The 288,358-nt window shown below is 44.2% G+C and overlaps 2 protein-coding genes and 3 long non-coding RNA genes across 17 annotated transcripts; 3 read left to right on the top strand and 2 right to left on the bottom strand.

The window, feature by feature from the left end:
- Positions 1-18,255: 18,255 nt before the first annotated feature.
- Rap2a (RAS related protein 2a) lies at positions 18,256-46,989 on the bottom strand. Its single transcript, NM_029519.3, has 2 exons — positions 46,410-46,989; positions 18,256-21,849 (listed from the first exon to the last, which is right to left on the bottom strand). Exons 1-2 carry the CDS (start codon positions 46,721-46,723, stop codon positions 21,612-21,614), a joined length of 552 nt encoding a protein of 183 aa, NP_083795.2. The 5' UTR covers positions 46,724-46,989; the 3' UTR covers positions 18,256-21,611.
- Positions 46,990-93,751: 46,762 nt separating this feature from the next.
- Mbnl2 (muscleblind like splicing factor 2) lies at positions 93,752-249,798 on the bottom strand. Of its 13 annotated transcripts, none has more exons than XR_003950814.1 (10): positions 249,545-249,787; positions 238,871-238,963; positions 200,038-200,656; positions 146,136-146,300; positions 139,859-140,059; positions 136,287-136,550; positions 129,685-129,738; positions 128,846-128,999; positions 120,718-122,114; positions 93,752-96,515 (listed from the first exon to the last, which is right to left on the bottom strand). XR_003950814.1 is itself a non-coding variant. In NM_001360377.1 (10 exons), exons 2-10 carry the CDS (start codon positions 200,209-200,211, stop codon positions 96,501-96,503), a joined length of 1,158 nt encoding a protein of 385 aa, NP_001347306.1. In that variant the 5' UTR covers positions 200,212-200,656; positions 249,545-249,781; the 3' UTR covers positions 93,752-96,500. The 13 variants fall into 13 exon arrangements, 9 of the variants coding, with proteins under 9 accessions (NP_001347306.1, XP_030103449.1, NP_780550.1 ...); NM_001360377.1 differs by lacking the exon at positions 238,871-238,963 and having other exon boundaries at positions 120,718-120,812; positions 122,079-122,114; positions 249,545-249,781; XR_001781082.2 differs by lacking the exon at positions 238,871-238,963 and having other exon boundaries at positions 249,545-249,798.
- Gm26679 lies at positions 136,550-163,088 on the top strand. The gene is made up of 3 exons (XR_003951152.1): positions 136,550-136,616; positions 148,537-160,748; positions 162,512-163,088. It is a non-coding gene; the product is annotated as a predicted gene, 26679 (long non-coding RNA).
- LOC115486414 lies at positions 136,707-141,189 on the top strand. Its single transcript, XR_383782.4, has 2 exons — positions 136,707-138,129; positions 140,272-141,189. It is a non-coding gene; the product is annotated as an uncharacterized LOC115486414 (long non-coding RNA).
- On the top strand, positions 205,206-254,388 carry Gm52122. Its single transcript, XR_003951151.1, has 3 exons — positions 205,206-205,974; positions 206,054-206,171; positions 254,181-254,388. It is a non-coding gene; the product is annotated as a predicted gene, 52122 (long non-coding RNA).
- Positions 254,389-288,358: the final 33,970 nt, after the last annotated feature.

Below are 288,358 nucleotides of genomic sequence, written 5' to 3'. Positions count from 1 at the left end.
CATCTACCCATCCACCCACCCATCCACCCACCTATCCACCCACCTATCCATCCATTCACCTACCCATCCATCCATCCACCCACCCATCCATCATCCATCCACCCACCAATCTATCCATTCACCCACCCATCTATCCATCCATCCACTCACCCATCCATCCACCCATCCACCCACCCACCCACCCACCCACCCATCCATACTCTGTGTGAATGTGTGGACATCAAGGTGTGTGTTCCATGGTGTACCTGTGGAAGTCAGAAGACAACCTTGGGTATCTGCCTTCCATCGTGTTCCACTGTTAATAACACAAGCACCAGGCTGCAAGGCCTGTGAAGCTCTGGTGAGACTCCTGTTTTCACTTTCCATCTCTTGGTGGAGTCACACTGTGATTATATGCACTTATACAGTCACATCTGGCCTTTCACATGGACACGGGTCCTAACTCAGGTTATCAGGTCCACATGGCAGTTGTATCACTGAGCCATCTCTCTGGTCCCAAGAGATCCACTTTACAAGCAGCTTTTGACTCCATGTTGAGACTGAAGGATGACTATGCATCCGGGTGGACACATGAGTGACTCCATCTGTCTGGCACCACCCATGCAACACTAACTGATGGATAACTTGTCCCTGAGAACATATAGGGTGGCACTCTATACATTTATCAGGGCGCAGTGCTACTGAGGAGCACAAGAGTCTATTAGTCATACTGGGGAAATGAGGCCCAAGATACTAGAACAAGGAGAGAGAGGAAGACACCTGTGGTGGTTTGTATATGCTTGGGCCAGGGAGTGGCACTATTATATGGTGTGGCTTTGTTAGAATAGGTGTGTCACTGTGGGTGTGGGCTTTAAGGCCCTCATCCTAGCTCACTGGAAGCCAGTATTCTGCTAGCAGATTCAGATGAAGATGTAGAACTCTTAGCTCCTCCGGCATCATACCTGGCTGGATGCTGCCATGCTTCCCACCTTGATGATAATGGACTGAACCTTTGAACCTGTAAGCCAGCCCCAATTAAATGTTGTCCTTATAAGAGTTGCCTTGGTCATGATCTCTGTTCATAGCAGTAAAACCCTAACCAAGACAACACCTAAGGAAAGAATGACACCTAAGACCACAATGACAAAGGCACCTGGATATGCAGCAGGAGACCAACAGATAGAGTCCTAGACTGTCCGCAAGACTGCAGATGGGCTGTCTCTGCTGCTGCTGCAGCCTGCTCCAATAACTAGCAGCCCATCTGCCTGTGTGCAAGTCTGGACCTGTCATCGCCCACCTACCCAATGCTTTCATCAAGACCTGGTACCATCCAATTGCCTCTGTGGCTGGACTCAACTATAGTTTCCCTCGAAAACTTGTGCCCACATCAACTGATTTACAACAGTAGCAGTCTCTCCATCTTGGTTAGGCAAGGAGGCCCATTCATCCTTCTTGGTTTCACTTTTTTGGCCTCTGAGACCTCTCGGGAACACCTTATCTTTTTTACCCACACATGTACATACTGAAAGACGGGGGGGGGGGTGGTTTAAGGGGGAGAGAGGAGAGACATAGAGACAGACAGACAGACAGACAGACAGGAAGACTTAATATGTGATTTCTAACTGTGATCTATCATCTGAGAATTAATATTAGTAATTAAGATTGGAATGGAAAGAACTTGTGTTGCCCTTGGCCAGGACTATCAAGGAAAATGGGAGTATCTTGCAAATTATTGACATTGAATCCATCTTACCTTGCGAATTTGCTGTTCTTTAATAAATCCTGCACTGTGGAACAGATGCTGGCAGCGTGCGTATGACACAAACCATAGAGCAGCACTCAAGATCACTGGTACCATCTTCTCAGCATTTTACAAAAAGCCTGTGGCCATGGTGTAAAAGTAGGGTACAACGAACCACACATGTGGGAGGAAGCAAGACAGACAGGATGACCCAACTCTCCCTAAGGGTATTCTGGCTAGGAGTGAATGTTAACTATTGAGTAATGTTAAGAAGGTTAATGTTAATGATAGGTCTTTACTGTAAGCATTCAACTTTGTTGCTTTTGAGAAGAGTCCTAGAGCCAAGACTGGCCTCAAACTCACCAGGTAGCTGAGAGGATTTTCTTGAATTTCTGAGTCTCCTACGTACCGGGACTGTAGACAGACACCAGCAACAATATCTACTTTATACAGTGTTGAGGACTACGGCATCTTTTTACATTCAACTAAGCTAGGCTACAGGTGGCCAAGGGGATTTAACATTGTGATTGACAGCTACCAGACCCCTCCACTGTATGTGGTTCCTTTGACAGGGAGCTGTCCATAAAATGCTTCCCCCCACCCACTTTTTTTGGCAACTAGCTTGACTGCCATCATGTCAGCCTATTGCTTTTAGTACTTCGTAATGCCTTGAGAAAACCCTGCTCCAACATAATGGAGTACGGTGTCAATGAGAGAAACAGCTCTTGCCTCAGAGGGAGAAAAGGGATAGTTTATTATGAAACAAAATATGAGTGGCTGTGGCCTAGAAACACAGAGTCAGGCTTGTTCCCAAACACCACATTGCAATAAGGGAGCACTTTCATAGAGCTTTTACAGAAGCAGAATAAAGAAAGTCATAAATCGACACACTTTTCAAACACACGATGAGCACATCAAGTATGCAGGAGTCTGGAAACGGGGGGAAACTCTGCTGTAGGCCTTAGAGCTACCTGAGAACATTCTTAGCCCTTTCCTTGATAGAAACTATGTTTGAATGTTCCAAAGGATTCAGCCAATGGTCACATAGATGTTAGGTCCCGTACAGAGGAGAGAAGTTGATGACTAGCTACTAAGGGCTCAAAAAATGGCCCAAGATGATTTGTTCTGCACTTGAACATCCCTTCCTCTCCATATCACTGAGGTTCAAATCAGCCAGTCAGCCTTGTATTCAGGAATCCTCCTTGTATTAGGAATCCTCCTCCATGACCGAAGCTGTGGCTATTAGCCCGTGTCTTCAATTCTTCAGACATAGGAGTATACAAGCGTTTTGGGCTGGGAAGCTCAGCCTTTGGAAACCTGGAGTTCAAGACCATCAATATGAGTGGAGCCATTCCTTATCCATCCATAACGTTTATATTTATAGAGCAAAATGATCCCTAGTCACTAGTATGCAGATGAGGTACCCAGACAATCTCAGACTGAAATAGTGTAGATCTCATCGCTGACAACCTGGAGCTTTGTGAGCATGCTATATCATTATCATAGAAGAACGTGTTTGTTTTCTTTGTATGATGTCAGAATCTATTGGATAAAGTAAATTCACAAGGTATGCTGGTTTCCTTGGTGGCAGCTTCCCAGAAAACTCCTACTTTTCTTGATGGCCCTAGCAACAGACTCTTCTATTTCAATCTTGTTTACTGCTACTACCTTTAAATCACACATAGCATACAAAATAATATATATGTATATGTGTAGTTTATAATATGGCTACAAAGAGCAAGGAAAGCAGAGTTTCACCGAGGCTGAAAGGCCAACCTGGGAATCTGATACAAATGTAGCCTCTGTGGACTGAGACAATGAAGCAGTTGCAGGTCTCTAGGGAAGTTCTGTGGGGTGGCTACACTGGTAGGATCTGACTGGAGGGTCAGAGCTGAGTTGTAGAGTTGAGTCTGGCTGCAAAGATAAAGGACAAGACTGAGTTCAGATGGATAGTCCAGTAGTTGAATGAACGGCAGGTCTAGCTAAGTAATCAGGTGCATTTCCAGTAGGCTGTATCAACAGCAAGAATCGAACCGAACTGAGTGCCCTGGGACACTTGGAGTCCACTTTGCACGTTGGCTGCTTGAAGGTTGTCAGGTGAGAAGCATTGGGGGGGGGGGTGTCTTTGTCATCACAGTGCCAGATGTTCATATGTTTATGAGGACCAGATAAGGGACTCACACCCTTTCTTTGGTCTGGTGAGTCTGATGAGTTCTTGGTTAAGGCTTGCAAGATAAGTAGAGCTTTGATATGCCCACATACATAGATTTGCCCAGGAGATTTATAGAGCGATGCCCTTTCAACTCCCAGGAGTAAGAAGTCATCAGTCTATGCTGATGGCTAGTGCTAGATAGGTGGTGCCATCTATGTGTCCTCCTAGCTGTATATCCTGCATCATCAAAGTTGGAATCAAAACCTGCCTGTAAAATGGCGACTATCAGGATAAGACATACAGGAAACTTAACTGTTTTTACATTATGGAGTAACTTAGGGCTGTGCGTGCTCTGATTATAAGGGGGAACACTACAAACTCACTGAAGAAGCACAAGGCAAGTGAGAAAAACTCAGTCATCTGGCTCGGGCCCCATGGAGGCCCCCTTGAAGCCAGCTATCTTTCAATGACAAAAGTTCCTCCAGGCCCACTTCAGTCCTTGAAGTTGAATCATACAGGAAACCACACTTGTCAAAGGTCAAACATAGCTGGGAGGAAGCAGTCCTCGGCTTACTTCATCATCCATTCTGAGCTCCTAGGAAGGCCACAGAAAACTTGTCCAGCTGAGGGGCTTTGGTTTTCTGCCATCAGGAAGCTAGAGAATCAGAAAATCATGGCCACAGAATTGAGACTGACAAATTGGGAGCTGCTGTTACAACTGTGGCCAGGTCCACAGATACTCCAAGAAAATACATATCCTACACGAGACCTCTCAATAGCCACAGAGCTGGAGATCACCCAGTGCCTTTAAGTTGCTACTTAGGTAGCAGAAAGGCCTCCAAGCAAAGAAGTAGGAGATTCTGCCTGATCTCCCCCTCCAAAATATTCTACAAGTGTGGCTATTTGGTCATGTGCTGACTGAAGATGTTAAGAGAACTGGAAAAATGTAAACTTCAAGTCGCCACCTTTTTGCATGAAATTGGCAGATGACAAGATATTTGAAGTATGTTTCCCAGCATCAGCTTGTGGGTATTAACTAGGATCTGAAAACATCAGAGAGGCTGATACTGAACTGCAGTGTATGATTGAAAGTCTACAGTCTACTTTGTGTGTGATTGTGTGTATGATTGTGTGTGTGATTGTGTGTGTGTGTGATTGTGTGTGTGTGTGTGTGTGTGTGTGTGTGTGTGTGTGTGTGTGTGGTGGGGTTATGGAGAGAGAAAGGGTTTGAGATTGAATTCATGGTGTCACCCATGCTAGAAATGTATTCAGTAATGAGATGTGCCTTCACCCTATGCAGTTTGAAAGGGTAATGTCTCTTGCAGGTGCATGCATTGGAACACTTGGTCACCAGTTGAAGGTGGTTTTTTGTTGTTGTTTTGTTTGGTTTGGTTTTTTGGAGGTTAGAGAACCTTAAGGAGGTGTGATTTTTCTGAAGGGTGGGGTGAGGGTGTGTGTTTTGAATGTTTATAGCCTGGTCCTATTTCCTGATCTCTTTGCTTCCTGTGTGAAGACAATACGTGATTTCTCTGCTTCCTGGCCCTACCATGGTGCAGTGCCATATCTTCTCAACATTAATGGTATGTGAGTCTCAGAAACCATAAAATAAACCCCTTTTGAAAGTTAATTTTGGTATTTCATGACAGCAACAGGAAAGTAATGAATACAAGCCCTAAAGCAATTGTCTTAGGGTTTTACTGCTGTGAACAGACACTATGACCAAGGCAAGTCTTATAAAGGACAACATTTAATTGGGGCTGGATTACAGGTTCGGAGGTTCAGTCCATAATCATCAAGTAGGAACATGGCAGCATCCAGGCAGTCATGGTGCAGGAGGAGCTGAGAGTTCTAAATCCTTATCTGAAGGCTTCTAGTGGAAGACTGCCTTCTAGGCAGCTAGGATGAGAGACTTAAAGCCCACACCTACAGTACACACGTACTCCAACAAGGCCACACCTCCAAATAGTGCCACTCCCTGAACCATGCATATACAAGCCATCACAGCAATATTTTTAAGTGTTTGCTTAGAAGAGAAATACATACAAAAGGAATCTTAGGATTTGGTGAAATCTAAATTTCACCATAAAACTTGGTTTTAATGTTTTTGGTTGACTTGTCACCTATCTATATTATCAAATCATGTTTTAAATATTGGCAATGTGTGTTTTTTCCTCTCAAGTATTGCTTTAGCAACTTTAAAAGTAGATGGAATATTAGGGAAAACCATGAATTTAAAATTTTGGATATTAATCTTCAAAGTCAGTGGGAAATACAGTTTTAAAAGTAAGAATGAGTAAATAGCAACCCACTGATAATCACAAAGAAGATGAAAACTTTAGACATCACCCAAGTTCAGACCAGCTTTTGGGCTGAGTATAACTAGGAAATCTGGGCAAGTATAACTCTGTTGGTAGGGTATTGGGAGTGTGTACAGCTTAGTGACATGTGATGAGCATAGCCCCGACTCATGTGCCATTTGATGCCTCCTTACCTGAGGGGTGCTTGCTGGTTTCAAGACACTGCTGAGGATTTGGTAAAGGCGCCTGTAGACTGAAGACTGCAGTTCAGAATCTGGCACAATCGGAAGCCCTAAGATACTTTGAGTTGTAGCCTAGAGAACAGAATCGATCAGGTCAGTCAGATCAAGTCAGTCATGCTGTATGTGGGCAGGGATCCAGTGTTGAGTCATCTGGATAACGCAGAAAAGCTCAGTGCATGAACGTGGCTAATAAAATGCAGGCTGCTAGCACATCCTTTGCCTGGCTGGACAGTACCACCAGATCATTTACACAAATACATTTTCAAATGCATTACCTGGCACTTGCCAACCAGTGACAGGAAAGGTACAAGGAACCTCAGATGACAGTAAAGAGAAATAACAAGAGACAGATGCCCAGGAGTCCTGAAGAGAGAATGATCTGAGACAGATGCTCGAGGGGATTAAAGGGAAGACCGAAAGGTTGGCAGAGAACTCAACGTAAATAACATTTAAGACATTGCAAAGTACAACTGAAATTAATAACCCTGTTCACAGGATGAGGGATAGATAGCTTTAGGTAAAGAATGCAGAACTGTGGATCTGAGAGATGCTCAGATGGGTAAAGAGGTCGGCTGACAAGCCTGACAACCTGAGGTCCATTCTGAGAAGTGGGGGAAGAAGTGACACGGTGCGGGGAAGACATGACACCTACAGCTGCCCTCTGATTTTCACATGTGAACCCTTTTGCATCTGTACCTTCCCCTACGTAATAAATGTAATTCTTTAATTATAGGTCTATTGGCCCCCAAGTTGCTGAAAACTCACAACAATCCCAAAACAACCAAAAAGGAAGGGAAAGGAACAAAAACAAAACAACAACAACAAAAAAAAAAACAAAACAAAAAACCTTCACCAGTACTATAAGATATATTATCTTCCATTTGCTGAAATAAAGAAAGAAATGTTGCTTTAAAATCCTATGTCCACGCAGCTTTTATTACTCTGTGGTGTAGCTTGGAGCCAGGGATGGTGATGCCTCCAGAAGTTGTTTTATTGTACAGGATTGTTTTAGCTATCCTGGGTTTTTGTTGTTCCATATGAAGTTGAGAATTGCTCTTTCCATGTCTATGAAGAATCGTGTTGGAATTTCAATGGGAACTGATTTGAATCTGTAGATTGCTTTTAGTAAGGTGGCCATTTTTACTATGTTAATCCTGATCTGTGATCATGCAAGATCTTTCCATCTTCTGAGGTCTTCTTCAATCTATTTCTTCAGGGACTTGAATTTCTTGTCATGCAGGTCTTTCACTTGCTTGGTTAGTGTTACATCAAGACATGTTATATTATTTGTGGCTATTGTGAAGAACATGATTTCTCAATTTCTTTCTCATCCCTTTTGTCATTTGTATAAAGGAAAGCTACTGATTTGTTAGAGTTAATTTTGTATCCAGCCACTTAGCTGAAGTTATCAGCTGTAGGAGCTCTCTGGTAGAATTTTTGGAGTCACTTATGTATACATATCATCTGCAAATAGTAATACTTTGATGTCTTCCTTTCCAATTTGTATCCCTTCGATCTCTTTTTGTTGTCTTATTGCTCTGGTTAGAACTTCAAGTACTATTGAATAGATAGGGGGAGAGTGGGCAGCCTTGTCTTGTCCCTGATTTTAGTGAAATTGCTTTATGTTTCTCTCCATTTAATTTGATTTTGGCTGTTGGCTTGCTGTATATTGTTTTGTGTTTAGATATATGCTTTGAATCTCTGATCTCTCCAAGACTTTTAACATGAAGAAGATTTTGTCAAACTGCATCCAATTAGATGATCATGTGGGGTGTGGGGAGCCGCCCTCACATTCGCCGTTACAAGATGGCGCTGACATCCTGTGTTCTAAGTGGTAAACAAATAATCTGCGCATGTGCCAAGGGTAGTTCTTCACTCCATGTGCTCTGCCTTCCCCATGACGACAACTCGGCCAATGGGCTGCAGCCAATCAGGGAGCGACACGTCCTAGGCGGAGGATAATTCTCCTTAAAAGGGATGGGGTTTTGCCATTCTCTCTCTTGCTCCTGAAGATGTAAGTAATAAAGCTTTTGCCGCAGAAGATTCTGGCTTGTTGCGTCTTTCCTGGCCGGTCGAGCGCGGGTAATAGTGGGGTTTTTTGTTTCAGTTTATATGGTATATTTATGTTGATGTATTTTCATATATTGAATCACCCCTCCATCCCTAGGATGAAGCCTACTTGATCGTGGTGGATGATATCTTTGATGTGTTCTGTATTTGGTTTGTGAGTATTTTATTGAGTATTTTTGCATCATATATGGGCTTCATAAGGGAAATTGGTCTGAAATTCTCTTTCTTTGTGGAGTCTTTGTGTGGGTACCAGGGTAAGTACCAGAGTAACTGTGGCCTCACAGAATGAGTTTGGCAATGTTCCTTCTGTTTCTATTTTGTGGAATAGTTTGAGATGTATTGGCAATACCTCTTTGAAAGTCTGGTAGAATTCTGCACTAAAACTATATGGCCCTGGGCATTTTCCTTTTCGAGGCATTGAATGACTGCTTCTATTTCCTTCAGGGTTATAAGACTGTTTAGATTGTTTACCTGATATTGATTTAATTTAGGTAAGTGGAATCTATCAGAGTATGTGTATGTGAATAATAGCAATAATAATGTCTTTAGGATTAGCCGGAATATAGAAGGAAAAGGTAGTATGTAAGCTAGAAGGAACTTACACAGTGTCAAAGTCTAAAGCATTTTTTATGAAGAGAGCTGCAGCTTCATGGAAAAACAATATTGAAGAAAACCAGGATGTCCCTTACAGTCATTAAACTGAAGGGAGCTCAACTTCCATGTTGAAAGAGTATAAAATGAAATTGTCATAAATAATAGTCACTCTTAATAAAAAGCAGTCTCTCTGTCTCTGTCTGTATCTATCTCTCTGTCTCCCTCTGCTTTCACAGACAAAAAAGAGTAACTTGAAAGATAATGGTAACATGGTAGGAAATATGTCTAAATCATTAGGTGTCACATCAAGTAAAAAATGAGCCCCAGTCTTTGCTTCCAGCAAAGATGAAATAACAGGAACCAAGCTTATTCTCCTTCCTTAAGCAATCAAAAAAAAAAAAATGGGGGAAACAATTTGTGAAGATGCTGGTAACCAGTCAACTGAAAGCAGTGGTCTTTGAAAGACCATATGATGACAAATGAGCTACAACACTTTCTCCACCAAACCTGCCACAGGGAGAGAACTTTCAGGCATGGGCAGGGAACTCGGCTCTTCCTTGAGGACAGGAGATGCATATGAGGGTATAAAAGTGGATAAGAACTTTCAAAAAAGAGGGCTAGGGAGGAAAGATCTGCAAAAGAAGGGACCCTGGAGATCTCCAGAGTCAACTTGGTTGGATCTCTGTGAGTTTGAGGTCAGCCTGGTCTATGTAGTGAGTTCCAGGCCAGCTGGAGCTTCATAGTAAGACTCTGGCTAAATTAATAGCATGAGCTGTTCTTGCAAAGGACCTGGGCTCAGGGCCAAGCAAACACAGAGTGGGGCTCACAACCCTACAACTCATGTTCCAGGGATTTGATACCATCTTCTGATCCCTGAGGGCACCAGGTACCCACAAAATGCACATACATATACATACATACATACATACATACATACATACATGCAAGCACGAACACATAAACATAAAATAAAAGTAAACAAATCTTTAAAAAAGCAAAACAAAACAAAAAAAACCAAAAACCTGTGAGACTGCCAAGTTCAGCCAGATGGCAGTGGGCATCGATTTTTTACATGTTCGGTTTTCTGAAACCTTCCTCTATTCTTCAAAGTGACATGTAACATTTCAACAAAAGTGAGTTCAAGTTGATTTATCTTTGGCAAATAATTCTTGGCATACTTGCCTAGCATGTTGCAAAACCAAAGCTGGAAGCTTTTCAGTTTTAATCCTTGTGATTGTAATGTTTGTAAAAATCCTTCTGAGAAGAGACTAGGGCAAGTCACAAGTGTAAGTAATTTGTCTCCACCTAGCAACAAGGATCAGGACGGTGGTCCCTCAGAGCTCTTCAGCACCTTGGGCTCCTTGCCTCTGAGCTTTGCTTCCTTGCACTGAAGCAACAGTTTCACTGCACCAGCTTACTCGTTTGCAACGCTTCAACTCCTGCCTGCCAAACCCAGATGCTCTCTTCCCCTCTCCACTCCTTAGTGATTAATTCAACAAAACTCTGGACCAAACTACAGGTCCACATGCCAGCAGTCGATGTCTTAGCTGATCTTCTATCAAGACAACCCCAGTGCACAGGGCTCACAGGTCAGAAATCTCAGTGCCAACCTTCACTTTCCACATTGATTTCCTTTTCTATATTAATCTCCTTACACACTTCTGAATATTTTATGTATATGACTTGTTTTGCATCATTTTCTCTCCCTGAAGAGCCTAATGACCACAGATGTGGACACAAATATAGTCTGTTCTGCCCTAGGCCCTGCGGGTTCTGATTTTCAAACAATCCTCTGTGTGCATCTTAGCACAAAGACCCAAACGTCAACATGCTCCTACACTTGATACTTATTTTTAATATTAAGTATGATGTTGTAAACAAAATCATTTTGAATATTTAGCTTTCAATTCATGAATCCCAAAATAAACAATTGTATCTTATTTATGACATATATGGGTAACCTTAGGGCTTAATTTACAAAAGTTGGGTTATAGAATAGAAACATTCGTTTTACCGGGCCATTCATAATTCTTTTTTAATTAGATTCATTTTTTTTGTGTGCACATGAGTGCTGGAGGGATGTGTGTCTGTACACGTGCTAAAGTGCACACATGGAGGTTCTAAGACAATGTTGTGAGAGAGAGGTTTTTCCTTCTATCATATGAGTCCCAGGGAGTGAACTCAAGTGGTCAGGCTTGGCGGCAGGCGTCTTTAAATGTTGACCCATTTATAGCCCTTTATTTGCAGCTATAGCCTGACGTATTCTCCAGTTCCTACACCGTGTTTTACTTAGTAGTTTCCCAGTCCCACACCTGAGTTGTTATAGATGATACAGCAACTAATGTATTTATTCCTATCTACATTCTTTTCTTGAGTTACAGCCCTAGACATAAGATTACCCCATTAAAGGTGGGGAACACATCCGAGGCTCTTTAAAGGTGCTGTACCCTTCAATACTTCACATCTTTGGGTCCATTAGGATACACCACACTCAGAAGTGGGTGTCTGCAGAATAGATAAATCAGTGTGGCTTCACTGTAAGTTATTTGCTTCATCAGCTCTGAAATATGATCCTCTTTGGATTCTTGTGTTTCCCCCGCTAAGGTTTTACTTCTAATAGAACAATAAGAAAACCATAGCAGCCATTATGCTGGGATGAATTGGTCTCCTTAGTCCCAACTACATGCCCCGGTCATTTGCCAGCTGAAGAGACTCTTTAGCTTGCCTGTAACCCGGGCACAGCTAGTGCAGAGTCAACAGGCTGGATTCCTGTAATATTTTATTCAGTTTCCACTTCAATTATCTTTGTTTCATAGCAACCATTTTAAAACCAAGACCTTTTCATATGTCATTAAAATTTTCTGATACTCCCTTTTAACTTACGTTCAAAACAATGTCATCGTTTTATCAATACCCTAAAATGACATTTTGTTTGATGTTGGGGATAAGGGGAGTGGAATGTTTTCAAAATTATGATTTAACTGAGTACATGTGGCACTAATTTCAGTAGATTTACTTTGTTACTTTTAGTTAAATTGCTTTACTAACAATTAAAAAATATATTTTCCAAATAGGTTTGCATCTATAATGTTTTTCTTTAATTTCTACTATTTCTTATTTGTATCATATCTTTTTCTTGTTTTACTAAATTTGGTAAGATTTCTTTTATTTTTTGTTCAGTTTGTATTTTTAATTTCATTTAGTTTTCTTTTTTAAAATGTGCTTTTTAAAAATTAGATATTTTCTTTATTTACATTTCAAATTTTATCCCCTTTCCTAGTTCCCTCTCCAAAAATCCCCTATCCCCCTCCCCCTGCTCATCCACCCACCCACTCCCGCTTCCTGGCACTGGCATTCCCCTACACTGGGGCATAGAACTTTCACAAGACCAAGGGCCTCTCCCCTCATTGGTGGCCGACTAGGCCATCCTCTGCTACATATGTGGCAGAGATGGGACAGAGGAACCATGGGGCAGAGGAATCACGGGGCAGAGGAGTCATGGGGGCACATTCCTTCACCATACTGGGATCATCTCTAGTAGTTTTCCTTTAAGTGTGTGTGTGTGTGTGTGTGTGTGTGTGTGTGCATCTATGTGATCATGCCATCATTACAGGGATCATGAGTGTGGCTCCCACTTTGACTGCTACATTCCCTCAGTTCTTAGTTTCCAGTCCTGCCATGTGCAGTTTAACCGCGCACTGGAAGCAGGTATATGCTCCCTGCAAGGTGCAGCAGCTAGTATAGCTTTGAAACCAGACATACAAATTTGAACAAATGCTGCAATATCCTATCGCCGAGTTCAACGTTGAAATGCATTTCCCTAAGCATGCCGGTCTTCTGAGGTAAGATTACAACTGGTCTTTTTCTCAATTAGATTTATCCCTCACGCCATTATTTTCCATTACACAAGCTATTTCTACTCTCATTACAATCATAATATTCCAGACCAGGACTCAGTAAAGTCACTCCTGGAGTTGGTAAGTGGCAGCCTCCCAAGGTGAGCACATGAACACATTGTCAACTCCACTCTTGGCTGGGACCTGAGATAGCTGAGAGGCCTCTAAACTCTGAATCCCTCACTTGAGCCCTTCGTGGTCCCTTACCACACTGATATTATCACTGTGCCTGCATCAGACATAAACTACATCTGGCTTCTTCCTGGAATACCCTAAGGCAAATTTTTCAAAGATTGACCCTTACGGAAGAGTAAAAAGCCATCTCCTGGATAGCAGCCTCAACAAGAGCGGCTGTAAAGCACATGCAGACGGCAGGGATCAGGCCAATAACCACGGGCAGCCATCCTTTGCAGATGATAGGATCTTAGGCTGCTATACAGTGTGCCTATCAGAGGCCCCAAGGAAGCACCTGCTACAAACTTCCAGAATTGGCTATTTTTATCACTAGAACACTTCAATATTATAATCTTGCTTTCCTCTTGTCTTTGGCTGCCAGGGAACTCAGTGAGTGGGAGGACTTTGTGTTTTTTTGTTTTTTTTTTTTAATTCGAGACTATTGGGCCTGCATTGTGACTAATAACTTACTTTCCTATTACTTTTCCTTTGTCTTTGTTTCCTAGTCAGTAGGTGATGTGTGCATTTTGCAAACTCTTTGCCCTTACACGATATTGAAACTTGAGGCTACATCGTATAGGATGTAGTTTAGCTCTTAGCACGAGCATCTCTGGTTCTGCAATTTAAGATGAATTTATTATTATTGTTGTTGTTGTTTGTGTATGTGTGTGTGTGCTGTGTGTCTATGTCTCACTGTGTGTGCATGTCTCTTTGTGTGCTGTTGTGTTTGTGTGTCTGTGTTTCTCTGTGGTGCATCTCTCTCTCTCACTGTGTGTGTGTGTGCTGTGTGTCCGTGTATCTCTGTGTGTGCATGTCTCTTTGTGTGCTGGGGAGGCTGAGGAAGATAGATCTCCAAGGTTCACTCAACAGTCCACTGGTGTGTTCCAGGCTAAGAGATCTGTGTAAAGAAGATTAGAAGTTTAAGGCTTCATAAGGATGACACCCAAGGTTACAGGTACAATCATTTATACAACAACAACAACATACACACACACCACAAATTTTTAAAAAGTCTCAAGATTACAACACTATTAAATAGAGCATCAGCCTTTCCATGAGTTCGTGAGCATTTATGGCCGCTCAGGTGGCACACTCTTATACTGAATTCTGAAGATGTGTGGTTAGTCTGTTTCTGAACAAACAAAATTTGATAGCTTTTATTAGAATTTATTTATTAGATATTCTGTGGTGATGCACATAGCATTCATGTAGTGTGTGTGAGTTGCAGTTTGGCTAGTGCTAAGAACACCATAGTTTTTTCAGTTCAATAGCTATAAATTTAAATACTTCTGTGTGAGGTGATATAGTCGTTGCTGCCTATCAACTGTGTCAGGTAAACTATCCAGAAAGAATCCATGGAAGTGAACACCTTTCACTTTACCTGGAGCAGTGAGAGCAGCTGGGCTTGCAGGCCAGCCAAATTCTAAGTGCACTGGAGCATCTGAACTCACAAATAGAACACCAAGTTTCTGTAAGGTTCAAAACTGTGAATCTTGGAGGAGAACCCTATCTTCAAAACCACCCAAGGTAGTTTCCATGGCAACAGAGAACGCATCCAATTGTCATTAGCAAAGAGTGACTAAGGTGGCTTTATTGTTCAGTTCTGGTACGTTTTACCTATATTGATATTTTCCCTCCATAAGCTAAGGATGTGTTATTATGCCAGACAGTATTGTTCGGGAGGGAGACCTGTAAGTCACTGTGAGACATGGTTGTTTAAAGGAACAGTGGTTGGAAGTATGATGGCTCAACAGCTAAAGGCTCCTGTTACCAAGCTCAGCGATGTGAGATAGATCCTTTGGACCCATGGGATGGAAAGCAGAGAGTCAACTTCCAGAAGCTGTACACACACGTACACACACACACACAAATGCAATAATATTGGCTTTGTTTTTCTGTCTTTTGGGGGTTGTTTTAAAATAAAGGGATATTAGGAACTGCACATTTAAAATGAGATATATTTTTGGCTTCTCTGAAAAGATGAAACATTAGTTTCCTTTTAGGATCACACCTCTCTCTCTCTCTCTCTCTCTCTCTCTCTCTCTCTCGATTTATTTTGTGTATGTGAGTACACTGTAGCTGTACAGATGGTTGTGAGCCTTCATGTGATTGTTGGGAATTGAATTTTAGGACCCCTGCAATCCCACTCACTTAGACCCAAAGATTTATTATTATAAATAAGTACTCTGTAGCTGTCTTCAGACACACCAGAAGAGGGCGTCAGATCTCATTACAGATGGTTGTGAGCCACCATGTGGATGCTGGGATTTGAACTCAGGACCTTCGGAAGAGCAGTCAGTGCTCTTATCCACTGAGCCATCCCTCCAGCTCCCAGGATCACATTTCCTCAGTGAAGGTTACTGCCAGGTCTGACTTAAAGATGTCTGCCTCAGGCTTTCCCAAGAAGTCTCTGTCTTGGCTCCCAGTGTGGTTTCAGCGGCCCAGCCATTTCTGTCTGCTCTTTTCCCCTCCAGTCACAAACTCAAGGATGCAGCAATGCAGCTCTGAGAGGCAGACACTAACGGTAACCACCTCACTGTCCTGGCTTCAAGTTCAAGATAAGATTGTTTTGTTGCCAGTGGTGTTTATTAAGAAACAAAACAGTCATCTATTATGCAATGAATACTACTGCGCGAGTGAACAGGCTTTGTTTTATACTTTTTTTATTTCATTTTATCTTAGTCATAAGTCATGATCTGAGGTCTCAACATGCACCTGCATGGAAGACTCATGCTGTTTCTTCCCAGGAGGCCTTTTAACAAAATGGCGGGCAGATGGGACTCAGACATTTGCAGTACTTGTCATGCTACATATGTGCCTGTCTCCGTGGCCTGCACGGGGCTGAGTTATGGAGTAACCCTTGAGATGTAAGAGCTGATGAGGCAGCAGTGAACAGATTCTACTTAAACACGAGAAGTAGTAGTGGGCAAAAGGTCGTTTAGAAGTGGTGGGTTGCACCTGCACATCCCTGGAATGCTGAAGGCTGGGGTGGAGGAGGCAGTAGGTCTGAGGCCGACCTGGGCTACAGTGTGAGACCCCCGAGGGACAGAAAAGCTTGGTTGTGCACCTCAGCTCTGCCACATGCTGTGTGTCCTTCAGTTTGAGCAGAAACATTTTCCTTCTAAGAGGCCACAGGCTGTGTGTCTATCCACGCCTGACAATAAGGGTGGTGCACAGCAGAAGCGGTCGTTTCTGGGAGCTGGGCTGGCTTTCCCTTCCTGCTTTCGCTAGAACCTAGTTTCCTGGAAGTTAAAGCAAGTCGGACAAAACACAGTCGCCATTCAATTGTAAATACGAAGCGCAAGGGAATCTTGGATGCCTGCTGCATCTTTGAAATAGAAAGACCTCAAACTAGAAGGAAGTCAACCAAACCAGTAATGACCTGAAGTTTCCAGACCTCACTGCCTGGTCAGGGCTGGAATGGGGCAGATGCAGAACCAACTTATTCTGGGCTATCTTCACCCCCTTCACAGTTGTTCAGGCCCCTTATCTTGTGTTTGAGCTAATATCTGTCCCTGCGACATCAGGCAAACACCATGCAGTAACAGACCAATAACATCCACTAACCCAAAGGCTAAGAACGTCATCTGTCTCCGAGGCCCGTGGCAGCCAGTTCCCAGCTGCTGTAAGCCACCAAGCTGATGCTCCAAGCATTTGTGAAACAAACCTTGATCTAGTCATGAAACGGTACCATTTTGAAACACCGTATTTGGAGTGACCCAAATCTGTGTTCCCAGGCCATAGGCACCCACAGTTGGCTCCAGAATAAACTCTTAACGTGTGAGGGGTGCTTTTGCTTGGACACAAATATCACCTTCCTCTTAATGCACAAACGCTGAACAAGTCCTTTTGTAACCTGAGCTGTCTGCCTTCCACCTTTTTGTGGGTTAACAAGTCTTGAAGGCATTCTCAGGAGGTAACATGGAGATAACGTTTTAGGGAAATATGTGAAGAATATAATAATTTATCAGAGTACCTAGGAGGCATGCAATTCCTTTAAAACCTAATTCTTATTGAACTGGAGGAGGCGTGCCACCAATAGCCATTCAGGTATCACGAATCTAAGCAAAATAATAGTAACAACAAGAAGCCATTGTGTTTACACAGCCACGTAGCTGCTTTACAGCATCCATCACTTCTCCTGGGACTCTCTGACATTTTCAGGCCTCCGGGCCCTACAGACCAGCAGGGATTGCTCCTAACTCCTTCAGCCATGCACATACCTTTAAGAAACAGTAACTGTAAACTTAACAGAGCTTCCGAGTATTCCTTTCTGGTCTCAGCTATTCCCTCAGCTAAAGTAAGAACTTGGTAAGTATACCCTTCTAAACACTTCAAATGGACTGTGAAGCCAGTCAGCAGATACTGATTATTAAAATATAGGCATTTTCCTTGAAATATCTGACATTCTGCCGACAGTGCCTCTGTTATATTCATTCACGTCGTTCTTATACTCTAAAACAATGGAGCTTTTAAGCCGCTGGGCCGCTGCCAGGAGTCTGAAGAGCACACAACCACAGGCAGCCTTTAGATGGGCAGGGGATGAATAGACGCCTTATCAGAACAGCTGAGGCCACATCCAACAACGGCGTCTGTCAACGTTCACAGAGCCCCGTATAGACGTCAGCACCATAGCACAGCAGGACCCCACAGAGGCCACCCCAGACCCACAACACAGCAGGACCCCACAGAGGCCACACCAGCCCCACAGAACAGCAGCCTTTAGACCACGTGATCTGAAGACACAAAGTCCACCTCAATCCATTGCTGGGTGGACACTGAGAATTCCAGGAGTGCTGGCAGGACCATAAGGCCAATGCTAATTAATGGGAATTACCTAGAACCCCCAAATTAACCAACTATGATTGAGATAAGGAAAAGAAAATATTACCAGGATGGGTATTTATGCTGATTTCAAACCTTCTTCATGCTATTTCAAAGGTCAGGGAAAATGATCAATCACCCTCCCTTCCTACGGAACGAGCCAGCCTGTGGTGAGCTTGGTTTCAGGGGATCTTTATGAAGGGTGTCTGGTGCGTTATGTGGCAATGCCCTGCTTCTGCATATTGTGAATACACTGCACAAGTTTAAGCAACAAACACAAGCCAGATTTTCATTAAATAAATTTATTTGTTAAAATAATTTAACTCCAAATACAACTGTTGAATTTGCATTGAGTTCTAATGACAATTCATGTTTCAATTGAAATGTCAGGGCTCACCCGACACTGTTACAAAACAATAAGCCGTTGTTCATTTTTCAATGGTCAGTTGTATTAGAGTCCAACAATTAACTGTGAACTGGATCTCTGGGGAACCCCAATCAATAACAGTAAGTCTGTTTTCAAAATCTACTGCAGCCGTTCTAGAAACCCTGATCACGGTTTAATAGATACACGAGGACAAATTAAACAAGAGGACCCCCATGGTCTTCAACATCTGATTGGCTGAGGATACAGTTAAAGCTGAGCCAGTGCTAACGGGGGAGGGGGGCTACTGATGGAGAAACTAAGCGACTAAGCAACCCAACAGCAGTGGAGGACAACACACCTTCACAGCCACCAGCAGCAGCACTCACACTGGACGGCGCACCACAGCCGTCCACGGGCGACACAAAAAGCAAGCAAGCATCAGTAGTTCTACCCCAGAGAGTGGCAACTGGAGTGCACGGGCAAGCCCTAATTCTACAAAGCAAAGGGTGGGAGTTCAAAGCACCTCTCACGGTGTACAGAAACACCTAGAAGGCTTCCCAGCACATGCTGGCTTGTCCTGTGGAAGCTGAGGAGCAGAAAGGCGTTGGTTACCGCCGCTGCCACAGCTTAAAAGAACCCGCAAGTTACACCATAAAAGAAATAAACCTAAAACAAAACAAAAACCTGGCTCTGTGTGAAAAGTAAAAAAACAAAGCAAAGAAAACTAAGTAATAGCTAAAGAAATTGTGGGTCTTTGGGGTCAAACCATATTTTTAAGGCATGTTAGAACAAACTTTCATTTATCTGGTTGCTAGGTGGATTGGGCTTTTAAAGAAATATCACTGGGCCAGCTCTCCTTTGCGCCCTGCCATTTCTTGTGCTGACAAGTGTCCTTTTCCTGTCCTTGGGTTTTTATCCCCATCTCAGCACCATCATGCACAACTGTCAGTCAGACTTGCACCAGAGGAACAGGGAGAGGGCGTGGTACAGTTTGGCCTGGGGAAGTGATGCCCAGGCACTATGAAGGGCTGGTGTAAACACTGGGCCTTAGGAAGAGCCTGCCCAGATGCCTGGCAAAAGCTCCCACTTCACACCTTGCCCGGCTTTCTCAGGCTTCACACCCTTTCCATGTTTGCATGGGCCATCCGTGACGTGAGGCTGTGGGATCTGTGCAGCCCCTTCTAATACGCAGTATCATCAATTGCTGTTCATTATGAGATTCTAAAAATTAGAATGAGTCAGACAAGTTAGAGGTCTCAGAGGTCTCACACTATTTCTACTTCAGCAGATGAAACATACTTCTTTAGTTCAATTTTTCAATATGTCTGAGTCAAAAATCAACTTTTACATAATAGACTTTGTTTCAAGAAAACTGTTAGGACTTTTTGTCCTATAAAATGGACATTTTTGTCCTTCCTAAGTGGAGAAAATGGCGCTGAAGATCATGAATTTTCTAAGACTCTCTAACACCCACAACCTGGTTTTACCCACATTATCATTTTTTTCTCACATATGACAAACACCATTGACCTTGTCCCCCTATCTTGTAAACTTAAAGCCAGCTACTAAATACTTGGGGTGGGGGAGATTCCAATGGCTTGTAAGAGACTAATAATTTAAAAACTGCTTGCTTATACATTATGTTCTGCAGTATAGATTCTCAGTCGAGGCGATAGCCTGAATTGTGCCAAATTCTTAGGAACGATAAACACACATGCACACACAAACACACTCTTCTTTCTGGTACACGTGAGACTACGTGGTTACTTGCACGAGACTGTGGAGCCTGAGAACGCGTAGGCCCTAAGTGCCTCCAGGCTCACTGACACTGCGGTTCTGAAGGCCACACTGCTCTTCAGAGGGCAGGATCAAGACGCTCGCCAGCACTTACGCCGCTAAGGGAGGTGAGAAGAACCCTTCCACACTCCTGAAACTCCTGAACTGAAATTTTTTTTCCTGTGCCATTACTCATGCAAATGATAAAACACTTCATGGCCAAAAATGCCAGAGCTTAAGCACCCTTTCGAAACAGAAGACTCACTCAGGCAGTGTGTGCCAGCCACTCCGGCCATCAGGGCGGAATGCACACATGAAAAGCTTCCGTGATTCTCCAGGAAAGGGAAGATAAGAGGTTTTGTGTCCCTTCCTTCCCTCGCTAAAATAATTTATACTCTACTTTTAAGCCCAAATTTTTCATAGGTTGTTCAATCTGTTTTTTGTTTTTGTTTTAAGTGCCTATAATAAAGCTGTGATACAGCAGACTGGATTTCCAAAGCAGGTGAGCCAAGGGTCCCATTGCAACCGTGGCCCTTAAAGGCAGCTTTCACGAACACACACACACACACACACACACACACACACACACACACGCACGCACGCACGCACAAACAAAGCCAGATGTCTGTACTGTCCTGTGGGGTGTCTGCAAACGGGAGCGTGTGGGTGTAACATGGCTTCATTTTCCTTCTGCGATGGTTAATCGGCTACAAGGCTCGTTAGTAAGACTGGCTCTCCATCTCAGTTGCTTCTGTCTTGTTCAGTAAATAAAGACCATCCTCTCTCCATTAACAGAGGGTGGGTGTGCGACTCAATTTTCATAAACCCCTATGAGAGACTATTTTCTGTGGCAGAGCAGGTGATACAACAGATTCTAAAGCCAGACTGGATCTTCACACAGCCTTGTTCTGACTTTTACTCTATTGAGGACTGATATGTGAGTGAGTTTCATGTCACGAATTAGGATAACATCTACGATTAGGCATCAATTTGAAAACTAGAAACGTGTCAGCTGAGCAGAGTCTCCCTGCAATGCTGTTTTACTGGACGGAATACACTGGCTAGAAGCTCCATCCGTTCCTGACTTCAGTACTCTTGTAGGAAAATATTTCTCCTTTTATTTTTTTTTAAGACAACAAAATATTTTAATTGTTAGTGATCATAGGAATTCTGGTTTCTCTCTCATGATTATTTTTAGTTTACACAACAGTGGCTTCTGTCACCTCAACAGCAATGCCATCATCACGTCAAATGAGGTCACCCTGTAGCTTGGCGGTGGGGCCTTCAGGTTGCAGATGTACAAGGACTGAGGACAGAAGTGGAGGCTGTAGTCACGGAACCCACAGGTACTCAGAGGCATCAGCTGGCCATCCGGCCTGAAGGTTGCAGTGCACCGTGGACTCACACACCACCCATCCTACAAACTGCAGTGCAGTAGACAAGGTTACTGTTGCCTACGAGCCTAGACGAATCCTGTCCGGGGCAGCCATGTTCGGATGCTATTGTATGTTACAGGCAGAACAGCATGGGTCATCTTTGTCAGGCTGAGCTGCATAGTTCATCTGCCGCACAATTTCTGCAAAGAGCTCATCCACCATTGTTTTGCTCTTAGCAGAAGTCTCCATAAAGGGGCAGCCCCACTCCTCGGCCAAGGCGCGGCCTTCGTTGGAGGACACTTCTCTCTCACTCTCCAGGTCCACTTTGTTCCCGACCAGGATGACTGGAACCTTCTCATACCTGAAAAGACACACAGGGATTGCAGCAGTTAGTTAGCAGGGAGAACAGAGTTTCTCTTTCTTTCTCTAATGTGGTATAAATTAACCTCTTTAGCCACATGAAAAGCTACTTGCACCAGTTGGCTTGGTGTTTACCTAGGGCATTCTGAAATTGCTCTCAGAAGGGACCATAAATTGGCTTTTCAAGTGATGTTTTCAATTAATCAATTATGGATCCTTTAAAACCAATTATGTACCCTTTTCAGATATACTTGGGGAATTTCTCTCAGCATCTCAGACTGACTTCTCTTAGTTTAAATGTCGTCTGTTCCATGAGATGCGAACTCAAAATCTCAGCCAGTCATGCAATCGTTAGCTTTACTGGTAACAGAATTGTTACCAGTGACAATTTTACTATATTCTATAAGAATACAAAACAAATCATGTTCTAAATAGCTCCTGAACACAAAGCAACACCACCACCACCAACAGCATCAACACCACCACCACCAACAGCATCAACACCACCACCACCAACAGCATCAACACCACCACCACCAACAGCATCAACACCACCACCACCAACAGCATCAACACCACCACCACCAACAGCATCAACACCACCACCACCAACAGCATCAACACCACCACCACCAACAGCATCAACACCACCACCACCAACAGCATCAACACCACCACCACCAACAGCATCAACACCACCACCACCAACAGCATCAACACCACCACCACCAACAGCATCAACACCACCACCACCAACAGCATCAACACCACCACCACCAACAGCATCAACACCACCACCACCAACAGCATCAACACCACCACCACCAACAGCATCAACACCACCACCACCAACAGCATCAACACCACCACCACCAACAGCATCAACACCACCACCACCAACAGCATCAACACCACCACCACCAACAGCATCAACACCACCACCAACAAAAAAGAAAGCTGAAACTGTAGTGGAATTCATGAAGAGGAAAAGCATCAAACCAAAGCCCACCCTGTTCCACATGGAATCAGCCAGCTGAAAGGAAAAGTGCTTGATTTTTTTACAGTTTAAGGATTAAACTACAGCACATTTAGGAAATGGGATAGTGGGTAGGCTCCCCCACATAAGAGCTGTGCAATTTCATTGTCCTGTCAAGATGGCTCTCCCTACTTACCCTAAAGCCAAGTATATCCCGAATGGACACTTAGGCTTTCCTTTGGCAAGAGAACAAACTGATACCACCATGGGGGTCTGTCTATTCCAGGCAGCAAAACAGAGGACTGGAAGGTAAGTGGGAACACCCAGTGTGGTGCTCGCATCAGTAGTTCTAGCAGAAAGGAGTCAGGCTGGGGTATGACTGAGTCTGGGAACAGACCTAACTCTCAAAGCCAGAGGGCTGGAGGCAGCTCAGTTGGTACAGTGCCTGCTGTAGGCTTAAGACCCCAGATCTAATCGCCAGACCCCACAGCAAAGAGCCAGGCACAGTTGCACGCGCTTTTCATCTCAGCTCTGGGGCAGCACTAGGGGGAGGCTTTCTGTGGCTCACTGGCCAGCCAATCTATCTTAACTCACGGACAACAGGCCAATGAGAGACCCTGCTTCAGAAGCGGATGGCGGTCCTCAGGAGGATGTGCAAGCTTGTCCTCCGGAATCCACAAATGCAGGCCCAGGCAAGAACACACCAACGTGTGTATAAGGATAGAGGAGTGGGACTGTATCAGGGCAGGTTTAGAATGCGGACCGCATCATTCTGCTTCTTCTGGGGACCGCAGGCAGCTCTGATCTGCTCCAGAGGCACCTGGGTGTCCCTGTGGCTGCCACACATGATGTGAGGCCTTCGCATCCTTTCATTCAGGACTCTCTTGAACACACTTTTGTGTACTCGCTGGCCTCTGGGGGCACAGAGGGTATGGGTGATGGAGCTGCAGGACACAGACCCATTGCCAGCTTGCACCTGGGGAAATGAGCAGCCTGGCAGTGAGCTGTCACTGCCACCCATATCAGCATCAGCTTCTGATCTGTCCTACACTCAAGGATGTGGTGGTTTTCCCCTTCTGGTCTGGGGGCACACATGCCAACAGAGCACAAGATGACATGTCTTGCTTGTTAATGAAGCAATTTACAAATGGTGACAAATAACATTTATTGAGTTGGAGTTAAGATCTAACTTCAGTCCGTTAACTATACTCATTGAGAATGGTAAGTGCTGAGACATTGCTTTCTAATGCTGGGCCTGGTGGCCCACACCTATAATCTAAGCACTTAGGAGATGGAGGCAGGAAGACCAGGAGTTCAAGGTCACCCTCAGCTACAGAGTGTATTGGTGGCCAGTCTGAGCTTGATCTCAAACAAACAAACAAATAAACAAATCATTTTCTACTATTAGGTAAAAGAAAAGTATCTTAAAGAATAATCTTAAGCTTAAATACAATACTGTATCAATATTTTATATTAAGAGAGACATACTTTTAGTTGAAATAGACAGGTTCTATTGAAACAGGAGGACTTTTCAAAATCTGCAAAAGTATCAAGTTACCAGCACTTAGCTGATATATGTGCTCTTCAGTCTGGAGGTTAAAGTTCCAAGAGATGGTGGCCAACCTACAATCAATAGGTCTCCTTGACCAGGTTGTCAGCAGAGTTCTTGGCACTGTTCAGCATTACAAACACAGGTCCAATAGCTATTAGTCACATGCAGTGATGGGGGGAAAACGTCGTCAGTATCCGAGAACCTGTCTACCCCTACTGACTGAACGGACAGCGGTCTTTTTGGCCACCAGGATATTAAGGATGCTAGAGAAATGCAGATTAACAACCTGATCAAGAAACCTGACAAACAGATCGAAATCTTAAGAACAAAACAAAACAAAACAAATCATCAACAACAACTGCTATCCATTTCCAAACATCAGATGGGTCATGACAGACTTTGTCTCTCTGTTAACACTCGAGTTTGGGACAGTGGGAATATCATACACTAGGCTGTGGATGGAGGCTTGGCTTTCACCCTTGCCAGGAGAAGCTGCAGGGCTGAGCACAGCATTTCCTGATGTCTGTGTCTGATCTCAGTTGGTAAAATAGAGCTGGGGTACCCGCTCCCACTTAACGCAGCAAAGATGCTTTCAAAGCCAGAGGAGACAATACAGGAATTCAGATCAGACAGCACAGAACAGGACCCACCCCCTCCTGCCATCACCACTTACATAAGAACACGGCTTGCCAAAAGACAGAGTGTTAGGAAATCAGAAATCAGCAAGAGATGGAGAGATCTGCGGAGGAGAAACGAGCTGGGCCAAGGGATCAGGGCTGTGAGGTGGAACTAGAAAGAGAGAGGGGGCCAAAGCATAGCATGAATCAGCCCCGCACTGCCTGACAGGACAAGCAGAGATGTAATCTCAGAACACCGGGCCTTACAGAAGATGCTAACACTAGCGGGAGGGGCGGGGATGACAGGAAGAGTCCGACACAGGAAGGTAACACCTGGAGGAACCTGGATCTCCTGGGACTCGGAGGAGAAGACATGGAAAGAGGGAAAGCCCTATGCTGACGAAGCACAGCACACAACTCCCAAACCAGACCAAGACTTTAGCCTCAGAATCCACTTAGCTAGTCATGTGAACTTGATATGTTACAGTCTTTCAAGTGCCTGTTTGTTGGACTACATCTAAAGCTCTCTTACACCTGAAAGTTAAAAATCACATCAGACATGGTGGCCCAACCCACAATCAACACTTATTGGCTGAGTGTCTGGCACCGTGGTGAGAACATACGGCGGGCTGGTCTTTAGACGAGATATCAAAGTGCACACTGAGGGCTGGGTGGAGCCAATCCTGTGGGACCAGAGTATGGAGCAGTTACTGTCAGTGCATTTGACTCACAGTAGTAGGAAGGATGCACCAAGAGCTGAGGAGCAATACTTCTGCACACAGTGTGCGGGAAGCTCTAACTCTGTGGGAACCATGGGCTGCACTGAGCAAAGGCCCACTGTGTAGCGGTAGCAGAACAGTGGGAGAGCGGCAATAGGACTTTGGATCATAGACTCTGTCATCCACCACCATATTTATTTTCTAAGAGCCTACTACATCGTACATACTGCTATGCCCACCTAGGATACACAGGAAACAACAAAGACATCGGCCCTCATGCTGACTATAGCTCAGCCGAGGAAATGGGTATTAGCAATAAAGGTAAGTACTTAGGGTTTATTAGAGACAGAAGAGGCAGGCCAGAGAGCATGTTAGGAGCACAGGACATCACAGGCTTCACTGGGGAGGTGTCATACAACGTTAAGCGAAGGAGTAAGGAATCTGCCACGGAAGTATGGGGGGGGGGGTAACTCCCGAGTGAGATATGACGTAGGTGTCAAGAGCTTGTAGGTATGCACCTGTCAGTTCAAGGAACAGCAAATGGCTTTGGGGATCCACCTGTGCAACCCCTCCCATGCCTGCTCAGCCTCCCAATACAGGTTACCCGAGAAACAGAACTGGGGACGGGCGGGGTGCTGGAAGTGACTTCATCAGACACAGGACGTACGGAAGCTGATATTATTATTTAGAGGGATGCATACTCTGCGAATATGTGACAGCAAATACTCTCATGTTTGATTCTCATAGCAGCCCCGTGATTTTCTTCATTTCTCCTTTTTCAATGGATATCATTCGGGAAGAAGTTGAGAGTGCCAAATTCCAAAATTACTCTATTTATGAACCACCATTAACTTTCGTTGTTGAAGGGGACGCCATAGACGGGATCAGAAGGTGGCCCATTAGTTTGTTTGTAGACTGTGGGAAACATTTGTCTTATTAACATGAATTTACATGCTTTTGTTATATTCGTGGGTGTGATTATATAATGTATGAATAAATAAAACTAGCTCTTTTAAGCAGCTGTGCTTAATGGATTGCACAAAACATTGCTTAGCTATACAACGCTGATGGGCTTCTCAATGCGGCTGTTCTCTAAATATCAATGGCTTATCAATAGACTGGTGTTGCTTCATAACTGTCCCAATACACGTGTTTATGTACACTTTATTCTGGGACTGTCTAAGCTTGGCTGGTTATTAAAACAACGTAAGAGTCTAGGTACTGATTCCTGGGTCCTGTTCCAGAGCTACTGAGTCTGATTCTGTGAGATCACATACATGAAGTCTGCAGAGGGACTCTGAGCTTCCGAGATGTCAGGCACCAGCAGACTCATCGGTGACGCTGATCCCAAATGGCACCCTACGCCTACCATCTATGACCTCACATGCAGCAAGTCTAAAATCAAGGCTCTTGTCTTCACTAGCTCATCAGGGTAAACTAGCAAGATCTATGCAGTCAGTCCCACTGGCCTCCTTTGAGGCTATCATACTTAGCACTTAAGAGGAGGGCGTGTCTCACAGGGGTTTTCATCAGGCTCTTCTTGCTCATAAGCTGGTTGGAATAGAATTCTCTTTGAGTTTGGAAGAGAACTAGAAAGGTTTTTCTTAGTTCCCTTTTTCAATTTTCTCCCCAGTGTTAAAATCTCCTCTCTTAAAAAGGCCTGAGGCAAAGAGCAATACTCAAATGTGTCAGCCACTCTGTGGCCACCCTTGCCAGATGTCTCTGCAGTGTTCTGAACACCTCCCATGACACAGAATTCATGCTATGGGCAGCTGGCTATGTCCTTCTGTCTGTTCGTTAAATGTTAGTGTTAAGAATTCAAGAGTTTAAAAGTTTGCTGTGTTCAGACCTGGGACGTCTGCATCCTTCCCCTTCACAGGCCCTAACTTCTGTTTTAATTCCCACCAATATTTAAATAGGAGGGAGGGAGGGAGGAAGGGAGGGAGGGAGGGAGGGAGGGAGGAGGAGAGGGAGGGGGAAAGGGAGAGAAGGAGTGGAGAGGAGAAGGAGAGAAAGAGGAGGGGGAAGAATAGAGGGAGAGAGGGAGAGGGGGAGAGGGGGGAGAGGGGGAGGGAGAGGGAGAGAGACTGAGACTCTTAATCTCCCTTGTGAGAATGAGCACCATAACTATTTTAGTATATAAACTTTCAGACTTCTCCTACTCATGCATATTAACAGAAGAATACATTTTTATACGAAGAGATCAAACCATTTAGTAGTTTGTTTTTGCTTAATATTATGGAGTTCTTAATTTCAATAAATACAGCATATCATGATGGCCAAACAGTATAACATTTTAAGACTGATACATAGATATAATATGCATATATCCACATATATAACATATATGTATGTATGTATCTCCTAAAACCATATCCTAATTTACTCTTATTATCATTAGTGCCATTTTTTGGCAAACATAACCAGCAATCTGATGAATGTCCTTGTAAGTGTGATTTCTGCACCAAAAGGTATATAAAATGTATATTTTTTAAACCCCTATGCATGTTCTTTTTTTTCCTTTTAAAGCCTTTGAATTAGCAAAACCCATTGATGAGTTCATCAAACTGCTGTGTGGCTGCACACAGAATCTCCAGTGGACAGCAGGAATTTATACAGCACTCACAGTGCTGAATGCTAAGAATATAGCCACCTCCAGGCCTGGCGCCATCCCCTGTCCAGTACTGAGCTGGGAAGAAGGGCAGGGCTAAGCAAGGGTGCACACTTCCTCTAAACTTGTTAGTTCTCAGATGCTTTCGTCATTCCCATCATTCTAACGGCTTCTCTCTGTCACACCTTTGCTTTGACTCCCTCCAGGGTCTGAGTGGACACTGAACTTGTCCAGTGAAAAGCGTAACGTAAGCTAAACAAGATGACACCAAGAGTGTGTTTAGAGCTGTCAGGGGCTCCATGCAACTTATGTAAATGTCAGCTTTCTCACAGAAATTATGAGGGTTGACATCGAACCCTCCAATTCTATTAGGGTGGCCCAAGTGACGATAGAAAGAAACTCACAGGCATTTTCCATGCATTAAAAAGCCACCCCAGCACCATGTGCAAGACCAAGGTAACAAACGCCCAGAAAAAGTGCAACAAGATACAGGAAACAAATACTCCACTGTTTTTCTAACTAACAGAATCAGGAAAGGGGCCAAAGGGAGTGGGAGGTTTCCAGTTCTTCCCGTCTCTTTTTATCTAGTCGTTCTGTGAGAACCCTGTGCAGAGCTAAAACTCTGAGAGAAACTCTACTTCTGGCCAGAACAGGCTCTGTGGTCTGCAGGGTGTGGAAGGAGTCTCTGTGGTATGTATGCCATGCAAGTTCACAGGAACCCAGAGACGCTGAGTGCAGGGAAGAGAAGTGCAGGTGGGAGGGGCTGTGAGTCCTCGGCACAGCATCCAGCTATGGATCTAAGGGTTAAGGAGTGTCTACTCTACTGCATCAAAGTCTACCTCAGTAAAAAATAGACTGAAGGGAGGAGACTGGTAACATAGTTAAACAAGTTCTCATTCAATCAGGATAGCAGAGAAACCTTCAGGAGGTTATACTATATACTGAGGACACACGGACGTGGGGAATCATGTTCCAATAATATAGCATGCACAGTTAGGTTGGTCAGTAGGTCTGTTACTTAGCTGAATCCTGCCAATCACTGCTGTGCCACTGAATCTCTATCCTCGACTAGGGAAGGCCAACATTAGAGAACAGCATGACCCTGGACATGAAAATGACAATAGTTCTGGAAGTTTCCTTCAGGATCACAACTCCAAAGTGCACCACAAATCTTTAGGAGACCCAAGATGCTGCAGCATTTCCAAACCCACATTAAAGGGGGAAATGTAAACTGGGTGGTTTACATTTAATCCCAGCACTCAGGAGGCAAAGGCAGGCAGAGTTCGAGGCCAGCCGGGGCTACAAAGTGAGTTCTAGGGCACCCAGGGCTACACAGAGAAACCCTGTCTCACCCAAAAAAAGAAAAAAAAATTATAAAATGTAGCTATGATTGCATTCAACTGGCTCTTTATCATTAGAAGTAACGACAATTCATGCCAGGAATGTGGATCTGTGAGGAGGTATTTTCAAGTACAAGCCTGAAGCCTTGTCATCAGAACTGAGTGGGAATCAAACTGGTTGAGTCTGCTAAAAGCAACACACACACACACACACACACACACACACACACCATACACACATATACACTCAGACACAGACACACGGACATTTCACACACACATATACAGACACACCACTCAGACATGGACACAGACATACACAGACACACACAGAGACCCACAATGAGGTAGGCCACAGCAGTTGGCCAGAGTCAGACACGGTGCTGAAACATAACACACACATTTCACCTTTAAGTGAATGTTGGATTTGAGATCTACGGTTAAAGGCAGGCCAACTCTTGGATGACCAGACTGACAGCTGTATGAACGGGAGCTGCGTGAGCAATCGTGTCTCCGTTATACCAGAGTGCATACCTTCTCAGCACCCCGTGTCAGAAATAAATAATTTTGTTAAAGTTACCCCTAAATGAGGTGGGCTTAAAGATGCTTGAAACTATGAAGAGCTAAGGCATTAGGAATTATGAGCAAAGGAGTGCTTGCCTGAGAGAACACATCAATTCTCATGAAAAGACTTAAATATATTTCTTTCTTTCCTCTAAATAATTAATCAATAGATACCCTCCCCCACCACCACCAAGAAAAACTTAAAGCTAAAACAGCCACAAGATATGGCAGCTCATGCCTTTAACCTTAGCCCTGGGGAGGCTGAGGTAAGAGGACTACCATGAGTTCAAGGTCAGCCTGGGCTAGCCAAGATCTTACCTCAAAACACCCAGAAATCAAACAAGCATAAATGCCAGATTTCAATAAAACAAAGATTTCTATAAAACAAAGGCTCTGACAGAAATGGAAACAGTCATACAAACCACACTAGGCAGTCCAGAGCCACTCTCATGACACTGACTGCTCAGGTTATGAAAACAGAACTTTAGATCTGAAGTAGCAAAAGTAACGGGTGAACAATGGGAAAAGAAGAAAATCGCAAGTGAAGGGGGAGGTGGGTCTGATCACTGCACCACACTGCCAGGGTGGGGCCCTTATGGTAGCAAGCAGAGAAGGACGAGTGCCCAATACATGACAGCGACGAGCCAACACACACGTGAAAACCAGACTCAGAGAGTTACAAGAGACCACTCAGGGCACGGCGGGTGGGAGGTCTCTGACCTCCATCAGAGACCCATATGAGGGTCTGTAACAGCTGTCTGGGAGGAGCAGTGGTTATGGGGACAGGCTGAGCAGGTTACTGGCTGGGAGAAAATGCACCCTGCTATTTTCATATGCTCAAACCCCTCCATTTCTAATACAGCTCACTCCTGAGCTCCAGTCTCTACCGGGCCTCACCTACTTCTCACCCACTCTATGCCAATTCCATGGTAATTAAAACACTGCTTTTATGGTCCACTCCCCATCCCGACTGTCCTATAGCAATGTCTGGTGGCTCCACAGAGCCTGGAATAAAGGCTATAGTCAAGGGTGGCCACAGGCTGAAACCAGGACAGAGGGCACAAGGCAGAGACATGGGCTTGGATTTACAGGACCGCAAAGGCTGTTTGTTCCCTTGGATATGCTGCCTGTCCTTCTGGAACCAGGGCTCTCGGCCTGTGAGACAGAAATATTAATGTATAATGTCAATGGTGATGAGAGTAAGAGCATTACTAACAACCAGCATCTGCAGAGGGCTTGGCTTACGCCAGACTCTGCGCTCAGCAATGCACACGGATCACCCCGTCAAGTATGGCTGCTGTAAAATTCTACAGGGATGCTAGCTATTCATCTTTAGGTTCCTTCAAACCATTTGCTAGCAAGAGAGCTCTAGAATCTTAACTGGAGTGATAGAACTATAAAAACATATCCACTCTGTTGCTAAGTATCTTCCCTCCTGTCTCTGGATTACATTGTTTGGCCCAAGTGTGACCAAATCTAATTATTTAGTCTAAATGTCATTAATTGCCATGGAAAGGAGTTAAAAAATAGGAGACAATATTCCCTCTAATCCATGTAAGCTGACAATCTAGCTTCTTCTACAAACAAGTATTTTTCCTTATCAATGCATCTCTTTCTCACCACACACTGCTGTCACAGGGTACGAAGCACGTCTCTGATGCCGTGGTAAGACAATCGGGACAGGAAAGGAGAGAAGAAACTCACCAGCTCTGCACAATATTAGCAGCCACTAAAGTCTTAACCTACCAAACACCAGTGGGCGTTGTCCAACAACAGCCACGGCCAGCGGCACTGTCTGGGCCATAGCTTTGACCGCCCGCCCGCTGTTGCAATGCTCCCGGATGCTTACGCGTACCGAGAGAGTAACAGTGAGGTGATGGGTATCACATTAGAAGTTTCCTCAAGAGGTTCATGCTGCCTCAAGTGACAGACATGTCACTGGGACAATGTAAGCATACAGTCTTTCTAGGTGTGTGTACCGGCTAGTTTTGGGTCAACTTGACACAGCTGGAGTTATCCCAGAGAAAGGAGCTTCAGTTGGGGAAATGCCTCCATGAGATCCAGCTGTAAGACATTTTCTCAATTAGTGATCAAAGGGAGAGGTCCCCTTGTGGGTGGTGCCATCTCTGGGCTGGTAGTCTTGGTTCTATAAGAGAGCAGTCTGAGCAAGCCAGGGGAGGCAAGCCAGTAAAGAACATCCCTCCATGGCCTCTGCATCAGCTCCTGCTTCCTGACCTGCTTGAGTTCCAGTCCTGACTTCCTTTGGTGATAAACAGCAGTATGGAAGTGTAAGCTGAATAAACCCTTTCCTCCCCAACTGCTTCTTGGTCATGATGTTTGTTCAGGAATAGAAACCCTGACTAAGACAAATTGGTACCAGAATAGTGGGGTATTCCTGTGAGCTGACCATGTTTTGGGGAGGACTGTGGAAGGACTTTGGAACTTCGGGCTGGAGGATCCATTCGGCATTGAGAGCTCTGTGGGATATTTATTGTGTAGGAGCTTGGAAGATAATGTTGAGAACAGTGCAGAAGATGGAGGCCTGGCTTGTGAAATTTCAGAGGGAAAATTAAAGACTCTTTCAGAGCCATCGCTATTTTGGATTGTGAAGATTCTATGGTTCTGGTTAACTTGGCTGAAGAATCAGCTGTGATTAACAAGATACCAGAACTACTAAAGCAAAAACTTTGCATTACTGGGACTATTGATGCTGGTTAGCTGGAGCTAAGAAATTAGTGGTGATTAAGAAGAGACCAGCATCATTGAGGTGACATCTTCTGGGAAGTTTTTTTTTGAGAGCACAGAGGCTGTGTTCCAGAGATAACCAAGGTTGTATCTCCTGCTACAGTGGGACTTGGTACTGTGTAAGAGTCACCCAGGTGGTACTGGTTTTGAAGGCATGAAGGGGTCATGCAGAGCAGCCTGGGCTCGGCACTGTGTGAGGCCATGGAAGGTCATTGGTGAAGGTGCAGCCTCAGTTGCAAGTGATGGCCTAGGACTGAAGGGGTCATGCAAAGGATTTGAGGCTTAGCACCATGAAGAGAGCCTATGAGAGGCTATTGTTAAATCCAAGTTACAGTGGAAGGCAGCAGCATTTTGGAGAAGCCAGTACCATGAGATGACTACCAAGAGCAGCAGCAGCAGTGGAGTACAGGCATCTGGAGCCTAGAAGACAATGTGTGTGCTACAAAGGGCATGGCTGGAGAAGTGACCCAAGCCCTTGGAGGAGCCCAGAAGATCGTGAGTTGGATCCCAGACATTGGACTGTGGGATGCTTCTGAGACGGAGAGGAATGTGCAGCGCATAGACATAAGCCTCAAGGATCCAGGGAATGAGATGTGGTCGCCTGTGGGGAAAGGGCCAGAGCCACGCAGCAGCACTTATTCAAAGGGTCTGCTGGAAGCCACAGACTGTGAAGAAAGGATGTGCTGCTGAGAGCAGTGGAAGAACTCTCCTTCCTCAGTCATTCCTTTCACCAGACGGTGTGTGTGCTTGGGGAGCCTCGGAAATAAACAGTCTGCCTGTCGCTACTGAGGTACTGACCTGTCAGGGACGGAGACACCACCACGCTGGCTGCTGTTGGCGTGATGCTGCTAGTGGATGGGGCCGCACCACACCTTGCTCAGCCCAGGAATCCAGCTGGAGGCTCCCCTAGCACAGCCCCTCTAGCAGCAGCTCAGCACTGCAGGGGCTCCTCACAAATACTTCTGGGGTAAGGCCACAAACAGACCTCCAACTCTGGTCAGTGGCAGACTACCAGAACCGTGCCTTCCATATCCACGTTAGCACACAAAGGCTGAATCAAAGTCACTGAGAACTCTCTCAGCCCTTGCTCCTTAAAACAAAACTACCAACTTGAAGTCTGGGTCATTTTCTAGCTGGCTTTCATGCATATACGCCCTTTGTCAGGTAAGGGTTCTCATGTGTGTATGCATGTGACTCTAGCTAGCCTTCAGGTATGCATATATGTAACTACAGGCCTTAACAACGGACATCCAGCCCTTACGTTTTCTAACCAGGCTTATTAACTGATGGCTTAAGTTGGCTTAGACTGTTGGTTCCCAAAGCCGGAAAAGTGAATGGTGAGAGAAAACAGAGGTTACTAGGAGGAGAAGAGAGAACAGGGGTCACCAGGAGGAGAAGGAATTTTTATCTTGGTTAAGGAGATAAAACTATAGTGACTACGCACTGTGTTCAGAACGTTGAGCCTAACGTCATCTCCACAGTGAGAATGAAGATATGAGGGCTTTACCAGGTGAGTGGCTGTCCCCAGGAGATGCTATGTTAGCAGCATTAGAAAAGGCCTGAGAGACATCCAAGTTTTCTCTTCCAGTTTCATGCATTTGTGTGAAGAGGAGCCATCTATGAACAGGCCCTCACCAGAAACTGAATATTCTGGCACCTTGATTTTAGATTTTTTTCTAGCCGCCAGAACTGTGGGCAATATATTTCTATTGCTCACAAGTCACCCAGGCTGGGGTATTTTGTTATAGCAGCTTCAACGGACTAAGGCATTTCCCAATGTAAATATATAATTATTGTTCTTAGGACAATTTTTTTTACCTTTAATGAGTTAGATGAGCAAAACCTTCACCAAGAAAGGTGGTCCTGATAAAAGCAATGTTTCTGGTGGACGATATTTCGAAACTTAAAAGTCAAGTGTTTTAAGGCTGTACTTCGGTATAAGTTAGAGCTGTCAGATATATATTCACTGACAGCACATTTTGGCACATTAGCTAAAGATAGTACACTGTATTTATTCTGCATAATGCCCAGGGCAATGCTATGCAAATCGGGTGGCTTAAGCCATATTATTTGATGTTGACAGTGATGGTTTTTATACAAAGTCAGATAAAACTTTTTCTGGAATTGGTTTATTAAGAAAAATCTGTCAACACTTTACTATATATAACCAGCCACAGAGTGTTAAAGCTTTTGGCATTCATGAAAAGATCTACTATCATCTCCAACTTCTCAAGAAGAAAAATGTTACTTAGCAAACACTAATATTCTACGCTGATTGTTTTTATATATAATTTTTTAAAATTAAAACACATATAGTAAAGACCACTACAATTTCTTCCCAGCTAAAAAGTCCTTGTCAGCAGAGTTAAGTTTGCAAGGGGCAGGCAAAGACCCAGAACTCAGAGCACGGAAGGCCTACAATGTAAGTCTCAGTGCACAGCTTGTGAGGGCTGAGGCAGAGGAACAGGCCCAGCACAGCTCCACGGGAACCTAGACGGTTCCCCAGAAACAGAGGCCTGGGTCTCAGCCTGCTTTCTGTGATTTCCCTTGAAACTGTTTTATTGGCATTTTGGGGTGGTTATGTAAAGAATCATTTTATGTTCACTACTTCTTTAGTTATTTATCATAACCATGTTGCAGATGTGGAAACTAAATTGCCAGTAAGAGCTGAAGTTCAGCTTCAACCGCAGCAACACTCACTGTCAGTCGCATAGATGAGAAGGTCTGATCACTCTGCACAATCAAAAATGTCACATTTGAGAATTGTATAGGATATTTGAGGCATTCACTGAAAACTGGAAGATGAGCATATCTAGATCTATAATAAAACATATGACCAATTACAGAGGAAAACACTAATATTTCACTTAGTGAGCCATAAAGACTTCAGGTAAAGAAGAAAATATTAATGTGTAATGAATAATTAATAAGACACAGAATTTCCACTCTGAATTATTAACTTCTGAGGTGACAGTAAGTATAGGAAGCAACTCGTTAAAGTCAGTGTGCCAAGCAGAGGCTTAGAGTGCTCCCCCTGGGTGGTTTTACTAAGTGATTTGATATTATCAGCAACTGCGGCCTTTTTACCTGTCTTCACGGGTTTCCTGAACCAGCACAGCTGACCCTCCCATGTCCCAGCCATGAGATGTAGGTGTGGACAAAGTTCCACCATCACCACAGGCTGAATACCTCTTATCTGAGACATGCGGACCAGACACACTTCAGATTGTAGACTTGGGGAGGGTCGCCGTATCTTGTGGATGGAACCCATGTCTAGACATGAAATTCCTTAGTTTCATGTACACTTAGGCATATTGCCCACACCGACGCATACAGCACTTGTAGTGCAGCTGTGGTTTTTGAGCGCAGGTGGTCACATGAAGGCAGGTGTGGGATTTCTGCACTGAGCCATCAGGGTTCAGAAGGCTGCAGAGAGGGGAGTACTTCTGGCTTCAGGTGACATTTCAGGTACAGATGCTCATCCTGCACGGTATCCCTCACTCTGCTTTAGGTTTGGAACAGGCAGGGGGCAGCTTTCCTCAATGGATGAACAAGATTGCACGACTATACACCAACTCTCCTTCTAACTGTGCTGCCCACTCTCTCACATTCTTCAATAAGGTATCATGGCAGGAAACTAGGAAACCCAGGAGAGAAGAACTGTCTGGAAGCATTAGACAGTTCCAGCTAGTGTTCCTGGAGTAAAGTTACCTAAGACAGCAGTCTCCAAATCATGTGTGATGAGAGCGCTGTGGTGATAAATGAACTGAAAAGGAGTGCAAGCCACACAGCGAGAGGAAATGCACACTGGTTCAGCCCTGGGTGTCTGTCCTGCTCAGAGGGGTTTAAATACTCAACTGGTTTCAGGCCTGTGTATCTGTCTTGCGCAGAGGGGACAGTGGATATGGCCTTGGGTAAGAAGACGTGAAGGCAATTGGTGACTGGACTAAGAGAAGCAAACAGATGGTGTTTTCATTACCCCCCAGGGTCTTAGGCATATAAAAGTTATTAAGTCATTGTATTTCTCCTCAAAATATCATTTGGTATGTCTTTAAATCATAAATGTATCCTAAAAAAAATAATAAATCGTATATACAAACCAAAACCCACAGCCTACCTATGCAATTCAGTGAAAATTTCAACATTATGAACAAGAATGTACAACTTAAGTATGCTTGCTAAACAGCTGCAGTCTACTTTAAACCATGAACTCAGAAACACTCTTCAGCAACCTGTGAGTTAGGGTACAACTCCAACATTTTAGCCGCATCAAATTTCCAGTGCTAAAGTGACAGGATTTCCCAAACCATGCCCTTAATAAAACCTACCCATAACCGCACTCAAACTCACTCATATACTTCAAAACATCCTCTTTCACTAATAGCCTACTATTTAAATGGAAGATCATTAAAAACTAGACTTGTTTATAGGGGCAACAGTGCCCACTGGACACCAGAGGCTGGCAACCTAAAGGCCCAGGGCCAGACGTGAGCTCCATCATTTAGATATGGGCTAGTGGAGTCTTGTAGACCAGGAAACATTACAAGATGTTGCCACTGTTCTTGTTTACAATCTAGACCTGGGCTGTAAGACCCCCAACGCTGAGATACCACATCCTTGAGCTACAACATGGTAAGATCAAGCTGGCATGGCCTGGAAGCTTCATTCCTTTTGGCTAGCTTTCATGATGCTACGAACCGAACCATGTGAGTTGCAGCAGTGACTGCCCACAAGCCACACCCACATCTGCAATGCTATTTCAGACGCTGAGATGTTTCTGACTGCACTGAAGCCCCACTCCACAAGCTAGAGCCCATCCATGCCTGGCACCATTACTGAGCCAAGATTCTACAGAGAGACAGGTAGGTCATTGACCCTGCAGGAGAACCTGATGCTATGCTGGCTGCTACACGGATATGGGATTAAACCTACTCCTAATGGCTCAGTGTTGTGCCCACAGATCAATGCACCTGCCAGTGCTCATCTGAGAAGCTGGGCTTCTCAGAAGATGGTGCGCAGAGGCCCACGGCTGGCCAAGGTGCTACGGATAAGACTGCAGAACTGTCAGCCTTAAAGGGAATAAATAGTCCACCACCACCACATCCCCCAACCCCCATCAAGGCTCAGGGATCACTGCAGAAAGGGGAGGCGGAAGAGTGTAAGGACCAGAGGTGATGGCAGACTATAACAAAACAGTGCTTATCCTCTGGACACTGTAGAGTGGCTGCACCTGTGAACTCACAAAAGTTGGGACAACGTGCACAGAACCTGTGCAAACCTAAGGCAGAGCAAATCCCACATACAGGCAAGGAGGTTGACTCAGTCCCACCCTGGCCATGGAGCTCCTGGTGACTGTTAGCTGCCAGGAAGAGAGACAGATCCCTCTAAGTTAACCATGCTCCAGTGGACAAGCACACATCCCAGAACATTCGGGCAGCACAGAGTGCTTTCAAAAGATTGTTTGTTTTTTTAAAGGACACAAAGTTGAATGTGTAAGAATGGGGTTACACCTGGCAAGGGTTAGGGGAGGAGCATATAGGTGATTGATAAAATTAACTTTAAACATTCAGGCTGTTACTGGAATAAAAGTGACACCGTTGGCGTATTAGGCCTTCCATTTCCAAAGAGATGTCCATCTTTTAAAAGAACAAAGCTAAGCAATTTAGGACTCACCATGTACCATTATAAGATTATAGTGACTGTTCTCAGATATTTCCGATTTCTTTAAATTTTACATATGTTTGCATTTTATGTACGTACAATATTATACGTTCCTGTGGACTACAATAAATTCCATTAAAAGGTAGGGCATGGTGGCACACACCTTTAATCTCAGCACTTGGGAGGGAGAGGAAGGTGGGTAAGCGTGTGCACCCGGCTTTTCCAGGGGATGCTGGGACGGACTGTGGCCTGTACAGCAAGTATCAGCCTGGACTTCCTCCCTATCTGTAAGTTTTAAGTCTTGTTGTAAAGTCTGGTGTTCTTACAGTCAAACTCTATTAGTTTTCCTAACCGATTAAAAATTATTGATAACTTTACGCCATTAGCCTGGAAAACAATAAACACACGAGAAAGAAGTAGGTAAGGCTAGAGAACCACAGTTACAGGAGTCACAACAGCACGGTGAAGCCTAGAGTGGACTCACACTTTCCTCCCTAGGGTACGAGATCTATGCTGACTACAGAAAAGCTGTGCATCATCACCACCACCACCACCACCATCTCAAAGATCAAGTATAATGTGCATTTGGTTTGTCCAACAGTCCTTGCTTAGAAATATGCATAAATGTGAACTATCCTTCGCTTTAATGTGCCTTATGTAACCTCCTAGAGGCTCCCATGGCCATTAAGTCATCCACGTGTTATCACCACTAACAAATGTTAGCAAGTAAGTCTGCCACACTGCCAGTTCTCCTGCTGGTTGGGTTATTTTCAAATATTTTTTACCAGTTCCTCTGATCTTCCTTAATGTTAATTAAGTTTGAAGAGTCCAATCCTAGGAGAGCCAAGAAAACTATTGCATCATAATAGTGATATTATGTTATAATTTTACAATTCAGAAAAAAGAACAAAAAACACAAGTTTCCTCCTCGAGAAGAAAGAGAAAAGCAACCAACCAAGAAACCACCTCTGGAACACAGAGAGCAAAACCCATCTTAAACTAACGTTTGCTATGCAATGTTCTGAGTCCTGCAGAGGGAATACAGCAAGTGTCAGGCACTTAAAGACCTACCAAGAAGACACACCTTAAGTATTCCGAGCACGCAGAAACTAATGACTCAAGAGAATGAAGGGGGAGATGGACAGCTTGGGCCGGGCAATGTGATGACTGTGATGATGGTCTACCAGTGTGTGGGGAACGCCAGACAAAAAAAATCAATGAGCTTTCAAAGAGCAAGCTGTCTGAGAAGTGTTTTAAAGTGTGTTACATTTGTAACTCCGAGTTCCTCCAGTGAAGGCTATGGAACTCAATGCCCTCTCCTCATTTCTGTATGTAGCAGCTGAGTTCTTTCATATTGCTGAGGTGTTTAATGCTAATGTCCCCCTTTTTTTTTTTCTCCGAGACAGGGTTTCTCTGTATAGCCCTGGTTGTCCTGGAACTCACTCTGTAGACCAGGCTGGCCTCGAACTCAAAAATTCCCATGCCTCTGCCTCCCGAGTGCTGGGATTAAAGGCGTGCGCTACCACACCCGGCTTTTTTGTTTTGTTTTGTTTTTGTTTTTTTTTCGAGACAGGGTTTCTCTGTATAGCCCTGGAAAAATGTGTATCCCAGGCTGGCCTCGAACTCCAGATCCTCCTGTCTCTGCCTCCTTCAGCAAATCCTACCCGCCTGTGCCACCAGATCCTTAACCACACTCCTTACAGTTCTTGATCTTGAGTTTTCTGTTTAAGCAGATCAACATTTCCCATTAATCTTTTCCTACGTTTAACTCTTCAATGTTTGATTGACAGGATTTAGTCACCAACTTTTCACGACACAGTCATTCATTTTAAAAAGTGACTCACAACCATTAGGCTCTTTACCTGGGGAGCCTTGCTTGGGATTCAGTGTTGGTTTCTAAGAAGACTTGAAGCCTGCCCCAGTCTTAGTGGCTTGTAGCTGAGCACACTGTGTGCGGCCTTCATTGTTTGCCCTGTGACTCCAGCTCTGTCCTTGACTATAAGCATTTGATTCTAATTCCTATTCCCAGCCACATCTACTCACTTGTGCTCTACACAGCAGGTGTCGGCTAGTCTCAATCTGGGCTCTGCAGGTGATGCCGAGTTCGGACATTCATATGGAACCTGACCTTCAAGGCCTTTTCAAATATTCTAATTATCAGACAGGGCTATTCCAACGATTGTCATCTGGGCTGAAATGGCATTTTCTGTGACTCTGCTCTAATCTCACTCACCCATCTTCAGATGTGAAGAGCACCTTTGACCTTTCCCTCTCCCACTGCTTGATGACTGAATTCTGGACAACCTTACCCCTGTCTTTCTCTAGTCAGCATGCTAGCCCAGGCTTTAGATATCATACAGACACTAAGTCGCACTGCTCAAGACTGCTGAGTCTCCCATCACCATTACACCATCTACCATCTCATCTCTGTTGTTATTTCTATAATTGGTCTAACTAACCTTCTGTCTTTAAGTTTTAAAATCAGTTACCTGCCCTCAGCCCCCTCCCCCAGGTCTATGTAAGTCTCTAGTTTAGTTGTCCTGGTTTCTTTAACACCCAGAATCTACCCTGTGCACTCCCCATGCCATTTCCTCCAGCCAGAGGACATCCTCTCTGACTTTACTGTTCGCCTGACCTCTGACCTCTTCCTTGCTGGCCTGACTGGAAGCACTCTTGCAGAAAGCATCTCCTCCATCTGCAAAATCAACTCGAAACACTAAAATGCCTGGGGAAACTGAGTCCAAGTGCTTTCCTCTCTGAAGATTCCTCTCTTGCTGTATTGTTGTTGTTTCCTGTGCGCTGTTGGTCTCAGGCCAGCCACCTGGGCATTGAGTCAGTGAGAATGCTTGCAAACCATCCCAGCAAAACATGTGCAACTACACTACAACAGGACGAGAGGAACAGGGTGCCAGCCTCCAGGCTGTTGTGTGGTTGAGGGGGGCCAGGTGTGAGGTTAGTTAGAGGAATTCATTCAAGAAGAAATATTTCAAGCCAGGGTGAAGAAATGGGTAAAAACTAATTCTACAAAAAGACAACAGGTACCAAGGCAGGAGAAGTCAGAGAGAGAGGTTTTTAACTAAAAGAAAGCGGGGATGCTGGTGGGGAGGTGCATCTGCACGGCCAGTGGGGGACCTGAGCATGTGCACTTAAAGGTCATGCTCAGAGTCTATGAGCCTTATCCTAAGATACAGACCTAGAACAGTGGTAGGTTCCAAGATACTTCAAGTCAGGACCACCACTAATCCTGAGACAGGTAAGAAGGTAAAATAATGCAATCAGTACGAATTCTTGTTCTGTTAAAATCTAAGTGCTTATTATTCTTTTTCTGTGTGATCTAAAGTCAAGCAAAAAGAAGAAAAAAAAGGGGAGGAGGAAGAAAAGGAAGAGGAGGAAGAGGAGAAGGAAGAAGAGGAAGAGGAGGAGGGGAGGGGGAGGAAGGAGAGGGGGAGGGAGAGGAGGAGGAAAAGAAGTGGCATATGATTTACACAAAAGACATTTTTAGATTTGTCACTTGACTTTGAAGTCTTCTGTTTGTGTGTGTGCCATGCAAGTGTATGTATATTGTGTGTGTGTGTGTGTGTGTGTGTGTGTGTGTGTGTGTGTGTGTGTGAAAGAAAGGGAGAGATGAAGAGTGGAGGGAGTGGGGGAGGGAGGAAGGGGGAGGGAGGGAGGGAGGGAGGGAGGGAGGGAGGGAGGGAAAAGGGAGGCAGGGGGAACAGGAATGGAGAAATACTTGCCATCTATGCATCAGGATCTGAACTCAGAGCCCTCAAGCCTAATAAAATACTCAGCAGCACACGGCTATAAACCAGTACCCGAGAAGGCAGAAATGGGAGGACCCCGAGCTTGCTGTCCACCAAATCATCAAGGTCCAGGCTCAGTGAGACACTCTGTCTTAGAAACTAAGGAAGCAGGCTTGAAAGGGGTCAGAGGTTAAGAGCACTTACAGAACAACTGGGTTTCAGTCCCAGCACCAACACGGCATCGTACTGTAACTACAGTTCCCTGGAGGCCTCTTACCCTCTTCTCACCTCCATGGTATATATGTGTGGTACACATCTATATTTGTAGGCAAACATTCATACATCTTTTTTTAAAAGAGGGAGCTGTGGTGGTTTGAATAGAATGCCCCAACAGGCTCATGTATTTGAATGCTTAGTCACCAGGGAGTGGCACTGTTTGAAAGGATCAGAAGGATTAGGAGGTGTGGCCTTGTTGGAGGAAGTGTGTCACTGGGCTTTGAGTTTTTCAAAGCCCATGCCAGGTCCCGGGGCTGCCTCTCTCTGCCTGTGATGTTTGCGGCTGTAGCTGTCAACTATTTCTCCAGTGCCCTGCCTGTCACCATTCTCTCCACTATGATGATAATGGATAAGTGTCTGAAGCAGTGAGCAAGTCCCCAGTTAAATGCTTTCTTTTATAGTTGCCTCTGTCATGATGTCTCTTCACAACAATAGACTAGTGACTAAGGCAATGGATCAGTGGGCAGAGGTGCCTGCCACATAAGTCTGCCTACCGGAACCCAAAACAGGGGGGACAGTCAAGTTGCCCTCTGACCTTCAAATGTGTATCACCATACATGTGCCATGGCCTCCACACACAAACATAATAATGAAAATGTTTAAAAACAAAATGAGGTTCAGAGCAAATGAATGAGACATGCCAACCTTTGGCCTCTGCATGAATGCACACACAAGTATGCATGTGCGTACACACACCTAACTCAAAAAGAGATAAGGGCCCATTTTAATATTTTTAAAATGAGATATTCTAGACCATATCAATACAGTGAGAAGCTCCATTTGTGGAGCTGTGTTACATGTTCATTTCCCTGCCTTTCCCCCCATAAGATCTCCCCATAAGGGAAGCTACTCCACAAAACCAACAAAATATTTTCCTAAGACTAATTTACATTGCTCTTCCATAGCACTCTTTGTAACAGGCAAGGAATTTTAAACCACAATTACAAATATGAATTATTTCCTCTAAGGCTGCAATGATATGTCACGGATAAAACCAATGGAGGTCAGAGGGACAAACCTGAAGAGTGACAAAAAGGACTTTCGCCCTTTTCTGCGCATCAACGACCACATGGGCACCCATGTACACCCGGCAGCATGTCACCCTCATGACACTGGGAGGGGATGCTATCTTCCCTTTCACAGAAAAGGAAACTCAGGCCTATAAAATAAGCAAGTATTTCCCTAAACCACAAACATCTAAAAGCTATGAACTCTACTACGGTACATATGGCAACCAAACACTTGCATGTTTAGTCCTAACAGACTTGGAAGATACAGCATAGGAAAGTACAGGAGCTGAATAAGTTTAATACTGTGTGGCATATTAAAGTGATAATACTTTATAGTTAGCTGGTTGAAGAAATGTATTAGCAGCTGAAAGACACACCTGTGTAGAAGAGGCTATATGGACTCAGACATCTTAAAAATTCTCTTTATCAGTAATTGGTGAGTTATCAAGCCATAGCCTTTCAGTTATGCCAACTGCACTATGGCACTGTAACTAACCGCCCCAAAGCTCTTGTATGTCATATGTAAAGCAGACAGCTGGCACACAATGGGCAGAAGATGGAATTACTGAATACTTCCTATAGCAACTGAGTAGTTAAGGAACTGGTCCCCCAAAGAGTAGAAAATGCACTAATGTAAACCCATGCTTTCTCTTGAGAGGAGTTGCGTGCCCCCACAGCAGGTTTGAGTATTGCCTTATACACTGCTGTACAATGGGAATAACCTACAGCTCACCCGGACCTGGAAGGCAAATGATGAACTTAGGGTGAGGTACAAAAACCAGGACATAGAAGTAGGGGCCCAAGCTGGACACGGACCTTTTAATCTCAGTGCCCCATGGCAGAGGCAGGAGAATCTCTATGGATTTGAGGTCAGCCTGGTATGAATGGTGAGTTCCAGGACAGCCAGGCCAACATAGAGAACCTGTCTCAAAAAAAAAAAAAAAAAAAAAAAAAAAAGAAAAAAAAGAAAAGAAAAGAAAAGAAGAAAAAAAGAAAGTGGGTCCAGAGAGGCTCTAATGACACAACATTTACCCCACAGGAAGTTGCTCAACTCAACTCAGCTCATCACTGCTCTTCTTACATCAAGAGCTGCAACTAGTGACCCTGGGTGAATAGAATCCCAATCTCAGTCTGTTGTCCTGGGTTGAGATGCCAACGGACTGCTCTAGTAAATAAACTGGCCCATCATTATAACTGAGAAACGTGAGCTACACGAAGCCAACAGAAACTCCGACATGATGTGGCCCATGCCATTGGGGATCTTAGCACAGACGTGTGGGCATGCACTGGGTGTGAAGGTGGGACAACTGCAGCACTTACATCATGATCTGTAAACAACTTCGAGACAAACGTATTAACACACCCACACGTGTGTACCACACAAGGAAACACATTTCTAAAAAATAACACTAGAGAAGTTAAGGCTACCAGTGTCACCAACTTTGGGAAAAGATCATAATCATAGCCACTGCTTTGTGATTTGGAATTTAATGCGGGAATACAGAAATTTCTAGTCTGGCTGGAGCAGGCACTGAGGAGAGGGCATTTCCTTTGACCTCTGTACAGGGTTAAAAACCCACCACTAAAAAAAAAAAAAAAAAAAAAAAAAAACACCACTTGGAAGGAATTTTTAAGTACTCCCTGAATACAAATAACTTGCTCTGAGCTCTGAAGTGTATAAACCCCAAATGATGGATAAGTGTGATTGTTTCTACCTAAACCTTCAATGGTGACTTCAAATGTAGCTACAGGTAAAATAATCCTGGAAGACTGTCAGTAGTATTAGTTAATAAGGACCAGAGAGGAGCGTTATCAGTAAAGAAGAACTAGAAAATGATGCCAGAACTCTGTAGTAACATGTTAGACTTTCAGTATTTAAAAGGTTAAGGGGAAAATGCATAGCATCAACTTAAGAGAGAACAAACACTAAAAGCATTCAGGTCACCAGCCACATGCAAAAATACATCCTTTGAACACTTTATATCAGGAAAAAGCTTGTTTGCTTCTTCTTCTTCTTCTTCTTCTTCTTCTTTTTTTTTTTTTTTTTGCATTAACTTTAAATTAGCTGATACACAAGCCAGAACTCAGACTAAACTTCTGTTTGTTTTCCAAGAATAGCCTCCTTCCCTGTTCTTTTTTTTTTCGGGGGGGGGGTGCGGGGGGGGGATGAGGAGGCTAGCTTTTAAGAGAGAAAGAGAACTGAATCTGCACGCTCTCCGCGTAAATGTCACAAGTGTGCTTCTATATGCCAAGCCAACTGAATGTTGTGTGGTCTTCAAATTATTTGCCAATGTGTCTTTAAAGTTTTGCACTAATCCATTTCTGCCAACCTCCTGGCAACATTTAATCTTTTCCGCAACGAGAAAGGTCCCCCCTAACTTAGTATTGACACTGTCACAAGATATGTATGTACAAATTTCGGCTGTCAAACCTCTTACGGGTGCATTTAAGCGCGCGCTCACTCTTCACAGGCGTGCCTACACTAAGACAGCTCCCCTTTCCCTAGCGCCCACCTACTCATCCCTTCTTTCCTTGCAAGTTTGAAACTTTGTTCTTTCTAGGGTCCCGAAGAAGCGCTACCAACGTCCTAGAGACAAAGGGCTGGGCTGAGGGTTAACAGGATGCCCAATTTCACTTGTGAAACAAAGCCCACAAATCTGAGCCCCTGGAGGAGGTGGTGTAGCCCGGGCAAGCCAAGGACCGGGATCGCCGCAGCCACCGAGCCCCGTGTGCCCCGCTCTGCTCACCGCTTCACGCGGATGATCTGGTCCCGCATGGGCTTGATGTCTTGGAAGCTCTGCTGGTTGACCAAGCTGTAGACCAGGATGAAGCCCTGGCCGTTCTTGATGTACAGGTCCCGCATGGACGCGAACTGCTCGGTGCCCGCGGTGTCCAGGATCTCCAGCACCGAAGGCGAGGAGTCCACCTCGATCTCCTTGCGGTAGAAGTCCTCGATGGTGGGGTCGTATTTCTCAATGAAGGTGCCGGTCACGAACTGCACGGTCAGGGCGGATTTGCCTACCCCGCCCGAGCCCAGCACCACCACTTTGTACTCGCGCATCGTCCCTGCGCGGCCGCCGCCGCCGCCGCCGCCCGCGACATAGACCTGCGCCCGCGCGCCGCGCCCCGACCCCGCGGCCCCGCCGCCCTTACGGACTCGTCGGCTCACGGCCGCGGCAGCGCCCCGGGCGCCGGCAGCGGGGCTGCAGCTGAACGAGTCGTGCGCGGCCCTGTGAGCGGGCCAAGCGGGAGGACGATGCAGCCCCGAGGGCGAGAGCAGCAACAGAGCTCGACCTCGAGCCGGAGCCGCCCGAACCGCGGGCCCGCAATGCCGCCCGCCCCGCCCCTCGCGCCTCCACGCCCAGCTCCCGCCGCCGCTGCTGCCGCCGCCGCCGCCGCTTCCCCAGCGCTGGAGCGCGCGCCCGAGCCCAGCCGCAGCGCTGCCCGGGGCGGAGCCAGCCGGGTGGGAGGGGTCTATAAGAAAGCCCGCCCCTCGCGCCGTCGCCTAGCGACCGTCCGCGCGCTCCAGAGAAGACCGGCTTCCGCGACACCCGGCAACACCCAGCCTGACCGGCCTCCGTACTGCGTCTGCGCGCTCTCCTCCGCCCGAAGGCAGGCAACGTCAGACGCCCACGCTCGGGGGTTTGCGGGAGGTGACGGTGGAGGGACCGTGGGCTTAGGAAGCCGTGCGCACCGTGCTTGGGGACCTCAGGACGGGCCGGCCTATGGCTGACATACATGACTCAGCCTGTCAGCCTTCGGAGAGCTTTGGCTTGATCCCGTTATACGTAACGACGTGAGCCTTAAGGGCCGCCGCCATGAGTTACACAAGCAAATCGAAGCTCGGCTAGTCCGTGGCGCCCAGGCTACACGCAAACCCGGTCCGCGCCCGATGACGTCACCGGCCCGCCCTCTAGCCCCGCCCTTGTCGAGTTTGACGTAAGCCGAGCTCCTCCCCCCGGGCTGGTAGACAGCCTTGGGCGCCTGGAAAACCTGGAGCTCGGATCCGCCCCCCACTGTCGGGAGACCCCAGAACATCTCAGCAACAGCCTGCGGGGGTGTCTGCGCGGAAGCTCGGATTCACTGTAGCCAATCAGATTGTGAGTCCGGACTCTAGACTACCACTCTTGACCAATGAAAAGGCGTCTCATCTTGCTAACCAATTGGTGTAAGACCCAGTGATAGACTGAGCCAACTCCCCTCCGGGGCCTGGAGGGGCTGAGAGTTTGCGCTTGCGCACGGCCTGGTACCCAATCGTAGGCCAACTGAGGAGTGACAGAGGGCTGGGCGGAGCCAATCAAACCTGCACTGTGGAGACAGTGCAGGGCTGCTGGGGAACTGGGAGGGGCAGGGTTCGAGCGCCCGACCCCCTGGTGTTCTGGCACCGGAGCGGGTTGCGTTGGCAGACAAGAGGGATGAGTTCTGTTCTAACGTCGCCTCCGTGGCATTCTGCCTGGAGATGGGCATGGAAGTGGTGGCAGAGGATGCGGGCTGGATCGTGGGCTGAATCGAGAAAACTGGGACTTTTGTCTTCAGGGTGAGAAATTTTCCGGTCCCTCAGGAGACATCCATCTGGCAGCAGTTGCTGTGGTCCTCCGATCATGCCTCCTCAAATGTGTATTTTCTACCCCGTTGTAAACCAGCGTATCTTTGGCCCCCGAATCTTCGTCATACGCTCCCAGCCACAATCGCAAATACATGAAAATTTACACCCTCTGCAATAACTGTTCGTTGCATTTATCTTCATTAAACCATGTCCTTGAAATGACAACTCTAACCATAACTACCTCACACTTTTCAGAAGGCTGTATTTTTTCAGTTCTGTCAGAGCTTGGTGTACCTCTCCACCATTCTGATTTCTTACAGAGGTCATTGTAGAGTGGATTTCGGTCTGGGTTCTTCTAACAGAGGGACATTCTTTTGCCATCTTTTCTGTCACTTGTCAAAGTACAAAAATGTATTCTGATATAGGAGTCCCCCAAATGCCTATTGTTTCTGAACATTTAAGAATTTATATGCTTGAATTACCTAGCTACAACATAACTGCAAGTTTTTATTGAAAACAGTTTAGAGCAAGTGCCTTGTCAAGTTAAAAAATGTCAACTACCATCTCTCCTTGCATCATATCCATGGATGCTTGGTTCCAGGACACCCCCGAACCAAAATCCTGCAAATGCTCAAATCCCGTGTATGAAGTGGCATATTTGGACTTAGCTTACATGCTCTCTTGCACATTTCAGTTCTTTCTAGATTCCTTGTAATGCCTAATATTTTGCAAACGTTAGGCTAATGGTTATACAGTCCTTGGGGGAGTGACTCATAACAAATCTACATGCTAAGTACAGTACACCATCCCCCAATAATTTTGAATCGCTGCTGTTTGGATGCATGGATACGGAAGGCTGCCAATATAGCTCAGGTCAGTCGTGACTTCTCAGTTATATACTATGGAAGTTTGAGAACTTGAAACTTAGAGAACAGGCAGTGAAGAAACTGTAGGGGGAAGCATCAGGAATGTTTCACGGGAGTCAAAACTGAAGAGGCTCTGCTCTCAGTCTAAGCTACTCATATAAGGTAGTGAACTAAAGTTGAGGGAGCTTCCCTGTGTGCTTCATGTCTGAATGACTCTGTAAGACAGAGTGGTTTTCTGTAAGACAGGCTTGGTTGTGACTACTTCTGCTCCGTAGCAGCTATAGTTTTCCCAAGGAAAAGCAGAATGCTTCTGGTACAATTCAAACTGTATGAGTGATAACATTTTCAGGTGTCACGGGGATTAAATACAGCCTAGAAACATGTGTTTTTTGTGAATATGACAACCTGCATTGGTTGCTTTTCTCACTGCTGTGGCCAAATACTTGACAAAAGAAACTTGAAGGAAAAAGCTTGCTTTCACCCATGCCTCACAGTATAGAGTCTGCAGTGGTTGGAATGGCTTGGCACTAGGTGGCTAGCTGCCTGTGGCCAGAGTGGGAGGCTGTTCACTCACATCTCTGACACTCTGGAAGAAGGGAGTTCTGAATGGCAGTTCTCCTCTTCCCCCTTTTTTCAGTCCAGTACCCTAGCTGGTGGGGTGGGTGGAAATGCATTCAAGGTTCTTCTTCCCTGCCCTCAGCCACTCCTCTGAAAACTCCTTACAGACATGCCCCAGAGTGCCCCACTGCCCTGGGTGCATTTTCATCCTGTTCAGTTGGCAACTGAAGTAACTATTGGGTAGTTTGTGCCCTACCTACTACATGGTCTATCTATGCACTGTCTAGTACATAGTCTACCTATTCACTGTCTACTATAGTCTATCTATCTATGCACTGTCTAGTGCATAGTCTATCTATCTAGTACTGTGTGGGCTGAAAATCTAGATAGGCAGTGGTCTGTGGTGTGGGCTTGTCTTAGGATTTTGGATCCAGGAGCTAAGCAAATCTTTTTGTGATTCCTAGTTCCCCCAGAGTTGGGAGTCTGTCAACTAAAGTAAACATAATAGACATTGTCACAAAGTTGTGGGTGGGTTGCTAGTCACATGTCCTAGCATTTCTCAGGCTTTTCTCCCTGACATTTCATAAGCCTTTCTACATTTTCATGAGGTATAAAGATGGCAGCCTATGGTGTGGTATCTGTAGTCTGTCTGTTTCCCATTCTGACAGGCCTGTTTTTCATCTTATGAAAGTAGTTGTTTTGTTTTGTTTCTTTGTTTGTTTGTTGCTTTCTTGTTACTAATATATAAAACAAAAATTATGATCAGGAATATATTTTCTTACCTGTTATGGCTTGGATGAGGATACAGTCCTGGTTTGTGGTGGCATGTAGACTATTGCTTGAAAGGTGAGTTGCTATAATTAGAAGGGCGTCAGGGTAGAATGTGGTGGTGTATAGCTCTAAACCCAATTACCAGGATTTCTAAGCACAAAAGTGTTCAAAATTCAAACATGCCTAGGCTGCATGAGTTCAAGGCCAAACTGGGAAACTTAGTGAGGCCTGTTTATCAAGGCTGAGGTTCTATTCCCAGTATAAGAATAAAATAAAATTGAAGATTTGGGGGAAATATTGGTGTCTATATCCTGATCTTAATTATGTTCGTGTCTATGTCTATATAAGTACTGTTCCAACTCTGATTCCAAAAGCTTAAGTCTTCAATCATGTGTTTGGGGGAAAGACAAAAGAAAAATGTGATAAGAAATTCAGTCTTGCCTCAGATGTGTGAACCTGCGTGACAGTGGAGACCGAGCACTGAACACTGTCACCACAGGGTCCCTTCGGCTTTAGAAGTGTGTTGCTGGGTGAGAAAGGAAAAAAAATGAAAACTTAATTTCTCTTTTCTCCACTGGATCTGAAGAGGGATCTCTCACCTATATCCAGATAGCCTCAACTGTCACACTTGTGTTACCATGGAAACCCAGCCAGCTCCTTTCTTTCTGTAAAAAATGTTGAAAAGGGTGGAATGAAATGGAAATGTATTGTATTTTCTGACTTTGTGAATGCAGCCAGAAGCAAATAAGCACAGAATTTGATACAGACAAGCCTAAAGGACACTGTGCCTGGACCAGGGTTTCCTGCTCTTTAAACCCTGGCTCCTCTCTCTCCCCACTAAAGCCTGCTGTCTCCTGAATCCTAAGTGAAAGACCACCAAACTCCTGGGATGCTGCTGGTGATTACGAAGGGGATGGGGAACTGTCTAGGCCTCTGAGGCTTCACGCAGCTGAGGTAAATCTGCAGACACGAAGCATAGAAATTGAAGGGGCAAGATAAACACGTTCTTATGAAAACCTAACATCTTGGTGCTCTTGAAAGGAAAAACTAGAACGCAGACACAGTGTGCAACGAGTCTGAGAAAGAAATCTGTTGGATGAAAGAGTAAATATTTCAAACGGCAGCTTAAGGAGGCTTCTTAATGAGAAGGCTTGCTGGTTAAGGGAGAAGGCCTGGAGGATCTTAAGAGCTGGGGATTCTGAGGAAACACAGCAGCGGAGGGCAGAGGGCAGTCTGGGCTGACGGCACTCCCACTCCCACACTTGTCCTCTGTCACTGCCAGAGAAGCTGGGCTGAATCGCACTGCCCGTTAACAACAGTTTGTGCCTCTTCCATGGGTGGCCCTCTTCTCATGCTGATGGCATCTGGGATTCAGGTCCAAGTACGCAGATGCCTCATGTTTGACCTGGCAGAATGATGCTGAGAACGCAGCTAGTGTCTGAGGGCATTTTCATCCTGTAAACATGTCGGTACAGCACAAAGGCATTATGTTCACTGCAAATCTGCTCCGCTTTCTGCATTTGAGGGATACAGTAGGAAACAGTTGACCCAAAGAGCTTTATTCTAGCCAGAGAGATAAATATTACACTACCAATTACCTCTGGAGTACCATAATTTAATGCAGATAAGACAATATCAGGCTGGAGAGATGGCTCAGCCGTTAAAGGCTAGGCTCACAACCAAAAATATAAGACAATATCAGATTTAAAAGGGTGTGTAATAACAATATAAGCAATGAAATATCATACTATATATAAAGAACTAAAAATGCAGAAATAGTGTCCTGGGGCCTGATAACATATATAATCCATACAAGAATTTATAAAGGTCAAGAAAAATGGAGACTCAGGAACAGGTTAGTCAGGTTATCTAGGGTGAGTTAGCCCATGCTAAAGGAAGTGGTCAGAGAGCTGCTTTGGTGGATAGAAACAAAGGAGAAAGGGGGAGGGGATCTAATTGTTTTTTTTTTTTTTTTTATCAATAAGTAAAACACACTAAAGCAATTTCTCCTTAAACTTGTAGATTTGCTCCATGACTAAGGACAGTTTCTTGTATGTTCCCTCCCCTTTCATGTCCCATGTCTAGTCCTAGGATTTCTAATGCAAAAACGGTCAAAATTTCAGGCTTGCCTAGTATCTCTGGGGATGGGCTTTGAGGTTCAAACACACAAGCCAGACCAGACCCAGTGTCTGTCTGTCTGTCTGTCTGTCTGTCTCGGCACCCTCTTTCTACTGCCTGCAGATACAGATACAGAATGCTCATCTACCTCCCCAGCATGCTGTCATGCTTCCTGCCATGACAATAATGGATCATGGACTAAACCTCTGAACTGTAAGCCAGCCCCAGCTAACTGCTTTCTTTTATAAGAGTTACTGTGGTCATGGTGTCTTTTCACAGCAATGGAACCCCTAAGACATGTTCAATCCCCAGTACAATAATAAAATAAAATAAAATAAGATTTAGGTGAGATGTTGATATTTATATCCCAATCTTAATCACGTTCATGCCTATGTGGATGTGGTCCTATTCCAGTAGTGATTCCAAAGCTTAAGTTTCTCTCATGTGTTTGTGGGAAAGACAAAAGAAAATGTGGTAAGAGATTCAGCTTTGCCTCAGACATGTAAACCTGCAGGACAGTGGAGACCTAGCGCTGAACACTGCCACCACCAGCACCTTTGGCTTCAGAAGTGTGTTCCTGGAAGAAACGAGGAAAAAAGGAAACGCTAAATTCTCTTCTCTCCACTGGATCTGGAGGGAGATCTCTCACCTATATCCAGATAGCCTCACTTGTCACCCATGTTGCTTTAAGTTGTAGAAATACGCAGGCATGGACCTAAAGCCCAGCTTGACCTCCTGGGTTGTACAGAGGGATTCCTTTTTATGGGTCTTACCTAGTTCTTTGGTTGAAACTACCAAAGGTAATTCAAAGGTAAAAGGTATAGAAATTACCTTCTTCAGACGCTCCATAGGGAAAAGTCAGAGGCCAGAAGTTTCAAAGCAAGATTGCAAAATATATGACACATATAAGAAGAAAATGTACCCCCAAAAGGACTGGGGATGCAGCTCGTTCTGTAAAGCGCTTACGTGAGGACCAAAGACTTTGGGTCCTGGAATCCATGCAAAGGTGCCAGGTCGGTTAGCACACACTTGTGAACCAAGTTCTGGGGAGGCACAGCTCCCCAGCCTCATAGCCTGTACCACTTGATGACTTCCAGTCTAGGAAATCATTCTGCCAGGAAAAACAAGTGGGACAAAGGTCAAACTGTCTGAGGAACATCATTCAATGTTGTCCTGTGGCCTCCACAGTCTTGTGTGCACTCATGTGCACGTGAACTCTCAGACACATGCACCCACACAAAAACATGCATGTGCATGCACAAATATCTCCAGAATGCAAAGCAGAGTGCAAGGCTGTGCTTGAGACAAAAGTATTATTCAAGAGGAGTGGTTTATGCTGTGGGGCGAGTCATAAAAGAAGTCTCATAATGAACTCAGGGCCATCGAAAAGAGAGGACTCACACTTTCACAAAATAGAAAATGGAAGAGTAGACTACCTGGTGTCAGGCAAGGAAAGTTTCTTATGTAGTTATTATTCCTGGTAGCTGTCCTGACATGCATTATGTAAAAATGAACAGCGTTTGATTGAAAAGCATTTCAATAAACTAGGAAATATAAAGATCTTTTTGCATAAGTAATATCATTTAAAATGATTCCTTTTGAATGCCTTTTGGTACTATGTTATAGGGAAAAAAATCTCTTCAACAGCAATAAAACAAAACTGTAAGGAATAACACATTGTAAATAAATGAATTGTTTTATGAAAAAGAAGCTGATATAATCATAGAAGAAGTTCAATCAAACTATGTAATAAGCACCACAGTTTTGTTTCCTGTTGTGTATTGTCTGTGAAACGTGGTTGTAATGACTTCTCTAATGTTATTTCCTATACCTAACAAGAATACTCTAAAATCTAAGCTACAGTGGGCACATGAACACACCTTTTATTACCAGAGGTACAATTTACTGCTCACCTTTGGTGACCCCAAGTGTAACCTTGAAGTGGTTGGCTCTTTGCAGCAGTAGCACGTGGGAACCATGTATACACTGGGCTCTGCTCCATACTTGCTACATATACATCAACACTCATTGCCCAAGACATTGTGGAAATTCAGAAAATGCTAGTAAATGAATGAGTGAACTATAATTTTTGCCTTTAAAATCTAGCTTGTGTGTGTGTGTGTGTGTGTGTGTGTGTGTGTGTGTGTGTATTGAAAAGGAAGGAAAAGGAATGGTGATTTTTTTTTTTAAATCGAGGTGACAGAGAGATAAATATTCTGTAAAGCTGACTGACTATAGAATCAGTTCCGGGACTTAAACCCAGGACTGCGCCGACAGTATGGCTGCCTGCCATGGGCTGCTGCTTTTGCTGAGAAGCACTGGGTCCTCACTGAGGCCCACAAGGTAACCGAAGTGAGCCGAAGGTCTGCTATGTCTGCCTGCATTTTGTATCGGTCTCCTTACTTCAGCGGCTGCCATTAATCACTTACAGGATGCCTGTTCCCTTGACCCCACTTTTCTCCATTCGCGGCTGAAAGCCGAGGGGGAAAAGCCCTGTTGTAAACCTGTAATCATCGCAGACTTTCGGGACAGGAAAGCCTTTCAGGACAGATACCCCTCTGGCCGCTTATATCTCGGCAGTCCCGCTTTGGGATAGTGGCCTATGACGATGAGGTTGCGCCCTGGAGCAGTCCTGGTCACCTCCTGGTCCCCTCAAGCCTCGTGCTGTGTGATCTCTTCAGGCCTCCTTGCAGGTTTGGGACAGTGGACTGACCCAGAGATGTAGAGCGAAAGGCCTGAATACCTCGGAAGTGGGCGCCATCAATTAGCAAGTGGATGAGCGTACCACAGTGGTCCAGAGACCAGAATGATGATAAATTTGATGTGTCTGACACCTGATGGCATAAACAGTAGACCTCCCCCCCAATCTTTCTCCCCCTACCTCCTTTCTCTCTCTTTTCTCCCTCTGTCCCAACATCTGTTTCCCACCCTACCCCCTCTTTATTTTAACTGTATTTTGCTCTATTGTGTGTCTTGGTAAATTTGAGCGCAGATCCAATGATATGGACGGCTCAGTCACAGGTTAAAGGCACTTGCTATTACCAAGCCTGAAGACCTGAATTCAGTTCCCAGGACCTGAAGGGCAGAATAGAAAGGATTCCCACAGGCTGTCCTTTGACTCTCACACAAGCTTCATGGTATTCCATACCATGGACAAATAAAAATGAACAAATTTTAAAAAGTAGTGTATATTAAAATTTAAAAACCTGGTGGTAGCTTTTAACTGCTGTGTGTTGAGTCACCCCACCTTGACATTTGCCCCCTTCTAGGGAGTAGCCGCAGAAGCTGCCAGACTCGCAGAAGAATCCTGGACAGGATGCGGTGACTCAGGATGCGACACAGCCAGACAGCTGCCTGGTAGCACTTCTTCTTAAGCTCGCAAGCCCCTTAGAAACAAATCTGAGTGTATAGGTATAAGAATATGTGAGAAGAAAGTCTGTGGGAAGATATAAAAGATGGGACTTTACACGACCTCAGCGGCTACCGCAGTTTGGCTTAATGCCAAAGAGGTGATGTGTCAAGTTCTGGCCACACCGTGATGAGGGCACAGGACCCAGAAACACAGTGACCAGAGTGTGAGGGAACACGGGTCGCATGCTTCTTGGTGGGGGTTCTGTAGCTAAGGCTAGGGAAGGGTCCCACTAGAGCCGACTGGGCAAGTTAGAGCTGACTAGGCGAGCTGGCTGTTTCCCTTAGACAGTTGTTCATGAAATTCAGGATCTGTTGTTGTCTGGGTGTAGGTCAACGACTTGTTTTCTGCAGTTCCTGAGTAGCTGACTTCCTGGAACACTGAGCTCCATGTAGGGCCTTGGATTGTGGGGCAGAGTTTTGAATAGATATATAGCATGGGTCTCTAAATCAGATATTTATTGATAAATTATATTAAATATTAAATTAAATTAAATTAAATATGTCAAATTATATATTAAATTATATTAAATATTAAAATTATATTGTTTGGTACACACATATTTTTACCATTTAGCAAAGATGGGTACGCATACGTAATAATGAGATAGGTTGCTTGTTTATTTTTACAGGGAAATGATGCTACAGAACACAGACCATCTTTGATGCTTTTCAAAGTTACTGATATTTTGATTTTCTAACTGTCACTGTTGAGAACATCAAATCAATATGTGGTTCAAAATAGTTAAAGCATATGTAGGAACATTTCAGAACTTTGTGGAAATTCTGTCTAATCCTAAGCCATAATTCACTGAATTAATTTTATATGACTTTCAAGTGAGTAATTCAAACAGCAATTTTAAAAATAAAAAATTTGAACAAAATCCAATCCACATGATAATAATTTGACACATACTGAGGAGTAATAATAGGAAAATATTAAAAAGCCTTTATTTTCCCCAATTAACCAATTATGTTGCTGTGAGACTTAAGATGACAGAGACTATTCTTTAAAAAAAAACAAAAAACACTCCAACTTCTGTTTCAATTGAATGTATGCGATTGGTCTGATTAGGTAAAAGCGAATCAACAGTAACAAAAGGTTATCAAGGCAAAATTGATCGTTTAAAACGAATCATCAAGAACAAAAACAATAGGAGAATTTGCAATAACAGCAATAGGACAATTTGTAGAAATCTTACGCATGCCCTTGATAGTTTCAGGCCCTTGACCGTTTCATGAGGTTTTCCTTTTCATTGTTGTTGCTTAGAAACCAAGGATGTCTGGATACCAGAACTTGGGCAAGTGGCTGAGGAAGTGTGTGAGTCTGTCCTCTCCCAGGAGCCTCATCTCTCAGGGCAGCCGAGGGCTGGTAAAGGCAGCATAGAGGACGGAAACTGGCCTGCAAGGGGACTCCAGCAGGAAGAGACAGATGCCAGTAGCCAGGGGAGACAGAGGATGCAGCCTCCTCGTGAGTCCACAGTGGCTACCTGATTGGGGCTCTGGCACGATGCTCACAGATTATTCGATGTGATCTGCTTCGGTACAGAAGTTTGGAGAGGCACAGTTGAGCTAAAATGGCATTTCTACCTCCTCAGAACATGACGCTTCTGCGTGCCCATATGCTCATCTTATTTTCAAATGTATTTGGGGGAAAAAAATAGAAAAAAGAGATTCTTGGTACTGGAGCCCTGGAGTACGATGCATCTGATCATTCACATCTCTGTCACCTTTGAATATAGTTTTTAAATTGACTTCAGAGAACCCATGTGTGTAACTCACGTATTCCTTGGTACAGAGAATATCACGGTACATCTTTCTGAGCTCATGGGACAGCCTGGTGTATTTGCTTTTTAGCAGCTTAGAACTGGAACCCAGAGGACTAGATATTTGAACTGGGGTGTAGAGAAGTCTGTCTGGGGAAAGCCTTTTGAACTCGAGTGTAGATAAATCTTAAGGGATGATGACGTAGAGAAATGTCAGAGATGTCTGTTCTCAGCACATCAGCGGTAGTGGTTCACCAGTAATGGTGGTGGCATCTCTCTGCTAGAGAGCTTTCTTCATGAGGGGATCGCTCCCCCCAGGCCAGCCATACACTAGATGTTAATACCAGAGGCTCCTGTGTCATCTGACAAAGACAGTTATTCTGCTGCCATGTGCTCTCCCAGCCTCTGGTGGCAGTCACATTAGAAATAAACCACTTTCTATTGTCATTTGGTCAGCACTGATTATATATTATATTTTATATTATATACTAAGGCCCAACTCAGATCTAATTGCATCTGAAGACAGTGCCTTTTGGCATCTTCACAAGTCGGTGTTCGAGGTCCTGCCAGATGCCCGAGGGAGAAAGTGTGTCAGTCCTGGGTAGTGGAACACATCCTCACTTCCAGGTTCAGCAATCAAGCTTGGTACAGCAGCTGCAGGCAAGAGCCGGGCCATGACAGTGAGGCCTGGGCTTCCACTTATCTCCCAGCTCAGCCTGCTGCCAGCCCTCCAGGAGGATTTGAATATTTCCTGCAGCTATTCCACAAAGACAGAAGGAGTACCCTGCTAGACTCCAGCATTTACTGCTTTCCCTATGCAGGAGTCATTTCCTGGCTGTCTTCTAGATTAACCAAAGAGCAAAATGAAGCCATCTGGTCCCACCTTCAGACAATATCTAGCTTGCCCAGAAAACAGGTGACCTTCACCCATGGATATGGGGAGTTCCATACTTCCATACGTGCAATGAAGGGGCTTGGGGCCTTCCAAATGGAAACCTGTGTCACATTAGCAGACTTGACTCCAAAGTGGCTTTAGATTTAATCAATTTGAAAATAAAACTCAGCCGGGCAGTGGTGGCGCACACCTTTAATCCAGGCACTTGGGAGGCAGAGACAGGCAGATTTCTGAGTTCAAGGCCAGCCTGGTCTACAGAGTGAGTTCCAGGACAGCCAGGGCTACACAGAGAAACCCTTTCTCGAAAAACTAGAAAAAAGAAAAAGAAAAGAAAAAGAAAAAGAAGGAAAATAAAACTCTTAAGTCATATACTTAATTACTCCAAATTGTACAAATCTGAGGACAAATCATGATGCTATTAAGTAGGCCTGTGACAGCAGTCACAGGAACAGACTTGGGCCAGCTGCAATCCTACTGCTGGGTTCGGTTATAGATAGTTTTGTGCTCCTTGACTGAGATGCTCAGCATGGCTTCAGGCATGGCCTTGGACTTACACTGGGGTCCTGTGGCCCAGAGGACAGCCTCAGCCCCAGTTCCTTCTTTGTATTCTAGGTCTGATTTTCTTCTGTTACTATATGCAGGTGGTTTTCTTTTCTTCTAGCTTCCATTCTTGGCCCTAATGTTATTTATTATTTGTTTGTGTGTGTCTGTGTGTGTCTGTGTGTCTGTGTGTGTACATGCATGCGACCATGCCACAGTGATAGAAAACAACTTGAGAGAGTCAGTTCTCCCTTCCCACCATGTGGTTCTTGAGACTTAAACAAGCTTGGCAGCAAGCCCCTGAGCCGTCTTTCCAGCCCCGACATTGATTATAATTATATTTGATATAGATAACATTTCATAAGTGTTTGGAATGGGACCAAGGGTTTCTCTTCATAAGTTTAGATCCCAGAATTCAGCAAAATCAAGATTTAGCTTCTGATGGGTCCTGGACACAGCATCTGATGTCTGTCAGGAGCAGGACTGACACAAAGGAAACGAGAGCCAGTTTAAAACTCTGGGCACCCAGAGGTTTGTCAGGGACAACAGAACAGCAATCTTGCTCTGAAATATTTATATCCCAGATTAAATCTAAGGCTATGGTGATTGTGAGACCTTTAAACTCAGGGAAGGAGCTGGAGTTATTGTTTTACCATATCAGTTAGCTTTCTGTTGCTGTGCAAAATACCAGAGGCAGCTAATTGAGAAAGAAGAAATGTCTGCTTTAGTTCACAGCCACCATTATTAGCTGGCTCTGCTTGGTTCATGCTGAGGCAGAGCAGAGCATTGTGTGGAGGACTCCTGGTGGGACAGGGCTGCTCTCTGCACAGTGGCCAGAAAACACTGGGGTCCCTCTCAAGTATACACCCCTACGATCTAACTTTCTTCCAGCAGGCCCCACCTCCTGAAGACAGCCTTCCTGTAGTGTCTCAGAATGTAGACCAAGCCTTCAGCATAAAGCCTTGGGAGTCATTTAAGAGGCAAATCACAATTCTGGAACTATTCACAGAGGTGGGCTATTGTTTGAGCTCTCTCTCTCTCTCTCTCTCTCTCTCTCTCTCTCTTTCTCTCTCTCTCTCTCTGTAGAAATGTGGAAGTCCCATTGAATCAACTCGACCTTCCTGCATCATAGAACATGTGAGGATGCATGTTGTGTGCTTGCCCCTGTCATGTCTGAGTCCCCCCAGCAAATGCCAACCCATGAGACTCCACAGTCTCATAATCTTAGTGAAGGACTTGATGCCCTAACCATGTTTTCTAACGATGCATGCAGAGGTGGAAGAGCACCCACTAGAGTCGCTTGCAGGGTTAGGGTTTTTTATTTGCTCACCAGTTCGGTTGGCTGGTTCTCTGAGGCTCAGTGACAGCCCCTGGCAGTCCACACAGGCTACACTCTGACAGGGACTGATGAGGCCTGGAGAGCAGAGATGCACACAGACTCCCAACGTTACTTTCTCTTTCTTCTTGTCATTTAAAAATGGCAGATTACCTTGTGGATAATCTACGCTAGAAGGTTATTGAATTTCTTAGGCATCCATCTGCCAGCCTTGTAGAATACCTGTCTCTGGCATCCTACAGGAGCTGCAAGTGTTCCACATGCCAAGACTTGGACCCAAGGACCAAGGTCTCTGTGCTCAGCAAACTTTAGTAGGACCAAGAAAAGGAATAGAAAGGCAAACAAAGGTAAGACATCCATATGAGCACTCCATATCTCTCACTCACACTCCATATCTCACACACACACTCTATCTCTCTCACACACACTTCATATCTCACACACACACTCCACATCTCACATTCACACTCCATATCTCATACACACTTCATATCTCACACACACACACTCCATATCTCACACTCACACCCCATCTCTCTCTCTCTCTCTCTCTCTCTCTCTCTCTCTCTCACACACACACACACACACACACACACACACTCTATCTCTCTCACACACACTTAATATCTCATACCCACACCATATCTCATTCTCACACTCCATATTTCATACACACACTCCATAAAATAAAACTCCGTATCTCACATGTCCACTCTATATCTCGGATGTCCACTCCATATCTCACACATACACTCCATATCTCGCATACATGCACACCTACTTCCTATCTCACACACACTCCATATCTCATCACACAGTTACTCCATCTCTCTCACACATACTCCATATTCCACAAATATACTCTATATCTCATATACACACTCTTTATCATCTCACACACATTGCATATCTCACACACTCTATCTCTCTCACACACACTCCATATCTCACAAACACTCCCCACCACCACCACCATACTTGCATCACTACCCTATGAAAAGACAAGTTAGGAAACAATGCAAATATCCAATGGCTGAAAACCAAATATCCAGAATGTGATGCTACATCTGTAAACCTATGTAAAAGGAATATATCCAACCATTAAAAAGGAGGAAGTTCTCACGTATGTTATGATGAGAATGTTGATAGAGGAGAGGTAACAACATGGGTGGCCTCCCTGTCAGGTCCCGATGACAGATCCCAGTACCATTCAGTTACCAGGCATATTTACAGAGCATGAATGAGGGAGTGCTTACAGAATTGTAGGGGAGCCCACCCCAAAGAAGATGCACCAGAAAGTCTTCATCCATCATAACGGCTTCCCCAGAGCTGCACAGGCTCCCCACCCCACACACCTCCCTTAACCTTTCCCAGCCCAAATCCTAGCACCTCCAAGCTCCCAAGGCCATGAACAAGTAGGGCAGAACTGCATACAGATGACCAAAGGCGTGCCCACAGCCCTCCCGAGCACTTTGAGGAAACATCGGCAGACCTGCTCATGACGGTCTTTTACTGGTAGGCACAGCAGAAAGGATGACAGTGGCAATTGTTTTGCTAGAGAGACAGTGTGACAGTTTGTATATGCTTGGCCTAGGGAGTGGCACTATTAGAAAGTGTGGTCCTGTTGGAGTAGGTGTGACCTTGTTGGGGTAGGTGTGACCTTGTTGGAGTAGGTGTGTCACTGTAGGTGTGGGCTTTAAGACCCTCATCCTAGCTGCCTGAAGTCAGTCTTCCATTAGCAGCCTTCAGATGAAGATGTAGAACTCTCAGCTCCTCATGCACCATGCCTACCTGGATGCTGCCATGCTACCACCTTGATGATAATGGACTGAACCTCTGAACCTCTAAATCAGCCCCAATTACATGTTGTCCTTTATAAGAGTTGCCTTGGTCATGGTGTCTGTTCTCAGCAGTAAAACCCTAACTAAGACAGCATTCTACAGCAATGGGTAAACCTTGAAGGCATTGTTCAAAGTATAATTAGCCAACCACAGGCATGGAACCACATAGGCTAGGGGCTGGTATAGGGGAGAATGAAAATGAGTGTTCTGTGGGCATAAGGTTCTCTTGGGGGGGGGTACTGAAGGAGTTCAGGGATGCTGGGGGTGCTGGGGATGCTGGGGATGCTGGGGGATGCTGGGGCTGCTGGGGGCTGCTGGGGGCTGCTGGGGCTGCTGGGGCTGCTGGGGGATGCTGGGGGGTGCTGGGGGGTGCTGGAGGATGCTGGGGATGCTGGGGGCTGCTGGGGCTGCTGGGGATGCTGGGGATGCTGGGGGCTGCTGGGGATGCTGGGGATGCTGGGGGATGCTGGGAATGCTGGGGGCTGCTGGGGCTGCTGGGGGCTGCTGGGGCTGCTGGGGCTGCTGGGGCTGCTGGGGATGCTGGGGATGCTGGGGATGCTGGGGGATGCTGGGAATGCTGGGGGATGCTGGGGATGCTGGGGGGTGCTGGGGATGCTGGGGGGTGCTGGGGATGCTGGGGGTGTTGGGGATGCTGGGGGATGCTGGGGATGCTGGGGATTCTGGGGGATGCTGGGAATGGGGCACTGTGCATGTGCTCAGGCTGGGGAGCTTGCACATTTAGGTTTATACATGATTAGGTTATGTATGATATATTTATTATGTATGTATACTCACCAAGACCAATAAGGAAGAGAGCACAGGAGCACCGCCATCCTGGGAAAATGACAGAGATGCACGTTTCCTCGTGCCTTTGATTAAGTATAGCTTCAAACTCTGGTTATGATCCATGAAACACAGGTTCCAAGAGCTAGGAAGAAGGCAAGTCTAAGACTGATGCAGTGGGGAGTTACCTGGGGTTTCTGTTTCCTAATATATCCCAGGGTGGGGGCCTGAAGATTTTGTCAGCTTGGAATCACAAACCTTCCTAGGAAAGAAAAAAAAAAAAAAAAAGGAAGGGAAGAAGGAAAGGAGGAAGGGAGGGAAGTAGGAAGAGAAGAAAGAGATGAAGGGAGGAAGGGAGGGAGGAAGAGAACAAAGAAGGGAGGGAGGGAGAAAAGAGAGAGGGGAGGAAGAAGAAAGGGAAGAGATGAAGGGAGGAAGGGAGAAAGGATGAGAGATCCCTGGGTCTTGCTGACCAGACAGTCCACCTGAATTACTGCACTTCAACTTTAATGAGGAACCCTGTCTCAAAACACAAGGTGAACGATAACCATAGCCAACATCAGATGTTGATTTCTAGCATCCATAGGCGTGCATACACATGTGCATGTGATCTGTGTGCACACACATACACACACACACATATTCATGCAGACACAAACACACACATATGCACACACATACACACACAAACACCCACACATGCATATGCACATACACATATAAATATGTGCACACACATACACACATGCACACACATGCACATACACACACACACACCTTCCAACTCTCTAGTTAAAATCAGATAGGAGTCTTCTTAACTGACACCACAGTCTCAGGTTATAATTAGAAATGCACTAACAGAATTCCCTAAGTCAAGAGTTCGTGGAGTTTGTCATTTATCCCACAGATTTTATTCTTGGGTGTCTGCACTTGCTTATTTGCATGAATTATTTATATCATGTCTGGAATTTAATATATGTCACAGAGCTACAGATTACATGATCCATCTTAAGTTTTGTGCTTTGCTGTCTAAAGGGATAATCAATCTCAGCCATTCGTTTTATTTATTAAGCCCTGCTTGGGAAGGAACATTTTGGCCCTTCCTACATTATGCCAAAAATATAGATATGTTTTGTCCGGAATGTTGGAGGCAGTACAGATGAAGGAAAACCAATGTGATTAATAAAGATGAGTTAATAGATTCTGTGCCAATCCTGCAGCACGGGATGATGGAGGTGGGTGGGGATTTCTGGGGATTACTGTGTGGCCACTGCTGAGGTAGAAACCAGATGGCTAGTAGGTAAGAACAGAATTCAGCAGCTCAAAACTCACTCTGAGCCTGGGACACCGACTTTGTAATGTTGTTTTTAAAAAATGAGTTCTCTCAAGAAGATGGACTCCAGAAAATCAAATAACCCTATTAATAAATGGGGTACAGAGCTAAACAAAGAATTCTCAACTGAGGAATACTGAATGGCTGAAAAGCACCTGGAAAAAAATGTTCAACATTCTTAATCATCAGGGAAATAAATGCAAATCAAAACAACCCTGAGATTCCACCTCACACCAGTCAGAATGGCTAAGATCAAAGATTCAGGTGACAGCAGATGCTGGCGAGGATGTGGAGAAAGAGGGAACTCCTCCATTGCTGGTGGGATTGCAAGATGGTACAACCACTCTGGAAATCAGTCTGGCGGTTCCTCAGAAAATTGGACATAGTACTACCAGAAGATTCAGCAATACCTCTTCTGGGCATATATCCAGAAGATGTTCCAACTTGTAATAAGGACATGTACTGGCTAGTTTTGTGTCAACTTGACACAGCTGGAGTTATCACAGAGAAAGGAGCTTCAGTTGAGGAAATGCCTCCATGAGATACAACTGTAAGGCATTTTCTCAATTAGAGATCAAGGAAGAAAGGCCCCTTGTGGGTGGGATCATCTCTGGGTTGGTAGTCTTGGTTATATAAGAGAGCAGGCAGAGCAAGCCAGGGGAAGCAAGCCAGTAAGTAACATCCCTCCATGGCCTCTGCATCAGCTCCTGCTTCCTGACCTGCTTGAGTTCCAGTCCTGACTTCCTTGGTGATGAACAGCAGTATGGAAGTGTAAGCCAAATAAACCCTTTCCTCCACAACTTGCTTCTTGGTCATGATGTTTGTGCAGGAATAGAAACCCTGACTAAGACAGGACACATGCTCCACTATGTTCATAGCAGCCTTATTTATAATAGCCAGAAGCTGGAAAGAACCCAGATGTCCCTCAACAGAGGAATAGATACAAAAATGTGGTACATTTACACAATGGAGTACTACTCAGCAATTAAAAACAATGAATTTATGAAATTCTTAGGCAAATGGATGGATCTGAAGGATATCATCCTGATTGAGATAACCCAATCACAAAAGAACACACATGATATGCACTCACTGATAAGTGGATATTAGCCCAGAAACTTAAAATACCCAAGATACAATTTGCAAAACACATGAAACTCAAGAAGAAGGAAGACCAAAGTGTGGATATTTCATTCCTCCTTAGAATGGGGAACAAAATACCCATGGAAGGAGTTACAGAGACAAAGTTTGGAGCTGAGATGGAAGGAAGGACCATCCAGAGACTGCCCCACCCGAAGATCCATCCCATATACAACCACCAAACCCAGACACTATTGCATATGTCAGAAAGATTTTGCTGACAGGACCCTGACATAGCTATCTCTTGTGAGGCTATGCCAGTGCCTGGCAAATACAGAAGTTGATGCTCACAGTCATCTATTGAATGGAACACAGGACCCCTAATGAAGGAGCTAGAGAAAGTACCCAAGGAGCTAAAGGGGTCTGCAACCCTATAGGAGGAACAACAATATGAACTAACCAGTACCCCCCAGAGCTGTGTCTTTAGTTGCATATATAGCAGAGGATGGCCTAGTTGGCCATCAATGGGAGGAGAGGCCCTTGGTCTTGCAAAGATCATATGCCCCATACAGGGGAATGCCAGGGCCAGAAATCGGGAGTGGGTGGGTTGGGGAGCAGGGCAGGGGGGAGGGTATAGGGGACTTTTTGAGATAGCATTTGAAATGTAAATTAAGAAAATGTCTAATAAAAATGAATTGTCTAATGCCTCTTATTTTATTTTTCTTTTGTAATATTTGTGCACGTTTGTGTTTGTGTGTGTAACACATATGTGCATGTTCACATGCTTATGAAGGCCAGAAGGCAAGCTTGGCTGTCACTCCTCAGGAGCTGTTCCATTTGTGTTTAAGACAAGGTCTCTCAGTAGCCTGGACCCCACCAAGTAGGCAAGGCTAAGAGCAATTACCTAACTCCACCTTCACTCCAACCCTGTCTGGTGTAGGATGAGAAGCACACATCCTCATGTCCAGCATGTTTTACATAGGTTCTGAGGATGGAACCCAGGTACTTATGTTGCAAGGCAAGCACTTTATAAGCTGAGGGCTCACCTCCCCCACCCCCAGCTCCATAATATTGATTTCTGTCATAAGATCCCCAGGCAAAATGGATTAGGATGCTCTATTAGTTTAGTCCTTACATTCAGTGACAGGCTGCTCTGGAAAGCTGATGGTGAGAATTCTGGCTGAGCTGTGTTGTGTGACTAGCTTTCTCTCGAGAGTGCAGAGAGAAGGAAGTTAGGTACAATAACCATGTTTCTGGGCCCAAAGAAGAGGCAGGATTTTTTTAAAGCTCAAACTTAATAGGGATAAAATTATGATATCCTAATCTTACAGAAATTACTAACTTACTATAAAGTGTGAAAGGTGATTAAGACATATAAGTACTGGTTAGTCTTTAATAAGCTCGGAACTATGTTTGTAGTCATTCTAAGTACAAGTGAAACCCATTTACAGAGACAGGCTTTGAGGGAGAGACCAGTGTACAGCTCCTGCAATGCAGTTCATTGTATATATTGTCTGAGTTAAGTCTGAACAGAGTAACTCGAAACAGATTTAAAGTACAAGTTCATTTAATGCAAAATAATATTCGATCAAGTATGTTTAAATAAAACAGGTTATGAAAAATTCAACACTTGAGTAAAATGGGTTAAATTTACAATACACTCACATGGCAGGAAGTCCCTGGGCCCAAGTAATTCACTTGGATGGAACACCATCCCATCAGTGTAAGTTGCAGGCTAACGTTACCCACTGTTCTTTCTGGAATACTTCTACTAAAGGTTGAATAGATGAAGTAGAATTGATCACCAGTCTATAATGTGGTCCTAGCCTTTTCTTGTGAGAACCAGAGAATATGTAAACTCTTAGTTGAAAATAGCAACTGGGGGCTAGAGAAATACCTCAGTGCTTAAGATCATGCGCTGCTTCTGCAGAGGACCCAAGTTCGAGTCCCAGATCCTAGCACCCATGTTTGTTGTTTTACAACAGCATGTAACTCCAGTGTCAAGGGGATCTGATATATCTGGTCTCTGCAGGTACCTGCATTTCTGTGAACCTATGAACACACACAATTGAAAAACATAGACCTCTTTTTATGAAATAAAATAGCAACTGGTGTGGGGAGCCGCCCTCACATTTGCCATTATAAGATGGCGCTGACAGCTGTGTTCTAAGTAGTAAATAATCTGCACACGTGCAGGGGCAGTTTTCCCGCCACGTGTTCTGCCTTTCTCGTGATGACAACTGGGCCGATGGGCTGCAGCCAATCAGGGAGTGACACGTCCTAGGTGGAGGATAATTCTCCTTAAAAGGGACAGGGTTTCGCCATTCTCTCTCTTGCTCCTGAAGATGTAAGTAATAAAGCTTTTGCCGCAGAAGATTCCGGTTTGTTGCGTCTTTCCTGGCCAGTTGCGAACGCGTGTAAGAGTTCAAGACCCTTGGAAAGGCCTGTATACTTATTTTGTGCACCATATTTCCTCTTTGCTCCTACTCTCTCTTCCCGCTTTACTTCTGATAGATTGCCCTGAACTTCATCCAGAATTTTCAGCCCTGCCTTAACCGCTTGATAACATGTGAAAAGGAACAAAAAGGCTCCTAACACTGGAGAAAGTTCAAGGCCAAACATACCTTGTAAAGCTATTTCCCACTTTACTTCTGATAGACTGTCTTGAATTTCGTTAGAAAGTTCAAGGCCAGACCTACCTTGTAAAGCTATTTCCCACTTTACTTCTGATAGACTGTCTTGAATTTCGTTAGAAAGTTCAAGGCCAGACGTACCTTGTAAAGCTATACTTACGGGTGCCCCTGTTCCCCAGCTGAAGAGTTCTGAATCCACGCAGTTGAATCCTTCTCAACAGTCTGTTTTGCAGGAACACTTCATTACCACCGTTCCCCAGCTGAAGAGTTCTGAATCCACACCGGATCCTTCTCAACAGTCTGTTTTATGGGAACCTTTATGACCGTGACCCGCAGTTCTGGTTCCGGAATGAGGGATTTTCCTTGCGCCGGTGTGATGGTAACTCCCCGAGTTTTCTCGTCCCGGGTTTTCTCGTCCCAGGTTTTCTCGTCCCGGGTTTCGGCACCAACTCTTACACGCGTTCGCGACCGGCCAGGAAAGACGCAACAAACCGGAATCTTCTGCGGCAAAAGCTTTATTGCTTACATCTTCAGGAGCAAGAGAGAGAATGGCGAAACCCCGTCCCTTTTAAGGAGAATTATCCTCCGCCTAGGACGTGTCACTCCCTGATTGGCTGCAGCCCATCGGCCCAGTTGTCATCACGAGAAAGGCAGAACACGTGGTGGGAAAACTGCCCCTGCACGTGTGCAGATTATTTACTACTTAGAACAAAGCTGTCAGCGCCATCTTATAATGCAAATGTGAGGGCGGCTCCCCACAAACTGGGATAAAATAAAAGTTTATATTTTTACCTAAAAAAAAAAAAAAACAAAAAAAAACATGCATGGGGAGATAAGCCTGCAGCTTCTGCCCCAGCTGTGTAGACCTGACCAGCTCTGGCTGCACAGAACAAACCAGAAAAATTCTTCTTTATCTATAAGAAAGATAAGTTACTCCTCATGTCTTACCTAAGAGGATGGATTCTCTTGCCTATTGGACTCTGCACCCACATCCTAAATGTCTAGACAACAGAGAGGCAAATAACAAGTGTTCGGCTCTCTGTATCTCCAGAACTGACATGTAAGGATGAGCAGGGGAACCCTGTACCTAAGCCGACCACCGACTGGTATGGGACCAAAGTGCTGGTTTAACTGATCATGCGTACCCTTTACCCTGGCTTTCAGTTCTTCTTCTTAGCAAAGGTTAGTCCCAGTGTCCACACCCTGACCACCCATGTCCCCTGATTAAAGGAGGCTGCCGGATCTTGTCATCAAACTTACAGCTCTGCAAAGTTGTTCAGGATAGAAGAGCGGTGTCTTTGGAACCCTTGCTAGACAATCCCATGAAGATGACCCCGTTTCTCTTTTAAGTTGTCAGTTAGCTGCTGGCTCTAACTGGCTTCCTTTGCCCTGGTGCTTGTCCCTCATACAGGAGTCTTGTTGGGGATTGGTTCTAATGCTTTGAGTTAATCTGGCCCCCAATTCGGGAATCTGCCTGTACAAGCACTGAAGGTCCTTGTCCCCAGTTGGTTTTTGGTTGATCAATAAAGAGCCAATAGCCAATGGCTGGGCAGGTAGACTAAGGCAGGACCTTTGGATTTGCTTGGGCTAGGAACTGGAAGAGAGGAAGGAGGAGGAATCACCATGATTCGAAGGGTGGGCAACTGATCAGATTTAGAGCTGCAGAAGAAAAGCCATCCAAAATGTAGATGGAAGGAAAAGCAGCCCTGTGGGAGGGGCTGCCCCCAAAGGTAACAAGGCAGCAAAGATAAAACATAGATGTAGAAGGCGTTGAGCCAGAAGGAGGATTAGAACTGCCCAGCCTTTGAGCTAGTCAGTATATTAAAATTAACTGCCAGACGCTCATGTGTCTTTCATTTGCAAATCCAGAGGGCTATGGCAGGTGGCTGGAAGTGCGACCCTCCAGGAGCACAAAGCAGTACTCACCACTATAGATTCTGATGTAACAAAGAGCTAATTACAGTTACCTTATCATTCTACAGAACTCTGATACATGTACAACTGCACTTAACCTTATGTTAATTTTATATTTAAAAGCTACACCTCCTGGCTTACATTCTGGATATTTAACATCTGTTAAGTTTTTATCATGGCCTCATGCATGGACCGTTTCCTGAGGCTCTCTGTCTCCTGACCCTTCTATATTTCTATTTTTATCAGCTTGAAAAAGATTACAAAGAGACCTTTATACCCCCACCTCCAATTTACATACCCCTTTTGCATTTAGAAGATAGTACCCTGCTAAAAGACTACAATTCCCATCTTCCCTTACCCTCAGGTAAACCCAAGGAGAGACCACAGGAAGAAAATGTGGGCCTCAAGCTATGGTCAACATGGGCTACGCGCTGTAAATGGTCATAGCCGTCTTTTTCCTTTGGCAGCCTCAACCTCGTGTGTAGGACAGAGGCTGCTTCTCTCTGGGTGTGAATAAATAGAGTCCTGTGTACTGGAAGGTCACATCTTGTCTCTTTCTGCCTCCTGTCCCCTCTAAGCTGCCTTAGAAATCTAACACTTTCCACAGGGTACCTTTGATAACTGGAAAATTCACCTCTGTCCCTGAGATTATATTATTACTGTCTATCTCTCTCAAAGGAAAGTAAGCTCCTGAGGTCAGGGGTCAGGCCTGGGTTCCGGAGCATTAGCTCCTGAGGTCAGGGGTCAGAGTTCCTGGGCACTTTCTCTACCCACCAGCCCAGTATCTGGAGTTCAGCAAGACACCTATCAATATTTGCTGAATGTTTAGCTGAAAAGCAAGGATGTTTCTGAATTTGGTGAGGAAAGGAAACACAAGTTTTGTGCCTTTTCAAACCATGGTGGGGTTGGCATTCCTGAACCTTAGAGACAAGCATTGCAAGCCAAGCGCTGACCACGAATGAGTAGTAACCTCCCCTCCCTCTGGGTTCTGGCTGAGCTGCAGTTGCTATGGCCCATGCTGTGAGCGGTTGACTCACGACTGAACACAATCTACAGCTGGCTTTCATGCGGCCTTCGTAAGAAAGACAGTTTGAGTCTTTCATTTGGAAGAGAGAGAGAGAGAGAGGGGAGAACTAAGACAGAGTGACCGTACATGACTCCAGTCTTACTTTCCACACTATTTTAACACCTCCCAAGACCTGTTTAATTTTTTTAATTTTCATTTTATAATTCTTCATTTAGTGTGTGTGTGTGGGGGTGTGTGTGGGTGTAATATATAAATACAACCTTCTTAGTCTGTATGATGTTATTTGTATGTACGTTTTTAGGGACGACCATTCACTATCCAGTTGATGTGATTCTCCCTGGGGAGGACTCTGTCTCCCACTCTCAGCATCCCTCAGTTGTCTGTCACTCTTTGACCAAGTTACCACACCAGCATAATTTCTAACTACATTCTAGCTATTTATCCTTATACCACAGATAAGTGTAGTTCTCAATCCTCATAAAAAACAGAACAAGACTGTCTTCACACTGAGTCATGGTGAAGGACCCTAAAGGGTTTTTCAGCCCCACACCCTCCTTACAGCTTCCCCCTCCGCCTGGAGTCAAGGCCAGGCCAAGTTCCACTTTCCACCCACAGGAACATTCTTGAGTAAAAAATTCTCAGAATGTACGGACTGATAGTTACCTGACCATTCTGGAAAGTCCCAGGAAGAGTTCAAATGTATGTCATGCTTGCTAGCCAATAGATTTAAAGGTCAATATGGCTAGCAGTAAGTTTAAACTGTAACCTTGCTGATGTAATCTGTGCCCCTAAAAAGTATAAAAATTGCTTGTAATAGCCATTCAGGGTCACCTTCTTAGTAACTCGTCTTGAGGGACTAATTGAAGGTCAACTGAAGCGCCCGAAAATAAACCTCTTGCGTTTGCATCGATCTACGTCTTAGTGTAAGTACCATTCACTGAGGGTTGGTGGTCTTACAGCAGATAATTACAGAAAATAGCAAATGATCAAAAGCAGAACTGTGGAGCCAAGTCCCAGCTGACGTCTCTACTATGCAACTCCGCATCTACAGCTCAGGGTACATTGCAGAAGGGAACCCAGAAAGAACACAGGAACAGGGACTTTCCTGTCAGATTGTGTCTCCAAGCTACAGGAGGCTAGGACCCATGTCAGAAGCTAGACCCATGACATCACCAACATGGCTGCCTAAAGAAGCCCTGAGCAAAGAAACAACAATAGACATGCCAATGTGGAGTTATCAATCCTAAACAGAGAACCACAGGCAGCTGTGCTGGTCTGACTCTGGGCCACTCTGAAGAGCTATAGGCAGAGTCATGGGACACTACGCATTCTCTTCACAGAATTCCTGCCCTGCTGTATAGCTGTATCGTCCCTACAAGCCACCACAGGGCTGTTACGGGATTTGCTGGATCCGCCCACCTTTTTTACTCAGAAAGGTAGAACTTTTGTTTTTTTCTTTTTGTCTCTTGTATCTTTCTTTAATATTCTAATATCCTCTCCTAATGTTTTGCACTTCCTTTCTTTTTCTCTGAAGCCCTCTTCTTCCCAAGTTGTTACCTAACTCAAAAAGGAAAAAAAAAAAAAAAAAAAAAAAAAAAAAGGATTTCTCCCCATGAGATTTACAGCTTTCTTCCTCTGAGGTATATAACTTTTAAACTCTATTAAAATTGCTCTCAAGTCTCTGAGTCTTTTCTTAAATTCCTTATTAATGAGACTAAGAAGTGTAAGAAGTGTGTGCATGTGCGTGTGCGCGCCTGTGTGTGCGCGTGCACTTGGGCAAACACCTGATTTCCTTTGTATGTATGGCACCTAGGAAGGAGTTCCCCTAAGTCTCCAGTAATGTGGTTGGTAGTAAGCCTTTACCAGGTGAGCCATCACCCACACCAGGGTTCATTGCTTTGACTTAATAGATCAGCCTACTTTTGGAGATTAGGAAGTAGGATTTCCTTTTGTTCTGTGACCCACACCCTTGTGGATTTAGTTCTTCTTTCAGGACTGTGTCATTTATGCGTTTCCTCTTCAACTCTGAAAAGGAAATTCAAGATTTAATTCTTTTTCTACCTAAGGCTTGGCTTAGTGACAAAACCTAGTTATTCTATTAAAGATAAATGTAAAGTGAAGAGGAGTCCGGGAGAGGAAAGCCCTTTGTAGTTTCTTTACACGCAGCTTCCTTAGACAAATGTTGTTCGCACCCTTGATATAGAAGACATTGTGCTTCATTATAGCTCATAAGACATGCACAGAGGCAAAGCTGTAGGTACCAATGTAAGACAGGAGGTTTTAATTATAAAACAGCAATTATAATACTTTTTGATCCCAATCAACTGTGTTTATTATTGAGATCTCCTTTTAGACTCAACTGCATGTATTGTTAAAATCTCCTTTTAGACTAAGAAAGCAACACAGCTTATGTTTTAAATTAATATGGATCTTTGTGTGGTGATAAAAATTCAATGTTATATTTCTACAACATGCTACATATACAATTCAACTCTTTTTAAAAATGTTTCTTTTTTTCTTTTTCTTTTTTTTTTTAAAGATTTATTTATTTATAATATCTAAGTGTAGCTGTTTTCAGACATACCAGAAGAGGGCATCAGATCTCATTATGGATGGTTGTGAGCCACCATGTGGTTGCTGGGATTTGAACTCTGGACCTTCGAAAGAGCAGTCAGTGCTCTTAACCGATGAGCCATCTCTCCAGCCCCAGATGTTTCTTATATGATGATAAAATCTCACGATCATAGATGTCTCTTCATATCAACAAAAGCCAATTTAAAAGGTGTGTCTAACCATCTATCTCTTTGTTAGCACATAGCCAATGCATGCTTGTGTAAATGAATGCTGTTTCTTTCAGATGTTATTTAAGCATATATAAGTTTAAAATTATCTTACACTGTTCTATTGCTATTTCATGGTGTTCTAAAATAGGTTATTACCCTTTTCAAACTCAGATATGTCTTATACTATTAATTCATAATGTAGCCTTATTTATCTATAAACTGTTTACAGATTTAAAAGTTTTGTTTTAATACTGAAAAAAAAACTTCAACTCAAAATCATAATTTTTAAAGGCTCAGACCTAATAGGCTTTAGTGTCAAAAGCCACTATGGCAGTTCTATTCTCATAAAAGCCACTATAATTAAAAAATACAAGCAGATAGCCAGTACCTTATAAATAATCATGTCCTCTAATATGTTCAGAAATATATTTAAAGCCACACTTAGAACCGATGCAGCTAATTACAATATTATGCTTTAGCCTCCTGCTTCATGATTGCTAGTCACCGCTAGAGCAGATATCTGGAAACAAACACAGACTGTCTAACTCAGATATGCTTAATAGATACGATCTCTCATTTCCTGTCAGAGATCTATGGCATTAAATGTTTAAGCTTACCATGACAGAGACTCCCAAATTCTAGCAGTGACCCCCCTCCCCAGGTCTCCAAGAAGATACAGCACAGTGACAAAGGAGTCTACCTGGTTTGTGGTACACCAACCAATGGGGCAACACTGCCCCAACGCCTTGCCTGCTGCCTGGACTCAGCCTGAACTGTGGACAAATAGAGGACACCCAGAGAATTGAATGTCTCTTATTGTCTCAGACAAGATGAGGGCATCTCTCCACAGGATGTTTCTCTTCCACAGGAAAACAACAACAACAACAACAACAACCACACACACACACACACACAACCTATCATCTTCTGGATCTGATGGCCAAACTGCATCTGTCTACATTGCGATGGACTCCACAAGAACCTGGGCAAACTGTTCCGGCCATGGACTATAGACTAATCTCTGTGATTTTAATTGATATATGACATCTAGATTAGAATTTATCCTTCTCTGGTCTCTGATTATATCGATGGCTAAGCTAACTGCAGCTTGACAGCTAGACAGCAGACAACTAGCTCTTTATCCCAGGTAATCCACCACTGTGTTAGTTCATTAGTCAGTTCATTAGCTAGTTAAGTCTACCAGCTCTCTTGTCATAAAGACAAACAGGTTTGCCTTGTTCATCGGTTTCATGATAAAAGACACACAACTTTCAGATGTAACCTCTCTTCAGTTTCTTTGCGTGACCCCTTCAGTCCTGGGCTGTGAACTGCAACTGAAGCTGCACCTTCACCAATGGCCTTTCTTGGCCTCTCACAGTGCCAAACTTCAGCTGCTCTTCATGACCCCTTCATGCCTTCAAAACCAGTACCACCTAGGTGATTTTTACATATTACCAAGTTCAACTGCAGCACAAGGTACAGCCTTGGCTATCACTGCAACACAGCTTCTTTGTGCTCTCAGAAAATACCTCCCAGAAGATTTCACCTCAGTGATGCTGGTATCTTCTTAATCATGACCAAATTCTTTGCTTCAGCTAAAAAGCATCAATTGTCCCAGTAGTCCTTTCTATTCTTAACTCTAAAGCCAGAGCCACATGGCTGAAGCTGCCAAGTTCTGCTGCTTGCTGAGGCTGGAACATGGCCCCCTTGTTCTATTTCATCATCACCAGCTTTCTGTTTTCCAATTCCTTCACTGCCTAAGTTTGGCTGTCCTGGAATTTGCTCTGTATACTGACCTTGAACTCAGAGATTTGCACTCCTCTGTCTCTGGCATGCTGGGATTGAAGGTATGTATTACCAATCCTGGACCTAAGCTGTTCTTTACCTGGAAATTGCTCTATTCGTGGCTGGCCTTGAACTCAGAGATGTGCTTCCATCTGTCTCCTGGAATTAAAGGCATGAGCCATCACACCTGGGCCTAAGGTTTTCATGGCCACAATTTTTCAAGATCTGAATCAAAAGGCTGTGTCTTTCAGCCTCAAGACCACAGGTATGCCATTTCTGGATTATAGTTCATTTCAGATTAAAAATCCAAATGAAAGTAATAACCAGGTAATAGTGTCTAACATGATATAAATATCCATTTTCCAACTGCAAACACATGTATAAAGCTTAGGTGGGTGGGATCTTGCCTTGAAGTCACCACTCCATTAATTCCATTTAATATCCTTGAACACGGGATTTAGCTCCATTGCACTTCGTGGTGGCCCTTTAAAACTTGAACCATACATTTTACATTTTTCCTTTCTAAGCTTCCTATACTTGATCAAAATTCTCTTCATGAGAGTAAACCAGAGAACAAAATCTATGCTGGGCTTTCTCAGGCTTCCTTTGTTAATGCAATTAATTGAAATCTTTTTACCTTAGCCTCGTAGACTTTCAGAAGTGGGGGGAAAAACCAGCCACACTCTTCATTAAAATATTATAAGAAGTGTCTCTAGGCTACATACTAAAAGTTTTCTTCCTTTTTTCTTTTTTCTTAGATATTTTCTTTATTTACATTTCAAATATTATCCCTTTTCCTGGTTTCCCCTCTGAAAGCCCCCTATCCCCTCCCCCTGATCACCAACCCACCCACTTCCACTTCCTGGCCCTGGCATTCCCCTACATTGGGGCATAGAGCCTCCACAGGACCAAGGACCCCTCCTCCCATTGATAACTGACTAGGCCATCCCCTGTTACATACACAGCTGGAGCCATGAGTCCCACCATGTGTACTCTTTGGTTGGTGGTTTAGTCCCTGGGAGCTCTGGGGGTACTGGTTGGTTCATATTGTTGTTACTCCTATGGGGCTGCAAACCCCTTTAGCTCCTTGTGTCTTTTCTCTAGCTCCTTCATTGGGGACCCTGTGCTCAGTCCAATGGATGGCTATGAGCATCCATTTCTGTATTTGTCTGGTACTGGCAGAGCCTCTCAGGAGAGAGCTATATCAGGCTCCTTTCAGCAATCACTTATTGGCATCCATAATAGTGTCTGAGTTTGGTGATTGTATATAGGATAGATACCCTATGAACCCTCTTGAGCTAAATCCCTACTGTTCAAACCACACTTCGCAATAATGTCTTTTGGCCCATTAAGCAGTACTTAAAGCATCCCACTACTGGTACCAACTTCTGTCTTAGCTAGAATTTCCATTGCTATGAAGAGACACCATGACAAGGCAACTCTTATGAAGGACAACATTTAATTGGGACTGGCTCATTGATTCTGAGGTTTAGTCCATTATCCTCATGGCAGGAAGCATGGCAGCATAGCCAGGCAGACATGGTGCTCCAGAAGGAACTGAGAGTTCTGCATCTTATTCTGAAGGCAATCAGGAGAAGACTGTCTTCCAGGAAGCTAAGAAGGTGATCCTGAAGCCCATCCCCACAGTGACACACTTCCTCTAACAAGGCCACACCTATTCCAACAAAGCTATACCTCCTAATAGTGCCATGCCCTGGGCCAATCATCTTCAAACCACCACAGAAGCCTACTTGGGTTTGAGTGATGTCTGTAATCCTCATGTCTATTGGATACCCAGGAGCCAGCAAAGCAGCTCAGGAAATCTCTCTTCACCATCTAAGAAAGCAGGGCACAGTAAAGCAATTGCCCAGTATGCTGGAAGCTCTCTGGTTCAATCCCCAGCCCTGCCTCCACAGGGGTGGGACTTCCTGAAGACACCACTTACTTACCTCCTAAAGGAGTAGCAGTGGTTCCATGTGGATGAGGCTCGGGAAGACTCTCTGGGATGCAGAAGACAGAGCTATAGTTGCAGCATGCCATGGACCACTCAGAGGAAAGGGCCCCATTAGCGCTTGTTGACTCTTAGGCATGAGAGACACTTTGGACTAAGTTTGGGGTCCTACAGAGACTTGAAAGCTCAGTTGGTGGCGTGCCTACCTACAACCTATGAGGCTGAGAGTCCAATCTCAAGCACTGTATAAACCGAATGTGGCATCCCATGCCCTTGATACCAACAGAGTACACATAGTGAGTTCGAGATAGCGTGGGCAACATACGACCCTGCCTCAAAAGTAAAATAAAGTATAATAACGCATAAAGTGCCTAAACTGTTCCTGAGAAAAAGAGAAAGGGCAGGGTCTCTACTTCTATGAGTTAACATTTGGGAGGGAGAAGAACGCACAGATTTAACAACAAGAAAAAGCAGAGATGTAATTTTTAAAATGAGCGATAAAGTCCTCAAGATAGGAATGATTGAACGATAGAACAGATGCAGGGAGGAGGAGATTGGTGAAGAGTGAACCGGGTCCGGAGGAGCAATGAGGAATGTGTTGCAGAAGAGTAGGGAAAAGTGAGGGAAAGGAAATGAAGTGGCACAAGGACACGTGGGAGTTCCAGGAGGAAGGAGTCAGGGGGAGGAACCATCTTACAGGGAATTACAATATGGTTTTGGAATTAAAAATAAATCTTAAAATTGAAAAGGCAGGGGGCTGGAGAGATGACTCAGCGGTTAAGAGCACTGACTGCTCTTCCAGAGGTCCTGAGTTCAATTCCCAGCAAGACTATGGTGGCTCACAACCATTTGTAATGGAATCCGATGCCCTCTTCTAGTGTGTCTAAAGACAGCTACAGTGTACTCATATAAATAATAAATAAATAATTATTTTTAAAAATTGAAAAGGCATATAGAAGCCCAAGCAACATAGACACATTTGTATCTAGGAACTTTATATTAAACTCATATCATCCAAGATAAACATGAAAAACTATAAAATCACAGGAGATAAGATTATATTTAAAGGAAGCTTCCTGGTTGACTTTTCACGAGTTCTTCTGTCTGCAGAGCTCAGAAGGCAATACATTATCTTCTAAATGTTGAGGGAAATGAATTGCATGTTTGCTTCATTATTATTCAAAGCAAGCATGCATTTTCCCACATTTGTAAGAAAGATTGTTACCCACTGTTTTTCCCAGCCATGGCTACTAAGGGGTCCATTTTAATGGAAAGAGACAAACTTACTCCAAAGGAGAGAATAAGAAGCCACACATTACATATAGAAAATTGATTTGTGTCTGTGTAGGTGGCAGACCTGTGGGAGAAAAATATGCTGCTATTCAATAAATAGTGCTAGGCATTTTAGTAGCCTCAAGGGAAAAGCAAAATGAAATTGGCTTCCTGTTTTATTCTCCACATAAAGACAAATTCTTAGTGGAATAACTTGAAAGGTAGAATTACCAGAGATGAAAATATAGGAAGATTTCTTTATGGCCTTAGGGTAAGGAAGAACTTATTAAACCATAAAGAAAAAGCTTGATTAATTTGACAATGTTCAGAGTGAAAAGGGAAGCAACAGAGAAGAGAAGAAAGGAGAGGAGAGAGCACCAGATGACGAAAAGAAAAGGAAACCGATACATGGGACACAGTTTGGAAGAGACTACTCAAGTGGGTAGGAATTAAGAAAATCAGTTCAACAACTGAGGAAAGAGTGAAGTTACAGATGATGTAGGGAACTTGGAACATCTCTGCACGTGGTCAGGTAATGTTTAGGTCAACTGACACCTGTAAGCAGATGAGAGCTCGCAGTGTAGGCAATCTCTACTGTTGCGCAGAATGGAACGAAGATGAGAAAAAGCACTCAACAGATTTTACTCCTACTTATTCTTTAATCTGTTTTGAAGAAATAAGTTGTATACAGATGGGGACCAGGAGGATGGCTCAGGGAATGAAGACACTTGTCACCAAGCCTGACCACAGGAGTTTGATGATCCCCAGGACTGACATGGAGAAACAGAAAGCCAACTCCAGCAGTTTGTCCTCTGATTACAACAAAAGGCGTGGTCCATATTCTTTCCTTCTCCCGTTTCTCTCTCACACACACACAAATAAATAAATGAATAAATAAATGTAAAAAACTGTTAAAAGTTGAAAATAACGAGTCATGGAAACATATTTATAAGGAACATTCAACCATTAAAACTGATATTTGTCAACAGGGAATTCTCTTAAGTTCCATCCTAGACCAATGTAGATGCTGAGGAGGTCAAATGCTTTAATTACTATCTTTAGTTTTACACATCTGATACACACACAGGTACCCTCTTGTTAATCAGGCTTATCCTATGGGAAACAAGTTCTTTCATGAAGCCACTGAGATGTGTATACAACAACAGAGGGGTTGACTTGATTCATTCCTATTGACTCTAATCCTGCTTATTTGACCTGCACATTTGCTTAAACATCTAAACAGCAGTTGATGCTTTGTCAAACAGTCTGGAACAATGAGCTTTTCTCATTGTCCCTTTTCTCTGCTATTTTTTTCTTTTTTGCACATTTCACTTCTTATATCTCATAACTAGCCAGGAGTTGCTGTACAGTGTGGACATAAAGCAGCTATGGTTCACAGTTGCCTTGCTCCTGACAGCAGGGGAACCTTTTGATCACACATTGCTCATTGCTGTGCTTGGTGTAGGGCTTTTGTCTAAATAAATTCCTTTGAGCGGGCTCTAGTTTACCATGAGACTTTTTATTATAAACAGATGCGATCTTATCTAATGATGCAATCCGATCCTTGAGAAGATAACACAGTTTTCTTCACTGCACCGATAATGCACGTTTACTCCCGTAAATATATCCACCTATGGTTTTACTGTCTTTGTCTAAGTTGTAGATCAAATAAGTAGTACTAGCCTATCTTTGTTTTCAAACTTATTGCTTTGCATATAATTTAATTGTGTGTGTGTATGTGTATTACTTGCATGTGTATGTGCACATGTTCAGGTATGCAAGGGTGAATGTGTGCATGCGTGCGTGTGTGTGTGTGTGTGTGTGTGTGTGTGTGCACTTGCAAGTGGAACCAAAGGTCAACCTGAGGTGTAATGACACATTTGCATAAACACCCAATAGCTGTTGATTCTTTGGTGTTTTCTCTATCAAACATCCCACAGTCTGGAGTAACCAGCTTTGCCTCATTTCTTCACTATGTTTTCCCCACGTTCCACTTCCTGTATCTCATTACTAACCACGAGTTTGTGTACAGTGTGAAAATAAAGCAACTAAGTAACAAGACCTCAGGTGCTATCCACCTTGGTTTTTCAAAACATAGTCTCTCAGCATCCCAAGACTCCCTGATTCGATTAGGCTGGCTCCCCACTTCTGGATTTGTAAGTACGCACCCCCTATATCTGGCATGTTTATATGAGTTCTGGAGACTGAACTCAGGTCCCCATGTTTACAGGGCAGGTACTAAGCTAAAAGAGCTATCTCTCCAGCACCAATAATTTAGTATTTTTAAAAAACCATTTCCTTAAAGTTATTTTTTGAATCTTAGGGGTTTTGGCTCTCCCTTAAATTTGGGCCTGAGACAGGCTAGTGAACATTGGGCTGGCCCTCAGATTGCCAGCTGGTTCTTCTGTCAGTCTCTCTGCCTGAAACCAACAGAGTCTTCCAGGTGAGCTAGAGATAGTGTTGGGTTACGCTACAGAATTATCCCGTGTACTTCCCTCCTTCAAAAGTCCATGATACTTAAAGAGATAGTTTCAATATTTTATCTAGTCGTCTTTGCTATTCTCCAGAGACTCATCCAATATATTTATTCCATTGTGCCCAAGAAATGGTGCTCTGAAATGTTAGTTACAATAAAATATAAATTGCCGAGCAGTCTGCTGAGCTAGGCCAGTACCTGACAATTGGCCCTTGGTTTACTAATTCCATTGCAAGGGAATTCCATTGAGTATCCACCCCCAGTGAACCTTCCCAAGAGCAGGGCTGAGAGCTTGGCCTGTCTTTGGCCTGACATCCACAGAGAAACTTATTGTAAGCGGTAGGCACTAAACATTGGAGTTGTTTGTCAAGAATAATTATTCTTTTTACACTCCAGGTGCAGTCCTATGGCATGCCTGCCACACCCTTCCTTGGAGCCCCTTCTGCTGCATGAAGTGAGATTGGGGAACGCCAGTCTAAATCAATGATCAACAGAGGGCAGTCATAGGTGGGCAGTGGTGGTGCACACCTTTAATCCCAGCACTTGGGAGGCAGAGGTAGGCAAATTTCTGAGTTTGCGGCCAGCATGGTCTACAGTGTTAGTTCCAGGACAACCAGGGCTGCACAGAGAAATCCTGTCTCGAAAAACCAACCAGCCAACCAACCAACCAACCAACCAACCAAAAAACACCAGAAGGCAGTCATGCTCATCAACTGTCAGGGCTCCTATAATATATAATATAGAATATTCTATGGGTAGAATATATAAGCGTTACATTATTTGTATCCCCAGCTAGCCATCAACTATGCCTTAAACGTATTTGACTGATCTATGTAAAGATTTTGACCAGAGCAAAACAACCTAATATGTGGTTTGGATTCAAAGCATATTGATACCTCTTAGAGTCCTTGGAATAATCTACACACTGACCAAGTGTACATTTTTTTAACTATTGTTTTTTGGTTTTGTTTGTTTGTTTGTTTGGTTTTGGTTTTTTGAGACAGGGTTTCTCTGTATAGCCCTGGTTGTCCTGGAACTCACTTTGTAGACCAGGCTGGCCTTGAACTCAGAAATCCACCTGCCTCTGCCTCCCGAGTGCTGGGATTAAAGGCGTGTGCCACCACCGACCAGCTGTGTACATGGTTTTAAAACTGCTCCTTGCTGTCTTAATGGAAGCTGTTATCCATATCGAATGCATTACCAAACGTGTTGGTTCCCAAGCACTGCCCGATTAAACCTGCAAATGATATGCAACACAGAGAAAGCTCCTCTGTTAGCTTCAAAATGACTTTGACGGGTTATGCGAATGGCATTCTGGAGTTCCAGGAAACTGGCTTCTTCTAACTTAGATTTAACAAATTTGTTTGAATTTTATACAAAGATAGTTGGCTTTTTATAAGAGCTGATTTGGTTGGGTTCTTTTCTGGTTTCTTTTAAAGGAAGTACTGATTAGCGATGGAAACCACTGTGAGTAAAAATTTAGACTTTAAAAAAGTTGCATTTCCCCTTAAGCTATGTGGAAATTTGCCATATTTTGAATGAATAATAAAAACTTTTTTACTTTTCTACTATGCTCCCTTTTGGGTTGGAGTGAACTTAACCCCGACGTTGGCAACACTTTTAACAGTCAATTTTCTTTGTTTAAAAACAAAATCAAAATTTAAATTTAAATATATTTTTCCTTTCAGTTTCTAATGATATCAAGTGCTTGAGTAATGTGGCTTGAAAATGATTGATCACTACTCAGACTCCCTGGGAGGCAGAAGTCCATCATGCACAGAATTTATTAAGGAACACTCTTAGGACTGAGCCGTGAGGAAGGGAAGGGAGGAAGCATTGTTGGGTAGAGGCTGTGACACTGATTCAAGCAGGCCTCTGCTTGTCAGGGCGCCTGGGGATAACTGCAGGATTGTTCCAGTCGAGGCAAGGCTGCAGCTTTATATTCATCTCTCATCCACTTGGACAAGGACCATTCTGAAGGAGTGGGGAGACTTTGGACTGCGCGTTTCTCCTTAGTTTATGATTCTAAAGGAAGGCTGAGCGCCAAGGGCTGGCTGCTGCAGCGCTCTTGGGTTCTAGGGGAGGGAACGCGTCACCACCTTACTCATGATATCATCTACGTGGCAGATAAACTCGATTTTACGATACCGTCTTGTTTGGCTTGTAAAAGCTGATATTGCCTCCTATTTGTTTTTAGCTTGTTAAGATAAAGTATCACGTATTACAGGCTGAATGGCCTTGAACTCTTGGTTCTCCTGCCTCTGCTGCCCAAGAAATGGGCTTACAGGCACCAACCACCACCAGCTGGCTCCTTCCAGTATTTGGAGTACCTTTCATTTCTTTGCGTGTTGAACCCCTTCAATCCATTATCTATCTGTCTGTCTGTCTGTCTGTCTGTCTATCTATCTATTTATTTGTGTGTGTGTGTGTGTGTGTGTGTGTGTGTGTGTGTGTGTGTGTGTGTATCTAGTGTCATAGTGCATGTGTCTGTCAGAGGACAACACTGTGGAACTGATTCTTTTTTTATGGTTTCTGGGGATTGGATTCAAGTCCTCTGGCTTGTGTAGCAAGTGATTTATACTGGCTCTGCCCCAACCATTCTACCCACCCATGCCTCCATTTTTATCCCTGTTATTTTTTGTGTAACAGGAGTTCCCGCCTTGCCAGACTCTATGTACTGTTCCTGCAGCTCCTTCTCTAGCACAGCATCCCCTGGAGCTGCCTGTAACGTTGCCAGCTCTCACTCCTCGAGGGTCGTGATGCCAGTGTAGTGATTTAGAAAACATCAGGAAACACCTTCAATATAGAGCATGTATTTTGTCTGCATCTATATTTTCTTCACTAAATGGGTTGTAACTAGACGATGAAAGTTTCAGACTGTTTTATAGTGTAATAAGGGAGTAAATTATGATGTGTGTGTATGTGTGTGTGTGTGTGTGTGTGTTTTCTGGCATTTTGGAACACATAAATTAAAGGCTTAAAATATTATTAAATGATTAGTTTTCTAGTTAGCTTCTGAGACAGGAATGTGATTGGGTGTAGGCAAAGGTAATTGTATTTCCTGTTTTAGATTTATTTTTCTGTCTCTTCCAATACCACCAATGACTCATCTATCAGACATTTATTGAATGCCACTAATGTATGCTCTTCTCTCTCTCTCTCTCTCTCTCTCTCTCTCTCTCTCTCTCTCTCCTGCCCCTCCCTCCTTTCCTTCATTCTTTTGACAAGATCTTATACTGTAGCTCAAAATGGCCTGTAACTCATGGTGATTCATCCAACCAAGGCCACTGAATGCTAGGACTAAAGGCTTGTGCCACCAAACTCAGAGCTGGGTACCATTTTATACAAGGAAGGCCTGGTGGTTAAACTCTACCATGATGTCCCAGCTAACGTGAGCGATAAAGCGTGCATCCACATCACAAGTGAGAAAAGTCAGATACTGTAGTTGGTATTATGAGGGCAATGCACAGAGATGAGAGGAAGACGCTACCTGAAAGCCAGGGCAAGGCAACATTGTCTTCAGAAGAAACCAACTCAGCATGGTGAGAAAAAGACAAGAACAAAAACCATGACCTCAAGAGATAAAAAGGACTCCATGTGTTTTAAAAATAGACTCCAGAGGGATTGAACAGTAGTAGTTTGTTTGCAGTGGGGGGGTGGGGGTGGGACTTTGGTGACTTGAATGAGAATGACTCCTATAGGCGCATCTATTTGCATGCTTAGTCTTCAATTGGTAGCTGTTTGGGAAGGATTAGGAGGTGTGGCTTGGTTGGAGGAGGTGTGTCATTGGTAGCTGTTTGGGAAGGGTTAGGAGGCGTGGCTTGGTTGGAGGAGGTGTGTCATTGGTAGCTGTTTGGGAAGGACTAGGAGGTGTGGCTTGGTTGGAGGAGGTGTGTCATTGATAGCTGTTTGGGAAGGGTTAGGAGGCGTGGCTTGGTTGGAGGAGGTGTGTCATTGGTAGCTGTTTGGGAAGGGTTAGGAGGCGTGGCTTGGTTGGAGGAGGTGTGTCATTGGTAGCTGTTTGGGAAGGATTAGGAGGTGTGGCTTGGTTGGAGGAGGTGTGTCATTGGTAGCTGTTTGGGGAGGGTTAGGAGGCGTGGCTTGGTTGGAGGAGGTGTGTCATTGGTAGCTGTTTGGGGAGGGTTAGGAGGCGTGGCTTGGTTGGAGGAGGTGTGTCGTTGGAAATGTTCTTGGAGATTCCAAAGCCTACACAGGATCATTGTGTCTCCCTACAGATCAGGATGTAAAGCTCTCAGCTCCGGCCCCAGCACTATGCCTACCATGCTTCTCATCAGGAGGATAAGGGACTAACCCTCTGAGACTGTAAGCCAGACCCCAAAGGCTTTTTATAAGAGTCCCTTGGTAATGTCTCTTCACTGTAATAGAACAGTAGCTAGAAAAGGGGCAAAGATTGGGATGTGGATGTCGAGGCTGCTTATGAAGGAAGTGAGTCAGAGGAAACCAGGACACAGTGGAAGCTCACTGTTGTCATTTGCTTGGCTTGTTTAAGAAAGAGAATAATGGCAGACTTACCTTGTTCGATTGTGAATGGCCTAAAGTGTAGTTAAAATCTCGTTACACAAAGTAAAACGCTTTACCTTCAGGACCTACCTTCCACTTACTTTCATTCCTTAAAGATGTGGGTGGGGTGGAGCTCCAAGAGTTCATTTGGCTGGGGTGAGGCCTGGGTGCCACATTCCCAGCAAGGCTGCAGCAGCGCTGTGGATGGTCTGAAATCATCACTTGGAAGACAAAGTTGGAAAGCCCTGGTTATCACTAGCCAGGCTGTGTGGGTTTGAATTCTCACTTTAGGCAGACCAGTGGTTCTCAACTTTCCTAATACTGTGACACTTTAATACAGATCCTCATGTTGTGGTGACCACCAACTATAAAATTATTTTGTTGCAACTTCATAACTATAATTTCTTTCCTGCCATGATAATGTAAATATCTGACATGCAGGATATCTGATATACAACTCCCGAAGGGGTCACTCACTACCTAGGGCTGATGTAGACTTTTGTGATATAGGCTAAGTTATTTAATGCACCTTTCATCTATTGATAAGGGTGCTCATAGAGAGTTCCTGTGATGATAAAATAAGACATGCTGAGTTAAGAAGGCATTGCAGAATACAGACAGAAAAATTGCAAACATAGACAAGTTGACTTTTTAAGTTAAGGTCCAAGACCACTTGTAAATGACTACTAGAATTTATCATGTGCATTAAAAGGAAAAAAAGGGCCCTTCCCCATGACATGGATTAAATAAAGTAGGTCTAGTCAAAGAAAATTTATAAAGAATGAAATGTATTTGCAAATAATAACTACTAGGTAAAATGACGTTGAATCTTTTCAAGAATGTGTTAGATGCTGAGAGATCAGAAACTTGCCTGCAGAGGGGAGTTCTAGATCTTGTGGTGTAATCACTTTGTCATACAGACAAAGGAAAAATACACAAAGGCACACCCAGAAGGCCTTCCTAGAATTGTGCCTTTACAATTCATATTTAATGTATGGCTGTCTCCTTGCAGACAAAAGCCACAGGAAGCTTTAGCAGTGGAGTGCAATCTTTTGACATCATGACATGTATTGGATTATGTTCATAGCTACTCTGAAACACATGAGGCCCACGGACACAATAGCCTTTTCACAAAGCCATAATACTTTGATGACTAGGGAAAGCTGTTTTTATTCGAGATCCCTTTTTGCTTGTTCTGGGTCAAAATGTGTTTCCCAAAATTCCATGTGGGCTTTCTGACCCCTAGGAATATGTCCTTATTGGGAAATAGAGTCCCCCCATATGTTATCAAGTTGCTGTGATGCCATCAGGGTGGGCCTTTATGGACATGGCTGTTGTCTTCATAAGATGATGTGAAGCTGATAGCATACAAGATGAAGGCCAGCTGACAAAAGAGGCAGAGACTGCAGTGGCGGTGACTCTGCAAGCGGAGGATAGCAAGGATTGGTGCTGGCCATCAGAAGCCGAAAGAGTTCAAGAAGGATTCTGGCTAGAGTCCAGAGAGGAGCATAGTCTTGCGTGGGACTGTGAAAGGCAGCCTAGTTTCTGGTTGAGCTAGGTTTAAAACTCCAGAGACCCAGCAGATAACTCCGCAAGGGATGGTAGGCATTTGCCACGCTCCCAGACACCAGACTCCTGACACAAGGCCTCAGCTTTCCATAATTCTCTGGCCATCAGTCACATAAGGGCAATGCCCCAAGCCCCTCCACAGGTAGAAAACATTGACCACAGGTCATGTAGCCTCAAGTCAGATCTCCATTTTAATGAGTCACATAAAGGTCTGAAGGGCTTAGCCCTTCCCAGACACACCTCCCTGCAAAAGGTATTTAACCTCAGGCCCCCCTGAGAAAGTGGGGGTATGGTTTCACTCATCACAACTCTCCACCATGACAATAAAAAACCATGGACTGCCTCTTCTCATCGCGATCCTCAGTGCTGGAGCAGTGCAGCAGGTCTCCCTCTAAAGAATCTCCCACAGGAGGCCTCTCTGCACTCCCAGATATAGACTCCTCCAAGCCGAGCTCCTGCCTGAACAAGCCTCGGACACTCTCATTCATGAGGGACCGAGCCAGAGCTCTCCTCCTGCCTTTTCCCTTCAGCCCCAGGCAAGAGCCTGAGGATCTGCCATCCTCCACCTCCGTGCGGGCCGGGACCGCTGAGAAAACTCCAGCAGTTGCTGGGGGACCTCAGACTGCGCCTCCCCACCCCCAGAGCAGGGTCCTGTGACTTCTCACAGTGTGGGGAACACGTAGTCAAAGCTTCCCTCATCCAGTCTCCACAAGCGGTCCTAGCTCTGTGGTGGACCGGATGTGGGACAGCACTTTAACCCACAGTCCACCAGACACCTTCAGAATGATTAGAGAATAAATGTCTGCCACCAGGAACTAGCTTCTCAATGGGCTCTCGTCATGGCCACCCAAGGGGCGGAGCATGAGTCTTTTCATGTCTCTTATATTTTAGAAAGTATTTTTTATTTCCTTCTCCTGTTACTATGTTACTCACTTTCCTTGACTCTGTGACCAAGTGCCTGTCAGTGTGAGGAGTTTATTTCTGCTTGCAGCTTAAGGGGACACTGTGAGAGAAGACATGTTGACAGAAGTGTGAGGCGGCTGGTCACATTGCATCTGCAGTCAGGAAGCACAAGCTCTCAGGGGGTGTGTTGGGAGCCGCGCCCACATTCGCCGTTACAAGATGGCGCTGACAGCTGTGTTCTAAGTGGTAAACAAATAATCTGCGCATGTGCCGAGGGTGGTTCTCCACTCCATGTGCTCTGCCTTCCCCGTGACGTCAACTCGGCCGATGGGCTGCAGCCAATCAGGGAGTGACACGTCCTAGGCGAAGGATAATTCTCCTTAATAGGGACGGGGTTTCGTTTTCTCTCTCTCTTGCTTCTTACACTCTTGCTCCTGAAGATGTAAGCAATAAAGTTTTGCCGCAGAAGATTCTGGTCTGTGGTGTTCTTCCTGACCGGGCGTGAGAACGCGTCTAATAACAGGGGTGGAGCAGGGCTGTACTAGGAAACATCGTGGCCTTGTGACCCATGCCCTCTATCCAGCCTCCACCTCAGGGCACACTTCTGGCTGAAAAACTAAGTGTTTAAACATGAGAGATTTGGTTAATGAATATTCTACATTCAAAACAACTTGTCCATGTCCTTGATAAGGGTCAAACTGTGTTCTCCCAGAATGCATCTTGAAATCTTTACTCCTGGGACTACATCTATACTAGAAGATAGCCTTGCAAGCGTGACCAAATTAACATGAGGTCCTCTGTGTGGTTCTTCATTCGCTGTGATTGGTGTCCTTATAAGGTAACCTGAATCTACGGAGAAGGAGAACGCCATACAGTATCAGAGGCAGAGGTTGGAACAGTGTGGCTACAAAGGATGGGCAGCCTCTATTGGAAACTGAACTGCCCAGAGGATTTTACCCAGAGCTTCTGGGTGGCAGAGACTGGGATTTGGCTTATGCCCCTGTCCCCTGAACTGGTAAGACATGCTTAGTCTGGGCTTACTGAATATTTGTTGAATTGAAATAATTGGAGGACTCCACATAAAGAATGAGGCTCATTATTGTCATTATAAATCTATAATTTGCCCGTCGGCTTCTGGCATTAATTGTCATTGAGGAAATAGAAGACGCATGACTGTCAATGACTGTTTGGATAGAACAAGGAGATAGACAATCAATGTGGAACCCAATCACTTATTTGAATACTATCGTAGGGCTGGCCAGTTTCCCATGTCAAGGCCTGTTCCACAGGGTCAGTGCATAACCTCGCATTTAGATCTTGTTATGTCTTCAGCGAAATAGGCTGAATTGTGAGGTTCAAATTAAGGATAAAGAAAACTGATGCTCAGAACTTGTTCGCACGAAGACTTGAGAGTTAAACTTGGGTAGAAGTTCAGCTCTTCGCCACTAAACTCGTGTGACATGCAGACGCTGATCTTTCCTTTCTGTGATTCAAAAAGCTTATCGTTACAGATGATTAATGTTTGGATCGTATTTCATATAAATATGTCAGAGTCCTAGATATGCATTTATTATGCGCTTTGTTTGGTACATCTCCATAAACCTAATCAATTTATCTGGACACAGCTAGTGCTCTGTCCGTCCTAGCGTTCTTTAAACTGTCAAGTTACTTTGGATACATTTTCTACCTTTGTAAGTAGAAATATGCATTTCATATTTCAATGCATGCACAGGTTTCCATCTCTCAATTTGAGGGCTCAGTGGAGGTCAGAGAAGGGGAAGCCTTGGCAAACACAGCACTTGACTTGTGTGCTTAGAAGAGTTTTCTAGCAGAAGAGAAGGACTGACCCCATTTCTATTGTTTTGGTATGCAGCAAGAACCAATCTGACTGCTTTCTGCTTACATAAGCCAAAGGCCTGGACAGATCCACAGTAGAGTCAGGACATAAAAGCAAACAAGAGTGATATCCAACTTTTTTCACCCTCTCTGGACAGAATTGGATTTTAGTGGAATGCCTTCCATGTGTTACCTTTTGTGACCTTTATACAGAAATTTATTCTCTCTGGCTGTTTTCCTTGGGCTTTCAAATTACATCTCTCAGGGACTATATATGAGTCTGGCTACTCATGACTTCATGAAACATCATTATTGGGCTAAACTCAATGAATTTCATTCTGCTTTATTTTAGCAGAACCATATGGAACTTGACAAAAGCTAAACAAAGCTGGGATACCCCGGAGAGAAGGCACTTCTGGTCCTAATAAAGAATTAAGCTCTGTCCTGAATCTCTAATAGTACTTTGTAGTTATAACTACAAAGTATTTCTTACAGTGTATAATTATGACAGGGAAGAATACCCATTTATTTGAAGTAAAAAAAAATTTTAAATGAACATTTTGCTTTAAAGCTACATAAATTCTGTACTTAGAATATGAAAGTGTAGCTTAAAGAATACCACAGAGCAAGTTCATTCCAACATGGGCCGGGGAGTTAGGATGAGCCAAAACTTGAAGTTCCAGTCGATAAAAGGGTTGCCTAATTTTTATGAGGTTTTGCTTTTCCTCCACTGGTGAGTCTAAGGGATCCTCTGTAAAGCTAGAAAAGGCGTAGAATGTATGTGAACCAAACCAGCCACTATTCTACCGAACTTCATGAGAACAGATCAGTGTGAGGAGTATCTGAAATGACCTTACTAAAAATCAAGCCAACCAGCACATGTGAACGTCACATGGAATGCCCCAGGAAGACACCTCCAGATGGCAGGCAGTTATTAAGGGAACTGAAACAAAAGAGGAAATTGGAGTGTGCGCTGGCCGGGTAGGCATGTAAGATGTGCCAGGCATAGGTGCTGGGTGCAGCTGGGGATCTCCTTACCTGGAAGGACAGACGTGGGAAAGCACAGGTGACCTAGAGTCCCAGTGTACAGAACACTGTGCGTTTGCTGTGCTCTGAGTCAAGAATCTCTGCAGCAGCTGGAATCGCTTGTCGGTTATTGGCAACTCTCTTCATTGCTGCAGGGCAGACTTGATGGAAATTTACACAGACTATTTAACATGGAGTTTGGAGCTGGGACCTCCAGCCCTGCCACTCACCTCCCCTGCCTCCTCCACCGAGGAACAGAGGGAAGCCATTATCAATTCATTCTTTGTGAGTCATGTTTATTCACAATGACTCAGTAATTTTCATGGAGAGGAAAGGAAGGCTTCAACAGCAGTAGTTACTCCATTTCCCAGACACTTGGGAACTTGAAGTGGGGAGATTATTCTCTAGGGAGTTGGGATATTATTTCAGTTTGCATGTGGGATATTATTTCAGTTTGCATGGCTGCCCCTAATTCTATTGTGTTGCAAAAAACCCCACCCTTTGATTAAAGGACAAAGAATGTGTTACTGCGTCTGAAATACAATTTTTAGATGACATCGTCTAAAAACTGAAATAATATATTTGACAGAGAACTATATAAGACAACTGATATTTTATACCTAAGCAATTTTATGCTAAAGATGTATAAAGTAGGTTGCTTTCATAGCCTCTTGGGTTTTTACTAGCTAGTTTTGTGTCAACTTGACACAGCTGGAGTTATCACAGAGAAAGGAGCTTCAGTTGAGGAAATGCCTCCATGAGATACAACTGTAAGGCATTTTCTCAATTAGGGATCAAGGGGGAAAGGCCCCTTGTGGGTGGGACCATCTCTGGGCTGGTGGTCTTGGTTCTATAAGAGAGCAGGCTGAGCAAGCCAGTAAGGAACATCCCTCCATGGCCTCTGCATCAGCTCCTGCTTCCTGACCTGCTTGAGTTCCAGTCCTGACTTCCTTGGTGATGAACAGCAATGTGGAAGTGTAAGCCAAATAAACCCTTTCCTCCCCAACTTGCTTCTTGGTCATGATGTTTGTGCAGGAATAGAAACCCTAACTAAGACAACAAAGAACTATATAAGACAACTGATATTTTATACCTAAGCAATTTTATGCTAAAGATGTATAAAGTAGGTTGCTTTCATATCCTCTTGGGTTTGAGAAGCAAGTTTTATTTTTTAACCTTAATTTTTATTATTTATATGTATGGGTGATCTACCTGCATGTATTTTCTGTGCACCATAGGCATGCAATGCCTGTGGTGGCCAGAAGAGGGTATTAGATTCCCTGAAACTGCATTTACAGAATTGAGAGCTGCCATGTAGGTCCTGAGCCACCATATAGGTCCTGGGAATTGAACCCTGGTCCTCTTGAAGAACAGCCAGCTCTCTTAATTGCTGAGCTGACTCTCTAGCACAAAATGTGGTCTTAAGAGCACACTCTAGCTAGAATGCAGCTTGTGGACACAAGAGTCACAAATTCCCTTCCAACCTGCTCTGTTCTTAGTCTATACAGCCAGGTCTTTTGCATACGACAGATTCACTGTTCTGTCCCCCTCAACTACACATCACATTAACCATTTAAGCTCCTTCTAGAAGTCTGCTTCACAGGCTGATGGCCCCTCCCCCTCTCGCCCTCCCCCCTCTTCTCTCTCTTTCTTTTATGGAGCTCACATTCTTGACCCTGGTCCCCATTTGCTCACTGACGCACGTTTCCTCAGGATTATAGTCAGAATCACAGCATAAGGACTTGGATGGCGTTGTTGCTAATTTTAAAGGATGCCGAAAGCATTTACCAAGTGATCACTTTAAATTATTTTTCTTGTTGTTTAAAGCCAAAATCTAGGGCTGTAAAGATGTCTCAGTGGATGCATGTGCAATATCCAGGGCCTATAGGCAAGGACAGAATCAACTTCCTCAAGCTGTCCTTCTACCTCCAAATGTGTGTACATAGTGGCATGTGCCACCCCCAAACAAAAGTGTAAAAGAAAAAGCCAAACCCAAGGCTAAATCAAACCAGTCAGTCAATCTGTCTGTCTACCTACCTATCAATCTATTTACCCACTTATCTATCTACCCACTCTATCTATCTATCTATCTATCTATCTATCTATCTATCTATCATCTAACTACCTACCTAACAATCCATCCATCTATCATCTATCTGCTTATCTATCATCTATTTATCAATCATCTATCAATCATCTATTATCTAGCTATCTACCTATCGTCTACCTACCTACCTATTAATCCATCCATCATCTATCTATAATCTATCTACTTATCTATCTATCTATCTATCTATCTACCTACCTACCTACCTACCTACCTACCTATTATCTATCAACCTATTATCTATCTTTTTCATCATCATCATCATTGTATCTATCTATCTATCTATCTATCTATCTATCATCTATCTATCTATCTTTGCCTCTCTCTGTCCTACTTGAGGGCTGAAGTTTGTCCTTTGGTGTCACCAAGTGGTATCTATACCAAGGTAAAAACATTTCTGTCCAATAAATCATCTGTCTAAACAAGAAGGAAGACCGCAACACAATCCTTTTAAATGCTTCTTTTATTTCATTGGTTGTACATTGGGTGAGTGAACTGAATATTACAACCAAAACATATAATTGATACAAATTAGAGTCCTGTTTACACTGTAAGATAACGAATGAGGGAATTCTTTAAGAAGTGTTACAGAAAGATTTAGTAGAAATGTGACCAGTGGTGTATGGCTGAAAGAATAGTTCTGTGAAGTGCTGTTATAGCCTGAAAACCAAGAGTGAAATGAAGTCCTGTGCAAGTGGAGTTAGTTCCCTAACTACCGGAGCTGTTGAACTGAGATCTTCCTGTCTTGGATATTGGTGATTTTGTTTTTGTAATTAAACAAAGCATTTAAGATTTATCCATCATAGTCAGACTTCTGAATATAAACAAACTTTTGGCAAATAATATTTATACAGAAAAATAGTTTTAGATCCTCTCAAATCCCAGAATTATTCTATAAAATTACATTATAAATAAATAAAAAGCAAAATCTGTTGTACATATATTTGTACATCTATGCATTTGCCTGGCCTCCTCCTTATTGTAAATGGCATATTTGACTCTGCATATTATAATCACAATTCTGGAAAATGGATATCATAGTAAAAAATACAGTCATCTATATTGGCTGGGGGATACAGGTGATGTTTTGATGATCAGTTATTAAAGGGCTGAAAATAGCTATGTGCTAATAATTTTTAAAATAAAAATCATGAAATGAAAGGAAGAAAGGACAGTTACAACAATTAGTCTACAAAAATATTTCAGTGATTCCCATAATTTACCTTTTTAGTCTACTATCTTCTCAATGAGTTTAAATGAGTAAGTAAAGAAAAAAAAAAGTATGAGTGTTTTAGGCAAGTTGTAGCGTAACTACATTGTTATAGCTGAGGAAATTACAAATATCAATAATACATAAAGATGAGAACTATCAAGGTGATACAAGTTAGATACAATACCTTTCCACAAATTAAAAACAAACACGACACAAGCACTATGCAAGATTACACTCAGAATGTGATTTCTCTTTTCGATACAGTTATCAGATCTATGATGTAAGATAAATAGTAATTAGACTTTGACCAACATGAATTAAATGCAGATCTTTTTTCAATCAAAAAAAATGATATGGTTGGATGCCTCTAGTTTTCAGAACAGGCGATGATACCAAAATTTAAAATATTTTACATTCAATCTCAAAAGTCAAAATACTTCAATCACTAAAATGTTCACAAAGAAAATGGATGTTTTAAACAATTACACATAATATCCATTTATAACAGCTGTTTCATTTCTTAAACAATAATTTAAAAACTATGTAGGTACTGTGTAGGCTATGTGCAACATATAAAATGTGAAATATGAAATATTTGGTACGATAGTGCTTAAAATAAACTTTAAAACAAACTTTCTGAACAAAATTTAATTGTATCGCTATTACCTTGAAGATCAACCAAGTATTTAAAAAAAGTAAACAACATTAAAATATGTTTCATCCATATATAGTATATATATGTATGTGTATATATAATATGTGTGTACTTGTATTAAAGTTTTTTATACTTTTGAGACATAAAATATGCTTTAAGGTGAAAGAATTAAAAGAACTATTTTTCCATGCTGCAGTTACTTACAACCCTTTAATCCAACTCTTAAAATGCAAAAACAGTAATGGAGTTTTTAAAAAGTGAAACTATCTACTTTTTTTTTTCGTTTACATAGTAATTTAGATTAAAGTCACAGTTTGCATCTGTAGTGACTAAACTCAGACGTACTTAAACTGGAATATTATACAGACCTCCTCACCTACAGCTTCCCTGTTTGACTAGGTTTTAGTTTAGAAGAGTTATTCGGTAACAGGCAACCGGAGGGCGAGTTTGAAAGACCAATCCCTTAGATTCGACTATTGGCATGAGCCTTTCATTCTTGTCAAGCTGGATGAAGTCTGGCAAAATCTAGGCACTTCTACAAAGTCTCTCTTATAAAACAACTTTAAAAATATACTTGTAAAATAATACCTTCAAGACTTTGTTGGGTTGGGTATGAAGCTCATACCGTGCAAAGTTTTTTTTTTTTTTTCAATCTATGCAATGTTATTCTAGAATCCCATGATTCAGTGCGGCATCTCCTGGCAAAGCGAACCCCACACTCTGATGTGTCCCCTGGCAATTGTGCTTGAGCTGCCACTCAGACTTTAGACCTGCGAGGCAGGCGTATGTTTTACTTCACTTCTCTCTGCTGCGACTGTCCGTCTCCTCAAGAAGTGAATCATACCCTTCGATCCAGTCAGGAAATGAAATGGTTGTGATTGGAGTTACAATCGAACCTGCCCTTGGAATAGGTACTTAAAACTAAAGCTAACTGTTTATTGCTAAATTTGAAATATTCTGAGTCGAAATGAGTATATTGTCTGGACTTTCTGCATCAGCTATAGTTATGGAGATAAGACAATATTCCTGGGACAGAAACTATGCTCAGAACCCTGTGAAAGAAAACCTCATCCTGTATGTCTTCGAACATCACAGCTGGTCTCAGGTGGTTAACTATCTTAGGCTGGAGTATACTAAGCATACCATATTTAATACTCATATATGACATAGCAGAACTAGCCTTAGGGTTGTGGTCTGTCCAGAAGAACTAAATTTAGCATGCAGTTTGTGGCAATTCTATTGAGGAGGAAACGGGGTAATATGTACAGTAACAATGTTTAGTTATTCTCAATGCAGATTCTTGGCATTCCATTCCATTTCTGTTGATTATTTCAGAATTATCTGTTAAAGAAAAAGACAAGCGCAATTTAGACCTCCTGCAGGGAAAATAGAACATTCAAGTTTTATTCTTTTGCAGACAGATATTTGAAAGTAGAATGATCTTCAACTTCTCATAATTCTGACACAATCCTTAACTTTGTAAACCTGTAGCCTTCATGCTCAGGTTTTTGCACTGAGCAATTTCTTCTATGTGCCCGTGGCAAGGAGTGGTGGCTCAAGCACACAGTTTTCTATGAAACCACGACAGCAGGTGTGTGGGCAGGCAGTCTGTTCCGACCTCAATCTCTTTAAGTGATTTCACTTCGTATTTCTTTGGTCTATGCTCATATCACTTTCAAACTGGCCTTCGATCTACTGATTAGGAAGTCTAATCAGAGAATTTACCTTTGAAAGTTGTTTATGAACTGAACTATAAATATCTCAGAGTTTATCAATCAGATAGACTTAACTGTTCTTCTAACTCAAAGATATGTTCTCATCCAACACAACCTTGTTCCCAAGATAGAACAGCAACCAGCTTAAATGTCACAGTGAAAAGGGATAACCATCTAATTAAGTGGTTAAAAATATTTGTAATAAACCCAAAAGCTCAGATAAAGCTCAAGCAAGGCTACTACTAAATCCAAGCTCAGCTTCTGAGATTAACCACCAAGGTCCCCGCCCTGCTTCTACATCACTGGATTGTAACTCCAGGGCCTTGCACACTCTAGGCTAGCACTGTGCCACCGAGATAAGTCCGCAGTCCAATGGTGTCTCTATCCAATCTAAAGCTCTTGGGGTGAGGGGTTTGGGTCTATGTGGTCTAGACTATTAAATATCAAGCTTAAATATAAAGTTTTATCAAAGGTATTTGTTCTTTGCAACATTTTGATCTTTGTGTAACTAATGAACACAAGTTCATTTGTTAAGTAGCCAAAAACGTATAAGAAATAACTGATGGAACCCTTTATGTTATTAGCTGACACTGGTACACATTGGGCTTCAATTCCCAGTAAGAGGATTATTTCTACAGATGTGATTTATTATCCTATTATATCAGAGTTTATTATGCATATAGATATTTTTCTTTGGATGCTCCAATAGTTCACATGTAGTATTTTAGTATATTCAAATGATAAATATGTCCATCCTTTACTTTATTGGGCATACAGACGCATATAGAATTGGCCAAAAATGGAGGTGACTAATGGGAATATTTATGTGAAGTGAAGGTTGGAAACTTCAGACACTGAGGCTATTCGCTTAACAGTTATTTACTCATATTACTCATACTGGAGTGTCTGGGAGTGAGGATGCTATATTCAGGTGGGTGCCTAGGAGAGAGTTTTGGGACTTCTGAGCTGCTCAACTTGGGTGCTGGGAACCAAAGTTTGGTCCTTCAGAAGAGCAGCAACTTTGGTTAACCACTGAACGGTTGCCCTAGCCCTGCCCCTATCCCTTGTTCTTAAAACAGTTCCTTGGAATTTGAAGCTAATTTGGAGAATAGTTTTCCTTGTTTCACATGCTGGTAGATGTGAATAAGAGCAACATAAGATGTTTATATGTAGATTCTGTCACAGGATCTAGTATTTGAATGCATTTATCATATGTTTTTTGATGTCATGATAGTTAGGTAATACTTAGAATCTCCAAACAGTCAGTTGATACTTTACAGTTGACTATTAAATGGGGCTTTCCTGTATTTCATCCCCAAACTTCTATGCTATCTGCACAACAGGACTATTTCCTAAGACATCAAATCATTATCTATTTTTTCCCTATTTTCTTTCACTTTAGCAACAGACCCTGAAAGATATAGGGGAATCCACTAGTTCTTTAGACAAACATAATGATGTACTTTTTTTTTTCTGGAATGTATACAACCCTGCTTATTGGATGAAATTAAAAAGCCAGACAGAACAAAATTACAAACACCTGACAGGCACCCTACAGAAAACCTAGTAATGAAAATGGGGGAGTTTGCATTTCAGAAACTCACAATAATGCTTTGATCTTGTGCGTGACAGGGAGACCACTGGGAAATAGCTAGCTGGGCTGGAACTCACCCCACCTGCCTCTCCCTCTGACAGTGAATGGAGTGCATGGAGCCAGTGCACAGAGACAGACAGGCAGGGGTGAGCTCTGGTGTAGTTGAACTTCAAGTCATGATGAATCTAGGCCAGAAACCTGGCTGTCAGGGCTGTACCTTTGTCTATCTGTGACATGCCATGCGTGTGTAGGATAAAAGGATGAGATATATGGCAGCTCTGGGCTTCAAGAAGTTCTGGGATTTGACCTTAGGGCTGAGTAAAGCATTCCATTTTTCTCCTTAGAAGTTCCATTTGTGGGTGGCAATAGTTTCCATGAAAGTATCATTTCCTGTTATTTTTTTTTCCTGAGAACACTAACTCACTGGGACTGACTGAATGAAGTATACTCTAGGGTGAAGTCCCTTGGAAATAGAGCATTAGGTGATGAACACCAATGCCACTTATTTCAAACTTGTCCCTTTGACCTCTGTTCTCATATTAGGAAACATGTGATACTCCAATCTGTAGGGGCCCCAGTGGAGCATATGCTGGACAAACTAAACAGGAGGAAGAGGAGAGGCCCGGGTGTTTGAGGGAGATGGTGTCAGGAGCTTCTCTTTGTTTTTTTGACCTTCTTTCCTTTAGTCAGGTTATATTTTTAATTGGTGCTAAAGCTATATAACTTAAAGACAAATTCTGCATTTGCCATTCTGCATGCTTTCCTACTGGCTTGCCGCAGAGACTTCTTTCTGTACCTTCTACATATCTCCAGGCACACCTCTTCACCGCTCTGTCTCTACCATTCTTTATGACTGCTTTTATACCCAGATGGACTGACCACTTCAAAAGGTGTCTGAACAGTAAATATTGGCACAAAGCATATTATTAAAATAATAGGCTTATAGTTGTGATAGGTGATGTGGCAATATACTACAAATCTGATGTACATTTAAAAATGCTTAATTATAATATCAGGGCTAAAGAGATGGCACAGCAGTTAACAGTGCTTACAACTTCTTCAGAGGGCTCAGTTCAGTTCTCAGCACCCATGGCTGGTGGCTGACAACCTGCCTGGACCTCCATCTCAAGGGAACCTGATGCTCTGGCATCAGCCTCTATGAGTATTTATTTGTGAGCATGCACAGAAACACACACACACACACACACACACACACACACACACACAGAGCAAACATATTTTAAAAACACAACTTTGAAAGCAGCACATCAACATACGCATAACAGGCTAAGTGAAATGCTTTCTTTCTTGTCTTGCCTTTAGTCCAAGGTGAGGTGGCTATCCAACATTCCTTTCTCAAGGTACTGTAGCCCACACATCCTTGGAGGAGGTAACTGTAAACTTTCATTAGGTCTGCAGAAGTCTACATGTAAGTTAAAGGGAGAGCTAACTTACCAAGTCTCCTAAGGGCCTCTACTTTTGCTTGAGTTTTTGGTATCTACCCTCTTGACTCAGAAGGCTCTGGGATTATCTGTCACACATGAGCAGACACAGAAGCCCATACAGCATGAACTGGCTGGCATTGGTTGGATACTTATTTGTTCACTTGACTCCTGACATGAGAATTCTCTTCAGGGAACGGAACTGGTGGCCCTTCTTGGACCCACACCAGGGACTAGGGGACACTGAGTCTCCAAAGCCTTTTTTATACCTCTTACCACACTAGCTGATCAGAACACCCTTGAGCCTATGAATCAGAGACAGGGACGCTCTAGGACTGGTCTGGTACATAAAATGGGAGACAGTGTTAGAAGACCTTTCCTATGCTCTGGAAGAGCCAGTGCTGGCCCTGACTGACCACCTGCATCCTGCCTTAGCCTCCTCCCAATGAATGCAAGAAATGTCAGTCAGTCACTCTATGCCTTCAAGAAAGGTCAGTCACAGTCACTCCACTCCTCCAGAGTGCCACTGCTTCAGCTTCTGAGATACCTCTGCAAGCTACAATAGGAACTGAATCAAACATACATAGAATGTATGTATCTCCCTGGTGGGTGATTCCATTAAGTAAGCAGTGTTTACTAAGAGAGAAACATGGCTGGAGAATTCTTAAATACTATTATACTCTGCCATGTATGGTACAACAAAACTTTGAACTGAAAATACTGTTTTCAAGTTCCCTTCCCATTAAAAGGAGAACACACAGAAATGAAGACAGCTGACAGCCACAAAGTTTACAGTTCAAGTTAGAAAACACCTCTGGTCAAGAGTGCCTTCACCATTCAGTTGTGGGCCCTCTGGCTATAGCAATGTGTCATTAAAAAAAAAGTTGGAAGGCTGCGATCGAATCTACTTGTTAATAAGGAGATAAAATCATATGAATCAATTAAACTCTACCCCTTAAATTGCTGTATTTAAGTCTGATGGTTCTCCTCAGTGTGTAGGTACTCTATGCTATAGCCCCTGTGAACAGAGTCTGTGAGAGGTCTGATACTTTTTGCAGACAGAGCATGGATGACTCACAAGAGCATCAAGCAGGTCTCCCTATCATCCATTGGGTAGCCACTAACTAATCTTGTAACCTTACTGAGGTGTGTGGTGATGAATGGCAAGAGAGATTACGAAGAGGTACTCTGGGCTAGGCTTGTCTAAGGAAATACTAAACCTTTCAAGGCCAAGTAGCAGAAACTTCTGTGAATGATCCACATTACAGAGAATGATCTTGTGTGGCTCCGATCCATCTCTGGGCTGGATTCAGCAACAGATTATTGGTGTGCATAGGCGCCAGACTCACTTCCTTGGAGGAGAGACCCAACTGAGTCTAGACTGCTGCTTCCAGGGTTGAACAATAGTTGTAGCAAGTCAGGGCAGACAGTGGCAGGGAAGTTGGTGGCACTGGGAGAGAATGTGTACTGGGGAGTTAATCCTGCAACTTCCAGACATTTAGTGCTCACTCCTAGGACTAGGGCACTAGACCAGAAAGAAGCCCAATTGCTAAAAAGAAAATATGACCATCTTGCCCCTGACTCAATCATCACCTATGAAATATTCATGTTATCTTGTCTCCTTCTTAATGATGATGGATTTAGGATGAGCCATCCATCACTTGGAAGAGACCTGACCAGGATGTGAAATGGACTTGGGTGAAAATGAAACAGTTTGTGCAGAAACGGAATCACTGAATTTGAACTCATCAGCACCATGAACTCAACAACTGACTTAGCCAGCCTTCCTGCGGGAGGGTGCAAAGAATCATGGGATTGCATTAGTGTTTCAGAGACAACTACCAATGCTTCTGAGTTTACTCATCTTTAGGAACTGAATTACTCTCAAAAGGGTAAGTCTCTATGTGGCTTCTAGAAAAATTTACACCCCCTACAGAAAACACTCATTGCCAAGATTCAAAGCTGTATCTTCGGAGATGGCAGCTCAAATACTCTGCTCACTAAGAATGGCTTTGCTTAGTTTGATGAGATGTGGAAGACATCTCAGTGGGTACATTCATGAACCCAAACCCAAAACAACTTAAGAAGAACAAGGGATTGTTTTCCTTACATTTCCCCTGTGATTAGCCATCAAGAGCTGTCTTTATGCTGACTTTGGAGTGGTAGATAAAATATACCTTATAAAATATTTGTGTAGAACCTCAAAGGTTCTTGGTACCAAAAACTTCAGGTTGTAGTGGATATTTTCAGGTAGGTACATTAACCGAGTCCTCAGCAGATTCCCCAGAAGGGAAGTTAGAGAACTCATCTTTATGCCCCTGGTGTCTAGGATGAGGGCTGGGCACACAGGAATCAGCAGTATCTGGTTGAATGGATGAATAAAGAGGAAGAAACTGAAGACAGTGCCTCATTCACACATGACCATCAGCTGAACTATGGGATAGCAGGCAATGCAGGCAAGAGCAAAGCCCCTAAGACTGCAAAAGACACTGTAGCCTTTGGTGATATGTGAAATATCTTGGGAAAATACATTATTGCTACAAACTGTCTTCACTTCTTGTCATATAGAGATGAAAAGAACAGTTCTCCAGGCTGGGGCCAGAATCACACAGGAAGATGTGGCCAGCAAACCAAAATTCCACTGGAGGAAAATGTCTAAATGTGGCAAATATGTTAGAAGACCTTCCCCATGGTCACAGGGCTCTAAAGGACATTTCCCTATTTTCTGAAACAGAACTTATTTCCTTTAAAGTATAACAGAGACTTGCCTGTTTTCTACCATTGGATATTATTTCTTTACTTCTTTTTCTGTGATGGGGACTGAACCTATGGTCTTGTCCATGCTAAGATGTGCTCCGTTGATGAGGTGTTTCCCAATCCCTCTCTTCTCTGCCTTCTTTTTACGACGCCCTGCTCACACCTATTACTGTTCTTTTTCTCTTCTTCTTTGCTCTATAGCCACACAAGTCTCTTATATAGCAGCTGTTACTGTCACCAAAAATGGTGTCCATTTCTGATGTTTCCAGAGAGGCAAAACCCACACAGTATTCTGATTGCCACACATGGAAGGATGTGTCAAAAGGTTATCTTAAAATTAATTTGGAGGCAGGGTCTCATTTAGCCCAAGGCTGGCCTCAGACTTGCTGTGTAGTTAAGTATGACTTTGAAGTTCTGACCATTCTGCCTCTAATCCACTACTCTTGAAACAGGTGTGTGCTGGGAACACAGGTGTGTGCTGGGAACACAGGTGTGTGCTGGGAACACAGGTGTATGCTGGGATCACAGGTGTGTGCTGGGAACACAGGTGTGTGCTGGGAACACAGGTGTATGCTGGGATCACAGGTGTATGCTGGGATCACAGGTGTGTGCTGGGAACACAGACTCTATCTTCACTGGTGCCGAACGTTTCCCCCTCCGTTCTGTGGTTAATAAAGGGAAGACTTTAGGAATATGTTTTAATATTAAAAAAAACTGTTATATAAAATATTAGTAACTGGGTCTTCTATATGAAAAATGTTAACGCCACCCTCATTAAATTATTGACCAAGGCCCACACGGGCATATTACATAGATAAAATCTGTAAGTGGAAGTTCCTGACTTGGGATCAAGCATCCACGTGTCCTATTAAACAAGTCCTATGTGGAAGCATCTAGACCCCTGGGTGCATTGCAGTGTGACTTTGATCATGGCCTCGAAATCCAGGGCCTCTGAAGCTATTGCTGGAGGGTTCTCACACTAAGACAAGACTGGTCCTTGCATGTGTGCTCTGAAACACTCACGGTTACCCCAGAATGACTGATTCAGTTAGATAGTTTCTTCCCAAGCCACATATCACAAGCTCACCACAAACAACTCCCCCGCCCCTCCCCATGTTTTCAAATGCCATATAAATAAAATCACTTAGATGGCTTTAAAAAATGGTGTCCACAACTATAATGTGGTTGAAATATGATAATGTAATAATGTATAATGTAGGGAAATAAGGGGCTTAGGAATGCTTGATATTGCAAACTAAAGGGGAAGATCAGTCACTTCCCCTTACAGATGGCTCATCATCCATGTCCTCTGTCCTTAGGGCACTGAGTTTTCCTGTCACAGGATTGGAATTCTCTTCACACATTCATGATGGGGGTGCAGGGCTAGCCTATCCACTGGGGTAAGAATCAAGACAGGGCTTTCTTCGTGCACCTGACAGCAAGGCTTCTCTTTCCCAGGCTAGTCCCGGCTTCTGTCTTCCACCTGTGGGAGAATCCCAAGGCTCATTTTTTTTTCATTTTACTCTGAGATAGGAGGGCTAGCCTCAGCTCATCTTCCACTAACATATTGTACTCTGTTGTAATTGAAAGTATATGAGATTCTAATATATGTCCCCTAAGAATGACTGGCTCTTACATACACTAAGGGGCAAGGTAAAAGGATAAGGCAGCTCCCCCCCAACTTCTTTTCTTTTCTTGATCTTTTTCCCTGGTGTTATTGAAAATATTGAAGAGTGCTTATTTATGAAGAATAGCTATGAGATTATGTTTGATATGCAGCTGTGAAAGAAGGAAAAACTTAACACCTTAGACCTGAGGGGTCAAATGAGAACCAGGAAGAAAGGAAGCAGGCAGGGTAAGCCATAGCTGCCCAGGAACTAGTTGTCTACGTGTGTGTGTGTGTGTGTGTGTGTGTGTGTGTTGTGAATACATACATGTATGCACTTATGTGTGTGTATGGATGAGTGTGCATGCATGTGTGTGATGTGAATGCATGTGTGTGTGTGCATGTGTATGGTGTGAATACATGCATGTGTGTGGTGTGAATGCATGCATACATATATATACATGGGGGGTGTATGTGAATGCATGTGTGCACGCATGCATGTGTGTGTATATGTGTGTGCATGAATGTGGAGGCTAGAGGTCCATACAGGCAGGGTGTTTCCTCAATTGCTCATCACCATATTTGAGGGGACAGGGTCTCTCACTGATTTGGCTAGCCTGATTCTGGCCTTTGGGCTCCAGAATCTCCGCCTGAGTTTCCCCAGTGCTGGGATCATGCATCCACGCCCCTATGCTCAGCTTTGTTTGTGGATGCTGCAGGTTCAAGCTAGTGTTTTCAAACTCACATGATAAGCTCTTTACTGACTGAGCCATATCTCCACACCCCAGGCTTGCACCACACTGAACTTTCCAGTACTGTTACACAGGCGTCCCTTAGTGACCATGCCATGGGCTGAACAAAGCTGGAAAGGGCACCTGGAGGGACTGCTGTGGTTAGGACTTCTGCAGAGAGCACCGAGGACTGAGCTTACCTAAGGAGTCCGCTCAGAAAGAATGCCATGGAGAACCTGTCTTTGAAAGACCCTGTCTCCATTCATAGGACGCTCCCCTTTCAGAGCATCTCTGGGTAAGCTTGGAGCCATAACACCAGGGCTGTTCCTACAGGAAAACCAAGCACCAAAGCTGCTGGCCAAAGAACTTTAAAAATATGCTTTCTGTATATGTTAAAGAAGGCTACATTTCCTACTGTATCAAAATATATAAAACTGGGGCCATATTATTAAAGCAAATATCCTAAAACATTTAGAATATTTGCAATGATATGTGTAGGAAGTGAGGCTGAGATTAAACAGGCAGCCCGCGCATGAACGGTTTTGCTGATTCAGATCTCTAGGCATGGATGCTGAATCTAAGAAAAAAGTTTACACGTAAAAGCTAACTTAGGCAACATCAAGACAGGCTTTGTTATATAAACGGACAATAATCAATGTGTCTACTATCTTTTTTATAGTTATTTTTGACATCAGACTTATCTTCAAGCTTTCACGGGTTACAAGTTAACAATTCAAAAATGAAAAATGAATAAGAATATGTCATTGTCCAAGAGATTAAAAAAGGATCCAAAGCAAATATTTTATTTTTTAAATGATTAATTGGTTGATATGATAACTATAAAGAAATTTCAGAAAGATTTGTTCATGCAATACAGAGGGGTTTTTTTTTTCCCCTTTTTCTTTTTTACAATTGTGTGGTGTTCCTCATAGTAATAAATTAAAGATCCAGGTCAAGAATTAAAAAAAAAAATTCCATGAAGATGAGCTCCTGCTGTACTTTAGCACAAGTCCCCAACTCTCCTCCTACCCTGCTTTTGCGTCACTACAAAGGTGTCTGGCCTGGGATCCCGGGCACGGTTGGGCTGCAGTATCTGTTTTCACAAAAGGACAGAATGTGTAACTCAGACCATTAGGAACTGGCTTTTAAGGCACCAATGGCCAAAACACCACCAAAGGTTAAATTCAGTGGGCCGAAAAGGAGGTTGGTGTGAAGTACTGGATGTGGAGGTGTGGCTTTCTGCGTTGGTACCGCCCCTTGAGGGCGGGGAATGTGACTGCCAGTCAACAGCTTCTGGTCAACAGCTTCCAGCACAGTGAAGATCCTGAAACCCCATTTTAGCTCTTTGCCTGTGGGTAGTGTGCGTACGTGTGTGTTCGTGTGCGTGTGCGTGCGCGTGTGCATGTGTGTGTGTGTGTGCGTGTGTGTATGTGTGTGTCTGAGAGTTTAATTTAGCCACTCAGTTTTGTATAAGCCTCAAGTATAAAGGAAAATAAACAAACAAACCAGAGAGTAGATGTGAGAGACACCGGAGTCACGTCTCCCCGCCCCCCCCCTTCCCCCCCCCAGCTGTGTTTGGTAGCTGTCTGGGTCTCTGTTCTCACTTTGCTTGTTTGTGGCACACTAGTACCTCTACAGTGCGGTGGGCATTTAGAGGAGGTCACAACCAGCTCTCCCAACAACTCCCCAGGAATTCCAGAAACACTCTGCTGTAAGAAATGGCAAGACGATGCCAGAGGCAGATGCTTTATCAAGGACAGCAGTTGCACTCTCTTTGTTTCCTTATTACTAAATGTCAGTGGTTGGGTCTCTCTGAGGTGATCTGCATCCCATAATTACTTTTACTATAATTATTTGTACATTTCTTCATTGCCTGCCTATACCCTTTATTATGTAAGGCCCACGAGGAAATGGGCTGTCTTTCCACTGCCTCATTCCCAGGGCCCCAGCAGTATAGCTCCTAATATCCACTGCTGAGAAGAAGCAAGAAGACATGCAGCCACTGAATGAAGCGTGGGCTCTTTGATAATGTCTGCTGTCCCAGGATAAACCTCACTTAACAGATTCAGTCCACTGAGGCAAACCCCACAGCTGCACACAGTCCCTGTCCTTGTGAAGACAGAACTCTGAAAGGGGGACGCAGGGACAAGGAAGACTTTTTACCATGAGAAGAGTCATCTTACAAATAGGATTGTAACAGCCTAGGTCCTCTGGCAGCTTTCTTAGTTCCCCCCTCCCCTTTTGTTGGAGACTTGTTCAGGTAAACCCTGTCCATTTAAAAAATGTGCTAAAGTACACATAAAATAAAATCTACTCGAAGCATCTCTGATGGTAGCTCCGTGACATGAGACAGTCACTTTGCTCTGCAAATCTCAACACAGCCCACCTCCAGAACTTTTCCTCTTAATTGAAACCCACACCAATTAAACACCACCTCTGACTTTTCTTTCCCTTGTGTGTTTTCAGTGCTGGGAACTGAACCAGGGATTTATGCACACATGATGGGAACACTCTATCCCTGAGCTACACCGCCAGCCCTGGTTTTATTGAGACTATGTCTCACGCAGCTCACACTGGCCCCTGACCTGAAGCCCTCTTGCTCTGTGGCCTTCTGGGTGCTGTGGTTTCAAACTGTCTACAGACAGTGCGTTTCATACTTCGTCTGGCTATGTGAACCTTATTCACCTCCCACCCTTCCTGTGCCTGGTTTTAAAATGGGATCCCTGGTTCTGCACCCATCCTGCCCCTATCCGCTCAGCAGACTTCTTAGTTCTGTGTCTTTACAGAACTAAATGAAACGCCCAGTTGCTCAATTTCACCCATCACCTGCAGGCTGCCCAGAATACCCTTTCTTAACTAGTGACACTCAGTTTACCTGAGGTTGTGGACAAGAAAGTTCTATGGAGACAATGAAGAAGAACTACCTCTTAAAAAATATATATATCTTTGAGAGGCCTCTGGGTTGGCTCTGGGATGGAAGGCCTTGGGGTCCACCCTTTCCCTGCTGGCTTTCTACTATGGAATGCTTTTGCCCCACAGCCTGTTTTTTTTCTTTCTTTCTTTTTTTTTTTTTTTTTGTCACTGAGCTGAAATCGGAGTTTCTTTGTCAATCTCGAAGACCACCAGGATTTGAAGACAACTTTGATGCAGAACTTAGGCGTCAGGAAGTCTCCATCTCCGCCAGGACATGTGACATGGTTAAAATATTTAAAGATGAACTTGGACTTCTTGTTTTCTGTCGTCTGGTACTGACAGCTGAACACACTCCCTCCCTTGTGCGTGCTCGGTAAAGGCTGAGCTGCTGAACTCGATGCTCCTAAGTATGACTTGGCAGGGTTTCCTAACAGCCGGTCCCTACACAGACCACACGCCTCAGTCCCTTCCAATGTGCCAGGGAGCACGGGGCTTGCAGGATTCCATGCCTGGGGTTTAAACATGACCAGCTGCATGCTTGCTTGAGTTGTGGGCTGTTTATTCTCTGTAATTTGTTCTCATCTAGAAAATGCATGAGGTACTTCACAGAGCAATAATGAGTATTGAATAAAATGTTGCACATAAGGAGTCCGATAGAGGTTTTGATGAAAGGTGGGTCTCTTTCCCTCGGGCTATTATTTTAGGATTCATAATCCTAAATCAAAATTTGGTTTCAGTTCCTATTGAAACAGCTACTCAAATAATTCCATTGTGCATTTAAATATAGGTTTGAATGGTATGTTGGAAATACGCTTGGTTTTTGAATGAGATTAAGATATTTTAGAATATCAAAGGCATTTGCTCCCCTTTCTACAACACCGAATGAAGCCAGACTGAATTTCTCTGATTTTTTTTTCCATTGAATTTTTGACTGTTGGCTCATGATAATCATTTTTGCAAACTGAGACCTTTTATTGTAAGAGTGCAGTGATTATGCACCAGCGCTGTGTGAACAGTGACCACCACTATAGGAATCTGATATCCCCGATGGGCAGCACGCCTCCTTCCCAGGTAGACATGGGTCACCCCAGCTGCAGGCTTCGTCGACACACTATGAGCAAGACATCCATCCTCTTTTATGCTTGATATGCCCCATCTCTATGATGGAAAGCTAAACTATATCCCACTCCTAGTATAGTATTATATGATGACACTAAACTATCTTTTTATTTTTGGTTGAACCTAGGACCTCAAACATGCGAGGCAAGTGTTCTTCCAGGGAGCCCCAGCCTTTGACACTGTTTTAATTTCTTAGTCAAAGTCACAAAATGTAAATATTTCCACAAGCTACATTATTTATTAATTATTTCTAGATTCCTGTGCTTAGAGAAAATGACTATTCATGGACACTTCTGAGAACTAATCTTGTTTAACAAGTAAATGCCTGCAGCTCAGCTTTGAAGAGTTCGCTTCTCACGTAGTTCCTGCATATGCTTCAGAAGTTAGCAGGGACTGTCCACTTATGCTTAACAAACTGACATAAACTTCCAACAAGTAACTCAAATTCCCCGTCCAGTGGCAGGGCACATAATAGGATTCTTCTCCCTTCTAGGGGCAGAGCACACAACGGACTTCATCTTTACCTTTACACATTTCTTAGGTCTCCCTTTTTAAACCTCTGTCCACACTCATGTTTCAAGGGTCTGAAGAGCCCAGAAAAGAACATGAGCAATAGGAATCTTTTCAAGCAATGCCCTTGTCCTGAACCCATGGAACAAAAGCTGTTTTATGCCCCCACTGTTTACTGTGGAACAGCAATGGCACATACAGACATTTGGATTGATGGAACAGGCACGACTTGACACCAGGAAAATACACATAGGAAAACAAAGTTCAAATTCTCTGATATCTTTGCTTACTCACAAACCCTTCTATGCTCCAAGGAGGAAGCTAAGTTCCATATTTCCATAAGTTCTTATAGCTACCAACTCGATGTAAACCATGCTTTGGTGGAGCAAAAAAGGGCCTAAATGTACTGTTAGGAGACCAAGTTTCTCATCCTTGTATAGCCGGGAGCAAGCCAGTCCAATACTCTAGGGTTTTACTATAAAATGGAGATTTAGAAGTTTAGAGAAGTTTGAAATCTGGCTTTGCAGGATAACCTTGGGCATATTCCTCAGCATCTCTGATGGTCCCTTCAGGGACGTTTGTGCTTTCAGAGAGAGAATTCACATCAAACACTGTGCATGGCGCTTGGCACTCGACAAGTGCTTCAAGCTGGGTGGTGGCCTGAGTTACATCTGCGCTGTCTGTGTGCCCTACCATCCTTGGGGACCTTCCTTGATCATTTACAGCACTTTCTCGGGAAGGCAGCTGCTGAAATGGAGAAAAGACTGCTCTAAATGGGACCTAGGCTTGCGTACTTTGCTAATTTATGTGAGTTGGGCAAGGCGCTTTGTTGAGTGATTCTAGCTCCTGTTAAAAATTTATAATGTAACGTGTATCATATAAACGTGTTAATCTAGGGCTGGAGAGAGACCTCAGTGGGAAAAGTGCTTGACACGTGAGCAAAAGCACGCATGTAAAAGCCCAAGTGCACTGTGCTTTCATTACAGCCCCAGTGCTGGGAGGGGGAGGGGGAGGGGGAGGGGGAGGGGGAGGATGCCTGGGACTTGTTGACCAGCCAATCTAGCTAAAAGAGAGCTCCTGGTTCAATGACAGGCACGGTACTAAAAAAAAAAAAAAAAAAGAATAAGGTGGAGAGCGATTTGGGTAGGTATTTACTGTCGACCTCTGGCCTCAACATATATATGCACATGCACACATACATGAACATGCACTCACACATGAACATGCACTCACACCACACTTTACAGGCATGGCACGATTGTGGTAATTTGCTCTTTGGACTTACTGACTTACGTCTGAATGATTTAGCTGAAACTGTTCTTCACCTGATGCGCCAATGACTACAGGGCACTGAGTGACATCCCACAGTGATCAATTTAGCGATACTGCTTTTAGAAACACCCCATGGAGAACAGTGGTGAGAGCCTGCACTTGATACAGAAGCTTAGCCACATGCGCTCTGCGGGCCTGAGTTCTACAGAGCAGAGAATGGAGATAAAACTAACAGACCAGGAATCATGGAGCGTCGGACGTGATGCTGAGGCGTGACGGAGTCCAACGGCTACAACAGCTTATAGCTCTTCATAATCCCTTGTCAGGAAATACCAGTCATGCGATCTGATCTAGTACAAATCAAAGTAAAAAAAAAACAAAAAACAAAAAAAACCGCCAACAGGGAGACGTCGTGAGGGAGGGCTGCGGGGTCAGAAGGCCTCTCTGGATCTTGTCGGTAATTATTCATCACCCGAGCCCAGAGTTCCTTCTTCCCTCAGTCCTTATCCTAGCGCCTCGCTGGTGGAGGAGTCACGTGATGGGGAGATCATGCTCACCCCTTGAGGTTCCCACGTGTTTTCCACGGACACAGCTTCCTGCCTCCTGGGGCGCCTGTATTCCACTTGCTTTTCCATGAGTGACCATAGCATGTTCTGCTCTGTGCTCCCAGCCAGTCACCCAACAGGCCCAAAGCAGGCTTTAAAAGCTCACACTACTGTTAAACTGTTCCCTACTTAGATCTGTAACTGTAGCATCTCTTTAAGAATATATTTTGTGTGTGTGTGTGGTGTGTGTGTGGGGTGTGTGTGTGTGTGTGGGGTGTGTGTGTGTGGTGTGTGGGGTGTGTGTGGTGGGTGTGTGGGGTGTGTGTGTGTGTGTGGTGTGTGTGGGGTGTGTGTGTGGGGTGTGTGTGTGTGTGTGTGTGGGGTGTGTGTGTGTGTGTGGTGTGTGTGTGTGTGGTGTGTGTGGTGTGTGTGGTGTGTGTGTGGGGTGTGTGTGTGTGTGGTGTGTGTGTGTGTGTGTGTGTGTGTGTGTGTGTGTGGTGTGTGTGGTGTGTGTGTGGGGTGTGTGTGTGTGTGTGGTGTGTGTGTGTGTGGTGTGTGTGGTGTGTGTGGTGTGTGTGTGGGGTGTGTGTGTGTGTGTGGTGTGTGTGGGGTGTGTGTGTGGTGTGTGTGTGTGTGGTGTGTGTGGTGTGTGTGTGGTGTGTGTGTGTGGTGTGTGTGTTAGGTCTTCAGACCTGGTTGCAAGTACCTTTAATAGCTAAGCCACTTTGAGGCTGACCCTAAGATCCTTTCTAAGCTATACGTGCTGTTACAAATGTGTGTAACGCTAGGGAAACACTGAATTTGCAATGCTCTGGATGTGGCCCATCTGTTAAAGAAAGGCTTCATCTCCAGCTTGCTGCTGTTGGGTGATGGTAGGAACCTTCAAGAGGCAAATTTACACTAGAGAACTGAGCCTCGGAGAGGTGACCTTGAAGGTGATACTGTGACCTGTTCTTTCCTGGTCTCTCTTTAGCTCCCAGGCTGCCATGAGAGGGCGAGGCCTCTTCTGCCATGCACTCCCGTCATGATGTGCGATGCTGGCACAAACCCCAAAGCAAGGGACCAACCAAGCATGGACTGAAACCCCACCTGAGCCAAGACGAAGGTTGTTCCCCATGAAGCTGATTATCTTAGGTGTTCGGTCACTTGGCAGAAAGTTGACTGAGACAGGCTTTAAGGTCAAATGCAGCCTTTGCTACCGATTAACGCTATGACCAAACCTAAACTTTCATTTCTTCAGATGTGGAAGTGACAAGAGAGTTCATGTTGTAGGTTTAAGTGCAAAATCATGTAAGGTAACAGGCTTTATATGAATTCCTCTTTCATTTGACCACACTTTTGTTTCTAGCATTTGATTAATTCATATGAATATGGGTTCCTTTGTGCATGTGTGTGTGTGTGTGTGTATGTGTGTGTGTGTGTGCGTGCATGTGGAAGCCAGAGGTCCATGTCAGATGTACTCAACTGCTTTTCACTGTATGTATGAATGTATGTATGTATTATGTATGTATATATGTATGTATGCATGTATATGTGTGTTAAGTATGTATATATTTATATGTGTGTATGTGCATGTGGGGTATGTATATGTGCAGTGTGTGTGTATGCGGGGTGTGTGTGTGTATACACATGTAGGGCTCAGATGTTGGTATCTGATGTCTTCTTTAACCATACTCTGTCTTATTCCTTTGAGGCAAAGTCTCTCACTGAGTTTGAACTTCAAAGGTATCTATTAGACCAGACAGCCAGCGAGTTCCAGGTTCTGCCTGTCTCTGCTGGGGTTCCAGTTCTCTGCTGCCACACTCATCTTTCTACATGGACTGCTGGAACTCTAAACCCAGGTTTTAGTACTTGGGTAGCAGGCAGTTTCCTAAGTGAGCCAGTCTATAGTCCCTTCCCCTATGCATTGAGCCTTGCTAAGCTAGGAGCTTGAGTGTCTGACTAGCCTGGTAAGACACTGAGATCTTCCTGCCTCCACCTTTCCGTGGCTGGGATGATGGAGTTCTGCATCTGCCTTTTCTCTGGGCTCTGGCAGACTGAGCACAGGTGCTCAAGCGTGCTCAGCAAGTGTCCTGTTGACATAGCTATCTCCCGAGTCCCTTGCCTTCACCTTTTGCATATTCTCCAGGTTGGCCCGCACCTTACCACATCCCAGTCTCCCCCATTCCTGCAGAGATAGAGATATGTCCCTGGCTACTTTGGGTATAGAATCTTACCTTGGGGCTTATTTCCCATGCAGTGATATTTACATAGGGGGTTTCGTGTTCTTAGGACACGTTCTAATGATTTCATATCTCCTTACTAAGTCACTGACCTCTAATGACCTCTAATGACCTCTATTATCCCTCCCAACTGGAATAAACTGAAACTTATATGATCCTGGAAGTTACTGCCTCTTCCATTTCTGGTAAATGCAGCCACGGTTTCTTGGGACCCCCCCAGCCCCCCCCCCAGACACACACACACAGACACACACATACAGACACACACACAGACACACACAGACACACACATACAGACACACACACAGACACACACAGACACACACACACACACACAGACACACACACACACAGACACACACACACACACACACACACACTGGTTACTTCTCCAGCCCTCAGGCAGAAGTGCAAGACGGCATCCAGATTTGGATGCAGAAAACACTTGCTCTGTTTGGGACAGCTGTGATGGAGAAAAGCCCTACCCATCATCGAGCCCTTGGACACTGGCTGAGTTCATGCGTGGCAGCTAGTCTGCCCTTCCTTGAAAACCTCCAGCTGGGAATAACACACAAGATGAACTATGTATCCACACAGCTCCATGCCAGAAGCCTGACATTAAGAGTTGTGGAACCCGGCTTTACTAACACCTAAAAAACCAACATACTCTGGGGAATATGACTTTAAATTCAATAACAACCCCCACCCAAAGTCCCATCAAAACTCGAAAGAGTATAGGATCTGAAGCTCTAAGTAGGACAACGCACCAGGCACCTCAGGACTCTCCGGACAGGCCAAGCTGCTCAGAACTAGAGCTGCTATGTCTTCAGGTGCTATGTACAAAAAGTCTGCTCAAGGCTCTCACCAGGAGGTGTGAATTATTTGAAAAAAAAAAAAAAGAAACTGTACTGGATTGCAGTGATTACATAACTCGCTTTCCCTAACGAATCTGTAGGTATTTTCATTAATCAAGCCTCGCTGCAGGCGCCCCTGAAGCAGCTGCCTCTGAAGCCAGCAAAGGAAAGGTCTGTTCTCTCTTGATGTTCTGAGAGATCTCTCATGCATGTGTGTGTGTGTGTGTGTGTGTGTACAATGTGTATGTGTGAATACGAGTGCATGTGTGTCATGATGCACATATGCGGGAATCAATTCTCTCCTTCACTCAGTTCTGGGACTCAGATATTCAGGTTTGTGTGGCAAATGCTTTTTACCTGTAGAGACATCTCACCAGCTGATTTCCTGACTTCTTAAAGATAAAACAAAACCACACACAAAACAAACAAACAAACAGGCCAACCACAACTCCATCTGTCCTTCTACCTTGCTCCTTCATTCAGTTCGCCTAAGCCCTGCACTGTACTTTGAAAACATTTCCCCCTACCAGGAAATCTAGACTCCTCCACGCTGACAGTTAGAATCAGTCACCAAGGAGCTCAAACTAAGCGTACAAGCAAAATAGTTAGGGTCTTAACCAGTGAAAGATGGAAGAGGGAGGACCCTCCAACCACCATGCAGTGTAGAAGGGGTGGAGTCTGATGGTTTTCTACCCAGCATGCCGTGCGACGGCTTGCGGTCTTTGCTTTTGGGAGGGGGTGGGGGGGGGTCAACATCACTCTGGGGCCCCCAGCGCTTTTTTTGTCCTCAGCACTCAGGGATGGGCAGACTGTGAGAAAGGAGTGTTTGGCAGTTTTAACGTCTGCACGGGGGCTGGCCACTCTGCTGTGTATTCCAGGAGGGAGAACTGACAAAAGCCTACCCACCCCTCCCGCACCGGGCCCGGCAGAACCAAGATACTTTCTTGTGAGAAACACAGGCTCTAAAATGGGTCAAGTGATGGATAGTGGAAATGCCGACGACCTCCTACATTTGTCTGAATATAGTCCCAGCAGATGGCACTGAATAATAGAAATCCTTCAAGGCCGAGCTGTGATAGGGATGAATCGGAACACCCTTACCTCAGTGGCTTTGGGTTATGTCCACTGTGGCCCTGAAGGTGAGTAAGGCGAGACAGGATTTCCTTAAAAGTAGCTCTTAGAAAGGCCAATTAAAACACAGTGGGTGATTCTGGCTACAGGAAATCGTACTCTCTTTCTGGTAGAATGTTACTCAGGTTGAATGTCAGATGGAACGCACCTATATCTATCTGCCGTGTCTGAAAAATGAAAACTTCTAGCTTATCAGATATTTCAATAAAAAGATGGGGAGGGGGGTTGAGATGGTTCAGCGGGTAAAGGCACTGGGTGCAGAGCCTGATGACCCGAGTTCAGCCCCTAGATCCTAGATAGTAGAATGAGAGAACCAACTCCTGCAAGTTGTCTTTGGGGCTCCATATACATGCTGGTGAGTGCACGCGCACACATGCCCTAAATAAATAAATAAATGTAACTGGAAACGGGATATATACATGACGGACACACTATCAACCAATTTCTTAAGGCCGAATATCTGTTGAGTGAGCTTACTCTTAGGAGGACTTACATAGAGGTGTGAAGTGTGAAGGCCATGACCATGAATTGGCATGCTTTGGAGACACGGTTAGGTGTTTGTTCACACCGTGTTGGAAACATCGCATGACTTTGGTTTTGAAGGCGCTGTCTGGGAGCTCCAGAGAGTCCTAATATTTAGGCTGTAATTGTTTTTCTCCCAGACATCTCCCAAACCAGAATGAACTCGTTTATCCTATATGAACTATAATGCAGAGCCAGAGCGAGTGGCATCTCTTTACAGTTGAGGGGAGTCTGTGCACCCCTGTGGGGCTCTAGGTTTTGGTAGTTCTCCATAACAACATATTGGGGTAGGTACACTAGATGCATATGACCAATGAAGCCACCAAGCTACTGCTCTGGAAAGAACTCAGAGCCTAAGAAATTACTTTCTGTGGTAACCTTTCACGCCTTTCCACATTTCTTTCTGCCACCCGAGACAGAGTTCTTTGGATGAGTTCTGTCATAGCGTGAAGGTGTTTTTGACTTTTGTCTTTGGCTTTAAGTTACTCTCCAGTGTAACATGCAAAGGTGAAGCAAACTCTGGCCAGCTGTCACTGTTTCAGTTCAGGATCCGGTTAAAATGTTTCAAGTCTTTGCAGACTCTCCAACCTCAAGTCCAACTGTCTAGTCTTCTTAGCTTCTGTTCCCAAGACCGCTCTGCCTGAGATCCCTAATGTGGGCAACATTAAGGTCAGTGCCCACCTACAGTCAGCCATACTCCGGGCCACACCCCTACACTGACCAATCCAATCACTGGCTCTTTTCCAGCTAGGCTCTATGTCCCTCCCCTCCCCTCCACTGTACCTGTGTACTAACGTGTAAAATATATTTGAGTTTGAAAATCCAAAACACTAAAAAAAAAAAAAAAAAAAAAAAAAAAAAAAAAAAAAAAACCCTGGAAGCACATTTCTGTAATCATTTAGGTTATAGGAATTTTAACCCACATCTGTCTATTATTAAGACAAAATGCTTATAATGAAAAAAATTAGGTAACTACACACTGAGTTGTTTATTCTGAATCAACTTCACACATTCGAGCCCTGTGACTAGGCTGAAGCTGACTGGCTTAAATGTGATTTCGTGTTTATTGTTGCCTAGGCATTCTGACAGTGGGAGATGCCCGTCTTTGAGTCTAAACAAGAAAACTGCCTTCACACCCAGCTTACTAAGACTGCTAGCTAACTCTTTCTTAGATTTATTCTTTAGACATTATAGGTAATGTTCTCAGGTCATAACATTACCTAACTCTAACCCTAATGAGGTCTACAGTATAATTTCTAAACATGACCTGGTGCTCACCTCAGTAGCTGGCCTCTATGCCTATACTCATCCTCCCAGTTTTGTGTCCTCCTTAGTTAGAGACATTCACAAGGCTGCTAAAAGGCCTTCCTTAAAGGATTTGCATTTATGGTGACCCCTGCCTGATAGTTATTTTGTGAGATGTGACTTTTGAGCTTTCATTATTATCTAGAAGGCAGCAAACTACCAATCAACAGAAGAGGAAGACATCTGCAGTCAGTTGACATCTGCTGTAAGCCCACCAGGCCATTTATGAGCCGTGACACTTCAGTTAATGCAGGTAAATGTTATTTAAGTTTTACCATCTATAAAATGAGAAAGATGAACATTTTACCAGTCTCATAAAACCACAGTGAGGATCTAGTGGTATCTATTACACACACACACACACACACACACACACACACACACACAATGTAATAGAGTCAAGCTATGTAAAATGAGAGATCATTAGTATTATACCTGCTATGGAGTAAGTGGTTTATATTGTTGTTGCTGTTGTCGTTATTATTATTATTATTATTATTTATAATTTAATATATTGAGATTAAATTATATCAAAAAATAACAATTATATCAGAAAATAACGCGATAAATCTGCTTGTTATATTTTTGTTTACTATGTATTTTTAGAGCTAAGCAGCTATTTCTTTAAAATAAAATAAAACTTCCAGAATGTATTTATATTCTGTCTTTCTCAAACTGCAAGTCTAAGGTTGAGAGACTTTTCTGGGCATTTAGGCTGAAGCTATAGTTACTGATTGGTGATGTGTCTCCAGGGGCTGGTGTAAAATGCTCTGGGTGGAGGCTGCCCTGGGGAGTTCCGGTGTACCCTCCTTCTCTTTCAAATCGCTTGCATCTGATTAGGAGTACCTATGAAGTTTTCAGTGTTTGAAATGGCAATCTGAACTAGCCAAAACACAATTGAAACACAACTGCGTTTTGTGACAAGCACAGCCAGTTCTTGACTTAGAGCAGGGTGCCTGTCACTCAGTGAGCTCCGCCCTCCGCAGTCTCGCCCCCACTTCCTCCTTCCTGAGCTTCTCTGCCAAGCACTCACAAATCTCCAGGTTCATGAGTTTTTATTGACTTTCATAGGTCACATGGGCCTGGTGCGACTGGCATTTACAGAGTGAACTTTAACACGCTGATAACCTGTTATTCCACAGTCATTAGCCACCGCTGAGTTTCCTGCTCTTAGATGCTTAGAGCTCTTTGGTAGTCACTTGGCTCTTCAGAATTCATCGAGCGAGATAACGAATATCATATCTGAAAGCTTATATTGCAGTAATCTAATTTTCTGTGCTTTGTTCCCATGTGTAAGCAGACCTTCACGGGGACTGAGACCCCATTTCTCTTCGCCATCAATGTGCCGCACCGGGGCAGCAACTGTCTTAACAAATCACGAAACTCACAAGGAATCTAGGATTGAGGCAGCCATTCAGGTCTCCTCCAGTTTCCCTGCTCTGGATTAAATCGAAGTTAAACTTGTTAGTTCCTTTATCAATCACACCCTGAAGGGGCATACTTAGGGTTCCAGCTAGCCTGTACACTCCCCCCTCCCTTGCACACTTAGGTAAACCTCTCTGTACTGTGACTACTTCACTGCTTTCTACAAACAGCACTGAAGAGTCACTAGGCCATTTCTCACCTGTGCCTCACGCACAAGTGGATGCAAGCAGGGACTCACCCGTCATCTCTAAAGCACGCCTTTATCTTGGCCCTTTCCCTTTGTAAGAGAGATGTCTGAGGATCAGAGACACCCAATCTGTCATGAACGTGGAATTTACTGTGGCAGGCACTCCTATAGGACAAGGGAAACTTGTTTCCCTAGGACGGGGGGTTTTCTAACAAACTGGATAAATCTCAAAGAAACCTGGTTTTGAGAGGCAGGCATCTGGATGCCGCACACCAAGTGAGTGAAAAGGCGTTTGAACCTACTTAGAAGGGTGTAGAATCTTCCTCCTGTCTCCCACCCCTGTTTAAAACCTCAGAATCAACCAACCGACCAAATAACAGATATCAGGTCTTCCCAGTTCAGGAATTTATTTGCTGCTTTCTGAGCTACTGAATTGGAAGACAAGCTGATGTTCCTTAAAGGCCAAGTTGGCGCTTGTGGAGAGCAGAGAGATGGTCACTGTCCTCTTATTCTGTCCCTGCTGTCTACTAGCCTTGCTACTTCTCTTAAGTCTGCTTTCTCAGGACACAGCAGAGGGTAGCATTTATTCTTGCCCTCCAGTGTAGTCCCGCCTCTCCTCATGCTGGAGGTGAACCTGTCCTTCTGGCTTGCAGGCCAAAGCTGGGAGACAGCCATCCACACTCCGGCACACCCTCTCCCTGTGTTTAACTTACCATTTCACCTATTGGCCTGGCTGTCCTCCCAAGGTCTCAGCCCACATTTTTTTTTTTTAAAAAAATCCTTTTCATCTTTTCTCAGCATGGTTGAGTTTATTTAAAAGAAAACACAAAATGAAAAAATAAAAAGCTAACAAACAAAAAACTCCCAAATTATTCTCTGAAGGGAGGGCCTCCATGTGGGGGTGCTTTCCTCTGTGAGATGAGAGCATAGCTCACCACCTCACACACATCCCTTGTGGCCGACAAGCATGAGTGTAAACTGGCTAAGCAGGGTCAGAGACACAGTCAGCTTGTGACCACAGAGCAGGAAACAGCCCACTGGCTCTCCCCAACGGGAGGCACCCCAGGTCTGAGGGGCACATGCATTAAGCCGACATAGTACACTCTCATATTCAGCTAAAGCCAGCGGTGGGAGCCCGGCACACTGCTAGCACACTGGTCTCTTAGGGTGCCGTGGCTCTTACACCGGATCTGAACAGATCTTCCAGGGTGTACTGAGTCAACACCTGTGACTCAGGTCGGTTTTCGTGAGAATTATTCGGACGTCAAATTTGACGCTTAGGGTATGGGAGGAGAATTTCCATTTTTCTCCCACCACAGAATAAGCCGAATCAAAGCAGAGCTGGTTTGGGAGCCTCCACAGGCACAGTTCTACGTTCCTCGTGTGGTAACTCACAAACCACCGGGTAAGCAACACTGTACTAAAAGGAACTTAAGCCTGTCAGGTTAATTACACAATATTAGGTACGAAAACAAACAGTGCAACACAAAACATAGCTACATCATTATTTGCAGTAAATGTTAACTCTAAATAAGTGCAACCTGTCCACAAATGCTTGCTATAGAACTAATTAAAAAATAAAATTGGATGGATAAACATGAAAAAAAAATTCTCACCGAGAATTTTTTTTTTAAATATCAGCACTCATTTAGAGTTCGGGATTTGTGAAAGAAAAGCTTTAAAAGGAGCAAACCTGATTGGCTGTGGCTGTTGCTGCGAAGGGGACACTTGTTGCAGGAGTTGTTGCTGCAGAGACAGTGGCGGACGTAGCGCTGTGCATCATGGGTACTTTCAGGAGGGGAACCATGGGAGCAATGAACAGGAGGGTGTAGCATTATGGTAATAGAAGTGGTATTTGGCATGGTGAATATCAGAGCAGCAAGCCATCATGGGTTAACCAGCAGATGGCATGCGATCACAGTGCAAAGCAAGGGAGCATGGGAGAGAAATAAAAAGGGAAAATAGCTTATTACAAGTACAGTTAAAGGAAGTTCTCAAACACAATCAGTGATTCCCAGAGAGCCCAAAGCGCATCGCTTTGATCAAAACAGAGCTATTCCCAATTCAGAGGATGGCATCATGACCATAGATAGCTACAGCTGCTTCTCAATACATGATAGGTAATACCCAATGAACCAAGTGGACTGATCATAAATTCCAAAACGCCACAGGCTCAGAGGGCCTAATTTAGAATAGGATGAACTTTGGAATCAATTGTGGTTAAACCAAAAAACATTTTTCTCTTAAATTTGGAAGCATATCTGAACGGTGGAATTTCAGTGGCTCCATGTTTTACTTCGGTCACTAAAAGGTGAGGCAAGAGAAATGGCTTTGGTGTAAATTCTAGAGCGGTTACTACGAAGTAACCAGATCCATTTTTGCCAGTGGTGACTTTCTGAATTTGTAAGTGAAATGAATCAGCTGCCCTGAAGACAGACTTGTGTGCCAAGGTCCTGAATTCGAGAGAAGACCCCACTGTTAAAATTCCCCATCTAAGGGAATGGACGTGGAGGCACAAAAATAAGCAAAGCAAAAACAAAACTAAAAAACCAAAGCCATTAAAAATAAGTCTGCCCTCTAAAAAGAGAAGTAAGTAGCGTAGTTCAGGCACTTGGTCTCAAAACACATCCAAGTATAATTGTTTTCCAAAAATAAATACTTCTGGGAAACTCTGATAACTCTAACACACAGCAAAGAGGAGGTAAAGGCACACACCACTATGAAACTTTAAAACATTGATGAAATTAGCCTGCCTCTGCTTGCTTCATGCTAAACCAGATAAACTATAAAGAGAAACAACACAAATCATTTTTTTTAAAAAGCACACTTGCACTTGTGGTTTCACGTCTCTGTGGTGATCGTTCTAGCATTAAGAGGTCACATTAAAACCATCACTCTCTTAAATACACAAGCATAGCTTACACGTTAACTCTAAAGCTATTAAGCCTTCAGATCTACTTCCTAAAGCATTCTCTACTGTCTCTGAAATACATGTCAAACAGTGAAGGCATTGCACATCATATAAAAGACAAATAAAAAAAGGTTGGAACCTACCAATACTGGTAGCGGGTGTCATGCACAAAACTGACCCTGAAGTCATGCAATGGGGGGAGGGAAAGGTGAATAAAAGGGAAAGAAACAGGTTAGCGGTTTAGAGTTAACATTCAGAGTGAGATCGAAGCACAAGGAGGTTAGTTTACACAGTTCTTAGGGCCGTTCACATCGTCAGTATAGCAGATAGATCCAACTTACTTAAAGCCAATAAGATTCCAAGCCCCACTCTCCGAGTACTTGAGTACTCTCCCCTTCTACTCTAGGCCAACATGATCCTAAGGAGGATGGCATGTGATGATGCAACTGTGTCCTTCTCTGAAGACCTCAAAGGATTTTACACACATGATCAAGTTAACCCTGTCAGGTGGAGAGTAGGTATTTTACAGATGAAAAAATCTGAGGCACAGTAACCCCTCCAAGGTCAAGTGCAGTGTGAGCCAAGGACATGGCCTGAGGTAGAGTTCCGTGCTAAATCCAGGCCAGAGCTGATGCTCGCCAGAGTGCGCTACACTCCCGAGTGCGGTGAAATGTGTGTTGTGTCGATAGAAAGGTGAAAAGAACAGTGAGTTGAGATTTCACATCCTCTAAGTCAAAGCCCTTGCCGCGTATGGCAGGGGTCTCTTGAGCAACAACCTGGGTGCTGGGAATGTAGACGGAAGCTTCTGGATGGACTTGCTGCATGGGTCTGAGATCTGTTCTGGCTAGGAGACTTGCTGTGACAAAGGGGTGGCATGTAACAGTGAAGTCTAAGAGCCATATATGTAACTGTGGAAAACTGGGACCGCACTAAGACCCTGGTGAGAGATTTTGATCATGGCCACTTCAAGGAGGCTTCCGAGGGATCGAAGAGTTAGGGAGTGTTGGTTGGTGTCTGGGTTAGTGGGAGAAGGGAAGCCAAAGTCACTGCTTCTTAGGGAAGAACTCTGTTTTCTGTGAATGGTCTTAATGATGTACATGTGTCACGAAATTCTGACTGAACAGCAATGAAAGTCAGGAGGGTGGGAAGATGCGTTGGGAGCTCTGTTCCTCAGAATGTAAACGAAGGCAATATAAGGATTCTTAGAAACTCAGGGTCATGAAGGTGTGGTTTCAGGACTACCTGCTAAGATGTTAGATGTGAATCTAGAAACTAAATATCCTCACTCACGTTTATAAGAACCTCCTTGCCTGACCTACATTTTGACCAGGCATCACTGATTTAGAAAACAACTATCCAAGCGGACTACTTCTAGTCTCTCTCTCTCTTTCTCTCTCTCTCTCTCTCTCTCTCTCTCTCTCTCTCTCTCTCTCTCTCTCTCTCTCTTTCTCTTGCAGTACATCCACCTTGGCACACACTCAGAGACACACACAGATGTGCTTACACGCAACTCCCGTGCAGCTCGCACGCTCTCTTCCTCCATCCCCCTCTCTCTACTTTCACAAACATAGAAGGTTCCCTGCGTCACGCTTTCAATCCCTTGCTCCCATCTGCCCATCAGTCCTTCAATGCCCTTCTAGCTGGTTCTATTCTCCCTCAGATCCACAGAACACGGTTACACCTTCATCCTCAGTTTCCGGGACATTTTGGCACTTGCCTACACTTTGCACACTAAGTCACTTTCTTTCTTTGATTTCTTAAGACACGTACACATGCACGTGCGTGCACACGCACATGAGCGCAAACACACACACACACACACACACACACACACACACACCCTTCTATACGCTTCTTCTGAATTCTCTCTAATATTTATATATGCTGGAGTTTCTAGAGCCTGCCTGGGTCCTCTTTATTTAATTTTTTTTTCCTGCTCTGTGGATCTTCTATGAGCGTTTCAGGCCATCCATTCCCAAACTCTCACTGATTCCATGGCTTCCATGTTTTGTGCCGTGCCAGGCTGAAAGTCTCTCTACCTAACTATTCTCCTGACCTCCCCTCTCCTCCACGAGACTCTCCGGCGGAACACGCTAAGCTGTGTTCTTTCCCGTCTGGTCTCCTGCGCATGGGGAAACATGTGACCAATGCCATCGCTGTGTGACCTTTAGCCTCCGTTGTTGTAAGATGCCGCTGTTTCCTCATGGTCATCCCAGGTCCGTCTCCCCGCTGAGCCAGCACGTGGCTGCTTCTGAGCCGCCGAGGGCCTGTCTGCCTAGCCATGACTTCTGCTGCTCTGCAAGTTCCCATCCCAACACTGCTACTATCAGCTCTGCCATAGCATCCCATTGGGCCCTCCTGCTCCTCTCTGCTCCAGCCTCCACTCTGCTGGCACACTCACTTTGCTTCTGGGAAGGCTTTGCTGCTTTGAGGATGGAGGCCCTTCTAGCCCAGACCCTGACTGCCTCCCGACCTCAGCACTCCTCCCTGGTACCGAGGTCCATCTGGATGGGCCTTCATTGCTTTCAACTGAATACTTTAGACTTTTACTCTAATTTTGGGCTCCTCTGCCCCTGATCTAGAATACTCTTTAGCCACTTCTTTCTTTCCTCAGGTGTCAAAGTATGAGCCATTTCTTCAGAAAATCATCTCATCTTAGTTTCCCCATATCCCCCATCACCTAAGTCAGTTTCTGTTTCTGTTTCGTTTTAATTATTTGAACTCTTTGCCTTTTCATTTATACTACTCTAAATGTTATTAACCTATTTATATGAGTGCTTAGCATCTTTCTCATTCTGCTGTGGACTCAAAAAGGCAGAGATCCCATTTAACTAGATGCATAAGGCACTTCGGGGTACCCCTGTTTGTAGGTCAGTGTTCCAGCCGACTGTAAAAAGCACTTTGGTGGGGGGGGAACTTACTCCTGAAAATTATTAAAGGGTCTAGTTTGTAAAATATTCCACTTTAGAGTTAACTGTGTTAGGCTTCAAAGTCACTGCTGAAAAATCCCCCTTTATTCTTACTGTGTTTTATAGTGAACAGGTTTTCTCAAGGGCTTCCTGGGTTAAACTAGTGAAATACACAAGGGGTGTCAACCATCAGAAACTGTCCCTGCAGCCACAGAGAGCAGTGTGTCACTCTGGCTTGTGTCTTGGATGTGGGAAGTGCTTGACCACGTGACTTCACTGGGCCCCTCTGTGCCGGCTAAGAGTGATTTGAACATGGGGCGTATGGCGCTTAGGACAGGTGGATTGCTCTCTTCATGCCAGATCCTGGTTCTGCTCTGCTTTCCAAGCCACCTCTCCACTTTTCACCCAGCTGCACCCTTTGGTCTTCCCACAGATCCTTCGAGTAATGTATACTATTGCTACAGGGACTGGGGCTCTATTCTTCAAACCTACTCTTGTCATACCTGCCCAGTATGTTCTTCCCCTAACGGTGCAATCTTACTCCCCTTTAAAGTTGTTAGCAAATTCTCCTGCTTTGGAAAATATCCCTGCTCTGTATTGTTCATGCCTGCATCTGCTGAAGATGAACACCTTGCCTCTCACCCTTCCACCCAGCTCATCCTTCATGCTGTGGACTCTGGTTTTTACCCAGCTCTGGGACCCTTTATATTTTCATAGCATGTCTGCAACTCAGACCATAGCACATGCTTCAGGAATGCTCAGTGCACCAAATAGAGTCCATACGTCTCCACTGAGGGTGAACAGACCTTTTACAAGTGTGTGAGAAACTTTATGAAACGTTTATGGTTTCTCTTTACTCGGAAATGTCTGGCCTAGAGCCTCCCACAGGCACTTCTAACATAGTGAAGTATTTTAAGGAAGGACTCTGCACTGCCTTTTCTCTGACCTGATCAACGTCTCACCGGGATGCCGGTGCTCTGTACAAGTAAGCATCTCAGCCGTTTGCTTCCTTCCTCCATTGCACAAGTACTTCATCCCAAGCTTCTGTGGGCCAGAACTAGTTGGGTAATTCTTAGTGGTGTGCATGCCGTTTTGTAGTGTAAACACAGCCTCAGTTTTTCCATCTGCAAAATGCAAATAACTTCTCGCCACTGACAGCACTGTGCCATCTTGAAGAACAATGACAGTGTGTGCAAGAATACTTAAGAGTCATTCAGAATAAACTTGTCACAGAGATGCCCAAAGCTATTTATCACACGGCTGTTTCTGAGACCATGGGTGATTTTGCCACCTTCCTATCATAGCAAGGGAAATGTATAAACTTCTTAGTTAAAATAACCTCTATAATTTTTTTTGTTTTTTTGTTTTTTTTAAAAAGAAAGAAGCAAGAGAGGAGAATTCCACCCACCATGGTTGTAGAGAATAATCCCATATCCTGTGCCTTACATTGAAATCTTAAAGCCTAGAGGCAGATTGCCTAAGATTCAAATTCATATTGTGTCAGTGGGAGGATTTCAGTACATATAAAAGTTTTGCTATGCATGGCCTTCCACTGCAGGGAACCGTCCAAGAAGACACACACAAAAAATGCTTTTGATCTGTATGTATGAAAACTGCTTATGTAAAACAGTAACAGAAAGATTTAAAAAAAATGTTCATTGAAAATAGTGGGTTAACCATCTGCTAAAAATCACCACACAGTGTCATCACCTGATCTGCAGAGGTTTTAAAGCAACCAGGGTAAATAATTACTATTGCTGTCACCTTTTACATAAAGTTGGAAACATTGTTTATAAGAAAGATTCCCTGAAGCAAACAAACAAGAAAGCCTACCACAATCATGGAGATTTTTCTGTCAATGTAATTGGGTGAGAGCTTATGCTGAAATTATTTCAATAAAATATTTTCTATCACTTCAGAGAAGTGTAGTGAATTTGTTGGAAGTTCAAATACCACTCCAGTACACAAAATTCACATGGTTATCCACTGTGATCTTTATAGCATATAGCAAATATGCTATAAGCACTTGTAATTCACAGAACTAACCGGGCTACAGTCCACCTTTAAGCTTCCAAAGGCTACAGAAAGTCGCCAACACAGTTGAACTGTTCCAGGGGAATCCACCAGAGGGCGGACAGACACAGCCCAGCTAACAGGGACTGTTTACCATTACCCATCCACAGCACTGAGCTATTGCTTAAGCTATGCTATTCACCCTCGCTTTGCAAACACTTAAGGGCGTCTCTACAGAATCTTAGAGTGGGGACGCTTTTGATGAATTAGTCAACCAGTCCATACTGGATTGGGGTATTCACATGATGTAAAGGGCCTCACTGGAATTCCCAGGAGACGGTATCGTCTGTATTACCCACTCTTCAGAAACAGACCTTGTCTTTCATAGTTTCTCATTCAGCACTTTTTTCTGTCCCTTAAAGTATATAATGGCCACAAAGTCTACACTGAGACACTTGTAGTAACCACACAGGATCCTCAGGGTGAGCTGACCTTCTGGTGATTATGTTATTTCAGGTGTGTTACAATCATAAATACGCTAAGCTAAGACAGCACGGAATGCCATTAATTAAGGTTGCAGTGGGGTAAGATATGAAAGTATTTTAATATAGATTGAGAACTCATGAACTTTCTGACAGTGCATTTCTATTAATATATATATATATATTATTTATTGGTTACTAATTCATTTAAAATACTAATTCATATAGTTTACCATTCATTTATAGTTTTTATACAAAGGCTGTTACTAGAATAAACTCCAACCCTAATGCTCATAGGTATGGACTCTAAGATTAACATATCTAATCACATTGATTAATGATAGTGTCTCCTTGTTGTGATGGGACAAGGAATATGGGCTTGGAAAAACTCAGTGGATGTTCTTTCCAATAAGGTTCAAAGTCACCTGTTTCTAACAGAGACTAAAAGGTAAAGTTGGTCAAGTGAAGATGACCATGTCTGTGCGAGTGAGTGAGTGTGTGTGTGTGTGTGTGTGTGTGTGTGTGTGTGTGTGTGCGTGCGCGCGCGTGTGTGTGCATGTGGCCGTGTCTGCAGTCTCTGAACTGGGTAAAATATTGCGGGGGGTGGGAGGTGGGGAATCGAGTTAGAATGGGTGTTACATTGTTTTTCTTTACCTGAATGGATTTTTCATGCCACTTCAAAAACAAAACCCCATTTTAATCTGGTTTGGGGGAAAGTCTGTAGACTTTTGGGGCCAGTGGAGGTGGTGTAATGTTATGTAAATGGAACCGGGCACTGGAACCTGGTGTTTGTGTCAGCTCTGCCACCTTGGAAAGTCACTTCTCATTATCCTGGGGGCCTCAGTTTTCTCATTTGTAAAACAGTCCACTGGATGAGGAATTCATGAAGACCCTTCTGCCCATGAGACCACGTGGTAAACTGACGGTCTCCAGCGATTGGTAGGCTAAGGGACAGTAGCCCCTCCTCTCATCACTCATTGGCTTAGAACGGAGGACAAGCACTCCAGATAGCTGTGAACTTGGTGAGAGTGGAGAAGGATGAAGAGAGAGAGAATGGATATAAAATACGAGCAGAAGATTGCTTTCATTTGAGTAGCCTTAGACTTTTTAGTGCTCTGAACAGAAGCAGGGAAAAAACGGTTAGTATTTACTGGAATTTATATTTTTAGGTCATTGAGTGTTAAGGACAAATTTCAATTATCTCATATAAAAAAAATCTTGCTTGCATAAACTATTTTTGGGGGCCTGCGTAAATAGAAGAGACCCAAAGCTTTAACCGCTCCCTGTCTCTCAAGCTAAATCCCACCAAACCCTTTACTTTAGAATGCTAACTACCTTTAGTTATCAAAGCAAGGTCAACAGGTCTAGGTAGCCAGGGCTGTGGTGGGCCAGGCTGTATTCGCACCTTCTAAACGCAAACTAGATGCCTTGACCAAACAGCTTAAAGAGATGAGAAGAAAGCACGTGACTGGAAGGACACAGGACACAGACACGGAGAGCACGTACCTGTGGGGATGAACGCCGTGTGCTGCTGCAGCTGCGCACTGGTCAGAGCCTGCTGGTAGTGCAAGACGCTGGGGTTGAAGACCGTGCTGGCCCCGTTGCTTTTTTCAAGTGCTTGTCTCTTTGGTAAGGGATGAAGAGCACCCGGAGGGAAGGCCTGAAAGCGAAGAATTCGATAAGATGTGTCCAACTTAAAGCAAGCTTGCATTCCACCTCCACAGAGATCATCAACTGCAACATTCTCTTTCTCTTTTCTTTTCTTTTCTTTCTTTAAAAAAAAATGACAGCTAAAGAGATGCCTCTGCCATGCACCTTAATTTAAACAGCGGCAATGTCGAATGAGTGAGAATTTGTTATTGAGAGCGGAAGCATGAATTCTGTAACCCAAAAACAGTAGCATCTCAACTAAGGGAAAGAAAAACTACCAAGCAACAACAATGGAAAAAATGGCTTCAGCTTTTTTTTTTTTTTTTTTAATAAATACAGGTTAAACTACACTAAGGGGAGAAAGGAGCATTTGGCATTTGCGTTATTATTAATATCTATTCTTTAACTGAATGGCAGTTTCTTGAATTTAAAGGTTAATAAGAATTACAATGAGCATTTTTTCTGAGCCACATAATTTAAATTTGCTTCACTCTTTGGAAAAGGTATTAAAATTTTGTTAGATTCAATATTTATTTCCCAGATTACATATGCAAATGAGATGACTAAACACCTTATTGAATTCCTCCATTTTAAAATTAATAATAATGATTGGCTGCAACCAGTATTTTACATACAAATCTCGGCTGGTTCTCTGAAAAGCTACATGCAAAGCGAAAGGTGAAAGGTCAAAGTACCAGGTCTACAGTTGCTTCGAGAGGTCGCTTCAGTGCTTTGGCAGTCGACTGAGTCTTTTAATAACAGGCAGCGAGCACATGATGGCAGTGGGCCAATGGGATTCAAGCGAATTAACATACAGGTAAACAGCAAGCAGAGGTGCATCATGGGAACGGCATTGCATTGTGGATAGGTGAGAAGGAAAAAAATATTCTGAATGCAATATACAACGTACAAAACACTAGGCATGCACAACAACAAAAATGTTCTCTAAAGAAATGAATATTACACCTTAAATTAGTATCGAAGCAAAAAATGCATCTACTATACCTTAGTTAAAAGCATATAAGAGAGTAAAATATAGATGTTTGAAATTCAGGAAAGTTAATTAAAACAGCAGCTTGCATACACACCATAAGCACTTTTTTATATTGCTTCGGGAGTGGGGGGGGGGTGGGGGAGATGCAAAACTTTTAAGGACCATAGGGCTGAAGAACATCTGATAAGTTAGTTCTGATATAAAATAATGAAGAAATCAAGTACATTCCAATTTGAAAAAAAAATCTTCATTTAGCTCTGTTTTGATTCAGATTAACCTAACAAAATGAAGTGGCAAACTGAGACAAAAAAAAAATTCAGGCAAAAAATATTCAAACACAAGGTTATTTACTCAAAACGGTTTGGGTTTGGGTCGTTATTTTTTGGCTGAATCACATGGGAAATTGCCTCAGTTCCTGTCTTCATTCTGCTAGGGTGTAGGGTGGGTCTCAGCATGTGGGTGAACATTCCAGACCTTGGACAATTTGAATTTAAACAGGAACTTCCCCAGTGTTTCACTTTTACTGTGCTTCATTTCAAAATACTAACTTATCATCCGTTCTGTTTCTACTACATTTGAAATTATAATGTATTTCAAACAACTTACCAGAGTATATACTAAGAAAGTAGCCTCTACAAAAGGCATGTCACGTCGTTGGGTATTACAGGCATTTCTCTTTAGTAATGCTATCGGTACTTTTAGCTACGATCAGGGGTTAACCGGTTGATGGCAAGTGGGACTTTCTCTAGAACAAGCAGCTAAACTAGCAGGGAACTGCCTTCAGATAGGCAGAGCGCTGCCTTCAACTTACACCAGTACTTCTGGGAAGATGGCTTCATTTAAACAACCAAGAGTATTGGCTATGGATTGATTTAGACCTCAATGGAAAAAAAAAAATCTCTTCTTTCTGGTTGTTCATAGGTGAAACAATTCTAGGATAGGATTCTGTGAAAGTAAGGAGGTCCAGGAAGCAGCTTCAATGCGCATGGGAACAATGGCCATCCCCCTTTATGATGAGAACAATAGGTAAATCCCCAAGGTTTGTCCAATAGAATTCAGTCTGAAGGTCGTGGGAGAACGGAGGTCTTTGAAAGGAAGGGAGATGGAGCTTCACCCTCAAGACAGGAACAATCAGTGATGTTTTCCTTGGCAAAGGTAGAGTTGCCCATCATTCCATGACTCAGGATAAAAAAACAAAACAAAGCAAAACAAAACAAAACAAAACAAAAACAAATGTGAGAGAAGACAGCTTAGGAGCTGTGCAACTTGGAGAAAGAGTCTAGAAATAAGGTGGAAAGAGCTGTAGGCAGGGAATCCCCAACAGGGAAGAGAATGTTCTAGAAAGCAGTTTGGATAACGTTCCCTGAATACTGGGGACTGATTAAAAAAACAAAAAAACAAAAGGAATATTAAAAATAAAAACAGCCCAAACTCTTAGAGATTTCTTTTTGTTTTTGTTTTTGAGACAAAGCCTCACTTTTTAGCCCAGATTGGCCTTGAACTCACAGTAATTCTCCTGCGTCAGCCCTCCAGATTGCCAGGACTACAAGCATGGACCACAGTGCGATATCCTGGATATTATTAAATATAAATTCAATAAACTTCCACGACTTAATTCTGGTTATCTCTCCTTCCTGTACGGTTTCACAATGTTAACTAACGCAGGGTTGGCTTGATTTCATTGACTGATGTGTGTGTACACCTCTACACATGTGCAAGATGGCACGTGTGGGGCCACCAGAGAATGACCTGTGGGAGACAGTCATCCTCCCACTATGTGGATCCCGGGGCTTGACCTCGGGTCATCAGGCAGCAACTGACTGCTCACCGCACCCTCCCGTGGGCCCTTCCAGGCTTGCTCTGGTTTCTGAGCTTCTCTAATCTTAGTTCACTGAAGACTCCATGGCTACTCTCTCACTGGGAATGCTCATCAGCTGGCAGAGGCCGAGATCATTCTCTCCTTAACTTTCAGTCTCCAGTTTCCTACTTTCCCAGCCTTTGGGGTCTAGGAAACAAATTTCCTAGTGGACAGGTCTTTTTTTGACTTCCATTAAGGCTGGTACACAGGAACACAACTTTGATGCAACAGAGCATCCTTTAGTGAGTTTTCCAAGCAGAATAAGTACTGTTTAATATTTCTTTTTATGGCAGTCTTTTGGATGTTTAATGGTCTGTGTTTATTTTTCTTTTAGGTTGTTAAAACCTGACTTTTACACTTTAGAGTAACTTAGGAGCTGATGTAAAGTAAGAATAGTGACATTTCTCCCTTTTCCACTGCACAGTATATTTCTTTTATTAGATGCAATTTTCTTCTAAGATGCATGTGAGGTTTTGAAATATGAAGGGTTTCATACATATTAAGGCTTTATAGAATGTGCATAAAGCACACACATGGACAATCATGTCACCACAGGCTTGCTGGCATACAGCTACAGAACCAGGTGAGAATGTCTGTTCACCTTCAGGCTCAGACCTCACCTTAGGGATAGAGCAGTCCCGGGTGTGTTAGGAGCCTGTTTGGCACCAGTGCAAGAAAGGGCAATTTAACCAGAACCCCACTGCACGCCAGACACTTGGTCTTTTTTCTTGCTAGCCTTGTCTCTCTTACTGATCCTCTATGGTCTAGGTCTGAATGGACAGACACCAGTGATAAGACTTTATGAGAGGCCGAGATTTCTTTTTCAGAGTCGAGGCACCATCACAGTACAGGTCAAGGTGAGAACAATTGTCCAGGCCAGCATCACAGGTGGGGATCGAGGAGGTGGGGAGAGCCAGGGGCAACAATCAGAAGTGCTGGCTCACTGGTCATAAAATGAGGCAGACAGAAGCGTGGGCTTGGAGTTCCGGTGAGTGTTTTCCAGAACCACTGAAACTTATCTGGCGAACGGCAGCTTGTCCCGTTACCAGTTCTTTCCATTGCCATCCATCTTGGTTTATGTGAACAAAGACTACACATGAAGATCAAATACCCTTTGTGTTAAAACTAGCAAAGGGCACCTCCGACAAGCTTACTCTTAGGTCTGGAAAATTCTCGTGAGAGAGATGCTCATATTTTAAGAGGAATTATGAAAGAATAAGGCTCAAATGGAGATAAATGCCTCTTCTTTTCAAGAGTCGGAGCTTTAAATTCCTTCGTAATGCCTGACTATTTAAAGTCAGGGGGAAGATCCCTGGACAATAATAAGAACCTACACCATGGAAGCGCTCTGTCTTCGGCTCAGGAAGTCTGGGGAATGGAATGTTAGCATTTTCAGCTGCACCCAGCTCTCCATTTGTCCTCTAAATAAGGAAATAGAATAATAGACTTTCTGCACTGTTCTGGGTAATCTTGCCTGTAAGGTTCATCAAACTATACCAAGGCTGGTTTCAAAGGAGCCCCTCACATTAACTGGAAAGATATGACAGATTCGGTAATCTTCCCATCACTGTCACAGAGGCGCTGGCATTGTTCTGAAACTACATTGCTTTCGGTCGCCTCCAAAGATGCTTCGAAATCCTGCGACTGCTCAGCACTCCAAATTTGGGCACAGTGTAACAATCCAAGAAACTATGGTAACTGACTCTCGCAGCATCTACTGCAGTAATCTTCCTGCATTCTGATGAGCTTACGTGAGACCGTGGAGGAGGGCCCCTGGCAGAGCTCAGCTGTGCCTTCACACTGTGGGGCTTTAGGTAAATGGACACTTCTGCTCCTATCTCCACCACCCTGAGTCGCCTACCACTGACACAGATTTGCACACTGCCCCTTCAGGACTGGATTTGGTATTAGCTGTGTGTATTGGAACTCCGACTTCGAGGACGACGTATAAACATAGCATGACAAGGTGGGGGTGAGCTTGATAGTCACGGTGACTACCGTGTTTTTAATCTTCACAGGTATTTGGGTGAGAGGAACAAACGTTTCCAGATTCATCTCCAGAGCTCATCGTGTCTAAAGCTGGGCCACTGTGGCCCAGGGTAATCTGCTTCTGTCACTTTGACCATAGAGATGTAGCCACCAAGACAATGGCAGTGATCCACCCCCGCCTTTAATCAGAGCCTCTGTTGAAACATTGTTTCCTCTCTCATCAGATGTAAGAATATATCCCTACAGATGGCTGTGTCATGGGGAGATGTTGGTCTCATAGAGTAGAAATGACAAGCCAAGGGGGGGTGGAAGGGAGAAAGGGGAGACAGACCTGGTAGCCGTCCCCAACATTCCCAAGCCCTGTCTTTCTCTCTTCCTTGAAGGTGTTACATGATGCAGAAAAAGTCAACTTGGCCAGTTAAGCTACTGTCTCAATAGCAGAGTCCTGGTTAGGCCAGGGAGTGCCCTAAGTCCCTGGTGTGGCTTATACAATGAATGTCGTGTGGGAACATGACCTTGCTGGCCAAGAATCAACACAAAGAGCAGTAAATTGGGGCTGGTCTGAAAAACTAACCACAGAGAAGACTCTCACCGAATAAGATATTCATTAAGTAGATGGAAACCGAGTCCTCTACACTCACAGACTTAAAGGGCTCATTTTCTCTAAAGATAATTCATTTTCATATAGGTTGAATTATTTATGTGTTTTTATCTTTGCATGCCTCCACTTTGTCCCCAAATATACTGAGGTTTAGGGTTTCCACTTCCGCTAAACCCTTCATTGGAGTTATTTTCCTCTCATGTGGATGCATTTGGCCCCACGTGAACAGGAATGGAGACTGTCTGAACCACTTACAGTGCCCGTGGAGACCAGAAGAGGGCGCTGCGTGCTCTAATACCAGAGTTAGAGATGGTTGTGAACTATGTGGGTGCTTGGGATAGAACCTGGGTCCTCTGGAAGAGCAGCCAGTGCTTATAAGCACTGAGCCATCTCTCCAGCACCTAGACTACACTCTCAGGTGCCTTTCATCTCTGAAGTCCTATCTATTCTTGCCCAGGGAGGGTACGCTTCTGTGTCCTTCCTTCTCTCTGGAGCCCACCATGCTTCCCACGCTGTGGCTGACAAGCACAGTTGCTCACACTCTACATGCCAAGCTCCTGAAGGGCAAAGCAACCAGCCTCCTTCATTCACCCCACCCAGCAGGTGCCGAGGGCTGGCAGGCTCTAAGTGGTTTCTATGAATGGGTGCGAGTGATGTGCCCACTGTACATGTAAAGATTTCTAAAGTAAATTCATTAAAAAAATCTCTGCAACCTAGTGCCCTGGTTTTCAGCTGTGGGTGTGCACTGGAGTTGAGTCGCCCCAAAGATTCAGAGGGCCTGGGCCTGGTTCCTTCCCAAACCATAGCACTGTACCAGCTGCTATAGGGTTAGGCATCAACGGTAGATCCTTCCCAAACCCTTCAGTTGATTCCTGAATACAACCGAGCCCGAGGAGTGGTCTGGGCATGTGATTCTCAAATGTTAGCGTGCATACAGAACACCTGGGGGGCGTTTAAATGTTATGTGTATGTGTGTGTCTGTGTCTGAAGATGTACATTTACTAGGAGCCAGACCAGCTCCCCTGGAGCTGGAGTTACAGATGTTGTGAGCCACCTGATGTGGATGCTGGAAAGCCAACTCCAGTCCTCCCAAAGACTGTCCACACTTGACCACTGAGCTGTCTTTCCAGGCCCTAAATCTTCTGATTCCGAGACTCTAGGTGAGACAAGATTCTGGAGTCTTTATAGGCTCCCAGACGGTCAAAATGACAATGCTTCCTGTGGCCGAGGAGGCTGTGAGATTCAGGAGAGATAGCAGCATTGGTTCCTGAGGGACAGTGAGGAGAGTTAAAGGGCTAGCCTGGGTTAGAGGTCTTCTAGGTCGTTCGTTTTAGCACCAGCTAGCTCAGTTCCATTTCATCCTTTCCTGAGTGGCTGCTGTGCTTGTACTCGCCCTGACCTGTTGGCAGGCAGCCCAGCCAAGGGGAAATGGGGGGAGGAGAAGCTAGTGATCGACGGGGTCACTGGTTGCTGGGCATTTCTGAGGGCTACCCCTTTCCCCCCTAACTGACTGTAGCATAGGGCTGTACCACTTGCTTTGTCTCCTGGTTCACTGCAAGGCCCTAGACCCATGATCCTAGTAAGGATGGGGGAGGTTTGGAGACCAGATTGCAGAGGGGACAGAGCTCACAGCTTGGGTTCCCTGAACCTTGGGGATTTAGTTATTGTGAAGGGAAGGAAGGGCAAAACAGAACAAAACAAGAAGGGGTGGGGGATGACGACAGAGCTTAGGCAGCGGAGCAGCGGGAATGGCAGCCTTGTCTCCCAGCTGCCCGGAGGCACAGCTCCTTCCCACCCGCAAGCACCACCCGCGGCCTGGGAGGCGCAGCAGTGCGGGCGCGGCGGGCGCACTTACCATGACTGTGGCCGCGGCCGCGGCTGCCTGGGCGGCCACCGCGGCCTGGTTGGCTTGGTGCTGCGCAGCTTTGATTTTGGCCTGCAAGTGTGCAGGAGGGTGAAAATATTTGCATTTCTCCCTCATGCAACGCCCCTTTATGTAATCCATACAAACGGTTACGGTGTTGTCGTTTGTGTCGATCATGGTGCTGTCTGCCGGGTGTGCAAAGCGGCAGTCTGTCTCTCCCCGGGCACAGTTTCCTCGCTGGAACTCCCTGCATACCTGAGATAACGGGAAAGAGCAGAGTGCTGCAGAAGAAAGCCTGGTGGCCACCGCGCCAACGGAGGGGTAGGTCGGGGAGAGGACCAGGTGCAGGTAGAGGAGGAGGAGGAGGAGGAGGAGGAGGAGGAGGAGGAGGAGGAGGAGGAGGAGGAGGAGGAGGAGGAGGAGGAGGAGGAGGAGTTGGAGGAGATGATTTCCCTTCATGGTGTCTTTAGGTTCAGAGGGTAAAACTGTAATGATCTAGAACCCAAGTTACCCAAATTGCTAAAGAGTTAATTTGGGTTTTGTTTTGCCCACTTTTCTAGGGTGGATATCAAAATTGAGAAATTAATCTGAAATCTGTTCTTTACCTAAAACGGCAAAGGAAAAATAATTGAACAAAGACACCACTGTTCTTGCAAAGTTAGCGTATTTGTTTCCATTACCTACTTACGTCTTTGAACGCCTGTGTGGAAACAGTTATACAACCTGTGCATATATCTACCTATTATACAGCATGCACATCTGTATGTGTGTGTGTGTGTGTCTGTGTGTCTGTGTGTCTGTGTGTCTGTCTCTCTATCTGCCTGTCAATCAATCAATCAATCAATCATCTATTTGCTATCATCCCACCCTCCTTTTTACTATGCTTACGTGACCAGAGTTATATAATTCACATATACTTTCTTTTTATTTATTTTTCCTTCTCTTCCCTCCCTTCCTTCCCCTTTTCTTCCCTTCAAGTTCTCTCTAGTCACTCTATCTATGTCTTACAATGCTTCTGTGCTGGTTACATCTCTCTCTCATTCTCTATCTCTCTGTCTCTCTCTCTCTGTCTTTCTCTCTCTCTCTCTCTCTCTCTCTCTCGCAGTTGGTACCCCCTACTACGATAGTATCTTTGGGGTGCTATCTGTTCCTGGTACAAAAGGATGGTTAGCCTGTATACCAAGCTATCACAGTATATAGACAGTTCTGGGGAAATGACCCATCTGTTCACCTCTCTGAGGATGAGAGCAAAGCTCCTGACTGTGAAGTTTCCTCCCTCCCCACCCCACATCCTACAAAGGTATCACAGGTAAAACCACCAATCGCAGGAACTAGCACTTTCAGCATCAAGACTTTCATTTTAAACTCACTGTAGTATTTTTTGCTCACTCCCAAAGAAGAAGAAAGGAGAGAAAGACAGAGAAATAGAGCAAGAAGAAAAATGAAAACAAACAGAACAGAGAAGTTAGAACTGCTGGTCTCAAACAATTGAACTTCTCTATCCTCTGAACCCTATAGTGAGAGCCAAGAGTTCACTATACAGATGCACTCTGTGGACATCGAGTACTCTTCATTCTAGATGGTATGAAGTAAGAAAAGCCTCTGCATATTACTTATGTAATTCATCCTTGCTATAAATACCAGCAGGAAAGAGCCCAGAAAATTGTGAAGTAGCCTCTTCTGGGCTCCGGTCCCATAGCCAGGAAACGTAAGCATTGGTTTGTTTCCTGGTCACCAGTGATGTTGCTGAAGGGACAGAGATAAGAAGCTCAAGTCTGTACAAGGCAGTCATTTCTGAGGATTTCACTGACCTGTGGCCAAGCCAGGTTGACAGGTAAGTATTGATTGAATCTCAAGAGTCGTTCCCAATTTCTTCCTGTTTGGGTACTGGCCAACGTCTCACCATGAGTTACAAACATTTCTAAACTAAAATCTAGTCAGATCTTCACCTAGATTCTGGCTTTGCTCACTCTGTTTTTCAACAGAATCTCATGGAGCCGAGGCCAGCTTCGGAGTAACTATGTAGCAGAGGCTGGCCTCGAACTGCCAATCTCCAGGCCTCTTCCTCCCACGTGCTGGAATACCACATCCAGGGTTATTGAAGCTCTGAGTCCTGCCTATCTGACCTTCACAGGTCTAGCTGGAGCTCACAGATGTTCTGTGTGTCTGTCCTGGTATGTAAAGGACAAAGGCTGATCTGTAAGGTCATCTGCCAGTCTCGGGTGTCTTGTCTACCAATCCTGTAGAAAAGACCTTTAGTTCTCAACCTTTCTCATGTTATTTGGTTTTTGCTGTCATACCCTGAGCACCTAAGCTCCCTCAGCCCCAGCAGGTAGAGGCTAAAACATTTCCCTTCTCAGAACAGATCTCAGTAGCCCTAGGCTAGCCTAAAGTTTCCCAAACAGTAGTGACTCGTTTATTCTCTTCAGCTAAACATCACTGTACTCTGGACAAACTAAGCAAAAAAAAAAAAATGTAGTTTTGAAAATATTTGTTGTTTGACATCCTGAAGTCTAAAACATTCGCCAGGGGCTAAGCAATAAACATTTCTTGCCCCCAAGATATATTTGGTTAGTTTTAAAATTCATGCACACTGGGAGAATAGTCCTTAACAGGTCTGTATTCTAAATATACAGAGATTACCTAACAATCCTAATCAATAGTGGAATTAAAGGAAACTTTTCAGAAATCCACCAGAATCTTTACATAACCACATGAAACGCCCTATCGTGTGTCACAGGGAGTGTGAAGCAAGACTAATAGGAGAACCCTTGGCTCTGACTAAAGAAAAATTTTATTCAACAAAGTCCGGGAGGATTTACCTGATCCAAATGCAAAAGTGTATGTGTAAAAATATATCTATTTAACCCTTTCAAATATTATAAAACATTTGGATTTACTTTAAAGACACCAGATCAGTAACCAAATTGACTCAGGCTACACTTTCTCCTACTTACTAATAAAGCCATTAAGACATGCAACAGCATCCACAGCTGATTCATAGAACTGTTGGGGGCGCTCCCATTTCCCTGGCCTGTTGGGCTTCTGACCATTTCCAGAACTTTCTGGGGTCCACTAAAACTATTTCTACTGTACACAGCACTTAAGACCAACTCTCTGGCTTGCATCCTGATTACTTCCATATTCTACTGGTGGATGTTTATTTAGTGTTTCAAGACAGGCTCTCACTCTGTAGCCCACAGTGAACTTCTCTGAAACCTGGTCTGGCCTTGAACTTGTGGCAGGCTCCTCACACCAGCTCCTTGGCCCTGCTGTTACAAACACAGGCCACCATGTCTAGCTTAATGTTTTATTCTTATACATAGAACCCAAGCAGCTGGCATTTGCTTATATCAAAGTTGTTCTTTGCCTCTAGGATAATCTCCTTTATACAGGGCATCAATTTTATAGCATGGAATTGTGAATACATGAGATTGCAGCAGTGTGTGCGTGAATGTGGCCTTTCTCTGCAAGATGAAATTATTTTACAAGCATCCATCCATTCTCACAGTCAGACACTTCTATCATCAACGCATCTCCAAACACGAACATAATTGAAATACCTCCAGTTTATCAGTCCTGAGAAGTTTCTGAGTTGCAGTTGAGCCCGGGACAGTGACCGGTGGACTTCCGGGAACAATGACCGGTGTAGTGGGTAGAACCTCTGTTGGGACTAACCCAACTCCAGGGGTGACAGGCGCTAAGTAAGGAGCAAAGCTAATAGCCGCATTTGTCCCTATGGTGGGACCTACAGGAAAAGTGGGCTGTCGAAGGAAAACAAGACAGGAAAAACTCTTTTAGTGCAGAACTTACTAGTGAGAGTCTTTTGAGCAAGAATTCACTCAGTCATTAGTAAATGCTATCTGAGAGAAACGTGTCCACTGCCTAGAATACCCTCTGTGTGCGTTATACAGTTCAACTTTGAAATGCAAATTTCATTAATCACCCCCTCTTCTGTTTTTCTTTTGCTCCTCAGAAATGAAAACATCAGAAATCCTTTCTTGCCTGAACCGTATACACATAGAGAAGAACTGAAAATACTCATTTCCGCCCAAATTACCTATCACTCCAAGCTACTGAGTGCTCTAACCCAAAGGCAGTAAGACGTACAGAACATAGACTGGCCATCTATGCATATGCCTACAGGTATCTACAAGGCACATGAGTAAAACCCCCCTTGGTTATAGCTGATATTCAAGTTGGCCAAATCCATGCTTGGAAGCACGGGGAGTGTACTCAGGATTTATTTTGTTCAGACGTACCAACATGTTTCAGTTTTTCATCACTAGCATGTGCATCCTCAACACTTAGGCAGTTTTCATGTGGACCTACTATGTGCTGCTCTCTGCCCTACTATGCGTCAATATATCCTTTCATTCTTGAAAAGCTGGACGGGAGAGCTTGCATTTTTTTCAAATGATCATTTTCACACATGACTGCTAAAACTCAGTTTTGTTTCCTGGTCACATAATCAGAAAAGCTGCGACAAAGCATGCCTGGTCCCTAGTTAAATGTGTTTTCCATCACAACAGACCTGGCTAAGAATAATCATACCATGGCTGATAGGATAATTATTTTTAAAAGTTTCATCTAATCATTATCTAAATAAGATTGCCTTTCAGAGAAGATATTATGCACACTTAGACAACAAACCTTGTTTCACATTTATTTATTTAAACACAGTCTCAATAGACAGTCCAGCATACACTGTAACTAGTGACACAGCTCATGCTGGCCCCAAACTCAGCAGCCCTCCTGCCTCAGCCTGTGGAGTGCTGGGATTCTCGATGTGTGTCACCACACAGACCCTGCATTTTTTTTAAACCTGTGAAGAACCATTGTTAACATGGTTTCCAAAGATTTTCCTGAGAATAAACTGTATGCTGAACTGGTCCCAACAGCTCTTTATTTATTTGCTTGGCTTTCATTTATAAATTCTCTCTCTCTCTCTCCTCTCTCTCTCTCCCCTCTCTCTCTCTCCCCCCCCCCCTCTCTCTCTCTCTCCCCAAGACAGGCAAGTGCTCTTCCACTGTGCTCTTTCCCCACGTTTACAAACAATTTTTAACCTATCTGTTTTCACGATAAGTTTTCAAATATTTCCAGTCACATCTTGACATGACTTTGTGGCACTGTGCTATGCTGTTGCCATGTGTCATAATATTTCTCTGTTTTTACATCGAGGGTAATGTTCTTGTTGTCTGTTTAGACTCTAGATGAGTTGTTGAACACACGGGGAAGCTAGCAGGCAGCTTTGGTAATACATTTTCCTTTAGGACAACAGAGCACTCTCTCTTTTGGATGGCCACGTTGGGAGACAGCAAATCATTGATAGTTTGTTCAAAGGTTTCTAGAGAGGCGGCGAGATCCTCCCAGGAGTGGCTGAGAGCTGAAGGAGGTGATTCTAACGGTCTTGGAGGAAAGCTGGGTAGTTCTCCCATGAGGACCCTTACATCTTTATGGTCCAGAATTAATGTTTGCTTTGGGAGAAACTGCAACATGAATGCTGTGCACTGGAAAGGGAGAGCGGTTTGGTATGTTTTCTTCCCTGACTTTCCACAAAATTTTCCATGGACATGATGGATGTGATTTACCCGCTGGAGTCCTAATTATAGAAAGCCAGGGCTTTTTAGTAACTGTCACTTTTGTAATCTGGTACTTTTGAAAAAAAATCGAGTAACTTAATAGTATAAGGACCACGTTATGCTAGGATTAAAAATATCAACTTTGAAAGGCCCACACACATCAGTTATTCAATGGACCCATTGTATGTGAATTACCTTGGGTTGAGGCCGATTTTTAAAGTGGTAAATGCTGGCGCAGTAAATAAGTCTTGGCAGAAACCTTGAAATTCTCATTTAAAAGACTTACTATGTGAGAAGTATGTGACTGAACTTGGGGACCACTCTCATAAATGAGGAATGAAAATGGTGTTGTATTTGTACCATGTGATTCAATTCGGAGAGGAATTAACAAAGCTAGTATTTAGAAAAGAGAACGTCCACACACATCTCCAATGCGATTTTATGGATGTAAAGATTTCTTAGTTTTGTATTTATTTGTTTACATACATGTGTGCCTGTGCCTGTGCCTGTGTGTGCCATGTGTGTTTAAAGGTGCCCATGAGGCCAGAGGGGCCATCAGATCCCTCTGGAACACTTGAGTGCCTGCCATGCAAGCTGCCCAACATGGATGCTAGGAAGCAAGCTTGGGTCCTTTGGGAAACCAGCAAGCACTTTTAACTGCTGAGCCAGCTCTCTAGTCCCTTTTTTTTAATCTTATTTTTTTATGCATGCAGATTCCCAACCCTCTCTTCCTACAGTTGAACATGGTGATGTAAGTGTCCATCAACCCTTGACCTTCTGTGAGTTCCTGAAGATGTATTTCCAAAGTCCCTTTTGGTACCAACAAAATTATTCCAGTAAAACACTAAATTGGGCCTTCAAAATTATGTTAGTTGTTCCTTCTATGTAAGGTCCTGAACTATATTCAGTATGCATTATGGGTGAGAGCAGTAACATTTCACTAAGACACCGCGCCATTTAAAAAACAAACAGACAAACAAATACAGTTGTCAGATGTAGAGAGAGCTATGTTCAAACCCAGTCCATTCCCACTTAACTTTGTTTCCTGAGGAGGAAATTAGCTTCTTTTGGGTTTTAAGGTTTCTCAACTGCAGCGAACAAGAAAAAACCACTTAAAAGATAAGCTAAACAAACGCCTCTTTCTCTTCTGTTCCCAACTGTCCAAACTCAGCCAATAGCTGCTCTCATTAGCAGCATACATATCTATATCATCACAGTCTTTGCCTCAAATTGACGTTTCTCTAGCAGGAGTCTAACCAGCACAGTCATACACATTTTAAAAAAGGGGGGGGGGACTTAACTGCAGCAAATATCTTGTCTTCCATTTTGAAAACTGTGTGTTGGAAAAATACTTCACGTCGTGGGAAACTCCAATGTTTAGAGTTCATAAGCCTCATGATGACAGACTCAATTAGACACTAGACCATTATCTTTTTTACACAGAGAGTCTTTCCCTGATGTCGATGAGTGAAAACGCTTTTATGGTCATTGACTGAGATTCGTATTCTCTAGCGGTAGCGTGACAGACCATACTACTTTACATCTGTGAACTGTTCTCGGACGTTCAAAGCATTGTCACGCATGTCGGTGTCTTTAGTTGTCGCAGACTAATCCATGAGAAGCAGGCCTAGCAGGGGAATCACAGCTTACGGTCGAGAGCAGGACAAAAGGCAGCTCCCAAGAGGGAAAGTCAGAGCCATGGCTCCTGGGCTCCTGGCTCCTAGTGTGGGCTTCCAGACACTCTGGTGCGGTCCACAGACCGTGTCAGTAATTTCTTAGAACAGAAGATGGAGGGAAGCCCTGGAATTAACACATCATGTCTTTGGAGCATAGTCAGAGAGCACTGTGTGTCCTTCCACTGGCTCGAGTCTTCTTTCTGTGGATAGGATTTGTCAGCCTGACCTGAGTAGTTGTATCAGTTCTTGCTGCCTGGGAAGAGCAGCTCTGAGATCCTGGCTTAGTATGAAACGCCCGAGTTAGACTCTACATCGGTCACGGATCATGGCATCTGAGATCAGTTTTCCACGGACAGCTGGAACAGGAGTCTCTATTGAGGCCACTCTAGAAGACTCGGCTCTTAGAGGTACACCAGCTCCAGTCTCGATGACAAGATTTTCGCATGGCACTGCTACCAAGAGGTCTAAGACACTCTCCGTTTGGTGCCTGTCAGCTCTCGGTGCTAATACGCAGCTGAGGAGGCCCGAGGGCAAGGTCCACAGAAGGCCTTCATGAAGAAAATCTCTTCTGAATGGCTGGTCTTCTTACTGTCTCCCTCTGATTCCCCCACCAGATCCCTGTGTGTTTCCCTTCTATGTTCCTAGCATACCACACCAGAAGTTCTGACGAAGAAGAAATTTGTCGGTAGAGCAGTTGAACATTAGACTCAGCACATTCTGCACTTTAATACATCTTGAGATTTAAAAAAAATATTTTTGTAATGTTTGTAGTATTTAATACGTGACAGTATTAAATTTGTAAAAAAATGTATGAAAGTACATAAAAATGTAATATTTAAATGGGCTGTTGCCTTTTCATAGCAGAATGGTGACTAACATTAACTTCTAGCTAGTATTTGAGGCAAAGACCTAAACATTACTTTCAAAGATAGCTCAGCTAATATTTAATGACATGAATAGATTTTCCATACTAAAATGGACATGACCAACTACCAGGGTCAATTCCTATTAGTTTCACATAAACAGGAAGTGCCCAGTTGGAATGACTGAGATACATAACTCCGTGCTGTTATATTGACCTGGCTCGTATTAAATTTACTGCCATAGACGTTAATATGTGTAAGTGCATTATTTTAACATTTAGGTAATTTAATAAAATAATGTATATGGTCACATCATAAATTATGTATGTATGTGGTTGTAGATGTAGTCTCTGAGATGGCTGGGGTCTGGATTAAACGGTGCTGTGCTGTCTGTCTGTCTGGGATGTACTGTGTTGTCTGTCTGTCTGGGATGACTGTTTCTGGCGTGTGATGACTTCTCTGACATCCTTTTCCCTTCAGGCAACCTTTTCTTGTGTAATACCCTCCTGTCTCTGTCTGACTAAGCCCTGTTCATGCATCCGTCTACCTGAAAAGCCTGCATCTGCCTCACCTTGGAACCATCTGCATCTTTTCCTACTCTGGGAAAAGCTGGATCTTGGGAGTCAATTTCTACCTGGAGGCTGTCAGAATGGCTAAGATCTGTCTGCAGCCTCTCCACTCTTCCTGCCCTGCCTCCCTGCCCAACCCATCTCACAGGAACACAGTGGAGAAAATGGGACTCACCAGTCTCCATCCCTTTTAATTTAGCTGTGCTCACTCACACAGATTTTTATTACAATACAGACTAATTTTTATATAATAGCCCTTTGTGAAAATTCACCCATTTGGCTTTTTTAAAAATTAGCTTGTTTTTGACAAATAATTCATATTGTAAATGAAACCCACCAGAGTCAAATGCATGCCTTTCTCCCCTCGGGCCTCAGCTCTAAAGCAATTTCTAGAGCTTTAAGAGGTAGTCTCAGGCACTGACATCAGGGAGAGAAGTATCGCACAATACACACTCATCCACTCAACTCCCTGGGGCAGCAACTCTCTGGCTCTTGCTGCAGCAGCTACCACACCCTTTGCAGGCTTGGGAGAGACAGGAGATGAAGCAACTAGGCCATTTCCTGGTGTGCTGCTTGCTTGTGACATCCGTCCTTCCATGGCTGTTGACTGCTTCCAGCTGGAGCACACTGTACAGAGCACCCAGGCTAATGATCTAGTTCAAGTTCAACTCATTAGCTATATGATATCGGAGAGCTCATTTGTCTCCATGTTTCTCTCTTTCCACATCCTTAAAATGATGCCAGTAAGCTACACAAACTATCCACTGCATTGCTCAACTTATTTTAGGTGTCCCAACCTCTCCAACACATAAACATCGCAAACTCTAAATAAAATGTGGACCAATTCCCACATGAAGATGGCTTAGAACACAGTTCGCTGATAAAGAAAGTTCTAGTGTGGTTTACATTTCCCAGATATTGATTAGAGGTTGGCCCTGTCCCATTGGTACACACACTTCTCTTCCCGTTCAAATGAAGAGAAACAGGCAGCTGTGAAAAACACCGTTTTCAGCGTCCACTGAGCTTCAGAGCTAACTGTCCTGATTGTAACCGAGATGACAGAGTACATGGAGGTCATTTTTGGTCACCATGGCTCTGCCCGTACCAACCCTGCCGTCACCCATTCCACCCTTAGAAAAGGCACACTCACCACAGGATGGAGCGGCGTTCCTGGAAACATAAATTGCATCTGCTGGGCAAGCATCGCTGCTGCAGTTTTTTGCTGGATCAAATTGTTCCTCCCATTAATCTCTAGCTGGGTTTTTAAGTGTGTCGGAGGATGAAGATATTTGCAGTTCTCTCTTGAACAGCGGCCCTGCAAAACGGACAATCTAGGGTTAGGATTGCACTCGGGAGCCAGGGACTCCATTGCCAACAATGTCGAGTCATTACTTTCATTCCTTATGTTCCAAGGCAAGGGTGGTGCGTGTGCGTGTGTGTATGCATGTATGCCCGTGTGTGCATACACATATGCATGTGTGTATGTGTGCATATGTTTGTGTGTGTGTGTTACAGAGAACGAATCAAATATTACACGATTATCCAGGCCCCTCCCCTCGTCTTTCCCCTCCCTCTGTTCTCCCTTTCTTGAACCGCCTTCCCTTCTTGGAATGAAGATGGAAGTAAGTTTTATGTGTGTGATCCAGACTAGCCAAAGACATGAGTTTGCAGCTGTTGAGTGTGGGCAATAGGGACCGAACTCCTGGAACTGCTGACTGATACCCACCCAGGCGATCGCTGCTGTGAGCTGGATAAGCACCTGCATGTTTGACACGAATACAAAGCTCCCACCCTTCCCCATGACTGAAGAATCTGACTTGAAATCAAAGATGACAAAGTAAGGCGTGCTCATGGCTGTGTTATCTTCTGGACACGGACATGGGTAGCATGAGAAAAACCATTAGGCGATGAGTGTGTACAAACAGACCTGAAGCGTCACTGCGTCTGGAACTGCAAAACCCCAAAGTATGCAAAACTACCAATCATGTGAGAATTGCACTTCTGTGCGAGTTAGGCAATTTCTAGGGAAAGAAGAGCAAACTGTGGCAGGCAGTTGGAATATCAATATTCCCCAAAGAATTAGTTTATCTGCAACCTGGCAAAAAGTATACGGGTTTGTTTATCAGATAAAAATAAAAATTAAAGCAAGTGTGGAGGAGCTGGAGGAACGGCTTTGTTTATAGCTACTCTGAAGTACGACCTCTGGAGCTCTCTCTCTGTCTCTATTAATTCCAGCTGCACTGCTGGCATCTCTGGCTTCTCCTCTAGTGAGAATTCTTCCTTGAAGCCAGGGTGACGGCAGACTGGAGTCCCAGGCTCAGTCCTGGTGGTCTGTGCCATCAAACCGTACCATCCTGAAGTTCAACTCGCAGCGCGAGCAACTGCCTCACTGTCTTGGAGTAGACAGGAAAAAGAGTTGATTTCTCATGAATCCTTAACATCAGTAATATCAGTTTCTCAGCCTCAAGTTCTTGTCACTTTCCTATTCAGCTTCCTGGATGCAAACAGACATCCTAAGGCGATGCCAACTGAATGGACATCAGGGTAGCTGGAGATATAACCACCCCTGCCCCCTCCGATGCTCCGCAAATCTGGGTTTGATTGTTTTTGTCTTCATTTCTGAATCTTAGATCTTCTCAGTACTTTGCTACTTCCCAGGGTCATCCCTGCCCCCATTCCTATGAATTTATTTCAGTCATCTTTGACTTTACACCTCTTTTCTTTCCTTCTTGATGATCTCCGCCCCCCACCACCATTCCCTCAGCCTTCTAGCTTGTTAAAATTTAATCTCCAGGAGAGCATTCAGGTAGGGCCAGCTCCTACATCTCAGCATGTGGCCAGCCAGTGAGTCAGCTGCCTTGATGTCAGATGTCCAGATGAATTCTGTCATCTGTGAAGGAAGGCAGTGACAGGATCTGAAACAGAGCTACCTCCCATCAGCCTGGGTGCAGAGGGATTAAACAACAACAACAACAACAAAATTCTTGTTGTTTAAAACTAAGGCAGCTTTGGTGATCTCAGTTCCAAGTCCCCACCCATACACACTGCACTGGACACCCAACAACCAAGGAACCGTGCTGACCATGCTCGTGTGAGTCTGGTCTGTGTACACGAGAGTGGGGGGTAGTTTGGATGCAGGGCGGGGCAAAGCAGGATCCTAAGAGGGGAGATGAAACCAGCAAGATATCTAACATGCATCAGGATGGTAGATGGCTTGGGGCATAATTATCAATTTGATCAGTAATCTTCTAATTTGATGCTTTGTTGCTACTCATACAGATTTCAAATGGTTGGCAAATGTGGTTTTCTGGTTGATGCTGTTATTCCTTCTTATGACTGGAACCCTTGAAGAACCACGTTAGCCATTTTCCTGGTGATAGAACGAGGTTTATAACATTAGATTCATCATTTATCAATGGACTCTCCCGTTTCACGAGAATTAATTCAATTTCCCACTGTCCTCTCTTATACACGCTGAGTGCAGAATATTATTGATCATCAATGTGCCGGGCAATTTTATACGTGGTTATCTCATTTTCTCCTCACAACAGCAGAGATGATTTCCTCCTTCAGAGAAGAGCAGATGAGATCTGAAGAATGAGATAACACATCCCAGACGATCTGCGCTAAGGAGTGAGCCGGATTGTAGCCCATGTCTTTCTTGAGTCAATCCTGCCACTTCACTGAGATATGAGCAATGGTTAACATCCAGGACAGATACAAATCTGGTGTTACCGTTCAGAGAGCAATAGGACGCAGAACAAATGTCAAATGTGAGGATGTGGCGCCGAGAGACAATTATTCGCTTGGTCTATGCGTGGACCGTGCACAGGGGTCAGCAAACTCACTTGTTCTGGGCTCACAGTAGAACTCAGCCCTTTCCTACCTGTATGAGTTGCACTGACTGGTGGTTTACTTAATGTATACAATGAAGACAGTGGCCATGTCCTCCTCTTAGCACCGCTATGCAGCTATATAAACTAAGACACTGATAAAGTTCACAGAGCTGTCTGGTATACAGGAAATTCTGAGAAATACAAGGAGTATGAAGAACATGCACGTGTATATGGTATTTTGTCTAGAGTAAGTATTCACTACTATTCTCAACCGCTCTTCGCTTCTCCGGTGGGGTAAGCTGGTGCATCAAAGCACGATAAAGACTAGTTGATGGTTATTACTCATATGTCATGTCTGGGGTTATTGTTATTATTCATATATCATGTCTGGGGTTGGTTTCCGTTCAATGGAGTGTCTTTTTGCAACTGTCCTTAGATAAACAGTGTGGACTGTAGCTCACTCTGGCATCAGGGTTTTAAGGAATGTTTTCTGTGGACATCTCAGTCCAGCACTGTGAGACTCGAGGAAACAGAATCTCATTTAAAAGACCCGACAGGATTAAAATCCTAAAGGAAAAAGCTATCTGACACCGTGAACAGTTCGTAGAAAAATTCTCGTGAAGGCCCGAGACTTCTCAGGACATGCATTCTTGCACAAAACAACTGTTGATTATCAAAGCAAGTTGTGACAACTGACTGACACAGGCAGCGTGAAGATTCTAGTGTCTGTCTCCATAGACCACCATGAAGCAAAAAGCGGAGGCACACAGACAGCGTCTCCTGAGGGTAGCCCAAGAAACAGACACAAAAAAAGTACTGGCAATTCTTCCTGTGGCTGCTGGGGATCATTTATTGTTTTCCTTCATTTTAATGTCTCTTCTCTTTTGCTTCTTGGTAGAGACGTTTCTTGGGGGACGCAGGAAGCAAGGCCCAGCCCTGGGAAAGCAGTGTAGGATAGAGTTGGGGGCACACCACTCAGGGCTCTTGGAGGGCCTTACAGTAACTGGAAGTCGGAGCCTAGGCTGAGGTCCATGAAGCAGGGTCACAGTAAGGACTAATTTGGAGCCAGAAACTCACAGCTCTAAGCATCTTTCACTTCTTGTGAGGGGGGCCTGACAGGTGCAGGGATGGGAGATGGCTGTTGGGTTCCAGGCCAAGTCGTGGATCCACTCAACTGCTATTTACTATTAAATATTATGCCTAGTGCTTGCCAAAGGTAAGCATGAACACCATACACTGTCTGCATGAAGCCTGTGGGCTGGTGGTAAAGAGAATGCTGACCAAAATTTGTGTATTGCACATTATGAGATGTGTTCTAGAGGGGATGCTGAGGAACTGCTGAAGAGAGGGCCAGATATGACAAGTGTTCTCTAAACTGAGAACTGAAAGGCCAAAGTGTGTGTGTGTTTGATGGACTGTGTGAGTCGTACACATATGTTGGCTGTACGGTACACATGGCATGCGGTTATATGTGTTGTGTTTGGAATGCTCACGTGTATCTAGTCTGTGTGTGGTGAGTCGGTACGTGTGTTGGGGGAGGAAGATATAAGGACGCCAGAGGAAAGGAATACGCCATGGGGAAGAAGCACATTCCATCTGGGAACTTGCATGTGGCTTCCCAAGCTGGAGCCCAGCGTGAGCATGAGTGGGAGTTGGGGAGGTGAGAAAAGATGAAGCAGGAAGCAGTGGGTAGAAGGCAGACACAGAGAACAGCGAGACTGAAGTTAGGGACACGGATGGTCTTCACTGTTGCATGAAGAGACTAACACGTCTGCTTCACGCGTGGCAGTCCGTTAGGTGCCACCATTCCCTTCCAATGCCACATTACCAATTTTATTGTTGTCTGTATGACTTGCTTAAAAGTCCTGGCAGAATTCTGATTCTGGGTCTGTGTGGCTTAGTCTACATTCCCAAGCAACCAGGTAGGTTTAGATTAGGGATGGTGGTTAGGATGAAGTTTAAATTTCCAGCAGAACTGAATTTATTAAAATAAGCAACCTTGGTGGGTTTCAATATGGAGAACCCATGCCCACCCGCAACAGAGTGAGTTAAGATACCAAATGAGTGTACCGTGTCTTTGCAGAACAACAGCCTTGAGCTCATCAGAGTTGGATGGTCATTGAGTTATATGGCAGGGAATGGAAAAATTGTAGCTTTAGCAAAGAAAAGAAGACTACAGAATCAGGTTAGAGTAAGAAAGAGCATAACAGAAAAGGGTTGTTTTCTCTTTTTTTCCTTTAAATTGCCTTTAAAAAAAAAACAAGTTGTTTTTAGAATCTTTCCCCAGCATGCTCCTCATTGAGAAAGTCAACTGGAATATGGAAGCAAGAAGGAATAAACTAAGGACTAAAGAATTGTCTCTCAACGACAGGCGCTTCTGTCTATATGAACTAGCAGATGTTGCCACAGCGCTCTCCCTGTGTTGGTGGATCTGCAGTTGGAAGGTAACAGAAACAGCGTTTGCCTCGTTCCCATGATGGGCCATAGATTCTGAGAAGGTTCTCTGGGAGACGGACTCCTGGTGAGCTTTAGCTCCCAAAGCTGTTCTTCCACCTCTCCTAGCCTTGCCTGGTCACAGAACTCTCAACGGGCAAGGATGAGGCTGGGGGCAGGCAGCGCAGAAGGCAGCCATCAGGAGAGACGGTATGTGCTCTCGGAGTAGTCACTGGAGACATTCTTACATCTAGAGTTCACTGTGGGCCATGGAACTAGTTCCTGGGGAAGCTGAATGTCCTGGACCCAGCTGATGGGCATGGGATAGCTAAGGGAGCCTCTCAGATTCCAGGCATTCCACAAGCTTCCAGAAACCTGCAGTCAGGAAGTTTGCCCCCACCCAGGGTTACATTCCTGAGTTCCGTATGTGGCCTGGAGAAGTAGTTTAAATTAAAGATTAAGAATAGACCCAGACCAGGAACCATACCACTAGGTTTTCCCGTCCAGATCTCCTCTTGTTGCTGGGGGCACTTAGGAAGTGTGAAATCCTGCTTCCATTAGTTCCATAGGCAGATGCAGATACTGTTGCTAGACTTCATAGCTTCTCAACAAGAATTTGAAGTTAATTCATACAAAATGCTTTAGTTGGCACAAAGACAAAAAGTTGGCACATAGCAAGCACTATCTAAGCTTTATTATAATAATTACCATCAGCATCACAATTAACCCCTTCTTTACTCAATGGGTAATGATATATATTTTAAAATGGTGCTCTACTGCACGCATAGTTTCTCCACAGCTGGGATTCTGTCTGGGCTGTGCATCAAGCTCTTTAACCCTTCGTTACTCCTATTCTCACACCAGGTGCCAACTTTGGATATTTATCTTTTCAAAGAGCCTTAGATCTGTCTGTCTTTAATATCTGTCTCCTCTGCCGAGACTTGCCAGGGCTGGCTCACACGGCGTGACTCACCCAGAGTTAAAGCAGTTAGTGTTACAGTTGGAAAGTCCTGATTGTGGCTTTCTCCCCAGATGGCCGTGGGAACTTTTACTGGTACCTTATAAAGCCTATGTCTTGGTTTTCTCATCTATGAAATGAGAGCAATTCTACTCTATGGTGTCAATGTCTTCTAACAGTTGTTAGAGCCTGAGGGACAGCAGAAGTTGCTCCAAAAATATACATAAAAGGCTGAGTACTGTTTTTCTAAATCTATGTTCTTGAATCGTCCCAATCTGGTGAAAGCAAGAAGCCACATAAAACAACAGTTACAGTAAAAGGTGACTTTGAGGACGTCTGCTATGAGAAGTTGGTCTAGCCAGGTGTGAGGACTGAGTTCAAACTAATTAGGACTAGGAGGGTTTGTTTATTAAGGGCTGACAGTACAGTGGCTCAGAACTGAAACCCCTCATCTGACAGACTATCACCATCTCGATCCTTGTACTGCAAGTAGCTCAGCAGGTAATTTCAAAGAGGCTCGACTGGCTGGCTGGGCCAGATGTTTGCAGCCTCAGTTTCCCCGTCATTTCAAACTCTTGTCAAGGTCTGTGAGGCAGAGGTAGCATGGGGTGGGAAACTGGCTGTGATGTGAAAGGGAAGCTACATTTTTACAGGTTCATTATTCTTAGGGATCAGAGTCAGGTGGGTTGACCTTAACATCTGCCTGGAACTCTTGCAAGTAAGAGTGTGGGGAGTGGCTTGGTTACTTACATCAGAACTTAATTCACAACATTAACAATGGGCCCCAAACAGCTCTGCTGAAGGCAACTGACACATCAGGCTTTTAGCTTTGTTTTGAATTTAAATAAACTAATTGAGCCACATGAGTTCTTATATTATTAGCTCCAACCACACAACACAGCAGATAAAACACAAACACACAAGGGGGCTGCAGCCAGAAGGACGCTGGAGGCTTGGGAGTAAATGATAACCAGATCTTCCACCAAAAGGGAAAATGTTCCACGTCGCAGGCATAGTGTACAAATCTAAGAAAGGTCCTCTCTGCTCATTACTTGGTTCAATTGATACGACCATTCATCTTGTATAGACCGTATATGCACTAATTTCCGGGTAAATAGCAAAACTGTTATACTTGTTAAAGATATTAGCATGGTATAGCTGCAGGTGTCTCTCTTCTGGGGCATGCTCCTCTTCCTATGCCACTTCTCAGGTGTGGAAGAAATAGGCAGGAAGCTCTGAGGAAGATTAGCAACAGAGTGCACCTACTGCCCTTGGGAACACACATAGGTGTGTGCATCTGCTGCCCTTGGGGACACATAGGTGTGTGCACCTGCTGCCCTTGGGGACACATAGGTGTGTGCACCTGCTGCCCTTGGGGACACATAGGTGTGTGCACCTGCTGCCCTTGGGGACACATAGGTGTGTGCACCTGCTGCCCTTGGGGACACATAGGTGTGTGCAACCTGCTGCTTTTTCAGCCCAGAAAGCCGTACAGGTGTCATTTTCCCGCCTATACCAACTGTGGTATACAACCAAGGTGCTCCATAGGGCTGAGGCACTAACCTGGAGAGAGCAGACTGACATTGCTGCTTCTCTGCAGCTGCGTTTAGGGCAGATATCCGTGCTAGAGGGCTGGGGGAAATGGAGGCTGCGGGTCTAGGGTGTGCTCTTCAGGAAGGCTGTGGCAGATTCACTGAATGCCAAGGAACTGCCCGCCTCGTTGGAGACTAGTGGTGTTGGCACATGCCTTTATTTTCGTGACAATTTTAGGTAAATGAATTAAAAATAATAAATGGAGAAGAAAGGTAGGAGTCAAAGCACTTGCATCTGCCATCTCAAAGCCTATGTGAGCACAGGTCCTTGAAATAAATTGTGACTGCCTGGCGGCTTTGGCTTCCCACACTGTGTTGCCTCATGGTGGGGAAGAGCATTCACTGTTGCCTTGACTGTCGAGCTCCTCCTCCTCCTCCTCCCCTCCTCTCCCCCTCCTCCTCCTCCTCCTCTTCCTCCTCCTCCTCCTCATTTTATAAGTTAGAACTGGAAACCTGCCAGTCTGGAGAAATCAGTAAAACCAAAAATAACGCCCGAGTTCTCTGGAGATTCAGGGAAACAAATTTCCGGGCAACAATTGCCTCCTTTGAAAATTTTCCCACTTCTATTTTTTTTTTTTCAACTAAAATGTACGTGTCTTCTGAGTCATGTGGGGTGTTTGTTAGTGTAGACCACGATACCTATCAACCTAACAAGAAACCTGTCTAGTAGCGACCTGTCTGTCTAGTGGCGACGCATGGCTTTTTTTTCTGGCGCAGTGCTCATAAATGTGTGCAGTGCCGGGGGGGGGGGGGGGTGGTGGTGAAGAAGGGTGCATGAAATATTCACAGCATGGCTCCAGGGATCTTGCTGTGGGGGAGGGGAGCCCTCTTTTGCTCCTTCATTTGCAGAGACCACAGCGCTGAAGCCGACCTCATGCAGTGAAGGTCACCAATGGACTTCTTCCTTCCCCCTTCCCACGAGAACATGCTAACCCTATCATGTGCCATACACTATGCCATGAAATGGTAAGTAAGATTCAGAGTGTTGAAACGCCAGGCACAATGGCACACGCTTGTAATTCTGGTGCAGGGGACATGGGGACAGGTAAGTGGAACTTCGGGGGGCCTATGGCTAGCCAGCCTAGACTACTTGGAGATTTTCTGACCCATAAGGCATGCCGTATCGAAATACAACATAGATGGCAACTGATATTCTTCCTTGGACTCCACATGTGCACATACACATGAACACAAACACATGAACACAAACTCTCTCTCTCTCTCTCTCTCTCTCTCTCTCTCGCACGCGCGCGCGCGCACACACACACACACACACACACACACACACACACACACCAGCTTCGCAATGGTGAATGGGTGAATGTCACGGAGGGTTAAATACCATTCAAACACACTGCCAGGAACTTGCCAGCCTTAGCAGAAAGGGCTGGTCATGACGTTACAGCCCTAATCAGATTACGCAGTTAAGGGCACAGGGTCCTGGTAGGAAGTCAGAAGTGGCTATTTGAAGAATAAATGTTTAGCTAATGCTGGCCACCATTTTATCACCAATTGTTACCAACTCTAAAGGCTGGTCATTCTCCAAGGACGGGCTGTCTATTCAGAGGTACGCCACAACCACACAACCCCTGCTACGTGGTTATCAGGCAGGTTAATCACCTGCCTCAGAGTGAGGGGAGGGGTACTTCTGGAACTCATAGACAGACAGACAGACAGACAGCCTTAAAGGCTGACATTTAGCAAGTATGCACTGGTGTGTCTGTGCCATTTATTAAAACACAGGGAATACAGTTTTAGACAGAAAATAGGCACATTCCCAAGCCAGATGCTGTTAAGTATCTCTGCCACTCCTCTGTCCACACACACCAATGCCACCTCCAAATTTTGGTACTGACCAGTGCAGGACCTCAGCCATCAGACAGTTAAACTCAACCTATCAGGGAGCCTTCAATACGGAGGTTCCTTGCGTTCTGATTGGCTGATGTTCAATAGATAGGTACTTAAGGTAACTCGACTGAATACCACATATTTGTGATAAAGTCACAATGCATGATTGTTCCTTGTACTGTAGGTGTGAATGCTTTCAGGAAGGGGAAGGGACAGTGCTAAGGGAAAGGGTGGGCTAAGGGGGAAGAAAGACATGAGGAGAGGGGAGAAATACTAGAAAATAAGAAAGCACAGAGACATTTCAACAGTGCCATCATGCTGAATCACAGAAGAAAAGAAACACTCTTCTCAGGTTGCTTTGGACCACTCAGTGGTCTGGCAATGACCTACAGATGCAGCTGAAGTAGAGGGAGCCTGCGCTTTGTTCAGAAAAACCAGGCTGGGTAGGTGCAGGGCAGGCATGGCTTGCACCATAGCACAGGCTGGGGCACTGTCTGGAGAAGAAGTGTGGCAGTTACAGGGGACGTGGGGTCGGGGCTTAGTGGTGTGTGCATCCCTTTACCCATCCCACAGATGGTTTCTGAACATCTGTTTAATACCAGAAGCTGGGGTGGAACTGCACACAGGACGGGACGCTGTGGCCTTGTCCTTGACGGAAATAGCAGGGAGTTATGTAATACTGCACCTATCATGTTGCAGGCAGTTTCTAAGCACTTTTCAAAGATCATTCCTACTTAATCTTTACTACAAGCTCTTAAAGAGGTACTGTTAATAGCCCTGTTTTATGGGATGGAACAGAGGCACGGGGAGGTGAGGGTAACAACGTCCCAAGGCCATGCAGCTCAGAAGCAGCAGACCTGTGCTTCCATCCAGGCAGACTGGCCTCAGATCCCTTCTGTCACCCCCTCTGCAGAATCAGCCCTCTGCAGAGCCATTTTTAAGAGACTCACAATGAAACAATCACATCACACCTAGCAGAATAGTCTTCACACACTGTTACATTGTTACACTATTATTACAGCTTCACAACACCCGCGTGACTGCTACCCCAACTTAAGGGTAAGGAAGGAAGGGTTTCAGAGAGACTTCAGGGACTTTCCAAGGTCAAGTCAAAGTCAAAGATCAAACAGTGTGTTTTGATCTGCCATTACTAAACCACGAACCTTGTACATTGCCTCTTGGGGCTGGTGGAAGAGGTTCCCGAGTAACAGATTTTTGGCTCCACATTTGAAAGCTAGTTTAAGGAGAACAGATGACGTGATATTATTATGAACTTTTGGGTAGGCATAACACTGGCTCAGCAATGTTCTACATTGAATTGTATTTCCATGAAAAAGATAAACTGAGGTCCTAATACCTACTACCTCTGGAAGTGACAGTGACCTTAACTGGAGCTCACTGAAGACTAAACGGACACCAGGTGCTTAGCTGAGCTGATCCAGCATGACTGCCGACTGTCTGAGCTCCTTTACGTTTCATTTACATTTTTTTCCTAACCAGTAAGAATTGTGCCTGCACATACTGGGCAAGTCTAGTGTTTCACCATCAAGCTACATCCTCCCAGACCTCACCTGACTTCGTAAAACAAAGAAAAAGCAAGCGTGAGAAAAGATCTCACCAAGTTGTCTGTCTGCCTCGGCGGGCACTGAATTTGTGATCCTCCTGCCTCAGCTTTCAGAGTAGCTGGGAGTACAGGCCCATGCCATCCCATCCAGCTACTTGTCAAACGGGAGATCTGTACAGAGGGAATGGGGTGAGGAATAGGAAGGGGATGGTGACTCTAAGGCAGGGAACATCTGCGGTCCCCAGACAGGTGAGAGGCAGAAAAGTGATTCTTCCTGGAGGTGTGAGAGGGACCATGACTTTGCTGATGTTGACTTTGGACTGCCGGAGTGGATTTCCATTGCTTTACGCCATCCTGTCTCCAGTTCTTGTTATAGCAGCTGCAGAAGCTAACAACCTCTAAGAAACACACTTTCTTTCTGGGAATGGAGAGTCCCATCCCTACGGTGTCTGGCTCTGCAGATAGACTCCTTTCTTTAATTAACTTGGGTAATGAGATCATCTTGCTTGTTTAGAAATAAATGACCACTGTTTGTAAATCTTTATCAAGCCCAGTGATTTTTCTACCAATGAAACTAGTCGGTCTAAAAGCTACCCAACTTTTCATATGGAAAATCTAATAGGAGAGGTTTATTTTAGGAGCAGACAGTGTTTCACTGAGGAGCTCATTAGCAATTCAGGAAGGCCTACTGAGTCTCCGAAGATCTGCTCTCCAAGAGAAATGTTGGGATAATTCTTAAATTCTGATGACAGACAGTGACTCGATAAAAAATGGTCCTTGGTATTAAAGTTGTATAGGAGGAGGGAGCCCGCCAGTAAAACGGAAGGGAAAGCGAACAGATAAATTCAGGGGGGCAACATTCTGCGGTTACCGTGCACACACGAGCCAGGCACTTGTACAATCTCAACCTGGAGGTGAGGCCACCTTCAAGGGTAGCTTGAAACAGGGAGATGGCGGAAGGAAAGAGAAATGGGAAGACACTCGCCTGCTTAGGCACCGCCTACTGCTGCGGTCATCTAACACAATGATTTCTCCTTATCCTGATCAAGGTCCAAGTTCCTAGGACAGCATGACCCAGAAGTGACCCTGACTTTCTGTCCTGGATGTGCAGCCTTGGTGCCCCAGTGTTGAAAAAAACAAAGCAAAACAAAACAAACCCACAGGGTTACTTTGCTGGCCTTGCTCTTCTGCCTCCCACCAGCCATGTCTACATACTGGAGAGCGGAAACTTACGTGTGAATATTCCACGTGGCTTCTTCTGTCTTTGCTACCAAGTGTGGGGAGCTTGATTACCACAGAACACCCTGGTTACACACCATGTTTTCTTTCTCAAAGCCCATCTAGACTCCTCTTGCTGTGGCCCATCTGGACACAGCATCTGTGGCCGTTTCTCAGACTTCTTGCTCTTGACTGTTTCTCTGAGATGGATGGACCCAGACAACTGTGTTCACCACCATCAAACTTGATGGAATCCAAACAAACACGGAGCAAAACATCACTCCCTCTCCCTCTTCAGACTTTTGGGTGAACTGGAATAAATCTTCCTAACATTGGGACCCATCCATTGTTAAGAGTTGGGTATTTGAGAACAGTCCAGAAATTGCCTGTCAAACTGATCTATTTGCAAACTGAACTGATTCGTTGTTAAAGAGAATAATACTTTTGAAAAAGAGCATTATACATACATACATACATACATACATACATATATACATACACAGACACATATGTATATGGTAGTGATTCTTGATAACATTTGTTGACTGAATTACAACAAATACACACCGTTTTGTTACTAATCATTAAATGGTTCTTTTCAGCTGCATCCTTGAAATTATGCTAAATGTTTTGCTTAGTAGTATGAAGACACCTCCACTTGACAGATGGCAGAACAAGGTCCTGCACAGGCTATGTCACATACCCTTACAAATACAAGTAGAAAGAGGCAAAGCCAAGATGTGAGCACAGCACAGTGACCCCAGAGCCCTGTTCTTGGCTCCTGTCCTGTCATATGTTCATATCATCACTGGAAATTACACCGATTCAAATCTTGCAACGCACCAAGCACAGTGCTAAGTGCTTTACAGAGATGGCCACAGATTCACAATTAGTCTGCGTGGTGGGGCTTATTTTTCAGTTTCAAGTATAGGAGCCAAGATGCATGGAGGTTAACTTGCCCAGCGTCATATGCTGTAGTGTGTGTAAGGGGAAGGTCCCAGATCTCATCCCACTCAGCCTAGCTTGAGCACCTGCTCTGAATATCTATCATTGGTTCCTGCCATGTGTCTGGAACCATGCTAGGGTCAAGGGCAGACGACAACAAAAAATGAGATGCTCCCACCCACGAGGAACTCTAGATACACAGACCTGTAATCTGTAGACATGGGCATGGAAAGGAAGGACAGCGTAATGATAAGTTATATGTGAGTCTAACATTAGCCGGAAGGGTCCATATAACTTCATAAATCATGCATCTTTACAAATTCAATTAAAATGATGGAGTATATTTTATAAGTCTGGTTGGATTTTAATACGTCAAACTAACCATCAGAGAGAACGACCCTACCAGGCTGTTCTGCCCTTTTTTTTAATTTACTGGAGCTGAAGGTGCTGATAACAGGCTCTGGCCTGTCCCATTAGGGCAAATCTGAGGCCCTAGATTTCAGGCATGCAAACCCGGAGTAACTCTAGTTATTCTTACACTTGTACCTTTTAGACATCCATCAGTGTTTTCTTTACTAATAGCCAACACCTAGAAGGAGGTGTCTCTCATTGATTGCTGGGTAACAATCTCCTCTCCTTTCTCCCATTTTGAACTGTCTGCCAAAGTCTAGCTCAGCTGACCTGTCTCCACATGATGGACGCCCCACCCAATCCCTAGGCTTCTTGAGAAGGCAGACAACCTGTGTTTCTGCGCACTTCTCCCTTTGCATGTCTGGATGGCACTTGATCCCACGGTCAGTGCTGACCAGGCTACCATCAGTGTCGATGCCAGATTCCATCTTGGATGTACTCTCTAAGCTCCTTGCAAGCAGAAACTCACTCAAACTTCCAGGAACAGCCAACAGCAAGGAACACATGGCCCCAATGACTCCTGAGTCTGTGTTTGCTGAATAGATGAGTTTTGAAAGACAGATTTCTCAAGGCAAGAACTTTGTAAACTTTGGGGGATGAGTGAGACCAACGGATGAATGAAGAGATCGTGAGCATGACCTGAAGGCTGTGTCTGCTCTTGGCAGCCCTTCTATTATGTACAGGAGGATTTGTCCTCCATTAAACCAAAGGTACTATTGCCAAAAGATTATTTTTTAAAAAAGATTCAAGTATTCCAACAAGGATAGAAGTTCCCATTTTATCAACAATGAAACCATCTACATACCAATACAATGGCTTTTAAATAGTAGCATGGGTTTCACTATGTCCAGTGTCTTACATACACTGCTTCTGTTTCTTACAACAACCTTGGGACCCTGTCTTCTCATCTCTGTTCTGCATGTGGAGTGAGCCAACGTTGGAAAGGAAATGGCTTAAGGTAAATAGCTTATTAATGATCCCAGAACTGTGGGTGCTAGTAAAGATTCTGATTGAGTTATCTACAAAGCCAAGGGCAAAAACTTCCTTAGGTCCTGCTTCCACTCTCCTCCCTCCTCCCTCCTTCCTCCTTCCTCCTGTCGGGAAGACCCTGGATACTAGAGCTTGAGCCCTCTTGTTCACACTGCTCATTGTTTCTGTGAAGGAAACTGTAACAACAAGATGATTCCAACTTGCAGTGAGTATGCTGCCAGTTCACCTGTCCATCCATCCGACCATCCATCTATCCACTCATCCATTCATCTGTCCATTCACCCACTCATCCATCCACCCATCTATTCACCATCCATGCACTCATCCATCCATCCATCCATCCATCCATCCATCCATCCATCCATCCATCCATCCATCCCATCCATCCACTCATCCATCCACTCATCCATTCACTCACCCATCCATTCAGCCATCCACTCATCCACCCACCCACCCACCCACCCACCCACCCACCCATCCACTTGTTGCATATTTGATTGTGTTCTATGGCAGGCACTATTCTCAGCATTAGAGAGAAGGCAGTAATGAAACAATTCAAGAGTCTTGTCTTCATGGAATTTACATTTTAAAACAGGAAGATAGACAATCAACAAGATCAAATAATACAATAAACATTGAGGGGCCAATGAGATGTCTCAGTCAGCAAAATGCTTGTTGCACAAACTTGAGTACCTGAGTGCAGATCCTAGCACCCACGCACAAGGTTAGGTGCAGTAGAGCATGTCTGTTATCCCAGTGCTGGGGAGATAGAGGCAGGAGGACCCCTGGGGCTTACAGGCCACTCAGTCTAGCAGAATTGGTGAGCTCACACTCTGAGAAATGTTCTGTTCCAACAAATGAGGTAGAAAATGGTTAAGGAAGGCAGCTAAGGAAATGCAGTGTGAGAGGCCTAAAAGGTGTTAATGGAGATTGTTTTGCTTTAGGACGCTGTGGCCAAGGAAGATCTCAATGTGAATGGGCCTAGGCCATGCGAAAGGTGCAGGAGGCAGGGTCCCAGAGTTCTTGGATTGGCCACCAGGGCGCATCACTGGGCCGATGGAATCTGAGGAGTGAGAAGAGTCAGGTGCACAGAGGGTGTGGCTCACCCGTCATCAGGAGATCTTGGCTTTCACTCTGGTGAGATGCAAAATCAATGGAGGGTTAATGCACTCCACTGAATGACGGAGAGGCTTCCATGTCCCTCACATATTTTTTTTAAATGTATTAGCAACTTTAATAAATTATGAGGAAGTGCATTATGTCAAACTTGCAATCGCTAAATACTGCTGATCTCATACAGAACTCCATTTAGCACTGCCCTTGTGATGGGAGAGTGGGGTCAGAGCTGAGAGAGTCTGGAGGGTTTAGATACCAGGAGCTCAGAGGCAGTGGGCTTCCTGTTTCCAGCCCTCAGGCCCCTCTGTGTCCCCTCCTGGAGAGGAGCAGCCTTCCCAGAAGCCTCATCTCAGCCTTAAGATACAAGCATCTGGGAAATGACCAGGTCACTGCCACAGCTACTCCTGGGAGCTACATGGTAGGGACTAAACCAATCCATTTGCGTGGCAGTCTCAATTTCTCTATGACAGAGCAGAGGAGAGGCCTGGGCACATCACCACCACCATCCCAGTGTGAAACTCACTCACTCACAGGGGAGAATAGCCCCCCCCCGTGCCCAACACTCAATCTCATCCTTCTGCCAAGCATTCCGTTCTTTCTCCTCTTTCACTCTAGGTTCCATGCCTTGAACTATCTATGCTGCTGAAGATGACCTTGAACTTCTGATCCTCCCGCCTCTACCCCATTCCCCACACAAGTATAAACAAGTGTGCAGACCACACCCTGTGTAGCTCTGGGTATGAACCCTGGGGCTTTGTATGTGCAAGGCAAACATTCTCCGGAACTGAGCAACACCCCCAACCCTCCTCAAGTTCCTTTGTCTTTTCAGTTTTGGCTGGGCTCCATTATCAGACTGCCAGTTTCATTTTTTTTTCCTGCTCTGTCCCCCAGGCAGAGGAGAATGAGCCCCAAGGGGACAAAAATGGGTAGGAAAAGAAGGCAGGGCCACGGAGCACTGCCGTCTAGCACTCAGACTGATCATTCAGCTTCTGGTTTTACATTTTAAGCTAACGCATGGGGTGAGCCTCTAGCCTGGCAAGCACAAGGTTGACCAGGAACCACCACACTTGAAAAGTGGGTCGGACCAGGATGTCTACTTTCAGGTCCAAAGTCCTGAGGCTCGGGCATTTACCTCCTTTTTTTAAAATTAGGTATTTATTTCATTTACATTTCCAATGCTATCCCAAAAGTCCCCCACCCACTCCCACTTCTTGGCCCTGGCGTTCCCCTGTACTGAGGCATATAAAGTTTGCACAACCAATGGGCCTCTCTTTCCATTGATGGCCGACTAGGCCATCTTCTGCTACATATGCAGCTAGAGTCAAGAGCTCCGGGGTACTGGTTAGTTCATAATGTTGTTCCACCTATAGGGTTGCAGTTCCCTTTAGCTCCTTGGTTACTTTCTCTAGCTCCTCCATTGGGGGCTCTGTGATCCATCCAATAGCTGACTGTGAGCATCCACTTCTGTGTTTGCTAGGCCCCGGCCTAGTCTCACAAGAGACAGCTATATCTGGGTCCTTTCAGCAAAATCTTGCTAGTGTATGCAATGGTGTCAGCGTTTGGAGGCTGATTACGGGATGGATCCCTGGATATGGCAGTCTCTAGATGGTCCATCCTTTCATCTCAGCTCCAAACTTTGTCTCTGTAACTCCTTCCATGGGTGTTTTGTTCCCAATTCTAAGAAGGGGCAAAGTGTCCACACTTTGGTCTTCGTTATTCTTGAGTTTCATGTGTTTAGCAAATTGTATCTTATATCTTGGGTATTCTAAGTTTCTGGGCTAATATCCACTTATCAGTGAGTACATATTGTGTATCTTTTTGCCATGTGTACATGTAATTACGTAATTTCTCCTGGGAAGTTTCTAGAACTTGCTTCTTCCTGAGTTTCTGGTTAGTCCTCCCACTGAGCACTGCTGCTCCATTGGATAGTGGTTTTCCACCAGGTCTACACCGTCACGCAGGCCACCAAAGATCAGTTATAAACAAAAGTTATTGGGAAAGACCCACGTGACAATTTCCAGAGCTGTAAATTCTTCTGTGAGATACACAGAATACAGACACCAGTGAAATCATTTGAATAGGTATGGTTCCTATAGACTCATGTGTTTGAATGCTTAGCTGTGGGAAGCGAGACTATGAGGAGGCATGGTCTTATTGGAACAGGCGTGGTCTTGTTTGAGGTCTTCTATGCTCAAGCTACGCCCCTGCCCTGTGTGGTACACAATCTCCTGCTGCCTGCAGATCAACATGCAGAACTTTTGGCTCCCCCAGCACCAAGCTTGACTGCATGCTGCTGTGCCTCCTGCCATGATAATTAATGGACTGAACCTCCGACACTGTAAGCCAGCCCTAATGGAACGTTTTCCTTTATGAGACTTGCCGTGGTCAGTGGTGTCTCTTCACAGCAGTGAAACCCTAAGACAATCATTGATTGTGCACAGAGATTTCTAGAAGGCGTGTTCCCCTCTGGAGATGGTGAAAGCAGAGGGGAAAAAAACTCAATGTGTAAAAGATAAATTTAAAAATTTCAAAGACCAATAAACAAAAAAAATGTCAAAACTGGAATGTTAGTTGTGATCTCCCTACTGACAATTGAATTCTAAACTCATGGATTGTGGTCAGAACAAACCCCACGCCATTCAGACAATGTGAAGAGGAGCCATTGCAAGGGTTTCCCACGGTGGACTCATTTCTCAGTGGTGTTTCGTATTTGCTCTGAACCATGGTTCGTTGCAGTGCGAGCAACTCAGAAAGCATTAAAAATGCAGCGCAAACAAATCTGTCAGTCACCAGCCAAAGGTAGCACAGTGGACGGAAATAGCAGAGCCCTTGACCCAAGGAGCCCATGGAATTAGCAGAAGACTCAGAAGTGCTGAAGGTAGATGAGACACATCTTTGTTTTGATCGTGAGAGAATACTGGATTTTATTAACGTCTTTTTATTCAACAATGGAAGCCATCTGCCCCCCATTCTATTATTGTGTATGGCAGCGATCTGTTTCCACATGCTTGGAAGGACTCTGCCCACGTCTGGGGCACTTTTAGACAAGCACACCAGAACTTTCCCTTTATGTGCCATCTCTTCTAAAGCTATTGCCTAGGCTAAGTCTTTTCTAGAATGTTCCTCTTTTGCACTTTTTAGAAAGTGCAAAAAGTTACATTGCTTCAGCCTAACACTATGTGGGAATAATTGGTCATAACCGTTTGCCTTCAAGTGGGTAGAAGGCATAGAAGGGCCCTTTCCTCGCTTCAGAGAAGCATGTTGGTGAGCTGCACAGAAAGAGGCAAATGGGTAGCTTAGTCACGAGGAGAACTACTGGTACTTCGAAGTTCCTTTGAAGATCCTGATTCAGGGTTGGGGCTCAGAAACAAGTTAAGGACAAGGACCACTGGACCCTCCCCATGCTTGCTTCAACAACTCCTGTGAACTCAAGAACAAACACTGGGCCCCCAGCGTGTCAACCAACCATCCTCATGGTTTTGTGTTGTAGAAAGACATCTCAAAACTCAAAGCTATTTCAAGAAATTCAGTAACAGCACTTTACAGGTAATATAATTTCAGTTTCCTGGTTTTGCCTTCCCAATATGTTTCTCTTTGTTTTCAATTAAAAACATAATTCTGTAAAGCATTCCTTAAATGGAAAGCTTAAATATGTGCGCAGGTTCATTTTCTTACATTTAACTATAAACATTACAAAAAATGGGGAAGTAAGGTAAGCGGAGAGAAGCTGAGCGTGAACAGGACAGTTCTGTCACAATTACCATGTGTGCATGTGTGTGTGCGCATGTGCGTGCGTGTGTGTGCGTGTGTGTGTGTGTGCATGTGTGTGTGTGTGCATGTGTGTGTGTGTGCATGTGCATGTGTGTGTGTGTGTGTGTGCATGTGTGTGTGTGTGCATGTGTGTGTGTGTGCATGTGTGTGTGTGTGCGTGCATGCATGTGTGCATCTGTGTGCATGTGCGCGCGCATGTGTATGTGTGTATGAGAGTGCAAAGGCCAGAGGCTGAAGCCAGGAGAGCTTCTCTTCACTCTCCACCATGTCTTTTGAGACAGACTCTTTCTGAACCTGAAACTCACCAATTGGCCAAGACCAGCTGTCCAGTAAGCTCAAACCCCAAGGGTCCTCCCGTCTAAGTATCCTCAGGTTTGGATTACAGTCATATGACCGCATGCTCAGCTTGTTGTGTGGGTGGTGGGACTTGAACCCAGATCCTCCAGCTTGCACAGCTGGCACTATAGTGAGCAACCCAGATCTCTTCTGACGGTTCTTTGTTTTTTTGTTTTTTGGGGTTTTTTTTGTTTGTTTGTTTGTTTGCTTGCTTGTTTTCGAGACAGGTTTTCTCTGTGTAGCCCTGGCTGTCCTGGAACTCACTCTGTAGACCAGGCTGGCCTCGAACTCAGAAATCTGCCTGCCTCTGCCTCCCAAGTGCTGGGATTAAAGGTGTGTGCCACCACGTCTTGCTTTTCAGATAGTTCTTCACCGGTCTCCATAAACCTTGTTTGTCTCTGTTGCTACAGTGTCTGCCTTGACTACGACGTCTCCGTTACATGTACTTGAGCAAACGCAGAGGAGTTGAGGCCTGTTTTCCCCGTTCTGGTTCCTTCAGTTCTGCACTTTCACAAACAATTCTGAAACAAACGTTTTCACACACACACGGTCCACCCCGCCTCCTTTCCGTGTAAGTAGAATTACTGGATTAGAGTATGGATTTTTGCATGGCTCTTAATGCATTTTGAATTGGTATATTCTAAAGTGTAACCTCATCTGAGCGCTCAGCCTATCTCTGTGTTTTCCTCAAGAGCTAATCATATTACACTGATTTTTATCAGACAATACACACATGTTTTTCTTTTTGCCTTAACTGCCAGGAAACTCAGAGCTAAAGTTCAAATCCAATAATGAGTTCATCTCAGGTGACCTGTAATATGTTTCTTTCGTCCTTTGGGTCAATTTTCTACTTAGTTGTTCAAAGAAGAAAAAAAAAAAAGATGCTGAACTTTAAAAGTTCCCTTCAATCCCTTTCAGGAACAGGTGGGCTGACTCTTACTCAAATGCAGAGGTAACATGGGTACATATTGATTCTATCTAATGCAGGGCCCTGTGTAATTAACACTGTCTGTTCTTGGTTCTTGAAGTGTGAGATAGTTCAAGGCTATGCAGTCCTTTACCCACGGAGACACTAGAGAGGCGCAACAGTAGAACTGGGGTGACGGAAGTATCTGGAGTCTGAGACCAAACTGACCAGAACCCAGCCCTTCCCGTGTCCGATCCAGAACCCAGCCCTTCCCGTGTCCGATCCAGAACCCAGCCCTTCCCGTGTCCGATCCAGAACCCAGCCCTTCCCGTGTCCGATCCAGAACCCAGCCCTTCCCGTGTCCGATCCAGAACCCAGCCCTTCCCGTGTCCGATCCAGAACCCAGCCCTTCCCGTGTCCGATCCAGAACCCAGCCCTTCCCGTGTCCGATCCAGAACCCAGCCCTTCCCGTGTCCGATCCAGAACCCAGCCCTTCCCGTGTCCGATCCAGAACCCAGCCCTTCCCGTGTCCGATCCAGAACCATTAGCACACACAGCTGGAGTCTCTCCGCGTCTCTCCTTGTCCTGACATTGCGTTGTCACAAATGTCGGGAAGCATTTCTCTACACTTTCCATCTCCTCCCCTCGGATTCCTCACTGCCACCATCATAAGGCCCACGTGACTCCGTTCTTGTCCACTTCTGTACATTATACACTGGCACTCTGTTAACGCCTCTGGGCTGCCCAAAGGACCACACCCTGAGTAGCTTGATCCACGGAAATGGATAGACTGACATCTCTAGGGGACAAGAAGTCCAAGACCAGGAAATGAGCGGGTGTGTTCCTTGAGGGCTCTGAGGGAGAAGTCTGTTCTAGGCTTCTCTCCCTGGCTTGTAAGTGGCTGTCTTCCTCTATGTCCTTTCATATCAGACTTGTCTCTGTCCAAATGTCCCCTTTAGTGAGGACAGCAGACATACTGACTTAGGACCCTATTGCACTTTTCTATTGATTGTTTCTATAGAGACACTGTCTCCGCTCACTTCAGCCCTGCAGGACACTGCAAAGGAGCCCATGCTCCTATAAACACCTACTACCCGCTCTGTGTCCCTGCCAGGAGCATGGACCTCACTGGGCGCCCTCCCCCAACACACAGAGCAAAGTGGAAGGGGACCACCTAGAAAGAGACTCTGAAACTCCTCAGGGGGACAAGGGAAATGGGGAATGGGTAAATGCTACTAAAATACAGAAAAGATACACGTGTGAAGACGTCATAATGAAATCCACCATCCATGACATATAATTAGCGTATGCTAATAAAGAGTTGAAAGAAAACCCGAAAATGAAAACCCTGTCTCCCAGTAAACCAAACCTTGAGGTGCGAGAGTTGACACTTGACCCTGTAGTGATCGCAAAAGCATTTCAACTTTTTAACTTCCCTATTTAAAAATTTCCTTGTGGCAAACAAATTAATGTCCATATTCAACTCTTTGGCATTCAGGGTCTTTCCTAGCTCTATTTTTAAGGTGTGATCATCATCTCTGTTGTAAACAAGAATTCTGGGAAAGGGGCTGTGTCTGCAAAGACTGAGCGACTGGGCCTGGGGAGAGCTGCAATGGGTGTGTGTGTGTTTGTGTGTGTGTGTGTGTGTGTGTGTGTGTGCGCGCGCGCGCGAGCGTGCGAGCGTGCGAGCAAGCGTGTTGGGGGTGGTGGGATGTTACAGGTCTAGCATCTAATTATATTTTATCTTAGGTCTGTTTAATCCCCCCTGAGAAGACATTTCTGTGCCCACCTATGTGTCAGAACTAACATCCTGTGACAGAGATTTTTAAAAAATCCTTGTAATCTATGAGATTAGTTTACCACCAGCTCCCACTGATCCATAAGCTAAGAATGTCTTCGGATGGCGCCTGAGGCCTACAGGAGAGATTCTCCCGTGCTGCTGCAACCGCCTCTCTGAAGTGCCCACCAGTGTGGTTTTCAAAGCCCTTCATCTAACTCTCCTTGTTCCATTACTATCGAACTCCATGAACCTGGAACCTTCGGTAACCTAGCTCTGTGGTCCTAGCCCAGGCTCTCTCAGGTTTGGATCCAGATAAAGTTTCTTTTACTTTAAGGTGAGAGCTTTTTGTTTTACTTCACCATCAAAATCCTCCACCACATTCTCCTTCCCTGCAGGCCTCAGCTGCATAACTCTCAAATTCCAAACACTGCGGCCGGGCGGCTGGGCGGTTAGCGTACCCCAGCAGCTTGCTGCCTGCATTAAGCTCCGCCTCCCTCCTCTGGCCCATGTCCCATTTGTTCCCAGTCCCAGACTGAGGCAACGTCTTCCCCACCAGCGTTTGTCCCACTTTCCTGGTCAGTATTACTGAGAGTCATGTCCACTGTCTTCAAATGACTTCAGTGTTTCCAATTGCTAGAAGATATGGTCCAAGACCCTGGGACCTGTTGGTGTTGGGACCTTCTTTGTCCTGATTTACTAACACCCCCCCCCCCCCCAGGGGTAACCTGTTCCCTTCAGGAACACATAAAAGGGGAAGAAAGAGATACCCTGAAACAGAGGTCAGTAGTAACATTTCAGAGTTGTGTGTGGTTATTTCAGTCATGATGGCCTTCAGGCTAACAACACAATAAAACCCAACAAGGGTTAATATAAGGTCTAAGATCCTAATGTGTGGGCTTGGGCAGTGTTCAATAACGTGTGACAGCATCAGTTTTACTAGAAAATTCCCTTTGTCCTGATTGTTCCCCGCCACCCAAAGAAAATTCCATGAAGCTCATTTCTAAAGCAAAGTAAATATCCAGCCGGTCAGAGGGATGACCTTTCTCTTAATAGAGGGGATGGGCTTGTTATCCGGCCAAATGTTTGAAATTCTTCCACCAGCATGCATAATTGAGAGAAATGTGTTAATTACCCTTACATGACAGCTGGTAGGACTTCCTGAACCAACTCTGAGCAGAGCATTGATCTTGAACTGCCAGTGTAAGTCACTGTACTGTGTTCATGGGAAGACAGAGGCCCCCACAGCACGTTCTGAAGCGCTGGGTCGACTCGCAGGGTCCCCGTGAACTTGGGCAGCAGGCTTTTTATGGCAGCGGGCCAATGCTCGGGCAACAAAAGCACCAGTGTGGTGCTTTGTACGACATGTTAGTGAGAGAGAGGAGGAAATCCCAAGGAAATAATCCCTATTATTACAATGGCTCTGTGGCTCCAGAGTGGGTTTTGTCACAGTGAAGCCCAATTCCGAAGGGCACAGACCTCTCCTTTACCCTCCCCCACAGCTCTCACCCTCAGAGTCACAGCAGGGCCTGTTATCTAAGGGGCTGGGCACTGCTTCTGGCGCAGAACTGCGGGCATTTTGAATAGGAAGTTGAAATTATGATCCTCCCTCACCCTACAGGACTCACTGTCTTGGCACTGGATGGGAAATAATCTAATTCTCCAAGTTTCCAGACCCAAGATTTTATGATTCCACGATAAAGGGAACTATTTTGTCTCTAGACAGAAAAATGTCATGAATATTCTTTTGTTTTAAAAAGCAATTTATATCCACTGACTAATATAATTTGCTACACTGCTTCTACACAAAATCGTTCCGTTTTTCTTTTTTTTTTAGATCACGAGTTATACAGGAGAGCTCTTGAATTTATTCTTTCTTCTCCAATTGCTGACTAAAGAGTTTCTCTCTCACCTGGAGCCACACGAGCGCGGGCTCACTTAACTTTTCTGAAATCCACTGTGTTTTCCATTTATACATTTCTGGGAAAGGAGTCTGGTTTTGGTTTAGTCTAGGGAAAATACATTAAATATTTTCCCTCTTAAAATGTGTAGAAGAAAAATATACATTTCTTTTAAACAACTGGAATCAATTTATGTCTCTGGCACACAGAGTGAAAAAAAAAATCAATTGAAGTTAAATGTTGAGAGGCAGAGAATGTCTTTGCAAGGGTCCTTGGACTTGTGTCCAGCAAGAGAAATGAGAGAAAGGGCAGAAGGCTCTGACAACCAGGCAGGGCACATAATAAGGCAGTCAGTCTGTGTATCTGTGTGTGTGTGTGTGTGTGTGTGTGTGTGTGTGTGTGTGTGTGTGAGAGAGAGAGAGAGAGAGAGAGAGAGAGACCGAGGCAGACAAAGAGACAAAGAGAGACACAGATAGAGACAAAGAGACAGACAGAGACAGAGGGAGACAAAGAGAGAGACAGAGACACAGAGACACAGAGAGTCAGAGAGTCAGAGACAGAGACAGAGAGAGACAGAGTATAGGCCAGAGATTGACACCAGGGTATCTTCCTTAATTTCCTTCTACCTTTTTTTTTTTTTTTTTTGAGACAGGGTCTCTCACTGAACCTGGAGTTTACCAGTTTGGCTAGATTAGCTGGCCTGCACTAAGATTACAGTGCACACTGCTATACCTGACCACTTCAGTGTGGGTGCTGGACACTAGGATTATAATGCACACTACCATACCCGACCATTTTAGTGTGGGTGCTGGAGGCTGAACTCAGCTTGTGCTTTGTGGCAAGCACTTTACTGATTAAGACATCTTCCCAGCCCCAAATCAATAGGTTTTTGTGGAAGATATATCGTGCATCGGATGCTGAGAAACACAATCTATAAGACTATGTTTCTTGCTGTCTTTTAGGAAAGTTATGAATTTAAGTAGGGAGCTCATTGGAGCATGCACAAAAATCTTATGATGCTCTACTGATGAGAATTGAGGGTCTAAAGGGTGCGCAGGGAGACCTCACAGAAACTTCGAGATGTAGACAAGGTTGCACCTTCATAAGTTCCCAAGAGTCCTGTGGAAAATCCATTCCCAGCTAGACAGGAACTTAGAGTTACTTGGCAACCAATATCAGGCATTACTGAGTACCAAGGGACCAGTGTCCAAAGACATGCTTTTTATTTCTTCTTTTCCTTTGCTGAGGTTTGGAATCGTCTAGATTTCTCTAGAAATGGTTACTCCTCTTTCCCTCCCTTAAATGGTGCAAGTTAAGTGAAGACTCCCAGGGAGTAAAATTGGCACTTGGTCCCTGCATTCACACTTCGGCCCAGAACCAGCCTCTTATCCTGCCTTACAAATCACCGCAATCGGGCACGGCATACCCCACTCCAGTTACAGTGGCGGCAAGACAACACTGCTGTCAAGTTTGTTCCAGGTGACACTGGAAGGCTTCGGAATGTGTACCGGGAGAAGAGAGCGCCAGGCTTGACAGAAAGAAAGCCAGAGCCCTCGGTACTGTTAAATAATGCAGAGAGCTCAAGGAAAATGGAGGTTTCAGGAAAGGAGGCCTGCGTGCAGTAACAATCAAGTCCATACAGGAGATCAGATCAAAGGCAATACTCAGAGCTGGGGTGGAGTAGGAAATAAGGTTGAATGCTTCTCTCATCTGAAATTTCCTATTAAACCAGATTCTTCTGGCCGGGGAGGTTGGAGGATGGGGAAAAAATGAATTTTAATACTGTAGAGAAAAATGTCCATTTTTCAACCTTTCCTGTATGTGAGTAGAAAAAGGGAGAGATGCAGGCTAGTCACAGAGGCTGCTCCATCAGGACTAACCGTCTCTATCCAGATTACTTCAATCTGTCCACACACGTGGTTGTGCATCCACACGGGGGTGCATCCACAGGTGTGCGCATGCACACACGTGGACAGCAGCACTTCTTCCATTCATTATGTTCTGTTTTGGGTTTTGTTTTTTGTTTGTTTTTTCCAACCCCTTTTTCCCTTCCCTCCTTTCAGCTCTCATTAGAAATTCTTATCTCCCGAGTCAAGTGCATTGCCCTTTTCACGTGAACACCACCAGAAGAATACACCAAAAGTGGAGAACTCGGATCTTAAAGTAATGAGTTCGGCTTTCAAGCAGTCAGTCTAGATTTATACCAATACCACATTGGCTGAGCCCTGGGGACCAGTTCATTGGCTGATTTCTCTCATATTTACGTACATCTTAGATTCCATTCTCATTCCCAAGCATTAGGCAGCACTTAGTTACGGAGGAAATTCTCCTATTACAGCAATTTCTTAATTACACATAAGAAAAGAGACAGAATTTGAGAATAGTAGTAATTCATGCAGAAATACGCTATAACTATTGGTATTAAATTCAACCGAAGAATGTAGCCAACGCTACTGATAAATGGAGGCAGGAAGTTAAACAGAATGTTATCTTTCTGACAGTCCTGCGAAGGTCGTAATGAGAATTTCCTTGCTTTCAGCGAGAGGAAATGGTAACTAAGAGAAGGAAGAATGCGGGCAGGAAAGCCCAACAAGCCCAGAAGAGTGAACTCCCCCTGGCGCCTCAGCTAGATGATCAACATGCAGGTTACAGAGAAGATGTGGGACTCAAATGCAGCCAAATTAAGCAGAGTTGATTTCCTTCCAAAGCCCCCTGCCCAGGAGCAGTGCACAGAGTACACTACTGTGATCCCACACACTGATGCATCATGTCTGTGGACGTCACTAAGCACTGCTTATAGTTTTATGACTGAAGCGTGTCACAACGTCATTTACCTCATGAAAGGTAAGATCTACAGGCCAGCGAAGGTACCGGAAGATGTATGAGCTCAGTCTTGGGACACATACAGTCCCAAGAAACAGCTAACTCCCACTGATTGTCCTGTGACGAAAAAACGGCACACAAGCATGCATGTACACACACACACACACACACACACACACACACACGTATATGCACACTCGCATACACACAAACACACCTAAATAACTTAAAAAGTGTTAAAAGGTAAGCTTAGGACCCAGAACCAACCATTTAGAAAGCTAGTGTCAGAGCACACAGGTTGAGTATGACCTAAGTGCTTAGAACCAGAACCATTTATTATTTCAGACATTTTTAGACTCTAGATTATTTGGACTTAGGACCCAAATATAAACATGAAATTCATTATGTTTTATATGTTCCCTACATGCATAGCCTGAAGGTAGTTTTAGACCATAGTGGTAATTTTGTGTAATTTCACGGTGTGGGGTTATCCCCTGGTCTCTTCATGTGCTACTTGGAAGGCTTTAGGTTGTTTCTTTGTTTGTCTGTTTGTTTTAAACTTTGTAGATTTGGTAAGGCTACAAAATCCTTCACCCCTCTGATCATTGTACTTGTAGATGGCTAACAGAGAATGCAGAAAACAAAGAGTATTAGCAAATATTGTTACATGAAAAGTTAACAAAGTAAATAAATTTGTCTACACTGATGACTTATGTAAATAGGTATTTTTTTAAATATAAATTTTAACTCTGACAAATGGCCATCATAGGCCAGAAGGAATAGCTACACTGCTTAGTCCCACTGAGTGGCTCAATTCCTGAGAAGTTTAAGGAGATAAAACATAAGACCAGTGGGGCAGTGTTGGCGCACGCCTTTAATCCCAGCACTTGGGAGGCAGAGGCAGGTGGATTTCTGAGTTCGGGGCCAGCCTGGTCTACAGAGTGAGTTCCATGACAGCCAGGGCTATACAGAGAAACCCTGGCTCGAAAAACAAAACAAACAAAACAAAATCACACACACATGACGATTCTTTCTCCCCTAAACCACTTTCCAATCAAACTAACAAGTCTGAAAAAAAAAAACACAAACTCTTGCTCAGTCAACAGGATTCGCTAACTAACAACTCTGAAATCTCATGGAGTACACCCATCAACAGCTCTGAATTCTCTCAGAGTACACCAATCAACAGCTCTGAAATCTCAGAGTACACCAATCAACAGCTCTGAAATCTCACAGAGTACACCCATCAACAGCTCTGAAATCTCAGAGTACACCAATCAACAGCTCTGAATTCTCACAGAGTACACCAATCAACAGCTCTGAAATCTCAATACCAATTAACAGCTCTGAAATCTCACAGAGTACACCAATCAACAGCTCTGAATTCTCAGAGTACACCAATCAACAGCTCTGAATTCTCTCAGAGTACACCAATCAACAGCTCTGAATTCTCAGAGTACACCAATCAACAGCTCTGAATTCTCAGAGTACACCAATCAACAGCTCTGAATTCTCACAGAGTACACCAATCAGCACTCTGAATCTCACAGAGTACACCAATCAACAGCTCTGAATTCTCACAGAGTACACCAATCAACAGCTCTGAATTCTCTCAGAGTACACCAATCAACAGCTCTGAATTCTCAGAGTACACCAATCAACAGCTCTGAATTCTCACAGAGTACACCAATCAGCACTCTGAATCTCACAGAGTACACCAATCAACAGCTCTGAAATCTCACAGAGTACACCAATCAACAGCTCTGAATTCTCTCAGAGTACACCAATCAACAGCTCTGAATTCTCACAGAGTACACCAATCAACAGCTCTGAAATCTCACAGAGTACACCCATCAACAGCTCTGAAATCCCAATGATTCTTTGAGTGTGGGCCTAGTAAGAGACACTGTTGTAACAGCCGAACAAGGGCCTCAACTTCCCCGTTACCTCCTGAGAGGTGGCTGCAAGTTTTGGGAGAGGGCTTTTCAGGTCATAACAGTAGCATTTATTCAATTATGGTGTCAAATTATATCCCAGTGACCCGAAGGAGCTGGTGCATATCCAATTATGCCTAATTTGTACCCTGGGATGTGCCGATTCGGTTTCCGTGTAAAATCCTGGTAGAATGGCAATTTAACAAGCTTGACAGGATATCAAAATTGCTATGTTGTCTCCAAACCTCATTAAATGGAAGCCTGTGCTTCCCTATAACGTTCAGTGGGAGTATAAACTATTATTTTTTTTTCTATTTGTTTATATAAAGCAAACGTGCAGTAACACTTTATTAGAAAACAATAACCCGTTAGCATAAGACACCGTGAGGCAGAGCATTCTGTAACCGCAGCAGAGATGCCTGGGAGAGCACATACTTCATTGTCCTTCATGGTCCCAACATTTACTGGAACATAATATATTCCTAATAAGTTTGACATAATCTAAGGCATCATGGCAGCATCCTAAGCAGGCTGTGACGAGCTGGCAGCTGGCTGGCTGTGACATGCCTCTGCTCTGAGGCTTGTTTATGTGTCCTCTACCTTAAGTGTCTTTGACCTTGGCTCCCTCTTCATTCCCCTATGATGTCAACTGTCCGTCCTCCATCTTCTTCTTTTTTTCTGTTCTGGTATCTGTGGTTCCTTCTGGCCTCTATTTATGGGCATACCTTGATCTGACCAGCTTCTGGTCCCCCTTTTTTTGGGAAGCTGGTTGCCTGTCACCTAAATCTGCTAATTTTTGTCCACACGTAGAAATTTTCTACACCTCAGCGCTAGCACTCTCAACCACTCCAGGCTCACCAACCATTACAGGTCTCACGTTCTGGACTCAAGCTTGGAGTTACATTCCACGCAGTACAGCTTCAGAGGCCGCCAAGCTCTTCAGACTTGGGGAACTAAAGAACCTGGTTCAAATCCCTTCTCAGCCAGCTAGGAGCTGTGGTTGTTTGCAGCTTCTGAACATGTCCGCTCGACTCCAAAAGGAACATTTATAAACAGGAACTTTTTCATGAATTGTTGTGCGTATTGATGGCACGTCACGTAAGAGACCCGGCCTGGCCCTTGGTTAATGTCCTCTGAAGCTCTCAGCCAGTGGTCTTTCCCTGGAGCATCTTTCTCTCTGCTCTTTCCCTGAAGCCAACAGAGTCTGGGCTGGAGAAGCAGACAAATCCCACGACTGCTCTATGTGAGGACTGCCCCAAGTGTGTCTTGTTTTATCCATCTGCACTGGGGCATGTTAGGTATTTGCCTATTCTGTATCAGGGATGGAGTTCTGTGGGTCAAAGTGCTTTCTACCCCTCTGGATTTCAGACGCCTAAAATTGGGAATGATCTCAGGGTTGGATATAAAGATTACGTGACAAAGTGCTTTTCAAGAGCCTGGCGTGGCACAGGCCATCTGCCAGCACTTCATAAAGAGCAGATAGAAGACTTCCCACCTGAAGCCAGTCTGCAAGTCACTCCACGCACCATATCTCTTCTGCCATGCTGCTCAACGGCCTCTGAGGAGCTTGCTATCCCACCTCAATGAAATCCTTCAGAGCAAATCACTGCTGGCATTCAGCTCCTCCATGTTACAGAAAGCTTTGAGTATTTTTCCTGTAACTCTCTTCTGCCTCCTCATTCCACTGAACAAAAGAAACTGGAGGAAAAAGTTCTCACAATCGTGAGAATTGCTTATGGCTTGATGGGAAGACACAAGCAGAGCCACCAACACACCAGGAGACTGACCTTGCTTTCCACAGGAGAGGAGATGGGGAAGAAGGCTGACGTGCCAGGAAGGAACAGTGACCTCTGAGTGTGTGTGAGGGCACGGGAAAGCAGCCCTGAGGAGATCGTGAGGAGGGACATTGCCACCAGACTGCTAGGGAAAGTGACCTCAGAGAAGAGGGATGGAGCCCAACCAGAAGAAATCTGAGAGGTGCAGCGGTCTGGTGGCTGCTGGGAGGCCAGGTAGTTCTGGAAACAGGAAGAGTGAAATTGGGCCAGGGAGCTAGACTGCCTTATAGGGTTTCTTTTCCCTGGGGCTGCGGGAGAACACAGTACCAGATGCAGCCTGATACAGCACTTCCTGTGGGTAACTCAATCTTCCTGTGCCACAGCACCTCAGTCACCAGGGTGACCTTATCCTAAAAGCCCTCGGTGACATCCTGCCATGGCTTCTCTTCTGCCCACTCCACAGTCCGTGGCATCACTGCTGGTTGTCCAGGCTGAAAAGCTTCAAGGCACAATGAGGTAACTGGAAACCACGCAAGCTCCAGAAGTATCTAAATCTTTTATCTGGATCCAAATCCTGCTTCTTATTTACTTATGTAATCCTGAATCATTAACATCAGCCACTTCATCTAATTAAAGTCTTGAGTCATATTCATTTTGACTTTATCCACACGGGTGTTTCATTCACTGCATGTGTGTCTGTGAACCACACGCATGCAGTGCCCCACAGAGGCCAGAAGAGGGCGTTAGGTCCCCTTGGACTGGAGTTGCAGATGCTTGTGGAGCAGACATGTAGGTGCTGGGACTTGAACCTGGGTCCTCTAGAGAAGCAGCCTAGTGCTCTTAACTGTTGAACCATCTCTAGCCCCATTGCTTAATTTTCTCCATCTGTAAAATCAGGCTATCAATTCTAGTGATGCACTGAATTAAATATTCCTGATACATACTACTGTCTTTATGGCTGAACAATTCTAGTCTCATCTCATTAGAAACCTTCACCGAAGCCCTCTGGTCCTCACCGTCACCTCTATTCTGAAGCCCCATGTAACCTAATAGGTTGAGTGTTGACTTGAACATATCAACTGCTGCTGCTATTCACTCATTCTGACAGAGACATCTTGCACAGTCTATTAGCTGGGTGATAATTCTAGCTTCTCACTCTATCTATCTATCATTGTGATGAGTGACCAGTACATTTGTGGGAGCTAAGAAGTGAACAGGAAGGCTCAGGTGAGAGTAAGAGGTTAGTGGAAACCCGGCTTCTCAGTGCTTATAATTGGATAATGTTGAACAGCCAAGGTTGGGAGCACTCAGGAGTGATGAACATGGACACACAGGATAAAAATATTATGAAAATAAATGGAAGGGAAGGGCAGTGTTGGGAGAGTCAGCTGGAAGGTCAAATGAGCTGCACAGAGCTGCGGCTCTCTGCGTTAGACAGGAACACAGACAGGCAAGGGGGTGGGACCCAGGCATAAACTCCCCTGATCACAAGAACTGTTCTAAAGAAGACAGATAAATCCAAGTCCTCCTTGTTATCACCTCAGAATACAATCCCACGTGGCCCTTTGTTTTCTCTGTGGCTGTGGGAGAGCTACTGATTTACCAAAATGTATCCCCTTTTGTTCCTCTAACAACACAGGTGCGGTTGCACATGCGGCCATTTTCCTAGAATTCCCAACCTCTCTAGCTATAAGGGAGTATCCTAGGGTCTGAAGAGCGTCAGAGCAAGGATGTGGAAGGAACCTGGGCTTCTAGTGGTGTAAAAGCTATCATACATCCTGTGATGAGAGCAAAAAACTTCTTGCTTATCCATGTAAGTTATATGATTAAAAGCTATATAATTGTTGAGTCCTCTGCTACTGACATATATACATATTATAACTAATATAAGCAGATAGAGCTACATATAGTTTTTATATTTTAAATACAAACAGATAATGGACACAATATTGCAGCACACTTTTCATTCTTCCTAAATAATATGTTGTGGCAATATTTTTTTTCTGGCCACGTAAGTATAAGTTTGCTGTCAATGACAGATAAACACATAAGTAGATGCACTGACTCAGGAAAAAAATTGAACTGTGATATAGTATTATAGTAATATAGTAATATTGATGAGCTGTGTTTCAGCTAAATATCCCCTTTGTGGCTGCCACTATTGACTGGATCTACTTCTCACTGTTATCAAGATCGTAGGCATGGACATACATATGTCGCTTCTTTGTGCACATATACAAGTATTTCTCTAGAATCAATCTCTAGAGGTGAGATGGATGAGTTGAACAGAAAGACCATTTGATGATAAAATGCACTTATAAATTGTTCTACTAGTGTAAACCAATTTCAACCTCTATGAAGGTCAAAATAAATAAATCCACAATTCCATATGAAACTTGATAATTCCCCTTAACACAGCATATTAATGGTCTTCACATTTTATTCTGTCATAATAAAACAGAGAAAAGATATTATTAAATAATAAAATCAATTAAAAAATAAAAGTAGTAGCTAAAATGAAGTACCATGAGGGACCCAAGCTATCCATGTCAGTACTTAGTGAAATCTGGAATTATTTGAACCATTTGGAAAAAGCACACAATTTCCAGTCTCCCTTGCCCCCATCATTTCTCAGGATGAGAACTGTAATTGTTTCTTTCCCTAGATTATGCAGGTACGCCTAAGTTCTTTGCTTTACTGTTCCCATTCAGTACTACAGGCATACATACATATCTATACACTAACTCCTCAGAAGGACTGTGGGCAGTCGTGAGGGTCAGCTTTCTAGTGCCAGCGAGCTTCAGTTTGCACTGTGACAAACAAGCTCCATCGTGTCTTTACTGCCATGGTGAGGCCATTCAGCCTGTCTGGCCACCCTTGGCACAAACAGGAGGATACTTAAGTAACGCATACTTATCCTTGCCCACCGTAACAGGTACGTGGTGAATGGACACTCTACTGTCCTACAAACCTTGCTGGTGGGTTACAGAGAGACAAGAGGAATCGGGATGTGAGGGTGGCCTGGGAAACTCAGAGAGCAGTTGTAAAGAGAAGGAGTCAGCCAAGCTGGCACTTTGCTAATGAAAGCATGGTTGATTTGTCATTGAGTCAGAGACATCCTGGCTCTTGGGCGCTTTTGCAGCTGGTACTGCATCTTGTTAAACTTCCACTTTGTTGTCTTTTAGGTAAGGCAGTACCATTAATTACTGATCTTGTGGCAGTCTTCATTCCAGGTGCCTACCCTTGAGAAAGTTCTGTTTTAGGGGAGGACTCGGGGAAGATCCGTTTCAAGATACAGATTCATTAATTAACCCAAGACATCATCACTGAGTTAAAGCCCTGTCTTAGAGTGAAGAGACACCATGACCGTGGCAACTCTTACAAAGAAAAGACATTTAATCAGGGCTGCCTTACAGCCCAGGGGCTTAGTTCCGTTGTCATCATGGCAAGGAGCATGGCAGAGTGTAAGCAGACCTGGTGCTGGGGGAGCTGAGAGGTCTACATCTGCACGCAGCAGGAAATGAGAGACACTGGCCTTGGGTTGAGAATTTGAAATGCCAAAGCCCACCCTAGTGACACACTTCTTCCAATGAGGGCAGTCCCTGATGACTAAGCATTCAAACATATGAACCTCTGGGTACCGTTTCTTGTTCAAACCAACACACCCCACCAATTTGCCACTGCTATCCATAAAGCTGAAGTTTGGTTTTTGTTGTTTCGTTGTATTCTGGTTTGAAGATCTAAGAGAACTTCCAGAATTGTTTTTGAAGAATTACATGCAATCTACTAAAAAGGCTCCCCCAACAGCCCACTAGGTCTGGCATTGCCTCAGGAAATGGCATCTGTATTTATGGCTTCCTTCCTTTCCTGCTCTGCCTGTCATGAACCTACCTACCTACCTACCTACCTACCTACCTACCTACCTACCTTTCTAGCTATCATTTCTGTGACTTTGTGGTCAGTTTAGCATTTTCTTTTCATGTGGTTCTAAGCTCTACAGCTTCTTGGGGGGGAAACATACAGAGCCACAGTTTCTTGGAAATGGGAAGCAAGCCTCAGCAGGGGAATGGAAGCTCTGTCTCCTCTATAAACCACAGCACATCCATTAAGCAGTGTCCCATTTGTACTGCTGCATGATGGGCCAAGGAAAGTCCTCACCGGTGTTACTCCTTTAAGTGAAAGATGGAACAGGGAGACATGCAAGAGACGGGAGGCAAAACGTGGGGTGACTGAGGGCAAGCAACCTCCTAAGATGTCTATGTCCCTGTTGAATTCATTTCTACCCTGCTCTCCCAGTCAAGCTCAGTTAGACATTTCCCCAGATGTCTCTGACCTCAAGTCAGAGCTTCCCAACCTCATCCATGTGCCTCAACAACACACACTTTCAATCTCACCAACGCCCCTCAGTAGCCATCCCCCCACCTGACAGCTACCTGATCCTCATCTTGATCTCTTGTCAGGCTGTCTGCAACTGTGGGATCATCACTGCTGTGCCTTTTATCCATAGACAGAACTCGGCACGCACCAGGCACCTAATAAATTCCCACTAGATCATGAAGACATAGGTAAGGACTCGGGAAGTCCGCAGGGCAAAGGCCCCGAGATAAGGCACAGCAGAAAATGAATCTGTGGGAGATATAAAAGAGCAACCCTGACCTTCAAATAACTCGTATTCAACGAAGCAGGAGCTCGGAGATGGACGGAGCTCAGAATGGGATTCCCTTTCCCATCAGAGAAAATGAAATTGGACCCTTGTCCTCTGAAATCCACTTATCTGTCCCTTCATCCACTCTATGTCCAACCAATTAAACAGACCCACTGTTTAAATGACAGTGAGTTTACTTCGTGCCAGAGCTCATCAAGTTAACCTTTCAGCTCTGTGCCTGCACGCACTGTTTCAGTCCACAGTTCTAGAGTGCGTTGGTAGATTTAGCTTTCTTCATTTTCTAGTATGGGGATGAAGATTCCCAAATAGACCATCTCAACTAAAAATAGCATGTGTTCTTCTTAACAGAATTCTTTGCAACTATCTTCAATTTTAAATGGAAAAAAAAAAACCTCCTTTCGATAGCATCACTTCTAACGTCTTACTCAACTATAATTCTATTAATGATGAATCACTGATGGGCCAAGAATAGATATATGCAACCTTCTATAGCAAGTTAATGTATCAAGCACCGTGCCACTAAGCTCCAAAGGTAGAAATGTCTCCTCTGGGTGGGAGGCGGGACAGTTTCATTAGATTCTTTTTATAAAAAGCACCTTGAAAAAACTTCCTTATATTCAGACACCAATCTTGTTCTGTTGTTCCCTTGTGTATATCTGATTTAAAGGTTAATAAGTAATTAGGAAAAACTCTCATCCCCAAATTACCAATTAATGTGCCATCATTTTCATTTAAAAAATGTGATTAATTATATTGTTGCACCAATGTCTTAGACTGGCTAATAAAAAGTTACCTAGAGCGGTTCTAAATCTTTCAGGGAAAGAGAAAAATTACACAAAAATCAATCACTTTCTAAAACTACAATTTGGATCTGAGAGATCACACAAAGGAGCGGAAATGAGTGTGTCAATTATTTAGTGTGGATAGACTCTGACAGGGTTCCACGGTTTATCTTATGTACTGAGTCATTATTACTAAGAAAACCCAATAAGACATCTTGGCAGATGTTTAATGTGCAAGTATGGCAAACCATGGCTCTTTGGTTCTCGTAACATAAAGCAGATGTTTATAAATGAGATCAAACTCTTAAACTGTCCAGATATGGTTTATTGGTTTCCTAGGAGACCATGAATGGAAAGTTACGACTACAGTGCATTGTGCATTGAGACTCTGTTCTATACCTTAAATGCCAGTGTGAGTCATGTATTAATATTCACAGGATTCCAAAGTTGAAGAGTTCATGATCCAACTTGTACCACCAATCCAAGAGCTTGTCTAGATACGACAGCTTTGTACACTCCATTGCCGCTTTCTCACCAACGCCTGCGTGGATCAAACATATTCCGAATGGGTGCTCGGTGGCTAAGCTGATAAACATTAGGACTGTACCAGTCACAGCCAACACCATTTTGATGTTTAGCAACTTCTAATGGGAATCTTTGTCAGGATTTAAATGAACCAATGTGGTGGCAGGAACCCCACAACTGAAATAACCATTTTCTGAGGCATGGCAGATATTTACTAGTTGCTGGGCAACCAAATATTTCGACACTGACGCCAGAGGAAATATGTACTGCCAAGCTAGGATGGGTTGCTTTAGCAATCGGCTCTGCATGGGACTGTCTCTTAGTATCCCTGCTGTAGAAGTACCTTAAAAAGACACTTAGTCCAGAAATCAATCCCAGGCATTGACTTGAGCAGTGTCTGAGACCAGAGCATTCGCCCGTCAGGCATGCTTACACACTTCCTTCTCATACTGAGAAAGGATGTATCTTCCTACAGATCTCCTCCTTTGGCCCATTCTTCATAGAGACCATGCCTCCTTCCTCCACTACATGCCAACCCTAAGGATGAATGGTAGAACTATTATTTCAAACTAGTCACAGTTAGGATAGGATTTTGCTGTTCATTGTTACAGCAAGTGAGTTATGGATCATGATTAAAATTAACACAGGAATAAGAATTTAAGGGGCTTGGTGTTTGGGCTTTTTTTTTTTTTTTATGTTGACTTGGGAAATGCTGTACTTTTAAGATGGTTATGTGTCTTATATGAACCTTGTAAGACAAGTGGAAACAGCCAGCAAGACACACATAGCGGATTTATACCTGATAGAAGCAACTTCAGAGTCTGTGATGAGAACATGCACTTGCCCAATGGCCATGCACTGAATCACAGAGGAAACTACATGTAAGCACAGCCCCAGAATCCATTCCTGAACCTAACCAATAGGGAGGCTATTGACAAGGGGTCAGTGAGGTTCCAGGGTCAGAGAGGTCAGAGCCTCAGCCAAAATCTGCCTAGTTCATAAAGTTTCTTCCAGGTCAGTCTCCCAGGACTGTTACCATTAATGTATCTATCTCTTTCCTTGAAAACTTGCTACTAAGGATGTGTATCCAACAGTCCTACATACGAACACAAATGGGTATGCTTTCTAGTCTATGTAAAGCACCAGAAGTCAATGAGCCGGTCTCTTTGGGTGCAATCCTCTCATCTGATACAATGTGGCAATGACTCACCCTGTAGGTTCCCTTATAAAAGTATCCAAGTAAGAACATGGGGACGTCTCAGGTTGTTCTGTAGCCTGGCATTACAATTCCAGCGAGCTTAAGACAAATGATTGTGGGTTACTTCAGGATCAGTCCCAGTTTTAAATGTCAAATTCAAAGGAAGGATGCTCACATGAGCTAAAAGTCAATACAGTCAAGTTGGAAATCCAAAGATAGAACAAGATACATCAGGAAAGCATGGCTTTTTTTTTTAAGGCAGTAGTTGTAATCTCATGTCCTGTCAGTAGATGAACTAAAGCAAAGATCATGCTCGTATGGATGGAAGGTAGAACGTGGAAAAACACTGTGGGAACAGGGGAATGCCAAGCTCAGGATCCCATGGTATCTATAACTCTAGGCAAAGTTAACGTTAGATAGAAGACACCATGCACACAGGAGACAGTAAAACACTGTAATGTGGTCGCTCTCTGGCTGGTCTCACACACAAAAATGAACACTTAGGAACACGAAGCACTTGGATTACTTAATGATTGACACCTTGGCATAGATGATAACCATACATCTTCAGAGCAGGAAACGTACCTTCTCAGCTGTCAGGTGTCACGTACAGACCAATTGTAATCTGCATGGAAACCACTTGAGTGTGTTTCTCAAGTAAAAGGTGTAGACTTCTTATCTTATTGATAAAGTGTTAGAAATTAATAGTGCAACTTCAAAGGAAAACTATCCCAAATGGCTTGCATATTTTAGGAACACCTGCTTAAGTAATGACTGAGCCACACAAATGAACATATCACAAATTAGAGAATGCTATTCAGCTAAAGTCGTTGAGGTATGGCCAAAGCTGTTTTATGTAGTAGACGAGTTTTAAATAATAAAGAGTGGGCAAGACTACACATTCTGCTCAGAATGAGGCAGGGGATAACAAAGGAAAGGAAACATGAGTGTAATTATTTTAAAACAAAACACTTAAAAAGTAAAAAATTTACCCTTTTTAGAATTGATAATTAAGATTGAACACAAATTCTTAAGAAAAAAATAAACGTATCCTTTCTAGAATTGATGATTAAGACCAATCGCACAATCTTTTTATAAACAAACAAATTTTTAAAATTACAGCCTTATATAGAAAAGGTTTCTGATTTAATTATAAAAGGGAGATTAAAACTATGTCAATTGTCAGGAAGAGATACAGCAGAAATTATAGTGCCATATACTAATGCTCAGATTACTTCACTAATAGGTAATCAATTAAGATTGGCAAAGAGCTTGTAACAACTATTTAGGAGAAATTAACAACAAATATCCTAAAAGCAAGTGACTTCAGTTTATTTAAAAAAAAAAAAAAGACTAATTGGGTTCTCCCGCATATAGTAAAAAAAAAAAAAAAAAAGAACACCAACCAACTCCTGAAGTGCCTACATTTTATACTGATGCAAATAAGTTAAGAATGGCTGGTTATAAGTAAGAAAAATGAAGCAGAGCAATTCAAACCCCATATGTTTCAGTTAAAAAACCAAAGTTGTGTGCAATTCTTATGGTATTATTAGATTTTCCTGAATCTCTTAATATAATTACTGACTCTCAATATGCAGAGAGTTGTTTTACATATAGGAACTGCTGAATGTATTCCTGAATTAACTTTAATTCAGAATTAACTCATATAGGCTCGCCAGGTCATTAGCACAAGGAAACGAAAAAACTGACTAAACATTAATAGCAACTGTGTTAGAAGCTTCAACATTTCATGAGAAAAATACCACCTTAAGAGTAAAGGCTCGCCGGGCAGTGGTGGCACTTGCCTTTAATCCCAGCACTTGGGAGGCATAGGCAGGTGGATTTCTGAGTTCAAAGCCAGCCTGTTCTACAGAGTGAGTTCCAGGACAGCCAGGACTACACAGAGAAACCCTGTCTCAAAAAAAAAAAAAAAAAAGTAAAGGCTTAAAGAAAAAATTTTTTTTCTTATCACCTAGAATAAGCCAAGAGAATTATAAGAAGACGTCCTACTTGTTCTTTATATAACCAAATTCCATCACCCGCTGGAAGTAACCCTAGTCATACTAAAAGAACTGAAACCTGGCAGGTGGATAGGCTTCATTTTGCAGACTTTGGAATACTGAGGATCAAATGCCACACCACTGATACACACCCAGGCCTGGGCAGAGGGCTTACGGGGCTCCAGGGAGCTGATGTCCACAGTGGGACAGTGATTGACACTGGTTCTGCCTGTTTGTTTGCTTTCAAGACATGGTTTCTTTATGTCATCACCAACATCTTGTCCCCAATGCCTTCTCCAACTTCCCCAGGCCTGCATGATTTCACTCCCTCTTGTCTGCGTATCTTGTTCCCGGGGGCTGGCAAATACTTCCATCCCATGGGGCCATCTCCTTTTCTCAGCACCTGTAAAGCTTCTTTTCAAAGGACATCCACCCCCTCCCCTTCTTCTTCCTTCCCCTCCCCTTCCCCTTCCTCTTTCCCCTCCTGTTCCCCTTCTCTTCTTCCTTCCTCTCACCTTCCCCTTCCTCTTTCCCCTCCCCCTCTTTTTCCTCCCCCTCCCTTTCCCCTTCCTCCTTCCTCTCCTGCTCTTCCTCCTCCCACTCCCCCTCCTCAAGGTCTCAGCCCTGAAAGCAACACATTGAAGGCAGCTCCCTCCCTAGCAATCACTTCTGCATAACACTGTCCCTAAGGATATTATTTCCATTGGAATTCCTTGCTTCTTTTCCATTGCAACAGAAGGTGGGAAACAAGAAACATATTTTTGGAAGGAGAAGAAACCTATATCTGGTTGATTTGTGTGTTGCCCCCCACCCCCCAAGAGAATGACAGCACATGAGGTCAACACACTAATTTCCAATGCCTGGCTGAAGGGCACCCACACTGGACACTCAGTGTTTCATGAATGAATAGGGCCTTTGATACATTATGGTTATTTTCCTTTGTTAAAAAGTAAACCGAGGGACAATAAAAGCTTAAAGAGTTTATTTGGACAAAGAGCAATTCAGTTGCTGGGTGCCCGGGATTGGCTGTGCTTGGGCCCCCTTTTGTTTTAGTGGAGGCACTTAGAAGGAATGGCGAGTGGAGTGCAAGGTTTGCTTATGTTTGCAAATCAAACAAAGCCAAGGTCACAGGGAGGGTGGACTGTGTGTCTGCTCAGCAGCTCTTCTGGCCTGGTGTCTACTTCAACCTGTTCTGATCTTGAGTTGGTGGCTGCCCTGTCATTGTTTCTCCAGAACAACTGCAAACTCTGTGAGAAGCCCCAGCTTTTTGTTCAGGAACCCGATTCAGCTCTTGGCTCTGCTGGGGACTAAATGGTTGCTTGCAGAACACGGAAATGAATACACCTGTCTGAAGTGCTCCAGGAAGTCAAGTTTCTCTGTTCATGGCTTCGCATTCCAGTGAGAACACACTGGTTCGACTGGAATTCCTCACTAAGGATGCTGCTCCCCAGCATTTTCCAGATGTTGCAGCTTCTGTGAAAGGCTGGGTGCCCAACGGGAATGAAAACGGGGCCCCGTGAATTAGCAGAGCCCAATGAAGCCTGCAGATGATTAATTTTAGATTCCAAGCATCTGGGTCAGAGCTGAGTTTCACGGCAGCTGTGGAAACCATCTCTTTGGTATCATTAATGATTTTCCTAAGGGCTGGGAGCGCCTGAAATACGCCTTCATATGAGATTTGAGTCTGAACTGGATGGATATTTAATAACAACTTAACATATATTGCATTCACCATGGGAGAGCTTCCTATTTTTAAAATGATGGTCAATGTATCTTCTGGGTGGGGTGGGATGTGCGCGTGTGTGCATCTGCGGTACAGCGAAGGCCTGAGGTTAACACAAAGTAACATTCCTCAATCACGGTTTGACCTTATTCATTAATTTAACTTATCTGTTTATTTTGAGGTGGGACTTCATAGCCAATCAGTCTAGTGAGCTCATGTCCAAAAATAAATAAGTAATCATATTGAATATTCCCGTTTCCACCACCCCCCGTGTTAGGATTATACATGTTTATCACACCTGACTTTTATACATGGTTGCTGGGAATAACTCAGACCCTCCTTCTGGCTCAGGAAGCACTTCACCCACTGGGCCCTCTTCCCAACGCTGGGTTATTCATGTGACTTAAGCAGCTAATAACGCTCTCAGTCAAAAGCCAGATGCACTATCCTGGTTTTTAAAAGAAATGTCCTGGAAGATGATAATACTTTAAGGGAAAAGAAAACAAGCAGAAAGCTGACGTTCTGGCTTTAAAGAGGCTAAGGCCTTGGAAGCATTTTCTTATCCTTCGCCCGCTGGAGCTATTTCATCCGCTCTAAGGCATAATCCCCAGTGTGGATATTCAGCCTCAGGTTGTGAGAAAAAGGGCTTGTCGGTCACATCACTAAAATTCTAGTCCGTGGGGCAGCATGGCCACCCTAAGTGTGACTACAAAGAGCTAGGCTGACACCTCCTCCCTCCCAGTTTGGGAGGCTTGGGAGTCTGAAAGGTCAGCTCTCAGGGGGTGGAGCTGTCCTCGGAGTATCATGTTGTTCTTGGCCACGACAGTGCTGAAAGAGAGTAATGCAACTATGCTGTAATCTCTGAGCCGGAAGACACTGAATCCATCCAAGTGGAAAGAATATGCTAGTTAGCAGTAGTAGGGTCAGTTCATGAGGAAACTGCAGAACAGGTGAAGTTCATCGGTGACGTAGCCCCTGCAGAGCGAGCCTGGTCTCTATAGCTCCAGGACTGTGTCCCTTGGCATGGTATACATACACTTGGCATTGTCTGACAGCTGCCTTAGGTTTCTTGGGCCTTTGTTCCAGTATGCAGGGACAAACACATCCCAGGTTTCAGGGTCTCTGTAGTAAAAGTAGGGGAAGAAGGGGCGCCTCCCATTCTAAAATGGAAATTGACTGGTTTGATGGGTCCAACTGACATTATTTATAAACAGGATACTTCCCGGGGATGTCTAAAGTTCTCTCTCTCAGGGAACAGGAGCTTTATTAGTGATTTTTTTTTCCTTTTTTAAGTAAGAGGACACTTCCAGCATGTGTGACACATGACGAGAGCTTATGGTGTAGACATCTCATGGCTGGCTGAATAGAAGAGCAGATCTTTGCCTTTGAATTCACGGAGCAGCACTCTGTAATAAGAGCTGGGCATGGCTTCTGCCCCGGCAGGGCACCATGGAGAAAAAGCAACATCGTTTAAAGATAATGACTCCATGGAAGAAAAGAGAAGTATGGTAATCGGGAAAACAAGAAAAGAAAAAAAAAAACCTCAGAAATAAAATAATAATAATAATAATAATAATAATAATAACTTTTGAATTGAATGAATTTAACTTCATAGGAAAAACATAGGTCAATGCTCTAGTTTTAGAATGACTGGTGAAAAAGAAAAAACAAAACAAAACATGATTGTGATTAACGCCAGCCTCAGTCTGTAACAAGTTTGGATAACTGTACAGATGCCCCAAGGTGACCCAAAATAAAACACTCACTGCCCCTCCCCCCGCCCGTGCACATGTGCATGTGCGTGTGTCACAGGCAATCAAACCTTGAAAATCACATATGCTGTTCAAGCATGCCACCTCTGGGCCGCAAACCCAGCCTGCTCCTTCCATTTTAGTAGCTTTTAAATGACACTTGAGTTGAGTCTCCATGTATCCTTCCTGCCGGAACAGCTACAATCACTGAGCACGACGTACAAGTGTCTTTTGGGATGTAAATCAAAGGACCATCTTTGTGCGGAGCCTTTACTGCTCATATTTATAATGGATTATGGGGAACTTGGAAAACAGGTAGCCAGAAAGGTTGTATGGATTTTATCAGAATAGTTCTACGTTTAAAACTTGGGGATATATTTCTTTATGTCCTTCTGCAGGCAACAGCTGCCAGTTGTTGGGACAGAAGAAAAGAGTTCCTACCTCGTGGCTCCTCCTTCTCCCGGAGAAAAACGGGTAACCGACAAACAGGAAGCACCACTTAAGGATGAGTTCTGTGTTAGTGTGGATAGGGCTGTGATATTCAAGTTCATGCCAGACTCCAGTGAAGAACCAGGCTACAGTTACCTGGATGAAGACCATCCCAGGGGAAAAGAAGAGCTAACTTAAAGGTCTTGCAGAGACCTCTGTAATCACCCGTGTGATTGCAGAGTCAACTGGGCCAGATATACAGCTGAGTCCAGGTTACAGTGGGTTTCAAGGGGCTTCAGACTTCACGGATGACGCAGGAGACGGTTGAAAACAGGCATGAGCGCTATGACTTTACACTTGTTACTGTAAACGTGTATGGGGGGCAGAAGGGAGTCCTCCCACCGCAATTATAAATACACACTAAAAAAAGACAAGAACAGGTCTTGCAGTAGAGCAGACATGGAAGTTTCTGTCTTAGTGTTCTAATGCTGTGAAGAGATGCCGGGAGCTGAGAGTTCTACACCTGGATCTGAAGGCAGCAGGAAGAGAGAAGACACTGGGCCTGGCTTGGGCCCTTGGAACCTTAAAGCCAGTGATACACTTCCTCCAACAAGGCCACACCCACTCCGACAAGGACCCACTTCCTAACGGTACCACTCCCCGATGACTACATATTCGAATCTATGTTCCTATGGGGGAGGGGGGGGTCACTCTTAAGAACAGATTCAAGTTGGGCTTACATTAAGGTCCTTAATTAATCAACTGAATGAATGATATCGTCTGTTGAGAAGGAGAATACTTGGTGGCAACAGACACACGAATGGGGCTGAGGACACAGCTCAGTGATGGAGTACTGGCTCAGCATGTGTTCAATCCCCACTACCACAAAATAAAAAAGCATGGGAAACAAGGATGTGGAAGGAGACAGTGATGCCGAGTCACTCAGCTATCTATGTGGAGAGGCAGGTAAGCAGTGGACTCCCGGAGTTGAGGTAGGAATTAATTCTAAAGGTAGGATGGAAGAAGTGCTCAGCAAGTCTCCTGGCATTGTATTGGACGAGGCCATATCAGGAGTCAAGATTTCTGGCAAATGTGTGTGCAGACACAGGGCTCTAAATGGGAGCGCTCGTTTGATAAGTTATGAGAGCAGTAAGTGCCTGTGACGGATGGGAGGGAACCCAAGCATGGAGCGTGGGTGGATGCGCCTATTTGGAGGTGAGGAGGACTTCAAAGGAGGACGGAGGAGCAACCAGTGAGGATGGGAAAACCCAGCTAAGAGAAAAGGGGGGAGGGAATGGCCACATAGTGCTGATGTCTCTCGTGGATAAGGGCAGCTCCCAACCTCACTGTACCCGCTGCTCTCTGTGGACGGAAGGCATGGAGAACGGCAGCATTAACCTCACTGTTCTGCAGCGCTTAGTTCAAGGTCCAGGTCACTTCACTGAGAGGCTAAGCAAGGCAGTCTGCTGGGCGAAACCTGAATCACCGCAGAACAGCAACAGTGTTCCTTTCTGGGTGGCAGCTGGCATCTCTGGAGAGCCTGTGGGCTCTGCATTCTCCATCAGCTACCCAGTCCCTGTAGCACAGAGAGCTGAGGCAGTAGTGTGTGTCATGTTTCTGGTTTCAGTTCAGCTTGCACATCTGGCTAGTGACTGAGAATGAGTGAGTGAGTGAATGAATGAATGAACCATCCCTCAATGCATGGGGGACAGATTTCAGTAACCCCACTGGATATTAAAATCCCTAGGTTCCCAAGCTCCTATATGAAACGCATAGCATCTAAAGCACCCACATCATGCTTTTAATACTGATGCTCTATACTTATATATACTTATATATACATCACTGCCTTCTTCAAAATACCTCATGGAACCAAATGTTAGGCACACACTTGTGACCTTGTTGTTTAGGGGCCGGCAAGATAAAAAGGTCTGCATGGGTTCAGTTCAGAAGCATTTTCTTTTTAAAAAACCTCCAACCCGTGGTTACTTGAATGCCCCTGTGGCTAGGGCAGGCTACAGTAATTAGGCTTGAATCAGATGACAATGTTTGTTTGTTTTCTGAGACAGCATATGTAACACAGGCTCGCTTTGAACTCATTATATATCCCAGGCTGGCTTTAACTTTGCAACAATCTTCCTACCTCAGGCTCCCAAGTGCTGTGGGAACATGAGAATTATAAGCAGGCGCCACGATGCCCAGCTGGTCTTTCTATAGTGTTTCAGTTAAACTATGCTCTCCCAAAGTATGTATTAAATTCATAATCTCCAGTCCCTCCGAATGTGCCATTATTTGGAAAGAGTAATTTCTGATTTAATGCATTAAGATGAATTCTGGAGAAAGTAGAGCCCCTAGTCTAAGGGAGGGCGAGAGACACTCAGGAAGATACCATCACAAGAAAGTGAGGGAGAGAGCCCACCACATGACTTCCATCTGCAGAATGGAGGTGTCGATGGTTCGCTCCGATGGGGACCTTTAAAGGAACATGGGGCTCACTGGAAGAGGTGAGAAGTGAACCCCTAGGTGGGGACAACTTCTGAGAGCCCATGCCTGAGCCTGAGACAGGAAGCAGCAAAACCAAATGTTGTCATGAACCCACAGTTAGGGAGCAATGGGCAGATGAGGGGGCATCAGAAAGAAAAGAAAAAGCAGGGGACTGAGGGCAGAGAGTGAGTAGAACAGGGTGGCAGAAGAAAATTCTAGCATGACCAGGGCTGAGCCATGGTCACATTAAAGACAATGGTGATGTCGGGAATGTCAACGATACTGAGGCCACTGGAGTTCCCATTGATAGTGCGCAAATGAATCCTCTACTGGCTATTATAGCATTTCTGCTCCGCAACAGACAGAAAGCACACCAGGAGCTGGGACAGAGGGTGAAATGTTCTCCTGCGGTTTGGGAGTTTTGGGCTCGTGAAGCACTGACTTCCAAGGTAGAGAGTACTGAGGGGGTGCACAGGGGGGTTATTATATTATAGAGGGGTTATATAATAAACTGATCTTTTATATAGGAGGTCGAGTGATACCTGGAGTCCCTAAAACATGACATGAAGGGAACCCACGACACTAATATAGTATTTGCATAACACAAAGAAAAACTACCACACGTTTATTCCTGGGGGGCAGTGCATGTTAACATTTTTTCACTTCAGTGTACTAAACTTACTAAATATGAATACTGTTAACATAGTGGGAATTCTAAGATTAATTATACCGAATTCCACGAAAGGAGCTGAAAAACGAGTGGGTAAATATCAATTTGGGAGTCACTCTCGAGGTCAGGTCAGGTCTCCCGCATTTATAAGTTTGGTGATCACAAGGGAAATATTTAATTTTTGTATCTATATCCACATGTACCACAATGGCCTAACATATGTGTCTGGCAGTCATTAGAAAGTCCAGACGTTCTAGCCATGGTGCTACATGGCTAGAATGATTACTACTGCAAAGTTTAGACTGTCTGAGATGGTATTTGTAACTCGGGTCAAAACTAGGCACGTAATGTGCAGAAGACCCAAGTACTTAAGGGAAATAGGTAGCCTCCGCTTAAATAGGTAGCTGGCTGAGAGTCCAGCACTCAAGTTTCAGGTCAAAGTCAATCATATATTTTGTTTTAAGAGAATTCTCACTTTTTATTCTGAAATTGTTACCCATGAATTGTAAGCCTGAACTTCATTTGCATCAACTAGCTTACGGCTAGTCCCCCATGCATAAAGAGCAAGATCGGTTTTCCTTAGAAAGGTGAGAGGGTTAGGACAAGGCTGTGTGGTAACAACACACGCAGCTCGAAAAGCCGATGGCTTGTGAACATGTCAGTGAGGCACTGTACAGACGTCCATAGTCCACATCTTCAAATTCCCGCAGAAGGCTTCCTATTCTTAAACTCTATTGTGACCTTAGCACCTGGTTCACAATGCATGGTACAAGGAAAGGCTGAGTACTGTATAGCATCCAGGGGACAATTCACATAGATTATAGTAAGTGCATACCCAAGGTACAGCACACCTTGTACTATCTATCATACACTGTCTGAGGGGCTGGCACGCTTTAGGGCTGAGCATGTGCTAACCGTCCACAGACAGTGGTCATCTCTTATACGTAAGACACCATTCTAGGCTCAGGGACCCTGCAGTGATCTTAGCAGACAAGATCCTCATCGGAACTCAGCTCTGGTTCTCCCAGAATGGAGGAAGTCGACTGGTGAGATGCCAAAAAGCAGCAGGCCTGGGGAGGGGTAGTGGGATCTCGGATGGTGGAAATGGCAGAAAGCTTCACGAATAAACTTACGTGCTTTCCACAAGCTGCTATGAGGTGTGGTAGGACAAACTGCTCACAGAATCTGAGGCAAAAAGAGCTCTAAGCAGAGCAAAGGTCAAAACCAGCCCAGAAGCAAAGCCTGCTGGGCACTGAGGGAGAGCAAAGACCCCAGGCAGCTGGGAGAGCAGACCACTGTCCGCGGAAGTCAGGTGGCTGGAGGCTGATGACTTCACTCTCTCACGGCAGGCTCACTGGGATGCGGACGACTCATCGCAGGATGTGTGCCATTCTATCTTCTGTATGAGGCCAGAAGCCACTCAGAGATCTGGAGCAGAAGTGTCATCCGACTGAGGTGCCAAAAGAATCACACCTTCTTTCTGGGAACTGGCTTCTCTGTGCATGTGGTGCGCACGCGCATGAGCGCACCCCAGGGATGCCAATATACGTGTGTGCACATGGAGCTTGTTATTTCAGCTAAGCTGGCTGGTGAGTGAGCCCCAGGAATCCACCAGCCTCTGCCTTCTCCAATGCTGGGGTTAGGAGCCACGAGGTCATACTTGGGCTTGGTTTTCATAAGGGTGCTTGCTGGTGAACCCCCACCTCCACAACCACACCCACAGCCCCCCGCGCCACCCCTGCCTCCATTGTGTGGTGCTTACTCCCCAGCCTACCAACTAATTTTAATTTAGAAAGGTAATATCTAAGTTTCTAAAATTTGTGTAAACAGTTTTCCCAAGTAGTCTAGGAATATTTTCACCCAAAATTAGCAACACGATTTCATTAGCTGGTTTTCCATTTAAAAGCTCTATTCAACTGTTTAAGAAAACTGAAACCCTTAGTTTCAGTAAATATTAAATTTTAATTCATGTATTTCTTCCCAGATGTTCCTATTTACAAAATAGCCCAGATTGATTCCTGACAGTTGCAAGGAAAAGAATCTGAATACAAAATTCCCAAACACTGCTGTCTCAGAAGAAAGCTGCTCCAGGATTGACAAGTTGACCCTCAGGTGAGATGGGTTAACCAGGTCAAAGCCAGAGCCTGGCAGTAGATGAATTCTCTGCCCATAAAACAATTTTGTCCAGCTCGGCTTAGATGGAGTCACCCTAACTGGTGAAACAGTATTCCGGAATAGAAACCTGTCCTTCCAGAAAGCGTGCGTGCGTGCGTGCGTGCGATGTCGGTTCAGCGCTGAACTGGACCTTTCAGAATGAAGCCACAGCTGCTGGTATGTATATGCTCACATCGACAGCAGCCGCACAATACAGAAACACCACTGTCAGAACTACGATGTATTTTTCCAAGACAACTTTTGTTAAAGCATCTTTTTATACATACCAGTTTCCTTCCAACCACCCCGGCAAACACTTTTTTTTTTCTTTAATGTCCACACATTTATTTTAGCGTGTACTTTGGGAAAATTTAACCATATGTACAAATATAACAACAAGGAAAAGAAGTGTGCGGTCCCTTTATTGACACGGCAACAGAGATTCCTCTCATGAGTACAAACACCCCATAGTGCTTATAAACATCTTCTAGCAAACGGCATCAAAATCTCAAGGATTATAATTGTTTTTTGGTTTTTTTTGTTTTTAGTTTTTTTTTTTTTTTTTTTGGTTTTTCAAGACAGGGTTTCTCTGTGTAGCCCTCGCTGTCCTAGAACTCACTCTGTAGACCAGGCTGGCCTCAAACTCAGAAATCCGCCTGCCTCTGCCTCCCAAGTGCTGGGATTAAAGGCGTGCGCCACCACCGCCCAGCTGGACTATGATTGTTTAATGCCGTGACTGATATATAGGACTGAGGAGCCACCATTCATCACTCCAGTCATCCTGACTTTAGACACAGCTTCCCTTTGAGCCTGTCATCAACACCAGAGGCAGGACTGGGAAACTTCTGGAAGGCAGAGGAACAGCATTGCTACCTTCTGACATGCTCAGCCTTGGGTTAGGGCCTAAGGATGTGGGGAGTCACTCAGAGGGAATACGGTACCTCAGGAAGTAGGAATGGCATCAACTCTAAATGGGAGGAAACTGAGTCAGGGAACTAGAATAACGTTCCTGAAGAGAAACGTGGGGGCAGGGAGGGGTCGCTGCGAGCTTCTGCCCACTGTCTCTGTTACAGACAGCGTCTCTGGACAACATTGTCCTGTTTAACACAGATCTTGAATACTCTGTACCCCAAATGCTTCCGTCTACAAGCACACTTCTCCTGATTTTAAATCTTTTTTTTTTAAACCACATTCTGACTGTACCTCATCCCATGAAGTCAGACGTAGAATTTTCTACTGATGGAATTATGTCAGCGATTAAAACATTTCGTACTTTGAAGGTCTGGATAAGGGAGGATCAACCAGTGTTAAATGAAAGAAAGATAGGCAGCTTCAGGGGGATTAGCCTCGTCACTTTTCGGGCTACTCTTTGCTGCATCTGTAAGCTGTGTGTCCTGTTGTAGGGACTTCTAATCTTTAAAAAAAAATGACGCTTCAATATGAGCACACCAGTGTGCTCGGGCTGTGCAGATCTCAGCCATTTTTGCCAGCGTGTATTCTCACTACTGCTGAGGGCAGAAAGTTATTAAGTCATAAATAACCCAGAGAAGGTAGGGAGGACGGTGAGCAGTTTTCAGATGGAGGCCCATCTTGCACCTGTGCCTGGAGGGCTCCTTCTACATTCTTTACAGTTTGATAACTCTAGACTATATGACTTCGCATTCAAATAAGTCACCTGCAAGTCCACAGTTCTCAAACGGGACTGACAGCCTGGAGCAGTACCCCGAGGTGCTCCCACACTTGAAGGAGGGTGCTCCCATACTTCTGAAAATGGATCTGAAAGTCTCCTTTCACCTGTCTAATGCTCAACAGCCTCCTGGCTTCTTCCTTGAATTCTGTGCTAAACCTAAGGTCCGGCGTGATTCAGGACCCACTGTAGTTCTGATGGACCCATGGTGATGTGGTGAAGCGTAAGGATTGGAGACCTGACTGGGAGGTTTTACTCGGAGATAATCAAGGGGCACTGAGCCTCAGCAGTCAGAAATAGCCCCCCTACCTTTCTTTAACTTTAGGATACTTACTAAAACAGTAATATTTGATGTTATGACCTTTTAGTAGTAACAAGAAAACAAACTAGCACACACTGACTTAAAAAAAAGAAATGAAAACTTATAAAAATACCAAAAAAAGATGTCAGGAAGGCAAAACCAACGATGTCATCCAACTCAAAAATGATGTCAGGAGGGCATAAGCAATTAGGTCATGTATGTCAAAAGTATCAGTATAGTTTTTCTAGATGCAAAAGCCTATAAAGTGTAGCTCCCCTCTGCCATTGGCAAGCTGGGTGACCTTGGGTCACTCACCGGCTGGGGTCCTTAGCAATACCTCGAGAGTGACAGGGATCTTGCGCATTCGTTAGGACACTTCTGAGTATGCATTTAATGTGACAGATTTTATATGGATAATGTCATCAGTGGGTGTGTGGGTGGTGTTATCTCCCCTGGGGAATTGAGAAATAGTGTCTTATATCTGAGGCTTCCAGAAGCCAGCTTTGAATGTCCACTGCTTTTACAGGACACTTCCATTGGTGAGGGGTGAAAAGGTAAGTTCAGATTGCCTTTCCTCTCTCAACGAAAGGGGAAATAAAAAATGCAGAAATGGACTTAAATTACTACGGTTCAGATCAATTATGAGTTATCTGTCTAGCTTTTGCTTAGTCTAGTCAGAAAAGCCTTTTCTGACGAAAGGGTCTAAAACCGTGGTAGCTTACTATATGGAGTTCCCATTTGATTTCCCAAGCTTTTCTTCTCTTGGGCTAAAAATAGGTTCTTCTGCTTTTAGTATGTAGACAGAGTTTCCTTTTTCAAGATATGCAAATATTAACATTGGTTTGAAGACATATTTACAAGATTGATAAGTTAGAATTATGTCTTTTAAGACATAATTTGTGTATATGTGTGTTCCAGTGTATATGGTGTGTGTTCATGTTTGTGAGTGTGTGTGTGTGTGTGTGTGTGTGTGTGTGTGTGTGTGTGTGTGTGGTGTATATGTACCTGTATATGGTGTGTGAAAATGTGTATGGTATGTGTGTGAGTGTGTGTATGACTGTGTGTATGTGTGTGAGCATATGTATGGTTTATGTGTGTGTGTAGTGTATGTGGTGTGTTTGGTATACATGTGTACATTGTGCACATGTGTGTGTGAGAGAGAAGAGAGTGGATTGTATGTGTGTGTATGTGTGTGTGTGTCTGTCTGTCTGTCTGTCTGTGGTGTGCATGTGGGTTCAAAGTGTTGTTCCTTGGATGCAATCCACCTTCCATAGAAGCAGCATCTCTCATGGCCTGGAACCTGTTAACCAGGCCACAGGCATGCCCCTCTTCTACTTCCCAAGCACTGACCGGGTACCTCCTTTTATTTCCTCATGTGAGTTTTAGGCATAAACCCAGGTCCTCACAAGGCCTTTGCAAACTGAATTATTTCCCTGCTTTGAGACATAATTTTCCACATATGATTTAATCACCTTAAGCACCCAGTCTCTTCAACACCTGAGAATGGGGTCCATGCATTCATAGCACCATGATTTCTCAGAAAGGAAATTGAAAGCATTCGTAATATGCTTTAAAATTGGTAAGCATATTGGAGTTTTTCACAGGCAAAAACATCAAGCTAAGTGTCTTAGCCATCACAACGCCCTTAAGACTACCTAAGCCGATCTGGAATTCAAAGCAGCATAATTGTAGGGTTATAGTAAACCTCAGAGAACTCTCAGCCAACCCATCCCACTTCTTCCAAGCATAGTTTTTCATTGAATTCTCCCATTTCTTCAACCCAAACTCTACCCAACTCAATATACGACTGGGGCAGGCCAGCCTCCACAAGCATTCCTGTCAGGTGGAAGCCAGCTCTCTTCTGAGGTCTCCCATGGAAGTGTTCTGTCTTTCTTCCCTGCACCACAATTACTTGTCACTGTGCCCTACTTTCCCTCCAGACATGAGCTCATCAAGTGGACATCTGAGTCACACTGGATTCCTCCGTGATGTTCCTTACAGAGAGGAGGTCCTTCAAGAACCTAACTTTGAGGGTACACTCAGTAATTTCTGCCAGCCATAAAACATTTTCAAGAAAGAATGAACCCCCACCCCCAGGAAGCATTTTAGGAAGGCTCTAGTCAAGAACAGAAGCCACAAGAAGAGGAACTGAGATGTGAGTCAGAGTGACTGGCACATGAGAGTGACAGGGTCGGCTTCCTCACCTTCATGTAACCCGGAGAAGATCATGTGTTAATAAAACGTTTACTGCCGTTGTCAAAGGCCTGACTTTGATTTGAAACTCTTGGGCACCTGAATGTCAAACCAGACCAGAAATACACCACCATGTATTTTTAATTTAAACACAGATATGGAAAAAAAAATTTTTGTATGCCTAGTATAAATAAGTTTCAGTGAAAACCAAACCAAAAGACAACATAAACCTCCCAGTAGCCACCACAAGGAAGACAGAACCGATCTGAACGGCAAACCCTGCAGAGCTCAATGCAGTGCTCTCCTTGAGAGCCCTACGCAAGCTGGAGGCGACATGTAAAATGATCATCTTACCTTGAGGGAATCAAAGCAGGCAATTACTCTTCCATTTTCAACCTGGCAACTTTTGGGGGGGTGAGCAAACTTGCATTCTTCGTCGGAGCGTGAGCACGTTCCTCTCTGGTACTGTCTGCAGACCTCCAGCGTCAGCCACTTTGTGTCTCTCACGGGGGCAACGTTCAAGGCCATGATGAGAACTACTTTGGGCTCTGTTCCTTTCGGTTAAATGTCGAAATCAATCCGAGTCTCAATGATCTCAAAACAACCGCCGTGAAAACTCCAACATGTAAGTTTGAAGGTAAGCAGTGAATTCTTTAATGCAGTCCAATCCAGGAAACCGGGGAGGGGGAATGTGTCAGCAAGCAGGAAGTCAGTCACCGATCGATAGGCCCCACTGGAAGACTGTGAGCCACAAGCAGTGCGTGCTCACTGTCATCTCTGGCTCCCAGGGTTCTAGTCTCTTGACTGTTTTGCAGATACACCCCTCCTTAATAAAGTGGCTTTAATACGATGGCACTCTTTGGGAAAATATTAGTTCTAATGCTCACAGCTTTGGAGGATGTGGGAAAACAACCCTCTTAGATCTTTGTATTTGAGCAGGATGGCGCTTTCCTTCCTTCGTCCTCTTTAAATTCTGAAATTAAACGATTAGCAAAATCAGATCACTTCATTCACTCAAAGGGTCAGGGAAAAGTACATTCAACGAAAACCAAACAACCAAACAAAAAACCCGAAAACCCCAAGAGCTAAACACATGAAGGACTCCCTGAGGGCTGGTGCCAATGAGAGTGATCTCCGGGACAACTTTAAACCACAAACCTGCAAAACAGTATGACATCGACTTGCGTCGTCTGTACTTAGAGGAATCAAACACTTGACCTGTCCACTAAGCTCAGATATAGAGTTTGTGGAAGTATGGTTTAGACCTCAGAGCTTTCAGTATCACAAGGAAGGTGGTACAAAGTGGAGGAGGAAGAAGAGGAGGAGGAGGAGGAGGGGGAGAGGAGAAGGAGGATGGGGAGGAGGAGGAGGAAAGGGGAAGGGGCAACACACTCAGTGCAGACTAATCTAGGCAACACTCCAAGAGTTAGGAGTGACTCAGACAGATGAGTGTGGCAGACACAGTAATTAGGCCCTTGAAACAATTCCATCTAATGTGCTTAATCACCAAACAGTGTATTAGAAATGTGGTTCTCAATTAATTTCACATTTAGGTCATTGATTTTATTGTTGGGAAGGCTATAAACAACTGTAGGGATGTGTCTCTCCTACAAAATGGAGATATTATTTTGGGTGAAGGATGGGTTCTCTATTCCTTGAGTTCTTTTGAGTTTACAGATATTTGATGCTGGGGTTGATAGACCGGGCCTCCTGATATCTGCTCTCTGAACTCTCAATATCTCTTTGCTTCTGCTGTTTGCTTGGTGCCTGCCTTCCCTGCAACACACTGTTAGGTTAAGGACAATTCTTTGAAGTTTCTGCCACCCAGATGCCTTAGTTCACGGCATCTATTAGGATCCCAAGAAGTGCTCATTGACCAATTAAACTTAGGATCTGATGAACGCAAGTTAACGTCCATCAGGTTCAGCTTAGCTTTAGTTGAGACACAACCCAATATCCTCTCCAGGCTGGGAGATGGGTCAGTGGGTAACGATGTTTGCTGCCAAGTCTTACAACCTGAGTTTGATCTCTGAGACCCGCATTGTACAAGGAGAGAACTGACTCTGGAAGTTGTCCTCTGACCTCTGACCTCCACACACCCCTCATACAGAGAAGTTTAAAAATGTTAATGAACTTTAAAAAACTCTATTTAGAATGTGAAGATTAAAAGGCATGCCTGTAACACACTGTAAGATGTCTAAGAACAGAAGATTTCAGCTGTTTTCCTTCTTCAAAGATCATGAAATTAGTAACATTAAAATTGAACATTATAAAGATAAACACAAATAAAAGTAAATTAATCATTTGCAGACATTGTATGTAAGCCTTGATGTCCTTCTAAAAATTTATAGCCAAGGGTACTTCATGAAGCCTGGAAATAGATTAGTCATGCTAAACCCTTAAGGAGGTTTCTATCAGTGACTCATAAGACATTGTCATCAAATTGGAATGGGGCTTAAAGGTTCCTGTGGCTTGATGAGGTCTTGATTACATTTAACTTCCAAGCACAACTTTACAGTGTGATGTGTTTCTCATGGGTTTATATGATCCTGGTACAAACAAGTCCAGTACACTACACTGGCTGTCACATGCAAGTGTATAGGTTTGCAAGATCCTGGACATAAAAGCCCAGTACACTAAAGTGCTTGTCACGTGGAAGGAAGTATGTAGGTTTGATGATCTTGGACATACAAGTCCAGAACACTGCTTGTCACGTGGAAGTACAGCATTAACCCTTGATGATGGGAGAGTCTGCCACTGGGCTTTGTATCCACTGCAGCACAGGTCATTCTAGAATGCTCTCTTTGTACACTGAATGCCACGTTTCCCAGCCGTCAGTCTCAAACTGTTTAACATAACTCTTGATTGCATCAAGAGGTCACATCAAGTGACTGACCTACATCATCTGGGCTCGCTTGCAAGAGTACCTCTGATGACACTGTACAATGGGCTCACCCAAGAATGAGTTTATCAGAATGTATCCCATCACTTAGTGACACTGATTTGTGGTTCAAAACAGCACGTACCAAGCAAGTTCAGAGGGCAGTCATAAAGTGGTTTACAATTGCTCCCAGAAAAAGTGAGTCCCTGCCTTGGTGAAAATCAGTTAGCCTAAGCAGACCAAGCCAAACAGACGTCTCTGCAGTTGGGCTCCTCCATCCTGGAGAAAGCTGTTACATCTCTCACAGGGGAGGGAGGGACCACAATGGTGTCCTGTAGGTTTATTTGGTTATTTATCTTGATTAAGAATTGGGATGCTGGGAACTGCTTTTTCACCTGTATCGCTCTCCGATTTGTTTGTGAATGTGCTAGTGTAAGTTGTACACGTGTGTGCGTTCAGGAAAATGGACAACGATGAAAGCTGGGACACATCGCTGACTTCAATTATAAGATATTTGAGGGAGCTAGGCAGGCTCCTGCTTGTCTGTTTGCCAGTGTGTGTTCACAGCAGCAACATCAAGTAGCTTAGGCTAGCGAGCTTAAGAAGATGAGTCTAATAACCAAATTTACTCTGTATCAGGTTTCACCAACTGGCCCAGACCTGCAGCAGCTTCAATACCTCCAATCCACCTCCAAACCTGGTGCAGAACAAAGGACCGGGGAAGCAAAAGCCAAGAAATGTTTCTGCTCATCAGTGGAGACAGGGCATCGGCGATTGAGGGGCCTCAGACTACGTTCTAGACACAGTCAGTTCCTACTCAGAAAACATCATGCAAAGCTCTCTGTTAGGCAGGTTTCTAGATGACTGGGATGAGGGACATGCTGTCCTCAAAGGCAGCAGAGCCCCATCTCCAGGATTCTTAGGTAGGACAGAAATAGGCAAACCTAGGCATTCCTTCATAGATGGCAAGAATAAAGGTTCAATAGTCTTTATTCACAGAAGCCACACATGGCGACATTCTCAGCCCAGAGAAAGAACTCCCACTTCCAGTTTGATAAAAAAATGCAACCAGAATTTGGGTTGACAGACTATCATGAGAATCTGGCCTCTGCACATACTTATCTTCACTGGCAAATGAAACAATATATCTATGGAGCGCAACCAATGTCTTAAAACAAGCACACACTCCAGATCATCTACTTCAGGTGGCACTTCCCATACGTCTCTGTTCCTCTGGTGAGGACACTTTCAACTATGGCCATTTTCAACTATGGCCTCTGCATTATTAAACATACCACCCCTTATCAAATTTCCCAACATCCCATTCTACAGTTCCCTGGTTAACACAGTCTACTTTTGGCTCTTGGAAGTTCTTTTCTGTGAGGGAGGGGTTAAGATTCCACATATAAATTAGGATTCCAAAAATTTTTAGGATTCCACATGTAAATATTTAACATAAACTTGCTTTTAGGAAGACAGCAAGCTTTTTGTTGACAGTCACTTTATGTCAAACAAAAGGTTGTACGCCCTGTAACAGGAACACACTGCTATTTTAAGTATGTTGTTGTAAATCTGTGGCTTATGTTCTTCCAAATATGCTCTCTGTTCCTGTCCTAGAGGTTATGTCTCTAGTTATGAAAGGCCCAATCTCCTTGTGGTGTCACAAGTAGATACAAGCAAGCAGCTGTGGGACCCTGGAAGACAAAGTGGCTTGAACTAGGTTTAGGTGAGGCCATCATAGCTGATGAGCAATAATGACAAGAGAAGATGAAGAAGACCAAGTTTTAACTTGTTATCAAGGACCATGCTGACTGTGCCCACACAGATCCAATTAAATACTGGATCGGCTAGGCTGCACATAGTTGGAAGAGCAAATGTGTGCTGGGCTGTGCCATCCAGAATGGGAGCCCCTTCCATGTGGCTACGTGACGACATTTAAATCTTCATCCTTCCATTTATGTTCAGTTTCAAATTGACCCTGCCAGTACAGCTAGTGGAAGATGTTCAAGTGTGACTGAACCAAGTTGAGTATAGGAGCACCCCCCCATCAACCTGTAGACTCTATGAAATCTAGATACACATCACATATGCACAATGGAAATTTATCATTCACGCTTTTATATTATGCGGAACCAGTGTCCCTGACCCTCTATTCCCGGTAAGTCGACTAACTACTTCCTTCAGTTTCTCGTACCTTCTCATGGCGGCTACCACAGGTCGGGTTATACAAAATCTGAAAGCCTCTTGTAAATAGTGCAGTGTCTCAATGCAGAGTGATAAGGAGAGTCCTCTAGACACTCATTGATGGAACCCACTCTCAAGTCTCTTCCTCCACACAGAAGCTCCATATAGAAGCCATGATTGAGCCTTGGCGGATTCATGTGCCTCAGCACTGATTTGGGGAGCAAGATACAAACTAGTAGATGATGCATGACCACACGGGAGACAAGGGCCTGTACCTACAACAGCCCTCAAGCCTGGCCATTTATTTTTAAACAAGTGTCCCTACTTCTTAATTCAAAAGAAACCCTGATAAGACCACATATACGAGCCTCTCCACCCCACTCGAGTGGACCTCCCAAACCTATGACATCACAAGGTGACAGCAGAACCCACAGAAGCTCTTACAGAATTTGCTTCCTGTGTATAACGCATCTTGGCTGTTATTTCCGAATCCCTTGAATTCAGCACAGCACCTGGTCTGTAGAAAACACTCTATAACATGTTGCTTGAATGAACTCCTGATCTGCATTTTAATGCAGACCAAATTCAAAGCTACAGAAGTAAGGTTTTGACAGGGCCGTTTGGCTACGACCTCAAGGAACATTCCGGGAGGCACCCTGATTCATTCTGCTGTAGTCAAACAAACGGAGGCTGGGCAGCTGACCCAGGGATGAAGAGCTCAATCTCTATGCCTGCTCTCAGCCCAGTAACTGTCAAAGAGCAGGACCTTACCCAGCAGTGCTGCAGTCCCGTGCAGCTTATGCAGAAATGCAGACTGTTGGTGTTGGCATCAGGACCTCCCAAACCTATGACATCACAAGGTGACAGCAGAACCCACAGACCTGCTACCAAGACAACAGCTCCCATATTCCCAGAATCCACTTGGCTCACCTCCCACCTTTACCTGCTTTATGTCATTTTCCGTATAAAAAGGGGAACGCTCCTCCCTCTCTCTTTTTGTTCCCTTTCCTCTTTCTGCTGCCACCTCCCCCCTCCAAATAAACCTCTTACACTTAGAGCTGTTTGGCCCAGTGTGCTGTGTTCAGACGTGAGCCAAGACTGTAACACGTCAGTTGGATCCTCCAGAGATCTCATGTTGGTTGCTCAGGGCAGGCCAGCCACCTGTGTTGAGTAAACCTCCTGGAGTGACCGGTGCCAGCCTGACCAGCAGTCCTTGAAGCTCTGAAGTATGCTCTATACTTCTCTTGGATGCTGAAGGAGCAAAGATGTCTGCTTCGGGTTACCAAAGAATCTCTGTATTCGCAGATTCCTACAGAAGCAGCTATAGGAGGTCGAGCACAGGACTCCCTCCATGGCTTCATGTCTGACCAATCCAAACAAAGCCAAACTGGAGGAGGAGAAGCACCCAAGAGCTCTGTTCCAGGTGAGACTTCTGGGGGGGGAGGGGTTCAAAGACCTACATGCTCACCTCAGGGACTTTGAAAATGTAGGCCTTGGGGGAGGGGGGTTGCTTTGTAAAGGACTTTCATCTGGTGACACAGTTGTCAACTGAGAGAAAGGGCTATTTTGTAAAGCACACTCCCCCATTGCCCAATCGTTTCTAAGCCCAATACCCAGGCTTTCTATCTTCAAAGGGAAGACTCGCTCCAAGTTCAAAGATAAATGGCTTTCTATAGTATTTCTTGAAATTCAGAAGGCCCTTCCCATTCAACTCTACACACTAATGTCAACTATTTTTAGGGTCCTTTCCTCACATGGCACTGCCATTTTTCAAAATTTATTTAAAACTCTTCTAGGTGTTAGCTTTTTTCAGAGAGCTGTGACTCTGGACTATATAAAAGGATTTGCTACTGAGATGCTATGACAATTGCTAAATTATGCAGCCAGTAAGCTGGGAATGCCTGGCCCTTCGCTGTGGGAGAGGAGGAGGTAGGTGGCACCCCAGTGTTCCACACCCTCAGACAAGCCCAGGCTGAGAACCCCCCAGGTGTCCCACTTTGTGGATAATTTGCACATTTCTGAAGGCAAAAACATCCATCATGCCCAATCATGAGGCAGAGTTGATCAGAATTGAAGCCGCCTTAAGGGAACTGGCTCTGCTGCAGCACAGCCTTCCTGGTTCACTCCTGGTCACCTGGGCTGCCTTAGCTGTCGGCCAGATGAGGCCTCCTGCGGCACTGATTAAAGGATCCTTGCAAAACAAACCGGTTTCTGAGTCAGGCAGTCAAGGACTCATTAGCCATTGAGTAAGGCAGAGGAGAGGAGAGAGGCCTTTAACGTTATTTTGCATACATGTGATTACAGTGAAGAGCTCTTGTGCCTTTGACTTCCTAGTTCTCATTTTTTTTTTTACAATCTTTGGGTTTTTAACATTTAAAAAAATTAAAATAAGCATTTGTTTCTTGATTTGAGAAGGGGTCTCTCTCTATTCCCTGTGTAGCATGGGCTGAGCCTAGAGCTCAAACTGACTTTCCTGCCTCAGCCTCCTGCAGAGGCCTGTGACAACTTGCTGAGCTTTTCCTGGCAGCCTGGAAAGCAGGGATATTCTTTTAGATAGTCTCTTACTCTGTAGCCTTGGCTAGCCCGGCATACACTTTATAGCCCAAATGGGCTTTGAACTCTGGCCATTCCCCTGCCTCAGCCTGCCAGGACTTGGATTATAGGCTATTATTATAGGCACATGATTTTAATACATTAAAAGAAAATGATCTTTCCTTCCCGGGAGTAGCTTGACATCTGGGAGTAGCTTGATATCTGGGAGTAGCTTGATATCTGGGAGTAGCTTGATATCTGGGAGTAGCTTGATATCTGGGAGTAGCTTGATATCTGGGAGTAGCTTGATATCTGGGAGTAGCTTGACATCTGGGAGTAGCTTGACATCTGGGAGTAGCTTGACATCTGGGAGTAGCTTGATATCTGGGAGTAGCTTGACATCTGGGAGTAGCTTGACATCTGGGAGTAGCTTGACATCTGGGAGTAGCTTGATATCTGGGAGTAGCTTGATATCTGGGCATACCCTCCTCTATTTCCATAGACAACTGCTCACACAAGCTCTCTCCACTGATAAAAGAATTAGCCACATCCCTGCCTATCAGGTGCAGACACAGCAAGGATGGGAGGAGAGTCTGGAGGAGCCACCAGCTGAAGTACCAGGCCTGAGAGCCACTTGACTCGGAGGAGTGGGGGGTGGTACTGTCCAGTAACCACTGCCTTGGAGATGAGATGTCACAGCAGGTTTCCCTCAGACTGCTCGGTGGACCAAGAGACAGAGATGGTCAAGGGAAAAAAATAAAGAGCCCACCGGGCTTTTCAGAGAAATCAGAAGGATGGCTATCTCCAAAACCATTTGTTCTCCTAAAATCCTTGAATTCGGTTTCTTCCTGACTTATTAAAAAGTATCTATAAAATGGTGCTTTGAAAGGTAAGGGGTGAAAACCAACTTGGCTAGCCTGGCTTCTAGCCTTCCCTCCAGATAACTGTGTGAACCTCTTTGAGCTTGGCGATCAAGGGCGTGATAACACCTAGCCCATAAATATCTCCTGTACCACCACATAACTCGTAGTATGTTACCAGGTCTCTCTTTACGGTAGCTAATCTACATTCGTTTAGATTCTTGGAGATATTTGCATTAAAATTTAAGTTTTACTTTCTAAGCTGTCTTGGTCTCACTACTGTTTTTAAGAGCGAGGCAGTTGTATAAACTGGGGCAAGGGTTTTTCATTAGCTTGTTGGGACGTCACCAGAAAGCATAGGGATCCCTGAAAAACCATGTTGTTGGGTGTAATTGTGTTAGTAAATGTGTGCTTAGAGACACACACAGAGACCCTGTATCTTTAACAGTCTTGAAAGCCAATGAAATATATATTTAAATAAATATGTATATGCATTTATATGTATATAGACACACACATGTATGTATATATGTGTGTGTGTACATACATATATATGCATGTATGTGTATACATGAAGAACTCTCTCTAGGATGAGGCATACGAGCATGGAGTCCCTTCTATAATATGAACTCCAGAGCCCTCTGACCGATCCTCCTCTGAACGTCTCCAGGCCATTATTGAATGGGGGCAGAGTTCTGACTGTCAATGGCATCTCCGTTTCAGATGCTACTCAAATCTTCTGAACACACTTTCTGATATACTGCTGAAGGAAATGGGGCAGGCACCCCCCCACACACACACCAGGGTCGCGCAATAGGTCACCATTATCTAGGACAAAGGCAATAACGGAAAAGTGTCTCAGCTAATGTTTTCTCTGTGTGCAGCACGTCTTAAAGTCTCAGTGAAAAAGTCATAAAAATCCAGGGTTCATTTTAATATCTGAACATTTCCAACTTACTTTCATAGCCAATTCCAGGAACACACAGAGACTGAAATCTCATCTTTAATTAGAAGAAAGAAAAATTCTAAATATACCCCTAAACCCACAGCCAGAGAGAATATATTCAGCACATACTATATTCAAATAAAAAATTATTTTTTCCATTGTGTTTTCTACACAAATACAATTCAGCTAGGAGATGCTGTGATTGGAAGGAAAGCAACCGCATCAGATAACACTCAGCACAGTGCTTGCCTCCCGGTGGCCCATGGCTGCAGCTAGACAGAGTGACAGAGACCTACATTTCTCCTTAGAAAGCCCTTTTTCCTTCCCTGGCCACAGTCTGCAGTGAACACAATGTCTATTGAGCCGCCCCTTGTCCTTTTCTCCCGTCCCTCTTGACGCCAGCCCGATGGCCACTCCTGCCTGCTCTTGTGGCTTGGCTCTGCATATCTCCTAAATATGCTTGTTTTTAATGTTTTTTCCTCATCTGGTGCTGCTCTTTTGAGAGACCATGGGACTTCTGAATTGGCTCCCAAAGCTGCTGTGATCTGAGCAGACTCTGTCACACACTCCTGCCTTCCTTAACTGAGAGATCCACCATGCTTTCCCCACCAAGAGGTATTGAAAAGCCTCTGGAACCATGAGCCGACATAACTGTCTCCTTCCTTAAGCTGTTTCTGTCAGGTATTGTAGGTACAGCGAGGCAAGAGTTCTAGATAAACACGCCGACACATGCTAGGGTTTCCCTTTGACATAATACAAATCGAAGAGATGCCTCATGCAGCCAACAGACATACATTTAAAACAATCAATGCATTGCTACAGCTGTAGGTTATCTAGCAATGAAGGCACATATGGATCAGAGTCGAAAACTCACGTCTGCGTGGATGTGTGATACTGCATGGGAAGAGGTTGTCACAAGCACGGCCAGTGGCAGAGTTTTTCAAAGATGCACTTTTGTTAGCTGGGACTCAGCAGCTGTGCTTCTGGAAGCTCACGGTTGCCCCCAGTAGTAAAAGGAGGAACTGGGAGAGAACCTGGAGGTGTGTGTGCAGTACCTGCCTGAATTAAATCCCCAAGTAGTCAGGGAACATGCTTCAGTTTGCACAACTGCTGTCATCTTTAACAACTCATAACACTCAGCCATCCCAGAATGTTGATGTAGACAGATAGAGCAGAGTCGAGGTCTCAGCTTCTATCAACGTGATTGGACTTCTGACATTATAACTGTCTACCTGGACACTTAGTGGCCATGAATGACCGTTGCCATTCTTCATAGAATCATGCAAGACATCAAAGCCCGTTCACTCACATCCGGTAAGTTCCAGAGCTGTGTGAGTTTCCACAGTGCACCTCAAGGAGGGGTGACACTCATGGAAAAGAATGACAGGGGTCTCAGGATGTCCAAGCACACTTGGGGACATTGAGCCAGCATAGTGAACACCAAGGACCTCAAACAGCACTGTAAAAAGGATGAGGAGACTATGCCTGGAAAAGACTCCCTAGGGAAGCACAACTCTCAACATGTGTCCTGGAGGAGCTCGTAAGAAGTAGGGGATTGTCCAAAGGCTGGAGCAATGGTTGCAGAGAAAAGGAAAAACCGTGGGGGAAAACTCAGCTGTAGTGATGGCTGGCAAAGAAAGACCACGTACAGATCCTGAGTGATCGTCAGCAAGCGGTAACCTTTGGGGGTCCGTGGAAACGGGAAAGAGATGAGGCAAAGAGAACTTCAAAGTGTGTGTTCTGCGTGGGCAGAAGGACCTGATGCGGTGCTCCAATGAAGAGCATCCATCAAGAAGTCAGGGCCATTTGGAAATACGGCCACGAGGTGACATCCAAGTTACCCAAAATGGCAGCTCAGGCCATGGGATGGCTAAGAGACAGATACACTCCCTGAGCGAGAGCAACGACAAACCAGACTTGTGTGTGTCTCTGGGAGACTAAAAGGCAACCTGAACAGGACTGAGCACAGTTCACTTAGCTTCTTAGTCGTGACAGAAGAGCAAGGCAGACCACAGAAAAAGCAAAAAAAAAAAAAAAAAAAAAACAGTCAACATAGGCGTCTCTTAGCCATCCAGTAGGAAGGGAGGAAGAGGCAGAGCACTAAGATGTGGGTAGCCTCCATGCCCGCTGTGGCAGGGACAGCAAGGCGCATGTGTGGACAGCTGATCCGCAGTGTCATTTTTTCTTGATTCTCCAGGTGTCGGTTCTTGTGGTTGTGGAGTAAAGACAAGAGCAACCAAAGCACAGACACAGCCATGGTGTACGTGCAGGCACAGGGACAGCAGGACAGACAGCAGGACTGCAGGGGGGGTGATGCCCATGTTCTGCCCCCATGCTGGATGTACTGGATGGGACCTTGGGCAGCTGTGTTTCTGGAACCTCAGCTCCTCAGAGTAATCAGAGGTTGAGGCGAACACACAGAGGAGGTGGGCAGCCTCCCCAACTCTCCTTCCTAGGCTCCCTTCTTTGGGGGGTTGGAAGGAAGGGAACAGGAAGGAGTTTGGGAAGACGGTGGGCGAGAGTGGGAGTTGGTGAGCTAGAGATGACCGGCAGAGGAAGGAGGAGAGAGGACACCAGCAGCTCCTGGGACGAAAAGACAAGCTGCTCAATTCTTCCTCGGGGTAGAAAGAGGGTGGCTTGAAGCCACACAACCGGAAAATCAACTCTAGGTAGCTCCCCGTCTCCACCACTTCAGTCAGGTCAGGGGGTGGGGTGGGGCTGGGCCCTTGGATGCCACCGAAAGTGAGAACAAGGATGTTGGTAGTAACACAACACTGGGGGGAAAGCAGAGGCAGAAATATCAAGTGTGTTAGACAAAGAGGCTTCCAGGGAGAGGCAGCCTGGATAGAAGACTCTGGACTTGTGTCTTTCTTTACCCACTCCTGGCTGGCTTAGAGTAGCGATATGCGAAGAGAGATGCAAACACGGGTTAAGGGTTTTGAGATACAGTGTACACGACCCAGAAGTCCAAAGGCCGAGGGAGATTAGCGTGCAGGAGGCAGCAGCTGAGGTAGGTGGCAAGGTTATTCTCCCCCAGTAGAAACTGTGTATGGCATCTTGGGAGTCCATAAATATCTCCATATGTGCATATGTGTGGCTGCGTACATGCCAAGCCAGAGCAGTGAGTGACGTCAGACCTGGGAGTGGCCAAGAATGGTTAGACCAGGGCTCAGCACACTACAATGGCACGTGCTCAGAAAACACAAGAGTCAGCAGCTTCCCAGAATTCTACCCACTGCGTGGCTGCTCAAAAGGTGAGATAAGAAACACACACACAGGTGTCACCTAGCGAGAGCCAAGAGCTGGACGGCCTTGAAGGAAGCACAGGGTAGAACGCACTGACATTTAACAGCTCTCAACCTGGGGTTAGCATATTTAATGGTGAGATAAGACCAGGGTAGTGCTTAGAACAAACATTTACTGAGCATCATTTGCGATGAGGCTTTTCAGGTGGAAGGGAACACAGATGAGAACTATGACAGAGTTCATGCCTGGTGGCCTGTGCTCTTTGGAGGAGGAGGTGGCCGCATGTGGGAGCCAGAAGGGCTGATACAGGCGCACCCTGTAATGCCTTCTAGGCCTCTGCTTAAGCACTCCTCTGTCCAGTTTTATGGCTCTAAACTCAGGCAATGTTTATAGCTTTAGACAGCTATGTCTCCCACAGACCCATTCTCTCTGCTCCTGTCTCTCTCCTTTGTCCTTCTCTTCCCCTCAGACCTGAATACAATACACAGGTGAGCAACATGGATGACCCTTAAGAGATTTGGGATCTGGCGGCTCTCCATCACCCAAACCACCTTTATTTCTGTGTTTATTTCTAGCATAGGCTCTCAAGACATCTATTCGGGCTACTTCCCACCTCACCCTTACTTCCCACCTCACCTCTACTTCCCACCTCACCCTTACTTCCCACCTCACTCACTTCTCACCTCACCCACACTTCCCATCCTCACCCCTACTTCTCATCCTCACTCACTTCCCACTTCACCCCTACTTCCCATCCTCACCCCTTCCCACCTCACCCCCTACTTCCCACCTCACCCCTACTTCCCATCCTCACCCCTACTTCTCATCCTCATCCCTACTCTTCATCCTCACCCCTACTTCCCACCTCACCCCTACTTCCCACCTCACCCCTACTTCCCATCCTGACCCTTACTTCGCACCTCACTCCTACTTCCAATCTCATCCCTACGTCCAACCTCATCCCTACTTCCAACCTCACCCCTACTTCCCTTTAATTAGCAAAAAAGGAAAGTAGTCAGAAATATAAGCAGATCAGCCCTCTGCCCACCTACATGTGAGTTTGACATAGTCAACAATGGCTTCATGGTTGGTGCCATGCCTTCTCTGACCAACAATCTGCAACAACCTTTGTGATTGGCCCCACAGCTTCTCTGGTAATCTCTCTCCTCCGTTCCTTCCTCCCAGCCATTCTGGCCTTCATCTGGGTCCCAGGGTGACCAGCGCATCCTGCCTCCACGCTTTAATCTCCTGGACCCTTCTGCTGGCAATACTCTCCCAGACAGCCACGCCTTGGAGGTCACCCTTCGGGGAGGCCTCTTCTGATGTAATATTTCATCAGTGCTCCTGTTCGTGCTGGCTCTCCCTGCCTGCCGTCTTCCCTCCAAAGCCCTCGTCAGGTTTCAGTGCTCACACATTTATTTTACAACTGGAATGTAAAGGGACTGAATCTGTTGTATATCCCCTGGCATCTAGCAAAGCACCTAACTTGGGGACATAGCAAACACCGAACAAATCCCTGCTGAATGAGGAGTGAACACATGAATGGGGAACACATGGCTGGACAGGCTCCAGAGCTCAGTCTGAGCTTTGTTCCATCTTCAAGATGGGACTTGAAATAGTCCTCGGCCACTGTTGTTCTTGCTATTATTTCTGCTCCCCAGGAATCCAGTTTGTGAGCTTTAAGAGGGAGGGGGGCTTGGCAGTTTCTAAAGCCACTTCTGCCCTTCAAGCTCTGTGGCTGTTCGGTGACTGGCGAGGCTGACTTAAGGAGAGATGTATTTTTAGGGACTCTTGTGAAAATCTTATCAACTCGACTGCGTTTGACCTAGATTCGTTAGCAGGCCCTTTGAGCCATGGGATCTAATGGGAACGTATGTCACGGGAAGGGGGACATTTGCAGAGTGCAGACTTGGGGGATCTAGGAGTAGAGGTAGTGGTGCTATCCTCGGAAGGCACTTGGCAGGTCAGGAAGGAAGGAAGAAAGCAAAAAGGACTGAGAAGGCTCGAGCCTCAGCAGCTCGATGGCTGAATTAGCCTTCCTCCTGTTTTCTCTCCCACCAACACAGAATCCGAGTTATTTCTCAAGCCAGGTCTGAGTGGCAGCCACCTCAGACTTCCTTGTGGAAAGAAAGAAGCTGTTGAAGGCGCAGACCTGCAGAAGGGCGGTGGTGCTGGTGCCTTGAGCTGTCTGGGGGAAAGGCTGTTGAGCCTGAGAGGCTATAAAAGAGGGTGCTCCATTGCCCTCCCTCTTTGGCTTGTCTTATTCTAGCAAGCCGAGCAACATCTCAGAATAACTAACACCCCAGAGCTGATGCATCCCTAAGGACACCTCAGACAGTGGCCTCCTGTGAGGCAGGGCTAAAAGTGTGCTTTCTAAGGTAAGGACATCAAGACACACCATGCAGAGAACATTTCCAGCTCTTTGCCTCTCTCCACTTCTGACCAACATTCACTACTTGTGCAGGACAAAGGCACCCTGGAACAGAACCAGACATGACATACTGGACAGGAGAGTTCCACGAGTTTCCTTAGAAAGACAGAAACCTGCTGGCTTGCTTGAACCCTATAGGTGTCAGCACGGACAGACCTGTAACCTACACAAGACATACTCCTTGAATGGTGAGAAGAGCAAGCCTTCCTCACGCCCTACCGTGTGAACACGAAGAGCAGAGCCCAGAAGTTCAGGAGCTATTAACAACGGCTCAAAACCAGATTTTTTTGCTTTCCAGAGATTTTACTCAACTCTAGAAGAAGGGAGTGTCTGAGGGGAGGGGTGGGATTTCCAGCCACACTTCTTTTAGCTGCCATTGATATGGAGGAACTCAAGCCACAAGAATGCGTGAGTGGGCTACCTAAGTGGGTTTGAGTCAACCATTTGTCTTATCTTAAAGGAAACTGAGCTGTCGGATACTGAAATCAACAACCAATATTCCTGTGTTTAAAGTCTGAACTCTAAGGAATAAAATGACCCAGGCAATTATGTATGATCTATAATGGAGAAGCCCGGGCACACGTGGGCACTACAAGATTATGTCAGTGTTCGCTGTGGGGTGGAGGGAGCTCCGGCCGCAGGCTCCTTGCAATGGGTACTTCTGTCTCCTTTTCTTGGACTCAGTTCCTTTTGTCACTTTTCCTAGGAGGCTAATCACCACCAAGCTCTGCTCTCCTGCCGCCACCACATCATTTCTAAGCAACTTCACCTGGTGCTGTGTCACCATGGTAACCATGGGCCAACAGTTTACCACTGAGAACCAGGGAGAAAGGAAGCAGCTACAGGCTCTTCTATGGTCACCAGTCACATCTGGGTACCAAATAGGCTTCTTCCCATTTTATGGAAGGGGAAACTGAGGGTCAGGTCCAGGAGGATGGAATCTTGTCCATAGAGGATGAAAGGGCCAGGGCTGAGGAGTGCGCCCCACGATGCTGTGCCCGGTATTCACTTTTACTGCAACGGCAGCAAACATCTAGTTCTGAGCATCTAGTTCTGTCTGGGAACCAGGAACCCTGTAGATTTGACTCTATTGCTTTTGGCACAACTGTCTGCATGCTCCATTTTCCAATACACACTTTGTACCCAGGTGCAAGCATTTTGGTTTCCCAGGCCTACTAGCTGGTGGACTCTATTTGGCCTCGGTATTCCTTCCACCCAGAACACTGTACTTCTTTAAAAAAATATATCCATTTCCTTTAAGATCTTTTTTAAAGAGACACACTGCCGAGCTGGGAAATTAATAACCCGGCATAACCTGTGATGCCACCCTCAAGACAAACTCTCAAGTCACTTGTTCATTATCTTCTGAAATGATTTTTATCATCCATGTTCCCATGTGCATACTTCAATTGCTCTTCTAAGCCTGCTTGCTACTCAAACTGGTCTGACCTCTTTCTCAAGAGAACCAATGGCTTAGAATCAAACCAAACCTGACAGAGGGAGGGACAGAGGGAGGGGAAGGGAGAGGGGGGAGGGGAGGGGAAGGGAGGGGAAGGGAGGGGAGGGGAGGGCAGGGGAGGGGAGGAGAATGAGAAAGGCAGGAGAGAAGGAGAATGAGAGAGGCTGGAGGGAGGGAGGAAAAGAGAGGGAGAGAGAATATGAACCTGAATAATACTTCTTTTGATATCCAGATTATTATATAGCTACTTAGTGAAGCGCTTTGGATATATGTCTGACATATTCCAAAAACCAAAATGGTTTACTTCTGTCTTGTTTTGGTCATTGGCACATGTATGAAGGGTGACTTGAGCATGCATTACTCTGTTGTTTTTAAAGTGTGACTTTACTGTTACCGTCTATTTTTAACTAGTAGCAGAATGTGAAGCAATAGTTATGATTACAATAGGGCTCCGGTGTGTGCGCGTGTGTATATGTGTGTGTGCATGTGCGTGCCTGTGTGTGTGTGTGTGTTTGCCTGTGTGTGTGTGTGTGTGTGTGTGTTTGCCTGTGTGTGTACACGATGGCATTTCACTTGCTGAAATTTGCCTTCTTGGTGGAGATCAAAACACCTCACTCCCACTTTACAGGAGGAGACCTCTGATAAGGGCACTGCTTAATTCAGTTCACAGCGCTGAGAGCCAGAGACATAACCAGGAGCCCTGGACATCTCTCTACCTTGAAACTTCACTAGCCGAGAGCGGAGCATTACAGGGACCCATGGAAGTATCTGGAAGACTTAAAGAAAACCAGGACCAGGCATTGCTGCGTCTGGAGCCATGGCAGGGAGTCTGCAACAACGACAATGGAAATGTTGGTTTAGGTCACTGATCATCCCTGCAGCAGCAGGCAGGAATGGAAGCCTCTGCCGGCTTCCACTTTTCCAGTAAGAATGACTCATCAGTTACAAACACTCTGTAAGCCTATCTACCCGCTCATCACTGCCAGCTGCTGTCACTAGGCCTCCTCACTCAGCCAGCAAGCATTCCAAACTTTTGCAAATTATAGTTCTTTTTTGTTTTTAAACCAATCAGATAAGGCACATGACCTCAGGCTGGTCCACTGTAAGGATTCACTGCTCTCAGTCGTAGTAAAGGGATGGCTTAGCTTTCTCTTCCCTACCTTCCAAACAAGGAGTCCTTGGGACGTGTGTGTCTGTGTGGATGGTGAGCACTGACTCAGCTGCCCTCTTCCTCCACCCCAAGCATAGCTCATTAGGTACCAGACTCATTAGGTTCCAGAGAGAAAAGGCGGCCAGCATTTCTTCCTCCAAAGTGCAGAAAGTCAAGGGCCTTCCTTGCTGACAGATCACCCCCTTTGGGAGTAGTATGTCTGCTTTTCAGAAAATGGACAGAATTCAAAAGAATGGACTCTTAACTTCTGTACATTATATGCCAATGGAGAGCTCTGGAGCAAGTCGCAACTGCCTTCTTAGCCTCAGTTTCCCCACACACAGTGACTAGCTAAGACAAAGCAGTGGTTGCCAGGCCCAGACCAGGCAGTTAGAGAACCAAATAGAAACACTGTAGCCCTAAGGAGCATCACTGTAGTTTGAGTTGTTGGTAGCCCAAGAGAAAGTGAAACACTTAAGTGGCAAGTAACATAAAATGTATCTTCCATAACACCACAAAGTAAGATCTAAGAGCCTTTGAAAATGAACGAGGAGGCTTGTTAACCCTTCCAGGCCCTAAGAGCGCAGAGCTTCTCCCTGCTGCTATGTAGTCGCTGCTAGAGGAGACACTTGAGAAATACTGATCAGCAAGCTACCCCAGGCTCCTTCTACCTCCAACATGCTGGCAACTGTGTTTCTTGCCTCTTAGCAGGGGGCAGATCTCCAGGGAGATGCCTGTGACCCGTGGGGATCTATCTGCTTTGCTAACCCTGGAGCAGAAGCCAGGGTTCATTATAGCTAATAACCCATCTGACTCTCTAGCCCTCCTCAGAGGAGGGAATGACGCTGCTTCTGAGCCCAGAACCTGCAAAGCGCAAGAGAACACTCTGACATCACTGCCACCACCTCAGCTGGGAAACCCATACACTAATTTATTTACTGAAAAATAAGGAAATCGGCTGTGTAAGCCACGGCAGAGCAGTGTGCTGTGGCTTTCAGTTGTAATTGCTCGTCTTAGAAAGAGGCATGATTGCTTCCAAAACACCCATATTTATCTCTTTTAAACTTACACTGTCTGAACACAATACAGTAAATTAAAAGGAGGTTGAGAATGGCAGAGGACCATGTAATCCTGCAATCGTAAGAGTCAAAAATAAAGCTGAGGGCACAAGGATAGAAAAATGTCAAAAGGGAAGTTCAAACTAGTTGTTAAGATTTTTAAAAAAAAGTGTTCTGGAAACACATTTCAAAGCTATAGTAACTAGAACTGAGTTTGTTTCACTGAAACTTTTACAAACAAAATCTTTTTGGTCTGACTTCAGAATGTTGTTAACCGGTTTCCTTCCTTCTAATCATTGTAACTAAATCCTTCCGTCAGTATCTAAAATTCAGTGAATTGAGGTTTATTTTCACAAAGAAAAATCATAATTATTATCAAATTTGAAAATGATTTGTTCTAGTTTGTGTCTCTATAGCTGTGATAAACACCACGACCATAAGCAATTCAGAGAAGGAAGGGCTGATTAAACAAACTTACACGTTACCGGCCAGCACCATGTAGAGGGAACCCAGGGCGGGAGCTCAGGGCAGGAGCCTGGCGGCAGGAACTGAAGCAGAAGCCACGGAGGAATGCGGCTTCCTGGCTTGCTTTCTTATAGAGCTCAGGCCCACCCACCTAAGGATGGTGCCGCCCACACTGGGCTGGGTCAAAAAAAAAAAAAAAAAAAAGAAGAAGAAGAAGGCTCACAACAGACGTGTCCACAGGCCGATTTGCTGAAAACAGTTCTGTAACTGAGACTCCTGCTTCCCAGATAAGTGGATGTCTATGTTAAGCTGACGAAAGCTAAGCAGCACATGGGTCAGCTTTATAAAAATTGTACCTAAATATCTAAATGCTTCTTAGCAACCTTAAATAATTAAAATTGGTCTAGAAAAAAAAGAAATTAACTGACAATTCCCAAGAAAAATCTAACACATTTTCTAAAAATGTAAGTTTCCAGAAAATATCTTCTGGTCATTTCTATGAACCAGTATATATGTTAATGCCAACTCTAAAGAGAATGCTATATATCACTATTCTATAAGGTTTAAAAAAAGATTTTAGTAGGAAAATTATTAAACTTGAAACTTGCTTAAATACTCTCTATGAATAATGCCAAGCTTTCTTCAAATAAGACACTTTGAGGCCCCAGGAAGCCAGGCCTCCAAAAGGTGAATGGCAGCCATGAAACAGAATACTGTACGTTTTCTGTCACGGGTGTCTCTAGTGTATTAGTATAAATTGGAACAAACAGAGTCTTAGGAGAATGTATGGTTTTGCTTGGCAACATTTTTCAACTATGAGCAATCTGAGACAAAAATTTTGCAAACTCAACTGCACATGCCTAACAGGGGTAGACTAAGGAGGTATAGGATGTAAGATGGATGGTCAGATGGATGGGTGGACAGACAGACGGATGGGTGATGAATGGAGAAATGAATCACAGCAAGAAAGAATTATTCATCTTTAGTTTAAGTGTATATCAAAATCAAATATTCTTTAAAACACAGAGTTTACATGTAACCGATCTTACGTATACTACTAGAAACTTCATTTATAACATAAAAAAAATCTAATGAAAATGGAGTGTTTAAGTAGATTTTAGCAAGATGAAAAAAATATGATGATGGTCTCTATGATTCATTAAAATCTCATGGGGACACTTGTAGCCAGTCCACGATGTAAAACACAAGCTGCTCACAACTATACAAAGCCAAGCTCTGAGGCATTAATATGTAATGGGACTATATGACACAGCTCTTGGACAAAAAGGGACAAGTTTTCACCTGAACATGATCTGACTATAGACCCAGAAAACCCAAGAGATTTTAATTTAATCCTCACGTGGAAAAAGTGGGCTCGGTCGGACGGCTGGAAATGAGATTACTGAACGAAGTTCAAAGGCAGCGAGTGGTTTCTACCAGTGATCAGGTAGACTGTATAATAAAATATTTAATTTATGTAACTTCATACACATAAAAGAGCTGGGAATAATTCTAGCTGAGAAACATACTGGACGGGCATAAGCATGAGTGAGTGTCACTTCAGCTGTGAAGTGACATTTGAGTAAATTCCACACAGGTGTCCGTTAGCTCACGCTCTCCCGTCTGTTGTTTTTCCATTTCCTCTTATAGCCGAGGGACTCAAATCCAACGCTAATAAAGGGTTTGTTGATTTCTACTGTCTCTGTGCTAGTGACTGAACCCAGGGGCTCACATATCCCAGGCAAATTCTTTTCCCCTGATCTCTTTCTCCAACTTTATCATTTTTATTTAAAATGGAGAAATGGCTTGGCAGTTAGGGACATCTGCTTCTCTAGCCGGGGACGTGATTTGGGTTCCCAGCACCTAATCTGGGAGCCTCACAACTCCAGTTCCAGGGTATCTAAGGCCCCCTCTTGGCCTTTGCCAAGCACATGGGGGTGGCACGTACTTACGCAGACATACCAGCACATACATAAGTAAAAAAGTAATTAAAATTTTAGTTATTAATCCAAATTGTAGACTCAACACAATTTTATTAAAATCTCAGAGGTTGTTTTTGTGTTAGGGGAGGTTATGTCAGTGTGCTCATTTGGTATTTCTCTGAAAGAAGAAACAGAATTGAACAGGGCTTTTATTTAAGTAATCCCGGCACGTGGGAGAGGTCTTAGGACATGAGGATGTGATTTAAGACAATAAGAGCCACACTTGATTACTGCTGAAGGAACAGGCACATAAATCAATGGAATCCATTAGAAATTTCTTAAATTCTTAAAATGTATTATGTGTGAACACGGGTGTGCATGTGCCCATCTGTATCATAGCACAGCTCCGTGGAGCGCATTCCCGTTTTTACTGTGGGATTGAACTCAGGCCATTAGGCTTGCATGCAAACCCTTTAGCCACTGAGCCCTCTCACCCCAACCCTGAACTCAAAGTTTCCTGAGCAAGATCTTTGTGTGTGTGTGTATGTGTATGTGTGTGTGTGTGTGTGTGTGTGTGTGTGTGTGTGTGTGTGTGAGAGAGAGAGAGAGAGAGAGAGAGGAGAGAGAGAGAGAGGGAGAGAGAGAGAGAGAGAGAGAGAGGACTTAGAATGCAAGATAACAGAGCTCTGTGTGAAGAAACAATATTCGATTCAACAAGTATCTCTTTGAAAATTGGAAAATACAAACAGTGAGTTAATATAATCTGCCCCAATAAGTCACTGCCTGATTTGACTACAAATATCAAGGGGTGGGGGTGGGGGTGGGACTCTCTTGTTGAAAATGGGCACACGTGTCCTACTGAGAATCAAAATTATTGCAGGGAATAAAAATAACATAAAAGTCAATGTTTAACGTTGAAACTCCAGGCTTCTGATTACAGCTGAAGTTTGCTTAAATGCTAGGTAGAGCTAACTTGTCCCACAGAGTCTCCAGTTCAAAGAAAACTTTAAGTTTTATTAGGAACTGGGAACAGCACAAGCCTTGAAGCCTCCTGCTTCTACTGGTCACAACGGAGGCAAATCCCTCAGCTTCGTTCAGCAGCAAAGGCAAATCAAGAGCTGACAGCCTGAGGTTATCACCTCTAAGTGGAAGAGGCAACAGGAAAGAGTCCTGGCTAGGCATGCTGGTGAAGTGAAGGAAGTTACCCATGACAATATGAACTCAGCAAGGACGACATATCTGCCAGCTGGAGACACCCACGGGGCCACTGTGCTGTCTGAGGCTGCTGCATCATTGAACTGAATCAAATCACATCAGGGGATCTACTTAATGCTTATGGGGAGATGTAAGAGGTGGTGCCCTGGCTTGAATCCAGGGGAGGCAGGCCTGGGCAGGTCTCTTCATTCAGCAGGAGTGAATAAACAGAAACAAACTGCTAGGAAGCTCGGGAAGGGCTGAGCTGGACATGCGGAGCAAAAGGAGAGGCTTGTGTGGATTGCACAGGGTTTGTTGTTACACAAGCAAAACTTAAGAATCAGTCATGTTGCTACATAGTTTTACTTTTCAATGAAGATCAAGAAAGCAGAACTCAGGAAAGATAAAAGGAAGAGAAGAGGTGTTGCAAAGGAAACAAGGGCAGAGCAAGCATGGTGGTCTCTTGACCATGATCCCTTGACCATAACGGAGGGGAGGCCACTGATATTTTGACTGGAGAATTAAAGTGAACTTGATAAAATGCACTATCAATGTTTAAAGTAGAATCCATGAGATGGAGATACATAAATTTATGGACTACAGAGCAGGAAAAAAAAGAGGAAGAGATTAAAGTAATCCAAGAGCTGCCAACTTATATGGAAGTCCGAAGACAAAGACCCCATCAAGAACTATTAAATGTTCATGAATGGAAAAATAATGGAATAAAAGAACAAATTAAATCCAAGCAGTGATTCAAGGAAGATGGGAGGATGTGGATACCAAGAGGTACGAGAAGTGTGTCCGTCTTGGCGACTCCCATGCACAGTTTGGGGGGCTGCACTCTCCAGCAATCACGAGGAAGGACAATGGAAGATCTATAAATTATTGAACTCTTCTGTCCCAAAATTAACCGCAAACAAACAGTTTCCAGTTTCTCTCTGATGACACAAAATGGTAGAACCAATAACACAATGTCTAAGCTTTAAGGGAGAAATGTAATCGCCATTCCTAGTCAATCTCATGATAGTTCTAATATGTATTAGCCAAAGGATTCCATGATATGTAAAGGATTAAAAATAGAGCATTTCCTCAAACTTCACTTTGAAAGAAAAAGTCAGAAATTAGAAATTAGAAAACTAGAATTTATGTGTTTGGATTATAGCCACAGCATAATGTATAAAAACAAACAATCTGAACCAACTGACTTAATATTAAGTCACAAGAACTGTTGAAACAAATATGGTCTCAGTATACTGGAATTATAAGAACAGTATTATTAAAAATTTAAAAGTGGCCGGGCGTGGTGGCGCACACCTTTAATCCCAGCACTCGGGAGGCAGAGGCAGGTGGATTTCTGAGTTTGAGGCCAGTCTAGTTTACAAAGTGAGTTCCAGGACAGCCAGGGCTATAGAGAAACCCTGTCTCGAAAAACCAAAAAAAAAAAAAAATTTAAAAGTGGATTTTCTAACCTTGTAGAATGGCAGGTCCAAATACTTACTATACGATTTTAAATACCTTTTTCTTGAGGTAAAAAAGGTTTTACTCTCAGAAAATAAACTGAAATATAAAGAATTTAAGCTAAAAAAAATCCTAAAAATTCCCCTCAGGCCTCTAAGTTTACAAACATGTTATTTTCTCATTTTTAAAGAACAGTAGGTCAAATGTTACTAGCTAGGATCAGAGGATGGTCATTTTTCCAATCTGGATGCACCCTCCAGAACTTCAGAACATTCTCAAATGAAAGAAGGTGGAAAAATAGCAAAAATATGATCTCAGTAAGCCTGGCTACAGTTCTATTGTCGAGAGCCAAGCTCGCTTAGACGTCACAATAGGCATATTAAATATCACAGTCTGTTGTCCAAACTGAGTATCAGAAATTATGTGTTATTGAAGGAACAAGTCACGAGGTAAAATACAGTTTAGTATTTAAACAAGGTGATGATAATTTGGATAATTCGGATTCACAGTCAATGAGTTGGGGTGTGGGGGGGGTGGCCAGTGTTTAAGAGATCAAATAAAAGAAGCCAATGGCTTGCAAATTGTAGCTTTCTAATAATAGTGAAATTTGCATAGCACTTTTCATAGGCTTGGCATAAAATGTTAAATTATAACTGCTTATTATTGTTTCTAATAATAAAACATAACTAATATAAAATTAACCACAAGTGGCAGTTGGAACATTTCATGAAGGTTCTGCCCTAAAGCCTGTTACTTGCTCTCATAAGCTTCTAGAAGGGAAAGCGGGACTCTAAGAAGGGTCTTATTTTGATTCTTTCATTCTCACAGCAATGACTAATATACAACTTCTGATCTTTCACGGTTTACACAGAGATACTGTGCTATGGTGTGGTCTCTTTAGGGACCAGTAGCCCATGGTTTGGAGATGGGTGGCAAATCCTAAATCTGGGCTATCAAGGACCTGTAACCACTGTTTGTTGCTTCAGCCAATTCAGCTATTCAGCCAAGTACAGGAGCCTCAACCGCAACTACAAAATATTATGAAGAATAAACTGTTAGGGGAAAAAATAAATAATTACATGCTAAATTGGGGAGTCATAAATACCAGAAGGAGCTACTGCCAAGAGATATTATTTCCTGTGGCGCATAAAAACAACAGACAAGAACAAGGCTGTCCCATGGCAAAGGCAGGAGGTTACAGCTCGTGGTAAAAAGAGTTGCCAAAAATTCTGTTGTTTTAGTTTTTGATTTAATATTTTCTAGATTGAAGTAAACTTATTTGGGAGGATAAAAATTACAGGAAGATCAACCAACTAGCTTATAGATTCAAATATTAGCTATTTATAAAAGGATTTAAAATAAAAAAGTAATGCCAATGAACCAATATGTTTAAAATGTGGAGTAACATCTCTCCCTTCCTCCCTCCCTCCCTCCTGTCATCTGTCTGTCTGTCTTCTTTCTTAAAGCTGTTTAATAAATGAATTAACCAAAGCATCTACCCTCCTAAGTTGCTTTAATAGCAACACTACTACCGTCCTAACTATGACCTTTTAGGCCTACAGCGTCCTCCACCCCTGGCTTGACAGCACAGCAGGGTCAAATGACCATGCAGAATCTTCAAACTGGAAGTAGCATACCCTTGAAAGGGAACAGACATTTTTCAGGGGACAGACAACTTTCAGAGGACAGACATCTTTCAGGACTCTAGTACTGTGAAGACAACATGAATCTAGATGCTTATCCCTCTATGAAGTCTTAAACAGAAAGGAACAAGCACGGTCGTTTCAGAGAAGCACACTGGGTATCCTGGGGCTCTCTTCACACAGTTACATAGATTTTTTTTTCATATAATTATTACCATGGATATTATCTGCTAATGTTTACAGAGAGTTTTACCCAGCGAATAAGGAAGCCTCTAGCATGCCTATCTGCTTAAATTCCACAGACAGGCAATAGGCATTCAACAGATGGACTGTGACACAGTCGCAAAGAATTCCAACTGCTAGCTTAATTCTTGAGGTTCCACAACACTCTCTCCCCAAGATTACCAGCACTGGTGGGTCCCACTGTGACCCTATAAGTGATTCAGATTTATGATCCACCCACCCCCGTGCTATTTTTGGAACAGCACTAAGTGTATTAGGACAATCTCCTGGCTCTGTGCTAAAAACAGACTGTTAGCAGCTCATAAAGCCAAGGTCTGTGTCCTTCAGCAGGAAGGAAAATGACATTTGGGCCTGTCTTCAAGTGTCTGCACAGTGGGTCTTTCTCTGCACAGGGTCAAAAATTCAGCAAGAGAAATTAATAAAAAGGAGGGAGGGAGGGAGGGAGGGAGGAAAGAGAGAGAGAAAGAGAGAGAGAGAGAGACAGAGAGAGAGAGAGAGAACGTGTGCAGTAGCTAACATCTCACACTGTTGAGCTCCCTGGAGTACTTTTTACTCGGTGCAGAAAATACCCACTGCCAGAGTCCTGTTAATAGTTGAGACAGATGACATCTACTTAAACCTAAGACTTCCATTAGATTGGTTCTAATATCAGTTCACAATGGGTGAATAGTCAGGCTTCAGAAACCTTGTTTTTCAGGTCCATCTACTAGGACAATAATATCCATCTCTTGGGTCCCTGACAGCATTATACTTTTTTAAAAAAATGTTTTTGAAAGTAAGCGTTGATGTCCTAGACCATAGCAGACACTTTAAGGGTAGTCCCATATGTTTTGGTCTTACATGTTATCTATTGTTTAGCTTCAAGATGAAAGAAGGTGATGGTACTCTGTGGTCTTGGTCTGATCTCCAAATTTATTTCAGTGGAGGGAAATAAGTGCTTCCTCACTTTACCTCAAAAACTAAGATAATAATTACACTTGAATCTAATGTGACACACTAAAACACAATGTCACAGGACCCATCTTAGAGTCACAGTCCTGTCCTACCTTAAAACAAACAAACAAACAAACAAACAAGAAAACAAAGAACAAGACACAGTCAAAAGAGAATTATAAAATATTTTTGTTCCTAAGAGGAAGTAAAAATAGAAATGTATTCTATGTAGCTAAACTCAGCTCAAATGTTCTTCTCCAAGGAAGACGTAAATTAAGATACTTAAATAGCTACCACTCCTGTAGAAAAAAATATCGCTATCTGTTGGGTCTTGAAAGCATCCAGAGACAGTGTTAACAATAACAGATAAGTCATTACCACTCCACAGGTAATGAAGATGATTCCTGAAAACGGCTTAGATGACCCATTGCCAAGGTTAGTAAACGAACGAATGCCACCTGGTCCTCCCGGCAGGCATCACTAAGTGATCCCAGCTTCTTTACCCCTTCAAACTTAGGCTTGGCATCAAAGAACATCTCACAACAAATTTCCAGGCAGACAGCCATCAGAAAGTGATCAGAATTCCCATGTGAGTTGAAACTGCCCCCAGACTCGGTCAAAGTTTACCTCTGAACACTTATGAAATTAAAACATATAAGGAGCTTGCCTGGTGAATAAATGAAGTCAAGGAGGCATAATTCTCATGTGAATATTTACCCTACTCACATGACTAAACTTCCCAGCCATCTCATTAGCATTCATTAGGTATAAATATCTTAACACCACTTATAAATCATTCTTATCTCTTCATTAGTAAGAGCTTCTTAAGGGTCATCCTTAGATATGATACCCTTGGCCAGCTCAAAGTGCTGTATGTCACCATAATTAATAAAACTGTATATCTTTATGAATGGTGTATAACTCAGGTTCTCCAGTAATTGGATTGAAATAAAGTCTTATCATGTGTTACTTTATATACATAACCCTCCTCCAGCCTATACGGCACCGGTCACCCGAAACGCCCCTATTTTTATGAGCAGTGTGAAGATGTACCCAGAACTGATTTCTTCAAAACAAGCACCATGAAACAAATGTCTGATTCTTTGGCCAGCGTGCACTAGCCTCAAAAACAAACAGGCCATTATATGAGGGGCAGAAAATTGAGATTACAAAGCCACTGAAAACAAGGCACATTATCAGCTGGTCTCCACTGCAGAACAAAAGTCACAAAAGCACCCCAAATACATGAAAAAGCCAAGTTTCTAAGTTTCCTGCAGCCTTCAACGGCTTAGGGTAGTCACCCCAAATAGAATACACCTTTCTGTCAGATGCAGTTTCCCTCAGGTCCTCTCATTTTGATCCACTACCAAGCTCTGATCTATTTCTGTCCCCTGCCCTTCATTTCATTGTTTTCAGACTTACCGTAGCCTGCATTTACTCAGAACAGCTACAAAAGTCACGGTGTTTAAAATGCAAGAAAACATGAACTGCAAATACTTTATGAGCCGGCTTTTAAACTTTTTGACGTCCGGCACTATGTGAATAAACTAAATATAAAAAAAAAATCACGTTGGAATTTTCCAGGCAGTCGTATGACCTCACCCTGTAAATTAGACTAAACGAGGAGGAGTTTTGAAACCACCATTATTCAATGCCATGTGAGATGTTTTTGTTGTTTTCCCCCCTTCTCAGACATTTCTAGCTTGAGGGGAGAGTAAAATCCTGTTCGCAGCATGGCCACGAGGAAGGAAGGAAGGATGGGGCTGCTCTGCAAGTTTTTGCCCTGCTATGGAAGACTCAGTGCGTGCGGAACAAGCAAGGATCCAGGCCCAAGTTCCCTGCGTTCTTTCCCCCCAGTCTTGCTGAACAGTAATGAGAGCAGAGATATGTCCCAGAGGTAAACATGGCCACTCCCAGCCCTGTCCACAGCGCATAAAGCAGTCTTGTTTCTCCTTACCTTATTTGCTGGCAAATTTAACTCTTAATTCGTGTGGCTCTCCCTTGAAAGAGGGAAGCAAGCAAGCGGGGAGAAAGCAAAGCTTATGGCTTAATGCTCAATTGCCCGTTAGTTTTAGTTTATTGATGAGACTTGATACGTCCCAGAAGCAAGCAATTAGAAGGAATTTGTTAATTAGAAGGACTCTCATATCATGATATCCTTCTCCCCGTTTCTTTGCTTGCTGCTCTTCAGCAGAGCCGTCAAACCTCCCTTCTCAAAAAGAGCAACCTGCCCTATGATCTGCTGCCCAGAAGAACAACCACAGCCACCTACCCTGGTCCCTGTCCCCTCTAACCTCGCCCTCATCTCCTTGAGGTTGACTGTTCTGCTACGTGTTTACAGCTGGAAGATTCGCCGATGGACCTTGAGACCAGGCAAGGGCATCTCTGTGGCCCAGCACCCTGAACTGCGTCTGGCACAGGCTGTCTGCCCACCTCACGATTGTTAGCTGAGAACCATCAAATGGAATTTTATAAGAAAATAAGGACCAAGACTGTTCTATCCTCCAGGGCAAACGGAAATTCACCGGATTTCAACTGCACTGGAATTTGGCGCATTCAAGCAATAGTGACTGAATCAGTTTTTCACCCCTACACGCAGTGTCCGTGGATTTCATGGGCCACAGCTGCAGACAGTCCCCTGGGGAACTCAGGGGAGGGGACCTGACTGGGTCAGTAACACAGAGCTTCTGCCAAACCTGGGGGTGGGGGTGGAGTCAACAGGCAAAATGGCGGGTTCTCCACGGAAGGCACTCGACCTCCCTCTCCTCCTCTGCTTTCATTTTCCCTCTCTCAGAAGCTTTCAGAGGATGATGTCAGTGGAAAATGACTCCACCATGCAAGCCAGTTATAGTAGCATCCCCACAGATCCGAGCTTAACTGTACTCAAACTGTCAATCAGGCAACATAAAGCAGGAAAAAAAAATAAGTCCTTCTCAATCTAAGCTCTTTTAAAGCTCTGTGGTGTCTTCAAGCCCTACCCTTAGGGCTCCAGAGACCGAGGTAATTCACGTATTACGTTCACTGGAACATACAATCCTACACCTCTGTTACACCCTGGTATCCTCCAGGACTGAAAACGGCCAGTCTCTGTGGTTGCGGACCAGCGCCAGGCCTCACACTGTGCCCTACAAAATCACATGCTCTTGGTGAACACAGCGTTTCTACAGAGGTCAGGAGTGCTAGTGCCCTTACTGCCCAGCCAAGATCCTGAAAGTGAAGCCTCCCTGAGCCAATCACAGGGCCTCATCTCTGGTGTTTCGATCCTCAATAGAGAGCTCTGGCTCCTGAACAGAGGGCATGGAAATGGCTGAGGGACGCTAAGCAATGAGCAAAGTCTATAAAGAGAGCAGACTACTGCATCCACGTACCCACTCCTCACTACATGCACAGCCTAGGGAACGGCAAAGGAAAACCCTTAGTAACTGTGCCTGGTATTCCCAAGAGCCAGTCTGTAATTGATGGTTCTGGGAAGTCTGGGAATGTAGGTGGATTGGCTCAAAATCCCACCCATTTCCTTGCAGCTAAGCCCAGGTTTGGGGAGACACCATCTCTGGTCTGTGAGTACAGGTCCAGCCTTTCCTTGGCAGCTTTGGAAGGCATCAGAAGAGTGCAGAACCAGGCAGGCAATCTCCTTTTGGAGGAACTCCATGTGTGTACACAGTAGGAGCTCATTTCCTCCTATTGGCTTTTGTTCGAGCAGTTTCCTTTGATAGAGGATGTATTCAACTCTCTGGCACGGCTGTCTATTCCAGGTATACTACTTAACTCAAGCAAGGCCTACTCCAGCTGCAGTCAGACCCAACTTGCCTACCTTAGCTTGGCCTTCCTGTCTTCTATTTTACATGAATACTTCTCTATTCACCTATCCGGGATTAACACAGAGTCAGTCAGGCTTCTCCGTCTTTGGCACACACACACACACACACACACACACACACACACATGTGCGTGTATGTATGTGTGCACGTGTGCATGTGTATGTATGCTCTTATGCATTTGTGGGTTGATCCGTAGGTGTTATTTCTGACTTCTTGATTGGCTGTCGATCATTTTCTTATGCTTCCTTTCCATGCTAACAGGACATGAAACAAACAGATTTTAATCCATATTCTCTAAAGGGAGGGACTGGGCTTTGTGAAGATGATTCAGAATGTATTTGAAAACTGTTAGTTATATTTTGATTGGGACATATTTTGAAAACCTTTCTCAAGTAAAAGCTGGAAAGATTTTAGGTACCAGGGTATTATACACTTCTGTTTTCACTCCCTCTGTTTTTGAGTTTCTTTTCCACTATTCTGCTCCTGTTTCGCCCTGTGCGTTGATCGAATGGATTCTAACCACACTTCGTTCTTTGTGCATGGTCCAAATTGTATGACCCAGAGCTCCGGCCAACACCTAACTTTCAAAAGTCTCTCTGCTATTGATGGGGGGTGGAAGTGACTTCTTCTAACACAGGCAACTAGGTCACCACATTCAGGAAGGAAGTGGGGTCTGGTTCCAGGAAGCACCTGGAAACAAGCACCCTTGCTTATTCTCTCTCTGGACAACAAAGCCATTGACCTTCCTCCAGGGCTCGAGTGCCAGAATGACTGACTGACAGATGCCACCAGAGACTTTCTTAGCTCCAGAGAAAGTCCTGCACTCATTCATTCATCTCCAAAGTTTAAATTCAGGAGTTGGGTCCTAACATGGTCTACTTACCATCTGCTTAAACAACCTAAAAACAGGCTGAGTGGAGACAGAATTAGTTTTATCTGTGCCAAAACAGCTCAAGGAATGGCCGACTATGGAGACTGTTCAAGTGCTCCATTTTCACACATGCACATTGTGAAACCCTTCAGATATAGACCCTCCTGTTTCCAAAAGCAACCACATTTCAACTATGTTAGAAATACAATGACTCCTTTAGTCCGAGATAGCATGTTTCAGGGGCTCACCATTTCCACCAAATGTAAACATACCCCAAAGCCTAGCATAAAATTCTTTTTGCATCATGTAAGGCCTTCTGCGTTCTGCTGAGAGAACAACGGGGTCTTTGTGAGGGAAAACAAGAGTTGAACTTGCAAAAATGCTTGAGTTGAAATCACTGATCATCCTAGACTGCTTGGAGGGCTGTTAGGAGTATACCCACCCCCAAAAATATATCTTAACTATTATGTACATGATCTTTAAAATTGGGTTTTAAATGCCTTTTATGTAGGTGATCACATTTAATCCTACTCATCAGAGAAGTAGATAACCCATCCTATTTGAAAGATGGGGAAACTGAAGTTCAAATAGATTAGCAAAGTTGCCTAAAGTTGTGCTTCCATCCTGCAACAAGGCCAGTGTTTGAATGTGGAGCTTGAACAGCCTCTAGGAACGAGAGCTAGGAGGTCAGTGAAGAATGTGTCTAAACCTCTGGATTCTTCCAATAAATGTAGACTCCTGGGCTCCACCCCAGATATCTCAATTTAGTGTTTTGGGGCACAGGCCAAAAAAATCTCCTTTTGTTTTTTTTTTTTGTTTGTTTGTTTGGTTGGTTGGTTGGTTGGTTGGTTTGGTTTAAGTTTTTCTTTGTTTGTTTGTTTTTTAATTCAAGCTTCCAAAGAGTTTGAGCTGCCAACAAAACCAAGTCTTGAGAGCACTGTGATCAATCAGCTTTTGCAATGGGGATGGCAAAAGCGATGTCTTTCTTCTCCTGGAGTCACTGTTGGGTAAAGCAGGTGTGTTATAGATACTTGGCCTTGTCACATCCTTCAAACCTCACTCTGGCCTTGACCATAGCGTGCTTGTCTTTGATTAGGTTTTCAAGTGGCTAGTCTCTCAAAGGGGAAGAAACTGGCCAATCTATTTTGTGAGTTGTTCCTCTGCAGAGGGACACAACCAAAAGTGTCACTTCTGTGTCGATGAAGCAACTAGAATTTGCTTCTAAAAAATGTCAGACACTCTAGACAACTCCCAGCTCAGCATTTTAGCCCTAGCCTTTCTCTGACCACTCCCCTTATCCACCAGCATTCCTCTGTAAAGTTTGAATAAATAAATAAATAATAAGATCCCTGGTTGGAGATTCTAGGGCAGAGCTGGCCTCCCTTCAGTACTATAAAGCTTCACAGGACTGCTTCACAGGACTGCACTCCCAGGGTGACAATGGATTCAGTTTACACTGCAATGGAAAGTTCTGCCTATGTTTGGGCGGATGATGAGGCACGGATTTGTGTGAGTCTGACTCATAGCTAATCCTCATCTAAAGAAATGCCTGCCTTGATAATAAAATACTTCATTCATTCCATCTTATCTTGAAAATATTTGTTGGGGTTGTACTGGTTGCCAGACAACAGCTTATACGTGCCATACGTGAGGATTACTACAGGACACACTTAGCAGCGTCCACACACACATCTCTCATGATAGCTTATAGTAAGTAAAGGAGCAATGCTCTGACCCAGGGAATGAGCAAAACTCAAGGGAAAATAGCAAAAGAAAGACAATGTTGCCCCACCATGCTGACAGCAGCCGTGTTTCTGAGTTGTGTTTCTGAGTCATGGCTAAGCCTGTAAATGATACAAAGCTCACCTTCAATTAGAAATGGGGATCAGAGCAGCCCGCTGGCCTCTCCTCAACACACTTAGTCTAATGAGAACAACGTACGTCCGACAAAACCCTGGACACTTCCTGGAGAAGCACCGAGATCTCGATTTACCACCTGCCATTAGATTTACCTGACTCTTTTCACCTTCCCCACCATGGAAGAATCAAACCTCTTCCTGTAACTGCTCTCAAACTCTTTCTTCCCTGTGGCTTCAGGCGCTCCATTCCCAGAAGCTGCTTCTGACTCAAAGGTCAGCAGTGTCCTCTGTCAGCCTAGCACACCTCCCCCACAAGACCCACCAACCACCTTAACCCTGTTGCCTCTCCCCTGCCCACTGCACCTCCTTTGATTGCCATAAACACCACACACTTTTCAACAGTTATACATTCCATACTTGCAGGAACTTGTAGTCCAGTGTTCCACTCACAATTCTTCCTAATGTGTTTCCAAAGGCCAGGCTTGCCTTTTTAACCCCCCTCACGCCAGGACTACATGCCCAGCTCCCATCTTTCTCCAACTTCAGAATCTGCCATTATTTCTCACAACCCTTTGGTTATCTAAGCCCTTAATGTAGGGTAAAGTGGAAAACATCATCTATTATACAGACTCCAAGGTACTGGGAGATGTCACAAGGCCCACACACCTGGGCCTAGGTACACTCTTTGAAATGTCATCATCTGCTGTGTATGTGTATGTCCACAAAGAGCCTAGGCTATCCCCTTAAATATGCATTCTCTGAGGCTGTGCCATCAACTTTTTTCTAGATTCCTTGTGTCCTTAATAGACTCCTGTTTTCACCTCAAATATCAGCCTTCTGCAGATAAATACCAAATTCACACCACGGTCTGCACATCACAAAGCCTACACCCACCCTTCTCACAACACCTGGAACCCCAGCCTCCGACACCGGCTCCCCATCCACGTCACCGAGCGTCTCTGGTGTGTCTGTTTGTGTCTCCAGGTCCTCTCTATACTATTTCCCTTACCCTCCAGTAAGTCCCACCCAAGCCCCTGGTCCTGGCTCTGCATCAGTACATCACTTCCTGGTTCTTCAACATTCCAGCTCCTGGAGCCTTCGGGGCTCACCCAAGTACCCCTCACCTGGGTCTAAATCAGCCTCAGGCTACGACTGATCCTATCTCACATCTGTTCACAAACACCTGGTGGCTGCTGCACTCTAATGAAGTCTGAGGCCCAAGCTGTAGCTAGCATTCAGAGACACCTGCAACTCGGCCCACGCCAAGCTCCAACTGGCAGACAGGCTGTGGTCCAAAGAGTATGTATGCCTGGGTGCTTCCGAAGTTCATGGCATGCCCTGGGACTTCCCGGAGGCCACTGGAGACGTTGTCTCCTCCAGGAAGCCTTCCCTGGCTTGTTTAGATGGCCGAAATCTTCTCACGGGGGCTTTGTAACACAGGTTACACACATAACCTTTACACAGTGACTTGACCACGGAGGCTTTCGCATGGTGGCTTTACCACTGTGGCTCATCCACTCGCCTACCTTTCCTCTCACACACTGTAAATACCACAAGCGAAAGGGAAGATTTGAGCAACACCTTTAGTTATTGTTTCTGTAGAGCTTTTCATAGTCAACAGAAACTTCAAGTAGAAAGCAGTGATATTGCAGGCCAAGGCTCAGTGACAATGCCATCAGCCCTAGCCACACATGGAGGGCCCTCTCTGTGGGCAGCCAGCACTGTCTTCTCATATCCTCATGTCATATCCTCATATCATATCCTCATATCATATCCTCATATGATTCTAGAGAGATAACTGTGATCATCCTGACTTTTAGAAATCTTCTGTGCTGGGCGTGGTGGCACACGCCTTTAATCCCAGCACTCGGGAGGCAGAGGCAGGCGGATTTCTGAGTTCGAGGCCAGCCTGGTCTACAAAGTGAGTTCCAGGACAGCCAGGGCTGCAGAGAAACCCTGTCTCGAAAAACCAAAAAATAAAATAAAATAAAAATCTTCTGTGTGTGTGCATGTGAGTGTGTATATGTGAGTAGATATGTGTGTGAGTGTATGTGTGTGAGTGTGTGTATGTGAGTAGATATGGGGGGTGTATATGAGTGTGTGTGTATATGTGTGTATGCTCATGTATATGTATGTGTTCATGTGTATGTGTTTTGTTGCATGTGATATTACACACACACACACACACACACACACACACACACACACACACACGGGGACTGGCCGTCAATCTCAGGCACTGCCTACTATTTTATTGAGACAGGGTCTCTCGTTAACCTAGAACTCACCAAGTAGGCTAGAGTGGCTGGCTGGTGTGGCCCAGGGATCCGTCTGCCTCTGCTTCCCTAGTGCTGGGATTACAAGCACACATTGTTTCGCCATGTTGTGTTTTATGTGGGTCCTGAGGATCAAATGAAGATGCACTCTTACTGACTCTGCCATCTTGCCAATCCTATATTTAATTTAACTTTTGAAATACACACTCCCTCTACCTAAATAAAGTAACAGGAACTAAGAGCCACACTGTGAAGGCTAAAAAGACAAAGAGCCACAATCTGAGGGACCTGCTCTTTCCTCTTTCTACTAATCTTAAAATCCAGACCGAAAAATATCCTAAAAACTAAACTTCCACGTATTTGAATAAAACAAAAATGGAGAAAAGGAGACATTTGTGTGTAAAATAAAAGGGGGTAGCCGTAATAATCACAGCAGCCCTAATCATGACTGAAGATTCCTTTCCTTTTCTAGTTTGAAGCATTACCTCAGGGCCCAGGGGTGCGTGTCCAGCTGAGTGGCGCGGTCTTTTGCAGTTCTGGTTTCTAGTGAGGTTGGTGGTATTTTGAGAATGTGAACCACCCACTTGCAGAAGCCCAAAGCATAAGGAGAGACATCAATGAGGCAGAAGACGCCTGAGTGGGAGCAGAGGTAGCCAGGAGCCCTCGGCACAAGCCTTCTCAGTGTTTTATAATAGCTAGCAAGTAGAAGCACAATGTTTTTATAAGGACAGAAATGACCACAAATCCTAAGTGTTTAGCCCTCCAGATCTTCACAAAACCAACACGCACCCAGACAAAGAAATCAGACATAGGCAGGGTCTCAGGGAGCGCCTCACAGTCTCCTTGGTCCTATCATTCTGTGAGGGTGACCAGAGGGTGGCCATGTTCCTCTGACAAGGCTGGCTTGCTACATTTCAAGCTCTCTCCTTGTACCAGGGCGGCTGTTCTCCCTCCAGAAGCCTGTTCTGGCAGCAATTGCCTTTTCTAAGCAGGAGGGGGGAAATGTGTGTGAGGGAGTAATTTTGTGTGTAGGAGAAAAGTGTTTCTAATTTTCAGTCCTGTGAACGTGAGGGGAAGATGGAAAAACGTGAGGGAGGGGACCGACTCAGTCAAAGCCTTCCTGGCTCCACTGCCCCGCCGAGGCTGGAAGGAGTCCAGAGCCGGGCCACTCAGGACTAGATGGTGTGGTCCTTCCACGTGTCTAGATAGGTGAATAAGGATCAGTCAACAGCAGCATGGTCCCCAGGGAACTGCTACTGCACTGAGCGGAAGAAGGTTTATCGCCTTCGGGAAGTTACCAACCTAACTCCAGGATTTTCTGAGTTCTGCCAAACTGTAACAGGAACCTCTCACCTCAATGGCTTTGGAAGTCAGGGTGGAGAGGACCAAGAGGGCCACTGGCTGTGATACACTCAGACCCTCAGACTAGCTCGTGTTGTCCTGACAACATGCACAGGCCATGTTGTTGATCTTTCTCGCCTTTTAACTCCTCAACACAGGAGTTTTGGACAAGAATATCGAAAGCAATTCTACAGCCACAGACATGAACTTGAGCGTTTGCACACACGTGGTGAGGAAAACTCGGCCAGGTATCAAGCTGCAGGGTGTTGAACGGTGACATTTTCCAAGTCTGAACGTTGGGTTCTCCCAGTCCCTCCGTGGCTTTTTCTCATCAATGATTTCATCTGGTTTGGGTTATGCAACACACCTTTTAGCCTAATATGGGGTTGGGAGTGGATTCATGCTACTTAGTGGTCTGTGAGCAGATTGGCAGTTTTCATTAAAAAGGCAAAATTCCTCTATGGTGGAATGTGGGTGGGGTCTGTTATGCGGAAGATAAAATCAGAAGTGGGGTGGGGGAGTGGGAGAGGAAGTTAGGGAGGGAAGGAGAGGAAGAGGGGGGAACACTGGAAGAGAAGGAGAGGGAAGAAGGCAAGAGATGAGGGAAAGAGAGAGAAGAAAATGGATGGAGAGGGAGGGGAAGGGAGGAGAGGGAGCAGAGGGGGAGGGGAAGATAGAGAGAGAAAGGAAAGGAGGGAGGGAAAGGGGAAGGGGGAGGGGGGAGGGGGAGGGGCAGGAGAAGAGGGAGGGGGAGGGGAGGGCAGGGAATGGTAGAGAAGGGATGGAGGAGGGGAAGGGAGGGGGAGGGAGTGGGGGAGGGGGAATGGGAGAGGGAAGGGAAGAGAGGGGAGGAAGCAGAAGGGGGAGGGAAGGGGGAGAATGGGGCCCAGTGTGTGCTAGAATAGAGGCCTAGTGATGTTTAGTTTAAACACCAATCCAAGGGTTTTCCTAACAAGAGTTTGCCTCAGAGCTAGGCCCAGGGCTTGCAGCTTGCCCTGGTTTTCTTCACATTAACACCTGGTCTAGGGCAGGGAGCTGCTGGGCACTCTCCTCTCTCCCTCACTCTGTGTAGGCTCAGGCATAACTGAGGGAGAATACCAGAAAACCCCTTCCTTGTTCCTCCCTCAGGAAGAGAGGGAAGGTGGGCACAGCCTGCGGCCGACCGGAGCTGAGATTAATCAGTTCCTTCAGTGACCTTGGCACCTACCTACTGATGGTACAGGGGTCTCTGGTGTCTGAGGAAGAGGGCCACAGGCGAGCACGGAAATTATCACCATGTGGGTGGAGGGGAGGGGGAAATGCAGAGTCCAAGGCAACCGGAAATCTGCAACTCAGAGTTCTCCCCTCGGCGCGACAGCCAGCGTGTCTTCTGTGTACGCATCTGCATTTGCTGGTCCGGCTATCATTTTTATGCCAATGTCCAGCATGCTAGCAGATGTGCCCAGGGGGAGCATACTCTTGGGGTAGAGGGTGAAGTCCTGAGGAGCATCCATCTGCTTTTCCCATTGCATTTAGACCTGAGCTGAGGTGAGGAAACTGCTCACCCCTTTCTCTATCCTGGCTGGCTCAGGATTCCCTAGGACCCTAGGTTGCCTAAGTGTAAGTACCATATCCTGAATAAGGGAGGTGCTAAACCGAGCCTATCAGAAACTTCCAACCTCCACTGTGCGCAGACTAGCCTTCCCTGGAGACGGGTGGCACTGGGAGTGATGGGAGCCGCACTTCCGTTTCAGCACCGGGGTCTGCGGGGACAATTGTCTAAGTGAACACTGTAGCTTATGTGCCTCTGGCTTGTGCAGGTCTACTCGCTGGCTGCAGACATTAGAAACTGCTTGTTAGAGCTCAGGGAGAAGGTGGATATGACCTCTACCGGATCAGAGACTTTCCCTTTTGGGGGTCTCCTCTGATTTCCATCTGTATGGCAGGCAAAGCGCTTGCCCATTTGAGTGTGTCTCCCCAAAGCCCTTTCTCCTCTTCTAGTGCATGAGAGCCCATAACAAGCTGGCAGTAGCTGAAGTAGAAGTCCTGGGAAGTAAAGAGTTAAAAAAAAAAAAAAAGACCAAAGCTGTCCTTTGGCCCTAGCAGCCCCAGAGGCATCAGGTCCCTTTGATCCTGCCTCTTAATTGCAGCCTAGAAGCACTGAGAACTTTAAAGAAAAGGAACAGAGAGACTTAAGAGATAGAGCTTGTTTTGTTTTCGGAGGGGATGGTCTTCCTGGTGGCTGCCAGGAAGCTGGTACTCCAGGGCTCAAGTGATGGGTTTCCCAAGCAGGACTACATCCTCTCTCAGGCAAGCATCTGACAGAAGAGAGCTCCAGGAATACCATACCTACAGAGGCCACTTGGTAGGGATGCTAGGTGGGAGATGAAACAGGAGAAAGGAGACCATGGCTTAGCATAGCAACAGTCAGAGCATACCGCACACATCCCTGAGCAGCTACACAGGAGCAGTGAACACCCTTGGAGGAGGATAGAACTTCCAGCAGGAAACGCACTGCACAGGTCGGGAAGCTGAAAATAGACAGTGTTCCTAGTCAAGCTCAATAGCAAAGGCCTTTGATGGTAAACACTAGGAAGGCTGAGGCAGAAACACCAAACTCAAGGCTTCCATGGGCCACAGAGTGAGAGACCAGACTGGCTATTTTAGCAAGACCTTGCCTCAAAACTTAAAATAGAGAAAGAACAAAGGATATAGCTCAATGAACGCGTCCTTGGTGGCGGAGGCCCTGGGCTCCATCTCCAATAATTCCACAACGCAACAGATGCGTTTCTAGGAAAGTCTCTCAGGTAGTAATGTCAAAACATCACAAAACTCCTTAGGCTTGCTGGGCGGTGGTGGCGCACGCCTTTAATCCCAGCACTTGGGAGGCAAAGGCAGGCGGATTTCTGAGTTAGAGGCCAGCCTGGTCTACAGAGTGAGTTCCAGGACAGCCAGGACTACACAGAGAAACCCTGTCTTGAAAAACAATAACAACAACAAAAGAAAACAAAAACCTTAGACTTGAGTCGGCCTCTCTGTCTCTCCTCTCTCTGTCTCTGCCTCTCTCTCTCTCTCACACACACACACACACACACACACACACACACACACACACTCACACACATGCCTGAAAAGTAACAAAAAGACCAAGTAATTTTCAACAAACAATGAAGATGACCCCCCACCCCCACCCCAGTGGCCGTTCCTGTCCGCTGTGGCTGTGTTTAACTGCTCAGGGAATACTGTGGCAGGAGCATTCTCTAAGCAAGCCCCTTTCGCAGTCCCCGCGGAGGCACTCTTGACAGAGGAACCACACTCAATCCTACCAAGGTGTGTCTGGCCTTTGGCTCCTGATTATCTTGTGACCTTGGGAGGTCACTTTTCCTGTGCTTCACTTTCTTCATAAAACATTTTAATGGAATTGATGAACACGGCTCTCAACAGAAGGCTGGCTATAATAGTAGGCACTCGATAAACTCGATAAACATTTGTTCTGTTTCACTCTTAAGAGGTTATTGGTCAATTAAAAAGCATGTCCACCCCACCCTGCCTCATCCTTGTGCGGACTAACAGGCATCAGGCAGGAAAGACGTCCCTTAAATCAGTTTAGCTCCATTCCTGGTTCCAGGAGAGAACTAGAGAAAGAAAGCCTCCCTGGTGACAGACAAAGAGGAAACACCCAGAGGAAGAGGAAGAGGAAGATAAATGATCTGTACTCAGGCCTGGACTTCTCCCAGTCCTCTCTGATGATGTCTTTGTTTATTGACTGTAACTTAAATGTAGCTGTACTATGAAACCAGTGTCATGCCAAAGGCATGTAACACATCCCCATGTCATGCTAAAGGCATATAACACATCCTCTTGCCATTCCAGGTACACATAACACATCCTGCTTATTCCTCATGCCCTTTCAAGAGAATGAGGAGAGGAAGCTGTTATTGGCATCTTAAGGAATGAGTGAAACTGGCAGAGTCCCCCAAACCTCATTCATTGGGTGTTTAAGGTCTAAGGTAGACACATTAGACTTCTGGCCTTTAAATCCACCTGCCACCTAGCAAATAAGTAAATAAACAAGTAAATAAATAAAGCAGGGGGGTATTCAAAGCTGAGTTTTAAAACATGTGCTTCTTAGGAAAGAAAAAAAGACCTCTGAAGCTGATACACACAGAGGTCTTACTTGAGTGTAGGTACCAAACTTCTCATGCAAGTTGTGAGTCTGTGTCCATGGCAACCACAGACATCTTAGGCATAGGAGATGTCCACAGCTGGGCTGCTGCCAACCCCGCTATCACCTAGCTGGGTCCCTGTAGACTGGGAGACAACATTAACATAATCTGACCTCTAAGCAAGTCTGGTATCCCGCAGCAGCCTCCTGGGCCAGTGGTGCTGGCCTCCGAGGCTGTACAGGCTCTTTGGGTGAGCTATTGCAGACCCATCATCCACTGGCATTCACGTTTCTGCGAAGCTGCCCAGTGTTCCAGATCCTCCCTATTGAACAGGATGTGTGGTACCATCATCTTTATCCTCTGGGAGCTTGTTAGGAAAGCAAACTGTTAGCCCCACCCCAGACCTACTGATTCAGAATCTACATCCCTTATAAGGTCCCCAGGTGACTTGCAGGTACATGCAAGTTGGAGCAGTGCTGTTCTGGTTTAGTCCTTGGAGACGTCAGCAGGAGCACACCAACTACCTCCAACCACACCAAGGACTTTCTCATCTTGAGAATTGCTCCCAAGCAGTTCTTATGGCCAGGTTCAAGAGAATCTGATAGACTCAGGAAAAACAAGACACCCAGGGTCTGGTGACATCTCACTCTGGAATTACTACCCCAACCAGTCCTGCAAATAGGTATCTTAAAAGGCAGATGCAAACGTCTTGATAATTTTGCTTTCAACCGTTCTGCCTCTGGAAAAAAAATGTACTTTTAAGTCACCTGTACGTATGAAAGAGGCAGGGATGACTGTTCCCGCATACGCCCACCACTCTGTGCCTTCAAACATGACTATGAGCAAACGCTGGCCTCCAGCAGGATCACTGCCAGAGCCTGGTGCTAAGGAGGGTGAAATACGTGTAGGAGGCTGTGATCGTTAATTTTGATTGTCAACTGGATGGGATTTAGGATTACCATGGCAACAAACCTCTGGGCCTGGTTGTGAGGAGGTTTTAAGACTGGATGAACTGAGATGAGAATGGAGACCCCACCCTAAGTGTGAGCAGCAACATCCTGAGGATGGAGGGGTCCTAGGTGAATAAAAGCAAGGCACCTGACTCTGGCTTGTCTTTTCTGTCCCTCACTGTGGATGTATGCCAGCCAACCTGCTACCATGATGGACATACCCTCAAACTGTGAGCCAAAATAGCCATAATTTCCGCTAGGTACTTTCCTTCGGTATTTTGCCCAGCTACAGGAAAAGTAAACAGACTATTCTTACAGATTCCCACAGACTGGGATACGGTCCTCAATAGTTTTGCTTGCTTTCTTTTCTTTTTTTTAATCTATTTTCTTCTTTTATGTATGTTTAGTTTCCTGATTCTTTTCGACCTCCTAGCTTCTTCTGGGCCACTGACTAATTTTTTTTTTCAAAGCTCGCCATTGGTCAACTAACTGCCTGTTTTCTCTTTACGCTCACTCTCTCTGTGTGGTGTTGAGTATGCATGACATCAACTATTGTTTCAAGACAGCGGTCTCAGGCTTAGACATCAGCAATCTGGGAACTACGCTATTCACTGTCCCCTCCTCTCTTTGTCAAGTATAGATATCTATATCTATAAGATAACACCACGGGTATACCCCACTGTTGGCTATAGTTCGATGTTGAGAAATCTCATGGCTCATTGTCTCCCCTCCTCCTCTGAACCTCTTCGCACGGCTGGTCTCTTGTTCTTCCTAGGTCCCTTTCCAGTCACAGCACCATCTGATAATACTGATGCATTATCTCTTGTGAGAGAAACCATAATGTATTTCTGGCACTTTTGAGCTCCTGAAGCACCTCCTATTTTTCCACCACAATGACCTTCGGGTCCCTTTCTCCTCCATTCTCCTCTACCTCTTCCCTACATTATGCCTGGATTATTGTAAATTTTTTTCTGTCCAGTGGCATCGCTCACGGCTCTTCAGCTCTACCCTACCTGATTGATTCCAACTGCCCCTGTGTAGCCGGATTCCTCACTGTCCCCTAACACTGGCTCCATATTCTGTAGTCAACTCTTCTTGTGGTTCCTTAACCTCACTGTCCCTCTTCCCTGAGCCCCTGGGCTCTCCATGCTTTTTGATCATAGGATCCTATTATAAAATATTTCGTAAGCCAGAAATAACCATCATAATAGTTCTTCATTTACAGATGAAATTCTTGTATAGCAACACCAATATGATCTATACATCATCAAATACACATGACAATTGAGAGTTCAAAGGGATACACTAAATAATATATACGTTGTGCTCTCTACTTACTAATAAATAATTTTATCCTTGGCCTGGGGTGTAGACTTTTCTCAGTAGAAAGGCTGATTTAGACAAAATGTTTTCATGTGGCCCCAACACAGCTTTTCTTCCCCAAATTCTCAGAACTTTAAAGCCATAAGAACTAAATCATCTATATCATATAAACCTCCTCAATGCTTTTAGTATGATTAATTGAAGCTTTAGGATGCCAGAAGTTTATAGATTTTTTTTTAGGATAATTCAATCTCTTAATTAAAAACATTACTGTCCTTCCCAAATTGCTAGGGTTGAGCTTTGCTCAACTGGATGGCATACATTATACGAAAGCTTCAAGTTAGACCATGGTGTGATTCATTTAGCTCAGTAAGTATCCTATGCATAACATTCTATAGGCTTGGGAAGTAACTTCTCCACTTTGAGGTTGCTAAAACTAGTAGCATGTTAGTTAACCTAACTCAAACCCTGTTGCCACTTGATTTGTTAAACAGGAAGTTGGAATTCTGACCACCAGGGAAACAATAGACAGAAAACTTAAAATAGCATATGTATTTAAGATGCCACTGTGACTATTATACACAGAGTTTAACAGAACGGCGACTACACACCATCTGAAATGTCTAACACGATTCATGTTTCTACCTTGAAACTGAGTACTTTCTATAAGTTATTTTCATCTTTCTTATTTATTCAGCTCAAAACCTACAATGCTGGCTACCTGTAGGACTTGAGAGTCTTGGAGGCCTGAGTTTACGTAGTAGCCAGGCTGGCTTTCACTGATATATGGCTGTTACCAAGTCTACAGAGAATTCTTTTCCTCTACCAGCAAACTGAGAGTGCTGTTGATTGGGTAGGGCTCTAAGGACCTTCTAAAGTTCCAATTGCACAAGGTATGTGTAAAGCAGCTTACCTGTAATGAATACCCCTAAAAGAGTCATTTCCAGTCCCCACATCCATCTTTCTACCAGTTTAAGAGGCTCGGTGAGATGCTCTCAGGGGAGCACAAGGCCATTGTTGTTGCTGTCTTTGTTCATTTGGTTATTCTCTGGCCTGCAGGACATTATGAGGTGTTCATGAAACACCTAACAGCCATGTGGCTCGGTTGGGATATAGGGTCAACTTTGGCTTTATCCTGAAGGTTACCCAAGCAATCCAAGCTGAGAACCTACCTCTCTGAGGGCTTTACCATAAAGTCAACTAGGTCTAAATGGAATACTGTCAAAGAAAGTACTTAAGTGGTGACATGACTCTATGTCCTCACATCTGGCACCTGGGAGATTTCCAAGTTTATCTTGTGCTTTCAAAATCCAAGTCAATTAACCAAGGGGGTGGGTAGAATACATGCGCGTGCGCTTGCCGCGCGCATGCACGCACACACACACACACACACACACACGGCAGATGGCAGCCCAGGCTGGTCTAGAACTCACTGTTACAAAGCATGGCTCTGAACTTCTGATCGCCCTGCTTATAGTTCTTGAGTGCTAGCATTACAGGTGTGCTCCACTACACCTGGTTTTATGTGGTAGGAGGTAGAGATTGACACAAGGCGTCAGGGACATCAGGCTTCCGCTCTGCCAACTGGGGTATCTATCCCCCAGTCTTCTAACAAATCAAACTTTTAAAATCAATAACTCATCTTCTGGAGTTTTAGCCAGAGTGCCTTAAATGAGGCTCCCATCCTGTAACGCCCCACTTAAGCTGTTAATGGAGATGATACCAGCAAAAGCCCTTGTCAAGTGCAAGGAGCCCCACATCTGTCCATTATTGTTCTGGAGACAAGTTGTGCATTGGTCTCATCTTATCTCCTAGCTTTTGTGCATTTTGGACAGCTCAGAAGAGCCCTGCAGTGTTCCAGGAGGGTATTTCCCACTCTCTCCTGTTTCCGTAAAGGTGACATACACCCCACAGTTCTTCCACAGCCAGCTCACCATGAATGTTCCTAATGGTGGCCTAGCTCCTCTGTCATTGCAGACATGAGGCTGATTAAAAATAAAAAAAAGCTTTAAAAAGTCTGTGTTTCCAGCCTCCTCTCTCAGGTCTGCCCCTAACTACATCCTTTAGCCTCACACAGTTTGTGTCTGTCCAGAGAAGGAATGTTCTAGCAGGAGCAAAATCCCCCAATCACAACCATCAAAACAACTTAAAGTTTAGAGGGGAAATCAACTAAAACCAAACAAGCCCCTCCTGCATTTATGAAAGAATGTGGGGAAGTGTAATCCCCCAGAGGCAGCATCAGGTTTCCTCATAATTGCATCATGGGCTGTTGGGGGCAGGCTGAAGCTCACAAGTGTGAGCAGGTCTAAGATTTCTCTTTGTTCACTGGCTGGCATTTAAGGCTTTATAAATGATGTGCCACAGCCTTGCCACTTCAGGCTGAAGCTATGGTAGCTGAGACTCTGAGTACTAATCTAATCTGCATGTTTCAAGCACTCTGACACGCCACGGCTCACCTTGCTCTATGTTAATTAAACAACAGGAGCCCAGCAGTAAGAAATACAGTAAAGAAAGAAAGGATAGATATCTAACATCTAAAAAAATCTTTTTATTTTAAGTGTGTTTCGTTCGTCCTCTAAACACCAGAATCACCTCTAGACTAAAATCAATATCTGATGGTTACAATGCTAGCTTAATATCAGCCAATAAGGATGTCTTAAAGCCTTTGAAATTTAGGCTTTTACGACAGGTGTGTATGTAATGACACACAAAAGGTAGGTAGTAGGTAGCCTGAAGTCCTAGCCAAGCCCAAGACCCTGCCCAAAGGGCCCCTAACACTTGTTGACTGATGTTGGATTGCTGACCCAAGAGACCTTAAACAATGAATGCTTTGTCAAAACACTAAAAGCACGTTGTGGGTCCAAGACTTTTTTTGTCATAGTGAGGGGGCGTAAGAGAAGGTCAGCTGAAAGCTGCCCACCATCAGGAACTCAGGCTCAGCAAACAAAGCTGAGGCCTTACTAAACAGACCTGTTTTGGCTCAGCGTTGCAGTGGAGGCCCAGGCCTGGAGCAAAGCTGACTCCTCACTGAGAAGTTACTCTTGCTGCAAGGGATACTTTGTATACATTTTCAAGAAGGAAAACAAAACAAAACAAAAACTGGAGTAACTAAATGATGGAGACAGACAAAAAAGAAAAAAAAAACAAACAAACAACAAAACACACACACACACACACACACACACACACACACACACACACACACAAAACCAGCAGCAAAACTGATCCACCAAGGCCCGGATAAAACCCACTTCATCCTCCAAGGAGGGAAATACCAAGTCCACAAAGCGGCAAGTATCCCTCTCTCTAGTTGAGTGGTTCTTTCCAGAAAGGAAGCTTGGGCTCCTGGCTCTTTACTATTAGTATTGTTTTCTGCAGTCTCTTTCCTTCGTGCCTCACAGGCCTTCAGGCTGAGCCTCGGCAGCTTTTTCAAGGAGGAAGAAGTGTTCTGTTCTCTGTGGGGTCGTGACCTTGGAGTCCTCGTGCGCTCACCTGATGGACTTCTGACTTGCTGATCTGCTATGACTCAGGCTCCTGACTGGCTTCCTTGTCTCTGACACACCTCACTCCAAACTGCCCACCTGCTTCCTCGTTGCCAGATCGCTTGCCTGACAGGCCAGCAGTAGCTGCTAACCTCCCAAGGGCCTCTCAGGGGTAGCTCTCTGTGGAGGTGCTGAAGGCACCCAAACTGTTTTCTAAAACTCCCTCTCGCCTCAGTCCCATCTCTTCATTAACTAAAATCTTCACCACTGCAAGCCCCCGACTAGCTTCTGCACTGCTACTGTTTCGTTATTTTGGAAAATGTAAATGAGTCAGCTTGCCTTTCTTCCCACATTTTTTTTTCATTGCTGATAAGAGAATGCAAGAAGAAAGGAAGAGATAAATGTGTGTCAGACTGACCCAACTCCTTCTGCAGGAGGAATTTACTAGCGCTCAGGATCCAAGTCGCCCGCTCCCCATTCCTGCTTGAAATCCAGAGTACCTGCTCTTGGATCTCTATGGCGCTCCCAGAGCTTGGGACTGGCTGGGAGCCATGTGATATTGATTTGTTTTCACCATGGCAACAGCAAATTAAAACAACGAGCAGAGTGAAGGCAGGCTGTTCAGCAGTAGAGCCGCATGACCAATATATTTCACAAGCATCTTTTCCTCCCTTCCGCCGGGTTTTAGCTCTCCTTTCCGCCACACTCATAGATTTCTTACAAGACGCGAAGTCAGAACTGAAACTTAGGCCAGCACAACTCTAGGAAGCCCACTGCTGGCAGAGGTTGGCCTGCCCAGCAGCTTCTAGAACATTAGGTGAGACGGATGGAGGAAACGCTAACAACCATGCCTTGACTTCCTTGGAAATTTCATTTGTGGCTTAGGCATCTTTAGAAAATTTATAAGAAACGGAGAGACTGGAGGTTTTGTATTTTGTAGCCTTATATCTAAACAGCCCAAGACATTGCCCACAATGTTTCCACACAGAGGCCCCTTCCCTTTGTACTTTACACAGTGAATTGTCCCAGGAGACAAACAACTTTTGTTACTGTTGTTTGTACAAAACAGGTCCCTAGAATTCTAGGAGAGAAAGTGTAATAAGTATTAGGTCCCTGAAGAGAAACTGAGGTAGGCACTTGCTCAAGGCCACACTAAGTAAGTGGTGCAGGAGGGCCAGCTGGTAGTAGGGACTCCAGGGAACTGCAGTGTGCTCTAGCCCAAATTCTTTCTTTAAAAGGAACCTCAATAAACACTAACCTTTCTCCAGATCCGTACAATCAAGGGTGTGCAAGAGGAGTGCCACCTGTGTCACAGGGTTAACAGCAGGGACTAGTGTATTTTATTTCCTTTGAGCCATCTGCCTTAGGACACGGTGCTGTATCTATGAAAGCAGCTGTCACCCACCAGCCAATCAACCTTGAACTTGGTAGCATAACCTGGGCCTTAGGTAAAGTTTCCAGGGGGGCTGGGAATGGGCCCCCTGGGATAGGACCCCCTGGGACGGGACCCCCTGGGATAGGCCACACAGGAAGGCTTACTGAGCCACGACACAGAGCGAGTTAGACCAGAAAGAAAGTGAAATCCGGCTCCCTGAGGCAGGCCATGGCTTTTCTCTAGCCAAGCCAGAAGCCTGCAGAAAACCTGGGCAGACAGGCAGGTAGGCAAAGTTGCCCTATTTGGCCTGTGAGGGGGGATGGATGGGCTGTGGGTTTAAATGGGAAGACATAACTCAAGTCCTGCCAACTGGGAGTTCGAATGTTCCTGGCCTGGACATAGAGAACTATTCCTTTCCACAAGCTGAATAGAAGAACACACAGCAGAAATAGTTGGGGGATGACGTCAGGAGTTCTGGGCTAGTGTCCTGCACTTCTCCTTGAAAGTAAAAACCGTGGTACGTGGCATTGCCCTTATTTAAATGAGCACTGCTCTCCCTCAGAACGGAGCAAACGAGAGGAAGAAACTTCCTCTTACATAGATGATAAAATGTCTCATTTAATTTTTGTTCCTTGTTGCTGCCTAAATATAAAAATGCCCTAATAGACATTTTCCGACTTAATCTTTGTCTTTTAAAGAGACAGTAAGGCTTTTTTGAAGAACATTAGAACATTCACGGAGGTGGCAGTTAGGCAAGTTTTTTTTCCCCCCTTCGCTTCAGTGCTTGCTAACTATTCTAAAAATGTTACACATTTATTGTAAACACATGCTTCCAAGGCCTAACAAAAAAAACACGGTTTCCTCAGCCTGGCAGAAATTTAAAACGGAAAAGGGCAGAAAGAATTCTTTAACACAGAGAAAGCCTTCCCTTCTCCTGGGCCAAGTGTGTTAAAAATAAATCTGCTTCACCCTTTCCAGCCGCTGCTTCTCGGCAAGAAAGTTGATCTGGCTGGGCATAGTGAGAGCCCAGCTTTAAAAGCTAGCCTGCTCTCATTAAATTATTCTGCTGGCTGTGTGTTCTCATTAAAAATGCATACAGATCAGATAATTGCAGTAAGCATTATTAACCCAGCCTTACTTTTGAATATAATGGTTCCACTTTTAAGCTGGAAACAAAGACAGAGGCTGCCAGGAAAAGCAATGTAAACATTGAACCACAGTGTCTAAGACTAGCCAGGAAGCTTCCTCTTCTGCCCTGGTGCTGCTTAAAATGTGCTTTTGAAACTCAATTAAAGCCATTGCCCTGTAGCACCAGGGTGGCCCCCAATTTCCAAGAAACAGACATATTTTCGTCCCAAACGTTCAGCCGATGATTATTTAAGCAGATTTTTTTTTTAAATTCTTAATTTCAAGTATGTTTTCAAAGAACAGGAAACACGTAAACTTTATTCTGTAGCCCACTCTGGCAGTAAAAAACCTCCATTATCTTAAGATAATCCTGGCCTGGATCTTTCAGATAATTAAAGATAATAATAATAAACAAATCTGTCCTTTAAATAAATAAATAAAAACCTCGGTTTTTTTTTTTTTTTTTTAATGCCTCACCCTAAACGGGCGGCGTAGATTCCAGCTTTGCCGTTTCTTGTTCTCAAATCCAAACGTTACGTAAAACTCCAGGGTTTCCTGCGAGTATTCCGTTCGAATTAGTGGAATCGGTCTCCCTGGCTTCCCTAAGCACACACATGGAATGCAGCATACTGCAGCAAACTCTTTAAACATTAAAAAAAAATTGGGGAGGGGGGGTTGTTTCTCCTACCTTGTTTAGCTCTGCTCGTCTTCCCCATGTACAGTAACCCCAAGAACATCTGGCAGGACCGAGTGGCCGTGGCTTCTCCACCGCATCATGAGGAAGGGGGGTCCATGCAAATAGTTCTCCGTCCCTGTTTATTGTACTCTGCGAGCCGCCGGCCGTGGCTGGAAAATTTTACCTTCAGATGATGAAGCAAAGACAGTCTAAACTCTGTTGCTGTGAGCTGCAGCCCTTCCTTCCCACAGGCCCCGCCCAGGCTCAGCCCACCAATCCCCGGCCAGCTCGTCAGCCCTCCTCGTCTGAAACTGGTCCTCATAGGATGACTGACACAGCAACACAGCGCTGGCAGGCTCTGAAAACAGTGCGTCCATACTGATGGAAAAGGGATCTCCCTCTCCGAGGAAAGCAGTCATAGCTCCGAGACAAAGTGGCACATAATTGGCAGAGCACAGAGAGGGGTAGCTCAGACAAATACGCTTCGAGACACCCAGCCCGTAGCTGGGAGTTGCATCATAAACACTCCGGGAATCACGAAACTCCTAAGATGGCCAAGAAATCCAATTGGATCCCAAACTAAAGTCTTAGGGCGTTTGAGGAAGCATACTGACATAGATGTACACATTCGTTTGTGAGACAATTCAGTGTTTTTCATGCAAAGTGATACCTTACGAAACATTTGCAGGCAATTTCCATGACGGAGGGAGGCTATAGCCAAGTTGGATTGCACACTGAAGACCAGACCATGCTTGAAGCCCCAGCACACAGCTTTTCTAGAGAGCTGTCATTTCAGTGGCTACTTACTGGAACCCATATATTTTCCATCTAAGTTTCCAGAGCACTAGAGACTTCAATTAGGGGATGCCGAAGGACAGAACTGATATCTCTACATTAAGCTTTGAGGCTCTTGGCTGGCACCCACTGGGGGATTAACTGTGTCTTAACCTTCTTAGATGCCATTTGATAAATGCTCATACGTTGCCCATCCTGTCTTTAGTGCCGCAATGACTGCTGGAGGGCGTTTACTGCTGAATACACATGGCACTGACCTAAGGGACATCCTCCATTTTCAATCTACAAAGGTTGACCCACAGATGCCAGAGGTTCCCTAAGATAAAGCAAGAAAAAAAAGAACGGAAAGGGTTATTTTTTTCTTCTTCTCAGTCAACAGCATTTCTGCATGCTTTGAAAACAAAAACAAAAACATATGGCATTTAGAAAACACAATAAGCACACATTTTCCTTCCACAAAACACAACATTTTGCATCTTAAAAATTAAGTATGAAGGTCCCGTGACTAACTACAGGCAAGAACAAAGATCCTATTCATCTGAAAGATTGAGCCTCTCTCTCTCTCTCTCTCTCTCTCTCTCTCTCTCTCTCTCTCTCTCTCTCTCTCTCTCTCTGCAACTGTTTAACGAATGCATCTGGAATGGAGTAACAGGGCAGAATGTAATGGTTTTGGTATTTTTAGATTTTGGAATTGTGTTCTTAAAACACATCATTTCTTGTGACTTGTGGACTAATTTTCTTCAATAGAATATCTTATTTTACTCCTCTTCACTTTAATCTCTAATATTGATTTTCATTTCTAGTCAATATTATCTTTGATAGGCTTTGGTTAAGTCTGTTGTTTTGTTTTGTTTTTCCTGGAAAGTTAAATTAGCTACATTTAAACAAGTGGAAATCTTTTTAAACTGTTAATACACCTATGCACACATACCTGAGTGTTGATCTCAAACTTACCTTCTTCCCCAGCTCCTCCTGCTTTTGACACGAAATCCCCATTTTTTACAATCTTATTACTTAGACTTTAGTCTCTGTCAAGCCCATTTCTCACCCAGAGACATTAAGCCTCTTAGTGTTCTCCTCCCAGCTCGGCCAGAGCCCTGACCTATTCCCTGTATGGTACAAAAGCTAATTGATAGCCTCTGGTCCTCAAGGCACGTCGGTTCTGGTCTTCCCTGTTGCCAGACAGGTTTTTCTGAAGTCATGTAAAGTCATGTTCCTTTTACACTCAAACCTGTCCCTCCATAAAATCCAAATTACAGACTTTCAAGGTCCTGCTAAATGTGGCCCCTGCCTTTATAGTCCACTTTAAGTCTGCCATTTTCCTAAATGAAGCTCCCTGCTCTCTACCCCATGTTCGCTTCCCCTCCTTACACACTGTACAGACCTCAGATCACCTGCCATTTCTTCAGCTATGCCGGCCTCACCCACATCAGCCTCTCTCATGTTCAAAAGGCTTCTGTACTGGTCGTTGTCCCAGACTATTTTAAGCCTCTAACAATGCAGCCTTGTGTAGCTAGCTTGCCTGAGCTGATCTTGCCATTTTAGAAGGCTAGGTCTGTGTCCTACATTAATTAAGAGAATGTGCACAAAGCATCTCTACAAAGGCTGGTGTGACAGAGCTGCACTAGAGGATGTCTGTCATTGGCGTAATTTCTGTGTTGGACAAGAAGTCACACACAAACATGCTGGTTATTTGGTATCACAAGAAACGATGTCACACTTACTGATTTATAAGAGCCAAAAGCCTGACACTTTTCTTCACTTCCCTCTCCAACAGTAACCTGAAATCCATTGTCAAAGTCTGTTGAGTTTACCACCTGAATATTTAGAACATTTTACTTTGTTTCTTCCTGCCAATGTCCTTCTGTTCACTGACATCCTTAACTCTTGAAATAGTAGCTGCGCCCTGAGGGCATATTTCTTTTCTTTACACTGCTTTCATCTTGTTTCCTCTTTTCCTCCCAGCCCTCCGTTTCTTCTTCCTCCTGTTCTTCTCTCTCTCCCTCCCACACCCTTTCTTCGTGAACCTGTGATGTCCTTCACACATAGAGCCTTGCATATAGTGTGGGAATTCTCCACCACTGAGCTACATGTAGTCCAGTCTTTTATTGCCCTTTTTTTTTTAACAATTTGACAAATGATGTTACTATGTTTCCAGGGTGTGGGCATCTCACTCTGTGGCCCAATCAGGCCTTCAGTCTGTGCTCCTCCACCCTCAGTCTCCAAGGTAGCAAGGATTCCCAGCCTGTGCCCTCAGCCCTGGCTGGGAATATGTCCTTGACCCTCTTCAGGTCCTTCAGAATACTCCTACAGAGCAATAACATTTTTTTAAATCTTATTCTTCATATTTCTTGACTTAAAACTTTATTAGGGACTGAAGTGTTCACATTCCCCACCCAAACTTTAGATGCTGACGAGCTAACCTTGCAGAATGATATTTTGAGATGGGCACTTGGAAAGTTAGGTTCAGATGATGTCACAGGGAAGGGATCTTCCTGAACACATTTCGGGTTTTATAAGAAACTATCAAGGAAAGGGCTTTTTCTTTTCTTCTGACTTGGGGGAAAAGATGTCATTCTTCAAGCCAGGAGGAGAGTCCTCACCAGATGCAAATCTTCCTTGGACCTACCCCTCAGAGCTCCAGTATTCAGTTATGAGAAGATGGATTTCTATTACATAACCATATCATTTTATGGGATTTTGCTACGGCAACAGTCCTAAGCTCAGATACCCAGAGCCTGTGTAAAACCAGCTGTGGCAATGCATATCTACAAACCTAGGTCAGACGGCAAGGAAGGACAGGAGAATCTTTGGAAGCTGGTGGGTCAGCTAGCTGTTCAGGTCCATGTACACAGCAGTGAGCAGCAGGAAACCCTGTCTCCAACAATGGGAGAAGACTGACACTCAAAGTCGTCCTCAGTCCTCCACACATGTGCTACTGCATTCACATACTATACTCACACAGATTCGAACACCCATGTCCACATCATGTGCGTGCACGCACGCACACACGTGCACACACTCACACCCCATACATACATATACACATTTATACTACACACATACACACACATACACCTACATCTCTCTCACACACACAGACATACTAAACATACATATACACATACATATATACCCACCCCTCTCTCTCACACACACACATACCACACACACACCATACATACATATATACACATACACTACACACATATATACCACCGCTCTCTCTCTCACACACACACATTACACATACCTATACACACATACATATATACTCACCCCTCTCTCTCTCACACACACACACACACACCACACACACACATCTTACATACATATACACATATATACTACACACATATACACCTCTCTCTCTCTCTCTCTCTCTCACACACACACACACACACACACACACACACACACACACACACACATATCTTTGAATTTCTCTTAAGAAAAATGTCTAAGTTCTTTCCCTGCCTTCAAGGACTCCGTGGAGCCTCTGCCTTTCTGACCTAATCACAGGCCATCTTTGCTGGGGACTATTCCTTGACCCACAGGCTGAACTTAGGTCCACCTGTTGTTTTCTCTCCACGTCTGAGAACTAGAGAGCCATGCTTCTCAAAATTCTATGGTGCACACACATCCCCAAGGGATCTTGTTAAAATGCAGATCCAGTCTCAGGAGTCCCTGGGTGGAGACTGAGACTCTGTTCTTCTAACAAGCTCCCAGGTGAGCCTGCTGCTGCCTGTCCACAACTTCTCTTCAAACAGCAAGATTTTACGGACGCTTCTCGCTCTGTCGCTCTTACTATGGTGTGTGGTTATACATTAATTTGGTTAATTATTTATTTCAGGTTTACCTTCCTTGTCAGCTTGTGAGCACCAGAAGGCAGCAAGTTCTCCCATGCATCTAATCTTTTGTGCGTAGCACATGGGAGGAGGCGATCTACAAGGATGCATATTAACAGGACACGCCAACTACTGCAACTACCATGGAACCCAGCCGGATTTCCCTGTCTTCTGCTTCCTTCTTAACCCTTCCACTGCTTCTTTTACCTTCTTCCCCCTTTTTATAACTCAGTATTAATTTCTTAAAAGTGTATAAAGAAACTGAGTGGATATGTAAAAAAGTATAGTCTTTACTGATCTTATATATTAAAGAGAAAGGCGAATGAACAAGAAAAGAAAGGCAAGACACATTCAGACGATATCAGTCCTCAGCACAGGCCTGTAATCTCAGCATTCGGAAGGCAGTTGCAGGATATTGTCAGGTCAAGGCCAGTCTGGACTAATTGGGCTACATAGCAAGATTCTATCATAGAACAGAAAAACAAGGGCTTGCCTCACACACATCAGCTTTCCTGTCCAAACTCTAAGGAAAGAAGATTGTGCCCAGAGTAGAAGGGAACAGAACAATTAAAATAAAAGCTGCCTTTGGTTTGTCCAATAGCCACTCTCAGTGCCCATGAGTTGCAGATGAGCACGCCCATGTCAAATACAAGAATGGACAAGAAACCAAACACAGAATGAATAGCGAGATGATTATTGGCCACAGTGACACCTGTCTGTGATCTCTTGACACCTAGACTCCATCCCTATTTACATGTCCCAGAGGTCACCTATCCTCACCTTGTCTCTCGCTACAATTATTTTGATAATGTTTTTGTTGAGTTAGTTTTCCTTTTTACTGAAAGACATTTCTCTTATGCATTTTATTTCTCTGAGATAAGTGTGAGGGGTTAGTGATACATGTGTGTTAACACTTGTCTCCTCAGTTGACGGCACTGTTTGGGGGAGGTTAAGGAACATTTAGCAAGTGCAGAAGTGCAGGGAGATGTAGCTCACAATGGAATGGGCTTTGAGGGTTTCTAGCCTGACCATACTTCCTGTCCCCGCCCTCTCTCTGTCAGCTCCCAGTTTCTGCTGCAATGTCTTCCTGGCCATGGTGGACTTCATCCCCTTGGAACTGCAAGCTAAAAATAGACTCCTTTCTCCTCTTTTGATTGTGGCGTTTTTAATCCCAGCTGTAGAAAGGTAACAAATATAAGAAATGAGTGTGCATTTCCTCTTGGTGGCTTATCCCTATACTGACAATGTGCAGTGGTGGAACAAGCACCTGTGAGAAAACATAGAATGATGGAGATGCCATGGAGGTGATGGTGCTAATGTGTAATATATGTGTGTATAGACAGACAGACAGACAGTATAGGTTTCCTTTGAGTATCAATGCATTATATATAGTACTATATCCATAAATTATTTATGGTACACACACACACATATATATATAGTACAAGATTTATCTTGGGCACTTATAAATTATATATATATATATATGTATATATATATATGTATATGTATATATATACACACATATATGTGTATATATATCACATATATGTATCTATGTGTCTGCATGTGTGTATATATCTACTGTGTAGGTTTTATAAAGTTTGGGTAGAGGAAGGAAAGCAGACGTGATATTGAAACTAAGAGGCATTGTGCACTGTGAGTGCACCTCCTTGGACAGTCAAAACAAAGTCAAGCAAGTTTTCAAGCTAGAAGAACTCGAGTTTGGGATGATGTTTTGAATGATGGTGAATTCCAGAGTGTCCTGGTTAGTTCTTTGTCAACTTGACAAAAGATAGAATCATCCAAGAAGAGAGAAACCTCAATCTCCATCAGATGGGCAAGGCTGTGGACATGTTTTCTGGATTAATGATAGATGTAGGAGAGGCAGGTCCACTGTGGGTGGCGACATCTCTGGGCAGGTGGTCCTGGGCTGTATGAAAGAAAGCAGACTAAGCAAGCCAGTAATTGCCATTCCTCCATGGTGTTGGCTTCAGCTCCTCCCTCCATGATGCGGTCTTAGCTTCTCCTCATGATGAGCTGCCGTGAGGCGTAGAACCCTGTAGGCCCTTTCTTCCACAGGTTGTTTTTTTTTTTTTTTTTTTTTATCACAGCAACAGAAACCCTGGCTAAGACAGAGAAAAAGATCAAGGTTTTCTGTGAGTGAAAAATGTCAGGCAATTGAGGACACATGGAAATACTTGTTTTCCATACCAGAAGAGAAGCCAGGAAATAAGTGATGGTCATTGTCTTAGTAGGGTTTTTACAACTGTGAACAGACACCACAACCAAGGCAGCTCTTATAAGGACAACATCTAACTGGGACTGGAGGTTCAGTCCAGTATCATCAAGGCAAGAGCATGGCAGCACCCAAGCAGGTATGGTGCAGGGGGAGCTGAGAGTTCTACATCTTCATCTGAAGGCTGCTAGCAGAATACCGGCTTCCAGGCAGCTAGAATGGGGAATCTTAAAGCCCACATCCACAGTGACACACCTACTCCAACAAGGCCACACTTTCTATTAGTGCCACTCCCTGGGCTGAGCATATACAAACCATCACAAAAGTTGTCAGCAATCATAAGACAGAAAGAGTGTGGCTGCTCTGTGACTACTCAGCGTGAGGCCCTTCCTCTTTCAATGTGACACGTCTAGCCCATCCCTTCCCATTTAATCTTTTATCATACGCTTTTAAATTTATTTTTCTTTGTTTGTATAAACCAGGCTGTAAGCCCACTGAGAGAGAAGAGAGATCATGCATTAATAACTTATATCCTTTACAATATGTAGTATGGTCATATCACTGAATAAATTTTAGTTGCTAAGTTTCTCTTTAAAAATATGAAGAAAGTTTACATTTTATAGAAGGTGCTGTGTTTTTTTTCTTCTTTTAACATGTGCATTTTTGAAAGTGTGCATGCACACAGACACACACACACAGACACACACACAGACACACACACTCCACTGAAAAATCAAAATCAGAAAGCCATAATATACAAGCAAATAAATAAACAGCATTACCAGACAAAATACATACAAAATTACCCCTGAGTTCTTTGTGTGTTGGCCATCTCCTGCTGGGGCATGGGTTCTGCCTATAAAGGTGATTTGTATACCCAGTGGGACTTCTTTGGTGAAACTAATTTTTCCTTTTCTTCCTTTTTTTTAAAAAAAGAATTAATTATTTATTTTATGTATATGAGTAGACTGTAGCTGTCTTCAGACACATTAGAAGAAGACATCAGATCCCATTACAGATGGTTGTGAGCCACCATGTGGTTGCTGGGAATTGAACTCAGGACCTTTGGAAGAGCAATCAGTGCTCTTAACCACTGAGCCATCTCTCCGGCTCCTAAGTTTTCCTTTTCAAGCAGTTGTTAATGGGAGAAAAATTCCTTGTTGGGGAGAGGAGCTTATGTCCACTTCCACATCTCAGAGCTGGAACCCCGTCTGCCTTGGACCTATGAGGCGGAGCATAGTCTCTGTGCGTTCAAATGCACTCAATCCTGTTGTGTCTAAAACTCTCTTTCTTTGGTGTCTTCTACCCCTCTGGCTCTTACCAACTGTCTGTCTTCCTCTTCTGCATAGTTCCTTGATACCCAAGAGGAGGGTTAGATGAGGATATCCCCTTTAGTCCCGAGTGTTCCAAGCAAGCTCTCTCATGCTCTGCACACTGTCCAGCTGTGGATCTCTGTACTTGGCCCTTCTTCTGCAGGAGGAAGCGTCTCTGATGATGGCTGACTGAGACATGATCTGTAGGTATAGCAGGATGCCACTGGGAATCGTTTTACCTTCTCTTTCGTAGAACAGCAGTACTTGGGTCTTGCCCAGGTCTATGACCTATTTAGTCTCATCCTCTGTGCATCTGAGCAGTGGCGGACATGAGCCCCATCTCATGGAGTGGGCCTTCAATCACATGGTGGTTGGTCACTCCTACAACTTTTGTGCTACTGTTGTATCATGCAGCTAGGTCACCACTGTGTACCAAAGGGTCGGTGTCACCTTTCTCCTCTGGTAGCATGCACAGTGCCTTCAGTATTATGAATACTAGGCAGGATGCAGGAAGGCTCTTGATGGGTGCATTTGCTGGATGGTTGCAGCCTCTACTTTATGTTTCAACAGTTAGAATGCAAAATATCTGAAACAAATAAGTATTTAACCCCAGCTAGTTATTACTGGAATGTGTGTATTTTAATAATTAATTAATTAACTTTGCATCCTGACTGTAGTTTCCTCTCCCTCCTCTCCTCCTGGTCCTCCCCCACCTCCTCTCTTCCTGCATCCACTCTTCCTCCCTTTCTCTTCAGAAAGGGGGTGGGGAGGACCTCTTATGGCTATCAACCCACCTTGGCATATCACATTGCAGTGGATCTAGGCCTATTTCCTACTGAGGCAGCTCATCTAGGGGGAAATGGCTCCAAAGGCAAGCAGCAGAGTCAGAGGCAGTGCCTGCTGCCACTGTTTGGAGCTCCACATGGACCAAGCTACACAACTACTACATATGTGCAGAGGGCCTAGGTCAATCCCTTATAGGCTTCCTGGTTGTCGGCTCTGTCTGTGTGAGCCCCATGGGCCCAAGCTAGTTGATTCTGTGTTTGTTCTTGTGGCATCCTTGACTATTCTGCCTCCTTCAATCCTCTCTCCCCCTCCTCCACAGGATTCCCCAAGATCCACTTAATGTTCGGCTGCGGAGGCTCTGCATCAGTTTCTGCCAGTTGCTAGGTGAAGCCTCTCTGATGACGCTATGCTAGGCTCCTATCTATAAGTATAGCAGAATATCATCAACATGTCAGGGGTGGGCTCCCTCTCATAGCATAGGTCTCAAGCTGGACCAGTCATTAGCTGACCACTGCTGCAATCTCTGCTCGATCTTTGCCCCTGTATGGATTGTGATTCTCGATTGGGCATATGCTGCATAGAAATCTCAAAGCTTGAGATCTGACTGAAAACATTACTCCTATTTCTATTCCGTGCTAGCTTTCATATTTTGCACATTAGATATTTGCTTGTTGTCTTATAGCTGTTGAGGATCCCATTTTGCAAAGATAAAAGTATCATCAGAAGTAAGGTAGTATAATTCTGATACAGAAATTGCAGATCCCTATGGCCTAGCAGTTGGCAGTCCTCAACATAAGTCTTATCTTGACCTTGAAAACAGGAAGCAGTCCAGAGATCCCTGTGAACCCCCAGGGTTCCTGGCACCACAGCCTGGGAACCAGCAGTCAAGCAAGAGCTATAACAGACTGGTCAATGCCAAATTGTCCCACTGGGTTGGGTTTTTTTTTTTTTTTTTTTTTTTGCATGGTTGCATCAGGACTTTTAACCCTGTCCCAAAGACATTTGAAGTTTCAGAGAAAAAGTCAGGCCAGAGGTTATTGAACATGTCCAGCCCTGAACCGGAGATCATTGAAATTTCACAAGTTTTGGGATACGTGTGAAACTATGGTTTTCTAAAGCCACAGATGCTTGTGACCTAAAGGGAGTACTAGGTAAGGCAAAGACAGCTGGGTCCTGCCAGCTCATGTATCTGGCGGAGCTTCTAATAACCTCCAGCTTCCTGCCTGGAAAGTCCTGGTGGTAATCACACAGAAGCAGCAGCAGAGAGAATGCCCCCGACTGGCCATTCTCTGTAGAGGACCTTGCCCATCCTGTGCCTAGTCAGGGAGCATCCCTCTCTTGGGTTGACTCTTATTTCCAATATGGATCGAAGGCTTCTTACCCCTAGCTCTTCCTTCATGTTTCTCAAGAGTCCTCCAATTCTGAATGCTATGTTTCAACAGCATCGTTTTCATCTTCGGTGAGGGAATGACTTCATCAATAACCTTGCTCATTCCTTTGTGAGCAGCCAGGGTGAACATGGGTGGACGGTATACTCATCTGTCGGAGGAGGCACTCCCTCTGCTCTCCTGTGGCACTCATCGCCGTTTGCCACTTCCTATCATGTTTGGTATTTATTGGTAACTGTCTATCTGCTTCTGGGGAAGGTCCGTATCTGACAATCAGGGTCTTCATGTATTTTTCATTGACGTATCACAAAATGCAGTGTAGGACTGATAAGCAATTGTGTTTGGTGCCCAAGGGCAGCATCAAAGCTGGACAGACCCTTCCAAAGGGGACTTGGAGAGTTACTAGAGCCAAGTGTTTGAAGCCAGGGTTGGGGCAGAGTCATAAGGTCAAACTCCAGGACAGTCTATCCTGCTGAGGAATTGGGTCTTCACGTATCTTTGATGTTTGATGAACAGTCCGGATCCCTAGGAAGTGTCTTTCATGCAATGTGGATAACCCTTTTTTTTTTTAATGACATTATATACTTTTTATTTATTTATTTATTTTTATTATATATAAGTACACTGTAGCTGTCTTCAGACACTCCAGAAGAGGGAGTCAGATCTCATTACGGATGGTTGTGAGCCACCATGTGGTTGCTGGGATTTGAACTTCGGACCTTCGGAAGAGCAGTCGGGTGCACTTACCCACTGAGCCATCTCTCCAGCCCGATAACCCATTCTTCAAAAGGGTTGGAATTAAGTGGCTTTTAAAAAGGAGCTCTTTGTGTGATTATGGCTGAGCTCCTAGGACATGAGGCAGAAGAGGCATGGACTCGATATGGTCCTCATGGCTTTGACAATCAACATACACTTTAAAAAGCAACCGATATTGATTTAGTCTAATACAATATCCCTTCTGAAAGACTTCAGGCTATATTTCTTCCTACCTCCGGCTCTTCTCTTTCTACTAGGATCACTACGTGGTCCCCCAGCTACCTAGGTTCTGTGACTTATTCATAATACACAAACTCCATCTGAGACTACAAGATAAAAGATGCATTCCCCAGAGGCTGTCCCCAAGAGTTCAAGCATTTCACGGTGGTCCCAGAAGCGAAGTGAATAGACTGACAAGTGGCTCCAAATGTTCTCGCCGGATCAGATCTGTGCTAAATTGAAGAGTTTGAAGTAATAGGTTTTTATGAGACTTCTTGGAGCTTTGGTTTTGGGAAAGTGCTTTGTAGATCTCCAAGAGTGTGTTGGCCACTGTGTTTGAGAATTTATTTCACCACAGACCCTATTGTTCAAAACACATATAGTTATTATTATGTAGCTGACACCTTTGGGGCCTTTTTTAAAAAAAATATTTGCATTGCCTGTAGATGCATTTTTCAACTCTTGTGCTTGGTCCTCAGTGTGGTCAACGACTTGCAAAGTATACAGTATCTCAGGGGTACATTGTCTCCATTTGGGAAAACACAATTAAGCTGGAGGTTCTGTGAATCCAGCCTACTTTGTCCACCAGTAATTTCAGTCCTGAGGGCCAATTTGGAGATTAATTGCCCAGATTTTCCGACTAGCAAAGGGCCCCCTGGTGGCTGGAGAGTCAACTACACACCTCGCTGTCTTTGCAAATTATACTTCAATCTAAAAATCCAGTCTTCTAATAAAAACTCCAACTTCTGGAAAACATGCTACATTCCTTTTTCCTCTGCTCAGTAGGACACATGCTCATCTCCTCTGGGGTGCTCCTACAGAGAGGACACAAGGATAGGTCATCTATTAAATATTTACATATCGATTATTGTGTGTCTAGCACAGCACCACCAAACACATGACCCTACTTTTGTCTTTACTTTAGACACTAGAAAATAAACCCAAGAAATGAGAAATTCCCAGTAGCATGTCACTAGTGAAAAGAGGAACGCCTTCGCTCAGCAGATGAATCATGCAATACAGTATGAAAATTACGAGACTCGTTAGAAAGGACGAAGCTAAGAGAAACGAAGAAGTGGGACACAGAAAGCAAGCCTGGGATTCTGAGGTGGAGTTGTGAGGAAGAGCCTGTTTCTGAATAATTCTGTATCACTTTGACGATACTCAACAGAAATGTCTTAAAACAGGGAGTATTTATTTGGCTCATGGTTTCAGTCCCTCATAGGACAGTTCTGTTTCCGGCTGTGGGAACACACCATTGAGGATGTCGGTATCAGTGCAGCAGGGACAGAAAGCAAGGCAGGGAAGTGGCCAGGAGTAACATCCTCTGAGACCCACCGCAGTGCACCATTTCCTCCAGTTAGCTACAACCTCTTACAGCTACCAGAACCACCCACTAGCCTCCCAGTCGTGCCACCAGATGGGGGACCAAGTCTTCAAGGTACGAACCTGTTGGGAAACATTCCCTATCCAAACCATGGCAGCTCCCATTAATCAAAGGGCTGTGAAGATGAAGGACTCAGGCTCCCCAAGACAGAACCCGGAACAGCTCTGGGAAGTACCGGGGGTGTATCACTGCTCTTACTCCGGTGACAAAAATTCCTCATCAGTAGCAATTGAAGGAGGGAAGAGTCTACTTCTTCTTTCAGTCTTAGGGCTACTTTCTGCCCTGGTTAGGGAAGCAGGATGGCAGAGCGGAAGATAGGGAAGCTCACAAGTCATGCCCTCGGCCAGCAAGGAGAGAGAAGGAACAGCAAGAGAGGCCGCCCTACGAGCCCCAAGGCCTGCCCGCAGTGGCCCACTGTCTCCAACCAGGGTCCACCAATTAAAATTTCAGAACCTTCACATATAGTGTCACCAACTGGGGCCCAAGTGCTCGAATGCATCTAACTATGGAGAACAGTAGCATTCTAGCCAAGGTAGAAAGTGACTTCAGAGATGAGTTGCTCTGCTTCCAGTTCACTTCTAAAACCCCTTGGGTTTTAATCTATCTGTTGGCCTGTGTTTGTTTGTTAATTTTTCCTTTTATAAGATGTCTCACTGTGTAACCAAAGCTGGTCTTGAACTTGAGCGTTCTTTTGAAGGGCTTCATCTTGAGAGTGCTGGAATAATTATAGGCATATACCACTATGTCAGGTTTGATATATGTTTTTGAAGAATATAATTTTTTAAAGATTTATTTATTATTATATGTAAGTACACTGTAGCTATGTTCAGACACACCAAAAAAGGGCATCAGATCTCATTACGGATGGTTGTGAGCCACCATGTGGTTGCTGAGATTTGAACTCAGGACATTTGGAAGAGCACTGACTGATCTTCCCCGCTGATCCATCTCACCAGCCCAAGAATATAAAATCTTAAATTGACACTGAATGTTCTAACCATTTTCTCCAGGATACTTGCTATATTTTATAGTAAAAATTTTTATCTTTATTTTAAAAATACTTTGTGCAGTGAGACAACATCTGGCTTTGTGTTATTTGCTACTCAAATGAGATCCTGCCATGGATATATTCTTTACCAGGAACAGGCAATTATTCCAGCGAGATCAGAGAGAAAAACAGGTTCACCCTAGCAACCACATCCAGTGTGTGCAGACACTGTTACTTTGTGTCATTCTGGTCCTGGGTCTCTGCACAGAGCTCTGAGCACAGCTTCAGAGACCTCTCTGCCTTTAAGGCTGAAGAAGAAAGAAGGCTGCGTTGTACTGGGCCATTCCTGAGTCATTCTCTTTATGAGTGGGTCTCCTCGGCCGCAAAACACGTGACACGTGTTTCTATGCTACTTCCTGCGCTTCCTACACGGGTTTGCCTGCCTGTATCCTGCGCTTCGTACACGGGTTTGCCTGCCTCTATCATACCTCTTTCAAGCTGGTATCCAGACACTCCTGTGGTTGCCAGCCTCACCAATGAACCCAACCGTTTGCTAATGAGACAATTTTTTTGTGCCAAGTAGTCCAGTCCTGAGATGTGTGGAGATTATAGGAGGGTGGCAGAGTTCGAAGATTATACTCTCTGTGGGGGTTTCCAGCCCCTATTTTTGAGGGCTGAGAAACAGCAACATATTCTTTGGAATACCTTTAAAGAAGAGATTTCGAATGCCTGAATGTTTGTGGCTATTTAAAATCTCCATGTGGAGTCTCGAAGTGTGTTACCTCACAAATCCAACGTCGTGATTTCCTCAGTACTAGCCCACTCCTTCTTCTTTCCTCTCGTCCTCCATAACAGCAAACTATCGTTACCCAAATGACTGACTCTTCACATCCAAACATCCATCACACACCGGGAACATGATGTCCTCTGTGAGTCCTCTTTGTAGAAATTCCAAGTCTGGCTTTTTTCTCAAAATAAGTAGTATAGTTAAAACCCACACTTGTTATGTTTCCACCCACTGGCATGTTTCTATCGACAGGAAAATATTTCTGGTCAACAAACAGACAGCTATTCACGTGAGTGTTGCACTGTGGGAAAATCAGACTGAGCCTTTAAAAGTCAATGCTGGCTGATGAGACAGGTTCTTCTACCTGTGCTGGGCACACATTAATGTCAGGCTCTCAAAGGAATTCACAAAGTTCTTACTTTGCTGGGTTCCTGACTGAGAAACACAGATGATATTTTTCATCTATTTAAATCTTAAGAGTTATTTTTAACACAATTAAGCATTTATAACTCCACTTTAAAGATACACACTTTTGAGTTACATAACTCACCGAACTATTATTTTGGACTGCACTTCGGAAAATTCTCTCACCTCAAGATTTCACACTTAGATATAATGAGAACATTTTCTCTTGGTTAGAAGCCAATGTCTTTCCTTTAAAGGACTTTGAAATTTCTTATTTTGTAATCTATTTAGTTACTTATTGTCTGTAGGTAGGTGGGGTAGATGCTTGCTTGACACTGCATGCTTATGGAGGTCACAGGACACATTGTGAGAATTGGTTCTCTACTTTATTATGTGAATTCTTGGGTTGAACTGAGGTCATTGGCTTGACAGCAAGAGCCTTTAACCACTGCCTATCTCTCTAACCCTTAAAGGAAATTGTGATATTCCCCAACTTGTAGGAATGTGTGCAACTCTACCAAGTGAGTGATGAACACACATTTTTCATCCTGAATCAACTAACAAGTACTCATTGCTTTAATTGCATGATCTGATGCCCCAATAAGGAACATGTCTCCGTTTTCAAAGGGACAAAAGAGCTAGCTGATTTATCTTCAGATCTGCAGTCCTGTGAAGATTATTAAGCATTCATTACACACTCATGAGATGCACTTTACAGTAATTTACTGCTTCCTAGTGGATCTGGGAAGTGACTTCCTTCAGGTATAGTAAGAGAGGCAGAGTGGATTGCAGACAATCCTAGGTATTCAGGGGAGTGTATACACTAAGGAAGCCCCTTAGCAAACTGCAGCTAATTGTCAGGTACAAGTTAGCTCCAAAACATAAACAAAGATTCATGCCCCACCTCTGCCAACTTGATAATGCTGAGCAAGGGTTTGCCAAGTGAAATTCTGATGCATTATCTTGTTTAGAGGAAAATAAGGGTAAGATTGCCTTGGGGAAAACAGAAATGTAGAGAATTTATTGGAATATTCTGAAAGAAAAAAAAACAGAGATTTAACTAAAATGCCGTTGATTTGTCCAAAATATATCTTCGTGGGAATCTTGATCATTTCTGTGTCTTGTTAGCTAGTGACGTGGTCAGCTTGAGTATTTGATCCACCTTTAAAAACATGTATGTTCAGTGGAAAACATAGCTATTCCTCAGACAAAGAAGTTCTTTGTAATAATTCACTCTTGATCCATTTGATTGCTGGACGAATATCCAGGTTCATTCTTGTAACCATGGGCTACATAGTCTTGTAACCATGGGTAACCCAGTCTTGTAACTATAGGTACACAGTCTTGTAACCATGGGCATACAGTCTTGTCACCATGGGTACACAGTCTTGTAACCATGGGCACACAGTCTTGTCACCATGGGTACACAGTTTTGTAACCATGGGTACACAATCTTGTAACCATGGGGTACACTTTTGTAACTGTGGGGTAACAGCCTTGTAACCATGGGCTACACACTCTTGTAACCATGGTATCACATATTTAAATACCCAGAACATTATTCATGTATCAGTTATCCTTCCAAAATCAACATTCTTAAAGTATGTGCACACTTAGAGTTGGATAATATCCAATGTGTTCAACTTATATACCTACCCGGTAAACAGCATTAGGTGAAGGTTAAACCTGGTGGATTCTCTTAGGGTCTGACTACCTTTGGATCTACTCTATGTTTCTTCTCTGATTGTTTTTAAATTCTCTTATGATTCTCTCAAATTCTTCTCAAGGCCTTGACCCACATGTATCTTCCACTAAGATTCTTTCTCATTGCCCCTAATGGTGTAGGAACTAAGGACTAGGATTCCGTATCTCAGAAGGCTAGAGAGAAAAACAATGAATTAGCTTTCTAGAATTGAAGTAGCAGACCTGTTCTATTGTACTATCTGAGCCAGGCTGCAGGTCTCTCAAATGGCACCCATTTCAGCTCCGCAAATGAACATATATATGACTGAAGCACAGGTGTGACTATTCAGACTGTGTGCGAGGCCACCTCATCCGACAGGTCAGAGTAAAGAAGCACCCTTTGAGCCCTACATTTATTAACTAGTGCCTTCCAACTCTAAGATATTCCCAAAGCTTTTTCTTCCTAAAAATCTCACCTTGCAAAATGGCTTAAGACTTAAAGAGCCATAGTTAGGGGATTTATTTGGGAAATATTGCATTTCTGGAGATACCCAATGTATACGAGAGTAATAAAGACCCTGAGAAGTTCTGCAGGAAAGAAATGTATAATACTATTGAACCCCAAATGGATAGCTCCTATTGATAGAATAGTTACGCCCTGGGAAACACAGGTCTTCAGGGTAGCAAGCTCAGGGAGTAAGAATTCCGTCTGAGCAGAAACAACTGTTTGGACTCACCTTGAGTGAGTGGCTAGCATTTTCAAGTCCATTTTAGTAAACATGATGAAACTAGTCACTGGTGCTTTTCCACAAGCTGATGGAGGTTTACAGCTGCCCTGTATGGGGAGTGGGGACAGAGGCGACTGAAATACAGGGAGAAAACAGCAAGTGGAGGAAAGGGAGACAGAGGAGACCCAGGGCATCCTGGAAGGCCAAGCCTGTTGCTCACCTAGCCTTGTGGAATTCCTTGTTCAAGGCCCCACTACTTCACTAGCTTCACTACATTTACACTAGCTTCAGTGTAAACGCACGCACGTTGCTGACCCCAGATCCCACTCTTCGCCCAAGCTCATTTCTGCTTCAGTTCTTGTGGAGATAGTACATCGTTGTTAACATTATTAAAGGTAATCCAAGAGGCATTGAGAATAGTGGGAGGATCTAGGAGCTAATCAGCCCCAGCGCAGGCTCATCTCTCTTAGTCTTAGCCTGAGATCCCTGGGCCCTAGGAGGCTTCATTGCTGTGATAGAAAGGGGCACTTCCCAGAACTCATTAGTTCTTAGGAAATGATAAATGCCCAATAAACACTGCCTGTTGTTTTCAGTGTGGGTCATAGCCTAGTTCTAATATTATGCAAGTTTTATAGCCTGGGCTTGATTTTCACTGTCAGTAACAAAAGGTAGAATTCTCCTTGTCTTCCCACTCCTATCAGCTGAGTGAAGGCTGAGAGGTCAGAATCTATGAAAATGAACCACAGACTCCTGGAATAGCCTGGGTGCTATCCCCAGCAGCCGTGTCGTGAATGAGGTGGACAAAGCTGGCATGGAGGTAGAAAGCACCCCTGCTTCCTTATTTTCTCTCAGAGGCTCAGCAGCAAATGCATCCCAGGTAGATTTTGCTGGGTCAGATGATTTCTTGCTGAGTCATGACTATGGATACAACTGAGAGAGACAAAGGGATGTTTGCCGGGGGCTGACGCCATCTCTAGCTACATATTTGCTTTTTATCGATTGATTTAATAGCTTTGATCTTTGATCTCAGAAATAGCCCTGTGTGTTACATAAGAGTAAAGCCACTCCAGTCCCGGTGAGGCAGAGTGAACACCTGGGTTATAAAACAAAAACAGGTGAAGAATCAGATTCGCCAGATGTACTAGGCTTTCCCTACCTCTCTGGGTTTTTGTCTTCACATATTTGATTAAATTTAAAATTAAAATTTAACGTTGGTTGTGCGTTTAACACAGAGATCCATTTTGATGACACATTGCGGTGGGGCAGGGTTGAATTTTGTGTTCTATCTGGGTCAGCTGAGTAAATCAACAGCATTAACGAGCTTTATTAAATCATCTTAGTAAAAGCCCCGCTGTCGTAACTGTTTACTTAACTCTACATCCAACCAAAACAGCTGCCACCCACCCCCTGACGGATTCTGTTCTGAACGGGAGTTCTTTTCTTAGGAGGGAAGATAGCAGAGGGGTTGCAATCCAAAGGCAGTCTATTGAGAGTCCATTAAAGGACACTCTGTGACAAAGTAGCCTCCAGATAGACCCCGACTTCCTATTAAGAAGGAATACAGTGCAAGGAGTGCAGTCAAGGAAAACATTTTGCTCTTGTCTTTTACTTTATTTTATTTCGTTTGTGGTGTGTGTGTGTGCGTGCACACTCATGCTTGAGTGCTTGCCCATGCTTAGGGAACTGCACACACATGTGGGGTCCAGAAGAGGAAGATGTCAGACATTTCCCTTTATCACGAGGTCTCTCACTTGTAGCCCACGTCTGGCTTTTATGTGGGTGCTGAGGAGGATTTCGACTCAGATCCTCCTGTTTACACAGTGAGCGCTTTTAACTGCTGAGCCGAATACAAGCCTCTTGCTTTATTTGACTTTGCATTGCTTTGGCTCCTGGGACAGGATCAGCTTGTGGTTCTCCATCTTTGGAGTATATCACCACCCCTGACTTCTGCCATACACACACACACACACACACACACACACACACACACACACACACACACACAGAGAGAGAGAGAGAGAGAACTCTGCAAAGGCCACTTAATTCCTCTAGAGCCAGCTGCATTGACTCAGAAACCAATGTCTGCTGAGATTTGGAGCCATGCTGGTGTGAGATGGGAAACAGCCCTTCCTACTCCTTAAGAAGAATTACCACAAATAAACCCACCAACCATTTAAATATTTTTAAACGTATGTGTTTACGTGTGCATCTGTGTACATGTGTCAGCACCTGAGTGCAGTCCCAGCTGTGACCAAAAGAGGGCACTGGATCCCTGGTAGCAGAAGTTACAGATGGTTGTGAGCTACTCAGCCACTGTGATGGGAACATGTCTCTGGTCTTCTGTGAGAGCCAGAACACCTCCTAACCACTGAGTCATCTCTCTAAGCCCTTCTATCTGTCATTTAATTGGTATACTATTAACAAAATTTTCAGTGTTCTTAAGATAGTGTGCCTGTTTTCTTTCCATTTAAACTGTAAATCTAACCAGCAGATGGAAGTAAATTCCCTAATTAAAACAACTGAATTCTGTTTATGAAACAAAGGTAGAATTCCTCAGTTTAGTTGCACGTTGCTAACAGCTTGATTATATATGCCCCTAGCTGGATAAAACCATCTTCTGTTGAATAGATGTTGGAAATGTTTAAAATGCAGAGATGTTCCCAGATACATTAACAAGCTTTGCATGACCTGTGGTGTTCCATGGGAAAGTGGTAGCTGCTGAGTGGAGAAGATCTTACATGTGGCCTGCAGGAGAAGGTCACGTGGCTGCTGTCCCCCACGAAGAAGACATGTGTCACTGCGGCCAATGTTTCAGACTGACACAGCCTCCAGAGACAGATTAGGTGGCAGGCAGAGGCAGCCCACTTTGGCTGCTTTGGTTCCTATGGCAGTGTGTGCATGTATGTGCATGTATGTGCATGTATGTGTGCATGTATGAGTGTATGCTGCATGTGTGCAGCCAAGCATTACAAGGCCATCGTCTTTGTCACCTCTGCTCAGTATTGCTTTGGCTATCTGTGCTTCTATATGAGTTCTATGATTGGTTTCTATTTATATGAGGCTTATCATCAGATTTTATGGGGACATACTATGTAAACCATTTTGAGTAATATGGATGTTTTAACATTGAGTATTCCTATTCATGAACAAGATATGTCTTTCCATTTATTGATGTCATTGTGAATATCTTCCTTGAGTGTCTTATAATTTTCATTGTAGATATCTTTTATCTGCTTGGTGAATTTATTCATAGTTCTTCTGGTAGAATTGGAAATGGGATTGCTTTCTTGATTTCCTTTTTAGCTGGTGTACTGTTGGTTCGCAGTGACGTGGCGGCTTCTACATGTTGATTTTGTGTTCTGTAACTACCAGATTTACCAGGTCAAACGGTTTTCTTGGTGGAAAACTTAGGTTTTTCTACGAATAAGATTGTGTTGTCTGCAATCAGGGCTAATTTGTCTTCCTCCTTTCCAATTTGGATGTTATTTATTTCTCTCTCTTGCCTAATTGCTCTGGCTAGGACTTCTAGTATATTGAACAAATGTGACAAAACAAGACATCCTTTCTCTTGATCCAGATTTTAGAAAAAATGCTTTTCACATTCCTGGGTTCCGTGTGATGTTGTTTGTGTGTTTGAAGCACACAGTGTGATTACATGGAAGTATGTTCTCTCTGCACCTACTTTAGTGAGCATTTTACCATGAAAGGAGGTGGAATACAACAGGCAAATGAATGAACTACTCTATTTAGTTCCAAATTTTACATTTTGTACTCATTTTCCTTGTGGGCTTCCTCTGCTCATTCACTGTCCATTCAGTTAGATCCATCTATTTCTCAGGCAGTCTCTGTGCTGGCTTGGGTTGTAGATACCCTTGAGCTACTGAAGAACAAAGGCGAGAGAGAGAGAGAGAGAGAGAGAGAGAGAGAGGGAGAGAGAGAGAGAGAGAGAGAGCGCTCAGTGGTCAAGAGCATCTGCTGCTTGTGCAGAGGATTTGAGTTCATTCCCAGGACCCCCATGCTGGCTCATAACCAGTTATCACTCCCGTTCCAGGGAATCAGATGTTCTCTTCTGGTTTCTACAGGCATTGCAGTCAGATGGTGCACATACATCCATGCAGGCAAAAAATATACTTGCATACAATAAAATGATAAAAAAATTAAAGGTATAAAGCACACATAGACACATACCTTTCTAGAGAAAAGAAAGATTGTCAGTAACTTAATGAAATACCATGTGTCAGCATAGTACACATGTCAGCATAGTAGATGTGTTATAGACTTGTGAGAGACAGGGGTACAGAATTCAGGGTCTGGCAGGTGTCTCTAACATCAATTAGAGGTCAGAGGCAACTCCATCAAGAAACTTGAATTTGGTTAAACACTAAGAGAAAGCAGGTCAGCAAGCAGTGGAGATACCAGAGAAGAGGGTGTTTCTGAGACAGAGGAAAGTGCAGTAAGCAGATCTCCAGGGGAGTCTAAGCTCCCCTGGAGCACAGAGGGACAGCAATGGAAGTGCCCAGAAAAGGGGGCAACTCAGCAGTAATGGGAAGATGGCTTTTCTACACTGGGCATAAGCTAAGATAGTGCTCTGAAGGTTTGGGCCTCATTACTAGGGTTGTTTATCCATTAAATTCACCCAATTCTGTACATGAATTACAATGCCAGGGTTCGTTTGCAAATCCCACATTGAAATGAGCTTTGGCAAAATTCTGACACTGCCTCACCTCAAAGCCTAAACTTCTTTTGTAAAGCAATCCACCTTGATGTTTCCACGTACAAGCGACCTATTTTGAGAGTAAAGTTCTTTTTCTTTTGTTTTTTTTTGTTTTGTTTTGTTTTGTTTTGTTGTTTTGTTTTGTTTTTTTTTTTGAGACAGGGTTTCTCTGTATAGCCCTGGCTGTCCTGGAACTCACTCTGTAGACCAGGCTGGCCTGGAACTCAGAAATCCACTTGCCTCTGCCTCCCGAGTGCTGGGATTAAAGGCTCAGGGCAATGTGAATTCTAACAACAGAGATACTTTGCTATAATTTCCCTGTCTCTGGTCCAGCACCTGGAGACCCGTGCGTCTGTACAGCTAACAACTTTGTTTTTCATAAAGGAAGGACGAGAGGACTGGAATGAAAAGAGAAATACAGACCACGAAGAGAAGACAAAGGTCCAACGCTGGAACAATTTCTTTGACAAAGGACCAAATCTTCCCAATTTGCTGGAGGCCCCAGGCCAAATGTGGCAGTGAAGAGAGTCACTTCACAGATGGGGGCGGGGTTCCACATTGTTGTGATCTGGATAGGAGTTTGTCTTCATAACGGGGAGCATTTCCTGTTCCCGTCTCCTTCCATCCTACAGCCTAGCCTGTCATATCACGGCTGCAAGGTGTCTGCGATCCTCCGTAGGCAGCACTCCTAGCTCAGGCCCTGCAGAGGTCATTGGCTCACTGCAGCAGACGAGAAGTGGAGTTGAGGTTGCTACAGAGAAAAGGGCTTCTTCCAAATAACAGTGGCAGCAGTGGTGACACGTGTTAGGTGACGCTCAGTGATTACAAATGCACTTGGGACATCTGAAGATGATTTGCAGAGTCTTTATAAAAGCCTTCTCTACCTGGAGAGCTAGGTTCAGGATAGTCTAAAACTTTGACCTTGCTCACTTTGTCTCTAAGGCCCCTTCTCATCAGCTCTGTGCTCCATAACTGGGATCGGTCTGTCTGTCTATCTGTCTGCCTGCCTATCTATTATCTGTCTGTCTGTCTGTCTCTCTATCTTCTAAGTTTTTATCGTGGAAAACCACGATCATGACTGGAGCAGTGGGATGAACGTGATGACCTCTCATGCATGCATCGCCCGACCTCAGTAATTACCACCAACAGCCAGCCCTGTTCATCTATTTCTCTTCTCCAGCAAAATATTATTTTGAATTAAATCCAAGACACCGGAGCAGTTCATGTGTAAATATCCCAGCATGTGTTTCTAAATGAGAACTTTAAAAACATATTAATGTATATAATCACCGTACCATTATTACATCTAAAAATATTCATGAGAAGACTCTCATTTCAAATGTCTCCTCGCAATCTGTGGTTTAACTACAAGGCCGTGATCTAGTAGGCATTGTACAATATTATACAGGAGAAAAACCAAATCTATCATCCCAATCACAATATCTGTACTTAGGCATTAAACATCAATACTATTTGAGCATATGAGACTGTTTTTTTTCCAATTTTTTATTAGGTATTTTCTTCATTTACATTTGAAATGCTATCCCGAAAGTCCCCCATATCCTCCACCCACCCACTCTGCTATCCACCGACTCCCACTTCTTGGCCCTGGTATTCCTCTGTACTGGGGCATATAAAGTTGGCAAGACCAAGGGGCCTCTCTTCCCAATGATGGCCAACTAGGCCATCTTCTGCTGCATATGCAGCTAGAGACAAGAGATCTGGGGGTACTGGTTAGTTCATATTGTTGTTCCACCTACAGGGTTGCCGACCCCTTTAGCTCCTTGGGTACTTTCTCTAGCTCCTCCATTGGGGGCCCTGTATTCCATCCAATAGCTGACTGTGAGCATCCACTTCTGTGTTTGCCAGGCACTGGCATAGCCCCACAAGAGAAAGCTATATCAGGGTCCTTTCAGCAAAATCTTGCTGGCTTATGCAATGGTGTCTGCGTTTGATGGCTGATTATGGGATGGATCCCAGGGGGCGGCAGTCTCTGAATGGTCCATCCTTTCGTCTCAGCTCCAAACTTTGTCTCTGTAACTCCTTCCATGGGTATTTTGTTCCCAATTCAAAGAAGTGGCGAAGTGTTCACACTTTGGTCTTCGTTCTTCTTGAGTTTCATGTGTTTTGCAAATTGTATCTTGGGTATTCTAAGTTTCTGGGCTAATATCCACTTATCAGTGAGTGCATATCATGTGAGTTCCTTTGTGATTGGGTTATCTCACTCAGGTTTAGAAATTCTTTGGTGGAATTTTTAGGGTCACTTATATATACTATCATATCATCTGCAAATAGTGATATTTTGACTTCTTCCTTTCCAATTTGTATCCCCTTGACCTCCTTTTGTTGTCAAATTGCTCTGGCTAGGACTTCAAGTACTATATTGAATAGGTAAGGAGAAAGTGGACTAGTCCACTTTAGTGAGATTGCTTCCAACTTCTCTCCATTTACTTTGATGTTGGCTACTGGTTTGCTGTAGATTGCTTTTATTATGTTTAGGTATGGGCCTTAAATTCCTGATCTTTCCAAGACTTTTATCATGAATGGGTGTTGGATCTTGTCAAATGTTTTCTTAGCATCTAATGAGATGATCATGTAGTTTTTGTCTTTGAGTTTGTTTAAATAGTGAATTATGTTGATGGATTTCTGTATATTAAACCATCTGTGTATCCCTGGGATGAAGCCTACTTGGTCAGGATGGATGATCGTTTTTGATGTATTCTTGGATTCGGTTAGCGAGAATTTTATTGAGTATTTTTGCATCGATATTCATAAGGGAAATTGGTCTGAAGTTCTCTATCTTTGTTGGGTCTTTATATGGTTTAGGTATCAGAGTAATTGTGGCTTCATAGAATGAATTGGGTAGAGTACCTTCTGTTTCTATTTTGTGGAATAGTTTGAGAAGAACTGGAATTAGATCTTCTTTGATGGTCTGATAGAACTCTGCACTAAACCCATCTGGTCCTGGGCTTTTTTGGTTGGGAGATTATTAATGACTGCTTCTATTTCTTTAAGGTATATTGTACGCCAGCTCCAATTAAATGTTTTCCTCTATAAGAGCTGCTGTGGTCATGGTGTTTCTTCACAGCAATATAAACCATAACTAAGATAAGCCCTTACTACACAGTTTTTGTCACAAAATAAAGCTCCCCATCAGATAGGGGACTAATATCCAATATATATATATATATATAAAGTGTTAGAGTTGGGATTCTGTTCTTGTGGCTATCTTCTTTTAGGTTTGTTGAAGGATTACTTTCTTGCTTCTTCTAGGCCATAGTTTCTGTCCTTGTATTCATTTTTTTCTGTCATTATCTTTTGAAGGGCTGGATTTGTGGAAAGATATTGTGTGAATTTGGTTTTGTCATGGAATACTTTGGTTTCTCCATCTATGGTAATTGAGAGTTTGGCTGGGTATAGTAACCTGGGCTGGCATTTGTGTTCTCTTAGTGTCTGTATAACATCTGTCCAGGATCTTCTGGCTTTCATAGTCTCTGGTGAGAAGTCTGAAGTAATTTTAATAGGCCTGCCTTTATATGTTACTTGACCTTTTTCCCTTATTGCTTTTAATATTTTGGCTTTATTTAGTGCATTTGTTGTTCTGATTATTATGTGTCGGGAGGAATTTCTTTTCTGGTCCAGTCTATTTGGAGTTCTGTAGGCTTCTTGAATGTTCATGGGCATCTCTTTCTTTAGGTTTGGGAAGTTTTCTTCTATAATTTTGTTGAAGATATTTGCTGGCCCTTTGAGTTGAAAATCTTCATTCTCATCTACTCCTATTATCCACAGGTTTGGTCTTCTCATTGTGTCCTGGATTACCTGGATGTTTTGAGTTAAGATCTTTTTGCATTTTGCATTTTCTTTGATTGTTGTATCCATGTTCTCTATGGAATCTTCTGCACCTGAGATTCCCTCTTCCATCTCTTGTATTCTGTTGCTGATGCTCGTATCTATGGTTCCTGATTTCTTTCCTAGGGTTTCTATCTCCAGAGTTGTCTCCCTTTGGGTTTTCTTTATTGTTTCTACTTCCATTTTTAGATCCTGGATGGTTTTGTTCAATTCCATCACCTGTTTGGTGGTGCTTTCCTGTGATAACTCTCTAAGGGATTTTTGTTTTTTCTCTTTGAAGGCTTCTATCTGTTTACCTGTGTTTTCCTGTATTTCCTCCATCATCATCATAAGAAGTGACTTTAGATCCATGTCTTGCTTTTCTGGTGTGATGGTGTATCCAGGACTTCCTATGGTGGGAGAGTTTGGTTCTGTTGATGCCAAGTAACCTTGGTTTCTGTTGCTTCTGTTCTTAAGCTTGCCTCCTGCCATCTGATTATCTCAATATATCTGATTGGAGCCTGTTCTTCCTATAATCCCAGTTGATTCAGGACTCCTCACAGTCCAGCTTTCTCTGTGATCCTTTGATTGTGGGTTCCTGTGAACCTGAGATTCTGGGTGTGTCAGAGTTCTTGGCAGTCAAGTTCCTCTGAGACCCTGAAATGCTGGTGTGACCCAGCTCCTGTTATCCTGGGATCCTGTTTTCCTAAGATCCTGGACACATTACAGTGCCTGGAAGTGGTGTCTCCTTTGAGGAGCGTGGAGCTATCTGGTCTGTGGTCCTAAAATCATGTGAAGAGTCCTCTAGGGACTGTGGGGGTGTAAGCCAACACCGAGCCCAAAGTGACTTGGAGCTGGCACCGAGACCGGAAGGGACTTGTGCCCCTGGTCAGGCCGGTTTTCTGCTTCCCTAATGCTGTCTCAGGTCCCTCGAGAAAGAGAAGTTGAGTTCCACACACCAGTGGTCCTAAGATCACGTGGAGAGTCCTCTAGGCACCGCGGTGGTGTCCGCCAAATCCGTGCCCAAGGTGACCCAGAAAATGAGACTGTTTTATGTGCAAGTTGTTTATGCAGTGTGATAGCAATGTAATTTAGAAAGTCAATATTAAAATTTTTAGTTCTTGCATGTCTTATACAAACTCTCCTGTAACCCCTGTTGTCTTATGCAACTGGTATATAATATAAAATATATACATAAATATCATATAATATATAATTATATATAAAATGTTCAAATCTTATGCAGGCTATGATATCAGTAGATCTACTAGTAAGCTCTTAAAGAATTTTATTTAATAAAAAAAGTTATCCCCACTGGAAAAAAATCTGTGAAGATTTGTAAAAGGAGAAATGTTAGTATTTAAAATTAATTGTAAGTAAGTGATCCTAAGTGGTTTCTTCCCTCTGATGCTGTACCTGTGTATGTGACTACATACCCACCATCCACTGATGCATTCACAGGCTATTGGTCTGTGTGCTTACCCATACACATAGCAAGGATCATGTCAAAAAGTAGGCCTTAACTCTCTATGCTCTTGCCTTGGCCTTTAAAGTTGTGATTACAGGTATAATCCCACCATGCTCAGCTAAGAAGGCTTTAAAAAATAGTATGTGTAAAGAAACTCTTACTTCTTACAATCCAGCACCTGAAGAACATGATAAATATGATTGACTTTTTAAGTGTTGTGAAGAGAGAAAAGAAGTAATTGCAAACTCTGGGGTTTGTGTGCCCCCAAGGGAGGATGACGGTTTGAAGCTCTGCTTTTCTTTTGCTGATTGGATGACTCTCACCCAACCTCATTTCACCAAGAAGAACGCAATGGGTCATTAAATGCTCATCACTCCAGGTCTGCAAGGAAGAAGTGGTTTTCAAATAAAGTTTATTTTCTTCTTTTTTTCCAGAGTTTACGAGCTTGATGAGTGAAAGAGGGAAATGATCTCAAGGAGAGAAGAGAGTCTGAGGTGGGGAAAAAAGTAGAATGGGGAAAGAACATTGAAGTCTCATAAGCAGTTTCAAAGGAAGTGGGGCAAGGGAGAGGTCAGCCAGTAGGTAAGCAGGAGGATCTGAGTTCGATTCCTCAGCACCCGAGTAAAAAGGCAAGCTGAACCGTTCTTGTCTCTATAACTCAAGCATGGAGGTAGGGGTAGACAATCGGATCCTGAGATAGCTAATGAGAGATTCTAGTCTAGTGAGAGATTTTGGCAAGGCAGTGGGTGGAGAAAGTCTAGAATCTGCATGTACATGCACACTTATACCAAATATACCATACATATAGCACATACACATGATCCATATACCACAATGCATGCATACACACACACACACACATGAGCGCACACACATACATACACAAACACACACATACATGTACACACATGCACACACATGCATGCACACATGCACAGACACACAGACACACAGACACACACACACACACACACACACACACACACACACACACACACAGAGGAAGGTTATACTTCAGCAGGAGCTCCAATGAAAGTTTGTGCAGCCTAGTTTCCTGAGGAGCCATCTCATCTTCCTCTCCAATGCCAGGAGAATTTGCTCCAGGAATAAAGCATGCAGCTGTGAGCTTCCTCACAGTTCAACAGTAGTCTACTTTGGTCTACTTGGTTTAAAAGATACCATAGTGGCTCTGTTCATCTCTCAGAGTAGAGTGTAGATGCTAGGACATTAGGTTAAATACTCAAATGCAAGGCACCCTTGAGACATGCAGAACGCCATATATTTTTACATAGATGTATCTAAAGTTTCTTTTAAGGGGCTGGATAAATGGCTCAGAGTGCAAAGGTACTTGCTGCTCTTTCAGGTAAACTGGGTCTGATTTCAAGAACCAATATGTCAGTTTACAAACATTTATAACTCCAGCTCCAAGGAACTCCACGTCTTCTTTTGGCCTTTGTGTCCACTAGGCATTCATGTGGCCCACAGACATACTTCAGGCAAGACAGTCATACACACAAAATAAAATAAATACATCTTCCAAAAATGTTTGTGAGTCAGGTGGGATGACATATTTAGAATGGTTAATCCTAACATTCAGAAAATAGGGACAGGCAGATATCTGTGAGTTGAACGATAGCCTGGTCATAGATAGTTCTAGGACAGCCAGAGCTACACAGAAAGACCCTGTTAGGTTTTTTTTTTAATGTTTGTAGTCAGTTCATGACAAATGTAATTTGTGAAGAATGTAACCCAGGGTTTTTTTGTTCAATGTGGATTAATATTCCATAGAGTCAGATGAGTTGTACAATGTACATATTAAGAGTAGATATTCTACAAACTGTAGTGAGTCAGTTTAGCTAAGTGGGGTTGGGGCTCTACATTTCCTCAGATTCCTTTCCATGTAAGGTTCTTGGTTAGTTCAGGCCCTAAGAGGCAGATGGCATTTGAAGCTGAGTCAACTAGGAGCCATCTTTTTTATGCTAGCTGGATTGGATTTCACGTCTCAGAACCTGGCCTCACTGTTGTTTCCAGTTCCCGGAAGATCGGCTCCTTCGACTTCACCAAGACCAGGAGAATGTGTACATGCAATTCTGCACTGAAAGCAATGCCTGTCTCCCGCGGGTCTTACAGATCTCAGAGATAGAGGTCATGAGACACAGATGTAACCTCCAAAGGTTCCCAAATGACCTTTGGGAGCTCCAGCTCATCAAGGTAAGGTCTTACTCGTCCTTCTCTTGGTCACACCCAGATTTCTTCTGTACTTACTGGTCTAACAGACCCAGTGGTTTTCACAGTTCAGGCTCCAAGATACATTCCAAGTCCAAAGTCTGTGGCTCCAGCTGCCTTCAGCTTCAGCTTCCACGGAGACATAGAGGCTGAGCACCTCCTCTATGCTGTATTGGACAGCTATCCTGCTTCTTGAGCAATCATTGATGCACATAGCCATCTGCAGAAGAAGGGAAGCCATACAAAACTGAAATTCATTGAGAGCAGGAGGGGAAATAATCCTCTCACATCTATGTAGGAAGCTCCCAAATTGGCAAATTACTTGAATACCAGGTCTAAAACTTTACCTGACTTTTCCTCAATGCATTGGCATAATTATTAATACTATGTCCATTAAGACTAATATCTTAGAATCCTGAGTTTCTCAATTTATTTGACTTGATTTTTGTTAATAAGAAGACACATTTATCACTTAGCAAAGTCAAGGTAGACTTTTGATCCTCATCTTTTAATTTTACTTTCCCAGCTACACATATATTCTTGACATTGAAAACCACCATTGAGAGCAAATGTATGCAAACTACTCTTAAGAGTTTAGCAAGCAACTGCTTTCAGTTGCATTCATAAATCTTCATGTTCGTATGATATCCCCAGAAGGTCATTCCTGGTTCCAGACGTCTGTCAGGTGTATCCCAGTGATAATTCCTCGGGAACCAAAACCCCAAGCTCAACTTTTCAAAGTCAATACTCTTTCACCCTGGCTTTGTAATTTCTATGAGCAGCAGCAGAAATTGTTACTTGTGTGGTCTCTGAGAATACCAGAAATGCCTTTCTTCCATGTCCGGGTAATTGCCCTCATCCTGGTCTTAGCTGAGGAAGACTTTTTTTCTAGCCTTGTTCGCAGGTCTAGTGTGATTTGACGTTTGATAAACCTCCATCTTGAGAATGACCCTAGACTCTAGTAAGACATGGCTTAGAATTGCAAATGTAGCAGTTGGATGCTTTCTGCTTTCCAGGAAGTAAAGGTGGAGGAGGTGCTAGCTTCTAAGGTCCGCCCGCCCAGCACACAAGTGTGAATTGTGTGCATTCTCCATGGCAACAGCAGAGTCTGCCGCTTACTCTGTGCACTGTTCCTCTGAAACAGCCTCCAAACTTGGCCTTGTGTATTCTGAAGACCTTGTGAGTTTAGTTGGTAGGATTAGTAGCTCTGTACAGTTAGGGTGGGCATTCTTGATTGCAATTAAAGACAGTGACTGATGAAAGGACTCAAAACACAAACACTAGAATTTTCTTTTGTTCTGGTTGCAAGATCTGAGTCTAGTGGCCTACATGGAGTATAGAAACGTTCTAAGAATGTGTTCTCTTCTACCCCAGTGTTATTACCTTAGCTCCAGACATTCTGAAAATAGTCAAGAAGTAGTGTTCCTATCTCATGATAGCATGCCCTTTTTTGAACTTTATTTGTATTTATTTATTAAATTTTCTTTTTTTTGAGATTATAGTATCGTTTCCCCTTTCCAGTCTCTCCTCTGAGTCCTTTAATATCCTTCTTGCTTTCTTTCAAGTTCACAGCCACTTTTGTTTTCATTAATTGCTGCCATATATTTCTAAACACATAAATACAGCAAGTTCAGTTTGTAAAATATTATTTGTACACATATATTTTCAGGACTGACCATTTAGTATTGAATAACCAGTGGATGTGGTTTGCCCCAGGAAGACCATTTTTCTGATTCTCAACTCTATTTATTTGCCTGTAGTTCTTTTTGTAGGGTAGAGGTTTCTTGAGTTCTACACCCCCTCACCCCAACCCACCCCACCCCTGTTCACCCTAGGTCTAGTGTTGCTGCCTTTGTTCAGCTCATATTTAGGCAGTCATATCGGTGAGACTTTATGAGTATAGTTTCAGGTATCCCTAGAGGACACAACATCTCAGTGAAATCTCTGTGTCTCTGGCCCTTACATTCTCTCCAGCCCTTCCTCTGGAATGATTCCTGAGTCTTAGACATAGGAGTCGTGGTGTAGATGTGTCTGTCCACTGGGACTGAGCTTCAAAACTGCATTTTGATTGGTTGTGTTTTTCTGAAATGGTTTCCATGTGTTGAAAAGAGACGTTCTCTTGAGGAGGAGTGAGGACTACACTTGTCTATGGCATAAGGACAAACGATGACAGTGTCTTTAGGATTATGCTGATTTAGTCAAGTGGTAGTCATAGGTTGTCCTTCGCAGATGTCGGAGCTGGGGGTGACTGTTGGTTGCCTCCCTTCTTTGGAAGCCTGCTTCTGGTGTCATGAAAGCTAGCTCTCATAGAAAAGATGCTCAAGTCAGTTCCAGTTCAGGGGCCTCTGGGCCCTGAGTCTGATGCTTACAGTGTCTTTAGGAGTACTAAGTGTTATTATCAGAATATCTTAAGCTTTTTATACACAGCAGTATGTTTAAGCTTTATAACAGAGAGCTGAGGAGAGGCACCTTCCTAGACTATTGCGTGCTGGGCTAAAGTTAGAAGCCAGCCTCCTCTGGTATATCTGGTGTTACAATGTAGTGATGCGCTCACAGGTCTCTCTCCTCTTTCACACTGACTAGCAGAAGTGTATGCCCATCCCTTCATCCTTGTCTACTCCATACCCTCTCAATGTCATCTACCTCTGGATAATGATCTCACTGGTTGCATGAGGCCATTGAGTCCTGAGTCTGACGATGCCCATTTCTCCATCTCTCAGCGGGGATGCTACTAATCTTTGTTCATCTAAAATCAAGTTACTATGCTCCAAGTTTTCTTGTCTGCCAGACTCTAGCCAAACATACCACAGGTTAACTTTAGGAAATGGACATTTCTGTGCATAGTTACAGAAAATGGACTGTCTAGCCAAAGGGCTCTCACCTTGTAAGTAAGCGGCAGGGTCAGCTCCAGGACGTGACTCCAGGCCTGCCCAATGAGAAGCTCAAATGATGGTCTCTGTCCTGTGAGCTTCCTGTCATGTTTATATCACTTCTCATTATATTCTACAAGGAGAAGTGCTCACAGAAGATTAGAGCTTCCTTCTTAGACCCTGCTAATTTTTTTAAGAAACAGTTTTTATTAATTAATTAATTTTTTACACTCCGTATTTTATTCCCCAAGCCATCCACCCTCCGACTGATCCACATCCCATCCCTCCTCCCCACCCACCTGTCTCCATGTGGATGTCCCCACCCCCCCACCCTACCTGACCTCTCAACTCCCTGGGGCCTCAGTCTCTTGAGGGTTAAAGTGGATTAAGGTTGAAGGCTACTATTGTTCAGATAGCCTTCCCAGCTCAACACACACCTACAAAAAATGCGGAACTCCCTTTATCATCATCAGGGCTTCTCCTTCTCTGACCTTGACTGGGGGGCGGGGGGTGGGTGGCGGTGAAGGGGGAATTTGAAACACCATACCCTCTACCTGTGGAATGTCAGGTAGCCTTGGTGTGATTACATGTTCAGCTTCCTCTCTCCAGATAAGAAACCCATTCAGCAAGTCCTGGAGATTCCTGAACGCTTCTACACATTCCAGCCAGTGACCTTTGCTCACCCTTGATATTCCTGCCCCCTTCTCTAAAGCTATACATCCCTTGATTCCCCTGAAAAGAAGCTGATTTGTCTCGCTAAAGATCTGGAATGCTGCTATTGCCATTCATATTCACAGGCCTCTCAAAAACCCTGTTCATCGACTCTTCATCCTCATGGGCGAGTGGGGAGAAGGGAGGACCACACTTTCTGGAGGGATGAGTCTTCCCTTCTGTTTCTTTCCACATGTTCACAGTGCGGTATTCACAACTGTACAATTATGACCTTTTTTTCCTTGTAATCACTGGTCAGCAGCACATGTTTGATATGCAGCCAACAAACATTTTCTAAGTCCCTGATTTGTTCCAGACATGATCTTGATGGCAGAGTATCAACAGGAAACACATCCCACACTGGCTTTTTACCATCATGGAGTTGATACTCCAGTGCAGGAGACAAGAGGCTAGAATGCACCTGTTCCGTGCGAGTCGTGATCGCTGCAATGGAGAACTTAAGGCAGGTGAAATGGCCATAGGAAGAGAGGGCTGCTGTTTCCCAAAGGACGGTTAGGCTTTCTGACAGAAGGGTGCTGGCGTGCAAAGCATGAGAGAAATATGAGAGCCTGTATCTGGTCTCTGGAGGACAAGAACCCAGGAAAACAAAACAGTGTTTGTTCAAAGGCCTGAGGTGGAGAAGGCTGGTACCACAGGAGGTGGTAGTAAGAAGACCAACAGGGTTGCCAAATGTGTTTAGGAAGGGCTAGGGGTTGAAGAGGACAGAGAGGCAGCTAGGGCAATCATGCTGGATCTTCTCTGAGCAGTCTGAAAGGTGTATTGCTATTATCAAGGTCTGGCTGGATCTTCTGGAAGCTGCTAAGCAGAAGGGTGGCTGATCTGATTTGTATATCAGTAGACAATTGGTGGCCAACAGCGAGGCAGTTGACTACTGTAGGAGATGCAGAACAAAGGTGGCTAGTGTCAGAGAAGGAATAGAGGAGGTGACAAACAGGGAGTGTCTGCTTATGTTTTGGATCCAGTAGGGTTCTCTGAAGAATTGTTGCAGCACGGAACTAGAAAAGTAGATGCCAAGGAAGATTGCACGAATATTGTCCCAAGAATCTGAAAGGGTGGAATTGCCATTTATTGAAATCAGGGAGACTACTAGAGAAGATTGACAGATGATTTTAAAAAATTCCGTTAAAAGTGTGTGATATCTGAAGCGATGTATTGGTCAGAATTTTCCAGAGAGTCAGAACAAAATAGGAAAATTACCTCTAGTTCAGGGATATAGTTTTTTTTTTTTTCTATTCAGCTTGTCAACTGTGCAGACAAGGCTCACCAACTTAAGGAGAATAGTCTATTTCCTCAACCCATTGATTTAAACATCAACCAAAAAGAAAAAAGGAAAAAAGAAAGAGAGAAAGAAAGAAAGAGAGAAAGAAAGAAAGAAAGGAAGAAAGAAAGAAAAGATCTACACAGAACAGCCCAAATTGTGTTGGACCAAATATCTGAGCAGTTCATGTCCCAGTCAAGTTGACACACAAAGCTAGACACCACAGATTGCCTCCCGAGTGCGCAAAGGAGAGCGTCGGGATGAGAGCCTGACATTGCGGAACTCACAGTCATAGCAAAATCTCCTTGATAACAAGATCTGACCTTGCTATATGTTTATATCTGACCAAGTGGCAGAAGCACGCAGCACCATGGAGGTGGGGAGAAAACGAGGATAAAAAAATAGACAAATATTTAAGAAGTTAATAACCTTAACCAGTCTAATTAGATCCCGATACAATCCGAATAACCAGTAACACTACTCTCTAGAAAAACGCTACACCACTAAAATCAAAATTAGGAGATTTAGAAATATCTCAGATAAAGCAATATCATGTTTGCAGATGAAAGAACACAGAGACGGTGTTCGTGTGATGTACATCAAGAGATTTAAATACCAGAAAGAAAGCAGAGAAAGTGAGAGCAAAACTGGCTGGAAAACAAATACATCAAAACAAAAACCAAAAACCTAGCTCATCAGAAAACATCTGAGCAAATGAAAAACTGTCTCTGCAACAATGAAAAGAAACCTAGTGGTAGCAGAAAACTTAGGAGAGATTATCAATAAGGTTCCAGGGAACTGAATAAACGTGACTCGGATTGTGACACACGGATGGACAGACACAGAAACTCAAGAGCTAGGAGTGAGAAATCCTGTCTGAGCTGGAGGTAGGATGGGAACACCACTTCAAAATGTCCATCCAGTGTAGAGAGTATGGGTTTATACTTCAGTGTGTTCTGATCTAGTGAAAAGAGTTTGCTAAACGGCAGGATAATTATACACGTACAGAGCAATAATTTTCTAAGTAAAAGCAGAAGCGTGATATCAAGACAACTCAGGACTCCCAAAACAAAGGCTTTTTTTTTTTTACTCAAACAAGAGGAAACCATGCAGCCGAGTTTACAGATAGGAGAGCTAATGGGGAAGGCATCTGACCTCACTCTTGAAGCAGCAGGCTGGATAATCAATGTCTTTGGAGGTTCTGTGACTCTGCTTTTTAATTTGCAGTATCACTGAAAGCAATTTCCTGGCATTCCACAATCTAGCTCAGGGGGCAAAGTAATTGGTGACCCTTGGTCTTTGTAAACAATCTGAATAACAAAGATCATAGAAGGGACTTTAGAGAGACCTTCAGTTTAAATTGCATCTTTCTAGGCTGCTGGTTCTCAAAGATGAATCTGCAGAACATGTGACAGCAAACAACATCTTGGAAATGGGAAAGGTTCTGAAGAAAGTGTGTGTGTAAGGGGTATTACAGAATAACTAGCTATCGTCCATTTGTGTCTCCCTCATTCCCACCTGGCCAGAGACTGATGGTCTGTGGACTAAATCCAAGAAGTGCTATCTACCCTGGTTCTGAGCCTCATTTCTGGAAGTCACTTGGGGGCTCAATAGCTTCAGTGGCTGCTGTGGTTTCTCCTTTGGGCTCCTTCCCTCTCCCCTTCAATCTAGGGGAAATAGTGCCTCTTCCTTGTTACAACTCTCCGAGTGCCTCAGTATCTCTTATAGGTACCTTTCCCAAGACAATCCATCTATAAATATAGATCTTTGCTTAAAACCTTCCAAACCATTTAAAATAGATTTTGCTTCTTTGAATATCACTGGAGCGCTAAGCAATTTTGAGCAAGAGGGAAAGAAATGTTGAAGTGTAATCTTGCAATCTTAGTTACTATACTTCAAATTTTGTGCAATCTTAGTGTTCATGCACAAAAACTATTGGTACATTATAGGCTATATGTAAAGGTTTTTGTTTATTTTATCACTCAGATCCATCTTGCTGTAGATCCAAAGTGGTTTTCTCTTTTGTGGTTTTGCTCATGCGCAACAATAATAATGGGGCGGTTAACACTTCAGAACACATGCCAACAGGATTGAGCTGGAGTAGTCAACGTCCACTTAATCTGGCGGCCATCTTGTACAGCCATGAGCCTGCATTCACTGCCATTCACTGCCAAGGAAGCTTCTCTAATGACTAAGAATCCATTAATGTATGGATGCGCACAGAAGCACTTAGGTGGACTGACTCTGTGTCTATTGGGATAAAAAACAATAGTAGCCCCCAACCCCCTGTCTTTTTTTCCCCAAACATCTATTTATTTATTACACATATGTAAACTGTAGCTGTTTTCAGAAACACCAGAAGAGGGCATCCGATCTCATTACAGATGGTTGTGAGCCACCATGTGGTTGCTGGGATTTGAACTCCAGAAGAGCAGCCAGTGCTCTTAACTGCTGAGCCATCTCTCCAGCCCCCCACTCCTACCCCATCTTAGGGTTTTACTGCTGTGAACAGACATCATGACCAAGACAAGTCTTATAATTTAATTGGGGCTGGCTTACAGGTTCAGAGGTTCAGTCCATTACCATTAAGGTGGGAGCAGGGCAGCATCTAGGTAGGCATGATGCAAGCAGAGCTGAGAGTTCTACATCTTCATTTGAAGGCTGCTAGTGGAAGACTGACTTCCAGACAGCTAGCATGAAGGTCTTAAGCCCACACCCACAGTGATACACCTACTCCAACAAAGCCACACCTCTTAATAGTGTCACTCCTTGGGCCAAGCATACACAAATCATCACACCCACCATCCTACCCCAGGGCCTGAAATCTCTGGCATGTGGTTTTTAACCTGATTTACAGCTACAGACATAAATTTCTTCTTATGAAATGGGCCTCAAATCCAATGAGAAAGTGCTTGGCTGCACACACACAATCATGCCACTCTTACACTAGTGGGCCTGTCTTAAATGTAGGTTGGAGTTATAGTGTGTAGGGCTCTCCACTGTGTAAGAAACGGATGACTTCTGTCTTCTTGTGGCTAAACCTTCCAGGAAATAAAATCAGGGAGGAGGCTTCCAGCCAAGGTCAGTTCTGACTTAATTTCTCAGTTACCTTCCAGCCAAGGAGGGTGTGCTTTTAATAACAGGGTCTTATCAACAAGTTGTTCTTCTGTAGGAGCACAGATGGCCCTGGTTAAAGTCCCCGAGTGACAAAATGAGAAGAAATGAATGTAAAAATAGGAGACTTTTAGGGAAGTGGTGGATATAGGCATGGGAGGGGGACAAAAGAGGGTGTAGGAGACAGTGATAAGAATGCAATATATACCTATGGAATTGTTAAAGAAATTTACCAAAATATTTAAAAACTAACATTTTCTGGGTTAAAAGGAATACAGTCACCTGTACATGCTGGTCTTCCCAGAACTCTAGGAGTCCTTGGAGATTATCTTCCAGTGACCGTTTCCTGGTGCTGTCCAGGGTAATTAATGTGCAGAGCTACACTTATGATGCCCTTAGAGAAAAAAAAACAACAATAGTCTGCAGAAATGAGGCTCTCACAAGTGAAATGGACCGTCACCAAGTTACACATCAATCGACAATATTAAAATGTCCAAGATTAGCAAGAATCAATCACTAGCGAAGATGCAGCTAAAGCCTTTTAAAGTCACCTGTCACATCTACTTATCTGATACCAGCTATAATTACACTGTTAGGTTTATTTTTAGTACCATAGCTTACATCATGCTAATTCACCCCGTGCACCATATTGAATTTCTAGTCTAAAATTATCACTGTATTGACTGTGTCAAAACCAAAAACAAGTAGCCTGAAGCAGTTATTCCAAGATCCCTGTAGAGAAATACATGCCCATTCATTCACTTATTCATTCATTAAAATTTGATACATTTTCCTGAGCACCACTTATTGGTAAGGTCATCAATTCTGATGATACAGTAATAAACATTATGTCCTTGTGACTGGCATAACACAAAGGAAAGGAGAAGATGGTTTCAGAAAGGTGAGACACTTAGGCCATATTTAATGAAGGTGTCTGATGTATGAGCAGCACCCTAGGTGAGCTGAGGAATTACAGAACTTGAAAAACAGACAACTCCCAGATGAGATGCCATCTAAGTTCTCAAGGAAGATAAAATACAGATAGAACATCCAGGAAGTGATACCTCAAGAGAGGATTTTCAATGAGAAAATTTGTGGGATTGATATGGCTATACTATAGGACCATATAAACAGATGTTTGGAGAATTCGGAGTCAGATGAGTGGGCATAGCATATGTGTGCTAAAAGGTTCGAGCCATGCTAAACAGCCTCAGAACATCTCTGAAGGTTTACTAAGTTTTATCCTTTTGACTGCTTAACTTGACCAGGTACAGCAGAGGGTTCAGGCTACAAG

The sequence above is a fragment of the Mus musculus genome, chromosome 14, assembly GCF_000001635.26.
Source record: "Mus musculus strain C57BL/6J chromosome 14, GRCm38.p6 C57BL/6J".
Classification (NCBI taxonomy): Eukaryota; Metazoa; Chordata; class Mammalia; order Rodentia; family Muridae; genus Mus; species Mus musculus.
This window is presented reverse-complemented; position numbering and strand designations above follow the sequence as displayed.

Excerpts from the sequence above, each read along its gene's own strand:
- Mbnl2 (NM_001360377.1), bottom strand. The coding sequence starts at position 200,211 with ATGGCCTTGAACGTTGCCCCCGTGAGAGACACAAAGTGGCTGACGCTG. Across the intron at positions 140,060-146,135 it reads GAACGCCGCTCCATCCTGTG|CCCACTTTTCCTGTAGGTCC; the intron begins GTGAGTGTGCCT and ends TTCCTTCGACAG. Across the intron at positions 129,000-129,684 it reads TCGAAGCAACTGTAGACCTG|GCCTTCCCTCCGGGTGCTCT; the intron begins GTACTTTGACCT and ends CTTCGCTTTCAG.
- Rap2a (NM_029519.3), bottom strand. The coding sequence starts at position 46,723 with ATGCGCGAGTACAAAGTGGTGGTGCTGGGCTCGGGCGGGGTAGGCAAA. Across the intron at positions 21,850-46,409 it reads CAGATCATCCGCGTGAAGCG|GTATGAGAAGGTTCCAGTCA; the intron begins GTGAGCAGAGCG and ends GTGTCTTTTCAG.